We start from the raw sequence: 259,626 nt of genomic DNA, 5'->3' as shown, positions 1-259,626 counted from the left end.
GATAGAGAATCTGGTGAACTGGTGCAATGACAATAATCTCTCCCTCAATGTCAGTAAAACAAAGGACATAGTCATCGACTTCAGAAAACGCATTTGGGTCACATGCTCCTGTCTACATCAATGGTGATGAAGTGGAAATGGTCGAGAGTTTCAAGGTGTTCAGATCACCAACAATCTCTCCTGGTCCCTCCACATTGACGCTATAGTCAAGGAAGTTCACCAATGCCTCTACTTTCTCAGAAGGCTAAGGAAGTTCGGCATGTCCACTATGACTCTCACCAATTTTTCCAGATGTACAATAGAAACATCCGGAAAGGATGCTATCACAGCTTGGTATGGCTCCTGCTCTGATCAAGACCACAATAAACTACAAAAGGTTGTGAACGTAGCACAGTCCATCACGCAAACCAGCCTCCCATCCACTGACTCCATCTACACTTCCCGCTGTCTCGGAAAAGCAGCCAACATAATCATATAGGGGAGGCAATGGCCTTGTGATATTATCACTCGACTATTAATCCACAAACTCAACTAATGTTCTGGGGACCCGGGTTCGAATCCCACCACAGGAGATGGTGGAATTTGAATTCAATTAAATTTAAAAAATCTGGAATTAAGTATGTACTGATGACCATGAAATCATTGTCGATTGTCAGAAAAACCCATCTGGTTCACTAATGTCCTTTAGGGGAAAAAAATCTGTCATCCTTACCTGGTCAGGCCTACATGTGATTCCAGAGCCACAGCAATGTGGTTGACACTCAATGGCCCTCGGGCAACTAGGGATGGGCAATAAATGCTGGCCAGCCAGCTATGCCATATCCCACCAATGAATTAAAAAATCAAGGACCCCGCACCCCAGACTTACTCTCTTCCATCTTCTTCTGTTAAGAGAAAGATACAAAAGTCTGAAAATATGTACCAACTGACTCAAGAACAGTTTCTTCCCTGCTGCCATCAGACTTTTGAATGGACTTATATATTAAGCTGATCTTTCTCTTCACCCTGTCTGTAACTGCAACACTATATTCTGCACCTTTTTCTTTCCTTCTCCCTCTGTACTCTGAATGATATGTTTTGTCTGTATAGCATGCAAGAAACAATACTGTATCCCAATACATGTGACAATAATACATCAAATCAGTGTGCAATATTTTTATTTAAAAGTGAATTGGTGATAAAGCAACATCCTAAATAAGATTAGAATCCAAGGAGGGTTTTAAAACCTAAATCACATCACATTGAAGCAGTTGAGGCTACCTCATTAAATGTTTTTAAGGCAAGGATAGATAGATTTTTGAACTGTAAAGGAATTAAGGGTTATGGTGAGTGGGTGGGTAAGTGGAGCTGAGTCCATGAAAAGATCAGCCATGATCTTATTGAATGGCCGAGCAGGCTCGAGGGACCAGATGGCTTACTCCTGCTCCTTATTCTTATGTTCTTATTATTTTGTTGGAGTTTCCTATGTGTAAATTGGTTGTGGCACTTCCTACATGACAATGGTGACTATACCTCAAAAGTATCATCATTGCCTGTCAAGCATTTTGGGACATGCTGAAGTTGGAAAAGATGTCATGTAAATGCATATTTTCCTTTTTAGTCTTTCTCAACACAAGTCTTACATTAAATGAGATACTTCTTAGTATTTTGTTTTGTTCCAAAATAGTAACAGGTCACCTGCAGAAAGAAGATAAGTCATGTGAAAAAATATTTATGTTACATTTCTGGAGAAAAAAAAAGTTACCATAATCGTATATATGGTTTAAGAAAATTAAAGTAGCTTACCTCAGTATTCAAAACTATATAGAAGATTGATGAAGGAAAAACAGAGTCAGCCAAATTGTGTGAAAAACATGTCTACATCAAAGAATATAATTTGAATCTCTCCTCAACCCTACCTATTAGGCCATGGAGCTCCTGCTAAAATATTCATATACTGTGGGGGAGGGTGAAGAGATTTGAGACATGAATGTAATCAATAAATTGACTTGTGGCGTCAACATTCTCAGTTCAGTCCAGACTACTGGGAAAATGTCATGCAATCGGATAATGTTATTATTCCACTGGTATAAATTAATCTGTTCAGTCTGCACAAAGTCCTGTCAATAACCTCTATCCTTGTTTATGACTGGAAATGGGCCGATTGAGAGCCCACTAGCTGTTCACTGCAGTTAAAATGTCTTTCAAAGTGTCTCTTCCCTCCTTCAAGTCATTCACCGTGTTCTGCACCATTGTTGGATATTTCTCTCTGGAGCTTACATCCCTCCTGCTGCCTTCCTCACAGGCTGACTTCTGGTCTTTGTCATGTTTCTTTAACATTGGCACCTGGGGAAAATTAGGCTCCCATGTCATTCTCAGAAATCACTATGTGTTCCTCTCCAGAGAATGCAACTAGGGATATAATTAATTATCTGTGAGTACAGAAATAAAGAAGTTACAATTTTAACAGACCACTATTTATCTGCACATTGTCAAAGATTACTGAATAAAAATGTAAACTATATTGTATCCAGTTTTGATGGAGACCAATAATATTCTCCTGATAAATGCAAATTACTGTGGATGCTGGAATCTGAAACAAAAACAGAAAATGCTGGAAAATCTCAACAGGCCTGACAGCATCCGTGGAGTGAGAACAGAGCCAACGTTTCGAGTCTGGGTGACTCTTCATCAGAGCTGATGTTTGATGAGTTCTTTATTAACATTATTAATTTCATCTAACATTTGGTGATTAATTTATTGCTGCCAGTTAATGCAAAAATTAGATTGATAGTTTGCCTGCAGATTATTCATTCCTTGGAAATGTTTAACCAAAATGCTGGAGGGGATCATTTAACCTATTATTCTTAATAAAGCTGTAAAATGTCAAAATGCCTCAAAATATTTGCCATAATGAAATTGGAGTGCAACAATTAATCTGTAGGTAAAGCAGCAACTGGGCAGCATCACCAACATCCCACAAACAGCACTGAGATGAATGATCAGGAAATTTGGGGTTTTCTGGTATTCAGGAAGGAATGTTGGCCAGGCTACTGAAGCACTCCTTGTTCTTTTAATAGTGCCAAGGGATATTTACCTTTACATTTAAGCAGCCAAGATACAAATTTAGCTTAATGTGTAACCTACAGCATCGCCAATAATACAACACTCCTGGACTGCACAACACTCTTAAATCATAAGATATAAGAGCAGAATTAGAACATTCGGCCCATTGAGTTTGCTCCGCCATTCAATCATCTTCAAGGGCATGTATTGCATTACTAGCTTAGATAATACACTACAATCCTGATGATGGTTTCCAACCCACAACCTTCTGACTCAGAAGTGATAGTAACACCAAATGAACTGAACTGTGACTATATGGCATTTTCCAAATCAACCCAAGGCTAGATAATTATATGAGGGAAAAGGGAATAGAGGGATATGTTGATCAGGGGAGGTTAAGCAAATAGGATAGAAAACTAATAGGATAGAAAATAGGATAAATAGGATAGAAAACTAATATGGAGTGTAGGGTCTTGCATGTGTGCTCCACATTACACTAACGGGCCACTGTCAGTCATTAAGTGGCCATTCATCCCTCCCGATTGCAACTTAACCTCCCGCTCAATTACTACCCTCTTCAAATTATCCAACCCCTTTCCTGATCAGCCCCCTTACCTGTTCCAATGTAAGGACAACCCAAAACCTGTTACAGTGGTAACCCAATGTGGTGAACCACTGTTATTACATGTATGTGCCTGGACACACCCATGCTGCACCTGGCCCGAGACTCCTCCCTTTCCACCTGAGACCCCTCCCTTTCCACCCAGAGTGGGGTATAAAGGTGATGGTCCCTCCTCCTTGCCTCAGTTCAGACCAGGTCAGCTACAAGGGTGTGCTCCTGTTCTCTGAATAAAAGCCTATTAGTTTCCCCTCACTCTCAGAAGTCTTCGCGTCGTAATTGATAGTGCATCAGCCAATTTGTTCATTTCTAGGCTAAGCAGAAAAGGAAAGTTTAGGACAGTCACTAAAGACTTAATTCTGTAGAATGCATCGAGAAGTATAGAAAGTACAGGGTTGAAGTAAAAATAGAAATTAAGAAAGCAAAGAGAGGATACAGAAAAATATTGGCAAGTAAAATCAAAGAAACCCCTAAGATGTTTTATCAATAGATTAAGAGTTAGAGAATAACTAAGGAAGTGGTAGGGCCTATCAGAGGTGTACATCGTAACTTGTGGATTCATTCAGAAGATGTGGGCAGGGTTCTCGATGAGTACTTTGTTCCTCCCTTCACTAAGGAGGAGGATGATTCAGACTTCTAGTTAAAGAGGAGTATAAAATATTAGATACAATATTAGATACAATATTAGATACAATATTAGATAAAATATTAGCTACAAAGAGTAAAAGGATGAGATGTGAAGGAATAGGACCTATAAAAGGTGAAGGTGAGAAAGTCTGTACAGAACCAGAAGAAATAGCAGAGGTGCTTAATGAATATTTTACCTCGGTATTCACGGTGGAAAAAGACCTGGGTGGTTGTACTACAGGATTGCGGCGGACTGAAAAGATTGAGTATGTGGACATTAAGAAAGAAGATGTGTTGGAAATTTTGAATAGCATCAAGATAGATAAGTCACCGGGACCGGATGGGATGTACCCCAGGTTACTGTGGGAGGCGAGGGAAGAGATTGCAGAGCCTCTGGCGATGATCTTTGCGTCGTCGATGGAGATGGGAGAGGTTCCGGAGGATTGGAGGATTGCGGATGTGGTTCCTATATTCAAGAAAGGGAATAGGGATAGCCCAGGAAATTACCGACCGGTGAGTCTAACCTCAGTGGTTGGTAAGTTGATGGAGAAGATCCTGAGGGACAGGATTTATGAACATTTAGAGAAGTTTAGTATGCTCAAATGTAGTCAGCACGGCTTTGTCAAAGGCAAATCGTGCCTTACGAGCCTGGTGGAGTGCTTTGAAAATGTGACTAAACACATTGACGAAGGAAAAGCGGTAGATGTGATTTACATGGACTTCAGCAAGGCATTCGATAAGGTCCCCCATGCAAGACTTCTCGAGAATGTGAGAGGGCATGGGATCCAAGGAGCTGTTGCCTTGTGGATCCAGAACTGGCTTGCCTGCAGAAGGCAGAGAGTGGTTGTAGATGGGTCTTTTTCTGAATGGAGGTCGGTCACCAGTGGAGTACCCCAGGGATCTGTTCTGGGACCCTTGCTGTTTGTCATTTTCATAAATGACCTGCATGAGGAAGTGGAGGGATGGGTTGGTAAGTTTGCCAACGACACGAAGGTTGGTGGTGTTGTGGATAGGTTGGAGAGATGTCAGAAGCTGCAGCGTGACATAGATAGGATGCAAGACTGGGCGGAGAAGTGGCAGATGGACTTCAACCCAGATAAATGTGTAGTGGTCCATTTTGGCAGGTCAAATGGGATGAAGGAGTATAATATCAAGGGTAAGACTCTTAGCAGTGTAGAGGATCAGAAGGGCCTTGGGATCCGGGTCCATAGGACTCTTAAATCGGCCTCGCAGGTAGAGGAGGTGGTTAAGAAGGCGTATGGTGTGCTGGCCTTCATCAATCGAGGGATTGAGTTTAGGAGTTGGGAGATAATGATGCAGCTTTATAAGACCCTCGTCAGACCCCACTTGGAGTACTGTGCTCAGTTCTGGTTGCCTCATTCCAGGAGGGATGTGGAAATGACTGAAAGGGTGCAGAGAAGAATTACAAGGATGTTGCCTGGATTGGTTGGCATGCCTTATGAGGATAGGTTGAGGGAGCTCGGTCTTTTCTCCTCGGAGAGACGAAGGATGAGAGGTGACCTGATAGAGGTGTACAAGATGTTGAGAGGTATAGATCGGGTGGATTCTCGGAGGCTTTTTCCCAGGGCTGAAATGGCTGCTACGAGAGGACACAGGTTTAAGGTGCTGGGGAGTAGGTACAGAGGAGATGTCAGAGGTAAGTTTTTTACTCAGAGGGTGGTGGGTGAGTGGAATCGGTTGCCGTCAGTGGTAGTGGAGGCAAACCCAATGGGGTCTTTTAAGAGACTTCTGGATGAGTACATGGGACTTAATAGGATTGGGGGTTATAGGTAAGCCTATATATAAGCCTAGGTAGGTAGGGACATGACCGGCGCAACCTGCATTTGCCATATGCAAAACCATTTGCAAAATAAGTTGTACAGTTCAGTGGGTGCTGGCCGCTGCAGTTGAAGCAGGACATCCCCTGTCCTGCCTAAAAAATCTGCTTCTTGTCTCTAATTGTTTGTTTAACATACAGATAGCAATGGCTGCTTGTGACGTTAAGTTTTTCTCTCGTGGACAACTGCTTATGGATTAAGTCGCAATATATTCCAGTCTTCAGTAAGTGTTCCAAACACGCATTTCTTTGCCAATATTTTTCAGGTGACCGTGTAAGATTGTATTGACTAATCTGCTTTTTGGTTTGTTAAATTGAATGCAAGTCTATCAAGGATTAAGCTTTTTACAGGAAGACAGATATTCTTGACCATTCACTTCATGATCATAGAAATCATAGAAACCCTACAGTACAGAAAGAGGCCATTCGGCCCATCGAGTCTGCACCGACCACAATCCCACCCAGGCCCTACCCCCATATCCCTACATATTTACCCACTAATCCCTCTAACCTACGCATCTCAGGACACTAAGGGCAATTTTTAGCATGGCCAATCAACCTAACCCGCACATCTTCGGACTGTGGGAGGAAACCGGAGCACCTGGAGGAAACCCACGCAGACACGAGGAGAATGTGCAAACTCCACACAGACAGTGACCCAAGCTGGGAATCAAACCCGGGTCCCTGGAGCTGTGAAGCAGCAGTGCTAACCACTGTGCTACCGTGCCGCCCAATCAACCATTTTATTTACTGTATGAAAGATAAACATTAAAAAATAAGTGACAGCCAGAGATCGATCTTTCAATTAAAAACACAAATATATATTTTCAGCTCATTTAGTACTGTTGGCTGTGAAGCACTTTGGGCATCCTGAGATTTTGAAAGGCACCATGTAAATGTTTTTCTTTCTACGTCTCTGACTCTCCTGACACTTCACCTTGGCCTAATTTTAATTTCTATTTTAAATACTTCCAATACAAGTCAAACAGAAATAGAGGATTAGCATCAAAATTGTTAAAAACAAAATTACATTTCATGGCATGATGTTAGCTTAATCAGACAGCTTCTATGATGTGAAAATCACCCACAACATAATGAAAATGAGCGAATCATATTGTTATAAATTAAAAACACGATCGCTGGGAGAAACAATTGATTAGGAAAAATAGTCTCTTGATGTTCAATTGCATAACAAGCATGGTGGAGTTCTCAGAACTGATGTAGTTTATTTTCATAATTCTGCAAGATTCTTGTCATATTCATTTTAATGCCAATTTGGAGTGAGCCCTGGTTGGAGTGAGCCTTTGGAGTGCTGACACCTTCCTCCCATTACACCTGGCTACTCTTCTTAGTAATAGCTTATGAGTCAGGCTAACAATTTGACTGAAAATGGCTAAATTGGAGATAAACCCAGGGCATAATTTGCCAGATGTAAAGCAGTGGAAGAAACGTGTTTTCTCATGTGAAGCTATCATGGAGAGGAGAATAATTTATTTTATTTTTTTGCTCTGAATCCACCCATATCATTGCAGTTTGTAAAATAATTGAAGCTGAAAATTGTTAGCGCAAAATAAAATGATAGATCATGAAGTGTAACAATGGAAAAATAATAACTACGGCTCGGATAGAGTTACCAGACAGCACCAGCTTTGTTTACTCTGGTGGTTATGATGAGTCTGCCATTCCATCAAGTAATACACACTTGTCACAGATTAAAATATTTGAATTTATGATGCTGCTTGCATGGGGGAAATCTGATGCAGGTTGGAGTTATTTTCCTGATCACAACTGGCAGCCATTCCAATCCTCCCAATCAGAATAAAAATCAAGTTTGACACCAAAAATTATGTTTAATAAAGTAGAAAGATTCTTGGCTATGCGCTTTTTGAGGAAGTTGCTGACTTTAGATTTTTAGGTGTAAAAACTGAATGGTATATAAACAAAACACAATTTACTTTGTATGTTATTCATACCTGCAGGACACCCATGCTTTGCTCATTTGATGAGAGGGCACACGACACCAGGTTATAGTCCAACAGGTATATTTGAAATCACGAGCTTTTGGAGCGCTGCTCCTTCATCAGGTTCAATTCCCGGCTTGGCCCACTGTCTGTACGGAGTCGGCATGTTCTCCCCATGCCTGCGTGGGATCCTCTGGGTGTTCCGGTTTCCTCCCACAGTCCGAAAGACGTGCTGGTTAGGTTAGGTGCATTTTTTTAAATACTTTTCCAATTCAATCAAATCAAATCCAATTCAGAGTCTCAACAAGTTGAGACATTTCCGATCCAGGCTGACAAGACAGGGCGAGCGACCAAACCACCCTGTCCTGGGCCTGATCTACATGAGCCAAGCTGATTGGAGAAGGGGGAGGATCCTCCTCCAAGACTTGAGCTCATTTGCATCTTAGCCAAAAGGCCGAGATGCCGCTTTTAAAAATTGCTTCATATGAAACATATGAAGCCTCAGCGTAACCCAATGACCTCGACCAAGTGCGGCCGACAATGGGGTGCCGACCATACACTTGATCTTAGCCAAAAGGCCGAGAAGGTTAGGTGCATTGGCTATGCTAAATTCTCCCTCTGTATCCGAACAGGCACTTGGAGTGTGGTGACTAGGAGATTTACACAGTAACTTAATTGCGGTGTTCATGTAAACCTACTTCTGAGGCTAATAAATAAAAACTTCTTTAACGTAAAACTTAAATCAATGAGATGTAAGGATGGAAAACGAAACAGGAACAATGAGAGAAGGAAATCAGCTAAATTAGAGTCAAATCAGGAACAGAAAGAAAAAGGGAGAAGTAAGATTACATTGAGAGACAAAAAAAGAACATGAAAGAAAATAAAGAAAAATTGTGAATTTTAAAAGTTTAAAGATCCCTAACAATAATTAACTACTATCTGCAGGAGAGTGTACAGTTTGAATTGCTCTTTTTTTTGGGCCAGAGAGATTGAGTAGCATTGTAAGAACACAAATATCCTCATTAAAAGGGTACTTGCACTTTTAAATATAACTTATTGCAATGGGTTTATAGAATCTACAGTGCAGAAGGAGGCCATTTGGCCCATCGAGCCTGCACCGACAACAATCCCACCCAGGTCCTGTCCCCGTAACCCCACATATTTACCCTCCCAATCCCCCTGACATTAAGGGGAAATTTATCATGGCCAATCAACCTAACCCGCACATATTTGGATTGTGGGAGGAAACCCAGAGGAAACCCACGCAAACATGGGGAGAATGTGCAGACTCTACACAGACAGTCACCCGAGGCCGGAATTGAACCTGGGTCCCTGGTGCTGTGAGTCAGCAGTGGGCCACAGTGAGTCACTGTGCCGCCCCAAATAAATTAAATCTGTTTGTTAGAATTTGCTAGAATTAGGCATCTATTTATTTAACATTTGAGATTTATGGAGGAAGGATTCAGCAATTTCTTGAAATTTAGGGAGTTTGAGAGTGAGCTACTGTTTGTAATGACTTTAGCCACAGAGTGGCACAAATCGTTCAGTAATTTTTGCAACGTACAGGATGATTTTCACACTAATAATGGCTTTTGTATTAAACTCACTATTACTTTGCCAATAAGTTTCATTCCTTTCTCCTGAAATCTCAATGGGTTAAGTACATAGACAGTTGGTGGGAAAAGGCAGAGGATTGGTACCATTTGAGTTGCTCTTGCAAAGAGCTGGTAGGACCACCATCAGTGCTGGAACCATTCTAGGAGTCACAAGGTCCCAGGTGACACATTATCAATTATGGCAATTTCTGGCACAAAATATTCTTGAGCTGAAGGTGAGGAAAAGTGTCTATCTAATGGGACATCTTGTGAGAGGTTCTATTCCAGTAAATTTTAAAGTTTATTTATTAGTCACAAGTAGGCTTACATTAACACTGCAATGAAGTTACTGTGAAAATTCCCTAGTCGCCACACTCCGGCGCCTGTTCGGATACACTGAGGGAGAATTTAGCATGGCCAATGCACCCAACCAGCACGTCTTTTGGACTGTGGGAGGAAACCGGAACACCCGGAGGAAACCCACGCAGACACGGGGAGAATGTGCAGACTCCACACAGACAGTGACCCAGGGTGGGAATCAAACCCGGGGCTGTGAGGCAGCAGTGCTAACCTCTGTGCCACTGTGCCACCCATGCCAACAAATTCAGGGCCTTTATTAAGGCCCTTTATAATTTGAGATATAGAACACCTGCAGCCCACTGTCCTGGGCTGTAATTATATTCAAATCAGATCAGTTAAGGGGGGTTGGGGGGGGGGGGGGGATGGAAGAGAGAGACTAACAAAAGAGAGGTGAAGAAAGCCAAGCACATCATTCTGGTGAAGGGAAGAAGTCTGTCTGTCAATTAAAGGAAGCAACATACAGGAACCAGAATGGAAACCAAAAACTCTGTCCAGTCAGCCAATGGATCATTTTTCAGTTGGAAGTAGCCTCAGGTTACCTATCAAATAAACTATTTACGACTGGGATTTCCTAAATAAAAAAAATAAAGCAACTGGAGATCTGAGTAACTCAGTCACCTTCAGCTTAGGTTTTGCAGTGAAAATGTCACTTTGAGTTTATTTTTGGACAACGTAATTATCCACCAGCTGAGTGTTCCCTGTCAGAACTGCAGTGGCGCCACGTACAATCAAAACAACCTTCCAAACACATCAAAACCAGATCCGTCCCTATTTCTGTATCATTCTACTTGGCGAAAGCGACGTTAATCTATCGCACGTCGGTTACAGGAGACAACAGAAAAGCCTATTCTAAAGTCTTGGGAGTGGACTACCAGGGTTAATTTTTGTGACAATCTGGTCATTTATCCAGGGGTTTGGCTAAATAGCAGGGTGGGAGGGGTTGGTGAATACAAATATGAAACTCGGGGGCACCCCCTATCCAGCATCACAGGGATTTTCGGCACAGCTGTCCTGTGAGGCTGTGCATAGACAAAGAGGCAAAGCAGAAATTGTTACGGATTGTGGACAGGGAAATGCTCAATTGATGAAATAGCGAGGGAGCAAATAACCTAATGGAGGGGGAGATTGTTTTATCCTGAAGATTGACGGGGTTATTTATCTCCAGAGTCTGAGGTTACATCCGAATTGGTATTTGGATTGTGTTGAGGGTGGGTGGAGATTCACTGAGTGACTGGTTTAAAGAGACAGCTTAGAGCCGGAAGGAAGTTGTCCGAGGAGCTGGGAGGGAAACACTCACTGACACAGGCGCTGCCGGTAAGCTGGGTCTCAGACATGGTGCCAGTGTGCCGGGGCTGCGGTGCCCCCGGGCTCAGCCTCTTCACCTGCCGAGGGCTGGAGCAACGGGGCGGCGGCTTCTGAGTGCTGGACCCCCAGGGCTGCACTCGGCCTGATCCCTCCCCGCCTGTCTGGGCGGATTGACGCAGTGGAAAGTTGGCTGCGGGAATGTGGGAGCGCTCCAAGTTGTTGTGGATGGCCGGGATAAAGCTTCTGTTGCTGCTGCTGCCGATCCTGGGCCGGGCTCGCTGCCTGCTGGAGTCCAACAGCTCGGCAGCCGCGCTCTACTATGTGAGTATCGGGGACGGCACCACGACCCAATTCGAGTTTCCCGAGAATACCAAGGGCATCATTGTGGTTTCCAGTCGCTATGGCAGCGTCAAGGAGAAGGATGGTAGCAGGCTGCTGGTTCAATCCCTGGATCCGGATGTCCTCGCAATAATCAACGTTAGTGATGCTGAACCCATAGGATTTGTGAAAAGTTACATTGTCAGCATCAAATCCGGAATGGCCGGCACCGCGCCTCTCTTAATCCGCCTTCTCGATGTCACTAGGGTTGTGCCATTCACCGTGGAAGAACGAACAGACTATATGATCAAAGTGTTGCCTAATGACAATGATCTAGGTTCGACCAGTCTGGCGCATTTCTCTGAAAACCCCCTCCTGTACTTCCTCTTGCCTTTGATTTTTATCAATAAGTGTGCTTTTGGTTGTAAAGTGGAGGTAGCAGTCCTCCGAGCTCTTCTGAAGCAACCACATCCTGTCATTCTAGGAGTGATTGGGCAGTTTCTGTTGATGCCCTTGTATGGCTTTATCTTGTCCAAGATCTTCTCCCTACCCAAAGCCCTTTCCCTTGGGCTGATAATCACTTGCTCTACCCCAGGAGGGGGTGGAGGTTACCTCTACAGTCTGCTTCTAGGAGGGGATGTGACCCTTGCCATCTCCATGACCTTGATCTCAACTGTGGTCGCAACTGGTATGATGCCACTTTCATCCACTATTTATACCCATATCCTCAATGTTCACGAAACGCTGCATGTGCCCTTCACTAAGATTCTGGTGACATTGCTGTTTATAGCTATTCCCATTTCAACAGGGATGTTGGTCAAGTATAAGCTGCCACGGGTCAGCAAGTTCTTACTTTTGCTCATTCGACCCCTCAGTTTTATATTAATCGTTGGAGGACTCTTTATGGCTTATCAGATGGGAGCAACCATACTTTACAACGTTCACAAGGAAATAATTTTTGCTGGAGTTGCTGTCCCTGTGTTTGGATTGCTGATCGGATATCTCATGGCCTATTGTGTGGGATTACCCGTCCCCTTGTGCAAAACAGTCAGTATAGAGATTGGAGTCCAGAATAGTTTGCTAGCCCTCGCTGTACTCCAATTATCCTTCCGTCGCATCGAAGCAGACTTCGCCTCACAGGCCCCATTTATAGTGGCTCTGAGTAGCACTTCCGAGATGTTGCTGCTTGTAATCTTTCATTTTATCTACAAGAACATCAGGCCAAGTCCAGAAGAAAATGACTTTAAGTCCTAACTTTTTTTTTTGTTTGAGTTTGCTCAAAAGAAACAAGTTCTCTGCACTGCAAAATATATTAATATTTTTGTATGAGCTATTTTCTAAAATGAGAGTATATGGCTACTGCAGCAATTTGATATGTTTACATGGTTTTCTGAAATAAGCCACTGTCTTGCTTGTCTGCTGAAAACAAATGCCCTGCAATTTAATGGCTGAACTTCTGGTGCAGTAATATTTTTTTAAAGCCTTTACTTTGCATCCAGTATCAAATTTCAGTGGGTTTGGCAATTGTATGTGACCTCATTCCTTTAACATATTGTCTTTTTAAAAAAAGATTCAACTTCTATTGTGAATGTTTTCTTGCAACAGTTTGTGCCATCTGCAATATGTTGTTTCTTCCAGTATTATTTTCAGGTGTATATGATCTGTCAGAGGGAAAATATTCCACCCTATTGTCATCTAAAATATTCTACCATATTGTCATCAAACCATTATAGAGGCTTCTATGCATTTCATTGTCTCGTTAAATAAATTAGGACAATGACCTTGAGCAGCATTCCCTGTTACGCTTAAATTGTTGGAGTCCCGTGCAATGTATCTGTTACCTGACTACCTGTGACCAGCAGTGACCTGATAAATGTAACTTTTGTAATATTTGGTATCAGTAAGAACGCACACAGATTTTGAGTTTTACATCTGATATGATTTGCAATTTAAAGTTAATAACCTCTTAGTAATGTCATTCTGCAGAATCAAAAGTGATTAAAAACTAATGTTAGAATAAACTGAATTAAACTTCCTTTGTGTGGGTATTTATTTAAAATATATATACTTGGACTATCAATTCTTTGTTCGCCTGGTCACAGTTGATAAGACAATGGCTTGTATGCAGAAATCTCATTTTAATGAAATCCTGTTCTATAACAAATCCTACTAATAGCATCTTGTAAAAAGTTTTTGTCTCATTACCTTGATGCCCATTTATGGTATTTCTTTGAAATTTTTTTTTTGCTTGAATAGAGTAAGGATTGTTTTCCCCCTTCCCATCTTCCTCCTCCTCCTCTTCTTGTGTGAGCTGAACATAGGAAAGTCAGGTGGCTCAACTATTTAGGGCATCATTGCCAAGCCAAAAATCTGCACACGGCAACACTAATCAGTGATCTCTATCTTAGCTCAAGTACTGAGGCTAATTGTAATGTCACTACCATGTCCTGACTGAGATCAGCTACCCCACCAAAGACTACAAGGAAAGTTGCCTAATGTTACAACTTTGGCTCAAACTCCATTTTCTACACCCTTTTTAAGTTAGTTCCACTTCTGTGCTTAAAGAATTTGTCTTAAACAATGTAACTGCATTGGTTAACTTGTGCAATCATATGATTGAAATTGGCTTATTGACAGTTTGACATAGGCAATCTTTAAGATAAGATTTATTTGATTTGTTCTAGCTAGTGGCGTTCAGACTATATTTCTGCTTTAACAATATTCCCCTACTCCACTGAAGAAAGCTCTAACTGTTTCAGCCAGCATTTTATTTTGTAATCTACATTTAACAATCCATTTTGTAGTGTGTACTGCCCATGTTCATTCAGTAAATATTTGTCGAGGAAACCAAAGGTGGTGATTTTTTTTCTTATTGTCCACATTACAAATGAGTATACTGCATGACCAGGAAGCACCGTTTGGGTGTCCTGAGGTAGTGATAGGCACTATATTAATGTAAATGAGGAGAAACCATTTCCAGTGGTGGAAGCAGATTCAATAACCCCTATCAATAGGGAATTGGATCAATTCTTAAAGGAAAGATTTAGATTTGCTGGGGAATGGGACTAATTTGGTAGGTTTTGCAAAGAGTTGGCACAGCTATGATGGGCTGAAGGGTCTCCTGTGCAGTACCATTCTGACTTTACATTATTTCTCTTTTTAACAATGGTAACCTGATGTGGTTTAATTAAATTTAGCTCCATCTAAGCTAGTAATTTAATGTGTAAATTCATATGTGAAAACATTTTTTACCAAATGTTATTGTGACTGACTTTCTCCTCTCTTTGTGAAAGCCTATAATAAAATACCAATACACTTTTAAACTAAATTGTATGTAATCAGTATACTGCTAGTGACTTCAGGCTGTGTACATAATGAGAGTGGGCTAATTTAGTTAATTATAGTATGTGTGTGTGTGTATATCTAAAATGGATTGTTGGCAAAAAGGTTACAGCAATTTGTCGCTGTTAACAGATGTTGCAAGATAGATGAAACTTAAGATAGAAGTAATTTAATTTCAACCTATTGGTTTCATACGTATGCTGGTAATTGGGTTGCCACATGCATGTAATTAACGTACGATAGTAAATCAGCCAACCAAAAATAAAACTCATCTTCATATTCAGCTGTGGCGAAGGCTTTTCCTGTGGGAAGAAGTGTCAATTTACCTCGAGGAATTAAGAGTCATAAAATAGCTGGATGTTTAAGGAAGTACATTAAAAACTTGTGTGTAGATCAGGGGTGGGTGCACTTGTGCTTTCAAGATGCTTTCTTTCAATTTAAGTATATTCAACTCTTTACTTTAATTGACTGATCTCAGTGCGTGTTTCCAGTTAATTATTTCTGAATCATTCAACGAAAATATTTGTGTAAATCAAACCACTAATCACTTCAAAAGATAATTGTTAAGCACGTGTCATGCAAAAGTAATGGGGGTGCGACCAGTTGATATCATTTAAGGGAGTATTTTCTATGCTGTTTGTTTTTGCACTTTTTTTTGCTGACGGGAATAAGTGAAACCTATTTTGTGACACAGCATTGTGGGTGGAAGGAAGCAAATTTTATTTGACCAAGTTAGTAAATGTTAAAGAAAATGAGCCTTTAATTAGATTACACCTTGGTACCACCTAAACACCACTTCCTCCCTAATATACCTGTTTCCTCTTTTGCTCTTCAATTTTGGTGAACATTTGCACGATATAGTGTTGCCCTTCTGGTTTCTAGAACATGGCAGTCATTTGTCGGATTGGAAAATGGTTGCTTTCTTTTTCAGTTGAAAATTGCATTGAGCTTGTGATTTACATTCCACATAGCAAAAGATTAGGATTTATTTTAGTTTTGTACTCTTCTTTTCCTTGTGCAGGAATCTCGGAGTTGGTTTGCAGGTGCAGCAGGTAATTAAGAAGGCAAATGGAATTTTGTCCTTCATTGTTAGAGGGATGGAGTTTAAAAACAGTGAGGTTATGTTGCAGCTGTATAAGGTGCTGGTGAGGCCACACCTGGAGTACTGTGCACAGTTTTTTGGTCTCCTTACTTGAGAAAGGATATACTGGCACTGCAGGGGGTGCAGAGGAGATTCACTAGGTTGGTTCCGGAGTTGAGAGGGTTGGCTTATGAGGAGAGACTGAGTAGACTGGGGCTATACTCATTGGAATTCAGAAGAATGAGGGGAGATCTTACAGAAACATATATAAGATTATGAAGGGAATAGATAAGATGGAAGTTGTTTCCACTGGCGGGTGAAACTAGAACTAGGGGGCACAGCCTCAAAATAAGGGAAGCAGATTTAGGACTGAGTTGAGGAGGAACTTCTTCACACAAAGGGTTGTGAATCTGTGGAATTCCCTGCCCAGTGAAGCAGTTGAGGTTACCTCATTAAATGTTTTTAAGGCAAGGATAGATAAATTTTTGAACAGTAAAGGAATTAAGGGTTATGGTGAGTGGGTGGGTAAGTGGAGCTGAGTCCACAAAAAGATCAGCCATGATTTTATTGAATGGCGGAGCAGGCTCGAAGGGCCAGATGGCCTACTCCTGCTCCTAGTTCTTATGTTGCAGCTGTGTAAAACCTTGGTTCGGCCTCATTTGGAGTATTGTGTGCAGTTCTGCCATGCTACCAGAAGGACATGGAAGCTTTGGAGAGAGAGTACAAAGAAGGTTCACCAGGAAGTTGCCTGGTCTTGAGGGTGTTGACTATGAGGAGAGTTTGAATAAACTAGGATTGTTTTCACTGGAAAGATGGAGGCTGAGGGGAGACCTGATAGAGGTATACAAAATTGAGGCACAGACATTGTGGATAGAGGCTTTTTCCCCAGGGTGGAGGTGTTAATTGCAAGGGGGCACGGGTTCAAAGTGTGATGGGGAAGTTTACGGGAGATGTGCGGGGGAAATCTTTCACACAGAATGGTGGGTGCCTGGAACACAGTGCCAGAGGAGGTGGTGGAAGCAGGCACATTTGCAACATTTAAGAGGCATCTGGAGGGGTACATGAATAGAGGAATATGGACCAAGAAGGGCAGAAGGTTTTTAGTTTGGGCATCATGATCAGCACAGGTTTGGAGGGTTGAAGGGCCTGTTCCTGTGCTGTGCTGTTCTTTGTTCTACATGGCTAGAGTACAACAGTTAATGCTGCAAACAAATCCATACACTTGGATGTTTTAAGTGCAAGAAGCAAAAAGCTCAGCACCAGTTTAAAATAATTACATGCATTGTTATTTGCACTTAGTATGATGTGGTCTGCTCTGCAATATAAAACTAAAATATTCCGTAGTAACTTTTGCCTCTGTAATTTGCACATAGCAATAGACCCTGGAATGATTTAGTGGTTAAAATTTAAGTGACTTATTATAAACTGCCTGAAACTCTCCATGTAGTCTAATGTTACCTGAATTGGTCAGCATGAAACGTTAAGCAACAACTGTAAAGAGAAATAGTTAATGGGTTCTGATGTTAATGAATACACTTTGGAAACCTGAAATCCAGGATGTGGCTCCCCACAAGTTTACATTCCTCGTTTAGGCCTCAGCTTGAAGTTGGAGATGGGTTCCTGTTAATATCATGGGATGTCCTGCTCACTTCAGAAGAGCGGGGCAATATTAGGAAACAGGCGCAAAGAAGTAAAATCAGTGGAGATAAATGATTCCTATTTTTCTCCCCCCGCCATCTTGACTTGCACCAAGTAGGGACAGTTAAAATTGGGCCTGACAGTCAATGGCTTCTTGCAGGACTGGAAGGGTTAAGCGATTTAATAGACTACAGGAGTATTTGGGACTGTGCAAAGTTTGTTTGTTAGATTCAAGTGCACCTGTATAGGGTGGGGCCTAGCCCTCCGCAGGGCAGCCTATGACCATGACTGGATCAAATTACACATTGCAGACAAACTGGCTTGTGTGTCTTGTACTCCATGGGAGCCAAACCTAAATTTGATCTAAATCACTTATGATGGTACAGAGAGAGTACAGCGAAGGCTAACCAGGCTGCTTCCTGGGATGACAGGTCTGTCATATGAGGAGAGAGTAAGTTGATTAGGATAATATTCACTGGAGTTTAGAAGAGTGTGAGGGGATCTCATAGAAACATATAAAATTCTAACAGGGTAGATTTAGAATGTTCCCAATGGTTGGGGAGTCCAGAACTGGAGGTCATAGTAAAGGGGTAAATCTTTTAGAACTGAGGTGAGGGGAAATTTCTTCACCCAGAGGGTGGTGAATGTGTGGAATTCACTACCACAGAATGTAGTTGAGAACAAAACGTCTGATTTCAAGAAGAAATTAGATATAGCACTACAGGCTAAAGGGATCAAGGTATGTTGGCGGGGGGGGGGGGGGGATAAGGATATTGAATTTGATCAAAATGAATGGCGGAGCAGGCTCAAAGGGCTGAATGGTCTAGTCCTGTTTCTATGATGCTTAACTATTGGCTGTATTTATTTGCAAGGGCAGAGCCAGGAAATGGGGGACAGTGGGGCTGGGCGTGGGAATGAATAAAAGAGAACGATTAAATGATGGTTGGGAAGTGTTTAAAATGGCAGGGGGATGGGAATCTATGCAAGGAGTCAGAGGAGGGGGAATAGAGGGCAAACATCAAAGACAAGGGGGGAAAAGAAAAGTGATGGGCAGAGAAACACAGGGCCCCAGTGAAAAATAGTAGAGACAGGACCAGGAATGTTTAAAAAGGTGAGCCTAAAGGCTTTGTGTCTTAACGCGTGGAACACTCACAATAAAGTGGATGAATTAAGTATAGACGGGATTGCAGAGACATGGCTGCAGGGTGACCAGGGATGGGAACTGAACATCCAGGGGTATTCTGTATTTAGGACAAACAAAGGTGGAGGCGGTGGAGTTGAGGAAGGATGTTCTTGAGGGAGTGCAGAGAAGGTTTACCAGACTGATTCATGGGATGGTGGGACTGACATAGGACCGATTGAGGCAGTTAGGATTGTATTCGCTGGAGCTCAGAAGAATGAGGGGGGAATCCCATAGAAACCTATAAAATTCTAACAGGACTAGACAGGGTAGATGAAAGGAGGATGTTCCCAATCGTAGGGGTGTCCAGAACCAGGGGTCACACCCTGAGGATACAGGGTAGACCGTTTAGGACTGAGACGATGAAGTTTCTTCACCCAGAGGGTGGTGAGGTGAGCCTATGGAATTCACTACCACAATGTAGTTGAGGGCAAAACATTGAATGTTTTCAAGAAGCGGTTAGATGTAGCACTTGAGACGAAAGGGATCAAAGAACATGGGCAGAAGGCGGGATCAGGCTATTGAGTTGAATGATCAGCTGTGATCATAGTGAATGGTGGAACAGGCTCAAAAGGGCTGAGTGGCCTGCTCCTGCTTCTATTTTCGAGGTATTAATGGGACACAAAAGGAAACAACGTGTCCAGAGGAGATGTCAATGCAACACCTGCGTTCTGTGAAAGTGGGAGCAGTAACTATCTGAAGTTTCTGGCTTGAAAGACTAGAATGGTGTGAAATTAATAATAAAAAGTGATAAGCAGTTCCTCCATCTTCATTGGTAATCACTCAATTAGCCGATATTCATGATCTACTCTGCAATTGTAGTTATTTGGTGCTCCGTATAGTTCATACTTTTAATTCATTTTAAAGCTTATGCTTAGAATTAGGCTATGGGCTTTGAATGTTGGGTGAATTGAAGATATTTCTAAACTTAATTGTCTTGTTAGTATCCAATCAGCTATTGTCAATGCTTTGATATTGATTTAATATTCTTTTTGAAAAACAGAGAAAGGAAATCAGTAATTCTCCTTTGCAGTTGATTGTATCGTACTTAATGGGGATTCCCAGTGTTGAAATGAAGTGGCTGTCATCAATTCATCACCATCTTCTCGGGAAAATAGGGATGGGCAATTAAATACTGGCCTAGCCAGCAATGCCCACATTCCCTGAACAAAATTAAAGCAATACTGAAGCCCAAACTTTGAGCACTTATACCCATATAATTGGTTTCTGTAGTTTATTAGTATGCTTATTTGTTTTAGAACAATATGCACTAATAGGGCTTACTGGTGTAAATCTAAACTTTACAACTGTACTCCAAATGCCAGAACACGTGTATAGCACGATGGGTGTCAGCCACTGCTCATTTGGTAGCATGCTCACCTTCACAAACTTGAGCATAGCTCTACGCTGACACTCCTCTGCAGTACTGAGAGAGTGCTGCACTGTTTAATGTCATAACTGAAAGATGGCACCTTCAACCAAATCCCATCTGCACCCCCCCCTCCCCCGGTGAATCCCGCAAGAACATCACAAAAGCAGATCATCTGGCCAACATCACATTGCTGGTTGTGGGAACATACATTCAGCACTTGCTCTCATTACCTCTCTGAATGTGTTGACAGCTTAATGCTGGAATTGTTGATTTGCAATCTGTCATTCGCTACTCCATCCCAGGCTGTGCTTTGGATGTCCCTTCCTTTGCCGCCCCCTGTCCAACCGCAAACTGGCAACTGGTGAAATCAATTATTTGGCAAGAACTTGCCCCTTTAACTTTTTTAATGGGATTTCTAACAGTGAAGCTTTAACCTGCTTGAGGTGTAATGGGATTTAGTGCCAATCTCAATAATTACTGAACAACCAATCTTGCCCTGAGAAAACTTTATTTGTTCGATGTTAAATTTCTCCATTATTAATTACATTTTTTAACTTTAATTTGGATTTTTTTTTCACTATTTCAGCTTCTATTTTAACATTTTGCTCACAATATTTCAGCTTCCTACTTAGGCTTCATTACAGTGTAATGTTTTGAAGTGCACCAATAATCAAATCACTATTTCCTGATCAGAATTATTTAATGTGGTTGGCCAGCTTTGTATATTTTCAGTATGTGGACATTGCTGGCTAGGCCAGCGTTTATTGCCCTTGAGAAGGTGGTAACTACAGTTCGATGCTGGCGAAACTCCACTAAATACACAATCAAGTGCAAGGAGAATTGCTGCCACAGAGATTACTAGATTTCTCGGTGAGACTTTCTTCAAGGTCACTTGAGGTCCCCCTAGTACTAAAAGCTCCCACAGGAGGACACATCCTCTCCACATTGAAGGGTGGAGTAAGCTTAAAGAGCCAAGTGGACTACTTGTGCTCCTAAATTGTATGTCAGCGAGGAATGTTATTGCATCACTACCATCTAGATGTTAGTCATAGTTATTATCATCACAACAGCTCAAAAACAAAGGTTCATGATTTACAATGTTAACAAAAATGGAATATTTACTGATAATCCCAGGGGCGGCACAGTGGTTAGCACTGCTGCCTCACGGCTCCAGGGATCTGGGTTCAATTCCAGCCTTGGGTGACTGTCTGTGTGGAGTTTACACATTTTCCCCGTGTCATAGAACCATAGAAAATTACAGCTCAGAAACAGGCCTTTTGGCCCTTCTTGTCTGTGCCGAACCATTTTTTGCCTAGTCCCACTGACCTGCACTTGGACCATATCCCTCCACACCCCTCTCATCCATGAACCCGTCCAAGTTTTTCTTAAATGTTAAAAGTGACATTTCCTGACTTTATCCGGCAGCTCATTCCACACTCCCACCACTCTCTGCGTGAAGAAGCCCCCCCTAATATTCCCTTTAAACTTTTCTCCTTTCACCCTTAACCCATGCCCTCTGGTTTTTTTCTCCCCTAGCCTCAGCGGAAAAAGCCTGCTTGCATTCACTCTATCTATACCCATCAAAATCTTATACACCTCTATCAAATCTCCCCTCAATCTTCTACGCTCCAGGGAATAAAGTCCCAACCTATTCAATCTCTCTCTGTAACTCAGCTTCTCAAGTCCCGGCAACATCCTTGTGAACCTTCTCTGCACTCTTTCAACCTTATTTACATCCTTCCTGTAACTAGGTGACCAAAACTGTACACAATACTCCAAATTCGGCCTCACCATTGCCTTATATAACCTTACCATAACACTCCAACTTTTATACTCGATACTCCGATTTATAAAGGCCAATGTACCAAAGGCACTCTTTACGACCCTATCCACCTGTGGTGTCACTTTTAGGGAATTCTGTACCTGTATTCCCAGATCCCTCTGTTCAACTGCACTCTTCAGAGTCCTACCATTTACCCTGTACGTTCTACTTTGGTTTGTCCTTCCAATGTGCAATATCTCACACTTGTCTGCGTTAAATTCCATTTGCCATTTTTCAGCCCATTTTTCTAGTTGGTCCAAATCCCTCTGCAAGCCTTGAAAACCTTCCTCACTGTCCGCTACACCTCCAATCTTTGTATCATCAGCAAACTTGCTGATCCAATTTACCACATTATCATCCAGATCATTGATATAGATGACAAACAACAGTGTCTGCATGGGTTTCCTCCCACAGTCTAAAGATGCCCAGGTTAGGTGGATTGGCTGTGCTAAATTGCCTCTTAGTGTCCCAAGATGTGGAGGTAAAATGGATTAGCCATGGTAGAGTTGTGGGATTACAGGGATAGAGTGGGGGAAGAGGGCCTGGGTGAGATACTCTAAGACTCAATGAGTTAAATGGCCTCTTCTGCACTGTAGTGATAGATTCATCATACAATCACAATTACAAATTTGAGCTAATGGATGGAAGAGTTGCCCTCTGCACAAAATCAACGGTATCTGCAGCAGCTAAGGAATTCCAGGATCCCACATCCTGTATAATACCAATGGCAGAACTCATTACCTTTGAAATTTGAGCACAATGAGACAAGAAGCATTTTCGTGTTTGGTTGGCCTCTAGATACAGAATGATGACCTTCATAGGTCAGTTACCAGAATTTAACTCCTGGCCCCATGCTGGAGGACGGCTATTAATCCACCCGTATGCAAACCCATGATCATGGGTAACTCATCAAGTTCTAATATGGTGATGCTATGAAAGATCAGGAAACACAAAATCTCTCACTCAGCATGTCTAGCAGATGTGAGCAAATGTTTCAATTTCCTCACAATCCCTCCAGTAAGATTGTGGACAGCTGTATAATGATGCAGATATTACCATGAAATAGTTTCCATTCATACTAACAGCTGTGCAGCTGCTTAAAAGGTACACACTCTTCTGGACACTATTCAATGTGAGCTACGCTATTATTGTGCATAAATGTAAACGCCAAAATCAATTTTCCGATTTGCTGAATGAAAAAAATACTTGGGGATCTAGACAATGGACAAAACTCATGGCAGTGGTATTAATTATAACAAAGGCCATGTTTTTGGAGATTCCTCAAACTTATCAGTTTTATGATGAAATCCACAGGATTCAACAAGATGTACAACTAAGCACTGGCCCTGATCTTTAATGGTGTCACACGAGAACCATCATTCTCACGTCACCTTTTCTTTTGAGTAACCTATGATCATGATTAATTTTTGAATAAAATTTGTAAGATTCAACAAATCTCTTGAGAATCAACAGGTAACACTTTTTCCCTTAACAAAGACTCCCTCTAAAATTGAGGTGGGGATTTGGTTCATAGCGAGAAAATGGTGTCCAAATAATTTGAAAGATAAAAATGATGTCTGTAGTTCTTACTTTTTAAAATAGTCCAGTGAAAGATTCAGAAGTGATGGGGATATTTGACAGCTCGAAACATAAGGGCGGCTCGGTGGTTAGTACTGTTGCCTCACAGTTCCAAGGATCTGAGTTCAATTCCACTCCTGTCTGTCTGTGTGGAGTTTGCACATTTTCCCCATGTCTGCATGGGTTTCCTCCGGGTCCTCTGGTTTCCTTCCACATTCCAATGATGTGTGGGTTAGGTTGATTGGCCATGCTAAATTGACCCTTAGTGTCAGAGGGATTAGCAGGGCAAATATGTGGGTTTATGGGGATAGGGTCTGGGTGGGATTATTGTCAGTGCAGGCTGGATGGGCCGAATAGCCTCCTCCTGCACTGTCGGGATCCTATGGGTGTAAGTGAGAACCGCATTAGCAAGCACTCCTTCCAAATGAATAATGATCTGTCGCATCGTGAACAATTCAATTGTAGCTTCCATTTTAGCTATTAAGGATTTTGAGAAATGGAAAAGTCTACAATTCCACACGTGTAGACGCCCTCCCCTGGGTGTGGGAGGGGCCATAGACTTGTTCAATGGAAGGAAATAACAGAAAAACATCACTGCCCCAAAAGAGACAGAAAGATGGAGACCCTGCTATAAATGCCAAGCTTATTCCAATCATGTAAATTTAAACGTGGTACCAAAGGTCCCAAATCAGTGGAATAAATTTGCAATGCTACTGTTTTCTTGTATTCTATACCTAAATTATTGGAAAATAACTTCTCATTTTTAAGATTTTTTTCATCTTTCTGTTATGCTACAAATTGTTGTTATCTTCATTCATTACTTCACACAAGTTTTCTATTTTGATTGGCTGTCACACAATGTCTTCTCAGGGATTTATTTTATTGCATTCCAAATTACAGCCTGCTTTGAGGACTCTGCTCAAAATTACAACACGGAGCATGCAAAGTGCATTCGATGATAGTGGAGGTCAGGGCATAGAAAGAACTATCAGCAGTGTGGCGATGGAATAGCCTGAAATGCCTAGAGGCAAACAATCCATAGTTTAGCTGGATAGTTCTACCAACACAAAGGTGTTATATGTGACACAAAGCTTTTCAGACAATGGGAGCTTTTCAATCATCAGCGAGGGGCTGGGAGGCAGGCAATGCGCTTTTGAACCTTGGTTTGTTCCGGAATTAAAGGAACATATATAAAATGGCAATTATATAAACGTAAGATGGTACAAATCAGGGAAATGTACTGTTTACAAAAAGTACAGCCAAGTCAATTCTACTTTTGTAGCTAAAAAACTACAAATGGTGAAAAAATCCACAACAGCAAAAAATCTGGAAGCACAGATCAGTCAGCAGAAATGTAGTGAGCAAGTTAACCTCGTGACATAAAAAGAGCAAGTGCTGGAAAAACTCAGCAGGTCCGGTAGCATTTGTGGAAACAGAAAGAGTTAATGTTTCGAGTCCACTACGACTTTTTCGGAACTGACGAAACTTTAACTCTGCTCCTCTCTCCACCAATGCTGCCAGACCTGCTGAGATTTTCCAGCACTTGCTGTTTTTATTTCAAAGCTGCAGTATTTTGTTTTTCACCATATTTTCCACCATTTGTGCCACCAGCTCTTTGTCTCCTGAGGCACCTTCCCATGCAAGTACAACGTATAATACCTTTCCAATCACTTCTTCCTACAATATACTTACTAGGTCAAACAGCAATTTGCATGTATTACCTCCAACCGCACCTATATTGACTTACACTGGGGAAAGTAAAAGCTATTTTAAGGACATATCGTTATTGTGTGTTCTCAAGGATAATATTTTAAAGACGCCCATTCAAAAAACTGAATATATATTTTGCAATAAGTTTGATATATGCAGCCACATCAACACTGACAAATTTATCACGAGAAATGGGATTTCTAAATAAAATTGTGTTTCACTCGTTCTCTTTTTTTTTATATATATCAAAATGTTTTTATAGTTGCAGCTTTTGGTTTCTTTGTGAGCTTCACTTCCTCATTGGAATCAAGCTGAGAAGTCAGTTATGCTTCAATTGACAGAGTGGCATGGTGGCACAGTGGTTAGCACTGCTTCCTCACAGCACCAGGAACTCGGGTTCAATTCTGGCCTTGGGTGACTGTGTGGAGTTTGCACGTTCTCCCCGTGTCAGCGTGGGTTTCCTCGAGGTGCTCTGGCTTCCTCCCACAGCGCAAAGGTGTGCGGGCTAGGTTGATTGGCCATGATAAATTAACCCTAGTGCCAGGGGGATTAGCAGGGTAAATATTAGGGGTGACGGGAATAGGGCCTGGGTGGGATTGTGGTCAGGTCGAATGGCCTCTTTCTTCACTATAAGGATTCTACGCTGACCATTCAGTGACGGCTGTCCAGCACCACTTCCCTTGGCCATTGTTTCAAGGCTGTGTTTCCTGCCATTACAGTGCACTTGTTTTGTTTACCACGCGACATCAATGGGAGCAGCAGAGTTGGCAGCAGCCAGGACAGAAATAAAGGAAAAATAAACTGTAATTATAGCTTTGCTAGGATTTAGCTTTCAGTTCTAGCCAGGGTTCAGTACTCTAACCTTTTAAGCCAAGCTTCCACACGCACACACACATGCTGCTGGACCTGCTCATTCTAGGCAGTGCTTTGGCCAGGATTTTGAGTCCCTGTTCACATCGGGCATAATGTGGAGATGCCGGCATTGGACTGGGGTGGGCACAGTAAGAAGTCTCACAACACCAGGTTAAAGTCTAACAGGTTTATTTGGAATCATGAGCTTTCGGAGCGCTGCTGACTCACCTGATGAAGGAGCAGCGCTCCTAAAACTCGTGATTCCAAATAAATCTGTTGGACTTTAACGTGGCGTTGTGGGAATTCTTACAATGGACATAAGTAGCAAAGGGCACAAAGTGTGACAAGAGGCCAAAAATGAGAATCAGGTCGGCAGGATTTCCTGGAGAGATTGTCTTGCACCCACCCTCCCTTCACCCCCTTCTAGTGACATAATTGGTTCATACAATGCAACAGGGGAACGCCACTTGCATTCATGAGCATCTCATTCTCAGGCCTCCGTGCAGCAATCCTCCCCCCAATACATTGGTGATGCGTGATATAACTCACGAGGCTAGAGATGCTCGAGGAAATAAAGGCTTTTATTGACTACTACAATAGAGCTACCATATATAATACACGATCCCAGACTGAAGGGTCCCAGACAGAGCAGTGACCTTTATACCTCTCCCAGGAGGCGGAGCCCGACTGGGATGTACCATAATAACTATATTACAGGTAGAACAGCCCAACCCTAACCCCAACAGTAACATGTAGAACAGCCCAACCCTAACCCCAACAGTAACATATATACAGACTCATAGTACTGGCCAGACCCTGGCTCAGTACTACCTGGTGGGAACCAACGATGGTTCACCACAATTGGAAAGTCACAAAGACGCCATTCACGACAACTACTTAAAAACAGGAAACTGGTCAGCTCACCTGTGCAGGGAGTTCGGAGGTAAGTGTGCGGTTTTCCACGGGCCACTGCTGAAGAACCGAGCAGAGGGGACACCTGAAAGTTTAAGGAGGGAACTGGCTACAGTCTTCGGGGTTTGGGAGGGGGCACTGGCTATGATGGGCCTCAGGGTTGAGGGGGGACACCAGCATTGTGTGGAACGGTGAGACCTTGGGAATATTGAGGGGGTGGGGGGGGACAGTTGAGCCGGTCGAGCTGTTCACACTAAGGGGGTGACCCGTCTGGGGAGGGTGTGGATGGAGTCAACAGGTTAGAGGGGCAATGATCTGGTCAATAGAAGGGGGAACAGTTAGCCCCTGAAAGGGGGGAAAGATTCATCATCAGAAGGGAAAGAAAGTGATGCTTAAAACTAACCCATCCTCAGGCTGCATTCTTCAGTTGCTGGGCCTCTGCAATGTTGGAGGGCCCTGACCCCTGGAAGAGAAGCCTGAGCTAGTGCATTGGGTGGGTGTCTAGTAGATGGGCTGAAGGATCCACTAAGATGAGGGGGGCAGCACCTGTGAGTTCATGACTGACCATGTTGACTCATATGGAGACTCCTGGACAGCAATGAAAACTCTTCTGCGTATGACATCATTGAGCCACTAGACTAATAACATTCCTTCAGTCTGGCAGCAAAGCCAATTATGCCCACCAACTCACCACTGATGTGCATGAGTGCCACTGATTACCAATCAGCAGTTAACCCTTGGTGTGCTGACCTCCCCATTCTGTGAGTATTGTTTCCCTGTACCAGTCTCCGAGCGGGCGAGAACATGAACCCACACCCACAGAGGATAAGGACAAACAGGCTAAGCAGGGCTGCAGTTTCCTTACAACCCCCCCCCCCCCCCCACACACACACACACATACACCACTTGGTGGGAGCACACAGAGTCTTGCGGTGAACCAAGGGACAAACGCCTGTGACTTACATGAGAGCACAGGAGCTGTGGCCACTCAGTCAGGCTGAGTGGGGAACAGGTGGTGTGGAGTCTTGTCCATTCTGGGAGATTGTGAAGGAAAGCTCCTCAATGTGATGGCAGGTACAGTAGACATGTAAATCGACACACTGCCACCAGATTTGAATGGGGAAAGGATCAAGTCTTGGAGGCAAGACCTCACTGTTACCTCTCTCTCGCATTATCCCTTGCAGCAATTAGCACGAGAGAAAGTTGGAGTCGACTACGGAACTGGCTATCATTCTTCTAGCACATTGAGAGGAGAGAAGACATCAATGGGGTGTCTGGCTTTCCAGAAGCAGAACCCTGAGGAGTAAGGAGCGGCAGAGCTTGTTCCGCTGTCACACGAGGGATCCCAGAGAGGAGCCGCTCGGAGGGTCTTCTACAGCCCCAGGTCTACAAATGGCATCTAACCTTCCTAGAGATGAGCAACAACCAGTGTTGGCGAAGACTTCACCTGTCCAGGGACACAGTAACTCACTTATGCCACCTTCTGCAGATGTTGGTGACTTAGAGGACCTCCACTGTGTGTGGCTTTGAAATTCACGGTCACTCTCAATCAACCTTTATATAATTGGCTCCTCTCAGGTCTCCATGGGTGATCTTTGTGGCATCATGCAAGCCTCTGCTCATAAATGCGCCAAGGGGGTGATGGATGCACTCGTTGCAAGGGCTCACAGCTATACCAATTTTGACCCGAATCAGACTAACCAAATTGCTAGAGCATCTTGAGGTTTGGCACAGATAGCAGGCTTCCAACAAGTGCAGGAAGCCATTGACTGCACTTGCATCACTTTCCGATCACCGTGGCATTAAGGAATGCTGTTTATTAACCTTAAGGCCATCCACACCCTAAATATTCAGTAGTTTGCAAGCAGATAAAGTGCATTCTTCAGGTTTTTGCTAGGTTCCTGGGGAGTGTTCACGATAGCTACATCCTGAGCCAGTCTCAGATCCCTGACATTTTGAGGGAGCACAGCAGCTACAGGGGTAACTCCTCAGGGATAAAGGATACTCCCTGAGGATGTGACTGATGACGCCAGTTCAAAGACCACAAAGTGCAGCTGAGACAAGTTACAATGAGGTTCATGCTGCTACTGACACTTTGCTGGAGCAAACCATAGGTTTGCTGACAATGGGGTCCGTCTTCACTAATCTATTTCTTGTTATATACTTATAGAAGCTTTTACAGTCCACTTCTGTGTTACTTGCAAGTTTACTCTCATACTCTATTTTTCCCCTCTTATTAATCTCTTGGTCCTCCTTTGCCGAATACTGAGTTTCTCCGAATCCCCAGGCTTGCTACGTTTCCTAGCAACTTTATAGGATTCCTCTTTGGTTGGGTCATTTTTCTTGTTTTGTTTTTGCGCCAGGAAGGAATGTCTAACTGTTGCGATGCATACATTTATTCCTTAAATAATATCCATTGCCTGTGCTTCATGCATTTTAATGAGGTTCCCCAATCTATCTTCGCCAACTCACGCCTCACACCTTTGTGGGTTCTTTTTAGATTTAAGACCTAGTTTCAGATCAGACTTCTTCCTTTTCCCTCCACATGAAGAATTCTATCATGTTATGGTCGCTGTTCCTGAAAGGACTTCACACAAGATTATTAATGAACTCCTTCTCATTGCATAATACCAAATCAAGGATAGCATGTTTTCTCGTTGGTTCCTCAATATACCGGTCTAAAAATCCATCTTGTACACACCCCGGGGATTCGGTATTGCTACAGTATTGTTGCTAATTTGATTTGTCCAATCTATATGTAGATTAAGCTCACCCATGATTACTGTAGTACCCTTGTTTCATGCACTATGAATTTCCTGTTTAATGCCATTCCCTACCTTGCCAGTACAGTCCAAAGATATGCGGGTTAGGTGGATTGGCCATACTAAATTGCCCCTTAGTGTATAAAGATGTGTAGGTTAAGGGGATTAGCAGGGTAAATACATGGGTTGGGGGAGTGTGGGCCTGGGTAAGATGCTCTATCGGAGAATAAGTGCAGAGTCGATGGGCTGAATGGCCTCTTGTAGGGATTCTATGATTCCATCCTGTTTGGAGGGCGATGGACAATGCCCACTCTGTTTTTCTACCCCTGATTGCTTCTTAGTTCCACCCAGACTGATTCTGCATCTAGATTTTCTGAGCCAATGTCATTTTGCACTACTGCTGTATTGGGATGTGTTTGAGAGAGCAAGTGACTGATTCCTTTGACCTGGCAGTGAGTGAGCTCTCTGGATGTGTGATGGGTGTGTGTGAGTGTATGAGTTGAAAGTGACTTACCCTGGCAGAACCGAGGAGATCATTCATCTTGTTCCAGCACTTGGATGGCCATCCTTCTTTGCAGAGGGCTGGTGTTTGCCAGCGCAGTCACAGCCTCCCATTCGGGGTTGGTGACCTTGATTGAGGGTCTCCTCCCTTTGTGTGGGTATTGGATGTGCCAAGATTCCTCCACTGCATCCAACAGTCTGACAGGGATGCCTCTGTGAATCTAGGGGCCGACTTCTGAGCAGCCATTCTCCTTGTTGGATGTGGTAGAAGTGGCTGGGAAGCACTAGAACAGCCTTTAAATGGAGTGCACTGCTTATTGAAGTGCTCACCTGATGGTGGGATTGGCGAATCAAAGGCTGTCCACCATGGAAGCTGTGTCAACCCCATGCAAAATTTTTATTTTCTTCAAAGTGGCTAAAGATAAAGGTACATAAACCCGCCAGCATTGCTGACGCTGCTTTTCCCACCCAAAACCACACTTTATCAAAAAGTTTGCCCTCTCTGTTTATAGGTAATTCTTTCTGCATTTTACGTTTTTCCCTTTTGCTTGTTTTGTTGTTGGGAAATTATGGCAGGCGACTGAAGAGCTGACACAGACTATTAAAAAACTTACAGTATAATGTGTGCAATGTGGGATGTCTTACAGCTTAGACCTGCATTAAAGTTAATTTATCAGTCACAAGTAGGCTTACATTAACACTGCAATGAAGTCACTGTGAAAATCCCCTAGTCGCCACACTCCGGCGCCTGTCCGGGTACACTGAGGGAGAATTTAGCATGGCCAATGCACCTAACCAGCATGTCTTTGGACTGTGGGAGGAAACCAGAGCACCCGGAGGAAACCCACGCAGGGAGAACGTGCAAACTCCATACAGATAGTGACCCAAGCCGAGAATTGAACCCGGGTCTCTGGCACTGTGAGGCAGCAGTGCTAACCACTGTGCCACCATGCCACCCCATTAAAATGTACATTAGTCTGTGCTACAGCTAGACTCTGTGGGATTCATTAATACTGTCATTTCTTGTCTGTATGACTGCAGTTCTCCACTCATTTCATTGATTGTGCCATGTCAATTTACAATGGTATTTGATCATTTTAAAATAGCCATTGACACAACCCAAGTTTGGAAGGATAAAATTCATCATGTTTGTCAGCAGCTATCTTTGCAGCCACCTTGTATTGGAAGGAAACATAGGGCTGGATTTCCTGGCTCTTCCTTCTGGTGGGATCGTCTGGTCCCACTGAAGTCAACCCGCACTTCGGGGAGGTATGAGATATGCTAAACACCGTAGACTTCAGCAGGACCAGAAGATCCCACCGATGGCCAATGGTGAACCAACTTCACCAGGGGAAAATTCCAGCCACAGTGTTGTTTCAATTTGGTTCCCCCACGCCTTTGCAATTTCTTAAAGGGGCAATGCACTACATGCAGTGGTCAGAGTACATTGTGCAAGTTGCAAGTTCGCCAGGACCCAGGTTCAATTTCAGCCTCGGGTCACTGTCTGTGTGGAGTCTGCACATTCTCCCCTGTGTCTTCGCGGTTTTCCTCCAGGTGCTCCGGTTTCCTCCCACAGTCCAAAGATTAACCAAAGCATTAGGTTGATTGGCCATGCTAAATTGACTCTAGTGTCAGGCGGAATAGGAGGGTAAATATGTGGGGTTACAGGAATAGGGCCTGGGTGGGATTGTGGTCAGTGCAGACTTGATGGGCCGAGTGGCCTCCTTCTGTACTGTAGGGATTCTATCACTGCTGTTGCTTTTTATGATAAACTAATCAGGATATATTGGGGTCTTCTCATCAAACAGAAGTGCCCTCTTTCTTTTAAACAGGCACATCTAAGAAATAACTAATCTATAAAACAAAAGGATACTAATAAAATTAGATATAATCACCCTTGCCTAGTTATCCCAATCACTGTCATTTTAATCTTAAACTGAGATGCCGAGTGATGTGATGATAACAGCTAGGATTCTTAAAACAAGGTTTTGAAAAGCATTTTCAAATGCAGTTGTTTTGTAAAGAGCTCTGACCTGTTAGAGATTTAAAAAGCCATTAATAAGGTTTATAAACCAACTGTCAAATTACATTGACTGATGCTTGAAAACAACTCACAATTCTTATGCCAAATCTCTTGATTTTTAGCAGAATCACAGAATTGTTACAACGCAGAAAGAGGACATTTGATCCATCATGTCCATAAGACCATAAGACATAGGAGCAGAATTAGGCCACTCGGCCCATCGAGTCTGCTCCGCCATTCAATCATGGCTGATATTTTTCTCATCCCCATTCTCCTGCCTTTTCCCCATAACCCCTGATCCCCTTATTAATCATATGACACCCTCTTCATTCCAGGGATCATTCTTGCGAACCTCCTCTGGACCCTTTCCAAGGACAACACATCCTTCCTTAGAAACGGGGCCCAAAACTGTTCACAATACTCCAAATGGGGTCTGACCAGAGCCTTATACAAGAGCCTTATATATATATATATATATATATATATATGTCTGCGTCATTTATGAAATAGTGAGGATTGGCATGTCTGATTATGTATTTTATCCATTGCTCAGTCCATCAATCCTTGCCCTGCAACTCCTTCTGTTGGTAGTTTCATATTTCAGACTTGTTGCATCTTTGTACCATTCACACTACATACCTGTCATGAACATCTTCACGACTTTTCACCAAGTCATACTCAAACACATTCCCTTTTCCCCGCCAACAGGACAAGTGAAGCAAACGAGAAGCGGTTTCGATTTAGATGTGCATTGGCAGTTGACCAATGTTGCTTCTGATTTAAATCTTACACTATGTCGCAATAATGTAAATTCCTTTGAAAGATGATATCAGTGAGAAACTGGGATGGGTTTGCACATATCTATAAAATATCCCCAAGAATGTCAAATTCAATTAAACACTTTGGAACAGAATTGGAGGGAAGATAACTTGTATGCTTACGGCAAGATTAGAAAAAATAAAATAGTAGCTTGCTTTGAGCCTGTTAAAAATCTAATTCTGGTGAGACTGTTGTTAATGCTGATTTAGCCAATTGCTGTTTGTATTGGATATGGTCTGTGAACTGATTGTATGTATGTATGTGTCTGCAATGAAAAGGCAATCTATTAATCACATCAAAAACAGTTCAGCTGGCATGCACTGGAATGTTAATAAAGTCTCACGTATTCTTTATCTGGTTTGTCTTATCCTTGTAAAATTGTCCTCAAATTTCCCCTAACAATATTCGTAGGATTCTCACATTTAGGTCAGGTGAAAAGATTCCTTGGTGTCAGAATCCCATCTCTGCTGTTTTTCTATTACAATGCCTCAGTGATTTTTTTTAAAGTGATACAAAAATAAAATACTGCAGATGCTGGAAATCAGAAATAAATGCAGAAAAGCTGGAAATACTCAAGAGGCCTGACACCATCTATGGTAAGAGAAACAGAGTTAATTTTTCAGGCCTGTGAGTTTTCAGTGAGTTCAATGTCTGAGCCTCTGGCACTATTACTGCAGCTATCACAAATCATCCATGTAAAGAAATGCTTTCTGGCATCTGAACTAAACCTGCCCCAAGCTGGCAGTCAAAGTGTTTTGCAGAAAGAAAACATGGAAAGCGCTTTCAAGCATCATTCTATGGTGAGAAATGCTACGATTACGTTTAATATTAAAATTCCTTCAGTATTCAATATTAAAATTTAGATTTGATTTATTATTGTCACATGTATTAGCATACAGTGAAAAGTATTGTTTCTTGCGCACCATACAGACAAAGCATACCGTTCATAGAGAAGGAAAGGAGAGGGTGCAGAGTGTAGTGTTACAGTCATAGCTAGGGTGTAGAGAAAGATCAACTTAATACGAGGTAGATCCATTTAAAAGTCTGATGGCAGCAGAGCAGAAGCTGTTCTTGAGTCGGTTGGTACGTGACCTCAGACTTTTGTGTCTTTCTCCCGACGGAAGAAGATGGAAGAGAGAATGTCTGGGGTGCGTTGATTATGCTGGCTGCTTTTCCAAGGCAGCGGGAAGTATAGACAGAGTCAATGGATGGGAGGCTGGTTCGTGTGATGGATTGGGCTTCATTCACAACCCTTTGTAGTTTCTTGCGGTCTTGGATGTGATACCACGAGAAAGAATGCTTTCTATGGTGCATCTATAAAAGTTGGTGAGAGTCGTAGTGGACAAGCCAAATTTCCTTGGCCTCCTGAGAAAGTAAAGGCTTTGGTGGGTTTCTTATGGCGTTGGTGTGGAGGGCCCAGGACAGGTTGTTGGTGATCTGGACACCTGGAAACTTGAAGCTCTCGACCATTTCCACTTCATTCCCATTGATGTAGACAGGGGCATGTCCTCCACTACGCTTCCTGAAGTCAATGACAATCTCTTTCACTTTGCTGACATTGAGGGAGAGATTATTGTCATCGCACCAGCTCAGCAGATTCTCGAGGGGACGATTCTCCCAAAAACGTTCCAAGTGCTGAATTCGCGGGAAAACTGGTGTAAATCACAATTGTTTTTTCAGCAGGAGTTCACACTAGAAGCTCCCACACCCTGTACAATGCAGAGGTCACAATCGTGATTATCATTAAAAGCTCAGGGGACGGGGCCTATTCACGCCGGAGTCTGACAGTTCCGGAACTCTGTGCATGCGCAGTGGCCCCAGACTGTCAGCCTCAGTTTGCTGGTCAGCTTGATTGCTGGCCAGCCCAGGACCCATGCAGCGCAGCCCCCACCCCCGCAGCCCAACCACGACCCCCACAAGCATTCCCGGGCCAGCCCTGACCCCGCCCCCCCATCCAGGAGTGCCCCGATCCCCAGCACCCACCCCTCCCAGCAGTGATGATCCCCCCCTCCCCCCCGGGAGGCAGACCCCCTCTGGGAGGCAGACCCCCCCAGGAGGCAGACCCCCCAGCAGAAGCCCCTCCAGCCCACCATCTGGGTGGTCTCCCTCCAGTCGCTGGTCTCCCTCCAGTCCCGAACAATCCCTATGGCAGCGGAACCCTCACCCCGCCGATTGCCCCTACGTCCCGTCCCTAGGCCCCGCCTCCTTGGCACTGCCCAATGCCCGGTGGGCAGTGCCAAGGTGCCCCCTGGGTGTGGACACTTTGCTCCTTGGGCAGTGCCGGGGGGCATAGGCTGGCACTGCCAGGGTGCCCATGCCCAGGGGGCACCACCCCCTGGCCACCCGAAACCCTGGGGGACCCCGATTGCCCCCCCCTTCACTCCAGCAGGGTCTCCCGCTAGTTCCTCGAAAGTGGGGAGCCACGCTAAATCCCACCGGTGTGAAATTGCACTGGCGGGGTGGGATGTCCAAGGTCCGATAATGACATTTAAATTACATTTAAATAAGATTAAAATAACTTACCTGCTGTTCCCACCAGTTTCCAGTGTGATCTCAACCGCGCTGGATATCTGTCGCTGGGAGATGCTTGTGCCTTGGAACGCATACGCGAATCCCACGAATCAGCACACACAATTCTTCCGGCCCAGCCTGCCAAAAGGTTAGCGGGTCGAGATGGGAGAATCGCGGCCTCTATCTCTTTCCTGTACTGTATCTCATCATTGTTTGAAGTCCGATCCACTACGGTGGTGTCATCAGCAAACTTGAAAATTGAGTTGGAGGGAAATTTGGCCACACAGTCATAGGTGTATAAGAAGCTGAGGACACAGCTTTGTGGGCACCGGTGTTGAGGATGATCCTGGAGTAGGTGTTGCCTATCCTTATTGATTGATCGACAAAGCATGCTTTTATTGAAAGCATAGTTGATTCTTTGCTGCCTCACAGGTTGACTCCATCAAGACAAATACTTCTGATCTTGTGACCAAGTTTGAACTGAATGTTGGAAACTTCAATAAATCACAATTAATGTATTGAGGCACAGGTAGGGCTCTGATTATAAATCAGTTCAGCCCAGGTCATTTACAATATCAGAATCAAACTGCACGATACACATAACAAGACATGTTTCTGCTAGCTCCACTCTGTATAGGTGACTAAGCTTAATTCAGGTGACCCTGCTGCACTATACCATCTTATTTTGTCAATTGATTTAATCTGAAAACCATACATTTGCTCAAGCAACCTCCTCAGTAGCTGCTATCAACCAGACAGCGAGAAAAGAGAGAGAGATTCCAATGTCAGAATGGTCTCTAAGCCCCTTTATCTTGGAATCCATCAACATTGCAGTTGGAAAGTGAACCAAGAGCCAACAACAAACACGGCAACCCATAATTTATCACTAATTGGATAATTTAACTGTCATGAACCAAAGGAACTCAAATATGTGCATGTGCCCCAGTAATTCACATTTCAACACCTTATATGATACTATTTTTTTGCCAGTACATTAAATAATACTCTTGGACAAGGTATTTGTTCGATTCTCTTGGAGGTTAGTTTATGTACTTTTCTACAATTTGCAAATCATCTCTATCTTGCAACCATAACATTTTTTTTGTTTATTCATTAGTGTCACAAGTAGGCTTGCACTAACACTGTAATGGAGTTACTGTGAAAATCCCCCTTAATCGTCACACTCCAGCGCCTGTTCGGGTACACTGAGGGTACACTTAATCAGCACGTCTTTCGGAGTGTGGGAGGAAATCGGAGCACCTAGAGGAAACACACGCAGACACGGGGAGAACATGTAGACTCCGCACAGACAGTGACCCAAACCAGGAACTAAATCCAGGTCCCTGGTGCTGTGAGGCCCTCATAATCTTAAACCTACTCATTTACATTAGTGGCATTGATTAGTTCTTCCCATAAAGCTTTGTCAGTTGACAGGAAAAAATACCTAATACCCATTCTCTACTAGATAACTTTTACTTTGCATGCATTTGAATAAAATTCACAATCCAGCTGAACTTCAAAGAATTTAAAAGTTCATTAGTGTCACAAGCCGGCACTGCAATGAAGTTACTGTGAAAATCCCATTTGGTTTCAACCATGAGAAATCTTGCTGGTAAAACTGCCTACTCATTACATATATTGAACGGAGGTTTTACCTGGAGCCTGATTAAAGAATGGCTTCATTCAAACAAACAAGTTGAAAGAAGTTATGTTACATAATCACAAGTATATTCGTGTATATATGATATTTGATTTTCCTGTAAAGAATGGGACATAAAATGATCATCCAAACAGGAAAGAAAAAGACAAGAATTAAAGACATGGGTAGAATTCCTGCAGTGAGTCAGGAGATAACTACAGTCCTTGGTGTAGCACTGAGCAATACAGACTGGTGAATCATTTCTCTTCGTTGAGTTGGTTGATCTGGCAGGATAGGACGGTGAAGATTGACTTCTCGTGAATCGGCTCATGTCTCTGATTGTTAGCCAGTGACCCCTGCTGGAGAGTATCCATGGGTGCATGTTAGATGAGGGCAGCTTTGGGCTCAGCTGTGGTGCCCTCTAGGGTTGAACACTTACACATGGAGAATTACTATAGGGATGAGGTACTCCAGGGATGTCAATCCACATACAGCTCTGGTAATCAGCCAGCATGTTGAGGGAAGGCATAAACATTGAGGAGGTTTGGAATTCCAATGAACATTTACTCAGAATGAACCCATCCTTTCAGCTCTGTAAAGCTATTGTTCCCCGGTCAGGAGATGCAATATTAGAAAATATCGCGGCTGCAAACTCCAACCCCACTCTGCTGCTAGTGCTGGCATTGCAGAAGCCCGAAACCTCAAAAATGTCAGCTTGAATTCTTTTGGCCATTGCCTGCGTGCCTGACTGGAAGGGCACGAGCACAGGTGCACAGTTCGTGCACCAGAAACAGGCAGAGTGGACAGATCGAGACACCAAACAGCATCTAATGATGGATTGGTGCACAAGCTGCCATCTTGGACCTCACAGATCCTGCTAATGTCCTCTCTTAATCTCTCCCAGCTAAACATCTGCTTAGCTGCATAAGGGGTCTTTTGTTCAGTGCTGCTCCAATGGCTGCAGCATGGCTGAAATGTTGAGTGCTTCTGCCTGTACTGCAATGAAAGCTGAGACCATACGATGCATCACGACTGGCTCCATATGTGCTATCGTGGAGTTGCCATCACTTACAAGCTGGAAAGGGTGAGCTCTAAGCTCTGCACAGAGACCTGTGCTAGGTTGGAGCCTGACTCCTTCCATGCTCTTTAGCAATGACAAGAAGTCCTGTGGCAGGCTTGGCAATGCGCCAAGCATCTCATAGAATCATAGAATCCCCACAATACAGAAGGAGGCCATGCGGCCCATCGAGTCCGTACCAGCCAGAATCCCACCCAGACCCTATTCCCATCACCCTCATTTACCCTGCTAACCCCCCTGACACTAGGGTTAATTTAGCATGGCCAATCAACCTAACCCACACATCTTTGGACTGTGGGAGGAAACCTGAGCACCCGGAGGAAACCCACACAGACACGGGGAGAACGTGCAAACTCTATATAGACAGTGACTGATGTACTTGTACATCAGTGTTCTCCTGTGCATTGCCTATCAAAGTTCTCGTCTGAGTCCTCTGCAACAGAATGTATCTGCCATCTCACCTTCCAGTGAGCTGGCACAGGCATGATCCATTCTTCTTGGCCTTGTTGCTCATCACATGCTATCCCAATTCTATAATCCCCTGTAAATTAGACGCAGTGTTAATCGCTGAGCTGGTGGCTGCTGTTATCAGATCAAGAGATGGTGCTTCTTCAGCAGAGGCCTGCTGATGGTTACGGCCTCCAGTGTGAGGCTGCACTGGCTGGCCAGGCAGCAAGTCCTGTGTTTCTGGCAGCAAAAATGCAAAAGGGGCGGGTTGGGGTGAAGGAAAGGGCTTGAAGTGCAAAGAATGAGGTCCATACTCACGCTTTCTGCAGCTTGCATTTCAATGAATAGTGCTTAACAGAAAATAAATTCCCCTCTCATTGAATTAATTCACTCTGCGGTTTTATAAATTTCTCTCATTTGGATGTTACCTGGTGTTTTTTGGACAGATGTAATCTGTTCCAAAGCCAGTTTCCCCAGTTGGATCATGAGTACTCACTTTAAACAAAGAATCTATACATTATTCAAAATCTTGTCATGATTATTAGTCTAGTTTATTGTGGTCAACAGTTACCTTGGTAAATTGCGAAGCTGATATTTCCCATTCCGTTTTGTTGTGATTGCTGCCCCAATATCGTTGCAGGATTTGAGCTCCGTGGAATGAGTTTCTGATGTCTCTATCCCAAAGTTATTGCTTTTGTGTAATGTTAAAAAAATTAAAAAGTAGCTTGTTCCTGGTGAACTTCCAACAATACTCTCCAGGCAACGGGAATTTGTGTCTTGACTCTCAATTGATGGAGCTTCTATACACAACAGAAATTAGAGCAACATGGTGACACAGTGGTTAGCACCGCTGCCTCAAAGCGCCAGGGACCCAGGTTTGATTCCCGGCTCGGGTCACTGTCTGTGTGGAGTCTGCCCATTCTCCCTGTGTCTGCGTGGGTTTCCTCTGGGTGCTCTGGTTTCCTCCCACAGTCCGAAAGATGTGCTAGTTAGGTGCATTGGCTAGGTTAGGTGGGGACTAGGGGATTTTCACAGTAACTTCATTGTAGTGTGAATGTAAGCCTACTTACGATGCTGATAAATAAACTTTAATTGGAAACTGCTAGCTGCTTAAAAGCTTTATTCCGTTACATCATTCATTTCTAAACTGTTACAAGTCAGTGTGGTACCTAAGCACATTTCATTTTGGTTTCCATCATTTTTTCCTGGTGAATGTGGATTTTGAATGAACTATCGGGAAGCTGGCATGCAGCCAAATGGGAGATTGTTTTGCTGTTAAGCACTCAGTTGCAGTGGTTACAGTTTGTATGATTGCAAAAAATAAATCAAATGGCTGACGATGATTCTGTAGAACGAAACACTCCATATGCTGGCTTGCTTGTCACTATTTTCCCAAAGGGTCCTGGAGTATTTGTAATATTGGCAAGTATGTTTGCTTTGTGTTAATTGCACATTATCAAATACTTAGTTTACACTTGTTTTCTTAATGACAACCGTGACAAGTTGAGAATGGATTGTTTAATTCACCTTTGAACAGCTGAAATGTTCTGATTTAAGCATTTTTTAAGATGTGCTATCGGGCCTGATTTGACCATTTTGAGTCTAAGTGCCGAATCCGGGCGTCAAATAGATCCGCGCCTGGAATCCTCTTTCCAGCGCGCCCATATGCATTTTGCCAACTCCGGTCCGATCCGCGCTGTGGGCGGGGCTTAGCGCTGGCGGACTGATCGGAGCTCTGAACTGCGCATGCGCAGTTCGAAAAAAATCTGACAGAGCGCGCCCGGGCACGAAAGAAAAAAAAAGCAGAAAGCGGAGAGAGCGGCTCTCTGACGATCATCCTCTAGTCGGGGGGTGGGGGAAGGTGGAAGGAGGAGGGGTGGGGTGGGACCCACATCATCCTCTGGTCGGGGGGGGGTCCGCTGCCAGTCTGCGACCGCTCAGTGGGGGGGGGAGAGGCCAGGGGGGTCCGCTGCCACTCTGCGAGTGATCCCTCCTCCCCACCGGAGGAACGAATCCCTCCTGCTGGAGTGGATGTGCGGCCATGCCATCCCACAAAACCTTCAGGATGAAGCGATTCCTCGCTAAGAAGATGAAGCAGAACCGGCCGATTCCACAGTGGATCCGTATGAAAACCAGCAACAAGATCAGTACAAGCCCAAGAGGAGACACTGGAGAAGGACCAAGCTGGGCCTGTAAAGATTACTCTTCCCCGCAGGGGCAAGAGAGCGGGAGAGATGGCTGTGGCTGGTAGTGTACCAGTGATGGTGTATCCCTTTACAGGCCCAGCTTGGTCCTTCTCCAGTGTCTCCTCTTGGATTTGTACTGATCTTGTAGCCGGATTTCATACGGATCCACTGTGGAATCGGCCGGTTCTGCTTCATCTTCTTAGCGAGGAATCGCTTCATCCTGAAGGTTTTGTGGGATGGCATGGCCGCACGTCCACTCCAGCAGGAGGGATTCGTTCCTCCAGTGGGGAGGAGGGATCGCCCGCAGAGTGGCCGCAGAGCCCCCTGCCCCCTCCCTCCCCACCGATCGGCCGCAGACTGGCAGCGGAACCTCCCCTGACCAGAGGATGATCTGGGCACCCCCCTTCCTCCCCCCCCCCCTCCTCCTCCCCCCCCTCACCCCCGCCCCCCCCAACCCTAAACCAGAGGATGACCTGGGTCAGAGAGCCGTTGCAGTCTCTGACCCCGCTCTTCAGAAGCTGCAGCGACGACTTCAGACTTTTATTTTGCAGGTCGGTTACAGCGCGGATGCGGAACGGGCCGGAAGACGGTAAAGTGGGATTTGGCGGTAGAGTTGGGCGTGCGGTTCATTAAGTCAATTTAAATGCATGCAAATGCACTTAAATCGTTGGGCCACCCAATTTGGGCGCGGGCCGGACCCGTGCCAGAATCGGGTGTCGGTAAAGCCGCGATCTGCTCGGAATCAGGTGCAGATCGCGGTATAGGCCCGACGCCCAACTTTACCGCGATTTCGCGCCCGCAAGTTTTGGTAAAATCGGGCCCATAGTCTGTAACTGTGAGTCAACCCAAACTGTCATCTTTGGTCCTGAAGCTGTTTCTGAAATGACTGATATCGTTCATTAAAATAACAGTGAGAACATTGAAAATTCAAGCAAAACCTGATTTGTTCATACAATTCTGCTTAAAGAATTGTTTCTTTCCCGGGGCAGAATTTTATGTTCTCCACTGGCGTCTGCAGACAGGTGTGAGGAGACCCTTAAATTTCCCTCGGTGGGCTTGCTCCAGCTCTCCTGTCCATGCCAAACCTGACCCCATTTTCATAGGAGATGGGCGAGGATGGTCATAGAATATCATAGAATTCCTACAGTGCAGAAGGAGGCCATTCGGCCCATCGAGTCTGCACCGACCACAATCCCACCCAGGCTCTATCCTCAACCCCACATATTTACCTGCTAATTCTTCTAACCTGCACATCCCGGGACACTAAGGGGCAATTTAGCATGGCCGATCAGCCTAACCTGCACATCTTTGGACTGTGGGAGAAAACTGGAGCACCCAGAGGAAACCCACGCAGACACGGGGAGAATGTGCAAACTCCGCACAGACAGTGACGCAAGCCTGGAATCGAACCCAGGTCCCTGGGGCTATGAGCCAGCAGTGCTAACCACTGTGCTACCGTGCCGCCCCATCCATCCTCACTCCAATTGATCCACATTAAAATGACAGTGCTCGCCAATTATTGGCCCGTTAATGCCAAGAATCTGCCATTCAGCCTCAGTTTTCCCCGTTCCCCCCATTATGAGTCTCACCTCCCCACTCTGCTGGTGGACCCCTGGACTTACCTGGTCCTGGACTCTGAGACTTATCTGGGGACTACTTGTTCTGGCCACTGGGCTACTGGAACTGGCCACTGACTACCAGTGCTGGCCCCTGGAGCTGCTGTCCTCAGCCACTTTTGAAGTGTACCCATTGTCTTTTCTTTGACAGCCTATTTGTGCAAAACAAGCTTCCCAAGAACAGTAAAGATGTGAATTGTCATTGAGGTGGTGTTGGCTGAGGGATAAATATTGGCCAATGCAATTTAGATCAACTATATGTGGGGGGCGGGCCTGGGTGGGATTGTGGTCGGTGCAGACTCGATGGGCCGAATGGCCTCCTTCTGCACTGTAGGGTTTCTATGTTTCTATGTTTCTATTTAACACACAAACAAGAAACAGCAAATGCTCGAAATATTCAGCAGACCAGGCAGAATTTCTGGACAGAGAAACATGAGTTAACATTTTGGGCCAATGACCTTCCATCAGGAAAAGTTAGAAGTGCAATAGGCTTTAATAGATGAAATGTGGGAAGGTAGAAAAGGGAAAGGGTGGAGTACAGGATACATTAAAGGTGAAATTTTCTCGTCCAGCTGCCACGGGAATCGGGGTGAACCGTGCAAAAGTCTGTTGAATTCGGGCAGGAATTTCTGGCCTTGGGGTGAGTGCAGCCAGAAAATCCCACCCTAAGTGTCAAAAGAGTAGTTATGCAGGTCCAAAGAAAATTGTAATGGAAATCAATAAAGAAAAAATGGGTCCCATTGTGAATGGCAGAATAATGAACTGCTGTCATCCGAAAGCAAAAACATGGGCGGCACGGTAGCACGGTGGTTAGCACTGCTGCTTCACAGCTCCAGGGACCTGGGTTCAATTCCCGGCTCGGGTCACTGTCTGTGTGGAGTTTGCACATTCTCCTCATGTCTGCGTGGGTTTCCTCCGGGTGCTCCGGTTTCCTCCCACAGTCCAAAGATGTGCGGGTTAGGTTGATTGGCCATGCTAAAAATTGCCCCTTAGTGTCCTGAGATGCGTAGGTTAGAGGGATTAGTGGGTAAAATATGGAGGGATATGGGGGTAGGGCCTGGGTGGGATTGTGGTCGGTGCAGACTCGATGGGCCGAATGGCCTCTTTCTGCGCTGTAGGGTTTCTAAGATTTCTAAGATACAAACATATGAATTAGGAGCAGGAGTAGGCCACTTGGCTCCACAAGCCTCAACATTAAGGGTCAATTTAGCATGGCATCACAGCGTTTAGGGTAGTGGTTATCACGTTCGCCTTACCGGTGAAGGTTCCCCTGTCCGAACCCGGGCAGAAATAATAGGGGTGGCACAGTAGTTGGCACTGCTGCCTCACAGAGCCAGGGATCCGGGTTCAATTCCTGGCTTGGGTCACTGTCCGCGCGGGGTCTGCACGTTCTCCCTGTGTCTGCATAGGTTTCCACTGGGTACTCCGATTTCCTCCCACAGTCCGAAAGACATGCTGGTTAGGCGCATTGGCCATGCTAAATTCTCCCTCAGTGTGCCTGAACAGACCCGGAGTGTGGCGACTAGGGGATTTTCACAATAACTTCATTGCAGTGTTAATGTAAGCCTACTTGTGACAATAATAAATAAATAAAATAAAAAATAAATACAGTATGCACAAGGCTTTGGGGGCTCCGGGGAGCTCGCGGGGATGCAGATAAGTGTAACTCGGAGCCAGGGATGGAGCGGTTGAGTCACACGATCTCAGGGGAGGAGTCCCTTGCAGCTCTCCCCTTCCACTCATATCGGAGTGTCCCCTGCCTCAAAGGAGTCTAGAGGCTAGTTTGCAGGCAGTGCCTCCCAGGCGGGAGTAGTAACCTTGCTGGGTGACTTATTTGGGAGTGAATGGAGAGGCTGCTTTACCCCTGCTCCACTGCATTCAGCAATCCTGTCAGAGAGGCCTCAGTAAATCATGGTGCTGGCTTGCGGGCAGCCATTCCCTCTCGTGGCTCTGCTGCAAGTGCTGAAAAGTTCTGGGGAGGTGTTTAAATGGGGCTCCCCCAGTAATTGCACAGTTGAAGTCTTTCTTGGGCAAGCGAATCAGCATCAGTGGGCCACTAGCGCAGTGTGAAACCCATGCTGAACTAAACTTAGTCAATTTAAATTGAAGATTCCGTGTGAAAAACCGCGCTGGAGTTGATGGGATCCATGTTGTCTTTCAGTCCAAAACCAGCACTTTGACAAATTCCAGTAAGGTTCCGGCCAAGGAAAACAAAATGGGAACAGAGAAAATAATCTGAATTTGGTAAACTATAGAGTCCTGAAAGCTGCAAAGAGCCTAATCAAAAGAAGAGTTACTCTTGCTTGATCTTGCAATGAGCTTCATTGCAACACTGCGGTAGACCTAGGGCAGAGAGGTCAGCAAGATGGAGAATTAAAATGGCAGCAACAGAAGCTCAGGGTCAGTTAATGTACATCTTTGTGCATATAGAACTTTGGGCTATGCAGGTGAACACCACCTCTCCAGTCAACCTTCTTCAATGATTTTAAGTTACCAGCGGTGGGACACTCCAGCCCGGCCGCAGTGCATTTTCCTGTGGGAAATGTGGCGATCCATTCAAATCCCCATCGATTTCAGCAGGACCAGATGATCCAGCAGTGGGAGGGCCTGGAAAATCCTATCCTGGGCGCTGAGAACGAATACCTCTGTGTTCATAGCGAATCAGGAATAACAATTGGCCATATTGTCGACAAGACTCGATGCTGCTTAAACTCTAGCAGATGAATTCACAGTATTCCCAGCCTTGGTAATGGGGACTCTGATTAATTGCATTCCATAAATACTCCAGACTAAAGTTTTTTTTTCTTATTTTTCTGACTAAGGCAGACCGCACAGAACGATGTCTGTGTCATAGTTAATAATTTTTTCCTGTTTTGTACAGAGAGTGAGAATTCTATGCACGAGACAGGGTATTTAGATTTAGGTTGCAGCTAACAGAACACCCAACATAAGCAACAATTTATGAATATGAACAAAGTGATGCTTGTATAGCTCACAGTACCAGAAACAGTTCGTTTCAGCCGTGCAAAATGATTTCCCTTCAGAGGCGGCCATGCTTATAGGCTGCAGACGGTCTAAGCGGTTGAAGCACTTTAGTCCATTTCCGTGAAAATAGCGTAACATTTCACTATTACTAATCTATATGGCCTTTCCTGTCATTGTGCAAGATACTGGCTCCTGTGAAATGGCTGCTTTTTGTGTTTATAAAGCAACAGAACAGGCACCAGCTTGAGCGAGTGCTGACTTTTTATTGAGGATCCAGTCAAGTCATGCACAGGAAGAGTGAGGATTCAGAGCCATACACGCGTGGTGGCACAGTGGTTAGCACTGCTGCCTCACAGCGGCAGGGACCCGGGTTCGATTCCCGGCTTGGGCCATTGTCTGTGCGGAGTTTTCACATTCTCTTCGTGGGTTTCCTCCGGGTGCTCCTCCCAGAGGCCTGCTGGTTAGATGCATTGACCATGCTAAATTGTCCCTCAGTGTAACCCGAACAGGCGCCGGAGTGTGGCGACTAGGGGAGTTTCACAGTAACTTCATTTCAGTGTTAATGTAAGCCTGCGTGTGACACAAAAAAATAAACTTTAAACACACCAGGAAGAATGAGGATTCGACTTCCCTGTCTCTAATCAGACAAGACTGTGCAATGATGCTACCATTGCTTAGTTTCCCTAGTGGGAAATCAACCAGAATTCCTGCTCCTGATCAATATTCAGTGAAGCCTGCCCCAAGGGCATTTGCGTGGATGTCAGCTGAGGCAGGAATTGCACCATCTGTGCTGTCCTCTGTGGTCAGGTGACCAGGATGCTCACTGCTATGATCATTTAGACAACAGCTGACACCTACTCAGTGAAGCCAAATTCCAGCAAAAAGTCAAAGCCTACAAAAAAAGCGAACAAAATTGGTAGAAAAAAGAAACTGAAAACAAAATAACTCTTGAAAATGGCGAAAAAATAATAATTTCAATCAGTCGAATTAATGAACCTGTGAGTGATATTCAAAAAACAAAAAAAAGGAATGTTTTTGTCCCATAGGAGAAATCCTTGCGGGCGGCACGGTGGCACAGTGGTTAGCACTGCTGCCTCACAGCGCCAGGGACCCAGGTTCAATTCCTGGCGTGGGTCACTGTCTGTGTGGAGTTTGCACGTTGTCTGCATGGGTTTCCTCCGGTGCTCCGGTTTCCTCCCACAATCTGAAAGATGTGTTGGTTAGGGTGCATTGACCCGAACAGGCGCCGGAGTGTGGCGACTAGGGGAATTTCACAGTAACTTCATTGCAATGTGACTAATGACTAAACTATAAAACTTTTTCATGGAGAATATTCCCTCTGATGGAGAAATCCCATTTCAAACCACGACCTGTTTGTACTGAATTCCTTGGGGGGGGGTTAATCTGAAAGGAGTTTTTGAAATCCCATCATAATGCCACAAAAATAAGCAGGGCAGGCACCTCTACTTGTTCATTCTCAAAGATGTGAATCTTGATAGAAAGCATTAACTGACAATGTGAAAGATGGAATGCATTTAACTCGTGCTCGATACTTTGTACACACACACACTTCTTAGCAAACATCACTGGAAAGTTAATAAGAACTCAGCAGATCCTTTTACCTGCCTCTAACTTTCTCCCTCCACCTTGACCTCTTCCTCCAGCTTCTGACCTGCTCTTGATCTTTTCATTGAGAACTGTCACTGTGACATTGGCCTCAATTTCTCTGCTCCTCTCACCCACTCTAGCCTGTCTCCTTCTGAACTTGCTGAACTCTTAGGCCCAACCCTGATTTTGTCATTAAACTCGCCAACAAGGGTGGGGCTGTTGATATCCATTGAACTGACTACCACCTCGCAGAGGCTGAGCGCCAACTCTCAGCTGCTTCCTCCTACCTCCCCCTGGACCATGACCCCACCACCAAGCATCAAGCCATTGTTTTCAGGACTGTCACTGACCTCATCGCCTTTGGTGATCTTCCCTCCAAAGCTTCCAACCTCAGTCTCCCAACCCCGGACAGCCCGCTTCTACCTCCTTCCCAAAATCCACAAACAGGACTGTCCCAGTAGGCCCATCGTGTCAGCCTGTTCCTGCCCCACTGAACTCATTTCTTCCATACCTTGACTCCATCTTCTCTGCTCTTGTCCAGTCCCTTTCCACCGACATCCGTGATTCCTCTGATGCCCTACGTCACATCAACAACTTCTGGTTCCTTGGCCCAAACCGCTTCCTCTTTACCCATGGGTGTCCAATCCCTTTATACCTCCTTTCCTGCCAGGATTGTCTCAGGGCTATCCGTTGTTTCTTCGAACAGAGGCCTGAACAATCCTCATCCATCACCACTCTCCTCCGTCTGGCCGGACTTGTTTCCTCACTGAAAGTTTTCTCCTTTAATTTGACACTTCCTCCAAATAAAAGGCGTGGCTATGGGTACCTGTGTGGGTCCTGGTTATGTCTGCCTCTTTATGGGGTATTTGGAACATTCATTTTTCCAGTCTTACTCTGGCTCCCTCCCAGAACTCTGTTATTGGTACATCGACGACTGTTTTGACCATGAGATATAGGAACAGAATTAGGCTATTTGGCCCATCGAGTCTGCTGCACCATTCAATCATGGCTGATAAGCTTTTCAACCCCATTCTCCTGCTTTTTCCCCGTAACCTTTGATCCCCTTAAGAATCAAGAACCCATCTGCCTGTCTTAAATACACTCAATGACCTGGCCTCCACAGCCTTCTGTGGCATCGAATTCCCAACCTCTGGCTGAAGAAATTCCTCCTCGTCTCAGTTCTAAAGTGTTGTCCCTTTACTCTGAGGCTGTGCCTTTAGATCCCAGTCTCTCCAACTAATGGAAACATCTTCCCCATGTCCACTCTATCCAGGCCTTTCATTAAATTGCCCCTTAGTGTCAGGGGAACTAGCTAGGGTAAATGCAATGGGCTTCTGCGGATAGGGCCTGGGTCGGTGCAGACTCGATGGGCTGAATGGCCTCCTTCTGCAATGTATAATTTGATGATTCAATGCTTCTATTCTGTAAGTTTCAATGAGATCCCCCCCTCATCCTTCTAAACTCCGACGAGTACAGACCCAGCATCCTCAGACCCTCCTCATATGTCAAGCTTTTCATTCCGGGATCATTCTCGTGAACCTCTTCTGGACCCTCCCCAAGGCCAGCACATCATTCCTTAGATATGGCAGCCAGAATTGCTTGCAATATTCTAAATGTGGTATCACCAGAGCCTTATAAAGCCTCAGCTTTTGTATTCTAGTCCTCTCAAAATGAATGCTAACAATGCATTTGATTTCCTAACTACCAAGTCAACCTACAAGTTAACCTTAAGAAAATCCAGAACCAGGATTCCTAAGTCCCTTTGTGCTTCCGATTTCTGAATTCTCTCCCCAATTAGAAAATAGTCTATGCCTGTATTCTTCCTACCAAAGTGCATAACCTCGCACTTTCCCATGTTGTATTCCATCTACCACTTCTTTGCCCACTCTCCTAATCTGTCCAAGTCCTTCTGCAGCCTCCCCCATCCTCAATATTACCTGTCCCTCCGCCTATCTTTGTATCATCCGCAAACTTAGCCACAATGCCCTCAGTTCCTTCATCTAGATCATTGATGTATAAAGTGAAAAGTTGTGGCCCCAACACTGACCCCTGCAGAACTCCACTAGTCACCGGCTGCCATCCTGAAAAGGACCCCTTAGCCCCACTCTCTGCCTTCTGCCAGTCAGCCAATCTTCTATCCATACTAGTACCTTACTCCTAACACCATGGGCTCTTATCTTGCTCAGCAGCCTCCTGTGCAGCTCCTTGTCCAAGGCCTTCTGAAAATCCAAGTAGATAACATCCACTGGCTCTCCTTTGTCTAACCTACTCATTACCTCCTCAAAGAATTCTAACAGATTTGTGAGGCATGACCGTCTCTTGGTAAAACCATGCTGACTTTGCCCTATTTTACCATGCATTTCCAAGTATTCCAAAAACTCAACCTTAATAATGGACTCTAAAATCTTACCAACAACCGAGGTCAGGCTAACCGGCCTGTAGTTTTGCGTCTTTTGCCTCCTTACCTTCTTAAAGGGGTGTTACATTAACGATTTTCCAGTCCTCTGGGACCCTCCCTGACTCCAGTGATTCCCGCACCCCAATCGAGGTCATGACGGGGTGCATTGGTGAACACCTCCTTCAGGATGCAAACACTGGTCACATGTAGCCACTCGACTGCCCACTAATGTGATGCAAATCTTCTTTGGGTGGGACTGGGAGAATGCTGGTGTTTGGTGCTACTGAGGCCCTGGAGGGCCCACATGCTGCATCCTGCTGGACCAATGTGGAGATGTGGCTGCTGTGGGTGCAGGGTGTGAGGGATGGCATCGAGGCACCTTCTGAGTGTGCTGCCATTGGGGGGGGGTGTAGTCCCAGAGGAATTGAGTGATGAGGGTTAGGATTCTCTCACAAACCCTTACAGCTCACTGTGGTGTTCCCTTCTTTACAGTGCATGATTCTGGAGGATCATGGAGCCTGTCAAGTTGACTATTCTAATTATTGGCATAGAGCAACGGCAGAGACGCCCGTGTACCACAGCTCCTCGCCAGGACCAAAACCCTGTAGCGGAGGGAGAGGCTGGGCCTGTCGCTGCTCTGGGAGAAACACCACAGATAAATGCACCTCATAGGTACCGGCCAAGAGTACTCTGACATCGGTCATCCCAAATGTCAGAGATTCAGAACGCTGTATCTTTCCCGGGGGATGGTGGACAACCTCTACCAGATTCTGCAAGAGCTGGCACCACATAGAATGGGAGGACACCCACTGCCTGCCACTCTGAATTTTTATGCAAGTGGCTCATGTCAGGGCAGCACGGGCGACCTGTGTGGCATCTCCCAGTCAACCCAAACACAAATGCATCTGGAAGATTACAGATATTCTTTATGTGAGGGCTCACATGTATATTAACTTGGACCGGGACCAGGAAAGCCAGAATGCCAGGGCCATAGCCTTTGCCACCTTGGCAGGCTTGGTGAAGAAGATTATCTTCTTCCAACACTTCTGTCCCATCCTCTCCTGGAGTGAACTGGCACTCACTAGGGCTGCCATTGCATCCCAGGCGGAGGTGGTGACCCTGCTGGAATGCCTTCTCCTGGAGCAGGGGTAGAATGTGTCCCACCTCTATTGCACTTCATCCAGCATTCTGATGAGGACTCCCTCCGAAAGGCGAGGTGTGAACTTCCTGGCTGCCAAATCCAAACTGCTCCCCAACAAGCGCTGGAGAGCAGTTTAAATGGAACTCCCCGGCGATTGCAACGATTAAGTTGTGGTGGGGCAGGCGAATCCCAGGGAACATGCTGCCAGTCCCAGGGAATCATGCTGATTCTCTTGGGCATAAAATCTTTCACTAACATAGAAACATAGAAACCCTACAGTGCAGAAGGAGGCCATTTGGCCCATCGAGTCTGCACCGACCACAATCCCACCCAGGCCCTACCCCCACATATTTACCCGCTAATCCCTCTAACCTACGCATCCCAGGACTCTAAGGGACAATTTTTAACCTGGCCAAACAACCTAACCCGCACATCTTTGGACTGTGGGAGGAAACCGGAGCACCCGGAGGAAACCCACGCAGACACGAGGAGAATGTGCAAACTCCACACAGACAGTGACCCGAGCCGGGAATCGAACCCGGGACCCTGGAGCTGTGAAGCAGCAGTGCTAACCACTGTGCTACCATGCCGCCCCAACTGTGCTACCGTGCCATAACGAGGCATAAGATTTGCTCCAGCACAGTTGGTGGGAATCACTCCGTTTTTTTCTGCCAGAACCAACACTCTGCCATTTTTTGGTAAGATTCCACCCATGGTCTCATTGAAACATATAAAATTCTGCGAGGTCTTGATCGGGTAGGTGCTGAGAAACTGTTTTCCCTGGCTCGAGAATCTAACACTGAGGCTAAAATGTTATGTTACTCGGGTGGGCACGTCCCTGACCTGGAATCATGTGAAATCAGGCGAGAAGATGTTAGGTGTGAATCCTGACATCCTCGCACGCTTGTGTAACTATTTGGTTGGCGGATGAGTCAAGACTCGGAAACCCGCCTGCCAACAATCAAGCGGGCAATGTAGTGCATTGCAGGGCCAGTTGAACACAATGTTACGTGGCACGTCTGCTTTTATAGTTATCGGGTGAGCCAATTGGCCTGGCGGCCTTTGTGTTTCAGCCGCAACCTCAGTCCAGGGCAGAATGAAATGTCTGGGCTGAAATAAAATTATAACGGTGACTGGGGACTGCAGCTTGTGCTTGAATGTGCCGCCCGGATATTCTTTGCAGCGTTTTTCCATTGCAGTTTATTTTTTGCAGACCTGCAGCTCCCTGAGACAGCTCGGCAGTGGTATCCCCCGAGGGAGCACATTAGAAGCACAATCTCACACCTTCCCTTTTCTCAGCGCCCACCCTCTTCAACAGCATTGAGCCTTTTCCTAGCACATGTTTCACCCTGGCCGCTTGTTAACACAGTAAGAAGTCTCACAACACCAGGTTAAAGTCCAGCAGGTTTATTTGGTAGCACAAGCCACTAGCTTTCGGAGCGCTGCCCCTTCATCAGGTGAGTGGGAGTTCTGTTCACAAACAGGGTGTATATAGGTACAAACTCAATTTACAAAATAATGGTTGGGATGCGAGTCTTCACAGGTAATCAAGTCTTAAAGGTACAGACAATGTGAGTGGAGAGAGGGTTAAGCACAGGTTAAAGAGATGTGTACTGTCTCCAGACAGGACAGTTAGTGAGATTTTGCAAGCCCAGGCAAGTCGAAGTGGTTACAAATAGTGTGACATGAACCCAAGATCCCAGTTGAGGCCGTCCTCATGTGTGCGGAACTTGGCTATCAGTCTCTGCTCAGCGACTCTGCACTGTCGTGTGTCGTGAAGGCCGCCTCGGAGAACGCTTACCCGAAGATCAGAGGCCGAATGCCCGTGACCGCTGAAGTGTTCCCCAACAGGAAGAGAACACTCTTGCCTAGTGATTGTCGAGTGGTGTTCATTCATCCGTTGTCGTAGCGTCTGCATGGTCTCCCCAATGTACCATGCCTCGGGACATCCTTTCCTGCAGCGTATCAGGTAGACAACGTTGGCTGAGTTGCAATGGATGTCTCGGCACTCTACACCAGCATCCCCCACGACGATGGCATTGCTGCAACTGCCTCAGTACTCAACGCCGACAACTGCCAATCTCCAGGTGCAATTTTACAATTCATCCGCTTCATCCTGGACCACAATGTCTTCACCTTCAACAACCAGTTCTTCATCCAGACACATGGAACAGCCATGCGGACCAAATTTGTACCTCAATATGCCAAAATCTTCATGCACAGGTTCGAACAAGACCTCTTCACCACACAGGACCTTCAACCGATGCTATACACAGATACATCGATGACATTTTCTTCCTTTGGACTCATGGTGAACAATCACTGAAACAACTATATGATGACACCAACAAGTTCCATCTCACCATCAGACTCACCATGGACTACTCTCCGGAATCGGTTGCATTCTTGGACACACGCATCTCCATTAAGGACGGTCACCTCAGCACCTCACTATACCGCAAGCCCACGGATAACCTCACGATGCTCCGCTTCTCCAGCTTCCACCCTAAACACGTTAAAGAAGCCATCCCCTACGGACAAGCCCTCCGAATACACAGGATCTGCTCAGATGAGGAGGATCGCAACAGACACTTCCAGATGCTGAAAGATGCCCTCATAAGAACAGGATATGGCGCTCGACTCATCGATCGAAAGTTCCGACGTGCCACAGCGAAAAACCGCACCGACCTCCTCAGAAGACAAACACGGGACACGGTGGACAGAGAACCCTTTGTCGTCCAGTACTTCCCCAGAGCGGAGAAGCTACGACATCTTCTCCAGAGCCTTCAACATGTCATTGATGAAGACGAACATCTCACCAAAACCATCCCCACCCCCTCACTTCTTGCCTTCAAACAACCGCACAACCTCAAACAGACCATTGTCCGCAGCAAACTACCTACCCTTCAGGAGAACAGTGACCACGGCACCACACAACCCTGCCACAGCAACCTTTGCAAGATGTGCCGGATCATCGACACGGATGCCATCATCTCACGTGAGAACACCATCCACCAGGTACACAGTACATACTCTTGCAACTTGGCCAACATTGTCTACTTGATATGCTGTAGGAAAGGATGTCTCGAGGCCATGCAGACGCTATGTCAATGGATGAATGAACACCGCTCGACAATCACCAGGCAAGAGTGTTCTCTTCCTATTGGGGAACATTTCAACGGTCACAGGCATTCAGCCTCTGATCTTCGGGTAAGCGTTCTCCAAGGCGGCCTTCACGACACACAACAGCGCAGAGTCACTGAGCAGAGACTGATAGCCAAGTTCCGCACACATGAGGACGGCCTCAACCGGGATCTTGGGTTCATGTCACACTATTTGTAACCCCCACGACTTGCCTAGGTTTGCAAAATCTCACTAACTGTCCTGTCTGGAGACAATACATACATCTTTAACCTGTGCTTAACCCTCTCTCCACTCACATTGTCTGTACCTTTAAGACTTGATTACCTGTAAAGACTCACATTCCAACCATTATTTTGTAAATTGAGTTTGTTTCTTTAAATGCCCTGTTTGTGAACAGAACTCCCACTTACCTGATGAAGGAGCAGCGTTCCGAAAGCTAGTGGCTTGTGCTACCAAGTAAACCTGTTGGACTTTAACCTGGTGTTGTGAGACTTCTTACTGTGTTTACCGCAGTCCAACGCCGGCATCTCCACATCATCGCTTGTTAACTGGCCAGCCAGCGTGAAATTGCCTTCTGGGGCTGATTGGGGCTGGAAGCCCATTTCACACCCGCTCCCCGGACTACCGAGTGCATGCACCCGACGGGCAAAACATTTAGACCGAAATGTCACATGACAGGAACAACCATTTTGGACTCAGGTCGGGAGAAATTTCTTCAGCTTAAATTTTATTTATTAGCGTCACAAGTAGGGTTACATTAACACTGCAATTAAGTTACTGTGAAAACCCCTTAGTCGCCACACTCTGGCACCTATTCGGGTAAACTGAGGGAGAATTTAGCATGGCCAATGCACCTAACCAGCACGTCTTTCGAACTGTGGGAGAAAACCGGAGCACCCAGAGGAAACCGGAGCATCCGGAGGAAACCCACGCAGACACGGGGAGAACGTGCAGACTCCACACAGACAGTGACCCAAGGCTGGAATCGAACCAGGTCCCTGATGGTGTGAGGCAGCAGTGCTAACCACTGTGCCGCCCTGCACTCAGTGGTTTGTCGTTCTTTGGATTTCTTTAAACTGTGGACCCTCAGTCACTGAGTATATTCAAAACAGAAATCATTAGATTTTTGGATTCTTCGGAAATCAAGAGAAATGAAGATCAGGCAGGGAAGTGGAGATGTGTTAAGGATCAACCAAGGTCTTATTAATTAGTGGAATAGGCTCATTATACCACGACCTACTCTGCTAATCCTATTTTTTATATTCTTATTTCCATGTACGAGAGATTGGGTAATGGCTGAAAGGTGTTAACTTTCAATCTGTACTTTCAATCCGAATAATCATACAATCTAAATTCTAGTAAGACTTAACAGCAAACCGCCACCCCTCCATGCCCAGGAATGACTGTCAAACTGAAAGGACTTGATTCCTGGAACAAGTTGATGCTTTGGTATTTTTGTGGTAGGAATACAAAAATCTCAAATATTTTACTTCAAGACCTTAAAACGAAATTCAGTTGACCAACGAAGCATGAGAAGCCAGTATTTTAAGGTATGTAGTCTCGAATGGTGTAACCATTATCATCAGTATGCATTTCATCCAAAAATTTACCCAACATATTTGCTTTGTGCCGTGTCAGCTGGATCACATGGAACATTTGCTTCCTATGAAAGAAACTAGTTTATCTTAAATAGCAACTTGTGCAATCGAAACCTGTCCATGTAACTCAATCCAATCCAACCCAACCCAAAATAATATGCTACGGAAGGTGGTCATGAGATTGACCTGCTGATAACTTCAGCTTGAACATCATAATTTTAGTTCCATTTAGTGTCAAATATTTTGGTTGTACCCAGCCACCTTCTGAATTGGTACTTGTATTTTACTATTGCTGAAAAGAGACATGTGCACATTCTCCCCGTGTCAGCCTGGGTTTCCTCCGGGTGCTCCGGTTTCCTCCCACAGTCCAAAGATGTGTGGGTTAGGTTGATTGGCCATGCTAAAATTGACCCTTCATGTCAGGGAGATTGGCAGGGTAAATACATGGGGCAACGAGGATAGGGCCTGGGTGGGATTGTTGTCAGTGCAGGCTCGATGGGCTGAATGGCCTTTTTCTGCATTGTAGGAATTCTATGCTGAAGGGTTTCAATTTGCTTTCATCAGGACAAACAAAAGAATATCAAATTTTAAACAATCACAACAATTTATTCAACAGAAGAAAAGAGTGCTGATTATTTGGCAAGTCACCTCTGATTGGAGAAGATTTTCCGATTGAGGGGCAGCCCGGTGGGACAGTGGTTAGCACTGCTGCCTCACAGCGCCAGAGACCCGGGTTCGATTCCAGCCTTGGGTGACCGTGTGGAATTTGCACGTTCTCCATGTGTCTGCGTGGGTTTCCTTCCACAGTCCGAAAGACATGTTGGATAGGTGCATTGGCCATGTTAAATTCTCCCTCAGTGTACCCGAACAGGCACCGGAGTGTGGGCGACTTGGGAATTTTCACAGTAACTTCATTGCAGTGTTAATGGAAGCCTAATTGTGACACTAATAAATAAACTTAAAATTTAACTGATTTGCGGCAGCCGCCTTCACAGCCTGTTAATGTCCAATTTTTGAAAGTGTTGACAGAAAGTTTATAATATGAAATACTCGCATCTGATTGAGTGATGCAGAGGCCTCAGGGTGTTGAAGTGTTTTGTCAGAAGAGCTTTGAGCTGAATTTGCGGGTCCCACTACGAGAACAGAAGTGGCAAACATTGAGATGGCCAAAAGTGTTAATGGGAGCAGCTGAACAGCCAGGGGCAGGTGGCCATGAGGGGGAGGGGTGCGGTTGTGTGGGGCAGGCCATGGGGCTGAGAAACAATGGACAACAAACTACAAAAGGATGGGGGGGTGGGGGGCGGGGGTTGGTTAAGATGGAGGGGGAGGTTTACTGCCTAAAGTTGTTGAACTCAGTGTTGAGGCCAGAAGGCTGCAGCAAGCCTAATTGGAAGATGAGGTGTTGTTCTTCCAGTTCACTTTGGGCTTCACTGGAGTTTTGCAGCAGGCCAAGAGGAGAACACGATGCTGAGTTGAAATGGCAAGTGAACGGAAAGCCATTGCCCAATCTACACTTGGTCTCCTCAGTGCACCATAAGCAGCAAGTAAACTGCTACATCATAGAATCATAGAAGCCCAGAAGGGGCAGTACATTACAGACGAAGGCTATTCGGCCCATCGGGTCTGTACCAACCACAATCCCACCTAGACCCCATTCCCGCAACCCCACACATTTACCCTGCTAATCCCCCTTACAATAGGGGCAATTTAACATGGCCAATCAACCTAATCCGCACATCTTCGGACTGTGGGAGGAAACTGGAGCACCCGGAGGAAACCTACTCAGGCACGGGGAGAACGTGCAAACTCCACACAGACAATGACCCGAGGCTGGAATTGAACCTGGATCCCTGGCGCTGTGAGGCAGCAGTGCTAACCATTGTGCCACCGTGCCGCCCCATCATCTGGAGTGTTTGGGAGCCTGTCTGATGGAAAGGGAGAAGGTGAAAGAACAGGTTTTTCTTTCTTTATTCTTTCATGGATTGTGGATATCACTGGTAAGATGAGCATTTGTTGCCCTTTCCTAATTTTTTTTTAATACTTTTCCAATTCAATCAAATCAAATCCAATTCAGAGTCTCAACAAGTTGAGACATTTCAGATCCAGGCTGACAAGACAGGACGGGAGACCAAAACCACCCTGTCCTGGGCCTGATCTACATGAGTCAAGCTGATTGGAGAAGGGGGAGGATCCTCCTCCAAGACTTGAGCTCATTTGCATCTTAGCCAAAAGGCCAAGATGCCGCTTTTAAAAATTGCTTCATATGAAACATATGAAGCCTCAGCGTAACCTAATGACCTCAACCAAGCGCAGGCGATCCACACCACACCCGATTCTAGCCAAAAGGCTGAGAAGCGACCATACACTTTTGTTTAATACTTTTCCAGTTCAATCAAATCAAATCCAATTCAGAGTCTCAACAAGTTGAGACATTTCCGATCCAGGCTGACAAGACAGGGCGGGCAACTAAACCACCCTGTCCTGGGCCTGATCTACATGAGTCAAGCTGATTGGAGAAGGGGGAAGGATCTTCCTCCAAGACTTGAGCTCATTTGCATCTTAGCCAAAAGGCCGAGATGCCACTTTTAAAAATTGCTTCATATGAAACATATGAAGCCTCAGCGCAACCCCATGACCTCAACCAAGTGCAGATCCGATACTACACTTGATCTTAGCCAAAAGGCCGAGAAGCGACCATACACTTGATCTTAGCCAAAAGGCCGAGAAGCGACCATACACTTGATCTTAGCCAAAAGGCCGAGAAGCGACCATACACTTGATCTTAGCCAAAAGGCCGAGAAGCGACCATACACTTGATCTTAGCCAAAAGGCCGAGAAGCGACCATACACTTGATCTTAGCCAAAAGGCTTGTAGACCATTTCAGAGGACAGTTAAAAGTCAACCACATTGTTGTGAACATGGGGTCACATGTAGGTCAGACTGGGTAAGGATGGCAGATTTCCTTCCCTAAAGGATATTAGTGAACCAGATTGGTTTTGACAACAATCAATGATAGTTGTCATGATCACCATTACTGAGTCGAGCTTTCAATTCCAGAATTATTAATTGAATTTAAATTTCACCAGCTGCCAGGGCGGGATTTGAACCCACATCCCAGTTCAGTTGAAAGGTTCCACAAGGCTTGTCCTGCTGGTTCTTCCACTTGCACCTGTTTTACAGGAGCCTTTGTCGTAATAGGAAAAGTCTGTGTGTTTCCTTCTGGAAACCAGTGCTGAACACGAATATTATTTTAAAAGGTGCCTCAGCAGTGAAAAATCACGTTGTAGAAATTTGGGCCTATGTTTAGAGATGTCACATTACTGAACACAAGGGGCGGCACGGTAGCACAGTGGTTAGCATTGCTGCTTCACAGCTCCAGGGACCTGGGTTCGATTCCCGGCTTGGGTCACTGTCTGTGTGGAGTTTGCACATTCTCCTCGTGTCTCACAGTCCAAAGATATGCGGGTTAGGTTGATTGGCCATGCTAAAAATTGCCCTTAGTGTCGTGTGATGCGTTGGTTAGAGGGATTAGTGGGTAAATATGTAGAGATATGGGGGGAGGACCTGGGTGGGTTTATGGTCGGTGCTGACTCGATGGGCCGAATGGCCTCTTTCTGTACTGTAGGGTTTCTATGACATCGTAACAACATTATTGAAAACACTGAAGTAATGCAGGATTCAAATATACTTTGTGCTAATTTGCAGGATTCAAATATACTTTGTGCTAATTTGCAGGATTCAAATATACTTTGTGCTAATTTGCAGGATTCAAATATACTTTGTGCTAATTTGACTTTCTGTTGAAGTAAAAGGTGCAGGAATATTTACACAATAAAGTTCTTTACTGAAGCAATTTGAAGGAAAAGTGGCTTTAAAAAAAACAAATGACTTCTGAGTTTCTATCGTATACAGTCATAACAGAATGCAAATCCAACATGAACTGCAACACATAAAAGAAGAAACTATGCTAATTAATTTTCCTAGTTGTATGACAACAGGCTGGTTATATGGTGAGAGTTGGCAGCATGAAGGGAGCCACCACTGCAATATGACGCTCTCTGCCCCACACCCCCGATTGCCTGGGCCTGCCAGACTGAAAATGGAGGCAAGCACACATGCATCGGTTGGGGTTGCATTTTGCAGATTTTTGTGTTTAATATTGGCCCAGCCAACCTTAACCGCCTCCTGCCTGTCAGAGGTGTTCCGTGTGTGTGTGTGTGTAAAATGGCTACTGCCCAAAACTTTCAACTAAATATTGTAACGTACTGAGGACAGTAGACAGAGAAATTCTAAAGAAGACTTCAAATTCCAAAGCATCGTTCCGAGGAGAAAAAAAGAACTACTGCTTTAAGAACTGCCTTAGCCACCAATGCTGAATCAGGGAACACTTTTATATTGTTGCCTTTTATTGTTGAATCTTAATTTGGCCAAACGTTAAAATTGGCTTCTCCTATTGTCCCCTGACACTGCCCGGGCACTACCACCTGGCACTGTAATGCCTGTAAGAAGTTTAACAACGCCAGGTTAAAGTCCAACGGGTTTATTTGGTAGCAAAAACTACCAGAAAAATAAACCTGTTGGACTTTAACCTGGTGTTGTTAAACTTCTTACTGTGTTCACCCCAGTCCAACGCCGGCATCTCCACATCGTGACTGTAATGCCTGGACAGTGCCCGGGCAGTGCCTGGGGTCTGTTCCATGGGGTGGATGGGTGTTCTGTGTTGCGTGAGTGGGTGTTCTGTGTCGGGGGTGTTTGGGAGGGGTGTTCCGTGGGGAGGAGTGGAGGGTGCTCTGTGGAGGCAAAGGTTCTACTTTTAATTTTTTGTATTGGGGTGACCTTTAAAAAGGGTGCTGCAATCTTTTAAAAAAACTAGAGAGGCAGGCTCTGATGCGCCCCTGAATTTTTTTTTACACAAGTCCCTAAAAATGCAGCGGAGGAACTGCCCTCGAGTGCGACTGCTTCCACCTCGTTATTCCTGCCCACTGTGCCACTCTGCCAAAAAGTGAGAAAATCCCTCCCATTTTTGGTGTAACTACGACTCAGAAAGGATAAAGCATTGTGACAGCGTGCCATCCAGAATCGAACTCAGCTCAGAGTTTGCTGGATACCAGAAGCTAAAACAGAATATCATCATAAAAGTCAGATTAAAAGTTGTGGATGAGTGTGATGTTTTTGTTTTTACCTTGTAATGAAATGGCCCTAACAAGTTGCATTTCATCCTGTGTAGTGGGCAGTTGTTATGGAGGTGCATGGATATCAAATATTAAATTTCAGTTTCATCTGCTGGACTTACATGTGGGTTTTTTTTTAAAAAGGCTTTTAAAAACAAAGCACCGACTTAAGATGGCCAGCACATGTCACCTGACATTTGAAAGTAAAACTATAAATTGGGCAAGTTTCTGGAAGTTTCTCAAAGGTGGATTACAATGAACAAGCCTGGACCACATCTTTGTAGACTTCCCTTCTCAGCACTTTGATTTGATTTATTATTGTCACATGTATTAGTATACAGTGAAAAGTATTGTTTATTGCGCATTATACAGACAAAGCATACTGTTCATAGAGGAGAGTGCAGAATGTAGTGTTACAGTCATAGCTAGGGTGTAGAGAAAGATCAACTTAATACGAGGTAGGTCCATTCAAAAGTCTGATAGCAGCAGAGAAGAAGCTGTTCTTGAGTTGGTTGGTACATGACCTCAGACTTTTGTATCTTTCTCCCATCGGAAGAAGGTGGAAGAGAGAATGTCCGGGGTGTGAGGGGTCCTTAATTATGCTGGTTTCTTTTCTGAGGCAGCAAGAAGTGTAGACAGAGTCAATGGGTGGGAGGCTGGTTTGAATGATGAACTGGGCTTCGTTAGTAGTTATAGTTTCTTGCGGTCTTGGACAGTGCCGGAGCCATATCAAGCTGTGATACAACCAGAAAGGATGCTTTCTATGATGCATCTGTAAAAGTTGGTGAGAGCCGTGGTGGACATACCAAATTTCCTTAGTCTACTGAGAAGACAAAGGTGTTGGTGGGCTTTCTTAACTATAGTGTCAGCATGGGGGCACCAGGACAGGTTGTTGGTGATCTGGACACCTAAAAACTTGAAGCTCTTGACCATTTCTACTTCATCCCACTTGTCCCAAAACAGCAAGAACAATAAGGCTTTGGACATAGTCTCCAGGACGACCAGATAACAAAGGAGAATTAATTGTGCACAAGGGAAGTGCTAAGGACTCCTATCGGCTTTTATTGTATGTCAATGGTTTTGACCATGGGTTGTGAAAACAGCTTTGTTAACATGAATAGACTATTTATTATTTTCCATCACATATCAATGTGGTGAACCATCGTTGGTTCCCACTGGATAGTACTGAGCCAGGGGCTGGCCAGTACTACAAGGATGTACATATGTTACTGTTGGGTTGTGCTATTGTGCTGTTGGGGTTAGGGTGGGGTTGTTACACCTTTGTACTGTAGTGTTGTGGCACATCCCAGTCGGGCTCCGCCTCCTGGGGAGAGGTATATGAGTCCCTGCTCTGGCCGGGACCCCTTCAGTCTGGGATAGTGTATATAAGTTCTGGCAGCTTCATTACAGTAAATAAAAGCCTTTCATTTACTGAGCTTCAGGCCTCGTGTTTGAGTAGCGCATCAACGTTGGGCGCCAGCACGCCCTCCATAATGACCTGTGCCATCCTGGGGTCACTCGGCTCTACCACTTTATAAAAGCCCGCAACCTGCCTTACTCGGTGGAGGACGTCAGGTCAGTAACAAGGAGCTGTCGGGTTTGCGCAGAATGCAAACCGCACTTTTACCGACCTGACCGGGCACATTTAGTCAAGGCCACTCGTCCCTTCGAGAGACTGAGTGTCGATTTTAAGGGCCCCCTTCCCTCAACAGATCGGAATGTGTACTTCCTCAATATCATTGACGAGTACTCTCGGTTCCCTTTTGTTGTTCCCTGCTCTGATACATCCGCTGCCACGGTTATCAAGGCATTCCGTGATCTCTTTACCCTATTCGGGTACCCCGGCTACATCCATAGCGACAGGGGCTCGTCGTTCATGAGCGATGACTTGAGGCAATTCCTGCTCTCATACGGGATTGCCTCTAGTAGGACCACGAGCTACAACCCTAGGGGTAATGGACAGGTGGAACGTGAGAATGCTACTGTCTGGAAGGCTGTCTTACTGGCGTTGAAGTCAAAAGGTCTTCCAGTCTCCCGTTGGCAAGAGGTGCTCCCTGATGCGCTCCATTCTATTCGCTCCCTCCTGTGTACGGCAACCAATGCTACTCCCCACGAGAGGATGTTCTCATTCCCTCGGAAGTCTTCCTCGGGGACCTCATTACCGTCTTGGTTGACGTACTCAGGACCCATCCTCCTGCGGCGACATGTAAGGGCCCGCAAGTCTGACCCGTTGGTCGAACAGGTCCATCTCCTCCACGCCAACCCTCAGTATGCCTATGTGGCATACCCTGACGGGCGAGAGGACACGGTCTCGATCCGAGACCTGGCGCCAGCAGGGGACGTAGCAACCCCTGTCGCTCCCATACCCCCTGTAACAAACCCTTTATCTCTTGTTTCTTCCCCGGACACGGCGCGGGCAGCATCGGGACTATTGCTTAACCATTTTACTCCCATGTACAGCTTGCCTGTGCCCAGAAGATGGTCGCCACCGCGGGGCGTGTCAGGATCCCATGGACTACCGTCACCTCAGGGTCAACCGGCCTGTGAGTCTGTGGAAGAACAGCTGGACGCCGCCTTGGGGAGAACGCCACCGCAAGTGCCTACTCCGGTGTCACCGCCAGTATTGAGGAGGTCACAACGACGGTGCGGTCCCCCTGACCGTCTGAACTTATAGACTGCTGACACTTTATTCTGGTTTTTTTGTACCCCGCCGGCCTTTGTTCTCAAAGGAGGGGTGAATGTGGTGAACCATCGTTGGTTCCCACTGGATAGTACTGAGCCAGGGGCTGGCCAGTACTACAAGGATGTACATATGTTACTGTTGGATTGTGCTATTGTTGCTGTTGGGGTTAGGGTGGGGTTGTTACACCTTTGTACTGTAGTGTTGTGGCACATCCCAGTCGGGCTCCGCCTCCTGGGAGAGGTATAAGAGTCCCTGCTCTGGCCGGGACCCCTTCAGTCTGGGATAGTGTATATAAGTTCTGGCAGCTTCATTACAGTAAATAAAAGCCTTTCATTTACTGAGCTTCAGGCCTCGTGTTTGAGTAGCGCATCAATCAATGATCAGTCTTTGATTTTTGAAGTCTTTTATCACAAAAACCCTGCTGGCCTTGCAGCAATATTAAGGATTTTTTGAAAGCAGCAAAATAGCTGTTTGCCTCTCTCCCCCTCAAGTAAAGTGAACGCTGATTGCTAATATCCTACTGTGGACAGCAGAATGAGAAACCTTAAAGAAGATTTCAAATTCCAAAGCAGCATTTCCAGAAGAAATAAACATGGACCTCAGCTTTAAGACCTACCTCAGTCATGTAGAACATCAGAGGATTCATAATCAGTGAACTCTCTGGGGTGAATTTTCCCGTTCCGGCGGCACGGGAATTGGAGCGGCCTAGGGGTGGACCATGGAAAGGTCCTTGAACTCGGGCGGGTTTTTCCGGTATTGGGGCAAGCATGGCCTTAATTTAGCCAAATGTTAACTTCCTCTGATTTGCATGCGTGCATGTGTGTGTAGCGACAGTCGGGACTCTTGTGTTTACCATTTTAAATATTTTAATATGTTCATCTGGGTGGTTTTTTAGCAAATAAAAACTAACCCTTTACTTGTGTAAACTCAAGAACACCTGCCAGATTAAGTCCTTGCAATCTACAAGTAAATATTTAAGCACTGAATTGGCACATTCATACATCTATGTATATATTTTAAAATCCCATTATCGTCAATTGAGAAGTGGGAAGAATGGGAGAGTTCTTGTACTTGCTCTTGTAGTATTTGGGTCTGGTACACATATAGGGTTAACATGGGACTGAATACAGTACCACTCATGCAGTGATATAAGAAGGCACGTGGCCCAGAGCATAGACAGAGATGTGTATAGACCGTGGATGCAGTTATCTCCAAACCTGTACCCTCTACTGCATATTATGAGTTGTTAGCAGTTATGAGTTGTTAGTAAGGACTTGCTGATAATATGCTCAAAACTATGACTCCACTCTGATCTGACAACCATCCTATATTGTGAGTGCAGCCTTTCACACAAGACACTGGAGAGATGTCCTTTTATGAATATGGTTGCTCAGCAACTCAATGTTTCACCCAATCACAATGCGCTGTATTGGAAATCTAGGATGTGCCAAGTTCTTCACAACTCCATCAATGATGGCTCTAAGCCCAATGCTATGTAATTAGTGAACCTCAGATTAGAGGATTTCTATTCCAAGACCAACAAGGAAGTTATGTTAAACCCATGTGAAACACTGGTTCATCCTCAATGGGAGTATTGCATTCAGTTCAGGGCACTAGTCTGCAGGAAGGATGTGACGGCATTAGAGAGAGTGTAGAAAGATTCCCGAGAATGGTTCCAGCGATGAGGAACTTCCATTACTGGAGAAGTTGGAACTGGTTTCCTGGGAGAAGAGAAGGTTGGGAGGAAATTTGATAGAGATATTCAAAATCATGGGGGATCTGACAGAGTAGCTGGACAGAAACCATTCCCATTAGTGGAAGGATCAAGGACCAGAAGACACAGATTTAAGGTAATGTAAATGTAACTGGATTGATTAGTAAGTTTGCGGACAACACAAAGGTTGGTAGATTTGCGGATAGTGATGAGGACCATCAGAGGGTACAGCAGTATATAGATCAGTTGGAGACTTGGACGGAAAGATGGCAGATGGAGTTTAATCCAGACAAATGTGAGGTAATGCATTTTGGAAGGTCTAATACAGATAGGAAATATACAGTAAATGGCAGAACTCTTAAGAGTATTGATAGGCAAAAGGATCTGGGTGTACAGGTACACAGGTCACTGAAAGTGGCAATGCAGGTGGAGAAGGTAGTCAAGAAGGCATATGGCATGCTTGTCTTCATCGGCCGAGGTATTGAGTTTAAAAATTGGCAAGTCATGTTGACGCTTTATAGAACATTAGTCAGGCCGCACTTGGAATATAGTGTTCAATTCTGGTCGTCACACTACCAGAAGGATGTGGAGGCTTTGGAGAGGGTACAGAAAAGATTTACCAGGATGTTGCTTGGTATGGAGGGCATTAGCTGTGAGGAGAGGTTGGAGAAACTTGGTTTGTTCTCACTGGAGCGACGGAGGTTGAGGGGAGACCTGATAGAAGTCTACAAGATTATGAGAGGTATGGACAGAGTGGATAGTCAGAAGCTTTTTCCCAGGGTGGAAGAGTCAATTACTAGGGGGCATAGGTTTAAGGTGTGAGGGGCAAGGTTTAAAGGAGATGTACGAGGCAGATTTTTTACACAGAGAGTGGTGGGTGCCTGGAACACGTTGCTGGGGGAGGTAGTGGAAGCGAATATGGTAGTGACTTTTAAGGGACGTCTTGACAAGTAAGTGAATAGGATGGGAATAGAGAGGTATGGTCCCCGGAAGGGTAGGGGGTTTTAGTTAAGTCGGGCAGCATGGTCAGTGCAGGCTTGGAGGGCCGAAGGGCCTGTTCCTGTGCTGTAATTTTCTTTGTTCTTTGTTCTTTGTAATTACTAAAAGAAGCAATGGCAGCATGAGAAAAAAAAATATTTTCAAGCAGCAAGTGGTTAAGATCTGGAAAACATTGCCTGAGATTATGGTAGAGGAATGGAGGCATTCCAGAGGGAATGGGGCTTTTATCTAAAAGGAAGAATGTGCAGGGCTACGGGGAGAAGACAAGGGATTGGCACAAAGTGAATTGTTTCTTCAGAGAGCCAGCACAAACACGAAGGGCCAAATGGCCCTCCTGTATTGTAACCAATGATTCTATTACATCGTGTTCTATGATGTAACACTGACATACACTGATCACCCATAAGGTTCACTAGCCAGTCAAAAGACTCTTATAGAGGACCCTCCAGAGTCAAAAGAAGGCACTGAATTTCCTCGAGGTTAGCTAAGCCCTGGTTCACTTCATTTAAACTGGAAAGTTACATTGTTCATTAGCAGAGGGAGTTACATGGACATTCCTTGAGTAAGTTGATTTAAAAATTCATTGTGCAACTCTGGTGTAACTTGTGTGCAGAAATTACACATTGCTAAGCTACCTCCATGGAAATTTTTGTTCAACAATGGTTTACCTCTTTAAAGGGATTCTGCAGGAACTCAAGAGTAGCAGAACATTGTCCAAGGATAAGGCAGCTGCCAATTAGTTTTAGGGGTAATTTCCACCGAATCAGGCCTGTAATTACCCCTCCAAGGTCAGTGATCACATCCCTGGCAACCGATCATTTACCTGTGGATTGCTGCAGTCCCGAATTACAGCATTACAGTGCATGGCCTTGTCCTGTAGCAGCATCATTCTGTGACTGAAGACTGAGGCCTCATATCTGGGGCTTTTCAAAACTCACCATTTTATACACAGGGGACTGACCTTGTGTGGGAGGGGAAGGGACTTACACACAAACAGATGCTGCCAAAGTCAAGTGTTGTCTCCACTTATATGCTGTTTGAATTTTTATCTTTGCTGCCTGTAGCAAGAAGCTCGATATCAGCCAGGACAAAGCAGCTCACTTGATTGGCACCCTATCCACATTCACTCCCTCCATCACTAACATACGGTGGCAGCAGCATCTACAAGATGCACTGCAGGAACTCACCAAGGCTCCTTAGGGAGTACCTTCCAAACCAACAATCACTACCATCTAGAAGGGCAAGGGCAGTAAACACATCGGAACACCACCATCTGGAGGTTCCTCTCCAAATCACACACCATCCTGACTTGGAAATCTGTCACTTTTTCTTCATTGTCGCTGGGTCAAAATCCTGGATCTCCCTCCCTAACAGCGCTGAGTGTACCTGCACCACATGGACTGCAGTGGTTCAAGAAGGCAATTTACCACCACCTTCTCAAGTGCAATTAGGAATGGACAATAAAGGCTAGCCTAGTCAGTGACCCACATGTCCCTTGAATGAATGAAAAAATACCTGTCCTAATGGCACGTGTGACTTGGTTATAAATTCTGTGATATCACTCCTATGAAGCGGCATGGTGGCACAGTGGTTAGCACTGCCGCCTCAGAGCGCCAGGGACTCCGGGTTCCATTCCCGGCTTGGGTCACTCTCTGTACGAAGTCTGCACATTCTCCCGTGGCTGTGTGGGTTCACTCCGAGTGCTCTGGTTTCCTCCCATAGTCCAAAGATGTGCTGGTTAGGTGCATTGGCCATGCTAAATTGCCCCTTAGTGTCAGGGGGATTAGGAGAGTAAATGCATGGCAGGGATAGTACATGGGTGGGATTGTGGTCAGTACAGACTCAATGGGCCGAATGGCCTCCTTCTGTACTGTAGGAATTCTATGATTCTATTCTATGATGCCCCTTGATGTGGAGTTGCCAGCATTGGACTGGGTAGGCACAGTAAGTAATCTCACAATACCAAGTCTTGATTTCCTGCAAAGGCTCGCATTCCAATCATTATCTTGTAATTGAGTTTGTGTCTATATATGCCCTGTTTGTGAACAGAATTCTTCACTCACCTGATGAAGCGTTGCCCCAAATAAACCTGTTGGACTTTAACCTGGTGGTGTGAGACTTCTTACTATGACACTCCTTGAGACACTTTATGATGTTAAAAGCACAATATAAAGCACAATATAAAGCAGAGGAGGTTTACCAGGATGTTGCCTGGTATGGAAGGGCTTAGTTATGAGGAGAGATTGGGTAAACTGGGGTTGTTCTCACTGGAAAGATGGAGGATGAGGGGAGACCTAATAGAGGTGTATAAAATTATGACAGGCATAGATAGGGTGAACGGTGGGAAGGTCGGTGGTGACGTTCACGAGGGGTCATAGGTTCAAGGTGAGGGGGGGGAGGTTTAACACGGATATCAGAAGGACATATTTTACACAGAGGGTGGTGGGGGCCTGGAATGCGCTGCCGGGCAAGGTGGTGGAGGCGGCCACACTGGGAACGTTTAAGACTTATCTAGATAGCCACATGAACAGAGTGGGAATGGAGGGATACAAAAGAATGGTCTAGTTTGGACCAGGGAGCGGCACGGGCTTGGAGGGCCGAAGGGCCTGTTCCTGTGCTGTATTGTTCTTTGTTCTTATAAATAGAAACTGCTTTAAATGATGGATAATATCAGTTGGTTCTGCCTTTGATGTGTATAAGATAGGAGCAGGAGCAGGCCATTTGGCCCCTCAAGCCTGCTCTACCATTCAATAAGATCATGGCTGATCTGACTGTGGTTTTATGTCCATTTTCCATGTCCATGTGGGTGCACCATAACCCTTGATCTTCTTGCTTCAGTTGTGTGATCTAATTGACTATTTCCCTGTAGAAAGGGCTGGCTGCAGAATGTCATTGACAACTTGCTTGGATCAGAGAGGATCCTTCATATGAGTTAACCACTTGACAAGTGGCTAACTAATGTCATTACTTTTAAGGTACCTTTGCCCATGCATGTCTGAATGTTGCATGTGTCAGCAGCTAATAGATGTGTGTTTTATTTCCCTGTGTACATGAACAGTAAGAAGTCTCACAACACCAGGTTAAAGTCCAACAGGTTTATTTGGTAGCACGAGCTTTCGGAGCGCTGCTCCTTCATCAGGTGAATGCACTCCAAAAGCTCGTGCTACCAAATAAACCTGTTGGACTTTAACCTGGTGTTGTGAGACTACTTACTGTGCCCACCCCAGTCCAACGCCAGCATCTCCACATCATGAGTACATGAAGAAGGATTTACAGATCTTGAACTGTCAAACTGTCTTTTCTCATTCTGTAGCACCGAAACATCCAATGATGTAGTGAGTGATTCATATTTTCATTTACTTTACTGGTGTTACCTAACTACACCTCTGAAATCTCTTCCAGCCCTCTATTCATGTCTTTTGACTTTGGTTTTATTTGCATTCCTTGATTTCCTCCGCATAATCAGTGATAAGAAAACCTTCAATTGTCTTTATCATAATCTCTGAAGCTCCATTTCTAAAATGTCCCCTTTTGCTACTTTGTTCCTTCTGTTTCCTGCACCTGTTTCGGATATTTTCGATGTTAAAAATTCTGTATAAATGTAAGTTGTTGTTGATTGTATTGTAAGCCAGCATTATCTTCCCAGAGCTATTTCAGGAATGTTGCAGTTCATTGCTGCTATTCATGACAGAGTTAGAAGAATAATGCATACTGTGTCAGACAGGATGCCCACGCTCTTGCCCACAAACACCATCACATACAAACACACAAAAATTAATCTTCCCAATATTTTTAATTAACCCATAATTTATGTATGAACCAAAAGGAGTTGGTAGATTCTGAATTTTTATTGTGTACATTGAAGAAATACCTGATACCAAGTGACTACAATACAGTCATAAATCAAGAACCCAACAATTTGCCCATTGTGTGAGTGAGGGTGCCTGTGTACGAGTGCGTGACTGGGTGTGTATATGAATGTGTGACCTTCTGTGGAAGATCCAGTGGACAGTTGCATTGTTCAATTCAATGAAACTGGCTTAATATATTCAATTGGCTCGTGAATCTGCACCAATTCGGTCTGAACTCATTTGCCTGGTGTAGCCAATGCAGAGGAGAGTACCAAGTTTCCTTAATTTGAATAGCCAACAAGTATGACTGGTGTGGAAGAGAAAAATAAAAAAACTGTAAAGGCGTTGATGTAGTATGAGATTTTCTTCGTAAAATGGATTAAGCACATTTTGGGGCAAAGTAGAGAGAGAGCCTTACTTTCTCTGTGGCCATGCTGTGGTGATGTGGAAGTCTATTCTATTGGCATTGGGCACCCAAGGTAAAAAAATAACCTATTGTTCTGAACTCAGTGCCTCACTGTGATTAGAACAAAAAGGAATCATCAAATAATAACTTAATGTTTTTCTTTCCTCCTGAACTGTTACCATGCATTGTTTCTGATGATTCGGCAAACACATTCTTCAGAGTCAAACTCTTTTAATTGTACATTTTTAACATTAAGCATATAATTAACTGTGTGACCTTTGCCAGCTGCAGGGGCACAATGGAAATCCACTGATGTACTTCTCACAATTCTATGCCCATTCATTCTATGCACGGAACACTCTGGCAAAAGTTCCAGTGATGAGTGGAGTACTTTTCTGAAATGCAATTACGTAAAGTCAGTTCGAAGCAGTCCACACAAATGCAGTGGGACCTTCCTTTTGCCTCACATCAAGGTCCAAATCAGCCAATATTGAAAGGGACAACATACCTTCACTAAGCTAAAATAAATCATATTAAAAGAGAATTTATCATAGATACATAGTCCTCCCAAAAATGAAATATTCCAACCGCAAAATTAACTGCCAAATATAGCATGAATTACATCTTTTAACATGCATATCTTGTCATTGTAGTGTAATTGTCTGAAACCGCTGTAATTTATCACAAATCATAACATCATGGAAACATTTGGCTTATTTTTTGAACAACTCAATAATGTTTGTGTAAAGATCTGACAATTCTTCTGCCCTTCATACACACTTCAGAAGTTTTTATTTCAACAGCAGATGAACAAAATATGAAATAAGTTCCTGGACGCCCAAAAAGGCATTCATGATTTAAACTGGATTCTCATCAGAACTCAACCAGCTAAACTTGTATTTTCTCAGCGGTAGGACAAGGTCCAAGGATAATAGTTTCTGCTCACGTTCAGACTCAACTAACCGATAGCCAAGCACATTCATGGCTCCCTTACAGATATCCTGTATTTTTAAAATCTTTGCAAATGGCACCTCAGTCCTCCATGCCTGTGATATGGTTCTAGCATTCCTGGATGTTATTTTGAAAGCTGATCCAGTTCCTTCTCCGTGTGTGATGTTATATATCCAAGACTTGAGTTTTGGAGTCAAAGCTAAATCAGCAAATTTATACATTGCTGATATTTCATTAAGTGGATCTCTTACAACATCTTCATACCGCACCCTCATGTAGCGTTGTTTCAAAAAGTCTGGAGCTTGCTTGGTTGCTGTCTCATGAATATGTATGTGACTTCTGCAAACCTTTTTCATGACCTCAAAGTTTGATGTTTCAGCTTTCTCTTTTTCAATGGCTTTACCATTAGAATCCAAAACAATGCTATTGTCTCGCATTAGTGCATGAAAGGATTTATTACGAGACTTCATGACAGCCCTCGGGTCCCGAACGAGGTGAATGATTTTGAGGTTGAGTGAGGGATCGGTGAGGAGAGGAAACAAAGACGTTAAATCAAAGAATCTCACTTCTTTGATCACAACATGATTGTACGTCTTGCACGCTTCTTCCATTTTATAAAATTTGGACATGTTGCAATGTTTCTTGCATGTTTCTTCATTGCTGAGGTCCGTTCTTTCATAATAATCACATGTGGGCGGTGAACAGAGGGCTCTGCTGACCTCCCATTGGAATAAATCAGACACCAGTCTGTTTTCATGCATGTAAGCATCAAAAACTGACATGTCACACAAGAATGTAGATCGTATAAGGTCTCGAACAGCCATTTGCAAGACCTTCGCACTGTTTTGATACATGCTCACCCACACATGCCATGCAGGCTCCATTAAGTAAAATACATCAGGATGTTGACTGAATATTTGTCCCACAAAGGAAGAACCTGATCTCCAGGATGAAAGAATGAGGATGTGAACCTTGTTATTATGTTCATCGGATAGCGATAAATGAACCTTTTGTCTAGAGTAGATGACGATTAAAGCAAATGTCTGAATAGCTACAAATACAGCGATGCTTGTAGTTACAAAGCTTAGCCTCACCATAGCGATGGTTGCTAATGTGGTAATGATCTGTAAAATAAAACACAGACATTAGGGGTTGCTTCAAACCTATACAGCCACACTTCTAACCAATGATTTGCAATTGACAAGAAATTTAAAAAATAGGCCTTCACGAAATAAAACAGTAAAATGTTATATTCAATAATTAAACAATATTATATTGACAATAATTTATTTATTTAATTCTGTAGAACATTCAGATGAGGGAACCATCCAGCAGTTGTGCACATATAAAAATCACAGCACCAGCGTTCACCATTAGTTAATTTTATGTGTCAAACACCTGGAATTTCCCAATATTTGCAGCTGACAGCTGAGCCTTCCAGACTAAATTGACGTCAGAAAATAAGTATTATTGATACATACATTGCCTGCATATCAACGTTCAAACACGTATTAGATGTCACGTTGTTGAATACATTGCCCTGATTCTTGCTGGGGTGGAAATATAAGCTAGGAGCGAAAGTGGGTAGGAATTCTGGACGCAAACCGCAGAGCTTTAACTCTGAAGTGTACGTGCCTTTTTATTCAGCAGGATTCCTGCCTGGAAGCCAGCCAGATTGACAGATTTGAGTCTAGTCGGACAAAGAATGCTGTAGCAGAGACTGCATGGGGAAGAAGGCAAGTAATAGAGCTAAGCAATTCCACAACCAACAGGTCAGAGCTAAGCTCTGCAGTCCAGGCAGGTCCAACAGCGAATGGTTAATGGACAATTAAACAATTCACTGGAGGAGGAGGCTGCACAAATATCCCCATCCTTGGGGCTTTAAATAAGGCTGAAGCATTCACAACAACCTTCAGCCAGAAGGGCCAAGCGAATGATCCATCTCGACTTCCTCCAGAAGTCCCAGCATCATAGATGCCAGTCTTCAGCCAATTTGATTCACTCAACATGATATTCAGAAACAGCTAAAGGCATTGGTTAATGCAAAAGCTATGGGTCTTGACAATATTCTGACAATAGTACTGAACACTTGTGCTGCAGAACTTGCTGCATTCCTAGCCAAGCTGTTTCAGTACAGCTACAATGCTGGCATCTACCTGGCAATGTGGAAAATTGCCCAGGTATGCCCTGTACACATGAAACAAGACAAATCCGACACAGCCAACTAACACCCCATCAGTCTACTCCTGATCATTAGTAGAGTGATGGAAGGAGTCATCAACAGTACTATCAAGCAGCACTTGCTTTGCAATAACCTGCTCACCAATGCTCAGTTTGGATTCCACCAGGGTCACTCAGCTCCTGATCTCATTACAGCCTTGGTTCAACCATGGACAAAAGAGCTGAATTTCAGAGGTGAGATGAGAGTGACAGCCCCTGATATCCATTCGGCATTTGACCGAGGCATCAAGGAGCCCTAGCAAAACTACAATCAATGGAAATCATGGGGAACGCTCTCTGCTGGTTGGAATTATACCTAGCACAAAGGAAGATGGTTGTGGTGGTTGGAGGTCAATCCTCTCAGTTCCAGAACATCACTGCAGGAGTTCCTCAGGGTAGTGTCCCCAGACCAACCATCTTCAGCTGCTTTATCAATGACCATCCTTCCATCATAAGGTCAGAAGTGGGGATGTTCGTTGATGATTGCACAATGTTCAGCACCATTCGCAACTCCTCAGATACTGAAGCACTCCATGCTCAAATGCAGCAAAACCCCTAGACAATATCCAGGCTTAGGCTGACAAGTGGCAAGTAACATTCGTAGCACAGTAGTACAAGGCAATGACCATCTCCAATAAGGGAGAATCTTATGATCGCCCCTTGACATTCAATGACGTTACCATCACCGAATTCCCTTCTATCAACTGAAAAAATGCTGGAAAATCTCAGCAGGGCTGGCAGCATCTGTAAGGAGAGCAAAGAGCTGACACTTTGAGTACTGATGACCCTTTGTCAAAGCTAAAAGGCATAGAAAGTGGATATTTATACAGTAGGGTGAGGGAATGAAAGATGAGTCATAGCCACAGAAACAGGGAAAAGGCTGCTAATGGAAGTCCACAGAGAGAATAAAAGGCGTTCCTCCGGTTAGACACATTACAGTCTTCCAGTCTCAACATCAAATTCAACAATTTCAGATGATTAGCTCTCCTAATCATCCACCTCAACTCCTTTGTTTTCATTTTATTTAATTTTTAACTGTTCTCTACCTTTTATTTATTTTTTGTCTTTCTGTATTTTTCTTTTCCCCCCACTCTTCCCCCTATTTTATCTTCCTTTCCTTACCTTTTCTTCCCCTTTGCTTCCCCTTTCCCCCTTTTTCTCAATTTTCCCTCTCTCCCACCTATTCCTCCCCACACATCTTCATTTTGATTTGATTTATTATTGTCACATGTATTAGCATACAATGAAAAGTATTGTTTCTTGCGCACTATACAGACAAAACATACCGTTCATAGAGAAGGAAACGAGAGAGTGCAGAATGTAGTGTTACAGTCATAGTTAGGGTGTAGAGACAGACCAACGTAATGCAAGGTAGGTCCATTCAAACGTCTGAAGGCAGCAGGGAAGAAGCTGTTCTTGAGTCGGTTGGTACGTGACCTCAGATTTTTGTATCTTTTTCCCAACAGAAGATGGCAGAGAGAATGTACGGCATGCATGGGGTCCTTAATTATGCTGGCCGCTTTGCCGATGCAGCGGGAAGTGTAGACAGAGTCAATGGGGTGGGAAGCTGGTTTGCGTGATGGATTGGGCTACATTCACGACTTGTCATCTGTTACAGTTTACCCTCTGATATCAGCTTCTTTGCTAGTTGGCCATTCACACTTTTTATTCTCTCTATGGACTGCCATTAGCAGCCTTTCCACTTGTTTTTGTGGCTATGACTCATCTTTCATTCCCTCACCCTGCAGCATAAATATCTTCCACTTTCTATGCCTTTTAGCTTTGACAAAGGGTCATCTGGACTCGAAACGTCAGCTCTTTTCTCTCCTTACAGATGCTGCCAGACCCGCAGAGATTTTCCAGCATTTTCTCATTTGGTTTCAGATTCCAGCATCCGCAGTCATTTGCTTTTATCCCTTCTATCAACATTTGGGAGTTATCATTGACTAGAAACTGTACAAAACTAACCCTATAAATACTGTGACTACAAGAGCAGGTCAGAGACTAGGGATCCTGCGGTGAATAACTCACCTCCAGATTCACCAAAGCCTGTAACCATATACAAGGCAGAAGTCAGGAGTGTAAGTGAATATTCTCCACTTGCCTAGATGAGTGCAGCTCCAACAACACTCAAGAAGCTCGACACCATCCAGGATAAAGCATCCCGCTTGATTGTTACCCCATCCACAATCGCTCCCCCCATCTCCAGCACACAGTAGTAGCAATGTGTACCATCTGCAAGTTGCACTGCAACAACTCACCAAAGCTCCTTAGGCATTACCTTCCATACTCACAATCGCTGTCATCTAGAAGGGAAGGAGCAGTAAACACATAGGAACACCACCACCTGGAGGTTCCCCTCCAAGTCACTCCTGACTTGGAAATATATTGTTGCTTCAATGTCACTGGGTCAAAATCCTGGATCTCCCTCCCTAACAGCACTGTGGATGTACCTACACTACATGGATTACAGCGGTTCAAGAAGGCAGCTCATCACCACCTTCTCAAGGGCAATTAGGGATGGGCAATAAATGCTGGCCTAGACAGTAACACCCATACCACTTGAATGAACAAAAAAAACGTTCTAATGGCATGTATAGCTTGGTTATAAATTCTGTGGTATCACTGCTGTGAAGCCCTTTGAGATACTTTATGATGTTAAAAACACAATATAAATAAAAATTGTTGTTTTAACTGATGTGCAATGTCAGTCGGTTCTGCCTTTGATGTGAATAGGAGCATGTGTAGGCCATTTGGCCCCTCAAACCTGCTCTACCAGTCAATAAGATCATGGCTGATCTGATTACGGCTTAAAATTCCCCTCTGATTCCAGGTCACAGGTGAGAAGGAAAGCAAATTAAGGTTTGTATGCAACACACCTGCAGTGCAAAATGCCAGGGTGATAATGTCTGGATCTTCTCAACTGATCTTTATATTAACTCACCCAGTTAAAAGCTGGGCCCCAAAAGCCAACAGCTGTGTCAATGGTGTCCGGCCGGAACTTCAGCAGGAGGCAAACAGAATGGCCAGAAATTAAACTGGCATCTAACTCTCTTCTGGTGATAGTCTGGAATTAAGGATGTTCTTTGGCAGCCAAGTTTCTGCCCATCTCTCCTTACAGGACTATCAATGCAGGGCAAGCGTGGACTCCGAGCAGTGCAAAGCCAATGTCTAGGGATTTATAGGGGCACTGTCTACGGTTGGTGCAAGCAGATGTGCTGAGACACATCCGCAATTGTGGGTATATTGGAGTTACGAGCCAGGATTGTCATCTGGACCCTTTGTAAGAGAGCCATGGAGGCGGCTTCAGTTTTCTTTGGGGAAGGTAGAAAATCCCGCACACGAATTCTCCCATCCCGGAGCCTTTCCTTGGAATGGTTACATTCCTGTGGGTGTTGAGGAGCATCCTAGATGTGCCCAGCACACCACTTCAACACAGATCACAAAGCTCCCCATACCTCACAAAGCATGCTAAACTCAGAGATGGAGGATAAGGAAAGATACATCTCAACCTCTAACATAGAGCACATCACCCTGCAGATCCTCATGGCCTTAAAAGCCACCTGTATTTCAGCAGCAGCATGTCACACTGGCCAAAATTTTTTGAAGTTTCCTGGCATTATCTTACCATACTGATAAACAGCAGGTGTACAATGAGTGATTCTCTATCAATGTTAATGGTTGGAAAATTGCAGGCAAAGCAGCCACTATTGTCCAACTTGACATCCGCTCCAGTTAACAGGGCATGGTTTCAGGAATGTTTCACAATTGTGTTTCACCTGGAGTAGTATTTTTGTTCTTGTAAAGCAGTGCACCTGCTCATTTACCATGTTAAAAAGGTTTGTGAGTAAAACAAATCCCTCAGCAACTGAAAATACCTGAACTGCCTTACCAACCAGGTGTGCATCCTCTGAATGATCTTACCAATCATACTTTACAAAAGTGAAAGAACACCTGTTTTCTAACTCATGGAAATGGTCTGCAGCAGAGTAAGTGAGGGAGGGAGAGATTGGCAATGATTGCAATTAGGGGGTTGGGACAGTGGAAGCCCGAGGTATCCTCATGGGATCAGGAGGAGCACTCCTGCCATACGCAACAGCAAGAACCTGTCATTAAATAAATATAAAATACTGAGGACGCTGGAAATCTGAAATAAAAACAGAACATGCTGGATAAACACAGCAGGTCTGGCAGCATCAAAGAGAAACGGACTTAATGTTTTGAATCTGAATGACCCTGCTACAGAACTGAAGGAAAGTAGAAATTATATAGCAGGAAGGGAGGCAGAAGAAGTGGGGCAGGATAGATGAACAGGGATAGGTCAGAGCAAAGGAAATATGGGGCGGGATTTTCCAACCACACTCGCCCCAAGACCAGAAAATTCCACCCGAGGTCAACAGACCTTTGCATGGTCTGTGCCCTGCTCGCTACGATTTCCATGGGCAGTACAGGAAAATTCCACCCGTTGACTATTTGTGCTGGACATAAGGCAAAGGGGAATGTTAATGGTGCCATTAGGGATGAAGAGTGCTAATAGTGGCAAAAGGTGAGATAGCAGAATGTGTTAATGGGAGCAGCTGAACAGCCAGGGACAGTTGGCCATGCGGAGGAGGTGTGGAGTTGTGCTGGGGCAGGCCACCAAGCTATTAAAAACAATTGGCAACAAGCTACAAAAGGGGAGGGCGTGTTTAAGATGGAGGGGGAAGTTTACTGACTAAAGTTATTGAGTCGAGAAGGCTGCAAAAATGCCTAATCGGAAGATGAAGTATTTTTCTTGTCATTGTATGGCGCCTTAAAGTAATAAAATGCCCCAAGGCACTTTCCAGGAATGTTATAAAGGATAGTTAGATAGCAAGCACAGAATGAGATTTTGCAACAGATAAACAAAAGCTTGGTGAAAGAGCCAGGTTTTAAGGACTGACTTAAAGGAGGAAGGAAGATACAGAGTCAAAGACACATGAGGAGGGAGCTAGGCAGCTGAACACATGGTCACCAACAGTGGAGCCATTAAATTCAGGGATACTGAAGAGGGCTGAACTAAATGAGTGAAGATATCTCAGAGAATTGGGAGGCGAGAAGAAAATACAAACAGATACAGACAGGGGGAGGGCTGAGACCACAGGGGGACAGGGGGAGGGCTGAGACCACAGGGGGACAGGGGGAGGGCTGAGACCACAGGGGGACAGGGGGAGGGCTGAGACCACAGGGGGACAGGGGGAGGGCTGAGACCACAGGGGGACAGGGGGAGGGCTGAGACCACAGGGGGACAGGGGGAGGGCTGAGACCACAGGGGGACAGGGGGAGGGCTGAGACCACAGGGGGACAGGGGGAGGGCTGAGACCACAGGGGGACAGGGGGAGGGCTGAGACCACAGGGGGATTTGAAAACAAGGATGAGAATTTTAAAACCAAGCTGTTGCTTGACCTGGAGTCACTTTAATTCACTAAGTGCAGGGGTGATGGGACTCGGTGCAAGTTAAGACAAGGGCATCAGATTACCTCAGGTTTACGGAGGGTGGTGAGGAGTGCATTTGAATAATCATGTCTCAAGGCACTACATGTACAAAATAACAGTTTCAGCAGAAATGAGCTGAAGTCAAGCGATGTTAGAGGTGGAAATAGACAACCTATCATAGGTTCATCTCGGGGTCAAATTGTCTCAGAAAAGGAGAGTAATAGAGTATTGGATGTCAGGTCAACAATCTGATCATCTAGAAACAATGCAGGAGTTGAAAGAGGGAATGGTGAGGTACAGCTGGGCGTTGTCCGTAAACACATCAAAACTAACACTAGGGTTTTGAATGATTTAAATGCACAACAGAACAGGGCCAAGGACAGATCCTTGGGGGATACCAGGGGTAATGCTTGCACGAGTGGAGAGAGAAACTATTGCAGGTCATTCTCTGGCATTGGCTAGATAAATACGAATGGAACCAGGTGAGAGCAGTCCCAACCAGTTAGAAAAACAGTGGAGAGGCTTTGGAGGAGGTGGGTGGTGTGACCAATCATGTGAATGCCTGCAGAAAGACTGAGGATTGTCTCGTCACAAAGGCTGCCATTTGTATTTGATAAGAGCCACATTGTCACTGTGGCACGAGAGAACATTTGATTGGAGGGATTCACACGTGAAGTATGAGGAAAGATGGCAGGGGTTTCAGTGACCAGGGCTCTGGAGAGGAAAGGGAGGTTGGAGGTGGGGTTGATCATTTCCATGGATTGTGGGTTTCAGGATTATTTTTGAGGAAGGGTTGATGTTGGCAGATTTAAATCCTTTGCCCAAGTGCAATGAGAATCTACCCAGTACTTCCAGATCCTCCTCCCCATTCTAAGTGCTCCCAGATCACAAAGCTACCTTCAATGCTGATACATCAATGTGCCTCATATTACTACATAGAATAACAATCTTATGTTTAAATAGCCTCTGAGCGATTGTGAGCAATGCTGCAAGACATCAGCTATCACTAATAAGTCAATTTGGAAACAAATGTACTTATTACTGATAGACAGTATGGTTTTGTGAAGGGGAGGTTGTGCCTCACCAACTTGATCGAGTTTTTTGAGGAAGTGACGAAGATGATAGATGAGGGAAAGGCAGTGGATGTTGTATGCATGGACTTCAGTAAAGCCTTCGACAAGGTACCTCATGGTAGACTGGTACGAAAAGTGAAGTCACACGGGATTAGAGGAGAGCTGGCAAGATGGATACAGAACTGGCTTGGCCATAAAACAGTAAGAGGTCTCACAACACCAGGTTAAAGTCCAACAGGTTTATTTGGTAGCAAATACCATAAGCTTTCGGAGCACTGCTCCTTCGTCAGATGGAGTGGAAATGTGCTCTCAAACAGTGCAAACAGACACAAAATCAAGTTGCAGAATACTGATTAGAATGCGAATCCCTACAGCCAGCCAGGTCTTAAAGGTACAGACAATGTGGGTGGAGGGAGCATTAAACACAGGTTAAAGAGATGAACTTGTATTGTCTCCAGACAGAACAGCTAGTGAGTGTAGGGATTCGCATTCTAATCAGTATCATAAATTTTCTGTGTCTGTGCACTGTTTGAGAGCAGATATTCCACTCCATCTGACGAAGGAGCAGTGCTCCGAAAGCTTATGGTATTTGCTACCAAATAAACCTGTTGGACTTTAACCTGGTGTTGTGAGACTTCTTACTGTGCTTACCCCAGTCCAACGCCGGCATCTCCACATCATGACTAGCAGTGTTCCACAGGGATCAGTTCTGGGACCTTTGTTGTACATAGCATATATAAATAATTTGAAGGAAAATGTAAGCTGGTCTGATTAGTAAGTTCGCAGACGACACAAAAATTGGTGGAGTTGCGGATGGTGAAGAGGATTGTCAGAGGATACAGCAGGATATAGATCAGTTGGAGACTTGGGCGGAGAAATGGCAGATGGAGTTTAATCCAGAAAAATGTGAGATATGCCTTTTGGAAGATCCAATGCATGTAGGAATTATACAGTAAATGGTAGAACCCTTGGAAGTATTGACAGGCAGAGAGATCTGGGCGCACATGTCCACTGATCACTGAAAGGCATCATGATCAGCACATGTTTGGAGGGCAGAAGGACCTGTTCCTGTGCTATATTTTTCTTTGTTCTTTAAGATATTCATTTACCACCGTTTTAATTTTCTTCACAATGTTATAACCACCAAGAAAAGCAACAAAACAACAAGATATACCAAGCTGGAGATAGGTCCCTACTATTTTGAAGTACCACAGATGGGTATAGTGAAGGGATTGTAAACTTCACGAGTATTGGCAATGGTCCCAGGCATTGGCAACATAAGGGAATAATACTGGGATTTAGCAACAGGGGAATGGTACGTTGTGGCTTGGGAAGCACTGTGTCGGGAGAATAGAAGGTTGGCAGGACTGGGGTGGAATGTGAGATGTTTTTAAATTTGCTCATGGGATGTGAGCATCACTGGCTTGGTCAGCATTTATTGCCCAACGCTAATTGCCTTTGAGAAGGTGGCAACCAGTTGCTTTCTTGAATCGCTGCAGTTCACATGTTGTGGGAACACGCACAGTGCTATTAGAAAGGAACTTCCAGGATTTTGACCCAGTAATTTGTGAAAGTACGGTGATATGATTCCAAGTCAGGATGGTGAGTGACTTGGAGGGTGTGGCATGGTAGCACAGTGGTTAACACTGCTGCCTCACAGTGCCAGGGACCCAGGTTCAATTCTGGTCTTGGGTGGCTGTCTGTGTGTAGTTTGTATGTTTTCCCCGTGTCTGCATGGGTTTCCTGCAGGTGCTGCAGTTTCCTCCCACAGTCCAAAGATGTGTAGGTTAGGTCGATTGGCTTTGCTAAATTGCCCTTCAGTGTTTGAAGATGTGTAGATTAGGTGGAATAGGAAGAGGGGTGGGGCTGGGTATGGTGCTCTTTCGGAGAGTCATTGCAGACTCAATGGGCCAAATGGCCTCCTGCACTGTAGGGATTCTATGGATCTGGCAGGTCTGCCTTATAAGTTTCTAAGAGCCACTGCAGATGTTAAATTAAACAATTTGTGATTTGTTCCTGAAAAATAAATAAATCTTGTGTAAATGCTGTTTCTATATATATATATTTATATATCATAGCAGCATAAATAAATCTACAGAATTCACTGTGACTACCTCAGCTTCTCTAGACCAGTAAATAAACAAAAAGGTGTTTGACAAATATCAATTTTTACTTTAAAAGGATAAAGTACAGTCAGGAATCTTTGTGTCTCTTGGTAATTGGATAGATGGGGCTGAGCTTGCAATAAGCATTGACCACACTTCCAATGTCATTCATAAACTTACTGTCTTACTGTCATTCATAAATTCTTTCAGAAAGCAAGAAAATATGCTTGATGGAAACTTGATAACAAAATGGTTTTTGTAGTTAACAGCTCAGTACACAAAAAAAGTACCACACGGAAAGTAACCAGTGCCTAATTCATTCACTGAAACTGGTTAAAGGAATCCTTACAAATTGCAAATGTAAACAAGAAAACATTCTCTTGATTTTTTTTCTCAGTTTGATAGACTCTCAAAACCAAGAAATGTAGTTAGTGGCCACTTTTTAAAAATTCAGTTGAAATGTCCACACATTTATCATCTTGGATTGCATTTGAATAATTTTCTAAAACACACAAAATATAAACCTCATTCTGAAAGATAAAATATAAATTTTTCATCAAGAACAATAATTAATAGATTGCTTGGAATTTGAAGACAAATGGAAGGTTGCCACAGATGTGTTATTAGTATAGTCTGTCATGTATGAAGCAGATAACGCACCTCTTTCTCATACACACAGTATCAATACACCCTTAACTAAATAAACCTCTAAAATATTTACTCTAGCTTTCCATCAAATAATTTTGAAAAATTATTCAGCAAAGATTTTGGCGGCTCAGGTGATTAAATAGTAATGATAAATGCTAGGAAACTGAGCACACTGCAAATAGTCAGGCTGAACAGTTTGCTTCAGTTAATAATTGCAGCTCTGGGCAAAATATACAAGTCCTAGTCCAGGAACTTGGGAAAAGCTGAGCCTTCAAGTAAAAACGAAGGCAATAAAAGTTACAAATGTCAATTCAATGCATATATGCACTCTCATTATCAAGTGACATGTACAGTAAAGTCCCACCGTTCATGGGGTTCTGTTTCTGTGAAATCCTGCAAAGCGTGGAATCGCGATATACTTTATAACGGAGGTGAATTAGATAGCTTCCAGCCATCCCCAAATATGACACTTTTAATGGGAAAGAGGCTATAAAAATGTGTTTTTAATTACATTCAAGACAGCTTTACTGCAGAAATTATTTGGCAATGCAAGAGGACAAGAACAGTGTAAAACACACATCAGTTACAGAATAGTAAAAATCACAGTACTGTACTTTACCATACTGTCATTTACTGTACATTACTGCACTGTACAGGGATTGTACTTTACTGCGCTGTACAGGTACTGTACATCTATTGTACAGGTACTGTACTTTGTCCTGTAGAGGTACTGTACTATACAGATACTGGACATTTACTGTACTGGTACTAGTCATTTGCTGTACAGGCACTATATTCTACTGTATTGTACAATTACTGTACATTACTCTACTGTACAGGTAATGTACATTATAGTACTATATAGATATTGTACTTTATGTACTGTACTTTACTGTACAGTACAGGTTTTGTACACTTACAGTACAGGTACTGTACTTTATTGGACAGTACAGGTACTGTACTTTGCTGTACTGTATAGGTACTGTACATTACTGTAGCCTTTGGGAAACCCTGTGAAATCATTCACAGCCTTAGGTCAAACTTTTTTCCAGCAGTTATTTATGGTTGAAGCTCTGACTTCATCTCATGAGTCCCTAATTATACCAACTGCTATAAAGTTTATTTATTAGTGTCACAAGTAGGCTTACATTAACACTGCAATGAAGTTACTGTGAAAATCCCCTAGTCGCCACACTCTGGCACCTGTTTGGGTACACTGAGGGAGAACTTAGCATGGCCAATGCACCAAACCGGCACGCCATTTGGACTGTGGGAGGAAACAGAAGCACCCGGAGGAAACCCACGCAGACACGGGGACAGCATGCAGACTCCGCACTGACAGTGACCCAAGCCAGGAATTGAACCCGGGTCACTGGAGCTGTGAGGCAGCAGTGCTGACCACTGTGTCAGCATGCTGCCAGTCCTAGACTTGATTTTAGCCAAAAGGCCGAGATGTGATGTTTAAGAAAGGAAATAAGGATGTTAAATTCCTTCCAGCAATCATAGACTGTGGTTAAAGAGTCTGCTTCCAGAAGATGATGGATGTGGCTGAAACTTTGTCGGGTGTAGTAAGCCTTGAAGGAGGCAATGACCCCCTGATCCATTGGTTGGATAAGTGAGGTTGTATTTGGGGGTTAAAAACAAAATTTCAACATCTGGATGGTTCTCAGTGGAAGAATGCAGATGCTCAGGTGTATTGTCGAGGATTAGTAGGACTGTGAAAGGCAGGTTCCTTTCCCTTAGATAAATGCAGACTGCTGGCAGAAAGCAATTGGTGAACCAGTTTGCAAAGACTGCTGTAATCTCGGCACTGCTGTTAGCCTTCTAAAAGACTTGCAGTTACATTTATTGTTCCCTTTGAAAATTAGGGTTTTCTGACCTATAAACAAACATTGGTTTACATTTAAAGTCAGTCCATTGGCTCATGGGAGCATCAGCCTGTCCTTTTGCTGCTTTAAAACCAGAAGCTGCATTTTCTTCTTTTGAAATGTCAGCTCTACTTGGTATCTTCCAGAACAGACCAGTTTCATCTGCAGTGAAGACCTGCTCTGCCTGGTAGCCTCTCTGCTCAATGTGTTTCTGCAGCAGCTTGGGAGATGGTCAGCTAAAGCAGCCTCCCCACCACCAACCTCACATTATACAGCCCAAACGTCAACCTTCCAGCACTGGCTGAGAATTGGAAGTCAAAGGAGGGGCACTTACTGCACCCCTTCATAGAATCCCTACTGTGCAGAAGGAGGCCATTCAGCCAATCGAGTCTGCACCATCTCTCTGACAGAGTATCTTGCCCAAGCCTTTTCCCCAATCCTATCCCAGTAACCCCACACATTTACCATGGCCAATACACCTAACCTATACACCTAACCTGCACATCTTTGGAGTGTGGGAGGAAACTGGAACATCCAAAGGAAACCCGCTCAGACACAGAGAGAATGCACACTCTCCACACAGCTAGTGACCCAAGGCCAGGATTGAACCCAGGTCCCTGGCGCTGTGAGACAGCAGTGCTAACCATCATGCCACCAGTGACAGCAACACTACCCTCCTCACTAATCTTCATGTTCTGGTACAAATTAAGTGTTTTGCTTTGAATGGTTGGACTACCTACGGTCTTCCTTCGATGCTGGTGCTATATCCACGTGTTGAGTAATTCTTCCATTTCCTCTAAGTGTGGACTTCTCCTGCTCACAAAAGTTAACTTGGCAGCATAACTACCTGAAGCACTAACACTGGCCTTTATTTTGCCTTCAGACTGATTAATGTACCTGATTGTGGATTCATTCACAGAGTATTCCCTGGCCAACAAGGAAGCATTTGCAGGATTTTTCAGTCTATTTAAGATTGTGACTTTTTGTTCAAGTGTCATCACTTTCCTGGGGTGTTTTCCACTTGACTCTGACTCACTCGTTTTTGGTAAAGTACTGTACTGTAAAAAAACTGGTCAGGAGTTACTGCATCCTGTAAACCTCAGCAAACATTTCTATGTGGGCAAGACAAGCAGCTTTTTCAATGGCTTCTGAATTCAGTGTTTTATTACCTTTTCGGGATCAACATGCATTTAGATGTTTGACATGTTACATCACTGATAAGTGATGATTTGGAGCCGTGAACTGTGATCAGTTGTTAAACACATTTGTCCAGGTAAACAAATTAATGATAGATGAACAGTGGGAGGGGCAGTGGCATAATGGTTATCACTGCTGCCTCACAGCTCAGGGATCCGGATTCAATTCCGGCCTCGGATGACTGTCTGTGTGGAGTTTGCACGTTCCCCCTGTGATGGCGTGGGTTTCCTCCAGGTGCTCCGGATTCCTCCCACACTCCAAAGATGTGCGGGTTAGGATGATTGGCCATGCTAAATTGCCCCTTAGTGTCGGGGAGATTAGCAGGGTAAATACATGGGGTTATGGGGATAGGGCCTGGGTGAGATTGTTCTGGGTGCACGCTCAATGGGTCGAATGATCTCTTACTGCACTGCAGGGATTCTATGACTGCAAAGTATTCTTATTTTAATTAGACTGGATATTTCAGTTACTGAAAGTAGGAGGTCTTATAGTACACTGGTAGCAGTCTTACCTCTGGTCCAGATGGTCTGGATTCAAATCCAACAGAACGAGTGTTCATAGTGTGGTTTAACAGGCTAACAATCAGCTGTCAGATACCTCCCACCACTATTCCCAAAGGGGGAACCTTCTTGAACTCCCCAGGGCCTGATGGAATCTATCCAAGGCTGCTCAGGGAGACGAGAGGTGAAATAGTTGGGCCTCTGACGCAAATCTTTGTCTCGTCACTGGACACAGGTGAGGTCCCAGAGGATTGGAGGATAGCCAATGTGGTCCCGTTATTTAAGAAGGGTAGGAAGGATAACCCGGGTAATTATAGGCCGGTGAGCTTGACGTCCGTGGTGGGGAAGTTGTTGGAGAAGATTCTTAAAGATAGGATGTATGCGCATTTAGAAAGGAATAAACTCATTAACGATAGTCAACATGGTTTTGTGAGAGGGAGGTCATGCCTCACGAACCTGGTGGTGTTTTTTGAAGAAGTGACCAAAATGGTTGACGAAGGAAGGGCCGTGGATGTTGTCTATATGGACTTTAGTAAAGCGTTTGACAAAGTCCCTCATGGTAGGCTAGTGAAAAAGGTTGGATCCCATGGGATAAAGGGGGAGGTGGCTAGATGGGTGGAGAACTGGCTTGGTCATAGAAGACAGAGGGTGGTAGTGGAAGGGTCTTTTTCCGGCTGGAGGCCTGTGACTAGTGGTGTACCGCAGGGCTCTGTATTGGGACCTCTGCTGTTTGTGATTTATATAAATGATCTGGAAGAAGGAGTAACTGGGGTGATCAGTAAGTTTGCGGACGACACAAAACTGGCAGGACTTGCAGATAGTGAGGAACATTGTCAGAGGCTACAGAAGGATATAGATAGGCTGGAAATTTGGGCAAGGAAATGGCAGATGGAGTTCAATCCTGATAAATGCGAAGTGATGCATTTTGGTGGGAATAATGTAGGGAGGAGCTACACGATAAATGGAAGAACCATAAAGGGTGTAGAGACGCAGAGGGACCTGGGTGTGCAAGTCCACAGATCTTTGAAGGTGACGTCACAGGTGGAGAAGGTGGTGAAGAAGGCATATGGCATGCTTGCCTTTATAGGACGGGGCATAGAGTATAAAAGTTGGGGTCTGATGTTGCAGATGTATAGAACGTTGGTTCGGCCGCATTTGGAATACTGCGTCCAGTTCTGGTCGCCACACTACCAGAAGGACGTGGAGGCTTTGGAGAGAGTACAGAGGAGGTTTACCAGGATGTTGCCTGGTATGGAGGGGCTTGGTTATGAGGAGAGATTGGGGAAACTGGGGTTGTTCTCCTTGGAAAGACGGAGGATGAGGGGAGACTTAATAGAGGTGTATAAAATTATGAAAGGCATAGATAGGGTGAACGGTGGGAAGCTTTTCCCCGGGTCGGTGGTGACGTTCACGAGGGGTCATAGGTTCAAGGTGAAGGGGGGGAGGTTTAACACAGATATCAGAAGGACATATTTCACACAGAGGGTCGTGGGGGCCTGGAATGTGTTGCCGGGCAAGGTGGTGGAGGCGGACACACTGGGAACGTTTAAGACTTATCTAGACAGCTATATGAACGGAGTGGGAATGGAGGGATACAAAAGAGTGATCTAGTTTGGACCAGGGAGCGGCGCGGGCTAATTGTTCCTGGTTTCTCGTTTCAAGGCTTCATTCTACGATCATCTTGCTGGTGCCAGTACAGAGTGATACTGCGGATAGTTGGGAACCTGTCTCGGGGGCAGGGGATTCATATGGTGTTCGTGGAAGTGGAAATGACTAGGGTTGGGAAGCATTTTCCGATCGGGGCCATTGTGATCTCCTGGACTCGTTTCGATCGCCTCAGGGGGTCGGAGAGGAATTTCCCAGATTTTTTTTTCCCCATATTGGCCCTGGGGTTTTTCACTCTGGGTTTTCGCCTCTCCCTGGAGATCACATGGTCTGGAATGGGGGGGTGGGGGTAAGTTAATAGGTTGTAATGAACAAAGCATCGTAGCTGTGAGGGACAGCTCGGTGGATAGGATATTGGTATGTAGATAGGCTGGAAAATTGGGTGGGGATCCTGGATTCAGGATTCAATCCTGGACTGGGGAGCGGCGCGGGCTTGGAGGGCCGAAGGGCCTGTTCCTGTGCTGTATTGTTCTTTGTTCTTTGTTCTTTGAACCACTGGTGTCCCTGTGGTGTTGGTACACCTACGATGCTGTTAAGGAGGGAATTCCAGGATTTTGACCCAGCGAGTGAAGGAACAGCATTTTATTTCCAAGTCAGGACAGTGACTGTCTTGGAGGGGAACCTTCCTTTTCTTGAGCGTTGTTGGAGCTTCACTCATCCAGGCACGTGGAGAGTATTCTATCACACTCCTGATTTGTGTCTTGTAGATGGTGGATGGGCTTTGGGGATTAACTGGAGTTAAGTTACTCGCCGCAGGATTCCTAGCCTCTGACCTGCTTTTGTAGCCACCGTATTTATATGGCGAGTCCAGTTCAGTTTCAGGTCAATGGTAACCCCCAGGATGTTGATAGTGGGGGGAATCAGCGATGGTAATGCCATTGAATGTCCTGTTGGAAGGGCACTAAAGGGAAATATAATCAGTAAATATAGGCTTTTCATCACAAAGACTTTCATAAAAATTGCTCATGTATTGTTTTTCAATGGAACATGTTAGGTTTTATTAACTTGTTCAAAAGCAAATTACCGTGGATGCTGGAATCTGAAACAAAAACAGAAAATGCCAGAAAATCTCAGCAGGTCTGACAGCATATGTGGAAAGAGAATAGAATTAACATTTCGAGTCTCTTTGTCAGAGCCCTGATGAAAATTCCTGACCCCAGAGCTCTGACAATGAGTTATCTAGACTAGAAATGTTAGTTTCATTCTCTTTCCATAGATGCTGTCAGACCTGCTGAGATTTTCTAGCATTTTCTGTTTTTTGTTTATTAACTTGTTCTTTGGGATATCATAGGGATTTACAGTATGGAAACAGGCCCTTCGGCCCAACTTGTCCATGCTGCCCTTTTTTTTAACCACTAAGCTGGTCCCAATTGCCCACGTTTGGGCCATATCCCTCTATACCCATCTTACCCATGTAACTGATGTGCTGGGGTTGTTTATTTCTAACAGAGGAGACTGAGGAAAGATTAAATTCAGGAGTACGAAGTTATGAGGGACTGGATAAGTGGAAAGGAAGGACTTCCTTCCCTTACCAGAGCAGTCAACAACCAGGGAATATTAATTTAAACAATTTGACAGAGGATTAAATGGGAGTTGGGAAATGATTCTGCACAGAGGTTGATGTAATCTGGAACATTTGGATATACTCATGGAGGGTTATGGACTAGTAGTTGAAAAATGGGATTAGACTGGATCATTCTTTTTCAGTTGGCATAGAGACAATGAGCTAAATAGTTTCCTTCTGTACCATAATTTTTCTATGTTTCTATGTGTGTGACACTGACAAGAAAAATAAGAAGGGGATGATGTACCTGTTCCTTGTGAAGATGTTGTTGTTTGATAAGGAAATTAGGAGCAGAAGCAGAAATTCAGCCCTTTGAGCCTGCTCTGTCATTCAATCAGATCATGGCTGATCTCTGCCTGGTCTCTAATCCACCTACCCACCTGTTCCCCATATTCCATTTTTAATTAAAAATATATATATTGGTGCACTATCAATCGAGTCAAGACTAGTTGTGAGCAAGACAAATAGGCTTTTATTAGCAAGAACTTGGAGCCATCCCTGTTGGTGATCTGGTCTGTACTGAAGGCTAGGGGGAGGAGCCACCACCTTTATACCCGGACCAGGGGAAGGAGTCTTGGGCGGAACCGACAGGGATGTGCCACATACACAGGTAATAATAAATACTAACTAACAGTGGTTAACCACCACAGATAACAGATAACAGTGGTTTACCACATATATCTCCTACTTGAAACCATTCAATGATTCAGACTCCCCCACGTTAAGGGGCAGCAAGTTCCACAAATTCACCACCCTCTGTGAGAAGTAGTTCCTCCTCATCTCAGTTTTAAATCTGCCGCCTCTCAACCTATAATGTGACCTCTTGTTCTCGATTGCCCCAGTAACAATGAAGGAATAGATAAGCATGTCCAAGTCAGGACAGTGCAGGAGATGCAGTTCCCATAACATTGCTTCTGTTGTCTTTCTAGGTAGTGGAGGTCCCAGGGGACTTTTGAAGTAACTTGATGAGTTGCTGCAAGGTGCCCTGGAGGTCATGCTCATCACAAGCACAGTGTATCATCTTTAGAGAAGGGGATATTGAGCCTGTAGGCGTACTACTTAAGTGAACACCTGAATTGGATAGAATCAAGATTCTTGAATATTGCACCCATTTAATGGAGAATATTCCATCTGATTCACCAATATTCCTCTCTTCAGCAGTAGTAGCTTTGAGCAGTTTGAAAGTGAGCTATCTGGTACAGAATGACCAGCCTTTGTCTGCTCTGATATCCAGGGTATTGATATGGCTAATCCAATTGGTCAGTGGTGACAACCCAGTTGTAAGATGTTGCCGGTGGGAGAGTAGGTGATGGTAGTATAATAGGGTGCTTTATTATCACAGAAAATTGTGAATATATAGCATTTTACATCAGCATGCATTTCATGTCTAAGAAGCTTTAATTGTTCATCATACTTTTGAAATAATTTCCTCTGGCCACATTTATAATGGAACCGCCTATGTAAACTATGTTATATTGTCTCCTATCCTCCTACCAGCACCTCAATGTTATACCTCCAGCCATTCAACCAATATTACTGAGATATTGAGAAACTCCAAATCTTCCACAAATTCCACTTTTCTGCTTCCCAAATTGCAGTAAGTTAGACTTAACGATAAATAATATTTAAAAAACACATGAAAAGGCCACTCAATAGACTGCATACCTCCACCAAGTTGTGTTAACTCAATGTTATTGCAATTATGCAGCTTTTCCTTGAAGCTTTTCCCTGCCTGGTTAATGCTCTGTGACTGTAAAGTTAAAAAATAAATATTTTTATTAAAAGTTTCCACCTCCTTGTGGGGGCTTCAAGCCAATCCGTATCTAACAACCTGTTCAGAAAACTCTGCTCACATGTTGACTGCAGTGACAAATTCCACCATAGCAGCTGAGGCAATCTGCAACATTCTAAAACAAAAGTCAATTCATCCTATTTGCCAATGTTAATGGATCCTTTAAAAAAAGTCTAGGATCTGGATCCAGATTTGCATATTGGCCAAAAATCTAATCCGTTCTTCCTTGGACCATACCCTATCCATGTCTCAAGTTTTGTTGAAATCCATCCAATTGTTTTGAGATATATTGTTTACTGACAAGCAGATAAACAAATAGGAACAATAACAATATCTCTGCCTACTTCCAGTGGCAAAGGAATAAGGATAAAATGTATTTATTATATGGGGACTCAACTATGTCTTTAAAGCCTTGGCTAATTAATCTTTGCTCTCCATTTAACTCAACAGCTTCACTTGACCTATGTGCAATGCTGTGAGCAATCAAGCAATGAATCATATACAATATGTACACTTACACGAGGAAGTCTGATGTTCACCATCATGGATCAGAGGAAATGCAGTTTTAACTCATGTAACAGGAGAGGTTGGGGGTGTTGGAGGAATGGGGAGGTTGAGGGTGTTGGAGGAATGGGGAGGTTGAGGGTGTTGGAGGAATGGGGAGGTCAGGGGTGTTGGAGGAATGGGGGAGGTTGGGGGTGTTGCAGGGCTGTGGGAGGTTGGGGAAGGTTAGAGGAATGGGGGAGGTAGGGGCTTACTTGATAAAGAATATGCCTTCCTACCTCTAAACCAGCTATTCCAGTGCTCTCCTGGCCCATTTCCCATCCTGTAAATTTGAGCTCATCCAAAACTCTTCATCCTCGTATTTTAATGCACACCAAATCCTGTTCACACTATACCCTTGTGTTTGCTGGCTCCCAGTTCGACAAAACCTCAATTTTAAAATTCTCAGCCTTGTTTTTAAATCCCTCCTTGTCTCACCCCCTCCTATCACTGTAATTTCCTCCAGCCCTACAATCTTCTAAGATCTCAGCGCTCCTCCAATTCTAGCCTCTTGCACATCCTTGATTTAAATCGCTGCACCATCGGTGGCCGTAACCCTCAACTGCCAGGGTCTTAACTTCTGGAATTCCCTCTTTAAATCTCTCTGCCTACCTGTCTCCCTCTCTCTCTTCTTTAGGACTCTCCTTAAAACCTACATCTTTAGCAAAGGTTTTGACCATCTATCCCCTTATGTGGCTCAATTTCAAATTGTACTTCACTCCTGTGAAGTACCTTGAGATGTTTTATTACATTGAAGGTGCCATGTAAATATAGGCTCACTCAATGGAGATCAGGGCCAGGAGCTCAGTCTGGTTTTCCTCAGTTCATTTAAAGTAACTAATTGCATCACTCTACCAAAGTTCCACTTACAATCGGCTAATTTACCAAAGTCTAGTAGTTATTTCTGGGACTCTCCAATCTCTGTGAATCAGAGAGAGATGAACTGAGCCACCAGGGATATCGTCACTTCAAGTTAGTTGTGTTTCACTGTGAAACAGTAACAAATTCATGACTGACACCACACCCATACCTTTGTTACTGGCTCTTTCTTATCTTTAGTTTTTCATTGGATGTGGGTGCCATTGGCGACACCAGCAATTGTTGCTCATCCCAATTTCCTTTGAACTAATGACTAGCTTGGGCATTGCATTGGGTAGTTAAGAGTCAACCACATTGCTGTGGGTCTGGTGCCATGTGTAGGCCAGAATGGGGAAGGATGGCAGATTTCCTTCCCCATTAGTCCCTTTCTCAACCAATCTGAATTGCAATCAACTAGAATGAAAATTGGCAAGCCTGGCGCAGACTTAAGGAAACAGGAGAGAAGCTACAGATTTGATTTTTATTTTAGCAGGAACCATAGAATCTCTACAGTGCAAAAAGAGGCCATTCAGCCCATCAGCTCTGCAAAATAGCATCTTACCCAGATCTATCCCCACCTTATCCCCATAACCTTGCACATTTATCATGGCTAATCCACCTAACCAACACATTTTTGCACGCAAAGGGGTAATTTAACATGGCCAATCCTCCTAATCCACACATCTTTGATGTGTGGGGAGGAAACCGGAGCATCCAGAGGAAACCCACACAGGCACAGGGAGAATGTGCAAACTCCACACAATCACCAAAGGTTGGAATCAAACATAGGTCCCTGGTGCTATGAGGCCATGATGTGGAGACGCCGGCGTTGGACTGGGGTAAACACTGCTGTGAGGCAGCAGTGCTAACCACTGTTCTACCACCCCGCCCTGGTTTGCAGTGTCTGTAAAGTGACTTTCATCTCCAAATTACTTGATGTCACAGTCAGCACTTGAGGTATGTCACACATTAATCCATTTTTATGAGGCTCCACTTGTTGATACAAATTAATTCAGAGTTCCTTAAATCAAATTCTTTCCTTTCGCTTTGAATCTCCATTCAGTTGTGTTGTATTTTGGTTCCAATTACAGAATCATTCAAATTCTGAAGTGCAAATACTGACCTTGAACTATCAGAGGCTGACTATATGTTACATTCTGAAAGGGTGGCGGATTCAACAAACACAGCGGCTCCCAAAGGGTGCGGCGCACCACACTGGTGCGGCAAGAGAGGATGGCAAGTGTGGCGGGAAGATTCAAGGACAATCAAAGAAACATTTAAACATGGATTAGATATTTTTCCAAAGTGATTGTTTTATACTTTCTGGATGTCCCATGATCATATTATAAAGTAGTTGTGTTCTATGTTATGAATCAAGCACTGCTAGTTGTTTTTTTTTTGTTTTTGAATGTATTTCTTATCAATAAAAAATTCGGTGTGGCGTGAGCAAATTTTTATTCCAAAAGTGCGGCCCAGTGAAAAAAGTTTGGGAACCACTGCTACTAGCAGATCAAGATGTGGAGATGCCCGCGTTGGACTGGGGTGAACACAGTAAGAGTTTTAACAACACCAGGTTAAAGTCCAACAGGTTTATTTGGTAGCAAATACCATTAGCTTTCGGAGCGCTGCTCCTTGGGAGTTGTTAAAACTCTTACCAGCAGATCAATCCAGCAACATTACAGAATAAACACCCTCCGACAGGGCCCAGCTGTGTGAAGTTGAATTCCAACACCAAAGTTCAGCTCTCCATTCTCTCAAACTGTCAGATTCTCTCGGTCAATTCCCCCTTTTCCCTTCCAAATAAAAATTAAATCATCAAAATACAAGGTTTCTAAATGTAGTGATAATCATTTCTAAGACTCGTGTTGTTTTAAAGGTTTAAGAACAGTGTCCACGTTCCAGGGTGTATTGCATGAAATGGAACAGTTATTTGTCCCGCTGAGTGTAGAGTGACTATTGGCACAACTCTTCGTTCCAGCCCAAAGCCAGCATTGAGAACATTGTCTCCAAACATCTTAGTTACCGTACCCGAGAGAATGATCAAACCGCTCCAAGTGTTAAAATGCCGCGTTGTAGTAACGATTTACTCCGATCGTAACTGAAGTTTGCACTACTTTATGACACCAAGTACATTCAAATATAATCACTGAAGATGAATTCAGTTTCACCCATTTAAATCATTCCAACTCCCCCCCCCCGCCCCCCCCACAACCCCGCATCTCATTCCAGTTTCAAATGACAGGAAACGCCTAACCGTTTGGAAATGCCAACTGGATTCACATTTCCAAAATCACAAATATTCCCAATCCCGTATTTTGACAGGTTAAAGCCCGCTTTGGAATTGAGTCAACAAATGAATCTGCATCTTAAAAGGCTTCTTTAACGGGAGGCAGACAGGGTCTCGGCTGCTCTGAAAGGAGATGCCAGTCTTTGTACTGCTGGATAAATCTTGTTAAACTGGAGCCCAACTCCCTCCATCAAACTGAGATTCCGCAACTCCCCGCTTTCAATCAGAGCAAAAGGCAGATTTATCACACACGCAGAAGGAATGAATGCGATTTCAATATTTATGTTTTAAAAAGTTGTCGATTGTTCGTTGTACTTCACTCACCTCTCAGGCAGAAACGAGTCCTTGTTCTGTAATTATGAACTCAAGCAGGGCTGGCGAAGTTGCAATTCCTTTTTTTTAAAATAAGGCTTCTTTTTATTCTCCAAGTCGCCGCTCTGTGCCTGTCTGCAGCAGTTAGTTGCTGCCTGAGGGAGTAAGTATGTGGCCTCTGTGTAACACATGCAGCACCTTCACTGCGCTCCCTGCCCAGGGACAGGCTCACTCCTTCTGCACTGTGGCACGCAGGCTTAAAGTGAGGAAAAAGGTTACAACCTCCGAGCCAGAGATAGTGGGCGTCTCCTGTCCGTGGATACCTCCAGGATCCTTATTTTACCAAATCAAATCCTCTTCAGTCAGAGTTTAGTTTTTGTATTTTTAACATTTAGAAAGTGAACCGTACAGTTAACTATAAACTTGCGGGGGGGGGGAGGGGGTGCCTTATATCAACTCGTGGGAGGGGGAGAATTTACTGCCTTTCCCTTGTAAGGAGCCCAGTGGCAGAGTGCGTGTGGAAACGTGTACATTCCCCCTCCCCCCGGGTGTGAACTCCGCCAGCCTTGATTCAAGTGGAGAGGGGTGGCTGCATTTCATGTTGGCTCCGTTATGGATCACACGGTTAGTGAGGGACCTGCTTCCCATTCCCCCGGAATGTGCTCAGTGCCAGCTCCCTGGCACCAGCTCGCTTTGCCCCGCTGCTGCCCGAAGCTTCACTCAGCCCCAGCGAGCCGTGGCCATGCACATTTGGCTGGATCCTCTCGCACTCACTGAGCTGGTGCCACGGATTCGGAATCTGTAGTCGGTAAATCCAGCTCAGAATAGCAATGAGTCTGCCACAGGTCGGGACTGTCGATTTCTTTTTTTTCTGCAGGAAACATGTTGAGATTGAGTTATGTTTCATTCTGTCTCTGCTGCAGACGGGGTAGAGTTATTCTCCATTGTGACCGCGGCTTCTTTAAGTGAACACGCACCCAGAATGGTCTCGCACAAGGAGACCATTTAACCCATCTTGCCTATGCCTCCTCCTTGATGGACTTTAATTCTAATTCCTTGATTTTTTTTCTCCTATAAATGTTTCCCTTCAAGTACGTATCCAATTTCTAAAGGTACCATTGAATCTGTTTCAGACCGTTCCAGATCACAATAACTCAGCGTGTCATGTTGCCTCGGATTCTTTTGCCAGGCTACCGGCCCTTCTGCCACTGGAAACAGTTTGCCTTCAGATTACTCTGTTTTCAGACACCTCTAACAAATCTTCACTGTGGGTGGCACAGTGGTTAGTACTGCTGCCTTATAGTGCCAGGGACCCGGGTTCAATTCCGGGCTTGGGTCACTCTGTGTGGAGTCTGCACGTTCTCCCCATGTCTGCGTGGGTTTCCCCCAGGTGCTCCAGTTTCCTCCCACAGTCTGAAAGACCTGCTGGCTAGGTGCATTGGTCATGCTAAATTCTCCCTCACTGTACCCAAACAGGCACCAGAGTGTGGCAACTAGGGGATTTTCACAGTGACACGATTTGGACACAAATAAACTTTATATTGAGACTTAACCAGTGTTTTGTAAAGATTTAGTATGTGAGAGGGGCACAATTCTGGAGATGGTTTAGGAAATGAAGCTGGGAAAGTGGATTAAGTAGCAGTGGGGGACCATTTTGGAGATAGCAACTACAGGTAAGATTTAGCGACTTGATGGAAAAGGACAACATGAGAATAGGAGTAAAAATTCTAAATTGAAGGAAGACACATTTTACAAAGGTGAGAGGTGAACGAGCCAAAGCGGAGTGGTTTCTGTTACTAGAAGGGAGAACAGTGTCAAATTAGTAGGAGGCATTCAAAAGTGAGATTATACAAGCAAGCACAGTGTAGACGTGTTTTCAGAAAGAAAATTGGTGATATTGCCAAACCTAGAGCTCTCCTGGTTATCTAGAAGCATGATGTGGAGATACCGGCATTGGACTGGGGTAAGCACAGTAAGGAGTCTCACAACACCATTAGTGTAGCCATTAGTGAAACTTGGCTACAGGAGGGGCAGGGCTGGCAGCTCAATGTTCCAGGGTTCCAATGTTTCAGGCGGGATAGAGGCAGAGGGATAAAAGGTGGGGGGGTGGCATTGTTGGTCAGGGAAAATGTTACAGCGGTACTCAGGCAGGATAGATTAGGGAGCTTGTCTACAGAGGCCCTATGGGTGGAGCTGAGAAACAGGAAAGGTATGACCACATTAATGGGGTTGTATTATAGACCACCCAATAGTCAGCGAGAATTGGAGGAGCAAATCAACGGCGAGATAGCTGACAACTGCAAGAAACACAAAGTTGTGATAGTAGGGGATTTTAATTTTCCACATATAGATTGGGACTTGCATACTGTTAAAGGTTTAGACGGGGTAGAGTTTGTAAAATGTGTTCAGGAGAATTTTCTACATCAGTATATAGAGGTGCCAACTAGAGAGGATGCGATATTGGATCTCCTATTGGGAAATGAGTTAGGGCAGGTGATGGATGTGAGTGTGAGGGAACACTTTGGATCCAGTGATCATAATGCCATTAGTTTCAACCTGATCATGGATAAGGATAGATCTGGTCCTCGGGTTGAAGTTCTGAACTGGAAAAAGGCCAAATTTGATGAAATGAGAAGGGATCTGGGAAGTGTGGATTGGCACAGGCTGTTCTCTGGTAAGGATGTAAATGGAAAGTGGGAGGCCTTCAAAGGAGAAATTTTGAGAGTGCAGAGTTTGTATGTTGCTGTCAGGATTAAAGGCAAAGTAAATAGGAATAAGGAACCTTGGTTCTCAAGGGAGATTGTAACACTGATTAAGAGGAAGAGAGAGTTGTATGAAATGTACAGGCAGCAAGGAACACATCAGATGCTCGAGGAGTATAAAAAGTGCAAGAAGCTACTTAAGAGGGAAATCAGGAGGGCTAAAAGAAGACATGAGGTTGCTTTGGCAGACAGAGTGAAGGAAAATCCAAAGAGCTTCTATAGGTATGTTAGGAGCAAAAGGATAGTGAGGGATAAAATTGGTCCTCTTGAAGACCAGAGTCGTAGACTGTGTATGGAATCAAAAGAGATGGGGGAGATACTAAATGGTTTTTTTGCATCCGTATTTACTGAGGAAACGGGCATGGAGTCTACGGAAATAGGGCAAACAGGTAGGGAGGTCATGGAACCTTTACAGATTAAAGGGGAGGAGGTGCTCGCTGTCTTGAGGCAAATCAGAGTGGATAAATCCCCAGGACCGGACAGGGTATTCCCACAGACCTTGAGGGAAGCTAGTGTTGAACTTTCAGGGGCCCTGGCAGACATATTTAAAATGTCAGTATTCACGGGGGAGGTGCCGGATGATTGGAGGGTGGCTCATGTTGTTCCGTTGTTTAAAAAAGGTTCCAAAAGAAATCCGGGAAATTATAGGCCAGTAGGTTTGACGTCGGTGGTGGGCAAGTTATTGGAAGGTGTGATAAGGGATAGGATCTACAAATATTTGGATAGACAGGGACTTATTAGGGAGAGTCAACATGGCTTTGTGTGTGGTAGGTCATGTTTGACCAATCTATTAGAGTTTTTTGAGGAGGTTACCAGGAAAGTGGATGAAGGGAAGGCGGTGGATGTTGTCTACCTGGATTTCAGCAAGGCCTTTGACAAGGTCCCTCATGGGAGGTTAGTTAGGAAGGTTCAGTCGCTAGGTATACATGGGGAGGTAGTAAATTGGATTAGACACTGGCTCAATGGAAGAACACAGTAAGAAGTTTAACAACACCAGGTTAAAGTCCAACAGGTTTATTTGATAGCAAAAGCCACATAAGCTTTCGAAGCTCTAAGCCCCTTCTTCAGGTGAGTGGGAATTCTGTTCACAAACAGAGCTTATAAAGACACAGACTCAATTTACATGAATAATGGTTGGAATGCGAATACTTACAACTAATCAAGTCTTTAAGAAACAAAACAATGGGAGTGGAGAGAGCATCAAGACATCAAGATGTCCCGAGGCATGGTACATTGGGGAAACTATGCAGACGCTGCGACAACGGATGAATGAACACCGCTCGACAATCACCAGGCAAGACTGTTCTCTTCCTGTTGGGGAGCACTTCAGCGGTCACGGGCATTCGGCCTCTGATATTCGGGTAAGCGTTCTCCAAGGCGGCCTTCGCGACACACAACAGCGCAGAGTCGCTGAGCAGAAACTGATAGCCAAGTTCCGCACACACGAGGACGGCCTCAACCGGGATATTGGGTTCATGTCACACTATTTGTAACTCCCACAGTTGCGTGGACCTGCAGAGTTTCACTGGCTGTCTTGTCTGGAGACAATACACATCTTTTTAGCCTGTCTTGATGCTCTCTCCACTCCCATTGTTTTGTTTCTTAAAGACTTGATTAGTTGTAAGTATTCGCATTCCAACCATTATTCATGTAAATTGAGTCTGTGTCTTTATAAGCTCTGTTTGTGAACAGAATTCCCACTCACCTGAAGAAGGGGCTTAGAGCTTCGAAAGCTTGTGTGGCTTTTGCTACCAAATAAACCTGTTGGACTTTAACCTGGTGTTGTTAAACTTCTTACTGTGTTTACCCCAGTCCAACGCCGGCATCTCCACATCAATGGAAGAAGCCAGAGAGTGGTTGTGGAGGATTGCTTCTCTGAGTGGAGGCCTGTGACTAGTGGTGTGCTGCAGGGATCGGTATTGGGTCCATTGTTGTTTGTCATCTATATCAATGATCTGGATGATAATGTGGTAAATTGGATCAGCAAGTTTGCTGATGATACAAAGGTGTAGTGGACAGTGAGGAAGGTTTTCAAAGCTTGCAGAGGGATTTGGACCAACTAGAAAAATGGGCTGAAAAATGGCAAATGGAATTTAACACAGACAAGTGTGAGATATTGCACAATGGAAGGACAAACCAAAGTAGAACGTACAGGGTAAATGGTAGGACTCTGAAGAGTGCAGTTGAACAGAGGGATCTGGGAATACAGGTACAGAATTCCCTAAAAGTGACGTCACAGGTGGAGAGGGTCGTAAAGAGTGCCTTTGGTACATTGGCCTTTATAAATTGGAGTATCGAGTATAAAAGTTGGAGTGTTATAGTAAGGTTATATAAGGCATTGGTGATGCCGAATTTGGAGTATTGTGTACAGTTTTGGTCACCTAGTTACAGAAAGGATGTAAATAAGGTTGAAAGAGTGCAGAGAAGGTTCACAAGGATGTTGCCGGGACTTGAGAAGCTGAGTTACAGAGAGAGATTGAATAGGTTGGGACTTTAGGGCGGCACGGTAGCACAGTGGTTAGGGCGGCACGGTAGCACAGTGGTTAGCACTGCTGCTTCACAGCTCCAGGGTCCCGGGTTCGATTCCCGGCTCGGGTCACTGTCTGTGTGGAGTTTGCACATTCTCCTCGTGTCTGCGTGGGTATCCTCCGGGTGCTCCGGTTTCCTCCCACAGTCCAAAGATGTGTGGGTTAGGTTGATTGGCCAGGTTAAAAAAGTTGCCCCTTGCAGTCCTGGGATGCGTAGGTTGGAGGGATTAGTGGGTAAAATATGTGGGGGTAGGGCCTGGGTGGGATTGTGGTCGGTGCAGACTCGATGGGCTGAATGGCCTCCTTCTGCACTGTAGGGTTTCTATGATTCTGTGACTTTATTCCCTGGAGCGTAGAAGATTGAGGGGAGATTTGATAGAGGTGTATAAGATTTTGAATGGTATAGATAGAGTGAATGCAAGCAGGCTTTTTCCGCTGAGGCTAGGGGAGAAAAAAAACAGAGGGCATGGGTTAAGGGTGAAAGGAGAAAAGTTTAAAGGGAATATTAGGGGGGGCTTCTTCACGCAGAGAGTGGTGGGAGTGTGGAATGAGCTGCCAGATAAAGTGGTAACATTTTTTAACATTTAAGAAAAACTTGGACGGGTTCATGGGATGAGAGGGGTGTAGAGGGATATGGTCCAAGTGCAGGTCAGTGGGACTAGGCAAAAAATGGTTCGGCACAGACAAAAAGGACCAAAAGGCCTGTTTCTGAGCTGTAATTTTCTATGGTTCTATGGTTAACACCAGGTTAAAGTCCAACAGGTGCTACCAAATAAACCTGTTGGACTTTAAATGGTGTTGTGAGACTTCTTACTGTATCTAGAAGCAGTGTAAGATAAACCAGACAAAGAAAGCTTATGACTGTCATAAAATAATTAATATGTTAGAAAGCCTGGAGGAGTCTAGAAGTACAAAGTGAAGTAAAAAATAAAATTAGGAAAGCAAAGCAAGGAGACCAGAAAATATTGAGAGGTAAAATCAAAGAAAACCCAAAGATGTTTTACCAGTACATTTGATTTGATTTGATTTGATTTATTATTGTCACATGTATTAACATACAGTGAAAAGTGTTGTTTCTTGCGTGCTATACAGACAAAACATACCGTTCATAGAGAACGAAACAAGAGAGTGCAGAATGTAGTGTTACAGTCATAGCGTGGGTGTAGAGAAAGATCAACTTAATGCAAGACAAGTCCATTCAAAAGACTGGCAGCAGCAGGGAAGAAGCTGTTCTTGAGTTGGTTGGTACATGACATCAGACTTTTGTATCTTTTTCCTGAAGGAAGAACATAGAACATAGAACATAAAACAGTACAGCACAGTACAGGCCCTTCGGCCCTCGATGTTGTGCCGAGCTTTGGCCGAAACCAAGATCAAGCTATCCCACTCCCTATCATTCTGGTGTGAATGATATTTATGATATTAAACTCTATCTATTGATTTCACCATCCTCTCCATAGCATCCCAAAGACAAGTACTATTTTCATCACTATCTTCTTTTTGCCCAAGTTTCAGACCATGTACAAACTTCATAATGCTGCTCTCTACACTCAAGTCTAGATCATTTGTAACAATTGTAAAGCAATGGATCCAAAAATAACTACTGGGAATACCACTGCAAACCAGCCAAAAAATATCTGTTCATCAACACCCTTTGTTTTTTGTCAATTTTCTTAATGAACCTCCTGTGTGCCACTTTGTCAAATGTACAACATCTACCACACTATTTTCTTCAGCTTTCACTGTTACCTCATCAAAGAATTCAATCAAGTTAGTCAGGCACGCTTTGCTTTAAACATCGGTGATCCTTGATTAACCCATGTCTTTCCAAATGAAATGCTATTTTGTCCCTGAATATGGTTTCCCACCGCTGATGACCACATGTACAGGGAGTGTCATCAGCTGCAGAAAGTTGAACTCTGGGTTTCGGAGCTTGAGCGGCGGCTGGAGTCACTGTGGCGCATCCAGAGGCCGAGATCTACATGGATGGCATGCTGAAAGAGGTGTTCACAGCTCAGGCTAAGGGATTTGACAATGCTAAACGATATATATATATAAATGCAAGTAGCTTAGTTAATAAAGTAAATAAGCTGAGGGAACATATAAATGAGCTGAGGGAACATATAAATGAGCTGAGGAAGAAGGTCGAAGAGAGAATGTCCGGGGTGCATGGGGTCCTTAATTATGCTGGCTGCTTTTCCAAGGCAGCGGGAAGTATAAACAGAGTCAATGGATGGCAGGCTGGTTTGCGTGATGGACTGGGCTACATTCACAACCTTTTTTAGTTCCTTGCGATCTTGGGCAGAGCAGGAGCCATACCAAGCTGTGATACAACCAGAAAGAATGCTTTCTATGGTGCATCTGTAAAAGTTGGTGAGAGTCGTAGCTGACATGCCAAATTGGAGTTAGAGAATAACTAAGTAAAGTGTAAGGCCTATCAGAGATGTACATGGTAACTTATGCGTTGATGCAGAAGATGTGGACAGGGTTCTCACTGAGTACTATGTCTCTGTCCTCACTGAGGTGAGGAATGGTATAGACATCTTAGTTAATGAGGACAAGTGTGAAATATTAGATACAATAAGCATAGTGAGAGAGGAAGTACTGAAGGGACAGATATTCTTAAAGGTGGATAAATGACCAGGGCCAGATGGATTGTATCCAAGGCTGTTAAAGGAAGCTCAGCGGATGCTCTGAGGATCATTTTCTAATCCTCACTTGATACAGGTGAGGTACCGGAGGATTGGAAGTTTGCAAATCATAGAAATCATAGAAACCCTACAGTGCAGAAGGAGGCCATTCGGCCCATCGAGTCCGCACCGACCACAATCCCACCCAGGCCCCACCCCCACACATCCACCCGCCAATCCCTCCAAATCCCAGGACTCTAAGGGGCAATTTTTAACCTGGCCAATCAACCTAACCCGCACATCTTTGGACTGTGGGAGGAAACCGGAGCACCCGGAGGAAACCCACGCAGACACGAGGAGAATGTGCAAACTCCACACAGACAGTGACCCGAGCCGGGAATCGAACCCGGGACCCTGGAGCTGTGAAGCAGCAGTGCTAACCACTGTGCTACCGTGCCGCCCTAATATTGTACCGTTATTTTAAAAGCATATGAGGGATAGGCCAGAAAACTATAGGCCAGTCAGTCTGACTTCACTAGTGGGAAAATTACTGGAATCAATTCTGACAGACAGGAAAAACCATCACTTAGAAAAAGGCATGGACTGATCAGATATAATTAGTATGGTCTTGTTAGGGGAAGATCATGTCTTACTAACTTAATTTTTTTCAGGAAGTAACAAGGAGGATTGATGGGGATAGTGTAGTAAATGTTATCTACATGGATTTTAATAAGGCATTTGGCAAGGTTTCGCATGGCAGGCTGGTCAGGAAAGTGAAGTCCCGTGGGACACAGAGGAAGGTGGCAGATTGGATCCAAAACAGGAAACAAAGGGTAATGCTTGATAAATGTTTTTGCGAATGGAAAGTGGTTTTCAGATGCCTTCCACAAGGCTAATTTTAGGGTTCTTACTGTTTGTTGTATGTATTAATGATTTAGACTTAAATCTGGGTAGCATGTTTGGAAATTTGCAAATGACACCAAAATTAGCCATGTAGTTTATAATGAAGAGGTTAGGTGTTGCCTCTGGAATGATATCAATAGTTTGGTTGAGTAGGCGGAAAGGTGGCAAATGGAATTCAATCTGGAAAATGTATGGTAATGCATTTGGGGAAGGCAAACACAACAAGGAAATACTCAATAAATGGGAGAATATTGAGAGGGGTAGAGGAAGTGAGAGACCTTGGAGTGCAAGTTCACAGCTCCCTGAAGGTGGCAGGACTGGTGGACAAGGTGGTAAAAAAAATATGGAATACTTTCCTTTGTTAGGTGAGATATTGAATGCAGAAGCAGGGATGTATTGCTGGAACTATATAACATGCTGGTTAGGCCACAGCTGGAATTTTGTGTACAGTTCTGGTCACCACATTACAGGACATATTTGCTCTGGAGAGAGTAAAGAGGAGATTTATAAGAATGCTGCCAGGGCTTGAAAATTGCAGCTTTGAGGAAAGAATGGATAGACTAGTGTTGTTTATCTTAGATCAGAAGAGACTAAAGGGTGAGCTAATTGAAGTGTACAAAATTATGAAGGCCTAAATAGGAAAGACAAGAAAGACCTGTTTTCCCTAGCTGAGGAGTCAATTACCAGGGGGCAGAGATTTAAGATGATTTGTAGAAGGATTAGAGGGGACATAAGAAAAATCCTTTTCACCCAGAGAGTGCTGCACATCTGGATTTCACTGCCAGAATAGTGGCTGAGGCTGAAATACTGAACTCATTTAAAACATACCTGGATCTGCATCTGAAGTGCTGTAACCTGCAAGACTATGGACCAGATACTGAAAAGTGGAATTAAAATGAGCAGCTAGTTTCTTTTTTCCCTCCTTATTAGCAGTGCATACATGATGGATTGAATGTCCTCTGCCATAACATTTCTATGTTTCCATGGTCTTAGAACAAAGACAAAGAACAGTACAGCACAGGAAACAGGCCCTTCGGCCCTCCAAGCCTGTGCCGCTCCTTGGTCCAACTAGACCAATCGTTTGTATCCCTCCATTCCCAGGCTGCTCATGTGACTATCCAGGTAAGTCTTAAACGATGTCAGCGTGCCTGCCTCCACCACCCTACTTGGCAGCGCATTCCAGGCCCCCACCACCCTCTGTGTAAAAAACGTCCCTCTGATGTCTGAGTTATACTTCGCCCCTCTCAGCTTGAGCCCGTGACCCCTCGTGATCGTCACCTCCGACCTGGGAAAAAGCTTCCCACTGTTCACCCTATCTATACCCTTCATAATCTTGTATACCTCTATTAGATCTCCCCTCATTCTCCGTCTTTCCAAGGAGAACAACCCCAGTCTACCCAATCTCTCCTCATAGCTAAGACCCTCCATACCAGGCAACATCCTGGTAAACCTTCTCTGCACTCTCTCCAATGCTTCCACGTCCTTCTGGTAGTGCGGCGACCAGAACTGGACGCAGTACTCCAAATGCGGCCTAACCAGCGTTCTATACAGCTGCATCATCAGACTCCAGCTTTTATACTCTATACCCCGTCCTATAAAGGCAAGCATACCATATGCCTTCTTCACCACCTTCTCCACCTGTGTTGCCACCTTCAAGGATTTGTGGACTTGCACACCTAGGTCCCTCTGTGTTTCTATACTCCTGATGACTCTGCCATTTATTGTATAACTCCTCCCTACATTATTTCTTCCAAAATGCATCACTTCGCATTTATCCGGATTAAATTCCATCTGCCACCTCTCCGCCCAATTTTCCAGCCTATCTATATCCTGCTGTATTGCCCGACAATGCTCTTCGCTATCTGCAATTCCAGCCATCTTTGTGTCATCCGCAAACTTGCTGATTACACCAGTTACACCTTCTTCCAAATCATTTATATATATCACAAATAGCAGAGGTCCCAGTACAGAGCCCTGCGGAACACCACTGGTCACAGACCTCCAGCCGGAAAAAGACCCTTCGACCACTACCCTCTGTCTCCTATGGCCAAGCCAGTTCTCCACCCATCTAGCCACTTCTCCTTGTATCCCATGAGCCTTAACCTTCTTAACCAACCTGCCATGTGGGACTTTGTCAAATGCCTTGCTGAAATCCATATAGACGACATCCACGGCCCTTCCTTCATCAACCGTTTTTGTCACTTCCTCAAAAAACTCCACCAAATTTGTAAGGCACGACCTCCCTCTTACAAAACCATGCTGTCTGTCACTAATGAGATTGTTCCGTTCTAAATGCACATACATCCTGTCTCTAAGAATCCTCTCCAACAACTTCCCTACCACGGACGTCAAGCTCACCGGCCTATAATTTCCTGGGTTATCCCTGCTACCCTTCTTATTCATAAAATCAAATATCCAACTTGCTTTTTAATAGCCACCTTTACTTGCACCTTCAAAATTTGTGTAGATGTATCCCCAAGTCTCTATGTCTTTACAACTTCTTTAAAATTGTACCATTTAATTAATATTACTTCTCCTTATATTCCTACCAATATGTATCACTTCACACTTTTCTGCCTTAGATTTCATCTGCCATGTCTCTATGTCGTCCTGTAGTCTGTTACTATTATCCTCATTGTTTATGCATTTCAGAGTTTGTTACGTCAGTGAACTTTGAAATAATGTCCTGGATACTCAAGTCTAGGTTATTAATGTATATCAAAAAGAGCAGTGATCTTAATATCTATCCCTGGGGACATCACTCGAAATCTCCCTTTTGTTTGAAAAACAATCCCTTACCACTACACTCTGCATTCTGGCCCTTAGCCAATTTTGTATCCATGCTGCCACTGTCCCATGAATCTCTGGGGCTTTAAAATTGTTAACAATGTATTATGTGGTACTTTCTCAAATGCCTTTTGAAAGTTCATACCACATATTAACTGCTCTATCCTCATCAACTATCTCCATCGTTACACCAAAGAACTCAAGCCAGTTAGTCAAAAACAATTTGCTGACTGCCACTTATTCGCCCATACTTTGCCTTGTGCCAATTAATTTTGTCTCGGACTATTGTCTCTAAAAATTTCCCCAGCAGAGATGTTCAGCTAACTGACCTGCAGTTACTGGGTTTATCTGTCTCTCTTTTTTTTATAGGGGTGTAACATTTGCAATCTTCCAGTCCTCTGGCACCATGCCCATGCTTAGGAGGATTGGAAAATTATGGTCAGATCCTCCATAATTCCCAGCCTTACTTTTTTACTCATTAACATCGGATGTATCCCATTGAACTGAGTGACTTTCTTACTTTCAGGACTTACTATATCCTAAGTACCTCATCTTTATCTATTGTTAACCTTTCCAATATTGCTACTGCCTTTTCCTTTATTGCTATATAGAGAGCATCCATTTTTCTCGTGATGACAGATATAAAGTATTGATTTAGTACCTAAATCCTACCTTCTGTCTCCACAACAATATCTTCTTTTTGGTCCCTAATAAGGCCCACCCTCCCTTTGACGACCCTTTCACTATTTACATGTTTATAAAAGACCTTTTATGTTAGCTGCTAATCTATTTTTGTTCTCTTTTTGCTCTTCTTGTTCTATTTTTTAGGTTTCCTCTGTACTTTCTCTGCAGCTTAGTTCTCAACTGTATTTTGAGTCCTGTAATTGTCAAACGCCTCCTTTCAGGGTCTCATTTTAACTTGGATATCAGTCTGTGAGTTCTAGTTTTGGGTGTCCTTCCTTTCCCCTAATACCACTCTGGACCCAAACCATCTCCTCTTTGAGGGTCCCCATTGCCCAATTATCGTTTCGTCTCTCAGTTTTTGATTCTAATCCACCTGAACTAGATCCTTTCCATCTCATTGAAGTTAGCCCTCCCCCGGTTAAGTATTTTTATTTTTGATTGTATCTTTCCCCATTGTTCACTACATTTCAGAGTTTGTTACATCAGTGAACTTTGAAATAATGTCCTGGATACTCAAGTCTTGGTTATTAATGTATAATCAAAAAGAGCAGTGATCTTAATATCTATCCCTGGGGCCAAGACTGTAAATCTCCCTTTTGTTTGAAAAACAATCCATTACCACTACACTCTGCATTCTGGCCCTTGGCCAATTTTGTATTTAAATGTTAACTATTTAAGCCAAATAATTCCCCAAATGCTCCCCCTTTGAAACATTTTCCACTTGCCCAACTTCATTCACTGTAACTCGACCCAGTGCTGCTTCCTACCCCATTGGGTTGGAAACACTGATCAAGAAAATTCTCTTGTACACAATACAGGATCTCCACCTCTTATTACACTGTTCCTATCCTATGTGTCAATCATGGTTCAGTAGGCGTATTCTCACCTAGAATTCAGAAAGATGTGGTTGTAAGTTCCCCTCTGGGACTTGGACACAACAATCTAAACTTACACCCCAGCACAATATTGTGTTATATATTTAAGTGGTTGCATTATTGCTTTCAGAGCAAGTCACATGATTTGATGGTGATATCATTGGGGTGTTTCCCAGGCTCCTGCTTTAGTTTCATGTTCTACTCTGTACATGCAGCAGCTCCTACAATAAACCTGTTGTTGGGGGTGATTCTCCCAGCCCGTTGTGCTGCTCTAGCAGCGCAGTGGGCCAGGAGACATAAGCAGAGGCCGTGTAGCGGGCATCCCGCTGGGCGCCACGGCCTCCCCGCCTCTCCGGCCGCCGGATTTCCGGCATCGTCAGCTCCATGCCAGAAATCGGTACGGAGCTGAATAAATTATTTAAATCAGCATTTACATCTTATTAGTCTTGGGACTGAAATCTCCGGGCCCACTAGCCTCTCCCCCACCGCCAGGAGTGTTTCACTCCAGTGAGGTTTACAAGAGCTCCCCACAAATGGGACGCTGGCGGCCTGAACCTGCTGGAGTGAAGAGAGGCCATGGAGGCCCCCCCAGGAGGTCAAGGATAAGGGGGGGGTGCCCCCTGGACATTGCCAGCCTGGCAGTGCTAAACTGGTCCCCAACACTGCCCAAGGGGCAAAGTGACAATGCCTGGGGGCATCTTAGCACTGCCCATTGGCACTGCCAAGGGGGTGGGGCAGGGGTGGCGGGGCCTCTGGGGATGATCTGTAGGGGATCCTGCTGCCACTGCACTCGGGATCGGTGACAGAGGGAGGGTGGGCAGCGATTAGGGTTGGCCATCAGGGTGGAGGTGGAGGGGGGGGGGGGGGGGGGGTGGTGTGGGGGTTGGCTTGACTGGGGGGGAGGGAATGGGGTGGGGACCATTGAGTGGGGATGGGGAGGTCGACGTGCACCCAGACGTGTCCGGGAGGCCAGCAATCGGGGAGTGGGCGTTTTGCACGGCTAAAATGATGCGGGGTCGTGAGGCTGGCCAGCGATCGAGCTGCCTAGTGATATGGAGGCCAGCAGTGTGGACTAACCTGGCATTGACAGATCAGCACATGCGCAATGGCCCCCTCAGCGCTCTTCTGCCAGCCTCTCCAGCGGGAATAGGCCCCACCCCTGGAATTTCAGCGTGATTCACACTAGTGCTCTCTGCAGTGCACAGAGTGTGGGAGATTCATTTTGAAAATCCCGCTGAAAAAAGCAGCAGGATTTACTCCAGTTTTTACGTGAATTTTGCACTTAGAATTCTTTTGCGAGAATTCCACCCATTATCTTGAATTTACGTGTGCAAACCACGTCTTTTTCTTTTTGCTTAAACCCCACAACCCCTAACATAGTTAGGACATTACAGGGAGGTACTGCATTGTCAGATGAGACATTCCGATGAGCCATTAAAATGAGATCTGGTCTCAGGTTGAAGTAATAGGTCCTAAGACACAATTTCACAGAAGAACAAGGAAATTATCCTTGATGTCGTTGTCAATATTTATCTCTCAATCAACATCACAAAAAGGTGATATTATCTTGTTATTATAAAATAGTTGTTGTGAGAGTCTGCTGTGTGAAAAGTGGCACAGTGGTTAGCACTGCTGCCTCACAGTGCCAGGGACCGGTTTGAATTCCCGGCTCGGGTCACTGTATGTGTGGAGTTGGCACATTCTCCCTGTGTCTGTGTGGGTTTCCTCCGAGTGCTCTGGTTTCTTCCCACAGTCCAAAGATGTGCGGGGTAGGGAATTGGTCATGCTAAATTCTCCCTCGCCCGACTGTGGCGACTAGGGGATTTTCACAGTAACTTCATTGCAGTGTGAATGTAAGCCTACTTGTGATTAATAAATAAACTTTAACTTTGAATTACAACAGTGACTATACTTCAAAAAATAATTAATTGTAAAGCACTTTGGGGCATCCAGTGGTTGTAAACGGTGCTTATTAAATGCGTGTCTTTCCTTCTTTCAATCTAGATGAAGATAATTGATGTCTCTTTTTATCATCGTTATGTAATTTGCCTGAAAACTTACTCCTCTATCGCTTTCCCACTATTTGGTGACCCATAGTACACGACCAGTGGTGCTCTATCTGCTCTGTTGCTCTTTAAGTCTAACCACGTAAACTGTCCTTGACCTTTGAATACATCACTCCTTTCCAGTATGATATTATTTTCTTTGATGTATGCCTCCACCATCCACCCACTCCCTCTATTCCTTCCATATCTTTCTTTGTACCTTGTAGGAATACTAAGTACCCAGTCCTGCCCCCTTCTTTGTTTTTGCTATATATCATAGTCCCATTTGTTGACTTGTGCCTGAACTCACCAACATATGAAGGAAATTAACTCCATAATCACTGCCAGACCTCTAGGGTGCTTCTCAGAATCTCAAATGACTGCAAAATAATTTACTGCTTTGACAGCAGCTTTCCTCTACATGCAAGCCCCAAGGGATATTAATCCCGGCATTTGGCAGCTGAGTTTTTGAGCTGGCCCTCCAGATATCAAGCTCCTATTCCCCTAAATCCTGGTGCCATTGACCAGCTAAATCCTCCACAGTGGATTTCTCTGTGATGGTGCCTGTGTTAGGCAGAGTGAGTCAGTGATACTGAGTATTGCAGGGTGTGGGTTCTTTTCTGTCACGAGCAGCCAATTGATCTTTGCAGGCATTGGAGAAAGAGCAAAGGATTTACAAGGATGATAATAGAACTGGCTATCAGAGAAGACCGGACAGGATGAGACTCTTTTTCTCTGGAACAGACAGAGCCGAGAGGTGAGCTGAAGGAATCCAGTAGGGGAGATGTCGAGAAAATATTTCCACTTGTCGCAAGTTTAAAACCAGGGCCATACATGTTAGTAAATCCAGTAAGGAATAGAGGAAGGATTTCTTTACTCAGAGTGCTTTGAGTGTGAAAGCAGTTGAAGCATTGATACATTTAAGGGGAAACTAGATCAGTAAATGAGGGAAAGAAATGATTAGAATGGCTGGGTGATGTGAAACAAGGGGGGGAGGCGATTCTCCCAAAAGTGCTGAATTGGCGGGAAAACTGTTCTAAATCCCAACTGTTTGTCAGTTCAGCTTCTCACCTGAATCTCCGCACTTTGGGCACTGCAGAGGTCCCAGTCGTGAATCTCATTAAAAACCCGGGAGGGGCGGGGCTATTCACGCCGGGGTTTGACAGTTCTGGAGCTCTGCGCATGTGCAGTGGTCCCGATCTGTCAGACTCCCCGTTTGCTGGCCATTTCGATTCCTGGCCAGCCTGGGACCCCCGCATGCTGCCCCTCCAGCCCCCCACATGGCCCGATCGCGGCCCCCACAGCAATTCCTGGGCTAGTCTTGACCCCCCTCGCCCTGAGCGCCCCCAATGCACAGCCCCCCCACCCCCCCCCAGCAGTGGCAAAGCCCCCAACCCCCTCACCCCAGCAGACCTCCCAACTGACCCCTCCCCAGGGTCTGACCTCCCCCAGAGGCAGGCCACCCCCCCCTCCCACCGGCAGACCACACTCCCCAGCCCACCCCAATCACTGCCCTCCCTCCATCCCAGACTGATCCCAACGCAGAGTGGCAGCGGGACCCCCCCATCCCCACCAATCACCCTTAGGCCCTGCCCAGCTTGGTATGGCTCCTGCTCTGCTCAAGACCGCAAGGATCTACAAAAGGTCGTGAATGTAGCCCAATTCATCACACAAACCAGCCTCCCTTCTATTGACTCTGTCTACACTTCCCGCTGCCTCGGCAAAGCAGCCAGCATAAATAAGGATCCCATGCACCCCGGGCATTCTCTCTTCTACCTTCTTCCTTCGGGAAAAAGATACAAAAGTCTGAGGTCACATACCAACCGACTCAAGAACAGCTTCTTCCCTGCTGTTGTCAGACTTTTGAATGGACTTACATTAAGTCAGTGGTTCCCAAACTTTTTTCACCGGGTCGCACTTTCGGAATAAAAATTTGCTCGCGCCACACCGAATTTTTTATTGATAAGAAATACATTCAAAAACAAAAAAAAACAACTCCTAGCAGTGCTTGATTCATAACATAGAACACAACTACTTTATAATATGATCATGGGACATCCACAAAGTATAAAACAATGCTTGTTTAAACCACGTTTAAATGTTTCTTTGATTGTCCTTGAATCTTCCCGCCACACTTGCCATCCTCTCTCACCGCACCAGTGTGGCGCGCCGCACCCTTTAGGAACCACTGCATTAAGTTGATCTTTCTCTCCACCCTAGCTATGACTGTAATAGTACATTCTGCACTTTCTTGTTTCCTTCTCTCTGAACGGTATGTTTTGTCTGTATAGCGCGCAAGAAACAATACTTTTCACTGTATGTTAATACATCTGACAATAATCAATCAAATCAAATCAATAGGCCCCATCCCCTTGGCACTGCCCAATGCCCAGTGGGCAGTACCAAGGTACCCTTGGGCATGGGCACTTTGCCCCTTAGGCGGTGCCGGGGGCACAGGCTGGCACTGCCAGGATACACATGCCCAGAGACATCACCCCCACCGTCCAACCCCCTGGGAGCTCCGCTTGCCCCCTTCATTCCATCGGGGTCTCCGGCTAGTCCCCTGAATGTGAGGAGCTAGTATGAACCCCACCGAATGAAGTACTCCTGAAGGGGTGGGAGATTCAATCTGGATCTGAAAGTTCCCAATAATGAACCGATAAACATATTAAAAATACATTTAAAACTGATTAAAATTACTTACCTGCCTTCCCGCTGGTTTCCAGCGGGGTCTGACCGGTGACTGTTCGCCACCTCTGGGAGATGCGCATGCGTTCCTGGCACATGCGCAAATCCCGGTACAAGGCCGGCGACGCGCATCTCCCACCCCAACCTGCCAGAAAGGTTACGGGTCGCGATGGGAGAATTGCGACCATGGTGTGTGACGATACAACTTTCTAGATATATTTGCATCAATATTTTCATATTTCAGTGCCACTGGAAAGATTTCCCCACAGAAATCTGACGCCTAAACATATAAGTGAAAGAGGTGTAAAGCTTTCTGGGTGATTTGCATGTAACCTCAATGAAATGACCTGATGTTCACAGGAAACACGATGGCAAGATTAAAATGCCCATTGTCTTTGATCAAGTACTAAGTTTCTTCATGTTGACAATGTTCCAGAGCTGTACAAGCGTCTTCCTCTTTGTTTTTGTGTATAGTTGGCGTGGACACTGCACTTCCTCCTTCAGTCATCCCCTTCCACCCCATATAGGCAGCTGTGTAGTCACTCTGTGTAGTCATAAAGAGTGAAGCATTTTGAAAGGACTAACAAGGCAAGGGGATATGCAAGGAATGGTCGGATGCTAGGAAGTGCAGAGAACCAGAGAGATCTTAGAGTGCATGTCCATAGGTCCCTGAAGGCAGCAGAATATGTAGATAAGGTGGTTAAAAGGACAAATAGGATACTTGCCTTTATTAGAATACAAGAGTAGAGAGGTTATGAAGGAGCTGTATAAACACTAGTTCGACCACAGAAGAATACTGTGTGCAGCTCCGGTCGCCACACTATAGGAAGGATGTGATTGCACTAGAAAGGGTGCAGAGGAGTTTCACCAGGATGTTGCCTGGGCTGGAGCGCTTCAGTTATGAAGAGAGGCTGGGGTTGTTCTCCTTAAAGCAGAGAAGGCTGAGGGGAACCAGATTGAGGTGTACTAATTCATGAAGGATATAGATAGGGTAGACAGAAAGAAACCTTTCCCCTGAGTAGAGGGGTCGATAACTAGGGAGTGTTAATTTAAGGTAATGGCAAAAGATTTAGAGGGGGTTTGAGGAAAAACGTTTTCACCCCAAAGGTTGTGGGAATCTGGAACTCATTGCCTGAAAGGGTGGTAGAGGCAGAAACTCTCACAATATTGAAGAAGTATTTAGATGAGCACTTGAAACATCGTAGCATACAATGCTACAGACCAAGTGCTAGAAAATGGAATTAGAATAAATAGCTGCCTGTATTTGGTGCAGACACAATGGGCCGAAAGGCCTCTTTCTGTGCTGCATGACTCTCTGGGTGGGATTTTATGGCCTCGCTCATCCCGAAACCCTAAAATCCCGCCCACAGTCAACAGACCTTTCCATGATCCCCCCCTCGCCCGCTCCGATTCCGATCGCGGGCGGAACAATAAAATTCCAGCCTATGACTATGACTCTATGATTCATTACATGTTGCCCAAAACAGGACAACCTTCCTTTGATACATTTGGTACAAGAAGCGCTTCAATCCAGCATTTTCTGAAGGAGCAGTACCAATGCAAAATCTTTGTCCTTAAATCACCAGAAGTCCATCACTTCCAAAACTGCAACGTACAACATCGCAAGCTGTTTCCTTTCCAACAGCTGCGGATGCTGTGCAGAATATTCCACTTGAGCAGCCAGGGAGGTTTTTGTCCCGGGTCCAATTATAGCAGAGATCCCGTATTCATGCAGAAATATGCTAACCTTGCAATGTCACACATTTGAATGACAAGGACAGGGGCAATGTTGTGAAGACGCCAGAAGTTCCACTCAAAGTCTCACACGATCTGGAATTGCCATTCTTTCATTCATCACTGGGACAATATCCTGTCATTCCTTCCCTAACACAGTTGTGGGAGAATTATTACCCATAAAGACTGCAGTCATTCAAGAAGACTCATCCCCATCTTCTCAGGGCATTTATGGATGAGCAATAAAATACAGCCATGCTGGCAATAAGGCGTAGAGGTTTACAGAAGGGAAACAGGACCTTCGGCCCAACTTGTCCATGCCGCCCAGTTTTTACCATTAAGCTAGTCCTAATTGTCCATGTTTGGCCCATATCCCTCTATACCAATCTTACCCATGTAACTGTCTAAATGCTTTTTAAAAGACAATATTGTACTCGCCTCTACTACTAATTCTGGGAGCTTGTTCCAGACACTCGCCACCCTCTGTGTGAAAAAATTGCCCCTCTGGAGCCTTTTGTATCTCTCCCCGCTCACCTTCAACCTATGCACTCTAGTTTTAGACTCCTCTACCTTTGGGAAAAGATGTTCACTATCTACCTCATCTGTGCCCCTCATTATTTTATAGACCTCCATAAGATCACCCCTAAGCCTCCCACGTTCCAGGGAAAAAAGTCCCAGTCTATCCAACCTCTCCTTATAACTCAAATCATCAAGTCCCGGCAGCATCCTAATAAATCTTTTCTGCACTCTTTCTAGTTTAATAATATCCTTTCTAGTATAGGGTGACCAGACAGCAATAGGACCTGGGTGGAATTGTCAGTGCAGGCTCGACGGGCCGAATGGCCATCTTTTGTACTGCAGGGATTCTATCCTATTCTGTTCTATTCTAAACTCCATCTTCCATTTATCAGCCCACTGGCCCAAGATCCCATTGCAATCCTAGATAAACTTCTTCAATGTTCACTATGCCACCAATCTTGGTGTCATCTGCAAACTTGCTAACCATGCCTCCTAAATTCTCATCCAAATCATTAATATAAATGACAAATAACAGTGGACCCAGCACCGGTCCCTGAGACACACCACTGGTCACAGGCCTCCAGTTTGAAAACAACCCTCTACAACCCTCTGTCTTTTGTCATCAAGCCAATTTTGTATCCAATTGGCTACCTCACCCTGGATCCCGTGAAATTTAACCTTATGCAACAACCTACCATGCAGTACCTTGTCAAAGGCCTTACTAACATCCATGTAGACAAGGTCGACTGCACTGCCTTCATCTACCTTCTTGGTTACCCCTTCAAAAAATTCAATCAAATTCATGAGACGTGATTTTCCACTCACAAAGCCATGCTGACTGTCCCTAATCAGTCCTTGCCTCTCTAAATGCCTGTAGATCCTGTCTCTCAGAATACCTTCTAACAACTTACCCACTACAGACGTTAGGCTTACCGGCCTGTAGTTCCCAGGCTTTTCCCTGCAGCCCTTCTTAAACAAAGGCACAACGGGGGCAATTCTCCTGTCCTGCCCACCACGGGAATCGTAGTGGGTGGGAGGTGGACCACAAAGGTTGATTGACCTCGAACTGGATTCTCCAGTTTTGGGGTGAGCGCGGCCGGAGAATCCCACCCAACATTTGCCACCCTCCAATTTTCAGGCACCTCACCTATGGCTGTCGATGATTCAAATATCTCTGCTAGGGGACCCACAATTTCCTCCCTAGAGTCCCACAATGCCTTAGGATACACCTCATCAGGTCTTGGGGATTTATCTAACTTGATGCGCTTTAAGACTTCCAGCACCTCCTTCTCTGTGGTATGTACACGCCTCAAGACATCACTATTTATTTCCCCAAGTTCCAAAGACCAAAGAACAGTACAGCACAGGAAACAGGCCCTTCGACCCTCCAAGCCTGTGCTGCTCATTGGTCCAACTAGACCATTCATTTGTATCCCTCCATTCCCAGACTGCTCATGTGACTATCCAGGTAAGTCTTAAACGATGCCAGCGTGTCTGCCTCCACCACCCTACTTGGCAGCGCATTCCAGGCCCCCACCACTCTCTGTGTAAAAAACATCCCTCTGATATCTGAGTTATACCTCGCCCCTCTCACCTTGAGCCCGTGACCCCTCATGATCGTCACCTCCGACCTGGGAAAAAGCTTCCCACTGTTCACCCTATCTATACCCTTCATAATTTTGTACACCTCGATTAGGTCTCCCCTCATTCTCCGTCTTTCCAGGGAGAACAAGTCCAGTTTACCCAATCTCTCCTCATAGCTAAGACCCTCCATACCAGGCAACATCCTGGTAAACCTTCTCTGCACTCTCTCTAAAGCCTCCACGTCCTTCTGGTAGTGTGGCGACCAGAACTGGATGCAGTACTCCAAATGTGGCCTAACCAGCATTCTATACAGCTGCAACATCAGACTCCAGCTTTTATACTCTATACCCCATCCTATAAAGGCAAGCATACCATATGCCTTCTTCACCACCTTCTCCACCTGTGCTGCCACCTTCAAGGATTTGTGGACTTGCACACCTAGGTCCCTCTGTGTTTCTATACTCTTGATGGCTCTGCCATTTATTGTATAACTCCCCCCTATATTAGTTCTTCCAAAATGCATCACTTCGCATTTATCTGGATTAAATTCCATCTGCCATTTCTCCGCCCAATTTTCCAGCCTATCTATATCCTGCTGTATTGTCCGACAATGTTCATCGCTATCTGCAAGTCCAGCCATACCTTTCTCAACATCCATACCTTTCTCAACAGTAAATACTAATGAGAAATATTCATTTAGGGTCTTACCTATCTCTTGTGGATCCATACATAGATACACTTTAAGAGGTCCTATTCTCTCCCTTGTTACACTTTTGCCCTTTATGTATTTGTAGTAGCTCTTTGGATTCTCCTTTGCCTTATCTGCCAAAGCAATCTCGAGTCCCCTTTTTGCCCTCCTGATTTCTCTCTTAAATCTACTCCGAAACCCTTTATACTCTTCAAGGGATCCACTTGATCCCAGTTGCCTATGCATGTCATATGCCTCCTTCTTCTTTTTGACCAGGGCGTCAATATCCCAAGTCATCCAGGGTTCCCTTCTTCTACCAGCCTAGCCCTTCACTCTAAAAGGAATGTGCTTACCCCGAACCCTGGTTAACACACTCTTGAAAGCTTCCCACTTACCAGATGTCCCTTTGCCTGCCAAATGACTCCCCCAATCAACTTTTGAAAGTTCCTGTCTAATATCATCAAAATTGGCCTTGTCCCAATTTAGAATTTTAACTTTCGTCAGACCTATCATTCTCCATAGCTCTCTTAAAACTAATGGAATTATGGTCACTGGCCCCAAACTGATCCCTCACTAACACTTCCGTCACTTGCCCTTCCTCATTTCCCAAGATGAGATCAAGTTTTGCCCCCTCTCTAGTCGGGCCATCCACATACTGAATGAGAAATTCCTTCTGAATACACTCAACAAATTTCTCTCCATCCAAGCCCCTAATACTATGGCTGTCCCAGTCAATGTTGGGAAAGTTAAAATCCCCTACTGTTACCACCCTATTTTTCTTGGAGCTATCTGTAATCTCCTTACATATTTGCTCCTCAATTTCCTGCTGACTATTTGGGGGCCTATAGTACAATCCTATCAAAGTGATCTCCCCCTTCTTATTTCTCAGTTCTACCCATATAGACTCAGTGGGTGACCCTCAGAAATATCCCTTCTACTGCCGTGATGTTCTCCCTAATCAAAAATGCAACTCCCCTTCCTCTCTCCCCTTCCCAGTTGCCTATGCATGTCATATGCCTCCTTCTTCTTTTTGACCAGGGCGTCAATATCCCAAGTCATCCAGGGTTCCCTTCTTCTACCAGCCTAGCCCTTCACTCTAAAAGGAATGTGCTTAACCTGTTCTATCTTTCCTATAGCATCTGTACCCTAGAACATTGAGCTGCCAGTCCCAATCCTCCCTTAGCCATGTTTCAGTAATAGCTACAATTTCCCAGTCCCACGTACCTATCCATGTCCTGAGTTCATCTACCGTGCCGGTCAGGCCTCTTGCATTGAAATAAATAGTTGAATCTAGTCTTCCCTTGCTCTGTGCCCTGCTTTTGCGTGACCTGTCTAGGACTCGGATTACTGTCACTGCCTTTACTATTTAACATGCTCTCTTTAACTTCCGTGCTATCCTCAACCTTCTCTTCTGCTTTGGGTCCCATCCCCTTGCCAAACTAGTTTAAACCTTCCCGAATGGCTCCAGCAAATCTCCCCCTCCAGTTCAGGTGTAACCCTGTCCCTCTGAACAGGTCTCCCCTGCCCCAGAAGAGATCCCAATGATCCACAAATCTAAAACCCTGTCCCCTGCACTAGCTCTCAAAGCCACGCATTCATCTGCCTAATCTTCCTATTCCTACTCTGGTTAGCCCGTGGCACCGGCAGTAGTCCAGAAATTACTACCCTCGAGGTCCTGCACTTCAGCCTTCTGCCTAACACTCTATATTCACACTTCAGGATCACATCCCTTTTCCTACCTATTTTGTTGGCACCAATGTGTACAATGACTAATTTGCCCACAGCCCAAGAACAAATCATTGTTTTAAAACTCTGCAGAGCTAATCCACACTGCAAGTCCTGACCACCACTGGGCTGAGACCAGAAATTCAACATTTTGATCAATTTGAAAAACACACAATTAGGTTCTTTCCTGCTAGTGTTAAAAAATATATTTTCAGTGATTAACAATTTGAGCTTTGTTAAGCACAACAATGCGACTAACATAAAGCAAAAAAATAAATCTTTTTAAAATCAAAGGACCTGAAGTTATGCTGCAGGATACAAACTTGTGAGCACTCATTCATTCATCCAAACCTCCTCTCTCCTTATAGTTAATTTCTCACAGCATAATTTCATGACCAGAATTAAATTAAGTCTCCTTCGGCCTGGAGGCATTCTTTGATGTTCAACATAGTACTGTGCGAGCTTAGCAAATACTCTGATTCAATATGTAATATGACCAACTCTCAGTAAGGATTGTGTACCTTCCCAATGCTGACAGATGCAGACCTCACAGGTCTAATGGGTGGGAAATAGTCTTGGGAGGCAACACAAAATGGGCAATAGTAAATTGGCTGCATATTTTCCCACCCAACTGTTTGTGAAAATCCAATGATGGGTAAAATTGGCATCCATTTGTTATCTCCTAGTTAGGGAAACTGGTAATGACCAATATCAGCCCCAATATTCATAGATTCATAGAAACCCTACAGTACAGAAAGAGACCATTCTGTAATGGCCAATATCTGTAATGCATCAGTATAGTTGTAGTATTATATATTTGCCACATTACCAAACAAGGAGAGGGGTTTGTTGGTGGAAGGATTCAGGAAAGGGGATTCAAAAGCAATAAGAGAAATGTCAAGGATATAAAGCAGAGTAGTCATTAACGTAAACATTATCAGTGAGTCGGGAATGAATAGGGAGTTTAACAAAGTTGACCTTCCGTGTTAAACCTCCCCCCCATCACCTTGAACCTATGACCCCTCGTGAACGTCACCACCGACCTGGGAAAAAGCTTCCCACCGTTCACCCTATCTATGCCTTTCATAATTTTGTACATCGTAGATTAGTGCATCAAGGAATCAATAAAGGAACAGGCTATTGTAGATCTAGTTTGTGCAATGTGACGGTTAATTATTAACCTTGTAGTAAAAAGAGTCTTTGGGAAAGTGTGAACATAATATGTTAACACTTTCATTCCCCTTTTACCCTTGTGCTCACTGACCTACATTTATTCCCCAATAAGTAATGTCTTGATTTTAAAATTTTCATCCATACTTTCAAATTCCTCCATGGTTTTACCCCTTCCTATGTCTGCAATCTCCTCTAACCCGACCATGCTTTAAATGTTAAATATTAATGACAGGTTTTACTTGTCAGTAGTGAGTCCGGGACACTATCGTATGCGCTCACTTGTACTTACCCCCATGCCGGTCCCTTCTCACGCTGGCGAGAATCACAGCTGGTCTCCAACAGTGAAGACCAAACATGATAACCTCGCCAGGGGATCAAAGGCCATTGAAGTCCCTGGGTGGTCTGGGGCATGGCTGAGCAGTGCCCATGGGGCATTGCCCACCAGGCACTCTGGCACTGCCTACCAAGCACCATAACTGAGCCTGGGCAGTGCCAAAGGGTGGGGCTGAATGAGGCAATGACACAGAAAGCGTAGGTGGGAGTTTGGACATTAAAGATGGTGATGAGGTGTGGTAGGCATGGGCCTTGGGTGGTAGCTGGAGTGCATGGAGCATAGCCACTACTGGAGAAACATGGTGGTTATGGGAGAGAGTGGGGGCATGGTTCCTAGTGTTGGTAGAAACCAAGGTGCCTGAGTGGGAGAAAGGGTTGGGAGTGCGAGGGGTTCCTGTGGGAGATTGGAGGTGGTTCACTTACCCTGGCTGAGTGAAGGAGATCATTCACCTTTTTCCAACACTGCTGCCCAGTCCTCTTCTGCAGTGCACTCACACTCAGCAGGGCTGCCACTGCATCCCACGAGGGGGAGTCACTCTGCTGGATGGTTATCTCCTGCTGTGTGGGTACCCTGCTTCTTGGCCACCATCCCCTGCGGTTGTTGTGGAACAAGGGGAGTGCTGGGGAACTGTTTTTATGGAGCTCCCCAGTGCCTACAGCAGCTAAGTCATTACACAGCCGGCAAATCAGAGGGAACGTGCTGCTGGTGCGGCGTGAAACTCATGGGAATAGAAATCAATACTAATGAACCGTAAGATTCAGCCTGAAAACACGCCAGGACCATCGGCGCAAAACACTCCATATTTCCCGCTGTACCCAACACTTTGCCATTTATTGATAAAATTCTGCCCAGAGTCTCTAAAGAAACTTTCAACATGAAAATAAGGCCATGATTCATCAATTGTGTTTAATATTTTACGTAAGTTATTAGGTTGGTGAACCTGCTTAATCTGATTGACATCATATACCTGGAATTTCGAAAACCCTTTAATAAATTGTGACACTATAGGCTCCTTGATAAGTTAAGGTCATGCCTTACAAATTTGGTGGAGTTTATTGAGGAAGTGACAAAAACGGTTGACGAAGGAAGGGCCATGGATGTCATCTGTATGGATTTCAGTAAGGCATTTGACAAAGTCCCTCATGGCAGGTTGGTTAAGAAGGTTAAGGCTCATGGGATACAAGGAGAAGTGGCTAAATGGGTAGAGAACTGGCTTGGTCACAGGAGACAGAGGGTAGCAGTCGAAGGGTCTTTTTCCGGCTGGAGATCTGTGACCAGTGGTGTTCCGCAGGGCTCTGTACTGGGACCGCTGTTATTTGTGATCTATATAAATGATTTGGAAGAAGTTGGACAAGACAGCAGGATATAGATAGGCTGGAAAATTGGGCAGAGAAATGGCAGATGGAATTTAATCCAGATAAATGCGAAGTGATGCATTTTGGAAGAACTAATGTAAGGGGGAGTTATACAATAAATGGCAGAGCCATTAAGAGTATAGAAACACAGAGGGACCTAGGTGTGCAAGTCCACAAATCCTTGAAGGTGGCAGCACAGGTGGAGAAGGTGGTGAAGAAGGCATATGGTATGCTTGCCTTTATAGGACGGGGCATAGATTATAAAAGCTGGAGACTGATGTTGCAGCTGTATAGAACAGTGGTTAGGCCATATTTGGAGTACTGTGTCCAGTTCTGGTCGCCGCACTGCCAGAAGGACGTGGAAGCTTTAGAGAGAGTGCAGAGAAGGTTTACCAGGATGTTGCCTAGTATGGAGGGTCTTAGCTATGAGGAGAGATTGGGTAAACTGGGCTTGTTCTCCCTGGAAAGACGGAGAATGAGGGGAGACCTAATGGAGGTGTACAAAATTATGAAGGGTATAGATAGGGTGAACAGTGGGAAGCTTTTTCCCAGATCAGAAGTGACGATCACGAGGGGTCACGGGCTCAAGGTGAGAGGGGCGAGGTATAACTCAGATATCAGAGGGACGTTTTTTACACAGAGGGTGGTGGGGGCCTGGAATGCGCAGCCGGGTAGGGTGGTGGAGGCAGACACGCTGGCATCGTTTGAGACTTACCTGGATAGTCACATGAGCAGTCTGGGAATGGAGGGATACAAACGAATGGTCTATGAGTGCCACAGGCTTGGAGGGCCGAAGGGCCTGTTTCCTGTGCTATACTGTTCTTTGTTCTTTGTTCTATAAGAGTCCTGCGGTATTTGCTGTCAAGTTTCGATTTGAGTTTTGTTTAAACTCATGTAAATCTTCTTCATGACGGTGGTTTATGTGGAGATTGGTTATGAGGAAACAATGTTTCAGAGACAATGTTTCCTCTTATGAGGAAATTTAAGGGAAGCATAATTGAAGGTCATTAAGATAAGATAATCACCATGAAACCTAACAGGAAATTCAGAAACAATTTCTTCAGCCAAAGAGTGATGCAAATTATCTCAGGGAGTGATTGAAGTATGTGATCTAGATGCATTTAAATGCAGATTAGACGAACAACTAATAGAAAACAAAATTCTCCTCACCACCATCTTAAATGGCAGACCCATAACTTTTAAACGGTGTCACTTAGGTCCAATATCTCACATCCTCTTATATCCACCTTGTCAAGTCCCCTCAGGATCTTATGGGTTGAATTTTCTCAAAATAATTCTAAGCGTAAAATAAGCGAGAAAATGAAGGTTTCTCACCTGTTTTTTTCAGCGAGGTTGATGGTGGTAATTTATGGCACTCTGTGCAATACAGAGGCCATAATGTGAATCTCGCCAGTAGGGTGCGTGAAGTCTCAGCATGCCTATCGGGCCTGCTGCTGAGCTCTAGGGTGCCATTGCGCAGGCACCCCGATCTTGGTTGGTCAACAGCCTCTCCCTTCCCACCACACTACGGAGCTACCCCCCCCTCCCCCTCCCCCCCCCCCCCCCCCCCCCCTCCCTCCCCCCCTCCCCCCCCTCCCCCCCCTCCCCCTCCCCCCCCTCCCCCCCCTCCCCCTCCCCCCCCCTCCCCCCCCTCCCCCCCCCTCCCCCCCTCTCCCCCTCCCCCCTCCCCCCTCCCCCTCCCCCCCCTCCCCCCCTCCCCCCCTCCCCCCTCCCCCCCCTCCCCCTTCCCCCCCCCTCCCCCCCCCCCCCCAATCTACTTTTCCCCGTCATGGCCGTGCTCCCATCAAGCCCTGTCCCCAGGCCCCACCCCCATTGGGCCCGGCCCCATCAGGCCCTATCCTCTTGACGCTGCTCTGTGCCAATTGGCAGTGCCTCATGGGCATTGCCCAGTCCTGCCTCAATCACCCGGGGGCTTCAATGGCCTCCTGGTGAGCATGTCACATCTGGTCCCCGTTGGTGGGGACCATCTGTCATCCTCGCCGGTGAGGTATTCGGCCGGCAAGGGGGCTATGGTAAATGAGCCTGAACTATTGCGTCCCGGACTCGTTAAAGCCATGCAAAATGTGAACCCAATCTTTTGCCTCTCGCCCTATCTTACCAGCCCACCACGCCGATCGACGGTTAAATAATATACTGCTTTACTATTCTTCCTGCCAAAGTGGACAAGTTCACATTTTCTCACATTATACTCCATCTGCTAAATTTGTGCCCACTCACTTTACCAATCTATATATACCCTTCGCAGATTCCTTGGGTGGAATGTTTTGAATTTTAGGCAGAGTGATGGGCAGGGAAAACCACGTGGAAGCTGTAGGCCCAAACAGCGACATTCTCCACTGTATCGTTCAGCCCGAAGCATTGGAAAAATGGGCGGGATCCACAGCATCCTGCTGGTGGGGTGGGCTCAACCAGTAACTTCAGTTTTTTAAAAAATCGGGGCGTCCCAATACAAGACATTAAAACATCGCCCCTCCACGGAACACCAGCACCCCCCTCACAGAACACCAATCTCCCCTCACAGAACACCTCCCATCACAGAACACACACCCCCTCCCATGGAACATTCTATGGTACACCATACCCTGCACTCCCGCACAGCACTGCCCCCTGGTACATTTAAACGTATTCTAATGGCATCCTGACGCTGAACACTGGGATTCCCATTACATCATTAACGGGGACAGGGACAATCACTACGGAAAATCCCACCAGCATCATGTTTTGGACCTCTTGTGGGACTTTCCGTTCCCGCCGCTGATCCTACCCACTGAAAACAGGAGCAGAAAATTCTCTCGCTTATGTCCCCTTCGCAATTTACCCTCCTTCCTGTCTTTGTGTCATCAGCAAATTTAGCAACCATGAATTCGATGACGAGGACATTACAAAGGAAAAAGAGAATTCAGGGATGTATTGTCAGAAGAATTAAACGCAGACAAAAAAAAAATTGGACCCAAATTTCCGAGCCTGCTGCACTGCTCGAGTAGCCCAGTGGGCCGGGAAATGCTAGCGGGAATGCTGAAATGGGAATCGCCACCAGCTGGACACTGGTTGTGACTTTCCTGGGCTTTTTTTATGCCGTAATCGGCCATTCACCAGGAAACAGCGCCAGGCTGATTACAATATTGAAATGCTGATTAGCATCTCATTAGCAAGCCCGAGGCAGTATCTTCCGGACTCGCTAAGATTTCCCACCTGCTAGGGAAGGTTCCCATCAGTGGGTATTAAAGTTGGCCCCCACCAATAATGACCAGGTGTGATGGCCTCGCTGGTGGGGGCAGAGGCCATTGAGACCCCCCCCCCACCCCGAGGGTAGGGGTGGTGCCTGTTGGGCAGTGCCAGCTTGGCACCCTGACATATGGTTTTTTTGATATGTTAATCAGCTGGACTTGTGTACAAGGCATCATTTAAAAAATTGTAGATGATTCAAAACTCAGACCTGTTTTCAGTGGTGGAAGGGTCAGTAACCAGAGGGAACAGACTTAAAATGATTAACAAAGTTTACTCAGCATGTTACTGACGATCCGGAGGGAAACAGATTCAATACCAACAGTCAATCCAATAAATACCTGAAGAGAAAAATAATTACTGAGCTGTAGAAAAGAGCAGAGAAATTACAATTTTTCAATAGTTTTACCAAAGAACTGGTATATACACGAGGGGCCAAATAGCCTCCATCTGCACTGTATCCTGATTTAAAGATCCCTCTACTGCAATCTACGTTGCTTCTGGCAGTCTACTCTTGACCCTTCACAATCTGTTTCTCTGATGAGAAGCTTATGCCACAGTAATGATGCCCCTACAGTGATGCTATTGTACTGCCGCAGTTCCAGCATATTATGGCATGTATGACTATTGCATTAGGTGGATCCCACCATCATTTGTTATCCCTGCCGGTTGTCATGGCTCTTCAACCATTACCTCTCCTCCCCCAGATTGAAATCCATGGTAAAATAGAGTTTGCTGAATTAATGGTGATTTAGATTACTAAAGGTTGATGCTAGAGGGGTCAGAGTCAGTAAAGTGTTCAAGCAGCTGTTTTCATAATTTGCTCAAGGAATCTCGTTGAAATCTTAAAGCTCAGTTAAAAAGTACAACTATTTTGACAACCAGATATCTAATAATTATCACCTAACTGAAACTTCTAATAATTAAACCAGGTATAGATTCCCTTCCCTAAAGTACATCAGTACATTCCTCTTTGGGCATCCACACCATGGTCATACAACAAACCTTTGCCATCTCGTTACTGATTAACTCTCTGAAATATGTTCTAATTATTCCCCACTGGAGGATCAGAGAGAAATATGATCTTAGGGAATTTATGACCATTATCACCATTGCAGCGAATCCCAAACCATTCTCTCATTCCAGCCTCGTTGTACAGCATTTTGTTAGCAGGTCAGAATTTTTTTTTAATTGTTCTCTTGGAAATTGGGAGTGTTAGCAAAGCAACAGCTGTTGTTGAATCTTAGTTTTCGTAGAGTAATGACAGTTAACCGCACAATGTGGTTAGAATCATGTAAACACCAAACCAAGTCAGGATTGCAGCTTCCTTTCCCTGAAGGACATTAGTGAACCCGTTGGGCTTTTTATAAAAATACGGATGCTCTCTTGGTCACTTTCACATGGTAGAGCACAAATCATTACTGAATTTAGTTTCACAGCTTGTGAAGGTGGAATATGGGTTGCTTGTCAAATTACTTGGTCATTGTACCCTCAAATATTCACACCAATAGCCTTGAGGACAATTCTATTTATGTAAGCACTGTATGTGAAATTTGCTTTGACGTCCACTTGCTGTGAAATAAAGCATTATAACAACTTAAATATGGAGTCAACTGACTAAAGTTTACTTGGCCCATCTTCAAAAGGATTTCGGGAGTGCGGATGAGAGCACCAGCAAAAGACACGTAGAGCGGGAATTTACGGCCTCGCTTCTTTCAATATAAAAAGGAAGAGAGAGGTCAAAGTGAACATAGGCCCCTTAGAAAATGAGTCTGGGGAGATTGTTATGGAGAACAAGGAAATAGCACAGAAGCTAAACTGATATGTTGCATCAGTCTTTATGGTGGAAGATACTTCGATCATCCCGTTCATACTAAATAATACAGGGGAGAAATTAAGTACATCACTATCGCCAGAGAAGTAGTATTAGACAAACTAATGGGGCTAAAGGCAGATAAGTCCCCTAGCCCTGATGGCTTGCATTCTAGGATCCTAAAAGAAGTAGCTACAGAGATAGTGGATGCATTAGTTGTAATTTTCCCAAAATCTTTGGATCCTGGAGAAGTACCGGAGGATTGGAAAACTGCCAATGTGTCACCCCAATTCAAAAAGGAAGGGAGGAAAAGCTGGTAACTATAGGCCAACTAGCCAAACATCTTTGTTGGAAAAATGTTGGAATCAATTATTAAGAAAGTAATAGCAACACATTTGGAAAATTATAATCTAATCAAGCAGAGTCTGTATGGCTTCATGAAAGCGAAATTGTGTCCGAATAATTTATTAGAGGTTTTTGAGGAAATCTCAACCAGAGTTGGTAGAGGGGAACTTATAGATGTATTGTATTTGGACTTCCAGAAAGCTTTTGAAAAGGTACGTCATTAAAGGTTGAATCATACAAGCGACTTGGGGGTACCTGCGCACAAAATAAAGGAAGCTAGCACAGAGATGCTGCAGGTAATCAGGAAAGCTAATGGAATGTCGGCCCTTAATTCAAGGAGGTTGGAGTATAAGAGTAGAGAAGTCTTGCTGTAAATGTACACGGTATTGGTCAGACCACATCTGGAGTACTATGAGCAGTTTTGGTCCCTTACTTAAGGAAATATATTATTTCATTGGAGGCAGTTCAGAGAAGGTTCACTAGGATGATCCCGAGTATGGAGGGATTGTCTTATGAGGAAAGGTTAAACAGGTTGGGACACTACTCATTGGAATTTAGAAGAATGAGAGGTGATCTCATTGAAACATAAACAGAAGGACCAATTTAAGACTGAGAAGGGGAGGAATTTCTTCTCTCAAAGGGTTGTGACTCTTTGGAACTCCTTGCCTCAGAGAGCTTTGGGGGCAGAGTCCTTGTGTGTATTTAAGGCTGAGATAGATGGATAGTTGATCAGTAAAGGCATCAAGAGTTATAAGAAAAAGACAAGAAAGTGGACATTAGGAATGTCAGATCAGCCATGATCCTGTTGAATGTCGGAGCAGATTCAAGGGGCTGAATGGCCTACTCCTGTTCCTATTTCTTATGGTCTTATTAGAGAGCCAAGGCTATGAAGAGACATGACTAACTAGTAAGACTAGTGAACCAGCATGAGACCCTGGAAGCTTCCTATTACCTTTAAGAAATTCATTCTTGAGATGTGGACATGACTGGCAAGTCCAGCATTGATTGTCCATCCCTAGTTGCCCTTGAGAAGTTGGAGCCAACTGGGAATAATGCCATCCCCAGTGATAGGTCTGTTCATCTTGGTTTTTACAAATCTTATCAATTATCAAATACTATCAACAGCCTGAAATTCTGTGGACCTGCCTGATGGCATCGGATAACTAGCTCAGTTCTAGTGTCCTAAAGCTGAGGGTTATTCCTGCATCCAATTTAACATCAAAAGGTCCCATTTGTCTCCTGCTCACCTCGCTCTCCAACCTGGACTGACAAAGGAAAATAGTCATTCAGGAGTTATCATACAACTAAGAAGCACAGATTGGAGGTTGCACTGATACCAAAAACTCCTTCTAAGTGGCATTATAGATGACCCTCACCATGAAATGTGTGAGTTCAGCATCACATTTCTCTTGATCATGGTACAGGCACACACCATAGCCCACTCAACCAGTTAAGATGAGGAACTTCAGGATTAATAATTGCTTGTTCCTCTGCAATCCAGACAAATTGACCACCAAAACATTGGATAAATAAGTACAATCAAAATACTGAGGATGCTGGAAATCTGAAATGAAAACAGAAAATTGCTAGAAAAACTCAGTAGGTCTGGCAGCATTGGCAGAGAGAGCGAAACAGAGTCATATGGGCTCGAAACATTCACTCTGTACCTCTCTCCACAGATGCAGCCAGACCTATTGGATTAATAGAACATAGAACATAGAAAAACTACAGCACAAACAGGCCCTTCGGCCCACAAGTTGTGTCGAACACATCCCTACCTTCTAGACCTACCTATAACCCTCCATCCTATTAAGCTCCATGTACTCATCCAGGAGTCTCTTAAAAGACCCTATTGAGTTCGCCTCCACCACCACTGACGGCAGCTGATTCCACTCGCCTACCACCCTCTGTGTGAAAAACTCACCCCTAACATTTCCCCTGTACCTACCCCCCAGCACCTTAAACCTGTGTCCTCTCGTAGCAGACATTTCCACGCTGGGAAAAAGCCCCTGAGAGTCCACCCGATCTATGCCTCTCAACATCTTATACACCTCTATTAGGTCTCCTCTCATCCTTCGTCTCTCCAAGGAGAAAAGACCAAGCTACCTCAGCCTATCCTCATAAGGCATGCCACTCAATCCAGGCAACATCCTTGTAAATCTCCTCTGCACCCTTTCAATCTTTTCCACATCCTTCCTATAGTGAGGCGATCAGAACTGAGCACAGTACTCCAAGTGGGGTCTGACGAGGGTCTTATATAGCTGCATCATTATCCCCGGACTCCTAAACTCAATCCCTCGATTGATAAAGGCCAGCACACCATACATCTTCTTAACCACCTCCTCCACCTGCGGGGCTGATTTCAGAGTCCTATGGACCCGGACCCCAAGGTCCTTCTGATCCTCTACAGTACTAAGAGTCTTTCCCTTTATATTGTACTCCTTCATCCCATTTGGATGGGATGAAGGAGTACAATGGACCACGACGCATTTATCTGGGTTGAAGTCCATCTGCCACTTGTCCGCCCAGTCTTGCATCCTATCTATGTCCCTCTGTAACTTCTGACATCCCTCTAGACTATCCACAACCCCACCAACCTTCGTGTCATCGGCAAACTTACCAACCCATCCCTCCGCTTCCTCATCCAGGTCATTTATGAAAATGACAAACAGCAAGGGTCCTAGAACAGATCCCTGGGGCACACCACTGGTGGCCGACCTCCATTTAGAAAAAGACCCATCTATACCCACTCTCTGCCTCCTTTGGGCAAGCCAGTTCTGGATCCACCGGGCAGCAGCCCCTTGGATCCCATGCCCTCTCACTTTTTCCAGAAGCCTTGCATGGGGGACTTTATCGAACGCCTTGCTATAATCCATATAAACCACAGCTACCGCCTTCCCTTCGTCAATGTGTTTAGTCACATTTTCGAAGAACTCCCCCAGGCTCGTAAGGCACGATCTGCCCTTGACAAAGCCATGCTGAGTATTCTTGAGCATACTAAACCTCTCTAAATGCTCATATATCCTGTCCCTCAGGATCTTCTCCATCAGTTTACCAACCACTGAGGTTAGACTCACCGGTCGGTAATTACCTGGGCTATCCCTATTCCCTTTCTTGAAAATAGGAACCACATCCGCAATCCTCCAATCCTCCGGCACCTCTCCCGTCTCCATCGACGACGCAAAGATCATCACCAGAGGCTCTGCAATCTCTTCCCTCGCCTCCCACAGTAACCTGGGGTACATCCCACCCGGACCCGGTGACTTATCTATCTTGATGCCATTCAAAGATTCCAGCACAACCTCTTTCTTAAAGTCCACATACTCAATCCTTTCAGTCCACCGCATGCCCGCAGTACATCCACCCAGGTCTTTCTCCTCTGTGAAAACCGAGGCAAAATACTCATTGAGCACCTCTGCCATTTCTACTGGTTCCGTACAGACTTTCCCGCCTTCACCTTTTATAGGCCCTATTCCGTCACGTCTCATTCTTTTACTCTTCACATATTTATAGAACGCCTTAGGGTTCTCCTTAATCCTACCTGCCAGGGCCTTCTCGTGACCTCTTCTGGCTCTCCTAATTTCCTTCTTTAGTCCCTTCCTACAAGCCGTATACTCTTCTAAATCCCTATCTTCGCTCTCTGAGCCTTTTGTACGCTTTCCTTTTCTTCTCGACTAGGTCCCGCACAGCTTTCGTGCATCACGGTTCCTTTAACCAACCAACACCTCCCTGTCTGCTCGGAACGTTGTCCTGTAGAACTCTAGACAGACATTCCTTGAAAAACTGCCACCTCTCTTCAATACATTTCCCCGAGAATACCTCCTTCCAATTTACTCCTCTAATTTGCTGTCTAATGTCTTCATATTTCCCCTTACTCCATATAAACACTTTCCTAGCTTGCCTGATCCTCTCTTTTTCCAATGCAAGCCTAAAGGAGATAGAGTTATGATCGCTATCCCCAAGATGCTCTCCCACTGAGAGATCTGACACCTGTCCAGGTTCATTGGTCAGTATCAGATCAAGTACAGCCTCTCCTCTTGTAGGCTTGTCCACATGCTGTGTCAGGAAACCCTCCTGAACACACCTAACGAACTCTTCCCCATCCAATCCCCTTACCCTAGGGATATTCCAATCTATGTTTGGGAAATTAAAGTCTCCCATCACAACAACTCTGCTATTACTGCATCTCTCCATGTGTGCTTGTTCACGTACTGATGCCATTCTCCAGCAGCTAATGTCTCAAGCTCACTGGTATTGGGCCTTTCACCTGGTGCCAGGCATTTACAGAATATTTTGTGACAAGCTTGCCAGCTTGATGTCCCATGTCTAATGGTGTCAGGCTTATTTGCCAATAGTATTAATCTGGATTTTACAAGCAAGCCAAAGGAATTTTTTAATTACAATCTAGAATCTGTAACCAATGAAAGAGAACTTTGGAATTATGACTTACATCAACATTGCTTTGGGAATTTGAACCGATCCATTAGATTATATACGAGTGGAATGTATTGACAGTAGAGAAATGTTAATGATAGGGCCCTATGTCTCTCTAGCAACAAGTGGATAGAAGTAAATTTTGACAAGGTGACAAGTCCACAGAGAACAATTTATTTAGATAAATAGGTGTTTCCATCCGTAGACAAACATGGAAGATGTTTGAACATTTCTTACAATGGCTGTGTGTAAATCAAAGTCTTGTGTTAGTTTATTAAATATTATTCAGCTTTGTGCGAGTGGCAGAGCTCAGTAGAATGGTTACTTTGCAGCTTTGTGTCAACACAAAAAAAACACAAGCAAATAGAAATTTTGGAGGGTCTGAATTATCAAAAGGCGGAACATTTTAAATTCATATCTAATTTAAAAAATTTAAAAATCATACCTGTAAAATCTTTCTGATCTCAACTGTAACAGTTTGCAGACTGAGTAAATCTGTTTCCTTGAGGAGTCCAGCAGAGTTTATAATTGAAACAATGAGCAGCTTTCAGACGTGGCTGTGCTACTCATGAGTCAGGGAAGTTGGGGGACGGACATTGAGTCTGAAAGGTTTACAATTACCAAATGAGAGGAAAACACTGCAAAACATTGTTTTGGTGTTTGTGGAAGGCACAGCCTGTACTGGCTCTGGCTAAACAGATAGTTATATTTTTAAATTCCATGCAATCCGAATATCAAAAAATGATATCAATAGTCTACATTTTCTTCCTAGCTTCATCTTTTAAAATCCTCGCAGTCAAGAAGTAAATAAGAAGGGGGAGTCGCAGATAAATGAGAGGTTTTTAAAAACAAATGTTGAGCTCTTCATTTAAAGAATGACAGTGCTTAGGAAAAGGGAAGAATTTTTCTCTCACTTTTGAGAGCCAGCGCCAGCAACAAAAGCCTTCCAGTTGAAGCATACCAAGAACCAGGTACAAAAGAGGGCTCTGTATATTTTTCTCCAGAAACATACCTTGACATCATAATTACAACAGCCTCCTCCCACACTGTGCCTGTGTTCTTTTCGTTTCTACGTCCAATGCCAAGCATTCTTCCCACCGGTTGGAGTGAGATTCCCAATCATGTGCTCCCAGTAGGAAGCAGCGCTCGAAGAAAAGGTGGTTCTGAGGTAGAGCTTCATAGTGCAGCTCCCATTCACTGACCCGCAACTGAACTTAATGCCGGACTTTTGAATTTACTCTTTATTGGTGATCTGTGCCAAGTTGAGGATAATATTATCTTGTGAAATCAAAGAACTAGGTCAAGACAGCCGGATGTAATTCCACACAGGATGCATGCGGCCTGTAAACCTTCCTTTCAACCTTCACTAAGTTCAGTTCGAAGGCTTTTTGGGGAAAAATTTGGTGCTCACTATTTGGCCTGATGAATGAAGAAGCTCCACTTCTCCGAAAACATTTGATAAAATCTGCTCTTGTTAATTCAAAGCCACAAAAGAAAATAGCTATCCTGTAACTGGACTCAAGCAATCCATACTTAATTTTGATTTTTCAAAAGTAACAACTCTGAGTTGAAAGTGTAAGCTGTACACTTTGTTAACAGCGTGCTTGTGAGAAAGCTATCTTACTCAACTGCAGTTAAGTGAGCTGCCCGAGGAGATTCAGTGACTGTCTGCCTAAGCTCTTCTTCATTCCATGTGCCCACGACCATAAGGATTCTACAAATTCTTCCAAGGGACTGGAAGTGAAGCAGAGGGTGACTATGCCATTTCTCCCTGCTGGAGACCTCATCCATCATCACAGAGGGACCGTAGTTTGAAAACTCCAGGGAATTCTGCATCTGCACCAGTGCAACAGAGGCTCCCAACCCATAAAGGAGGAGGGCGTTGGAGCAGCACCAAAAGACCTGAATTGACTAAAGAGCAGAGGATGGTTTTTAAAACATTTTATTGACACCTGGCTATCGTTTCAAAAACAATAAATCAAACTCCATGGGAACAATTACTGTTCTATCTCAATAAGAATGGCAACTAATTCCAGGCCCTTCATTTGCTCAGAATTGGACCTCTGCCTCCTTTCAGCCTGTACATAGACTCATTGGTCCTCTCAGTGGCAAGTTGGGAGGATTTCCAATGGTATCCTGAGGACATTCAGGAAGTTGGCAATCACCTGTTAAGCAGTAAAGACACTCTCTGAAAGAAGAGGTTCTTAATACAGCAGTCACCTAATGGCCAAGGGTACAGGGCCAGATGGGGCGGGGCCTACTAGGGTGGGGCCTACTGGGGGGCCGATTGGTGGTGGGGGGGACCTACTACCATTCTGCAATGGGGGAGGGAGGGAGAAGAGTAATCGGGGCTGACCATGGTAGGGGTGGTGGGTGATTGCGCTGGGCATGGGGGACTGGCGATTGGGGCTGGCATGAGGGGGGGGTTGGGAAAGCCAGTGATCGGGGGGGGGGTGTCGGGTAGGCCAGCGATTGGGGGTGTTTCGGGGATAACATCAGTAAGCCAGTGATCAGGACGCCAGTGATGGGGGGGCCAGTGAACATGTGCCAATCTCCCCACTGACAGACCGGGGCATGCTTAGTGGCCTGCTGAGCACTATGCTACCAGCCTCTCCTGCGAAATGAGGCCCCGCCCCCACTTTCCGGCGTGAATCTCTCCGAGGCACAGAGTGGCAGAGATTCATTCAGGTAAGTATGCCCAAAAAACGGGCGGGAAAATCTCCCATCCTCCCGCCGGTTGGGCACTTAGGTTTTTTTGGGGGAGAATCCCGGCCATAATATTGAAATTCGAGTCAAGTCACTTTGGAATGAAATCAGGAAGCATTTTCACACCAATTGAAAAAGAAATAATTTACTCCCACAAAAGGGCATGGCTATTGGGTCAGTTGCGGTTGATTGAGTTTTGTTACTTGAGGGTTCAAGTGTGTCACAATGATGTTACTTGTGCATGAATGATATCACTCTGCAATTTCACTCGCTGACCAAACATATATTGAACTGTTTAAAAAGGACATTTTAAGATATAAGATGGTGCTGGCTTTAAACAGACCCTGTTTTTGTTGGAGCAAAGGCCTTATCCTGCAGCATGTGACTTACATATTTTCTAAGTAGAAAGGAATGCTTGTGAAGTACAGACAAGATATGTAGAATTATCAAACTGTCACATTTTAATCCTCAGCCCATTAAAATTTGAAAACAACTGCCTTTTTGTGTCTGGGATCTGTAAAAAGTTGTTAAAGCAATTTCTATAGTTGTTCATTGACGTAACCCTAAGTGCTCTCATTATAGTATTATTAATGCTTGAGTGCTTTCCACAACCTATCATTATTGCAGTGGAGGGTTGTAAGTTCACAGTTTAATTGGCAACTTGAAAAGGATCTGTTAAGAATGAGCTGTTTTTGATCTGGGTTATGAATACAAATGTTTGTTTTTAATAAGGGATTACGTACTTGGGAAACTTTAATTGAGATTTCATGAATAAGTGTGCTTTTTTTATAAATGAATTTTGTAATAGATATTCAGAACTTTATTTTATTTCATCTCTGCTTGGCTCCTGAGGTTTGTCCATTGTGGATAGGGGTGAGTTGGCATGGAGGGTTTGAGGGCAAAGGTGCTGGATGGGGGGGTCATGAGGTGGGACTAAGTTGTCAAAGGAGTTACACGGGGCTATGGGGTGGGCGAAGGTGGTAAGGGCTGAGCACTCGAGAGCCTAACATTTCAGTAAACAACCAGGATGAATTCCCAACTAATTGACACGGTCTTTTCAACAGCCCGTGTCAGATTACAGCAGCCTCTGTGGCTGCCTCCAATCTGCGTCTGGGACCGGCAAGCCCAAATCAATCGCGCACCCACACCCCCTCACCCCCAAATGAAGATCCCACCATTTGGGCCACTTTTTCCGGGCTCTACTTACCCACCTCAGTGAAAATCCAGGCCCAAGTGAACATTTGTAACCTTGGTTTGCATATTTGCTTCTAACTACATGACACTGATTGGAACTAGTATAAATTGATCGTGCCTAGTCGGCAGATCCTTTTTTTAAGGAATATTGTAGATTAGAAACTGAGGCCAGATGTCAAAGACCAATCAAAAATCAATTACAAGTCCCAGTAACTGGTCAATTAGCTGAAATGCTTTGTAAAGGAGGATTCTAAATTTGAGTATATGAATTGTTTAGGGTATTAGAAAAGGAGATCAAAACCATTGTAATTGCAGCAGGGAGAAAATGGATCCAAAAACAAGGGGCTCCTTCTATTTAGGATCCTCCGAGAAGGGGCGACACAGTGGCACAGTGGTTAGCACTGCTGCCTCACAGTGCCAGGGAACCGGGTTCGATTCCCAGCTTGGGTCACTGTCGGCGGAATTTGCACATTCTCCCCGTATCTGCATGGGTTTCCTCCGGATGCTTCGGTTTCCTCCCACAGTCCAAAGGTGTGCGGATTTGGCGGATTGGCCATGTTAAAATTGCCCCTTAGTTTCAGGGGGACAAGCTAGGGTAAATGCGTGGAGTTACAGGGATAGGGCCTGGGTGGTTGTGGTCGGTGCGGACTCAATGGACCGAATGGTCTCCTTCTGCACTGTAGGATTCTATGATTCTATGAAGTCCTAACAGGACATAGAAGTCTAAGAGGTTATAAGGGTTTAAGATAATGTCAGAGTTTGAGAAGTCTACGAGGCAAATCCAGTCTGGGTTTTTGTGCGCTCTGCTGTCTATAGCTGGAACGGGAGGTATAATCTGTGTCAATCACTGCTTGGCTGTGATGATTGCCCTTTTAAGGGCAACACAGCAGAAGTGCGTCAACTGGCTTGAGGGACAAATTGGGACTGAGATTGGAAAATCACCCCAGGAGGTGGAGTCCTACTTTGGGCAGAAGTTAGTCTGGAAGACATGGAGAAGACATGTAAGGACTGGGGCAGCCGGTGGGCTGCTCTGAGGCAGCTGACGGGGGTGGGAGTGGCTGCTGGCCTCAGTACAGTTTTCCCTGTTAATAAATACCTTTTGTGTTCCTGACGAAGTCTGTGAGCATACATCATTACGCTAGTTTACACTAGCTTAATAAATCTTTCCACTTTGCCATAATTTGACAGTCTTGGTCTTGACTTATTAATTAAAGCCAAATTCCTTACAGCCTTCACCCCTACACAGTTATGAGGTTTTCCTGGCAGCTATGCATGTGAAGTTGCAACGTTTCCCAGTATTCTGTACATGTGAGACCACAGGCAACAAGAACTTCATCAGTGCCTTTTATTGAGCCACATTGTTTATTATGCAAAATCTTTTCATGTGCAGATCCTTCTAAGCTTGAGCGAGGCGAGAAGATGATTGGGGATCAGAATACTAAAGAGGAAAGCTCTGGTCAACAACAGCACAAAATGAATCAGGTTGTAGACAGAAAAATCCATTACTGACATATTTAGTCACTTAAGATAATACTACTGGAAAACGGAACATCGTTTACTTTAGCTTGGGAATAACTTACTACTGTAGGATTGGTGTTTCTAATGATAGAAAGGAAACAACAGGGCTGGTCGGATAATGTTGATAAAATACTGCGTTAGTCACACTAATTAAACGCATCAATAAGTTTGTTTTACCCACTGATTGCCCCGCTTTCTGAGCCGTAAGTCACAAAAGTTCTTCTGGAGCTTTGTAAAAGTAAACACCACACTGTCGTGCAAACGAAAGGTCTGGATTTTTTAATTAGGTCCACTGAATGTACATTTATTAACAGGTGAACCCAATTGGAAAAATGGTCTGAGCTCCATTACAAAAGATCTTCATCCACTCCATTCACCGTATGCATTTCCGCAAGAAAGGAAATCATGTGTAGGGGGAGCATGTCTGAAATGGGGAATAGTTTGATTTGAAAATTACGTAAAAAGAAAGACTTGCATTGACATAGCACCATTCAGGATTCATGGGCATCTCAAAGCACTTTAAAGCCAATTACTTACTTCTGAAGTGTAGCCACTGTTGTTGTATGTGGAATGCAGCAAGGAACACAGGAACATGAGTAGGCCATTCAGCCCATCGAGACTGCTCTGCCATTCAATGTGATCATAGCTGATTATCCACATCAATGGCTCTTGCTGCACACTATGCCCATATCCCTTTATGTTATGTTCAGCAATCTGTCAATCGCTGCTTTGAACACACTCGATGACTAAACTTCCACAGTCCTCTCTGGGGCAGAGAATTCCAAACATTCATAACCCTCTGACTAAGAAATTCTTATAATCCTGTTCCTAAGTGGCTTATGTTGCAATTGTGCCCCCTGGTTCAAGACTCCCTAACCAAGGGAGACATCTTACCTGCAGCTATTCTGTCTATCCCTTTAAATACTAGTATTTTGAAGGTTTCAATGTGATCACCTCATTGAAACCGGTTCCAGTTGTAGATTTACACTTTATAACCTCTTGCCATTTAACAAATATTCTGCACATCTGTTCCTGCTACTAAATTTGATAACCTCACATTTCTCCACATTATATTCCATCTGCCATGTTCTCACACACTTACCAAGTCTATCCAAATCCCCTTGAAGATACTTTGCATCTTCCTCGCAACACACATTCCCATTTAGTTTTGTGCCATCCATGGAAATATTACATTTGCTTCCCACATCCAAATCATTGATATATTGTCATGATGATGTACAAAACCCCCAAATTAAACCCCAAATTAAATGAACATGCTGAAATTTTAACTACGACGTGTTTATAAGCCACAGATGATTGAAGATGTAAATTCAGAAAATGTAAGTTTAGTCACTGTCTGAATTGCTCCAGTGTGGGTGATATTAAGAGAGAGACAATGAAATATCACACCCTTTGTCTCAGACAGACAGTAAAAGGAAGAAGCCATGCAAACATGAACTGCCATCTCCTGTGGAGATAATGGAAACTGATTATCCTCTCAGCAGGAATCATAACCTGTAATTGATGTCCCAGGCTGGTTTGTTGATTTTCACCTTCCATGAATACACAGGACACTGAGATAAAAAGCCAACTGCAAAACTTGATGTATGATCGAGTGTTGGGTGTGTCAGAGTGTGACACAGAAGCAAGGAAAGACATCAGCAATCACCCCTGCAAAGGTTTGCAAGTAACACTCTCTCTCTGATTGCTGAAGCAAGCCAAGTCAGCAAAGCCACAGCTGAAAATGAAGCAGGAAAGCTTCTCAGCTAAACTACAGGACGCTAGAATCCTGAAACCAGCTACTCAACTGCTGAAGTCTGCACTATTGGAATCACAAATCTCAAACGACCACATCTACACCGCATTTCACCATCTACTCCCCACGGACAAGTCAAAGGCTGATTTGTATATTTATTTTAAACTTATTTCTTCACTCAATTCTCAATTTATAAATCTATGTGAAAATATATGCATGCGTTTTATTACATCAAATAGGTAATAAACTCATTCTTTCTTTAACTCAAGAAAGCTCCTTTTAAAACATAAATATATTGGGACTGGGTAGAGGTATCCCCAAGGAAAGGGATCCGTTTTGAAGTAATCTAAGTTGCAACCAACTGAGGGAGTTGAATAAAGAAAGGGAGCCAGTTTATCCCTTGTCACCTGGGGTATAACCATTCAGGATTTAACTAACTGAGGCTTGTGCTGAGATATTCCCACAGAGGGAGCAGAGGGCAACAAATTTGGGGACCTTGCCCAGGGACAGGGTGTAATAATACATTGTGAATAGCTGCGGCCCAAATGTTGTTCCTTGCAGTAAGTACCCCACTAGTCACAGTCTGCCAATGTAAGATAATTTCTAACATCTCCTGCCAATCTATTTATTCCTTCCCTGTTTTCTGTCTGTTAATCAAACCTTAACCCTTACTAGTATATTACCTCCTATCTCATGTACTTTAATTATGTTAACCAAATTAGAAGGGACAGTAAATATTGTAAATGGGAGCAGGAAGTTACAAAGGGACATAGATAGATTAAGTAAGTGGGCAATATTATGGCAGATGGAGTTCATTGTGGGCAAGTATAAGGTTGTCCACTTTGATCCTAAGAAGGACAAATTGGTGCATTTTTGAAATGGAAAGATGAAACGGATGCTGCGCAATGCAATCTATAGGTTAAACTGTTCAAAGATATTTCAACCACAGAGGAACTGCATGTGGCTAACAAGTTGTCAGCTGGACAACTATGTTCTAAATCTAAAGTAAGTACTTGTTCGGTAAGAGTACTTCAGTGAGTAGATGGAAACATTTTAACACAGATGTTCTGATCAGTTTCCAACTTGGAACAGATTTCTAGCAGGGAGGAAACGACATGCTCTCCAAGTTCTGACATCACCTAGCGACAGACAGAATTACTTCAGTTTGTGCAAATGCTAGATTCGAATACAAGGAATCACTGATCCACCCATGCCTGCATTTTCTCCTATTCACCCTGATGTCTTCAATGTTTTGTAGACTCACCAAGTTGACTTCACATGATAGTTTGTTTCAGTTTTCATTCCTCACATGGTTGCTGGGCATATTGAGGTTCAACTTAGCAGCATCGCCAGTTGGACTGTAGCAAAAAGAAAATCGAGTGGAGTGCAAAACGGCCTGTTCCATCGTTATTGCCCAACTGGGCAAATTATCCCCAACCCAAGCTTCACTCATGTCATGAATATAGAATCTTGGAATCGTAGAATCGCTACAGTACAGAAGGAGGCCATTCAGTCCATCGAGTCTGCACCAACCACAATCCTACCCAGGCCCTATTCCTGTAACCCCACATATTTACCCTAGCTACTCCCCCTAACACTGGAGTCAATTTAGCATGGCCAGTCAACCTAACCTGCACATCATTGGACTGTGGGAGGAAACCGGAGGAAACCCACACAGACACGGGGAGAATGTACAAACTCCACACAGACGATGACCCGAGGCCGGAATTGAACCACTGTGCCACCGACAGTCCCAATTGTAAAGCCAACCTGAAATTGGCTGTAGATGAGATAGTTACTTTCTAACCATAGAGAGGGTGGTTGAAGTCTCTTCCATAGATTTTAATTTTAAATCTGGGATTGTGAAATTTTTTTTGATTAAGCAATCAGAGGCAAAGGCGGATGGATGGATGATCTCATGTTCCTAAACAATGTTTCTTGAACTGTGACTCTGTTATTGTTCAGATTTATTGAAACAGCTTTATAACATGTTGACCTTACATAGCAACTTACACATTTGCTTCAGAGGCCTCCTCCCCACAGCTCATACAGCTGATTCCTGGTGGTTTTATATCTCTGCCAGGAGAATGTCATTGTCAGATATTCTGAAATTAAAATTTTTTCTTAGCTTCTCTGCCACCGCTGATGTTGCAGTAATAGTTCTTTCCCTGGTGCTAACATAGCCACTTTCAACAGCGCCTGTAACTCTGTTCCACTGTGGAATCTTCTCTGCTGTCGATCATTGATTTCCCCATTGTCCTCCTCGCTGAACAGCTTTTTTTAACCTCAACATCTGCCAAGGACATATTAAGTTGTCCTCTTGTTACTATCAACATATTGGTTGAATGAAAACGTAGTGAAATGGGATAAATATAGTGCTCAATCACTACAGAATATTGATATTATTTTATCTTAACTATGAAAGCATTGAGACATAACAAATCACCTCTCAGGAACTTAGACTGAGCATTCTATTGAATTAGTTGCCTGCGTTCTATTAGGATTTTCTTGAGGTTTTTGTGGGAACGCCTGTTACTAATGAATATTTAGCCCCAGTATCCCATAGTTCAATCTGGCTACTAATTGCACTTGAGGACATGTTTGGGGCATTGTGCCTTCAAGTGTTCTGTTAAAGATTACTCTGTAGCATTTTGGGATTTTTAACTATCTGGCTTGGAGGAAGTTTTGCTTTAATTAATGTTTAATTTGTTACTAAAATAAGATTTAGTCTTACAAAGCGTTAACCTCAAGAATATGAGAGCTATTTGGAAAGCTCATTGTTCATGGGATGGGAAACCAAACACGCCAGTCAGTATAAACAACAGGCTATTTGCTTTTGCATGTTGGATCAGTTTTAGGCTGTTATTATTTGCTTTACATTTTACAATTGTGACTATAAATAATGACTATGATAATGATAATGTTGTAGATGTGGCGAAGGGTGTATAACGTGGACAAATGTGAAATTGTCCATTTTGGCAGGAAGAATTTAACAAAACACTTTGGGCCGGATTTTCCAGCCGCACTTGCCCCACAGCCGGAAAATCCTGCCCCAGGTCAATGGACCTTTGCATGGTCTGTGTCCCGCCCACTATGATTCTTGTGGCGGGCAGGACGGAAAAATTCCACCCTTTATCTAAATGGTGAGAATTGGCAGAGCTCAGAGATTCAGAGGGATCTGTGTATCCTCACAAAAGGGTTCTGCACCTGCTCCACTCCATCCAGCGCCCTTGTGTAGGTCCCCTCCAAAAAGCGCAGTGCTGCCTTCTTGCCTGCCGTCTCCTGCAGTCGTTGTGGAACTGGGGAATGCTGGGGAGCTGTTTATATGGAGCTCCCCAGTGCTTGCAGCAGTTAAGCCGTTGAGAGGTGGGTTAATCAGTGGCCGTGATTCTTGTGGGTGTGAAAATTATTGCTAATGAGGCATAATATTTGGCCCCAAAAACACGCCGGTGCCGTCAACGGGAATCACTAGTTTTTCGCACGAGAACCAACACTTTGGCATTTTTTGGTAAGATTTTGCCCATTGTCTTCATCTCTAATATCGATGTGGGATCCTAATGTTGTTTTGATCTCTGTATTGTCATGTTTTCTAATTTTTTAATATATTTTGTGTTTGATTTGCGTATTAATAAAAGAGATATTGCGCAAGATTTACCAGCTCCATTTGCCGTGCCGCAAATTCGGTTATTGTTGCTCAATCTCACGAGAGGGCCATAACGGGATTTACACTAGCAAGATCTGAGTGTGATCCTGATTTACATGAATTTAAATCTACTTAAATATATTCAAATGACTTTACACCATATCGTCTGGCCCCATCGAACGCTTCCCCGGCTGCGCGATGTCATGCCAGCGCAATTACTTCCTGGTTTTTGATAATGAAAACCAGTCAAGAGGATCGCGCCGGGAATGTGGGTGTGCCTGGAGGCCCCGGGGTTTGAGGGCCAATGCTGGGCATTGTCCCCTGATACCCTGGCACTGCTACCTGCGAAGGTGCAGTGCTTGGGGCACTGAGGTGGCGCTGATTTAGGCACTGCCAGGGGGTATCCTCCTCCAATGGGGGGGGGGGGAGGGGTTGGTTTCCCTTATGTGTAGTGGGGGGGGAGGAAGAGGAAGGGGGATGCACTCCAAAGTCAGCACAGGAGGGACGGTTTGAGGGGGCAAGAGTGCCCCCCAAATTCTTCCACGGCGAGGGGAGTCACCCCAAAGCTTGTAGGGGGGAATCCTGCATGATTGTGGGGCGGATGGGATGGAGTGCATTACATTCATAGATCGAGGTGTCCTTCAATAATGGCGCCCTGATCTCTGTGGAGCCGGTCTTGCCAGTTCTATCATGCCCTGCCCTGCCAGTGTGATGGTGCTAACCATACCCCCCCCCCCCAATCCCTCCGATTTTTGGAGTGTCAGCAGACCTGATGAGAACATTTGGAGTGAAACACACTGCTGTGAACCTGACACTGTTGCGGGCCCTATTTCACCATTTTGATTTTAAGTGCTGGGCGGACTTGAAACTGGGAGTGTTTCAGAACCGACTTTTAGACCCGTTCTCAGGCGCCCCCATACGCACTCTGCCTGAAAAAATGTCAGCGATTCTGAATCACGCTGCACAAGCCTGTGGGCGGGGCTTAATGCACCCGGAATCCTGCAGCTCCGATCGGTGCCTCCAATTGTGCATGCGCAGAAAAAAGATAGAATGCAACTCCCCTGCCACATCCTCTCTGGGCCGGATAATGTCTCTCCCTGGCCCCCACAGACATTGCCCCACCCCCCCCAACATTACTGACCCCCTTTCCCCCCATCCCGTCCATCACCCAGACCGATCATGGGCCCTCCCCCCTTCCCCCCCCCCACTGATCTCAGGCAGAAAGCCGTCGGACGCTCAGCACTCATCTCCTCACTAACTGCAGCACCCGAACTGGACTTTTGTGGAGCATGTCTGTTCCGCGCCGAACCTGGATGGGCGAACGCGGTGGTAAAGGGGAAAGTGCCGGTAAGGTTGGGCGTGCAGCCCATTCTGTCAATTTAAATGCATGCAAATGCATTTAAATGGCCGTCGCACCCATTTCGGCGCGGTCCCGATTGCAACCATTTTCGGGCTTTGGTAAAGGGGGAACCGGCACGGAGGTGGGCATGGATTGGGCTACTCGCCTCACGCCCGACTTTACCAAGTCTTTGCCCCCTAAAGCGGGCGATGGTAAAATTGGGCCCTGTGCCTTTTTTCTGTAAAACTCCATCCATTGATTACCATTTGGTGTCTCGTCCAAATCTGCCACGGTACCAGTGAGAAATCAATAACTCTTGCTGTAATCAGGGTGGTGTTCTTGCTTGTGTGTTAAATCATGAATTAATAGTTTGAGCCAGTCAGTCAGAATGTTATTTGTCCATTGTTTGGAGAGATCAAAACTGTATGAGAGTATCTCATATCATTTCTAGTGCACACCTTTATAAAAGAAAAGGATTCATTGTTCACTGTGAAGCTTGAAATCCCAGACTACCTCATGCATAAGGTCACATTTCAATTTATGGGAAGTGAAGACTTGCCTGTAAGAAATTGATTTAATTGTGCATTAAAGGGGACAAAGTTCCAGGCTGCAGCATAAAATGAATTATATTACTCCATGAAATGCTGGATCAAAGTGCATACTTATTCGGATGTATGTATTGTATTGTGTTATGATGGCCACGGGGGATCATCAGTCGATCTCCCCGGGAGTCTCACAGAGTACGAGCTTCCCTGTTAAGCCAGTGGAGTTTCACCCAATAGGGAAGGAGCAGTGGAGAGGGAGGCGGGGGGGGGGGGGGGGGTTTAAAACCAGCTGGCTCCACTCGGCCGGCAATCGAAGGGCTCCAGGTCTTTACTTGTACCCTGTGCATTGAATCAGGCGTAAGGGCGGTAACAGGATTCTCGCCAAGCATCAAAGCTGTTGCGAGTCATTACAGAAACGTGGCTGCACGGAGACCAGGACTGGGAGATGAATATCCAGGGGTATCAGGCATTTAGGAAGAATAGACAGGAAGGAAAAGGTGGTGGGGTAGCTCTGTTAATAAAAGATAATATCAGGGTAGTAGTGAGGGATGACATAGGCTCTAAGGAACAAAACGTGGAATCGTTATGGGTAGAGATAAGGAATAGTAGGGGGAGAAAGACACTAGTAGGCGTGGTCTATAGGCTCCCAAATAATAATGTTGAGGTGGGGAGGGCTATAAACAAGCAAATAATGGATGCGTGCAAAAACGGAACGGCAATAATCATGGGGGACTTCAACCTGCATATTGATTGGCTGACTCAAGTTGGAAGGGGTGGGATGGAGGAAGAGTTCTTAGAATGCTGTCGGGATAGTTACCTTGAACAGTATGTTACAGAACCGACGAGGGAACGAGTTATCTTAGATCTGGTAATGTGCAACGAGGTAGGTAGAATTAAGGATGTTCTTGTGAAGGACCCTCTTGGGTCAAGTGATCACAATATGGTCGAATTTCTGATACAAATGGAAGAGGAGAAAGTAGGGTCCCATACCAGTGTCCTCTGTTTGAACAGAGGGAAGTACGATAGGATGAGGGCTGAATTGGCTAAGGTGGACTGGGAGAGCAGACTGGTAGGTAGGACAGCTGAGGAACAGTGGAGGATTTTTAAGGAGATCCTTTTCAGTACTCAGCAACAATATATTCCGGTGATAAAGAAGGGCTGTAAAAAAAGGAATAACCAGCCGTGGATAACGAAGGAAATTAAGGAGAGTATTAAATTAAAGACCGATGCGTACAGAGTGGCCAAAAATAGTGGAGAATCGGAAGATTGGGAAAACTTTAAGAAACAACAAAGAACAACTAAGAAAGTGATAAAGAAAGGAAAGATAGGTTATGAAGCTAGGCTAGCCCTTAATATAAAAAATGATAGTAAAAGGTTTTACAAATATATAAAAAGGAATAGAGTGGCAAGAGTGAATGTTGGACCCTTGGAGAAAGAGAGGGGGGATTTAATAGTGGGAAATGAGGAAATGGCTGAAACTTGAAATAAGTTTTTTGTGTTGGTCTTCACGGTGGAAGACACAAATAGTTTACCGAATATTAACGATAGAGGGTTGGTAGGAGGAGAGGTACTCAATACAATTAATGCTACCAGGGAGGCAGTGCTTGGTAGACTAACGGGACTGAAGGTGGACAAGTCCCCGGGCCCGGATGGAATGCATCCCAGGGTACTGAAAGAAATGTCAGAGGTAATAGCGGATGCGTTAGTGGTTATTTATCAAAATTCGTTGGATTCTGGGATAGTGCCGGCAGATTGGAAAATGGCTAATGTTACGCCACTGTTTAAAAAAGGAAATAGACAAAAGGCGGGTAACTACAGGCCGGTGAGCTTAACGTCTGTAGTTGGAAAAATGCTGGAATCCATCATTAAAGAAGAAATAGCAGGCCATCTTTTGTTATTGCAATGGAGAGGGATAGGGCCGTACGGCAGGGCAAGGTTTACAATTGGGGGAGAGGTAATTATGATGCGATTAGGCAAGAATTAGGGGGCATAAGATGGGAACAGAAACTGTCAGGGAAAGGCACTAATGAAAAGTGGAACTTTTTCAAGGAACAAATACTGGGTGTCCTTGATAGGTATGTCCCTGTCAGGCAGGGAGGAAATGGCCGAGTGAGGGAACCATGGTTCACGAAAGAGGTGGAATATCTTGTGAAAAGGAAGAGGGAAGCTTATGTAGGGATGAGGAAACAAGGTTCAGATGGCTCGATTGAGGGTTACAAGTTAGCAAGGAACGAGCTGAAAAAGGGGCTTAGGAGAGCTAGGAGGGGACATGAGAAGTCCTTGGCGGGTCGGATCAAGGAAAACCCCAAGGCTTTTTACTCTTATGTGAGGAATAAAAGAATGACCAGGGTGAGGTTAGGGCCGGTCAAGGACAGTAGTGGGAACTTGTGTATGGAGTCAGTAGAGATAGGCGAGGTGATGAATGAATACTTTTCTTCAGTGTTCACCAAGGAGAGGGGCCATGTTTTTGAGGAAGAGAAGGCGTTACAGGCTAATAGGCTGGAGGAAATAGATGTTCGGAGGGAGGATGTCCTGGCAGTTTTGAATAAACTGAAGGTCGATAAGTCCCCCGGGCCTGATGAAGTGTATCCTAGGATTCTTTGGGAGGCAAGGGATGAGATTGCAGAGCCTTTGGCTTTGATCTTTGGGTCCTCACTGTCCACGGGGATGGTGCCAGAAGACTGGAGAATGGCGAATGTTGTTCCTCTGTTTCAGAAAGGGAATACAAATGACCCTGGTAATTACAGACGAGTTAGTCTTACTTCGGTGGTTGGTAAATTGATGGAAAAGGTCCTTAGGGATGGGATTTACGACCATTTAGAAAGATGCGGATTAATCCGAGATAGTCAGCACGGATTCATGAAGGGCAAGTCGTGCATCACAAATTTGATTGAATTTTTTGAGGAGGTAACTAAATGTGTTGATGAAGGTAGGGCAGTTGATGTCATATACATGGATTTTAGTGAGGTGTTTGATAAGGTCCCCCATGGTCGGCTTATGATGAAAGTAAGGAGGTGTGGGATAGAGGGAAAGTTGGCCGATTGGATAGGTAACTGGCTATCTGATCGAAGTAAGAAGTTTAACAACACCAGGTTAAAGTTCAATAGGTTTATTTGGTAGCAAAAGCCACACAAGCTTTCGGAGCTCCAAGCCCCTTCTTCAGGTGAGTGGGAATTCTGTTCACAAACAGAGCATATAAAGACACAAACTCAATTTACATGAATAATGGTTGGAATGCGAATACTTACAACTAATCAAGTCTTTAAGAAACAAAACAACGTGAGTGGAGAAAACATCAAGACAGGCTAAAAAGATGTGTATTGTCTCCAGACAAGACAGCCAGTGAAACTCTGTGGGGGTTACAAATAATGTGACATGAACCCAATATCCCGGTTGAGGCCGTCCTCGTGTATGCGGAACTTGGCTATCAGTTTCTGCTCAGCGACTCTGCGCCGTCGTGTGTCGCGAAGGCCGCTTCGTGACACACGACGGCGCAGAGTCGCTGAGCAGAAACTGATAGCCAAGTTCCGCACACACGAGGACGGCCTCAACCGGGATATTGGGTTCATGTCACACTATTTGTAACCCCCACAGAGTTTCACTGGCTGTCTTGTCTGGAGACAATACACATCTTTTTAGCCTGTCTTGATGTTCTCTCCACTCACGTTGTTCTGTTTCTTAAAGACTTGATTAGTTGTAAGTATTCGCATTCCAACCATTATTCATGTAAATTGAGTTTGTGTCTTTATATGCTCTGTTTGTGAACAGAATTCCCACTCACCTGAAGAAGGGGCTTGGAGCTCCGAAAGCTTGTGTGGCTTTTGCTACCAAATAAACCTGTTGGACTTTAACCTGGTGTTGTTAAACTTCTTACTGTGTTTACCCCAGTCCAACGCCAGCATCTCCACATCATATCTGATCGAAGACAGAGGGTGGTGGTGGATGGAAAATTTTCGGACTGGAGGCAGGTTGCTAGCGGAGTGCCACAGGGATCAGTGCTTGGTCCTCTGCTCTTTGTGATTTTTATGCATGACTTAGAGGAGGGGGCTGAAGGGTGGATCAGTAAATTTGCTGATGACACCAAGATTGGTGGAGTAGTGGATGAGGTGGAGGGTTGTTGTAGGCTGCAAAGAGACATAATAGGATGCAAAGCTGGGCTGAAAAATGGCAAATGGGGTTTAACCCTGAGAAATGTGAGGTGATTCATTTTGGTAGGACTCATTTAAATGTGGATTACAGGGTCAAAGATAGGGTTCTGAAGACTGTGGAGGAACAGAGAGATCTTGGGGTCCATATCCACAGATCTCTAAAGGTTGCCACTCAAGTGGATAGAGCTGTGAAGAAGGCCTGTAGTGTGTTAACTTTTATTAACGGGGGGTTGGAGTTTAAGAGCCGTTGGGTTATACTGCAACTGTACAGGACCTTGGTGAGACCACATTTGGAATATTGTGTGCAGTTCTGGTCACCTCACTATAAGAAGGATGTGGAAGCGCTGGAAAGAGTGCAGAGGAGATTTACCAGGATGCTGCCTGGTTTGGAGGGTAGGTCTTATGAGGAAAGGTTGAGGGAGCTAGGGCTGTTCTCTCCAGAGCGGAGGAGGCTGAGGGGAGACTTAATAGAGGTTTATAAAATGATGAAGGGGATAGATAGAGTGAACGTTCAAAGACTATTTCCTCGGGTGGATGGAGCTATTACAAGGGGGCATAACTATAGGGTTCATGGTGGGAGATATAGGAAGGATATCAGATGTAGGTTCTTTACGCAGAGAGTGGTTGGGGTGTGGAATGGACTGCCTGCAGTGATAGTGGAGTCAGACACTTTAGGAACATTTAAGCGGTTATTGGATAGGCACATGGAGCACACCAGGATGATAGGGAGTGGGATAGCTTGATCTTGGTTTCAGATAAAGCTCGGCATAACATCGTGGGCCGAAGGGCCTGTTCTGTGCTGTACTGTTCTATGTTCTATGTTCATCTGGATAAGAATGGTTCGATTAAGCAGACGCAGCATGGATTCATGAGAGGAAAGTCGTGCTTGACGAACTTGTTGGATTTTTATGAAGATGTGACTAGTGCGGTTGACGGAGGGGAACCAGTGGATGCGGTGTTTTTGGATTTCCAAAAGGCGTTTGATAAGGTGCCTCACAAAAGGTTGCTGAAGAATATTGGGTCACACGGAGTTGGGGGTAGGGTGTTAGCGTGGATTGGGGATTGGCTATCCGACAGAAAGCAGAGAGTCAGAATAAATGGGTGCTTTTCTGGTTGGCGGATGGTAACTAGTGGCGTGCCGCAGGGATCAGTGCTGGGGCCTCAACTATTTACCATTTATATAGACGATCTGGAGGAGGGGACTGAGTGTAGGGTAACAAAGTTTGCAGACGACACAAAGATAAGTAGAAAAGTGAATCGTGTGGAGGGCGTAGAAGGTCTGCAGAGAGATTTGGACAGGCCGAGTGAGTGGGCGAGAATCTGGCAGATGGAGTATAACGTTAACAAATGTGAGGTTATTCACTTTGGAAGAAATAATAGCAAATTGGATTATTATCTAAATGGAAAGAAATTACAACATGCTGCTGTGCAGAGGGACCTGGGGGTCCTTGTGCATGAGACGCAAAAGCCCAGTCTGCAGGTGCAACAGGTGATCAAGAAGGCAAATGGGATGTTGGCCTATATCGCAAGGGGGATAGAATATAAAAGCAGAGATGTCGTGCTGCATCTGTACAGGGCATTGGTGAGGCCGCAGCTGGAATACTGTGTGCAGTATTGGTCCCCTTATTTGTGGAAGGATATATTGGCCTTGGAGGGAGTGCAGAGAAGGTTCACCAGGTTGATACCAGAGATGAGGGGTGTTGATTATGAGGAGAGACTGAGCAGATTGGGTTTGTATTCGTTGGAATTTAGAAGGCTGAGGGGGGATCTTATAGAGACCTATAAGATAATGAAGGGGCTGGATAGGGTGGAGATGGAGAGATTCTTTCCACTTCGAAAGGAAACTAGAACTAGAAGGCACAGCCTCAAAAGAAAGGGGGGTCAGTTTAGGACAGAGTTGAGGAGGAACTTCTTCTCTCAGAGGGTGGTGAATCTCTGGAATTCTCTGCCCACTGAAATGGTGGAGGCTACCTCGTTGAATATGTTTAAATCACGGATAGATGGATTCCTGATCGGTAAGGGAATTAGGGGTTATAGGGATCAGGCGGGTAAGTGGAACTGATCCATTTCAGATCAGCCATGATCTTATTGAATGGCGGGGTAGGCTCGAGGGGCTAGATGGCCTACACCTGCTCCTTGTTCTTATGTTCTTATGAGTCTCCCAGCCCACTCCGCAGGCCCCCATCAGGATCTCACCCAGAGCGGGCAGGAACTTGATGGGTTTTCACCGGGTTTGAGGCTGGCTGCTCCAGAGTCCTGATATGCTTCCCCTCCACCCAACTGGAAGTCCAGCGAGTGCCAAACAATACAGATCCTGACAAGCATAGACTAGGTGCCTTGGTATCCAAGGAGGGGCAAGGAGGTAAGTATTGTGCCCGTGTGCCCCTCTGCCACTGCCAGACTGCAGAAGGAAGGTCCCACAAGGGACCTGGGGGTCTCTCCCCTGGAATGTGGGTCTCGTGGCTGGACTGCCCTTTCTTGTCCTGGGAAATGTGGAGATCACTCTTCGCATGCTGATTTCAGGCAGCTTCCTGTTAAAAATCTTTACTGTTGTCTGTGTTCTGTAAAACCTTTGAAGTGGCCTGGCCACATTAATATCCATACCCCATGAACACCCAGAAGCCTTCAAAATCACAGCAGCATTCCATTCTACAGAAGGGATTCCCTTTGCTTTCTTTCAGAAGCCCCAGGTGTGCCCAGACCCCTTTGAAGTACTCTGATTGACAGGCGATGTCAGTTTCTCTAGGGGGATTCCCCTTTCCAGCCTGAATAAATTGCAGCTTCTGTTTGGCCTTTTTGAACTGCTTTGATTGACAGGAGGCTGTCAATTTCATCTGCTCCATTCCACATCAAAGAGGGGATTAGCTGAGTTTGTTTATATTCAGAGTAGATAATGCATTTAGCTGCTAAAAGCTTTTTGACTGACGCATTTAGAAAGGAATAAACTCATTAACGATAGTCAGCATGGTTTTGTGAGAGGGAGGTCATGCCTCACTAACCTGGTGGAGTTTTTTGAAGAAGTGACCAGAATGGTTGACGAGGGAAGGGCCGTGGATGTCGTCTATATGGACTTTAATAAAGCGTTTGACAAAGTCCCTCATGGTAGGCTGGTGAAAAAGGTTGGATCTCATGGGATAAAGGGGGAGGTGGCTAGATGGGTGGAGAACTGGCTTGGTCACAGAAGACAGAGGGTGGTAGTGGAAGGGTCTTTTTCCGGCTGGATGCCTGTGACTAGTGGTGTTCCGCAGGGCTCTGTATTGGGACCTCTGCTGTTTGTGATTTATATAAACGATCTGGAAGAAGGTGTAACTGGGGTGATCAGTAAGTTTGCGGATGACACAAAATTGGCAGGGCTTGCAGATAGTGAGGAGCATTGTCAGAAGCTACAGAAGGATATAGATAGGCTGGAAATTTGGGCAAAGAAATGGCAGATGGAGTTCAATCCTGATAAATGCGAAGTGATGCATTTTGGTAGAAATAATGTAGGGAGGAGCTATACGATAAATGGCAGAACCATAAAGGGTGTAGATACGCAGAGGGACCTGGGTGTGCAAGTCCACAGATCCTTGAAGGTGACGTCACAGGTGGAGAAGGTGGTGAAGAAGGCATATGGCATGCTTGCCTTTATAGGACGGGGCATAGAGTATAAAAGTTGGGGTCTGATGTTGCAGATGTATAGAACGTTGGTTCGGCCGCATTTGGAATACTGCGTCCAGTTCTGGTCGCCACACTACCAGAAGGACGTGGAGGCTTTGGAGAGAGTACAGAGGAGGTTTCCCAGGATGTTGCCTGGTATGGAGGGGCTTAGTTATGAGGCGAGATTGGGTAAATTGGGGTTGTTCTCCCTGGAAAGACGGAGGATGAGGGGAGACTTAGGTCGGTGGTGACGTTCACGAGGGGTCATAGGTTCAAGGTGAAGGGGGGAGGTTTAACACAGATATCAGAAGGACATATTTTACACAGAGGGTGGTGGGGGCCTGGAATGCGCTGCCAGGCAAGGTGGTGGAGGCGGACACACTGGGAACGTTTAAGACTTATCTAGACAGCCATATGAACGGAGTGGGAATGGAGGGATACAAAAGAATGGTCTAGTTTGGACCAGGGAGCGGCACGGGCTTGGAGGGTCGAAGGGCCTGTTCCTGTGCTGTATTGTTCTTTGTTCTTTGTTTGTCGTTCTGACAGGGGAGGTCAAAGCCTGCATTGCTGATGCAATCATTTCACGCCTAATAACCCTGACGTATTTATCTTTTCACCGCATCTGTTCAGTCTGGCCCCATTTTCTAGCACAGCAGTTTCCTTTAAAGTCTCTGGCCATCCTGAGAGTCCTAAATGTTTTGAAATGTTTTGTTTACATTCAATTTCATGCTCCAGTACCTTCCACTAATCTTCTGATTGACAGGTGCAGGCTACTTCACAGCAGGCAGTAGCTTGTCAGCAGATCCACCAAAGAAATAAAAGCACAGAATAATACACTACAGAAAGAGGGCATTTTGTCATCTCGGCGAGATTCTTTGATCTTGTCCATACCCGCCGCACTGCCAGCGAGAATGAAGAATTTGGCGCTCACTGTAGCGGCAGTGGAGAATCCCAGCAGTGGTCGGAGGTTTTTGGCAATTATGTCTGTACCATGTCAATGTAGGAGTTGCATACAGATTGGACCAGAATCAACAGTCAGTTACTAATTTGGCTGCAGTAAAAGGAATAAGACGATTTTACAAGTTTTGCAGAAAAACAACCTTGCAAGATTCCAAGCAGCACTTGCAGATTTTCCTAAGGTTGCAGAAATAAAACTAGTTATTTGACAACAGTTAGTCTTGATGTCTTACAGGGGATACTTCCATCATTGCTAGCCCTACAGCATAATCACCTTGTCACAGGGGAGGCGACGGCTCAGTGGTATTATCGCTGGGCTATTAATCCAGAAACTCAGCTCATGTTCTGGGGATCCGGGTTCGAATCCCACCACAGCAGATGGTAGAATTTGAATTCACTAATTAAAAAAGAAATCTGGAATTAAGGATCTACTGATGACCATGAAATCGTTGTCGATCGTCGGAAAAATCCATCTGGGTCAGTAATGCCCTTTCGGGAAGGAAATCTGCCGTCCTTACCTGGTCTGGCCTACATGTGACTCCAGAGCCACAGCAACGTGGTTGACTCTCAACTGCCCTCCAAGGACAACTAGGGATGGGCAATAAATGCTGGCCAGCCAGTGACCCCCATGTCCCACAAACGAATTTTTAAAAAACGTACATAATCATTTTACCAAATATCATTTCACAAGAACTGCGGGATGGGGACAGCTGATGCTCAATGAAAATGTTAGCTGTCCTCAGGATTCTTCCTGATTCAGAAGTGAATAAGAGTCCTGTAGCTATCAGCCCATGTCAATATTTTGAGCAAAATATAGGTCTGCCACTCATGCAAGTCTCAGTAAAAACAAATTGATCAATTGGGCCAGTGGGCTGAAGAATAGCAGATGGAGTTTAATTTAGATAAATGTGAGGTGATGCATTTTGGTAGATTGAACCAGGGCAGGACTTACTCAGTTAATGGTGAGGCATTGGGGAGAGCTACAGAGCAAAGAGATCTAGGGGTACAGGTTCACAGCTCCTTGAAAGTGGAGTCACAGGTGGACAGAGTGGTGAAGAAGGCATTCAGCATGCTTGGTTTCATTGATCAGAACATTGAATACTGGAGTTGGGACATCTTGCTGAAGTTGTACAAGACATTGGTAAGGCCACACTTGGAATACTGTGTACAGTTCTGGTCACCCTATTATAGAATGGATAGTATTAAACTAGAAAGAGTGCAGAAAAGATTTACTAGGGTGCTAACGGGACTTGATTGTTTAAGTTATAAGGAGCGGTTGAATAGATTGGGCCTTTGTCTCTGGAGCGTAGAAGGCTGAGGGGTGATCTTATAGAGGTCTATAAAATAATGAGGGGCATAGATCAGCTAGATAGTCAATATCTTTTCCCAAAGGTAGGGGGAGTCTAAAACTAGAGGGCATAGGTTTAAGGTGAGAGGGAAGAGATACAAAAGTGTCCAGAGGGGCAATGTTTTTCACACAGAGGGTGGTGAGTGTCTGGAACAAACTGCCAGAGGTAGTAGTAGAGGTGGGTACAATTTTGTCTTTTAAAAAGCATTTAGACAGTTACATGAGTAAGATGGGTATAGAGAGATATGGGCCAAACGCAGGCAATTGGGACTAGCTTCAAGGTTTAAAAAAAAAAGGGGCAGCATGGACAAGTTGGGCCGAAGGGCCTGCTTCCATGCTGTAAACCTCTATGACTCTAAATATATTGCATCCCATCATGTGAGTTCCTGTCACTGACTCCATTAGATTGACAAATGTTTCAACATCATGACAAACTATAAAGATTGCAATTTTAGCCCTTTGAATACTGCTTCCAAATTGCTGTTCCAAGCTTGCCACTAGTGAGCTATATTTCCACTAACAATGGTCTTATTTTGCAAAAAAAATACATAGATCAATTTTGGAACAATCGCCCTTGCCCTCCCACAACTGATAGCACACACACCACTCACCAGTAATCTTATGTGGCGGATTAACAATGGTTTCACTTTGCAAAAAATGCCTAAATCAATTTTTGGGACAAAATCTCCCTCACCCTCCCACAACAGATAGCTCAATGCACACACATCCATCACTGCCCAGTAATCTATTCCTTTGGATCGCAGCGACATGCTGGCTCCGAATACAATTTCAGCTCCCACTCATTAGCCATGTGTGAATGTGAATAATACAAATGAGGCCCAAGAGTTAAAACTGTCTGGTTTTCATACCAAGAAGTGCACAAGGGAGTGCTGCCTATTCAAATCCAAGTTAAAAGCAAAGTTTCCACACTAATATTAACCAGTCTTTGCAAAGTAGCAACCAATTGAACAAACACAATATCGAGTTATATTGCCAAATCAACAGAATGCTACATTTGGTTCTGATCATAAAGGCACTAGTCAGACATTCAAGCCCTGGAAGTGATGCAGAGAACAATCTGCATCAAGACTGGTCCTTATCATCAGAAGATTACGTCATAAGGATCGCTTTGCTGAGCACCTTCGGTCTGTGCACAATCAGGACCCTGACCTTCCGGTTGCTTGCCATTTTAACACACGATCCTGCTCCCCTGCCCACATGTCTGTCCTTGGCTGCAATATTTCAGTGAAGCTCAATGCAAACTGAAGGAACAGCATCTCATCTTCCGGCTAGGCATTTCACAGCCTTCCGGTCTTAATATCGAATTCAACAACTTCAGATGATTTGCTCTACCCCACCTCGACCTCTTTGTTTTCATTCTATTTTATTAAATTTTTTACTGTATTCTACCTTTTATTTCTTCATTGTCTTTCTTCATTTTTCTTCCCATTCTTTCCCCCTACGCATCTTCCCTTACTTTTTCTCCCCCTTTGCTTCTCCTTTTCTAAATTTTACCTCTGTCCCAGCCATTTTCCTCGCCCCCCCCCCCCCCCCCCCCCCCGCCCCCCCCAAACATCTTCATTTCAGCTTCACACCCTTTATTCTCTCTGTGGACTGCTATTAACTGGTTTCCCTGGTTTCTGTGGCTATGACTCATCCCTCACCCTTTCTATGCCTTTTAGCTTCGATAAAGGGTCGTCTGGACTCGAAACGTCAGCTCTTTTCTCTCCTTACAGATGCTGCCAGACCTGCTGAGATTTTCCAGCATTTTCCCTTTTGGTTTCAGATTCCAGCATTTGCAGTAATTTGCTTTAATCACCTAACTTCCCTATCGAGATCCCTATGCTGGCTTCACTGTTTTTGGTTCTTGTCACTGCCCTCCTTTTTAAAGACAGTATCATTATCCTGTTGTCCAACTCAGTGTGATCGTTCTCGCCTGGTTCCACTCTTACCTATATGATCATAGCCAAAGCATCAATGGCAATGGCTTCCCCTTCCTACTCCAATCACTTCCAGACTTCACTACTCTGATACTCTTTAGGACAACCTCTTATTTCCCACTTCCATAAACTGCAGCTCATTACCACTCTGTTCCTTGTATCCTATCCCACACTTGCTCATCCCTTACTCCTTCCCCATTGACTCACATGATTCCTGATCTCCCAATGCTTCAGATAGAAAATTCCCCTCATTTCTTTGTTGCTTTGTGGCCTCAATTACTACCTACCCATTAATCCCTTTCCCTTCCTCAGCTTTTGAGAGAAGATCGTGGCACAGTGGTAATATCACCTGTCTAATAATCCAGAAGCCCAGGCCAATGTTCTGGGACAGGGGCACAAATACCACCATGGCAGCTGGAGGGAATGGTGACCGTGAAATTGTTGTGGAGATGCCGGTGTTGGACTGGGGTAAACACAGTAAGGAGTCTAACAACACCAGGTTAAAGTCCAACAGGTTTATTTGGTAGCAAACGCCACTAGCTTTCGGAGCGCTGCTCCTTCATCAGGTGAGTGGGAGATCTGCTCATACACAGCAAACAGGGCATATAAAGACACAAACTCAATTTACAGAATAATGAATAATGATTGGAATGCGAGTCTTTACAGCTAATCAAGTCTTAAAGGTACAGACAATGTGAGTGGAGGGAGCATTAGCACAGGTTAAAGAGATGTGTATTGTCTCCAGACAGGACAGCCAGTGAGACTTTGCAAGTCCAGGCAAGTTGTGGGAGTTACAGATAGTGTGACATGAACCCAAGATCCCGGTTGAGGCCGTCCTCATGTGTGCGGAACCTGGCTATCAGTCTCTGCTCAACGACTGCGCTGTCGTGTGTTGTGAAGGCCGCCTTGGAGAACGCTTACCCGAATATCAGAGACCGAATGCCCGTGACTGCTGAAGTCTTCCCCAATAGGAAGAGAACAGTCTTGCCTGGTGATTGTTGAGCGGTGTTCATTCATCCGTTGTCGTAGCATCTGCAAGGTTTTCCCAATGTACCGTGCTTCGGGACATCCTTTCCTGCAGCGTATCAGGTAGACAATGTTGGCCGAGTTGCAAGAGTATGTACCGTGTACCTGGTGGATGGTGTTCTCACGTGAGATGATGGCATCCATGTCGATGATCCGGCACGTCTTGCAGCGGTTGCTGTGGCAGGGTTGTGTGATGTCGTGGTCACTGTTCTCCTGAAGGCTGGGTAGTTTGCTGCGTACAATAGTCTGTTTGAGGTTGTGCGGGTGTTTGAAGGCAAGAAGTGGGGGTGTGGGGGTGGCCTTGGCGAGATGTTCGTCTTCATCAATGACATGTTGAAGGCTCCGGAGGAGATATCGTAGCTTCTCCGCTCCGGGGAAGTATTGGATGACGAAGGGTACTCTGTCCACCGTGTCCCGTGTTTGTCTTCTGAGGAGGTCGGTGCGGTTTTTCGCTGTGGCACGTCGGAACTGTTGATCGATGAGTCGAGCGCCATATCCTGTTCTTATGAGGACATCTTTCAGCGTCTGGAAGTGTCTGTTGCGATCCTCCTCATCTGAGCAGATCCTGTGTATACGGAGGGCTTGTCTAAAGGGGATGGCTTCTTTAACATGTTTAGGGTGGAAGCTGGAGAAGTGGAGCATCGTGAGGTTATCCGTGGGCTTGCAGTAAAGTGAAGTGCTGAGGTGACCATCCTTAATGGAGATGCGTGTGTCCAAGAATGCAACCGATTCCGGAGAGTAGTCCATGGTGAGTCTGATGGTGGGATGGAACTTGTTGATGTCATCATATAGTTGTTTCAGTGATTGTTCGCCATGAGTCCAAAGGAAGAAAATGTCATCGATGTATTTAGTGTATAGCATCAGTTGAAGGTCCTGTGTGGTGAAGAAGTCTTGTTCAAACCTGCGCATGAAGATGTTGGCATATTGAGGTGCGAATTTGGTCCCAAATAGCCAGGTTCCGCACACATGAGGACGGCCTCAACCAGGATCTTGGGTTCATGTCACACTATCTGTAACTCCCACAACTTGCCTGGACTTGCAAAGTCTCACTGGCTGTCCTGTCTGGAGACAATACACATCTCTTTAACCTGTGCTAATGCTCCCTCCACTCACATTGTCTGTACCCTTAAGACTTGATTAGTTGTAAAGACTTGCATTCCAATCATTATTCATTATTCTGTAAATTGAGTTTGTGTCTTTATATGCCCTGTTTGCTGTGTATAAGCAGATCTCCCACTCACCTGACGAAGGAGCAGCACTCTGAAAGCTAGTGGCGTTTGCTACCAAATAAACCTGTTGGACTTTAACCTGATGTTGTTAGACTCCTGACCGTGAAATTACCATTGATATCTGTATAAACCCATACAGGTTAACCAGTGTACTTTAGGGAAAGAAATCTGCCATTCCCACCTGGTCTGGCCTACATGTGACTCCAGTTCCAAATGCAAATTGGTTGGCTCTTAACTACCCACTGAGAGGGCCTAGCAAGCCACTCAGTTCAAGGAGAACAAGGATGGACAACAAACATTGGCCTTGCCAATGATATCCACATCCCATGAAAGAATAAATTTTTAAAAAGGTACATAATGAAATGAACCAGAAAATTGGAGTCAGCTTCTATATGCATATTAATGATACACATTTCTACACCTCTACCATTGATCTTAACCACTTCCTTGTCTTTGTGCTGTCTTGGATGAGTTTACTGCCCTTAGAAGGCTTGGCAAGTTTGCACAGTTGCGTACACCAAAGAATAGAGGAAGTGGAGAGAGGGGAAAGAACAAAAGAGAAGATCTCCGTGTTTAACTGCTCTTCCCCTGCTCTGTACCTGTTTAAGAGCCATTACATCTCTAACATTATCCAGTTCTAGCAAACAATTAATGACTTGAGGTGGAATTTAATGACATCCACCATGACAAGTTTGATGGCATTTACTCAGGTGGGAGGATGGTGGGCAGAGACCAGGCTGCCTTCCCACCTCCACCCTGATTATGTCCCACTTAAGGGCCTCATCCCACTCTCATATTAAGTGGCAGGCAGGGGGCTTGCCATGTGGGCAGCACAACAAGCAAATTGATGTGGGGTTGCTTGCATGCTCCTAGGAAGGAGTCCCTCATTCATAAGGCATTCAGTGAAGCACACAGTGCCTGATTGAGGGACCCAGCATCAGGAAAGGGAGCCTGCTGTGAGCATCCCACACACCCTGCACCCCCCACCCCCGTCCCACCCCTGGCACCCCATCACTCACCTGTGGCATGGGATCCAGCAACACTAGGCCTCATGTACGAGTGCAATACCAGTAACAACCACTGCCTCCCCGGTGGCGCTGCCATTCAACAGTGCTGCTGCCCCCTGATTGGCCAGTAGTTCTGAGCGGGCAGCGACTTCCACCCCTGGGGTCCTTGATCGGGGAGAAGGTTTGCCATTGTTCAGATACTGTCACAGGCCTTCCCAAGAGGAGGCGGCATGGAACTCTTCAGCTGGTGGGCAAGGTCCCATCACCTCCATCAAATACTGCCCATTAACTCCGCTTCCCTATTCACAGATGCTGCCCGACTTGCTCAGCAATTCCAGCATTTTCTGTTTGCTGCATCCAGCAACACGGCGTGTTGCTTTGGATTTAAGTTTGGGTTTCGATATAAAGGTGAAAACCTTGCAAGTCATATAAAAAATGGCATGACAGTGTTAAGTAAGCAGCATTTGGGAGTGCCAGGAGGATTTATTTGTTGAGGTCAATGGTGTATCTTATGTTTGTGATTCACATCACAATGTGAATGTGAGGTGTGGCAAATTATATAAACCAACAGGTGGCAAGCAGTTCCTCAGCATGTCAACGTGAATTATGTGTGTTTGTCAAGAATCCTATGACAAGTACTTCTTTCTTTAAGTTCCCAGGGAGGTACCAAGATATCTTATTCCATCAAGCTCTTCCTGTAGTCATGAATGTTACAGTATTTCACCTTAATTACAAATAGAATAATATGCTATTTTATCAGTTTGTAGTTGCAGTTAAAGATGTGGGGGGCGATTCTCCCCAAAAAAATTCTAAGTGTCGAATTTGCGTAAAGATTGGAGTAAATCCCGCTGTTTTTTTCAGTATGGCCTATTCCTACCCTAGAGGCCGGCAGCATAGCACTGAGCGGCCACTGCACATACACCGATCTGTCAGCGCTGAGATCAGCACATGTGCAGCTGTCTGCTGGCCTCCCGATCACTGGCCAGCCCCGCGACCCCCCCTACGGCCCGATAGCTGGCCCGCCAAACATGCCAGCCCAGCCTCGACACCCCCCCACCGCCCCCCCCGCTCAATCTCCTGATCTAACCCCGATCCCTGCTCACTCCCTCAGCAGCCCTGCTGCCCCACAGATCCGACACCCCCCTGCCCCCAGCAGGCTATCCAGCTCCCCCCCCTCGCCCCCATCCTCATGGTCAGCCCCGATCGCTGGCCCCCCTCCCTCTCACTCAACCCAAAGTGCAGAGTGGCAGCCGGACCCCCCCCCCGTCCTCTTGGCACTTCCCTATGCTCGGCGGGCAGTGCCAAGGTACCCCTTGGGCATTGGCACTTTACCCCTTGGGCAGTGCCAGGGAGCCTCAGCTGGCACTGCCAAGGTGGCAATGCCCAGGAGACAACGCCCCGGTAACTGACCCTCTTGGGGGGGGGGGGGGGGCACCTCGATTGATCCCCCCTTCACTCCAGCAGGGTCCGGCTGTCAGCTCCCTGTAAGTGGGGAGCTATATTAAACCCCGCTGGAATGAAAAACTCCTGGTGGGGGTGGGTAGAGGCTAAAAGGCCCGGAGACTTCAGTTCCGGGCCCACTAATGACATTTAAATTAGATTGAAATTACATTTTGAATACGTTAGGCAGCACCGCACTGATTTCCGAAAATCCAGCGATGGGAGACACGCAGAGGCCATGGCGCACAGCGAGGAGCCCGCGGAACAGCCTCCCCTTTAGTCTCCCAGCCCGCTGCAGTACAAAGGATCGCATCGGGATGGGAGAATCGCCCCCCCCCCCGTGTATTTTTGCTAGTTTTGAGATGGAGAAGGCAGCGCCATGTTGAGGTGACATTGAAGGGCTGGTGAAAAATGTCCTTAATATGTCTGGGCCAGGTGCCAGGTCCCCCTGATTGGAGGGGTGAACCTTCCGGTAGCACGGTTGGAGCCGTGGGCTCCAGCTACTGATACTGCTTAAGTTTTCAGAGCCCTGTTGGACTTTAATCTGGTGTTGTAAGACTTCTTACTGTGCCCACCCCAGTCCAACGCTGGCATCTCTACATCATAGTAAGGAGTCTAACAACACCAGGTTAAAGTCCAGACGAACGAAGGAGCAGCGCTCCGAAAGCTAGTGGCATTTGCTACCAAATAAACCTGTTGGACTTTAACCTGGTGTTGTTAGACTTCTTACTGTGTTTACCCCAGTCCAACGCTGGCATTTCCACATCATCTCTACATCATGACACATGTCATGCAGCTTCAAGAAGAACTGTCCATTAAGTCCATGATCATGGTTGTGCAAGCTTTGGATGCCATTATGCCTGCTGCCCTAACCAGAATGACAGATACCTTAACTGTGACCTTCCAATGCGTCACTGATTTCCACCAAGCTGGCCTGCAGCAGAGTCACAGGAGGGATGTGGCACTGACCCATCATGATGACAAAAGGGGGCATGCAAGTGGGAATTCCACTCAAAGCGCTCTCACTTCTCATCCCCTGTCCCGCCTCAAACCCAACATGCTACCTCGTCTCTCGAAAACTGTGCCTGCACGGATGCTGGTGAAGCAAGCTTTGGCAGAACGCCAAAGGGCTCTGGCATAGACAGGCGACTCCATCTGACAAAGGAGCAGCGCTCCGAAAGCTTATGGTATTTGCTACCAAATAAACCTGTTGGACTTTAACCTGGTGTTGTGAGACTTCTTACTGTAGACAGGCGAGTCAGAGTAGGGATCTGAGCAAGCCGCCTGTACCTCTGCTGAAGGTACACTGGATGCATCACGTAGAAGTGATAGCAGCATGAAATAAAGATGTTGCAATTCACCGTGGGCATGTGTTGGGCTTTCTGGAGAGTTGTTTATTGGACATCTTTAGTGTGGAGAGAAAATGATGAAATTTCCTTTTATCTTGAAGCAACAGGTTTTTCAATATACACAGACTAACTTTGAGTGTCATAACAATAAAGTGTGATATGCTGCAGCTTTCAGTGCAGCGTGCTTGACTTAGATTAAAGAAATGAGGAAGGAAATAAGGGACATGGTGACTCAGCCACACCTTTTGTGGCTATAGTAATAAACATATGTAGGAAGTAAATTCAACTAAAAGGATAACAATTCATAAAGCCAATCCGTTGGAGAACAGATAAGATAGTAAACCTTGGCTGAAGTGAATAGCTTGAACTATTCCACAAAAAGACTGACTTCAAATGATTCAGCAACAAGTACATCATGAGGTTTTAACTGTGACGTGTTCCTTTGATGTCAGTGAAATAAGGCAGATAAGGGAGCCTAGTTTAAAACAGTACTTTCGAGGGTGTGAAATACAGAACTAGAAAGTAAAGGTCATTCTCTTTGTACAGTTCTAGTCTGTATACTCAATCATCGAGATTATTGAGGTTTCACAATCCAAATCATTGTAAATCATGGAAGGAGCAAGACTGACGAACAGTTCATTCACATGGGGCAATCATAGGTCTGAATACCCACGTGAACTGAGGTTCAAACTCATCTCTGTTTCACTGGTTGAGTTCCTCAAACCCCAGGAGACCCGTGTTAAAGTCCATTCAAAATATCTTATTAACATCTCCTAAGCACGTTAAGTGCCATGCTAAGTGTCCACCCACCTGTATTAAGGAATAAAAACTGAAAGTGCTGAAAATGCTCATCAGGTCTGGAAGAACAAATGTTCTGAATAAGAGCCACATTGGATTATTGGAAATGTTAACTGTTTTTCACTCTCCACAGATGCTGCCAGGCCTGCTGAGTTTTTCCAGCATTTTCTGTTTTACTTTCAGATTTCCAGAATCCACAGGATATCTTTGCATTAGATAACAAAGACACCTATATCAGACTCCTATTCTTAGACTACAGCTCAGCCTTCAACACCATTATTCCTACGAGACTCATCTCCAAACTTTGTGGCCTGGGGCTTGGCTCCTCCCTCTGCAACGGGATCCTAGACGTCCTAACCCACAGACCGCCGTTCAGTAAGGATAGGCAACAACACCTCCTCCATAATCATCCTCAACACCGGTGCCCCACAAGGTTGTGTCCTCAGCCTCTTACTATACTCCTTATACACCTTTGACTGCATGGCCAAATTCCCCTCCAACTCGATTTTCAAGTTTGCTGATGACACCACCATTGTGGGTTGGATTTCAAACAATGACAAAACACAGTACAGGAAAGAGATAGAAAATCTAGTGAACTGGTGCGACAACAATAATCTCTCCCTCATTGTCAACAAAATGAAGGAGATAGTCATCGACTTCAAGAAGTGTAGTGGAGGATATGCCCCTGTCTACATCAATGGGGATGAAGTAAAAATGGTCGAGAGATTCAAGGTTTTAGGTGTCCTGATCACCAACAACCTGTCCTGATCCCTCCACGCGGATGCTATACTTAAGAAAGCCCACCAACACCTCTACTTTCTCAGGAGGCTAAAGAAATTTGGCATGTCTGCTACAACTCTCACCAACTTCTATAGATGCGCCATAGAAAGTATTCTTTCTGGTTGTATCACAGCTTGGTATGGGTCCTGCTCTGTCCAAGACTGCAAGAAACTACAAAGGATTGTGAATGAAGCCCAGTCCATCACTTAAGCCAGCCTCCAATCCATTGACACTGTCTACACTTCCCACTGCCTCAGAAAAGCAGCCACCATAATCAAGGACCCCAGACATACTCTTCCACCTTTTTCCATCAGGAAGAAGATACAAAGGTCTAAGATCACATACCAACCGACTCAAAAACAACTTCTTCCCTGCTGCAGTCAGACTTTTGAATGGACCTACCTTGCATTAAGTTGATCTTTCTCTACACCCTAGTTATGACTGTAAAACTGCATTCTGCACTCTCTCCTTTCCTTTCCTATGTATGGTATGCTTTGTCTGTACAGCACACAAGAAATAATACTTTTCACTATATACTAATACATGTGGCAATAATAAATCAAATCAAATTTTAAAAAAATGATGTTAATGTCTTGACTAGGTTAGGGGGTGTAGGTTTTACACAAAAAGAAAATGATGTGGTTAGCACAGGGGATCGGGGTTATGGGGAAAAGGCAGAAGAATGGGGATGAGAAAAATATCAGCCATGATTGAATGGTGGAGCAGACATGATGGACCGAGTGGTCTAATTCTGCTCCTATGTCTTATGGTCTTATAGCACACAAATTTATTGAAGGAGTTGTTGTCTGTACAGAGTACAAAATGAAACAAAACAGGAGCCTGTCAAAACCCCAATGATATCATCATCAAAACATGTGACCTCCTCTTAAAGCAATCATGCAACCATTTAAATATTTACCACTTTACTTCTGAGCTCATGACAACAAATTACTATGGTGTTGTACATTGGATCAATAATCAATAAGACATCGTACTATGCATCATTAATCATTATCGACAGGCAATAAGATGTCTATTCCGCTTTGGTTGTATACAACGATCTGGAATTTAACTGTCTTTGACCCCAGAAGTATGATTTGGAACTTCAGTCGACACTTCTCTTGGAATTAACTCTGCATCATTTTCACGTGGTATATTAGCAAAGCCACAATCATCAGGCAACTCAGATTCAACTGAGTCTTCTGTAGTAGTATTCACAGCACCAGGGACTAAAGAAGATGATTCCAAGAAATCATTTTGAGATTGGTCAGCATGGCGTCGCCAAACTAGTTCACCTTCGGTTTTGCCCTCACTTCTCATCTAGCAACTCGAGATTGATGTTGATGCCCTACTATCTCTAAAGTGTCTGGAGGTATTAACAAATCAAAAGTAGTTCTCAACTTTCTCTTGAAGAATAGTAATGCAGGTGAACTTTCTCTAAAATGCCAAAAAGCGAATCACACGACGTGATAACAAACCTTGCTCTTCTGAAGCTTTCAAAGAATGTTTCAAGGATTGTATGAATCTCTCAGCTAATCCAATGGTTGATGGATGGTAAGGTGTGGATTTTATGTGCTGAATACCATTTACTTTGAGAGAATCCACAAACCGTGAACCATTATTGCTAACAATCTGTTCCAGTTTACCAAATCTTGCAAAAAGTCTCATCAAGTTTTTCAATGGTTTGTTCAGATGTAGTAGATCTCATGCTAACTTTGAGTGTGCATCAGTTATGATTAAGAACATATAACCCTCAAATGGACCAGCATAATCTACATGCAATTGTTGCCATGGCATTTTAGGCCACTCCCAAGGGTGTAAAGGAGACATGGTGGTATATTTCTTATTTGTGCACAGGATTGACATTGTCCCACTTTTTCTTCAATCTGAGCATCCATTCATCAGATGTGGTGTTTCTAAAATAGCTTCCATCATTTAAGTGCTTTATGCAGGCCTTTACTGTCAATAATGTGACCCAAATACTGGACTGGCATATGGAAAAATTACACTTTTCTTTCTTGAAATGCAGCCCACGTGCTTGAAGACATCCCAGTGTTTCATCTAAATTATTAATGTACTCTTGTTCACTGGACCTGTAATTAGAATATCATCTAGATAACATCATACACCAGAGAGACCACTTAAAGTCAGATCCATCAATCTTTGGAATAGGGCTGTTGTAGATGTTATTCCAAAAGGCAATCTTTTATAATGAAAAGGATCTTTCTGAGTAATGATGGCAAGCAATGGCTGAGATTCAGTGGCTTCATTCATTTGTAAATATGCTTGTGAAAGATCAATCTTGCTGAATTCCTGCCTACCTGGAAACCCAGCAAACAAATCTTCAATTAAAGGAAGTGGATATTGATCAGCACACAACACTGGATTTATGGTTGTTTTAAAATCACCGCAAATACGAACTGAACCATCTGGTTTCATGACATGTATGATGGGGGTAGCCCAGTCGCTCACTGTAACTGGCTCTAACACAAGTGTGTTAACAAGTCAGATTAGTTCATCTTCAACCTTAGGATGAATTGCATATGGTGTTGCTCTTGCTTTGAACATTTTTGGTTGACTACTAGGCTTTATCTTGAATTTCACTTGAACTCCCTTCATTAAACCAAGTGTCCCCTTGAAAACACTTTAGAATTTATCCAGAAGGAACTGTGGGTCTATTTTGGCATCAACCAATCTGTTGACAGCACTCCAATTAAGCTTTAGCTTCTTCCACCATGATCTCCCAAATACAGCTAAAGGATTACCATGGACCACATGATGAGGAAGCTCCACTGGTGAGTAGTTCGCTCACAGGTATTCAAATGTTTCTCTGTTAAACCCAGAAGTGGGTGCACCGGATCTGGGTTGTGGTAGTGATCTAAAATTAACTTATTTTAACTGTACGCCTATCCCAACCCAACAATTCTTCAGAGTTAAAATTCCTTCATCCAGATTAGTATAAACAATGCAATTTATCTTTATCTGCAAATACTGCCCTTTGACCAGCCAAGGCTAGTGGAGCTAAGGAGATGTGCTACCTGATATCTTCTCTTCAGCTGAATCAGAAAATCAACAACAAAGTTATTTTCCCAATGTGTTTATTTGGTTTATTTCTCGTGCATACGTGATGCACATTTTGTGCATGTGATTTATCAGCATTATAGCCCAAATTAATTGAAATCTGGTAAATCAAGTTATCTAAGTCAACTAAAAAAATTGAAAAATTCACTCTAATGCCAGAATCCACTCGATCTTTAAGGGTGGCTGAATATTTCGACTTTGTGCCATATGGGCAGCACGGTGGCACAGTGGTTAGCACTGCTGCCTCACAACACCAGGGACCTGGCTTCGGTTCCCGGCTTGGGTCACTGTTTGTGTGGAGTTTGCACGTTCTTCCGGTGTCTTTGTGGGTTTTCTCCGGGTGTTCCGGTTTCCCCCCATAGTCCAAAGATGTGCAGGTTAGGTGTATTGGCCATGCTAAATTCTCTCTCAGTGTACCCGAACAGGTGCTGGAGTGTGGCGACTAGGGGATTTTCACAGTAACTTCATTGCAGTGTTAATGTAAGCCCACTTGTAACTAATAAATAACATTTAATTGGTGAAAATTTTAAAAATGTGTTTGTGTGACGATTGGAAGCAGAGGAAACTTGATAATTATTTCATAGAACAGAATATGAAATAAATGATAAAACTCACAACAGAGACAATACGAAACAAAGAGAAAGGGAAAAACACAATCACATATTTTTCCATATTCCATTTTTCAAATATATATGTTCTAACTTTTAAGTAAGATGCTATTAAAACCTAGGCCACTCCCTTGAGTATTACAATGTGCAAGCTGTCAACTTTAAGATTGGCTGGGCCCATGGAATAGAGATTCCCTGGGAATGTTGTTTCTGCAATAGCTCAAATATCACAGTAGGTAAGTAGGTTCATCCTCCGAGTTACAATGATTCTATGCGCCACAACCTAACCATGTGAGAAATTGTGTCAGAATGTTTGGCTCATCAAAAATACACTGTAATATCATATGTCATCCTTACATCTTAATAATGCACCTATGCCATTTCTTAGTTCCTTACCGCTCAGATAAACTACTTTATTTGCAGCAGGAATAGAAGCAGATGAAGGTTGATATGGACTTGAAACACTAACTGTGTTTCTGTCTTCACAGATGCTGCCAGTGCTGCTGAGTGTTTCAAGCATTTTCTGTTTTTATTTCAGGGTTCCAGCATCCGCACAGTATTTTGCTTTCATTTGCTTGGAGCAGGGTTTGGGATGGACTACAGTTTAGGAAGGTTGGAAGATGGGAAGTCGGTCAGGAGAGCTTTAGAATAATGGAGTTTGAAGATGACAAATATATACATGAGAGTTCCAGGAGCAGATGGACTGAGGTAGGAGTGGGGCAAGCAATAGACGGCCTTTGTGATGGACAGAATATGGGGTCAGAAGATCAGATCAGATCGTTTCACTTCTCAACAAATAGAAAGAATGTTTCTTTCTTTTCTGGAATTGCTCCGAGGTGGGAACTTCCTGACTTGCATAGCTTAAAACCATAATAGTTAATCTGATTACAATAATTTATGTGCCACATGGAGGAGGCTGGATTTTAAGGACCTCAGCCTGGGCATGTTTTCAGCAGGGGGCACATAAAATATAAGGGGTGCCCAGCCCACCACCTTCCCACCACCCCAGAATTTCCCCCATAATACAGCAGGTTGGCAGCCACCATTTCTAAATAATTAACATTCAATTGAGCTTGTTACCAAGCCTATTGACCAGGATATTACACTGCCCACACCACAACGGGCGGCACGGTAGCACAGTGGTTAGCACTGCTGCTTCACAGCTCCAGGGACCTGGGTTCGAATCCTGGCTCGGGTCACTGTCTGTGTGGAGTTTGCTCATTCTCCCTGTGTCTGCGTGGGTTTCCTCCGGGTGCTCCGGTTTCCTCCCACAGTCCAAAGATGTGCGGGCGAGGTTGATTGGCCATTCTAAACTGCCCTTAGTGTCCCAGGATGCATGGATTAGAGGGATTAGAGGGATATGGCCTGGGTGGGATTGTGGTTGGTGCAGACTCGATGGGCCGAATGGCCTCCTTCTGCACTGTAGGATTCTATAATATGGTTGGCATGGGTTGGGAAGTGGGCTGTCAGTTTTTTTTTAGCCCAAGTTAAAAAGTGGCAGGGAGGAGTGTGGGGAGGGGGCAGTACCTGGTGCACATCTCCCAATGTTATTCCCACTTTGTTCTATCCCACCTGCCCTTACAAACCATTCCCCACCGCCACCCCCCTCCCCCCCCACCTAGGTTGCCAGATCCCTCCCCACCCAAAAGGGCCTGACTTAACCAGCTCATGGGTCCATCTTCTCCTCTTTGTGAACTTGTTTGCGGTCCCAGCTGCATCCACTGCCACGTTCTGGTGATGCTCGGACCACTAGAGCTGTTGACCAATCAGATGGAAGTCCCACGCTCTGCTCGTTTGGCCCACCTGCTGCATGTTGTGGCGATGGGGGTTGGCTTCTTTCAGCTGAGTCGGCTACTGAGTGGCTTTCCTTCCGGGGTGAGGAGCAGTCAGATTGGACTAACCTTTTAGATTATGTCCAAGTAAAATATTTTATAAAATAGAAAAACAGAAGCTTTCATTGTAGATGATTTTAAAAGGAATATGAACACAATGAGTATTTGTGAACAAAAGTTTATTAAAAATACCAAAAATTATGAACAATTTACAGAAAGCACCAAACAAAAGTGTACAAATTGTTACTTGAAGAAAGTCTCCAGCAAGAGTATTCAAGAATTTCCAAAATAAATGTAACAATCTTTCTTTTTGTGCTAAATGAAAGACATTTGCAAGTAACATTTTAAATCAGTGCTCTTGCAAGTCAGAAACAAGTCTGGAGCGTAGGGCAGGAAAAGTGTTGAGCTAGGTTATTGATAATGTAAGAAATAGTTTCTTTAAGAATATTATAGAATTATCAGGCATCATATTGTAAACCCTAAGCAAAGATTATATGCTTTCTGTTTCTGTCATTCTTCAGAAAGAAAACATTCTAAGCAGCCAGGGACTGAAGCAAAACATAAATGTAGGTAAGGGTTTTCCAATCCCGCTCACCTGCAGGGTTTTCTAGTTCCATCAAAATCAATGGACTTTTGGCTGGCTTGCCATAACCGCTGGGATGGAGGCAGAAAGTCCTGGCCGTACAAAGAACTGAAAGCAGGGAGTCTTTGCACCTTGTGTACCCTTTTATTTATGCGAATGTCTGGTATGACACAAAATGACCCTCAGCATGAGATAAATTAAAAAGTGACTTCAAGCCAAAGTGATGGACAGTGGAGGAGGTGACCATCCTGACATTAGACCATAAGACATAGGAGCAGAATTAGGCCATTCAGCCCATTGAGTCTGCTCTGCTATTCAATCATGGCTGATACTTTTCTCATCCCCATTCTCATTCTCACGTCTTCGGCATCTGTCCTGCATTCATTGGTCAGATGGGTTCAAGCAAATGATTGATGCAAGATAAATAACTGGCCTCAAGAAATAACGCATATTAATGGGTGCTAGGAGTCAGGGTACAGACCACATGAGATGGCAGCCCTCATCCGACAGCCTCCCTCTTCAGATGGAAGGCTAACCAGGAAAGGGCAAGGAAGAAGAAGACAAAGGAAGAGTCCCTAACAGTCCAGCCATATTTCAGAATGCCGCTGTCACAAGCTACTAAGATCAACGCACTCTGTGCCAACTGTCCGTTCATCCTCTGGGATCACTGAACTGTTCTCAACAGTTATGGGTCGTATACTTTTCCTGCCTATTTAACTAATGCATTATTTCTAAACTGTTCCTCCTTCATAAATTACCTAAAGATTACTTATGAATACATGACTGTCAATCTTAGGTTCTGTGACTCCTGAACTCAAAATTATGGATTGGTGTCAGAAGTGGGATTCACAGTGGTCCAGGTATCTTTGACTTGACATTTGAGAAGCAATAGTCTTAATTTATAGTTCAAGACGTGTAGAGTAGTTATTAAGTGAAGCCAGGTGTCATTATGGCATCGATATGTGCAAGAGAACAACTGATAGAGAGCCTGACTAAGAAAACAGGCCTGTCTATGACGAGAGTTATCCTGGGAACTGTAGAAGAGTGTGACGGAAGTTACAAATGTATCTTTGATCGGCTTTATAAAGAGCTTCAGGAGGGAAATATCAAGTTTAAAACAGCATATTTGCAGAGAGGCTCCATTACTGTTACCAGCACGAGGGAGAGTAAAGGTCACCATTTTGCTTCCCCGAGCTCGGAGAGCCTCTTTTTGAAAGGGCTCCAGTTATTAATCTGTAGTACATCGGACATTTATAACATTAAGTGGCCTGCAGCGAGTTAGTCCAGGATATCGATATAACTGTAGTAATCTCTCCTGAACATCCACAAAAGCTAAGGTAGTGGCCATCAAGGGTCTAGGCAGAAATCTAGACCATCCAGGAACTTGGTGTCTAGAAGCAGCACCACAGTGCGCTGTTCTAATTGCAATCTCCAAGCCCACTATTCCCATGCCTCCCACAATAGGTATATTATGGAGGCTGGCAGTAACATTGAGTCTTGCTTTCTTCCTCCTCCTGGGCAGATGAGTTCCTCTTGAGCTATTAAGGTTAAGTAGACCTGAGGTAGCATTAGAAGCCATGCAAATACAGTGAAAGTGCGAGACCAGTCGACTGCACTGCTGATAATACAGACCATCAGCAATTAATGTTAAGTCAACTCTGACTCCTCCACCACCATCATCCATGATCCTTACCCCAAGCCGATGAAGCAGCACTCTTACCCAGCTGAGAGTACACCATACATTCGAAACACCAGCAAATCGTTGTTCAAATAGGGCATTCTTTGTAACGTCAGAAATTCAAATATAATCAAAATTTGAGGAAGAAGTTTTAAAACAACTGACATTTAATGAAAAATGCTGCGAGCTTCTAGGCTGAGAAAAATTAATCATTAAAGGCATACTTACAATCAGTAAGTCTGAATTACAATGTACTTCGAATCCCTACAGTGCAGAAGCAGGCCATTTGGCCCATCAAGCCTGCACTGACAACAATCCCATCCAGGCCTTAACCCCACGTATTTACCCTTCTGGTCCCCCTGACACCAAGGAGCAATTTAGCGTGGCCAATCCACCTAACTCGCACATCTTTGGACTGTGGGAGGAAACCGGAGCATCTGGAGGAAACCCACGCAGACACGGGGAGGACGTGTACTCTCCCTTGTGATGGTAACAGTAACGGAACCTCTCTGCAAATATGCTGTTTTCAACTTGATATTTCCCCTCTGAAACTCTTTAGAAAGCTGATCGAAGATACATCTGTAATCTCCATCGCACTCTTCTATTCCTCCCAGGATATCTCTAGCCATAGGTGGGAGTGTTTTCTTAGTACTATGAAAAGGCTCAAAAGTTTGTTCTCAAGATATAGAGATAAGATTGAAGTCTTGAAGCTTGGCAGAAATCCAATTTGAACTTGTCAAAACACTTGTTGCCTTGGCTGGAGAGTTTTAGTTATGAAGGGAGATTGGATAGGGGGGCCAAGAATTGATTTATGGGGACAACAGAGGTTAACTGGGCAGGAGTCACACTCCATTCACCAGATGAAGGAGCAGCGTTACCAAAAGCTCGTGATTCCAAATAAACCTGTTGGACTTTAACCTGGTGTTGTGAGACTTCTTACTGTGCCCACCCCAGTCCAACGCCACTTCTTCACATCAATGTTCCCAATGGTAGGGGAGTCCAGAACTCGGGGTCATAGTTTGAGGATAAGAGGTAAATCTTTTAGAACTAAGGTGAGGCGAAATTTCTTCACCCAGAGGATGGTGAATGTATGGAATTCACTACCACAGAATGTACTTGCGGCCAAAACATTGCCTGACTTCAAGAAGAAATTACATATAGCTCTTGGGGCTAAAAGGATCAAGGAATATGGGGGGAAAGGGGTGAATCAAAATATTGAATTTGATGATCAGCCATGATCAAAATGAATGGAGGAGCAGGCTCGAAGGGCCAAATAGCCTACTCCTGTTTCTAGTTTCTATGTTTTTATGACCTCATTTAAATATTACTAGTGAGCCCAGGACGCAATTGTCTGGGCTCATTTAGCTCTCCGACCGTGCCAGTGGAGATCTTTACCGACAACGATCGCAAGTGGTTCCCAGAAATAGGGACCTGACGTGATGGCCTTGCTGGTGGGACCGGAGGCCATTGAGACTCCCCGGGTGGTCGGGGGTCAATGTGTGTTGGGCAGTGCCAGCCTGCCACTGCCAGCCTGGGACCCTGGCAGTGCCCACCAGGCACCCTGGCTGTGCCAAGGTGGTGGGGCCTCACAGGGTGTGGCTAGACGGGGCAGAGCCACGCAGGGGGATGGGGTAGATCGGTAGGAGGGGAGGGAAGGGGAACAGTATGGGGGGGGGGGGGGCTGATGATGAGGCCGACGATTGGAGGGAGCGGGCGAGGTAGCGATCAGGGGAGAGGGGGGGGGGGGTGTCTGTAGGGGTGGTAGGGGGGTAATGTCTGTGAGAGGGGGGTGACCGGAGTTGCTAGATCTCCCATATACTGTGTACACTTGATCAGGGCACATGCCTAGAAGTCTGCAGCCAGCTTCCCTGGCAAGCTTAGGATCCGTCCCCCCACAACCGGCATGAAACTTCCTACTGCAAATAGAATGGCAGAGTGTGGGAAAATTTTGTGGGGTACCTCCCTGACAAAAATTGTGTGGGGTAGCTCCCTGAAAAAGACAGAGTGAAACACTCCAGTTTTCAGACTTTTGTGACACTTAGAATTTTGGGGGGAAAATTCCACCGTTGAATCTCATGTTGGGAGTGGGCAGACAGTGACCCGCCCCATCATTACCTCATAGGCTCCAACATCCAGGCGTCATATATACGTGGCAATATGTGGCATTCACTCTTCCATTCTGCTCTTTAACTTTCTTTCCTCCCCCACCCCAAATGGGTATAGAAGTTAAGAAGTTTGGTTTAGAGTACAAGTAACTGCTGAAGAGTCATCCAGACTTGAAATGTTGGCCCTATTCTCTCTCCACAGATGCTGAGTTTCTCCAGCATTTTCTGTGTTTGTTTCAGATTCCAGCATCCGCAGTATTTTGCCTTATACAAGTTACAGTGTTCATTGTACTTATAATATCTTTAACATAACTATTTAAGGTTATTAGTATTCACGTTCTTTGATTTTTGTGTAGCTTTTTTTTGTTTTAAACAGAGAAAACCCTATGGTTTCATTTTTTTAGTAAAAACCTGAATTTTGGATTCAAGAAGAACTGAACACGTGACCAAGATCATAACAACAGAATGACTGTGAACAATAAGATAGCTAAGTTTCATACTAATTACTGCAATTTATTATTAATAAAGGCCAATGATGTACAATTCTTCAAAATATGGATCTAATCATGTAATTCAAACCCTTAAATACTGACAACACTGTCAGATTATCGTGTAATAAAAGCACAATTTAATTTGTATACCAGTGGTATTGTACATTACTGCTTATAAAATATTACATCCCTGACCTTGTATACATATATACACGTAGAAATAATATATGCATGTTTCTGAAATTGCGCCAGCAGTAACATACACAAACATTGTAAACTCTAATTCAGGTAGCTACACAATGAAAGTTGTAAACATTTTGCATGGAGACCATTTAAATGCAAGGATTTTTCGATGACTTCCAATTAAATATTCCATCTATTACTGGATCATTATGTTTATGCTTCTGCAGTGCTGTATGCTAAGTATTGAGTGCTTCTAATAGAAGTTTGATGCTCTTACATAGAATAATTAAAAACTTTATAATTTTTCTTAACTTCTTATTGGAAGTTCACCAACATCATATAGGTATTATCTAGTGAATTCCTCATAAATATGGTGCTTTAGTAGTGAAACAAAGTGGAACCATGAAGTGTAAATCAAATTATGAATTGATGCTGTTCATTATCATTATTCTATGCAAGACATGTGTAACTTCCAATCATAAATGCTTTTAAGATGAAGACAGATAAGTACATGAGGGAGTAAGGTCTCGGACCATATGTGATTATGAAAATTAAGAGAGACTTGTATGGAGAATAAACACCTGCATTGATCTGACAGGCTGAATCACCTGTTTGTTGTAACATTCCTTGTAATTCTATGAAAGGTGTTTTGGGAATAATGTATTTTTGCTGAGGAAAAGATTGTGATTAGCATCTTTCCTATAATTGTACTTAATCCTTAGTTCACACAGGTATGCAAGCACTACAATTTAGAATTTGCCCTTAAGGCATCCTGCAGTATATAGAAATAAATTGCACTTAGGATCAAATACTGATATGACAACTTGATTTGTTACGTATTAGATAGTTGCTGTGAATTTGAGATCAGTAACATTTTACAAACTATTCTTTAGTAATTAGTTACAACTGGTGCTGCTTATATGGTGGCACCATTATAGCAGTTAATACGTGATTTTGGAAGACAAAGAGTTTGATTTTCTCAAAGACCCACAAAAATATGAGAAGAATGCTGACATACTGAATCCAAGCGACCTTTATCATTTCCCAGAAACCAGGACGATAGGTAAAACCGCAATTAAGGAACAAAACAAGCAAAAAAATATAAATGTGAAATGCATGAGTACAACTTTGTACGGGTATTGCAATAAACTTGTTCTCCAACAATTCCTGCCTGACCTGTTGAATATCTCTAGCACATCTTTTTATTCCAGACTTCCAGCATCCACATACTGTACACTTGTTATTCACCAGTACTGAGCAGAATCAATGGTCTATTGTTAGAAGCTCATAGTCAGGAACACCCAGCAGTCTTGAAAGTAAAGCAGATTATATAGTAATAAATATAAACAAAAGGAAAAGGAGTGTCAACCATACATTCATCAACACAAGCTTGGTGCAAAGACTGCCACCCTTCTTATTTCTGCCATAACTCTGGCTTTCTCAAAAGCTGAGCATTGTGCACCTGTATGGGCCTCAAGCCATCACACCAAACCCCATTGGCACACAGCTTCACTCAGTAATGAGAATAATCTCTGGAACTCTTAAGATCAATTTGAGCTCAGTGGTTACCAGTTCTCTCAATTATCACCCCTCCCTCAATTTGAGGGATGGAGCAACACGCAGAGAAATAACTTGGACCACCCCATCCATAGAGAATTCAAGATCTCCCAACTTACCTCATGACTATACGAAAATCCTTCGGGACATTAATTGAACATCTCCCACTCCATAATATTGATGAAACCTGGAGGAAAGCTTGAACAGAAAACACACTCTCAAATTAGTTTTCAATCTCCCCTGAAGCATGTGGACAGCCCTCAATAGAATAAAGATTGGACTTGGCAGATGGTATTCAAGTGGCACCTCATAACTTGTCTGGTTGTGACTGCAGAAACCCTGACCAACTCACAGAGCACATAACATCTTGCTATCAACTCAAGTTTGAGGGGTGAATTACATTTCCTAACCAATAGGGCATTAGGGAACATGACATTAAAACTGTGAGAACAGTTTCAATAGAAGGGGAGATTGTGAATTCTGAATCACAATCCCCCATAGAACTACCGAGGTGCAGCCGGAAGGCATTAGACTACAGAACGGTGTTCCAAATGGACCATAACTTTGAATAATGACTAAGTAACTCCAATGAGCACATAGCCTAGCTGACAAAACATTATTCTAAATCCATGAATGATCACTGTCATGTTTACATGAATGTTAAAAATATCCTGATTCATTCTAATGAAGCATTGCTGACTAAACCCAAGAAAAGATTTCTTCTCGTTGCTATGTTTTAGCCAATGTTCTGCAATCGTTTCTTCATAATTTAACCCTTGAACCCAGGATAATTTTGATGAATCTGGACTGCACCTCCTCCAACGTTACTATGTTCCTCAAGAAGTCTGGTGCCCAAAACTGAATGCAATATTCCAAATGGGGTCTGACGAAGGTTCCATACTGTGGAGATGCCGGCGTTGGACTGGGGTAAACACAGTAAGAAGTTTAACAACACCAGGTTAAAGTCCAACAGGTTTATTTGGTAGCAAAAGCCACACAAGCTTTCGAGACTCTAAGCCCCTTCTTCAGGTGAGTGGGAGGGGCTTAGAGCCTCGAAAGCTTGTGTGGCTTTTGCTACCAAATAAAGGTTCCATACAACAGCCCACCCGCCATCACCTCTAGGAACTGCAGATGGCTGTTACAACAAATAATATGACAATTTTCTGGCATTTTTGTTTGCCTCCCTCAGGAGATTTCGTGCTTGTGGAAAGGTGAGAGTGGGTCCAGTCATGCCAGTGAGGCAGGCTTGATTGATCAGGTGGTCTTTTCCTGCCTATTATTTTTGTATGTTTCTAACCTCTTTGTTTGCTTATGAAACAGATAAAAAATCTCAGTGGTGAGATTTTCAACTCTCTTCACCATGCAGTGTTACTGAAATTGATTGCAGCATTCTTTACTCGGTATTCACAGCCTGGAACAACAATGACAGTATCGGCTATCTAAGCAGCATTAAAGGACATTCACAGCTCACCAACAAGGAAACAAAAAGCAGTAAACTAAAATCAATTAATTTTCTTTTTACATGGAAAAAATTAAAGTTAGGTATATGCACATGGGAAAAGGCACAGCCTGCGGCAGAATCCTGAATGACAGATCGCAACTTTTAACATTATCTTGAATTTTAAAAAGGATATGTGATAATTTCCACAGGATATCTGATGATTGCATTAATCACAAATGGGGCATCAACAGCTCTTCCTACTGTCCACACAGGATACTGATTGCTAAAAATTGTCGTTACTAAAACCCAAAAAGATAATGTCCAAATTAGATTCAGAGGGAAAAAAGTAGTTCTGTGATGAACATTTTATATTGTTACACCAATTCACAATATTACAACATTTAAAATCTCACCATTTCTATCCTGATATGATGCAATAACATCTGCCACATCAAAGGCACTTGCAAATGGACTGTCTTCCTTAAATATTGAAACCTGGGAAATAAAAATGATATATAAAAGTCTTTCAATTACTCATCTGATTGGTATCTCATTGATCCACCATAAATAAATGGCAGTATGCAAATGGTCCATAGTACTCTGGTCAGTTGTTAACTCAAATCTTTCCTGTTTCCTTACTCCAGAACATTACAGGCTACAAAGTTGACAATTATTTACTTAATTCTCTTAATTTTTTTAAGATTCACCTGTTGAATGTTTATTTAGTTTTCCAACAGTCTTACACTGTTACTTAATACGGATGGCACAGTGGTTAGCACTGCTGCCTCACAGCATCAGGGACCCGGTTCGATTCCAGCCTTGGGTGGCTGTCTGTGTGGAATTTGCACATTCTCTCCGTGAATGCATGGGTTTCCTCCGGGTGCTCTGCTTTCCTCCCACTGCCCAAAGATGTGCAGGTTAGATGGATTGGTCATGCTAAAATTGCTCCTTAGTGCCAGGCGATTAGCAGGATAAATACATGGGGTTACAGAGATGAGGCCTGGGTGAGATTGTTGTTGGTGCAGGCTCAATGGGCCGAATGGCCTCTTTCTGCACTGTAGGGATTCCATGATACTCTAAGAACTGGATTTTACGGCCCATCATCTAATCACCTGGCAAGCACCACCTCCCCTTCATTCCACCCCAGTAAAATGCAGTCTTAAGTGTTGATAAATATGTAACTAAAAGGTTGAGGCTCTGGCAGTGAGTATGTTCAGTTATTTCTATTTCATACTCTGTCTATGTCCTCCAGTTCCCCAGCTGTGTACACTTTGATCAGCAGGCTGTGCACTCTAACTGTTCGCTGACATTGCTGCCGTAACCATCCAACACAACCCCCGCCCCACCCTCCAATCACATCCCCAGACTGAGCTACCTACACACAGGGTAAGCTCACATGGTAAATATTAATGAAGACGGTACTTTGGTCCATTTTATTTCAACAAGGAACCTACAAAAATACCATTCCTGACAACTAGCTAGGGGATTTTGACTCGACAATCCACAAAGTTCATTCCAAATTTTCTGCTCTTTTATTGAGAAGAACTTCCTCATAACAGTTTTCATAATTTTATCGTGTGCCCATGTCCTGCCATTCTGGTATTATACAAACATATGAGATAGGAGCAGGAGTAGGTTATTCAGCTGCTCTAACCTGCTCCACCATTCATTAAGATCATGGGTGATCTGTTTGTGTTTTATATTGCATGTTCCCATTTACCCATGATAACCTTTGACTCCTTTGCCTAACAAAAATCTATCTACCTCCATCTTAAGAAATATTTAATGACTCCACTTTTACCGCCTTCTGAGTTAAGGAGTTCCAAAATCGGACAACCGTCAAGAGAAAATAATTCTTCTCATTACTGTCCAATAAAGGCAACACCTAATTTAAAAACAATGCCCCCTTGTTTTCGACTGACCCACAAGAGGAAACATCCTTTCCACCATCCACCTTGTCAAGATTGTTCAAGATTTTATATAATTGAATCAAGTCACTGCTCACTCTTCTAAATTCCAATGGAGACAAGTCGAGTCTGTCTAACCTTTTCTCATCAGACAGCCCGTTCATTCCTGGTATCAATCTAATAAATCACCTCAGAACTACCTCCAATACATCAGGTAGGGGAGAAGGGACAACGAGTAAAAATTGTACTAAAAATAGTTATACTCTGTTGGAAGAAAGGAACGTTGTCTTTTGAGAAGGGGTATATTGTAGGATTCTGCAAGCCGTTGTGCTGTAAAGGTGCTTGCCCATGGTATGATGTATAAAGTCACATATTAGACTCAGAGAAAACATGAGAGAAACTGCTGATAGCCATTATTGACAGTTGGAAGCAATTACCTGCATGGTGAGCAGCGCCATGCATGATAATAATCTGGAATCTGTACATAGTTGAAGACTATTCAGTTCATGTTTAGACATACAAAACGCAAGATCTCATAATTGAGATACCATTATGATGGCCACAAAGAACATGTGGGAACGTTGATAGATCTCCCTGTGAGCTTAGTGGAATTTAAACTCTCTTATTGAATGAGTGGAGGCTCGCCCAATGAGAAGCGAGCACCAGGGCTTAAAAACCTGTTGCTTCAACCCAGACCATTGTTGTAGGACCCGGCGTACAAACTTGCTAGCTGTGAGCCACAGGTGCAGTTCTTCCTTTTTGGTTCACAATAATGGGTTTCTGGCGACGGGAAACTGGTTTTGGCTGAATTACGACACAACCAAACAAAACCCATAACACAACATATTGTTTGAAGTAACTTTCAGATTTATTTTTCTGCAATTGGTTTCTATATATATATATTTATATATATGTGTATGAAGTCCTTCTCAATAACTCTTTACTAAGTACAGAAAAATAAGCCGCTTGGCCCATCTGAATCTGTCAATAACCTCCTATGATTCTCTTCAATCACCAGTAGCTAACTTCCTCTAGAAAAACAGCATTTTTTTTTGGCCTCTGCATATTTTTACAGAAGAATTTAACTGGTGTCAAAAGGGCATCAGCAGTCAGAAATGCTGGTTGGATCTTCTGCTGCCTTATTTACAATGCTTCAACTACCATCCTAAGTAGGATCCAGAGATGGGCACCCAAGTGGTGCTGGGAGGCTACTTGTAATATATAACTCTGTGTGCTATTAGAAATGCAGGGCCCCAAATGCAGTTCTGAGATGTTAATGGGTGAAGTGTGTGCAATGAATGCTCTGCCTATTTTAACAGTGTTAAATGGCTTGAACAGCAATCTGTGAAAGACCATTTGGTCCATCTTGCCACTGCCGTCTATTTCAAAGAGCTATCCATTAGTGTCAATCCCCCACTCTTTTTTCATAGTCCTGCTCTTTTAAGACTAACCCCACCTTCCCCAGCCCCCACAAATGCCTCTTTAAACCCCAGTTCTGACTATCAGCTGGTTCTGCATAAAATTATGCCAATTTTGGTTCTCCCCAATTGGCAACCTAAGTCAAAGTGTCAGTTTGATGCCTGCTGGTAACATATAAATCAAGGCTAGGCCAAAAGTCACTTGGACCTCACAACAGTAACAACATCAGCATCCTGTTGCATGCATTAGGTTAAAATAATCTCCACTGAATGTTCAAAGTACCATCTGTACAAATCTTAATGTAATCTTCTTGATATGGAATTCAGTGGTGAAATAAATACCAACTTAATAAAATCTTTTTTAAACTGCTGAGACAGCACTGTTTTTGAGACAAACAATTGTAGCAAGTGAACAGCTTCAGATGTCACCATTTTCAATTAGAACAGATAATTTTGAGGTTTAGTTGTAAATTTGGAAAATATTTAAATTATCATGGTAAGATTTTATTGTTCACAAAAAGCTTCAAGGCAGAAATTCCTTATTCCTAATAAAATATAAACTTTTTTAAAAAGGAAATAAACTTACATTATAGCGTGTGTCAAGACCTTTGTGTCGAAGTGGCTCTCGTTGATGTAGCTTTAAGTCACCATTCACAGTAAACTGAGACCCAGGGATGGAGGATGAGAAGTAGGCATATGCCATACTCTGCATTATGAATGTAGACATTCTCTGCAAACAACAATATGACATAGTTAAGCTAATGAAAGATTTTCCACTATTTGGAAATTGGAAGTAATGCTTTTGGAAATACTGCTGATTGAGGGGATGGCGGGAAGGCAGGGAAAGTGCACAACATTTTCAATGTAAGATTTTGGAAATAAGTTCGCACAAGATGGGCAGGAAAGCAAACTTCTTTTTAATTCCTGGAAAATAAATAAAATGTTTTCCTTCCCCATTGTATACTGAAGGATGGATAATATTAGGTCCCCTGCCATTGAAATAAAGACATCTGGGCAAACAGATAATGCGTAAAATGCGTACAGGAAGGTTCTTTGGAACAATATGTAGCTAGCCCGACTAGAGAGGGGGCTATACTGGACCTAGTACTGGGGAATGAGCCCGGTCAGGTCTTCAAAGTTTTGGTAGGGGAACATGTGGCAAATAGTGACCACAATTCTGTTAGCTTTAGGATAGTGATGGAAAAGGATGAGTGGTGTCCCAAGGGTAAGGTGTTGGATTGGGGGAAGGCTAACTTTAGTGGGATTAGGCAGAAATTGGCAGCTCTTGATTGGGAGAGGCTGTTTGAGGGTAAATCCACATCTGGCATGTGGGAGTCTTTTAAGCAACAGTTGTTAGGGCTGCAGGATAGGCATGTGCCTGTAAAAAAGGATAGGAGGGGTAGGATTCGAGAACCGTGGATAACCAGGGAAATTGAGGGACTGGTCAAAAAGAAAAGAGAGGCGTACGTTAGGTCCAGGCAGCTAAAAATGGAGGGAGCTCTGGAGGAATACAAAGAAAGTAGGAAAGAACTCAAACGAGGAATTAGAAGGGCAAAAAGGGGTCACGAAATGTCCCTGGCAGACAGGATTAAGGAGAATCCCAAAGCATTTTATTCATACGTTAGGAACAAAAGGGTTGTCAGGGAAAAAATCGGACCTCTCAGGGACAAAAGTGGGGAATTATGCTTAGAGCCCAAAGAAGTAGGGGAGATCCTAAATGAATACTTTGCGTCGGTATTCACAAAGGAGAGGGATGTGTTGACTGGGAGTGTCTCGGAGGGGAGTGTTGAGAAAATCTCCATTACAAGGGAGGAAGTGTTAGGTTTTTTCGGGAATATAAAGACTGACAAATCCCCAGGGCCTGATGGAATCTATCCAAGACTGCTCAGGGAGACGAGAGATGAAATCGCTGGGCCTCTGACGCAAATCTTTGTCTCGTCACTGGACACAGTTGAGGTCCCAGAGGATTAGAGGATAGCTAATATGGTCCCGTTATTTAAGAAGGATAGGAAGGATAACCCGGGAAATTATAGGCCGGTGAGCTTGACGTCCGTGGTAGGGAAGTTGTTGGTGAGGATTCTTAGAGATAGGATGTATGCGCATTTAGAAAGGAATAAACTCATTGCCGATAGTCAGCATGGTTTTGTGAGAGGGAGGTCATGCCTCATAAGTGACTAGAATGGTTGACAAGGGAAGGGCCGTGGATGTCGTCTATACGGACTTTAGTAAAGCGTTTGACAAAGTCCCTCATGGAACGTTGGTGCAAAAGGTTGGATCTCATGGGATAAAGGGGGAGGTGGCTAGATGGGTGGAGAACTGGCTTGGTCACAGAAGACAGAGGGTGGTAGTGGAAGGGTCTTTTTCTGGCTGGATGCCTGTGACTAGTGGTGTTCCGCAGGGCTCTGTATTGGGACCTCTGCTGTTTGTGATTTATATAAACGATCTGGAAGAAGGTGTAACTGGGGTGATCAGTAAGTTTGCAGACGACACGAAAATGGCTGGACTTGCAGATAGTGAGGAACATTGTCAGAGGCTACAGAAGGATATAGATAGGCTGGAAATTTGGGCAAAGAAATGGCAGATGGAGTTCAATCCAGATAAATGCAAAGTGATGCATTTTGGTAGAACTAACGTAGGGGGGAGCTATACGATAAATGGCAGAACCATAAAGGGTGTAGATACGCAGAGGGACCTGGGTGTGCAAGTCCACAGATCCTTGAAGGTGACGTCACAGGTGGAGAAGGTAGTGAATAAGGCATATGGCATGCTTGACTTTATAGGACAGGGCATAGAGTATAAAAGTTGGGGTCTGATGTTGCAGTTGTATAGAATGTTGGCTCCGCCGCATTTGGAATACTGCGTCCAGTTCTGGTCGCCACACTACCAGAAGGACGTGGAGGCTTTAGAGAGAGTGCAGAGGAGGTTTACCAGGATGCTGCCTGGTATGGAAGGGCTTAGTTATGAGGAGAGATTGGGTAAACTGGGGTTGTTCTCACTGGAAAGACGGAAGATGAGGGGTGACCTAATAGAGGTGTATAAAATTATGAAAGGCATAGAAAGGGTGAACGGTGGGAAGCTTTTTCCCAGGTCGGTGGTTACGTTCACGAGGGGTCATAGGTTCAAGGTGAGGGAGGGGAGGTTTAACACGGATATCAGAAGGACGTATTTTACACAGAGGGTGGTGGGGGCCTGGAATGTGCTGCCGGGCAAGGTGGTGGAGGCGGACACACTCGGAACTTTTAAGACTTATCTAGATAGCCACATGAATGGAGTGGGAATGGAGGGATACAAAAGAATGGTCTAGTTTGGACCAGGGAGCAGCGCAGGCTTGGAGGGCCAAAGGCCCTGTTCCTGTGCTGTATTGTTCTTTGTTCTAGGAGAGAGCAGCTCTTGGATGAAGAGCAGTTTAGGGATGTGAGATTTGAGGTGCTCAGGGTCATGTTTGGCCAGTCAGGATATAGGGCCCAGAAGCAAAGTGACTATGTATTCAGTAGTTAAGAGTGAATACTGGGGACTTTGGCTCCTTAGACATCAAATCTTGGGTCTGCCATCACGGAAGTTAAAGATCAAACCACAGCGGGTTTCCTGAGGGAATGGAGAGTGGTTGGATGAAAGAAACTGTTTCTGAGCCAGTAAAGAAACAGATTAATAAATATATTAACAAATATAAATGGACAGAATTTGCTCAGTTGACTGACACACTCCAACTTACTTTGTATGGGATTTCCGCAACTCAGTGCAACCCTGCACTGAGTTGAAAGCTGGTATGCAGTGACATGATGTGGAGATGCCGGCGTTGGACTGGGGTAAACACAGTAAGAAGTTTAACAACACCAGGTTAAAGTCCAACAGGTTTATTTGGTAGCAAAAGCCACACAAGCTTTCGGAGCTGCAAGCCCCTTCTCCAGGTGAGTCACCTGGAGAAGGGGCTTGCAGCTCCGAAAGCTTGTGTGGCTTTTGCTACCAAATAAACCTGTTGGACTTTAACCTGGTGTTGTTAAACTTCTTACTATGCAGTGACATGACAACATATCATGTTGTGGGATAGCTTGATCTTGGTTTCAGATAAAGCTCGGCACAACATCGTGGGCCAAAGGGCCTGTTCTGTGCTGTACTGTTCTATGTTCTACGTTCTATATCAGCTTCTAGGTCACACAGATCAGAAACCACCAAATCAAGGCCCCCCCTCCAACGAACCACACAAAGAAAAATAAATCTCTGCTGACTTTCAAAATGTTTCATTATCAGCCCACTCCTGAAAAAGAAGATTAGTAAATAATTTCCCTGGGAACGGGAGGAGAAAGGATGAAGTACCGCCACCCAAAATGGTAGCAGCAACTTCAATTTTCAGCAGCGTAGGGATGGCTGGTGGATGCTCAAAAGATACAAGTGTACAAAGGTCCCATGGAAATTACGTGTCATCCATTGACCCAAGGCACTCTGACACTATCAGGGCTGGAGGGCACCAACTGGTATGATCCTAGCAAACCAACTGAAAATTTTAGAGAGTTAAGAGTTAATAATCGAACTGTACTATCCAACTATACCTGGTCATGGAGCAACAGACTTTCTAAAGATAATGGGCAAAGAGTGGACTGTCTGTGGGTGAAAGAGTTAGTTCTTTGTCTATTACAGATGTCGAAATATCATATACAAGAATCAGAATAGTATAGATCAGATGTCGGTTACAATTTAGGCAAATAAGAGGTCCAGAAATTGTTTTTGAGAGGGTGTGAGAATAGACACATGATGAACCCTTGTCTGTTAAATCTATCTTTGTAGTAGGCAGCAAGATATGCAAGTAGGATTCTTTCAAGGGTTATTTGGAAAGTAAAGCAAAATTTATCCACAGCTACACTTTGTACAGAATGAACTGGTTACCGTATACTCAAAATGACTATTAAAAATAAAATGAGGGGGGGTACCACGTCACTCAAAAGGCCCCTCAAATCCCTCCCTCCTCTCCAGCATGCATTCATCCAGTCTATTCTTTTGTACCTGATCTCACTAGTACATGGCACTGGGAGTAATCCTGAGATTATTACCTTTGAGGTCCTGCTTTTTAATTTATTTACAGCTCCCTATATTCTGTTTGCAGGACCTCATCTCTCCTTTTACCTATGTCAGTAGCACTGTGATGAAGAAGAATGCCAGACAGTACTGAGTGATGTCTTGGAGGTTAAGATCCTAAAGAATATTTCTTAGAGCAGCATGGTGGCATAGTGGTTAGCACTGCTGCCTCACAGCTCCAGGGACCTGGGTTCAATTCCGGTTTTGGGTCACTGTTCGTGTGGAGTTTACACGTTCTCTATATGTCTGCGTGGGTTTCCTCGGGTGCTCTAGTTTCCTCCCACACTCCAAAGATGTGCGAGTTAGGTGAATTGGCCATGTTAAATTGTCCCTTATTGTCAGGGAAATTAGTAGGGTAAATACATGGGGTTACGGGAATAGGGCCTGGGTGGGATTGTTGTCAGTGCAGGCTCGATGGGTCGAATGGCCTCCTTCTGCACTGTAGGAATTCTATGATTCATCTTTTCCATAAATGTATAGGATACACCATTTGACGTCTCTGTTGTTTTTTAGAAGAATCTGCTGTGTTTAATCCCAGAGAGTCCATAGATTGATTCTCCTTTACTCTTCCCTTTTAGATCAGTCTTTCATTCCAAAGTCTTCTTTGTCCTGCCATTCAGTTATTCTGAAACCTACACTCTGCTTTTCAGCAACGATGCCAAACTGTTGTCCTATTCTGCAGCTGATGTCCTAACAGATGCAGAAGAAAGCTCTCAGGTCTCCAAGATGTCTTCCCTGAAAGCCGAGAATATACAGCGTGATTGAATTCCCCTGGACTGACTTGGAAAAGAGAATAGAAACTGAAATTGGCTATCATTTGTAGTTGAAAAAAAGCAGTTACAGAAATGTAATATAAATAATTAAAGTCATAGGTCAGGATTTTCCAATCCCACCCGCAGTAGGACCCATCGCAAACGAGAATGGAGAATTTAGAGAGCCGGCCAAAAGTCCATTGACTTTTAATGGCATAGGAAAATCCTGTCTGCAGACGGATTCATATTGTTCAAAAGTATGATAGTATACTTGGGAAGAGGTGTGATACAAAAGATTAACAGCCGTGTTGTGCCAATGTTGATGCAGATGATGATGTACTACTGACATCAATTAGTCAGGTGTTAGGTGAGAGAGAGAAAGAGATATTGGAATCAGGTTCAGGTGCAATGTCCCTGCCTGTAATTGTTTACATGGAGCACTAATAAAAAAGTATCAAGCAAATACTAGAGTCTGTCTGAGAACTATGTCCGACACCTAGAGGCCAAGGTAGAAGAACCCAATCAGTGTCAGAACAGCACTCAATTTCCAAAAGACGGAGTTTACCGCAGAATAAACTGAAGAGTTCTCAGAATTTTAATCTATTTAGTGCTCATCAAACGCAAAAACTAATAGAATGCTCAGTTTATTTTGACAGGTTGGATGAATTGAAAACTCCAAAATTCATGCTGATGCTGTCCAGTCCTCTGATCAACCTTCATAGAGTCATAGAGGTTTACAGCATGGAAACAGGCCCTTCGGCCCAACTTGTCCATGCCACCCTCTTTTTTTTTAAACCCCTAAGCTAATCTCAATTGCCCGCATTTGGCCCATATCCCTCCATACCCATCTTACCCATATAACAGTCTAAATGCTTTTTAGAAGACAAAATTGTACCCACCTCTACTACTACCTCTGGCAGCTTGTTCCAGACACTCACCACCCTCTGTGTGAAAGAATTGCCCCTCGGGACCCTTTTGTATCTCTCCCCTCTCACCTTAAACCTATCCCCTCTAGTTTTAGACTCCCCTACCTTTGGGAAAAGATATTGACTATCTAGCTGATCTATGCCCCTCATCATTTTATAGACCTCTATAAGATCACCCCTAAGCCTTCTGCACTCTAGAGAAAAAAGTCCCAGTCTATCCAGCCTCGCCTTATAACTCAAACCATCAAGTCCCGGTAGCATCCTAGTAAATCTTTTCTGCGCTCTTTCTAGTTTAAAAATATCCTTTCTATAATAGGGTGCCCAGAACTGTACACAGTATTCCAAGTGTGGCCTTACCAATGTCTTGTATAGCTTCAACAAGATGTCCCAACTCTAGTATTCAATGTTCTGACCAATGAAAGCAAGCATACTGAATACTTTCTTCAACACTCTGTCCACCTGTGACTCTACTTTCAAGGAGCTATGAACCAGTACCCATGGATCTCTTTGTTCTATAACTCTCCCCAGTGCCCTACCATTAACTGAGCAAGTCTTGCCCTGGTTCGATCTACCAAAATGCGTAATCGCACATTTATCTAAATTAAACTCCATCTGCCATTCGTCAGCCCACTGGCCCAATTGATCAAGATCCCATTGCAATCCTAGGTAACCTTCTTCACTGTCCACTATGCCACCAATCTTGGTGTCATCTGCAAACTTACTAACCATGCCTCCCAAATTCTCATCCTGATCATTAATATAAATGACAAATAACAGTGGATCCAGCACCGATCCCTGAGGCACACCGCTGGCCACAGGTCTCCGGTTTGAAAAACAACCCTCTACAACCACTCTCTGCCTTCTGTCATCAAGCCAATTTTGTATCCATTTGGCTACCTCACCCTGGATCCCGTGAGATTTAACCTTATGCAACAACCTACCATGCGGTACCTTGTCAAAGGCCTTGCTAAAGTCCATGTCGACAACATCAACTGCACTGCCCTCATCTACCTTCTTTGTTACCCCTTCAAAAAACTCAAATTTGTGAGACTTGATTTTCCACTCACAAAGCCATGCTGACTGTCCCTAATCAGTCCTTGCTTCTCTAAATGCCTGTAGATCCTGTCTCTCAAAATACTTACTAACAACTTACCCACTACAGATGTGAGTCTCACCGGCCTGTAATTCTCAGGCTTTTCCCTGCAGCCTTTCTTAAACAATGGCACAACATTTGCCACCCCCCAATCTTCAGGCACCTCACCTGTGACTATCGATGATTCAAATATCTCTGCTAGGGGACCCGCTATTTCTTCCCTAGCCTCCTACAATGTCCTGGGATACACTTCATCAGGTCCCGGGGATTTATCTACCTTGATGCACTTTAAAACTTCCAACACCTCCTCCTCTGTAATATGTACACTCCTCAAGACATCACTATTTATTTCCCCAAGTTCCCTAACATCCATGCTTTTCTCAACAGTAAATACTGATGAGAAACATTCATTTAGGATCTCACCCATCTCTTGTGGATCCACACATAGATGACCTTGTTGATTCTTAAGAGATCCTACTCTCTCCCTAGTTACTCTTTTGCCCTTTATGTATTTGTAGAAGCTCTTTGGATTTTCCTTTGCCTTATCTGCCAAAACAATCTCATGTCCCCCTTTTGCCCTTCTGATTTCTCTCTGAACTCTACTCCTACACCCTCTATACTCTTCAAGGGATTCACTTGATCCCAGTTGCCTATGCATGTCATAGCCTCCTTCTTCTTCTTGACCAGGACCTCAATATCCTGAGTCATCCAGGGTTCCCTACTTCTACCAGCCTAGTCCTTCACTCTAAGAGGAATGTGCCTACCCTGAACCCTGGTTAACACACTTTTGAAAGCCTCCCCACAGACTCCCCCAATTCACTGTTGAAATTTCCTGCCTGATACTATCAAAATTGGCCTTGCCCCAATTTAGAATTTTAACTCTTGGGCCAGACCTATCAATCTCCATAGCTATCCTAAAATTAATGGAATTATGTTCACTGGTCCCAAAGTGATCCCCCACTAACACTTCTGTCACCTGCCCTTCCTTATTTCCCAAAAGGTCAAGTTTTGCCCTCTCTCTAGTCGGGCCATCCACATATTGAATAAGAAATTCCTCCTCAATACACTCAACAAATTTCTCTCTATCCAAGCCTCTAATACTATGGCTGTCCCAGTCAATGTTGGGAAAGTTAAAATCCCCCACTATTTCCACCCTATTTTTCTTGGAGCTATCTGTAATCTCCTTACATATTTGCTCCTCAATTTCCCGCCGACTATTTGGGAGCCCACAGTACAATCCTATCAAAGTGATTTCCCCTTTCTTATTTCCCAGTTCTACCCATATAGACTCAGTAGGTGAACCCTTGGATATATCCCCTCTCAATACTGGGGATAATAATCAAATAATCAATAACCAAGTACAACTCCCCCTCCTCTCTTACCTCCTGTTCTATCTTTCCTATAGCATCTGTACCCTGAAACATTGAGCTGCCAGTGCTGTCCTTCCCTTAGCCATGTTTCAGTAATTGCTATAATATCCCAGTCCCATGTACTCATCCATGCCCTGAGTTCATCTGCCTTGCCCTCACCTAAGGACCCGCCATGGTATTTAAATATATGGTAAAGGAGTTCCCAATCTTTCACAGCAGGTACCCCATTACATCATTGGCAGAGACATTTGAATGGAAAATCTCACCACCGTAAAAGCTGTTTGGAGACTGCCACTAAAAGCAGGAGCAGAAATCTCTCCCCCCACCCCACTCCAACCCCAGGCACCAAAAGCTGTAAGTGTGAAGACAAAAGCTTTGGTATACTGAAAGAATGAGATCAAATAAGTGAAAATCATTTTCTATCTAAACTTGCCTTGTGATCTATACTATTCAGACATGCATAGAAACAAGTAATCTTTTCTGAGTTCAAAATAAACCCTGTTCATCAGCTGTAAATGCAATAAATTAGAAGCATCCTTTTTATCTGCAGTCCATTTGGGAAGGAGGTAAAGGCGGCCATTTTGAATACTCACAAAAAGCTCGTATGAAAATGTCAGAATAAATTGCACACTGTACACTTGCTCCGATGGTTGGAGTGGAAGCTCCAGGCGGAAATTCAGACGATCCATCTTTCCATCCAGATTTTGGTCTTCTTCCATAGCCTAGGAAAAGAAAATGTCACATAAAACAATTTTATTTTCCATCACAATTTTTTATAAAAAAGAAAGAAAATCAACTCCCAAGGTAAATAAAACGGGTCATCTTGTAATCTTACAACTGAATAGCAAGAAAAGAGTAAGAAAAAAGTCCAAGACAAAAATAATCAACCTCGCTGATAAACATTCTCTACCATCTGAGGAAGCAGATAATGAGATGCAGGCAACAAGTTTAAAATTATTGCAACACTCTATCTTGATTCTGCACAGATCCACCAATCTCCAACTTCCCATCTCTGCCATCCATCCAAATTGAGAGCATACATAGGCAGCACGGTGGCACAGTAGTTAGCACTGCTGCTTCACAGCGCCAGGAACCCGGGTACAGTTCCCGGCTTGGGTCACTGTCTGTGTGGAGTTTGCACGCTCTCCCCGTGTCAATTTGGAGATAGTGACCACAATTCGGTGTCTTTTGTTATTGCAATGGAGAGGGATAGGGCCGTACGGCAGGGCAAGGTTTACAATTGGGGGAGGGGTAATTATGATGCGATTAGGCAAGAATTAGGGGGCATAAGTTGGGAACAGAAACTGTCAGAGAAAGGAACTAATGAAAAGTGGAACTTTTTCAAGGAACAAATACTGGATGTCCTTGATAGGTATGTTCCTGTCAGGCAGGGAGGAAATGGCCGAGTGAGGGAACCATGGTTCACAAAAGAGGTGGAATGTCTTTTGAAAAGGAAGAGGGAAGCTTATGTAGGGATGAGGAAACAAGGTTCAGATGGCTCGATTGAGGGTTACAAGTTAGCAAGGAATGAGCTGAAAAAGGGGCTTAGGAGAGCTAGGAGGGGACATGAGAAGTCCTTGGCGGGTCGGATCAAGGAAAACCCCAAGGCTTTTTACTCTTATGTGAGGAATAAAAGAATGACCAGGGTGAGGTTAGGGCCGGTCAAGGACAGTAGTGGGAACTTGTGTATGGAGTCAGTAGGGATAGGCGAGGTGATGAATGAATACTTTTCTTCAGTGTTCACCAAGGAGAGGGGCCATGTTTTTGAGGAAAAGAAGGTGTTACAGGCTAATAGGCTGGAGGAAATAGATGTTCGGAGGGAGGATGTCTTGGCAGTTTTGAATAAACTGAAGGTTGATAAGTCCCCTGGGCCTGATGAAATGTATCCTAGGATTCTGTGGGAGGCAAGGGATGAGATTGCAGAGCCTTTGGCGTTGATCTTTGGGTCCTCGCTGTCCACGGGGATGGTGCCAGAGGACTGGAGAATGGCGAATGTTGTTCCTCTGTTTAAGAAAGGGAATAGAAATGACCCTGGTAATTATAGACCGGTTAGTCTTACTTCGGTGGTTGGTAAATTGATGGAAAGGGTCCTTAGGGATGGGATTTACGACCATTTAGAAAGATGCGGATTAATCCGAGATAGTCAGCACGGATTCGTGAAGGGCAAGTCGTGCCTCACAAATTTGATAGAATTTTTTGAGGAGGTAACTAAGTGTGTTGATGAAGGTAGGGCAGTTGATGTCATATACATGGATTTTAGTAAGGCGTTTGATAAGGTCCCCCATGGTCGGCTTATGATGAAAGTGAGGAGGTGTGGGATAGAGGGAAAGTTGGCCGATTGGATAGGTAACTGGCTGTCTGACCGAAGACAGAGGGTGGTGGTCGATGGAAAATTTTCGGATTGGAGGCAGGTTGCTAGCGGTGTGCCGCAGGGATCAGTGCTTGGTCCTCTGCTCTTTGTGATTTTTATTAATGACTTAGAGGAGGGGGCTGAAGGGTGGATCAGTAAATTTGCTGATGACACCAAGATTGGTGGAGTAGTGGATGAGGTGGAGGGCTGTTGTAGGCTGCAAAGAGACATAGATAGGATGCAAAGCTGGGCTGAAAAATGGCAAATGGAGTTTAACCCTGATAAATGTGAGGTGATTCATTTTGGTAGGACAAATTTAAATGTGGATTACAGGGTCAAAGGTAGGGTTCTGAAGACTGTGGAGGAACAGAGAGATCTTGGGGTCCATATCCACAGATCTCTAAAGGTTGCCAGTCAAGTGGATAGAGCTGTGAAGAAGGCCTATAGTGTGTTAGCTTTTATTAACAGGGGGTTGGAGTTTAAGAGCCGTGGGGTTATGCTGCAACTGTACAGGACCTTGGTGAGACCACATTTGGAATATTGTGTGCAGTTCTGGTCACCTCACTATAAGAAGGATGTGGAAGCGCTGGAAAGAGTGCAGAGGAGATTTACCAGGATGCTGCCTGGTTTGGAGGGTAGGTCATATGAGGAAAGGTTGAGGGAGCTAGGGCTGTTCTCTCTGGAGCGGAGGAGGCTGAGGGGAGACTTAATAGAGGTGTATAAAATGATGAAGGGGATAGATAGAGTGAACGTTCAAAGACTATTTCCTCGGGTGGATGGAGCTATTACAAGGGGGCATAACTATAGGGTTCGTGGTGGGAGATACAGGACGGATATCAGAGGTAGGTTCTTTACGCAGAGAGTGGTTGGGGTGTGGAATGGACTGCCTGCAGTGATAGTGGAGTCAGACACTTTAGAAACATTTAAGCGGTTATTGGATAGGCACATGGAGCACACCAGGATGATAGGGAGTGGGATAGCTTGATCTTGGTTTCAGATAAAGCTCGGCACAACATCGTGGGCCGAAGGGCCTGTTCTGTGCTGTACTGTTCTATGTTCTATGTTCTATGTCTGCGTGGGTTTCTTCCTACAATAACTTCACTGCATTGTTAATGTTAGCCTACTTGTGACACTAATCATGCTTTGCTTTTGATAATTTTAAGGTGTGCATGATCAAGCATTAACATCAAGGTGCCTGTCAAGTAAAAAGGAAATCTGATCATTTATGACATGCTACTCAGTCTCTCCTCATAAGCCAACCTTCTCAACTCTGGAATCAACCTAGTGAATCTCCTCTGCACCCCCTCCAGTGCCAGTATATCCTTTCTCAAGTAAGGAGACCAAAACTGTACACAGTACTCCAGGTGTGGCCTCACCAGCATCTTATACAGCTGCAACATAACCTCCCTGTTTTTAAACTCCATCCCTCTAGCAATGAAGGACAAAATTCCATTTGCCTTCTTAATTACCTACTGCACCTGCAAACTAACACATTGCGATTCATGTACAAGGACACCCAGGTCTCTCTGCACACAGCAGCATGCTGCAATTTTTTACCATTTAAATAATAGTCCATTTTGCTGTTATTCCTACCAAATGGAAGACCTCACATTTACCAACATTGTACTCCATCTGCCAGATTCTTGCCCACTCTCTTAAGCTATCTATATCCCTTTGCAGGTGTTCAATGCCCTCTGCACACTTTGCTCCACCACTCATCTTAGTGTCATCTGCGAATTTTGACACACTACACTTGGTCCCCAACTCCAAATCATCTATGTAAATTGCAAACAATTGCAGTTCAACACTGGTCCCTGAGGCACACCACTAGTCACTGATCGCCAACCAGAAAAACACCCATTTACCCCACTCTTTGCTTTCTATTAGTTACCCAATCCTCTGTCCATGCTAACACATTAGCTGTAGCGCTGTGCACCTTTATCTTATGCAGCAGCCTTTTGTGCGGCACCTTGTCAAATGCCTTCTGGAAATCCAGATACACCACATCCACCGGTTCCCCATTATCCACCGTCTTCAAAGAATTCCAATAAATTAGTTAAACATGACCTGCCTTTCATGAACCCATGCTGTGTCTTCCCAATGGGACAATTTCTATCCAGATGTCTCGCTATTTCTTCCTTGATGATAGATTCAAGCATTTCCCCCACTACAGAAGTTAAACTAACCGGCCTATAGTTACCCACCTTTTGTCTACCTCCTTTTTTAAACATTGGTGTCACATTTGCTGTTTTCCAATCTGTCAGAACTGCCCCAGAGTCCAGCGAATTTTGGTAAATTACCACGCGTGCGTTTGCTATTTCCCCCACCATCTCCTTTAGTACTCTGAGATGCCTTTCATCAGAGCCTGGAGACTTGTCTATCTTCAGCCCCATTAGCTTGCCCAACATTACTATTTTAGTGATAATGATCGTTTCAAGGTCCTCACCCGCCTTAACCTTCTTGTCATCAATTTTTGGCACATGATTTGTATCTTCCACTGTGAAGACTCACACAAAATACCTGTTCAATGCCTCGGCCATTTCCTCATTTCCCTTTATTAAATCCCCCTTCTCATCCTCTAAAGGGCCAAATGTTTAGCTTAGCCACTCTTTCTCATTTCATATAGTAGAACAATGTCTAAAATGTATATTTTTGAAATTGCATAAATTCTAGTACTTAAATCACTAGCACAAAGCTAAATGATTTCTAGCTGCAAATCCACGGCAAGCATAAACCAAATGTCCAAACTATTTTTCAACTAACACATGAATGATAGATCAGCAATTGTATTTTTATAATTGGCATACACACATCAAATGGCAGATGTTACAATAGATTTTTTTAACCACAAAGTACCATTGTAATACAGATTTTGATTTGATTTGATTTATTAGCATATAGTGAAAAGTATTGCTTTTTGCGCGCTATACGAAGTATACCATACATAGAGAAAGAAACGAGAGCTGCAGAATGTAGTGTTACAGTCATAGCTAGGGTGTAGAGAAAGATCAACTTAATGCAAGGTAGGTCCATACAAAAGTCTGATGGCAGCAGGGAAGAAGCTGTTCTTGAGTCGGTTGGAGCGTGACCTCAGACTTTTGTATCTTTTTCCCGACGGAAAAAGGTGGAAGAGAGAATGTCCGAGGTGCCTGGGGTCCTTAATTATGCTGGCTGCTTTGCCAAGGCAGCGGGAAGTGTAAACAGAGTCAATGGATGGGAGGCTGGTTTGCGTGATGGATTGGGCTACATTCACGACCTTTTGTAGTTTTTTGCAGTCTTGGGCAGACCAAGAGCAGAGCAAGCTGTGATGCAACGAGAAAGAATGCATTATATGGTGCAACTGTAAAGGTTGGTGGGAGTTGTAGCTGACATGCCAAATATCCTGTTGACAAAATAGGCGAACCTTGGATATTAACAGTTAAATAAAGATGACATAATCCCATAAAAGAAAGGCCACATGTAAAGTCAACTAAGCCCCACCAAATGTCAATCTGGCTTTTGGACTAAAAAACAATAAAATATGACCTTGCCAGCACATGAATAAAGTCCTTTTTTTTTACAAACTCCATCTTCTGTTCATATTTTCCAAAAGTATCTCTTTTTGTCTATCGGGATGAGATATTTTAAATTAGGCATTAATCTTGTGACCTTCATCTGAACCCTTTCCAGACTCTGAATATTCCTCACTACTGCTGTGCTACATTGACCAAACTAACCTAGCAGCCCAAATTATAACATTGTTCAGGTCAGTGAGCCATCAGCAGGACTTGGATGGTGTACCATCACTATCTGTAACTTTGTGGTCCAGCATATCCCTCACTCCTCAATCAAGCCAGATGACCAATCTGCTCTAATGGAGAGTGTAGAAGGGTGAGTCGGAAGCAAGATGTGGCATACAGCAGAACAAGCAACAAACCCAGGGCTGGCTGCATGCTACACACCAAAAGCACCATGCTATGAACAGAGCTAGGCAGTTCCATACCCATCAGTGTAATGATGGAGAGTACTAGTAGTGTCACCAAGTGATATCCATTCACTAATAACCTGTACTTTAATTTTCAGCTTGGGTTCCAAGGGAATCCCTTGGTTCCAGCACTCACCACAGCCTTGGTCCAGACATAGATGCAAGAACTCAATGCCAGTGCAGGGAAGAGAATCATCAGCCCTGACGTCAAGACAGCCTGAGTGAGTAGTGTCCTAATCAAATCTCCCATTAATTGGCTTCCTACCACTTGTGGTGCCCGCCTGCCTCTGTACTTGCCCTCATATGGGGACAGAGCCCCAACAAAACTAAAGTCAATGGGAACACTCTGCAGTAGCTGCAATACATCATTGCCACAGCGTGCTGTGGAGGCCAAGTCATTGAATGTCTTTAAGACAGAGATAAATAGGTTCTTGATCAATAAGGAGATCAAGGGACATGGGGAGAAGGCAGGAGAATGGGGATGAGAATCATATCAGCCATGATTGAATGGTGAAGCAGACTCAATGGGCCGAATGGCCTATTTCTGCTCCTATATCTTATGGTCTTAAATACCTGACATGAAGGCTGTTGTCAAAGAATAGTCAGCACCATCAAAATTCCCTCCAAACTATTTTTGTTGAGCACAGCCTGTTGATTTCAATACACAAAATCTTTAAATCTTTTCATGGGGTATCTTAAAGGGGCTGTTTGTGATCAGGCTATGCTCGACCTTCCAGGTTGTAATTAATCAGCTCAATTTATAGCTTCAAATCTGAGTCACCGGCCAGCATGCCGGTTTACTAGCACCATCCCACAAGTGATGGGCAACCATTTAAGGGAAGATAATGGCCTATTATCAGAGACCAACCAGAAGTTTCCAGTCAGCCTAGGCCCCACACAGCGTAGGAAATAGGTCAGTTGTCTGGGGGGGCGGGGAGCCCATTGATGGCAGGCTGGCCGGGCCAAGACTCCTCAGCTTGGAGGCCATCACCGGCTGCAAGGTCACAGCTGGGACCATCAACCACCCTGTGGAGGTTGCTTCCCTTTATAATGATCGCCCAGCTACTCTAGCCATTTTTTAACTGAAGTGTTTTTAAATTGCTGCATGGGGCCTCAAGATGGAGGCACCCTCCCTCACCTGAAAAGGCAGACTGCAGCTCCTTCCAAGGGGGCCTCCAGCTTCGAGAGCCTTCTCACTGCCCTTAATTGGACAGTGAGCCCAGTTAGCTAATTCAGGGAAAATCACTACTGGGTGACTGTTTCCACGGTGCGACCTGACCGGTTAAATTTATTGGTACTTATGAATTAATCCAGTAGGTGTAAAAAATACATTAAAATTTAACATTCAGATGCCAGTTATGTTTGAAATATTACATCAATTTGAATAGTACGAAGTCTCACAACACCAGGTTAAAGTCCAATATTTGGTATCACGAGCTTTTGGAGCACTGCTGCCTCACAGCGCCAGGGACCCAGGTTCGATTCCCGGCTTGGGTCACTGTCTGTGTGGAGTTTGCACGTTCTCACTGTGTCTGCGTGGGTTTCCTCCAGGTTCCTCCCACAGTCCGAAAGGTTAGGTGCGTTGGCCATGCTAAATTCTCCCTCAGTGTACTCGAACAGTCACCGGAGTGTGGTGACTAGGGGATTTTCACAGTAACTTCATTGCAGTGTTAATGTAAGCCCACTTGTGACTAATAAATAAACTTTACTTCAAACTTTTACTTTCCTTCCTCAGGTGAGTGACTCACCTGATGAAGAAGCAGTGCTCCAAAAGCTCGCGATACCAAATAAACCTATTGGACTTCAACCTGGTGTTGTGAAACTTCTTACTGTGCCCACCCCAGTCCAACATCGGCACCTCCACATCATCAATTTGAATGACTTACTGTCACTAATGGGAATCGAAGGTTGTCCCCTTGCAGATTATTAAAGTTTTCAAATGTGCTCCAAGCCAAAAAGTCTCCATTTGTGTTGGTTCCAACAATCATCAAAACTTGGTACTGGAATCTAACATTTGGCTGTTCTTCATACGTGTTTGTTTTTAACCAAAAACCTATGGAAAAGAAAATCAGGTTACCTGAAGAACATGTATTATTTTATGCATAACCTTCAAATGAAAGTCATGCATCCAACACATCCCCCTCAAACTACAAAGCATCACATGTTAATCTGTGTCATCTTCTTTATTACAATTGCTGCATTAGCTCAAACATTGTGTTCATAAAGGAGCAAATTGTTGTCAATTAAACTAAACTATAACAACTAGATAACCTACAAAGAAGCAGCAGTAACTAGTTACAATTCCAGCCAATAAGGTATCAGCAAACAGCTTTCTGTGAACTATTCTATCAGAATAAGGGAAGCAAATGGAAATGCCCACAGTAATTTTTGAAAATATATTTAGCACTTCCATTTTTTTTCCAGTAATCTATGGGTATATAATACTAAAGATATAAATAGTTTTTTTTGGACAGAACATAAGAACATAAGAAATAGGAGCAGGAGTAGGCCATCTAACCCCTCGAGCCTGCCCCGCCATTCAATAAGATCATGGCTGATCTGAAGTGGATCAGTTCCACTTACCCGCCTGATCCCTATAACCCCTAATTCCCTTACCGATCAGGAATCCATCTATCTGTGATTTAAACATATTCAACGAGGTAGCCTCCACCACTTCAGTGGACAGAGAATTCCAGAGATTCACCACCCTCTGAGAGAAGAAGTTCCTCCTCAACTCTGTCCTAAACTGACCCCCCTTTATTTTGAGGCTGTGCCCTCTAGTTCTAGCTTCCTTTCTAAGTGGAAAGAATCTCTCCACCTCTACCCTATCCAGCCCTTTCATTATCTTATAGGTCTCTATAAGATCCCCCCTCAGCCTTCTAAATTCCAACGAAGGAAGGCAATGCAATGAGGTTCCACAGGAATCAATGTTAGGATATCAGCTTTTCTTCATACTTGTTATGACATGATATGAGCGCACAGGACACAACTTCACAATTTCAAAATTACACAAAACTTGGTAGTGTTATGATTAGGGAGGAGGATGGTGATAAAGTTTAAGAGGACACAGGCAGACTGGTGGAATTGGCAGATAACTGGCAGATGAATTTTAATGCAGAAAAGTGTGCAGTGATTCATTTTGGTGGGAAGAACAAAGAGAGGCAATATAAAATAAAGACTACATTGTAAAGAGGATGCACCAATAGAGGAATCTGGAATATATGTGTGCAAATCATTAAAGGAAATACGACAGTTTCAGGAAGCAGTTAACATGGCATACGGGATTCTGTATAAATAAGATCATAGGGCCGTAACTTTCAAGCTCCAGGACAGCATGTCTGTGGGGTACCCCAAAGTTGAGCTTCCCCCCCGCCCCCCACCCCCCCCCCACCCCTCACCACCCCCCATCTTCCCCCTCCCCTCCTCACCACCCCCCCAAACCTCACCACCCCCAGTTTCTGAGTAATGGTTGCATCAACCTTCCCCAACTGTCCACGGAATCCTCAACTGCCTCCCATCCCCCATTACAACAACCATTCCTCCCCCCCAAATCCCCCCATAGGACCCCACTTACACCCTGACCCCTGCACATGATCCACCTTCTACCCCAACCAACTATTACTACTCCCTCTGACTCACACAAGGGATTACCCCCCTCAACCCACACACGTATCCCCTGACTACACCTCCCCGACAACACCGCCACCAACTACACACACACACCCTCCCCCCGAATGCACCATCCCAACTGTATCCCCTCCAACTACACACCCTCGCTTCTCCACTATAAACCTCCAATTGAATCCCACCCGACTGCAAAGACCACAACTGCACCCCGACCTGACTGCACCCCTCCCACAAACTGTGCCCACAACCCCATGGCAGCCAGTCCCCCTCATTTCACACGCCCAATTGCATCCCCTCCTGACTGCACATTTCCCTCGATTGAACCCCTCCCACCCATGCAATGCCCCAGACTGCAGCCCCCGTCAACACCTACCATTGGCAATTTGACCCGCACTGCCACACTGACCACCCAACCTCCACATCCCCACTATCTGGTGAACTGGTGCAACGACAATAATCTCTCCCTCAATGTCAACAAAATGAAGGAGATAGTCATTGACTTCAGGAAGCGTAGTGGAGGACATGCCCCTGCCTACATGAGAACTTCAAATTTTTAGGTGTCCAAATGACAACAACCTGTCCTGGTCCCTCCAAGCCGACGCTATAGTTAAGAAAGCCCACCAATGCCTCTACTTTCTTAGGAGGCTAAGGAAATTTGGCATGCCCACTACAACTCTCACCAACCTTTAAAGATGCATCATAGAAAGCATTCTTTCTGGTTGTATCACAGCTTGGTATGGCTACTGCTCTGTCTAAGACCGCAAGAAACTACAAAACAATGAAGCCCAGTCCATTGCTCAATCCCATCCACTGCCTTGGAAAAGCAGCCAGCATAATCGAGGACCCCACACAAACCGGACATACTCTCTTCCATCTTCTTCCACCAGGAAAAAGATACAAAAGTCTGAGATTATGTACCAACTGACTCAAAAACAGCTTCTGCCATCAGACTTTTGAATGGACCTACCTTGCATTAAGTTGATCTTTCTCTACACCCTAGCTTTGACTGTAACACTACATTCTGCACTCTCTCCTTTCCTTCTCTATGTAGGGTATGCTTTGTCTGTATAGCTCATAAGAAACAATACTTTTCACTGTGTACTAATACACGTGACAATAATAAATCAAATCAAATTACTTCAACCCCACCCCCAACTAACCAACTGGAAAAACAAGGAATGGGACTAATCTATTGCCCTTTCAAATAGCAGACACAATGGGCCACATTTTCCTGTCCCGCCCGCCACGGGAATTGTCGTGGGCGGGACACAGACCATGCAAAGGTTTTTGGCCTCGGGCAGAATTTTCCGGCTTTGGGGAGAGTGCGGCCGGAAAATCCTGCCCAATGAGATGAACAGCCTTTTTATGTTATATGATCCTACAATAAATCTTGAAATAATTTATGTTGGACTCACATAAATGTATCTTCTTACTTAGTAAACCTAAGACTCTAGCAAACTCACTACAGTTCCTAAATGTTGGAACATGGGAGATGGACAAGCTACACTACTAAAATGGTTAGGTAGCCTTAGATATTTAACAGAACTCAGGCAGCAAGGATGGGTACTGAACACACAGGCTGAGGCAGAGTTCCAAGGTCTGGCCCTCTGATTGGAATGTGATAAACACATTAAGAGGAGTTGTTATCTGCTGGGAAACAGGATATTGGGCACCTCTCAGAGGTTAGGAATGGTATGTTTCCTTGATATAGAGACATATTTCAGTCTGCAGCCATAACTGTCCCGATAAGTGGGCAGAATATTCAAAAATACATGATATAAGGGGATGGAGAAATCAGTCATAGGGTTGGAACATAAGCAATTTGAGACTAAGTGTACAGAGTTAGGGTTACGGTTGAATTACAATTAGATAATGAAGTTTTGGTTGCAAGCCAATATTTGTTTTTTGTTCCACAATAAGGATTTAAAAAGAGCTAAATAAGTGAATGTGTGCATGATTCTGCAGTTGTTTAGCCTCTATGTATGCCTATGTAGGCTCTGCAATCAAGAATTGAAAACTTTAGCTTGAAAATAAAATAATTGCAAATGCAACCATCTCAGCACATTCGCCCAGCAACCAAGAAGATCATCTAAAGTGAGCAGTTATGGTCTGATCCTGTATTTCATTTGTGAACTAGGACGGTCAATATTAGACGGAGGTGAATCCTGTACCTTCAAGAACCGTGAGTGCATGGGAGCTCTGGACAGGTGTTAAGCCCAATTCTACTGTTGACAACCACCCTGCCCAGACTCAAGAACCAAAATGGGAATGTAGGCAGTTTCTATTTCAGTTGAAGGGTACACTGAAGTTATATGGTGTTACGATGAGTAATGGATCCGCTACATCAGTTGTTTGGCTGCTGACGAAGGGTCATCCAGACTCGAAACGTTGGCTCTATTCCCTTTCCAAAGATGCTGTCAGTCCTGCTGAGATTTTCCAGCATTTTCTGTTTTTATTTCAGATTCCAGCATCCGCAGTATTTTGCTTTTATATCAGTCGTTTGGTCTTCGGCTTGTACTGGTGTTACTTGAGGAATGACAGAGACCTTGAAATTAGGAAGAGTTGCATGGCGCAATGATTCTGCAAAATTGTTTTAGAGTCTTTGACTTCTTTTGGTGTCATTCAGGGAGAGGCGGAAGGAGATCATTTTAAGAAAAGATGCAGTGTAGAGACTGATCATTTCTATAAAAAATAAGAAATAATCAGTGGTGAGTGGTGAGGATAATGAAGTTCCGTCCTGGAGGGTGTGCAGTAATGCCAACTCTTCGAAGTTGATCACAACAGCTAGGATTTGAATGGCAAATTTAGTATTGTTCACGGTCTTGTTTTGAGACTCATTGATTTTTCTGCTGCAATGATTGGTCCACTGAAATGACAATGTTCAACACTTTCCCTATGATTTGTTGCTGATTGAAATATGAAGGCAGCCGTTTAAGCCAACATTGGGAAGTTAGTTCTTTCTTTTATATATAGTGTAGGAAGAAACAATGAGTAGCAGAGGCAGTCCCATTAGAAAAATGTTACACCCTTTTCAAGTAAAGAGGAAGAGAGAAAGCAGTGAACAATAGGCCAGTGAGCCTAACATCAGTTGTTGGGAAAATGCTGGAATCTATTATTAAGGAAGTCTTAACAATCCACTTAGAAAAACCTAGTATAAGAACAAGTCAACATAGGTTTATTGTGAGAAAATCCTGTTTGACAAATTTATTAGAGAGGAGGTAACAAATTGGATGGATAAAGAGGAACAAGTAGTGTAGTCTACCTGGATTTCCAAACGGTGTTTGATAAGGCGTCACACAAAAGATTAATAGGCAAGATAAGGGTTCAGAGAGTTAGGGGTAATGTTTTAGCATGGATAAAGGATTGGTTAATGGCTCAAAAGCAGAGAGTGGACATAAATTAAGGTTTTACAAGTTGGCAGGCAGTGAATAGTGGAGTGCCACAAGGATCAGCGCTGGGTCCTCAGCTATTTACAATTTATGTTAATGACTTAGATGAAAAGACAGAATAATATATCAGTTTACTGATGACACCAAGTTAGGTGGGAAAGAGGACTCAGGGAGGCTGCAAAGAGACACATATAGGTTTACTATCGCTTCTCGGCCTTTTGGCTAAGATCAAGTGTAGTATGGTTGGCAGCCCATGGTCGGCCGCACTTGGTCGAGGTCATTAGGTTACACTGAAGCTTCATATGTTTCATATGAAGCAATTTTTAAAAGCGGCATCTCGGCCTTTTGGCTAAGATGCAAATGAGCTCAAGTCTTGGAGGAGGAACCTCCCCCTTCTCCAATCAGCTTGGCTCATGTAGATCAGGCCCAGGACAGGGTGTTTTGGTCGCTCGCCCTGTCTTGTCAGCCTGGATCTGAAATGTCTCAACTTGTTGAGACTCTGAATTGGATTTGATTTGATGGAATTGGAAAAGTATTTTTTAAAAATATAGGTTTAGTGGGTGGACAACAAGATGGCAGATGGAGTATAATCATAGAATCATAGAATCCTTCAGTGCAGAAGGAGGCCATTCGGCCCATCAAGTCTGCACCGATCACAATCACACCCAGGTTCTATCTCCATAACCCCATACATTTACCCTAGCTAGTCCCCCTGACACTAAGGGGCAATTTAGCATGGCCAATCCACCAGCACGTCTTTCAGACTGTGGGAAGAAACCGGAGCACCCGGAGGAAACCCACACAGACACAGGGAGAACGTGCAGACTCCACACAGACAGTGACCCGAGGCCGGGAATCGAACCCGGGCCCCTGGCGCTGTGAGGCGGCAGTGCTAAGTAGGTTGTAATAGAAAAGCAGAATATTTTTTAAAAGGTGTGAATCTTGCAAGTGTTGATGTCCATAGAGATTTGTGCTTGTACATGGAATGCAGAAAGTTAGCATGCAGATGCAGTAAATAACTAGGAAAGAAAACTGCACAAAGGAGATTGACATAGAAAAAAAGAGAAGTGTTGCTTCGATTGTACAGGGTTCTGGGATAGTGTCTGCAGTTTTGATCTCCAGATTTAGAAAAAGATCTTACTTGCATTGGAGGTGGTACAGCAAAGGTTCACTAAATCAGTCCCTGGGATGAAGGGGTTATCCCATGATAAGAGGCGAAGTAAATTGGGCTTATTTTCTCGGGAGTTTAGAAGAAAGAGAGGCATCTCATTAAAACCTCCAAAACTCTGAAGGGGTTGGATAGGCTGGATGCGGAGAGTTCGTTTGCACTGGCCGGGGAATCTAAAACACAGTCTCAGGATAGGAAGTCAATCATTTAGGACTGAGATGATGAGATATTTTTTCACTCAAAGGGTTGTGAACTTTTGGAATTCTCTGCTCAGAGGGTTGTGGAGGGTCCATTGTTGAATACATTTAAGGCCGAGATACACAGACCTTTGGTTTCTCAAGTAATTAAGGGATATTGGGAGCAGGCAGGAAAATGGAATTGGAGCCTGAGATCTGCCAAGATCATACTGAGTAGCGGAACAGGCTCAACGGGCCTTTGATCTACTCCTGCTCCTATTTCTTGTGTTTCTGTTCCTGAGAACTATGTGAAGAAACATCAGAGCGAAGGTCCTTTTAAGGAAGAGAAAATGAATGATTTTAAAGAAAAAAAAATGAATTGAGGGGAGAGAAAAATGTATACCAATGCTAAAAGCTGATTGGGGAAAAGAACAGCAACAGGTAGAAACCAGCACTGGTGATCTAAAGTGTATGCTAACCCAACTTCAAGCACAAATTACAGTAGCAGCGACACAAGCTCAGCAAGTGCAGGAAAAGAACAGGGAGTTGAGAATCAAAACAAGCTGCTAAGACAACAGTTCAAAGGGCAAAAGAAAAGAAACTAAAGTTGAAGCAGTCACTGAGGTTTATAGTAAATGCTAAAAGAGATTCTGTGTTGAGAAAAAGAAAACTTAGGAGATGCTGAACTTGAAGTTTGTGTGAAAGTGTGTGTGAATTTGTGAAAGGTGCCCGACTATGGATCATCATAGAATCCCTCCAGTGCAGCGAGCCACCATTCGGCCCATTGAGTCTGCACTGACTCTGTCTGACAAAGTACCTTACCCAGGCCCTTTCCCCTACCCTATCTCCACAGATTTACCATGGCTAATGCCCCTAACCTACAGATCTTTGGATACTAAGGTACAACTTAGCATGGCCAATCTACCTAATCAGCACATCTTTGGCTCATGTGAGGAAAACAGAGCACCCACAGGAAACCCATGCAGACATGGGGAGAACATGCAAACTCCACACAGTCACTCAAGACCTGAGTTGTACCCAGATTTCTGGCACTGAGGCAGCAATGCTAACCATTATGCCACCATGCCGCCTGATCATGGGGATCATGATCAGTTAGGGAAGTAGGCCGAGGATTAGCAAATAGATTTCAATATAGATAAGTATGAGGTGTTGCATTTTGGAAAGCCTAACCAGGGTAGGACTTGTACAGTGAATGGTAGGGCCCTGGGGAGTGTTGAGGAACAGAGGGACCGACGTGTACAAGTACATAGTTTGTTGAAAGTGTCACAAGTAGACAGAGTGGTGAAGAAGGCATTTAGCACACTGGCCTTCATCAGTCAGGGCATTGAGTATAGAAGTTAGGACATTATATCACAGTTGTATAACTCGTTGGTGAGGCCGCACTTGGAGTATTGTGTACAGTTTTGGTCACCGTGCTGTAGGAAAGACATTGATAAACTGGAAAGAGTGCAGAGAAAATCTATGAGGATGTTGCCAGGACTAATGGGCCTGAGTTACAGGAAGCAGTTGGCCAGGCCAGGGCTTTATTCCTTGGAACGTAGGAGAATGAGGGGGTGATCTTATTGAGGTGTATAAAATCATGAGGGATATAGCTAGGATGAACACAGTCTTTTTCCCAGGGTAGGGAAATTGAAAACTAGGGGACATAGGTTTAAGTTAAGATGGGAAAGATTTAAAAGGGACTGGAGGGGAAACCTTGTGACAAAAAAGGTGTTGCATCCATGGAATGAGCTGCCAGAGAAAGTGGTTGAAGCAGGTTCAATAGCAACATTTAAAAAGCATATGGATAAGTACATGGATGGGAAAGGATTAGAGAGATATAGGCCAAACGCAGGCAATTGGGACTAGCTGGGAGGGCACATGTTTTCTTTGTACTGTGTCTCCAACTTTTACCTTGTAGGACACTGGCCCTGCTTTGAAGAGAATTGTTCCAGGTGTCCATTGCGTGCTGCCTTTGAAATTTCACACTAAGACCATGTTTCTCTCCGAAAATATTCTATCTGCTTTTATTTTATCACGGCCCCTTTTTTGGGCTTCTTGCTTCTCTTCTACTCTTCTATTTAGGTTCGGGAATGTAAAGCTTAGCCTAGTCCATAGGCACCTGCCAATTAGTAAGTTGGCTGGGGCTACACCTGTCGTTACACGTGGCAGCGTTCTATAACTAAAGAAAAAATGATCCCCTGGTCTGTTTTTTCCATCCCCCTTTTTAAAATTTGGACAGTTCATTCCACTAGTCCATTCGATGATGGATGGTAAGGGGCTGTGCGGACATGTCATATTCCATTTGTTTCCATAAATGTCTTAAATTCCCTGCAGGTAAATGGGGTTCCGTTGTCCGTCATTAAAACTTCTGGGATTCCATAGATACTAAAAGATTATCGTAGTTCCTCTATCGTGTTTTGCGATGTGGTGGACGTCATCCAGTGCACCTCCATCCACTTAGAATGGGCATCAATTAACAACAAAAACATGGAGCCCATGAATGGTCCTGCAATGTCCACATGTATCCTAAGCCATGGCTTTCCTGGCCATTCCCAGGGATGTAGGAAAGCTACTCGTGGTGCTTTCTGGTTTTTCTGGCACATTCTACATGTTTTCACCATTTTCTCTACGTCCCCATCACTTCCATGTCACCAGATGTAGCTTCTCGCTAACATCTTCATTTTTGATACATCTGGATGGCCATTATACAGTTCTTGAAGGATAGGCCTTTGAGTGGGATGTGGGATAACTACCTGGGCTCCCCACAGGATAATGCCGTCTTCTATGTTTAATTCCGGGTATTTTGTTGTATATGGCTTCAAGTCTTGTGTCAGATATTCCTGCATTCCTCCATTTAATATCGCGTGGCTTAGTTTTGCCAGGATAGGGTCGTTTCGAGCCCAAGTCTTTATTTATTTTGCCGAAATTGGCAAAGTGTCCATAAAATTTAATGTCATCACTACTTCGTCCATTTTTCGGTGGTGACGGATAGCTTGCGGGCAAAGGTAAGCGGTTCAGAGTGTCTGTGTCAGAGGCTTGTGTCCCAGGTCATGTTTAACTAATTTACTGAAATTCTTTGAGGACATTAGGAGCGCAGTGGACAACAGAGAACCACTGGATGTGGTGTATCTGGATTTCCAGAAGGCATGCTGCATAAGATAAAGGTGCATGGCTTTACAGGTAAGATATTAGCATGGATAAAGGATTATTTAACTAACAGAAAGCAAAGAGTGGGATAAATGGGTGTTTTTCTGGTTGGTGATCAGTGATTAGTGGTGTCCCTTAGGGATCAGAGCTGAGACTGCAATTGTTTACAATTTAAATAGATGATTTGGAGTTGGGGACCAAGTGTAGTGTGTCAAAGTTCGCAGATGACACTAAGATGAGTGGTAGAGCAAAGTGTGCAGAGGACACTGAAAGTCTGCAGAGGGATATAGATAGTTTAAGTGAGTGGGCTAGGATCTTGCAGATGGAGTACAATGTTAGTAAATGTGAAGTAATCCATTTTGGTAGGAATAACACTAAAATGGACTATTACTTAAATGGTAAAAAATTGCAGCATACTGCTGTGCAGAGGGACCTGGGTGCCCTTGTGCATGAATCGCAAAAAGTTGGTTTGGAAGTGCAGCAGGTAATTAAGAAGAAAATGGAATTTTGTCCTTCATTGCTAGAGAGATGGAGTTTAAAAACAGGGAGGTTATGTTGCAACTGTATAAGGTGTTGGTGAGGCCACACCTGGAGTACTGTGTACAGTTTTGGTCTCCTTACTGGGATGTACTGGACACTGAAGAGGGTGCAGAGGAGATTCACTACATTGATTCCGGAGTTGAGAGGGTTGGCTTATGAGGAGAAACTGAGTAGACTGGAATTTAGAAGAATGGGGGGGGGGGATCTTATAGAAACATATAAAATTATGAAGGGAATAGAGAAGATTAAAGCAGGGAGGTTGTTTTCACTGGCGGGTAAAACTAGAACTAGTGGGTATAGCCTCAAAATAAGGAGGAGCAGATTTAGGACTGAGTTGAGGAGGAACTTCTTCACCCAAATGATTGTGAATCTGTGGAATTCCCTACCCAGCGAAGCAGTTGAGGCTACCTTGTTGAACGTTTTTAAGGAAAAGATAGATAGATTTTTGAACAGTAAAGTTATGGTGAGCTGGCGGGTAAGTGGAGCTGAGTCCATGAAAAGATCAGCCGTGATCTTATTGAATGGTGGAGCAGGCACGAGGGACCAGATGACCCACTCCTGCTCCTCGTTCTTGTGTTCTTAAGTTTATATTCCAGGATATACTCATAAGCGCCTAATAATAGGTCCCATTGCTGTATTCAGGCTGACACTATAGGAGGATTCATTTTGTGCTCGGAAAAAAGGCCCAACAGAGGTTTGTGACCTGTTATGATGGTAAAGTGTCGACTATCCACAGATTGATGGAATTTCTTCAATGTGAAGACATTGCCAAACCCTCTTTTTCTATTTGTGCGAACCTTCTTTCCGCATCGGCTAATGTCCTTAAGACAGTGTTCCAACGGTGTGATAGTGCTGCACCTACTCAGTAAGAAGAGGTGTCGTATGTTATGACCAACGTCCTTTCCAGTTTGAAATGAGTCAACACCCTGTGTGACTGCAGTTGGCATTTTAGCCTCACGAAAGCATCCTCCTGTGGTTTTTTCCATGCCCACTTCTGATGCTTTTTCAACAACATATGTAGGGGCGCCAGTAAGGTCGCCAAGTTTGGAATGAACTTTCCATAATAATTTACAAGGCCAAGGAATGATTTTCATTCCGCCGTGTTCCTTGGTGTTGGTGCCTCTTACCTTTTCCTCAACTGGGTGTAGACTGTCTTTGTCGACCCTGTATCTGAGATATGTTACCTCCACTGCTTGGAAAATGCATTTTTTTCTTTTTAGTTTGACCCTGCCTACCGAAAACCATCGTAAGGCTCCTGCCAGATTTTCATGGTGTTCCTTGACAGTGGCTCCTGTTATTAGAACATTGTCTAGGTAAACTGCCACCACTCTGGGCATTCCCTGCAATATGCCTGCCTTTACTCTTTGGAATTTGGCACACGCTGGTGATACCCCAAATGGTAGGCGAGTGTATTTGTATAAATCCTTGTGCGTGTTTACTTTCATATACTTTCTTGGTGACTCTTCTAGTTCTAACTGGAGATATATATGACTCATCCAGATAGCTTTGCATCGACGTCGTCTATTCGTGGCATTGGATATTTGTCTAAACGAGATGCTTTATTCACCGTCATCTTACAATCACCACAAAGACAGATTGTGTTGTCTGGCTTTAACACCGGGACTACCAGTGCGGCCCACTTGGAAAATTGTACCAGTCGAATTATCCCCAGCTCTGTAGTTCAGTCTCCACTTTCACTCATAGCGCATATAAAGAACAAAGAACAGTACAGCACAGGAAATAGGTCCTTCGGCCCTCCAAGCCTGTGCCGCTCCTTGGTCAAACTAGACCAATCGTTTGTATCCCTCCATTCCCAGGCTGCTCATGTGACTATCCAGGTAAGTCTTAAACGATGTCAGCGTGTCTGCCTCCACCACCCTACTTGGCAGCGCATTCCAGGCCCCCACCACCCTGTGTGTGAAAAACATCCCTCTAATATCTGAGTTATATTTCGCCCTCTCACCTTGAGCCCGTGACCCCTCGTGATCGTCACTTCTGATCTGGGAAAAAGCTTCCCACCGTTCACCCTATCTATACCCTTCATAATCTTGTACACCTCTATTAGATCGCCCCTCATTCTCCGTCTTTCCAGGGAGAACAACCCCAGTTTACCCAATCTCTCCTCATAGCTAAGATCCTCCATACCAGGCAACATCCTGGTAAACCTTCTCTGCCCTCTCTCTAACGCCTCCACGTCCTTCTGGTAGTGGGGCGACCAGAACTGGACGCAGTACTCCAAATGTGGCCTAACCAGCGTTCTATATAGCTGCAACATCAGACTCCAGCTTTTATACTCTATACCCCGTCCTATAAAGGCAAGCATACCATATGCCTTCTTCACCACCTTCTCCACCTGTGTTGCCACCTTCAAGGATTTGTGGTCTTGCACACCTAGGTCCCTCTGTGTTTCTATACCCTTGATGGCTCTGCCATTTATTGTATAACTCCTCCCTACATTATTTCTTCCAAAATGCATCACTTCGCATTTATCCGGATTAAATTCCATCTGCCACCTCTCCACCCAATTTTCCAGCCTATCTATATCCTGCTGTATTGCCCGACAATGCTCATCGCTATCCGCAAGTCCAGCGATCTTCGTGTCATCCACAAACACCTTCTTCCAAATCATTTATATATATCACAAATAGCAGAGGTCCCAGTACAGAGCCCTGTGGAACACCACTGGTCACAGACCTCCAGCTGGAAAAAGACCCTTCGACCGCTACCCTCTGTCTCCTATGGCCAAGCCAGTTCTCCACCCATCTAGCCACTTCTCCTTGTATCCCATGAGCCTTAACCTTCTTAACCAACCTGCCATGTGGGACTTTGTCAAATGCCTTACTGAAATCCATATGGACGACATCCACGGCCCTTCCTTCGTCAACCGTTTTTGTCACTTCCTCAAAAAACTCCACCAAATTTGTAAGGCACGACCTCCCTCTTACAAAACCATGTCATCTGTCACTACTGAGATTGTTCCGTTCTAAATGCACATACATCCTATCTCTAAGAATCCTCTCCAACAACTTCCCTACCACGGACGTCAAGCTCATCGGCCTATAATTTCCCGGGTTATCCCTGCTACCCTTCTTAAACAACGGGACCACATTCGCTATCCTCCAATCCTCAGGGACCTCACCTGTGTCCAAAGACGCGACAAAGATTTCCATCAGAGGCCCAGCAATTTCATCTCTCGTCTCCCTGTGCAGTCTAGGATAGATTCCATCAGGCCCTGGGGCTTTGTCAGTTTTAATGTTCCCTAAAAAACCTAACACTTCTTCCCTTGTAATGGAGATTTTCTCTAACCGGTCAACACCTCCCTCCAAGACACTCCCGGTTAACACGTCCCTCTCTTTCGTGAATACCGATGCAAAGTATTCATTTAGGATCTCCCCTATTCCCTTGGAACTGGTTTTGCCTTAAAAAATCTCAGTTGAGCATCTGGATCTACATAAATGTTTGCCTTGACCCCTTTTATTTTCCAAGGCCTGTCTTGAAAACCTCTGGGTACTTTCCTATTACCTCATAAAAATTTCCAGTGCTCAGTTGGAAAATTTTCCTCCAACCCAACTGGATTTTTTGTAACCTTCCCAAAAGGCTGGGGCTTGGCCCTTGTACCACTATTAACAGGAGTCAAACCGTTTGTTGCCCATATGTGACTGGGGTTACAGTGGTCCCTACTACTCGTAATGGCTCTCTTGTGTAAGTTGCCAATCTTGGCTTGGTGTCCTGCAACTTGAGTGTAGAGATACCCAATTGTATTCTGCTAAATTCACGATCCCCTACAATAGATACTGCTGCTCCAGTATCCACTTCCATATTCAATGGGGTCCATTCACTTGGAGCTGTATCTGTATTGGGGCGACCTTTGGTGAGTTGATGCAATTTAGTAATGCTAGTTCCTCCTCTTCAGCCTGACTAATCTGGTACATTCTGTTTTGGGGTGGCTTCGCTCTTTTTTTTTTGTTTTTATTCCAATTCAATCAAATCAAGTCCAATTCAGAGTCTCAACAAGTTGAAACATTCCCGATCCAAGCTGACAAGACAGGGCTCTCACCTCCTGTTTTGGGCTTGAGCTACATGATCCAAGCTGATTGGAGTAGGCATAGCTCCTCCTCCAAGGCTTGATCTCATTTGCATCATAGCCAAAAGGCTGAGATATTGCTTTTAAAAATTGCTTCAAATGAATCTAAAATGTAACCTAATGACTTCAACCAAGCACAGCACGTCGATACTACACTTCGATATGGGCGTTGCACTCTCTGTTTATTTTGAAAACCTTGCTTGGAGCGGGCTGCATGCTCAATGCTATTGTGCTGGCCACTCCCTAAACTGTGGAACTCTCTCTTGGCCAGTGTTGGAATTTCCTGGTTTCTTTGCTTGGTCGTTTTTCCTCGCCCAAGACCATGTTTCATGAGTATGTTCAACTGGGGACCTGGCTCTGCAGTAGGGGGCTCGCCTGGATGTTACTATATAAAGATCCTTGCAGCTCTTGGGCCCCTTTCTCTGCATTCTCCCGAGCTAAGGCCAGCTCTGTGGCTTTTTTAAAATCTAAGTTTAGCTATGTCAAATGCCTTCTTTGGGTTGCTAGATCATTTATGCCGCACACTAAATGGTCTCTCAGCATTTCCGGTAATGCTGTGCCATATTCACAAAGCTCCGCCAGTTTTCTTCGTCACATCAAGAATTCCATCACTGGTGCCCCAGAATTTTAGAGCTTTAGGCTTTGACTCAGCTAAAGACATGGTGGACCAATTAAAATCAAGGATGCTGAAAAGGCCAGGATTTGAGAAAATGCAGATACCTTGGAGGATCGTAATGCTGGAGGAGGTTCAATAGGGAGGGCAAGGCCATGGAGGGACTTGAGCACAGGGTTGAGAATTTAAGATTGAAGCGTTGCTTAGGAAAAGCCGAAGTAATTCTGCGAACACAGGGGTGATGGTGCAAATTAGGATAGAGGTAGCAGAGTTTTCTGAGGGTAGAGTATGGGAGGCGCAATGTTCGGAGCTAGAAATAGGTAGTCTTAGTAATGGCGCAGTCATGTATCAGAAGCTCATCTTGGAGTCAAATATGAGACCAAGGATGTGGACAGTCTGGTTCAGCCTCAGACAGTTGCTAGAGAGGGGTATGGAATTGGTAGCTAGGGAACAGAGTTTACAGTGAGAACTGAAGACAATGGCTTCAGTCTTTCCAAAATTAGTTGGAAGGAATTTCTTCCCATCAAGTACTAGATGTCAGACAAGCAGTCTGGAAATTTAGAAAGAGTCGAAGGATGGTCCTGAGGTACAGCCGCATTTCGTCAGCATAATTGCAGAAATTGGTACCGAATTTACAAATACTGTCACCAAATGGCAGCATGTAGATGAAAAATAGGAGGGTATGGGAGCAGGAGGAGAAATTATTTCAAGTAATTTTCTAGCTACAATTAGATAGTTAAAAATGTAACCAAGCAATGTAACCACCTAACTGGATGATGGTGGAGTATGCTTGGAGGAAGATGGTGTGGTCAACCATATCAAAGGCTGCTGACATGACAAGGTGAGACAATTTCCCTATCTATGTCTATCTCAAATTCTTGAGATACAGCCTAGTCATATCCCCAGATTTAGCCATTTTGAATGTCAATTTTAAAAACTACTATGACCTTCCAATTTCAGAGGAACATTCCTTCCATATTTGGGTTGACTCACTGATTGCATACTGACGGTTTTTATCACTAGCTGTAAAATTCTCTCTCACAACATGCAGCTGTGAAATGCATTCAAATTCAAACAATTGCTCTCAAGTCTGTACCCAGACCTGGAAAATACCAAACAGAACACAACATAGGAATTAGGAGCAGGAGTCACTCATTGTTCTTTGAGCCTGCTCTGCCATTCAAGAGATAAGAACATAAGAACATAAGAACATAAGAAATAGGAGCAGGAGTAGGCCATCTAGCCCCTCGAGCCTGCCCCGCCATTCAATAAGATCATGGCTGATCTGACGTGGATCAGTACCACTTACCCGCCTGATCCCCATAACCCTTAATTCCCTTACCGATCAGGAATCCATCCATCCGCGCTTTAAACATATTCAGCGAGGTAGCCTCCACCACCTCAGTGGGCAGAGAATTCCAGAGATTCACCACCCTCTGGGAGAAGAAGTTCCTCCTCAACTCTGTCTTAAACCGACCCCCCTTTATTTTGAGGCTGTGTCCTCTAGTTTTAACTTCCTTACTAAGTGGAAAGAATCTCTCCGCCTCCACCCTATCCAGCCCCCGCATTATCTTATAAGTCTCCATAAGATCCCCCCTCATCCTTCTAAACTCCAACGAGTACAAACCCAATCTCCTCAGCCTCTCCTCATAATCCAAACCCCTCATCTCCGGTATCAACCTGGTGAACCTTCTCTGCACTCCCTCCAATGCCAATATATCCTTCCTCATATAAGGGGACCAATACTGCACACAGTATTCCAGCTGCGGCCTCACCAATGCCCTGTACAGGTGCATCAAGACATCCCTGCTTTTATATTCTATCCCCTTCGCAATATAGGCCAACATCCCATTTGCCTTCTTGATCACCTGTTGTACCTGCAGACTGGGCTTTTGCGTCTCATGCACAAGGACCCCCAGGTCCCTTTGCACGGTAGCATGTTTTAATTTGTTTCCATTGAGATAGTAATCCCATTTGTTATTATTTCCTCCAAAGTGTATAACCTCGCATTTCTCAACGTTATACTCCATTTGCCATATCCTCGCCCACTCACTCAGCCTGTCCAAATCTCTCTGCAGATCTTCTCCGTCCTCCACACGATTCACTTTTCCACTTATCTTTGTGTCGTCTGCAAACTTCGTTACCCTACACTCCGTCCCCTCCTCCAGATCATCTATATAAATGGTAAATAGTTGCGGCCCGAGTACCGATCCCTGCGGCACGCCACTAGTTACCTTCCTCCAACCGGAAAAACACCCATTTATCCCGACTCTTTGCTTCCTGTCGGATAGCCAGTCCCCAATCCACTTTAACACACTACCCCCAACTCCGTGTGCCCTAATCTTCTTCAGTAGCCTTTTATGGGGCACCTTATCAAACGCCTTTTGGAAATCCAAAAACACCGCATCCACCGGTTCTCCTCCATCAACCGCCCTAGTCACATCTTCATAAAAATCCAACATGTTCGTCAAGCACGACTTTCCCCTCATGAATCCATGCTGCGTCTGATTGATCGAACCATTTCTATCCAGATGCCCTGCTATCTCCTCTTTAATAATGGATTCCAGCATTTTCCCTACTACAGACGTTAAGCTGACCGGCCTATAGTTACCCGCCTTTTGTCTCCTTCCTTTTTTAAACAGCGGCGTAACATTAGCCGTTTTCCAATCAACCGGCACTACCCCAGAATGCAACGAGTTTTGATAAATAATCACTAACGCATCCACTATTACCTCTGACATTTCTTTCAATACCCTGGGATGCATTCCATCCGGACCCGGGGACTTGTCCACCTTCAGTCCCATTAGTCTACCCAGCACTGCCTCTCTGGTTACATTAATTGTATTAAGTATTTCTCCTGCTGCCAACCCTCTATCGTTAATATTTGGCAAACTATTTGTGTCCTCCACCGTGAAGACCGACACAAAAAACTTATTTAAAGACTCACCCATATCCTCATTTCCCACTATTAACTCCCCCCTCTCGTCCTCCAAGGGTCCAACATTCACTCTAGCCACTCTATTCCTTTTTATATATTTATAAAAACTTTTACTATCATTTTTTATATTAATTGCTAGCCTAGCTTCATAGTCTATCCTTCCTTTCTTTATCGCTTTCTTAGTCTCTCTTTGTTGTTTCTTAAATTTTTCCCAATCACTTGTTTCTCCACTATTTTTGGCCACTCTGTACGCAGCTGTTTTTATTTTAATACTCTCCTTTATTTCCTTCGTTATCCACGGCTGGTTCTCCCTTTTCTTACAATCCTTGTTTTTTGCTGGAATATATTTTTGCTGAGAACTGAAAAGGATCTCCTTAAAAATCCTCCACTGTTCCTCAGCTATCCTACCTGCCAGCCTGCTCTCCCAGTCTACCTTAGCCAATTCATCCCTCATCCTATCATATTTCCCTCTGTTCAAACACAGGACACTGGTTTGGGACCAAACTTTCTCCTCTTCCATCTGAATCAGAAATTCGACCATATTGTGGTCACTAGACCCAAGAGGGTCCTTCACAATAAGATCCTTAATTCTACCTACCTCGTTACACAATACCAGATCCAAAATAGCTCGTTCCCTCGTCGGTTCCGTAACATGCTGTTCAAGGAAACTATCCCGACAGCATTCTAAGAACTCTTCCTCCATTCCACCCTTACCGACTTGAGTCTGCCAGTCAATGTGCATGTTGAAGTCCCCCATGATTATTGCCGTTCCGTTTTTACACGCATCCCTTATCTGCTTGTTTATAGCCCTCCCCACCTCAACATTATTATTTGGGGGCCTATATACCACACCTACTAGTGTCTTTCTCCCTCTACTATTCCTCATCTCTACCCATAACGATTCCACGTTTTGTTCCTCAGAGCCTATGTCATCCCTCAGTACTACCCTGATATTATCTCTTATTAATAGCGCGACCCCACCACCTTTTCCTTCCTGTCTATTCTTCCTAAACGCCTGATACCCCTGGATATTCATCTCCCAGTCCTGGTCACCTTTCAGCCACGTTTCTGTAATGGCCACTAGATCGTACCCACTCGTGCTGATTTGCACCATCAACTCATATACCTTGTTCCGAATGCTTCGTGCATTCAGGCAAAGTGTCCTTATTCCAGCTTTTATCTGGACCCGCTTTGATGAGTCGCGAACACCCTCTCCTTCTACTCCCTTATCTAAATTACCGCCTTCATTCACTTGCACCCTCTCCTCTACCATTAATTTTGTAATTCCCCTTACCCCTGCATCCTCCACCCCATCAATTAGTTCCTTGATCCTAGTCAACTCTTCTAGCTCCCCTCCCCCCAACCTATCTAGTTTAAATTCTCCCCAGTAACTTTAGCCAACCTACCGGCCAGGATATTGGTCCCCGTGTGATTCAAGTTCCACCCGTTTTTTGTATACAGATCACCCCTGCCCCTAAAGAGGTCCCAATGGTCCAGCAACCTGAATCCCTGCCCCCTGCACCAGTCCCTCAGCCACACATTCATCTTCCACCTCACTCCATTCCTGCCCTCACCTTCCCGTGGCACAGGCAGTAATCCTGAGATTACTACCTTTGCTTTCCTCTTTCTCAGCTGTCTCCCTAATTCCCTGTACTCCCTTTTCATGACCCCTTCTCCCTTCCTACCCACATCAGCGGTACCAATATGTACCGTTACCTCAGGCCCCTCTCCCTCCCACCTCAGGATTTCCGGGACGCGACTAGCGACATCCTGGATCCCGGCCCCAGGGAGGCAGACCACCATGCGAGAATCCCGCCTACCTCCGCAGAAACGCCTGTCTGTCCCCTTCACCATCGAGTCCCCGATTAATACCGCCTTCCTCCTCTTTTCCTTAGCCCTCTGAGTTACAGGGCTGGACTCCACTCCGGAGACACGGCCACTGCTGCTTCCCCCAGGCGGGCTGTCCCCCCCAGCAGTACTCAAGCAGGAGTACTTGTTGTGCAGGGGCAAATCCACTGGGGTGCTCTCAACCACCCTAGCCTTACCCTTCCTGGCCATCACCCACTTGGCCTCCTCCCGTTGCCCTGGTGTGACCACCTGATGATAGCTCTTGTCTATCACCTCCTCATTCTCCCTCATCAGCCTAAGATCCTCGAGCTGCAGTTCCAGCTCCCTAACACGGTCCCTCAGGAACCGCAGCTCGACACACCCCTCACAGATGTGGATGTCCGGGAGGCCAGATGCCTCCAGGACCTCCCACATCCTACACTGGGAACAACACACTGGTTTCACACTCATACTGGACACTTTATGTCAAGTAAGACAGTGAAAAGTTAATAAGAGTGTAAGGAAACAAAAAAATAAATAATTAATTAAAGTCAGAAAACCCACTCTCTTACCCTCAGCCTGCTCCTGGGAACAAATCCCTGATATTAACAACTGATATTAAACCCAAACAACTGAGATTAAACCCAAACAACTGAGATTAAACCCAAACAACTGATATTAAACCCAGAACAACTGAGATTAAACCCAGATCACGGTTGATATTCCTTTTCAATTTTACCTTCCTACACCACCCTATATAGAATACCTACGGTGCAAAAAGAGGCCATTCAGCCCATCAAGTCAGCACCGACTCCCTGAAAGAGCATCTTACAGGCCCCTCGCCTGCCCTATCCCTATAACCCCGCACATTTATCATGGCCAATCCACCTAAACTGCACATCTTTGGACTCTGGGAGAAAACCACAGCAACCAGAGGAAACCCACGCAGACACGAAAAGAACAAACTCCACACAGATAATTACCCAAAGCTGGCATCGAGCCCGGGTTCCTGGCGCTGACGCACCAGGGGCCCACTGTGCCACCATGCCGCACATATACCTTAATATCCAAATATCTAAACATTTCTGTCTTGTTTCCTACAATAGTGACTACATTGGAAAAGTACTTCATTAGTTGTAAAGCATTTTGAGACTTCCAAAAAAAGCACTACATAAATGAAAGCCTTTCTTTTTTTTCTTTCAAATATAGTCAACAACTTAGCATTCACAGCTCTCTGGAGTAGAGAATTCCAAAGGTCCAAAACCCTTTGCGTGAAATATAATTTCTCCTCGACACAAAACCACATAGTCAACCCATTATTCTGAGTTTGTGATCCCACAGTTCTAGACTTACCAGCCAGGGGGAATCATCCTCCCAGCTTCTACCCTTCCATATCTCTTAAGAATTTCAATGAGGTCCCCTCTCATTCTTTTAAATTCCAAGGAATACTGGCCCAGTGTATCAATCATTCCTCATGCCATAATCCCCTCAACCCAGGAATCAGTCTCTTGAACTTCTGTCATATTCTGTCCAGGTAAATATAACATTTCTTAGGTAGGGATGCGAAAATATAGAGTCCTCCAGATGTGGTCTCACCGAGGTCCTAAACAATTGTCGTAAGCATTCCCTTCACAAACATAACATGATCACAACTTGCAATAGCTTCATGAACACTTTTGAAAATAAATAAATGGAGAAATTATTAAGTAGACCAGAATACAGATAATACCAGTGTTGGTTGATTTTAATCCAGAACCGCGTTTGTAGTCATGCTTTCGATCCTCAACTTCAGTGATGATAAGACTATTCTGCCCATCCACAATCTATCAGTGTCGACAAATCCTAATGAACCTTCCCCTTCCTCTCCCCATCCATTGCAGCAGCAATAATACACATTAAATCGACCTGATTCTGAATTCCAGCATTCCTGAGAAATTATTTTCATTTATAGAGTCATTTTAAGTGCTCCAAAGTTACCAGCTAACTAGGCCTAATGGTCCATCCTTGGATTAAAATAAATCTCTCACCATGACTCCTGTAAGCAACCAAAAGCGGCGGGATGTACGTGAGGGCCAAAACTATCAGCAAGAACAGCGTGGCTTTGGTGAAAACGCTTGTTTTGTAGCGGACTAGCGACGGGTGCGAATAGATTTCGTAGATGGCCATGTTTAACGAAGCCTTTCTTTAAGGTTAGCGCCAGGTTACCATAGCTCCCCCCCAGGCAACCGACGCCAGACGGCAGGCAGGGAGGGGAGGGGCTGCTGACTGACAGGAATATCGGCCAACCACAGGACGCTATTGCCCTCACGTCTCCTCGCCCCATCCAATCAGAATGAAAGGAAGGCGGGACTAGCCCTCCTCCCCAACCTGCAGAGTTGAGCATCTTCCCTCAACTCCAGAGTGGTTCCAGCACAACCAGGAGGGCCATTCGGCTCCTCTTATCTGTGCTAGCTCTCTGAAAGAGTAATTTACCTGAAGCAATTCCTCTGCCTTCTCCTCGTAGCCCTTCACATTTTTACTTTTCGAATATCATAGAATAGAATCATAGATTTTGATTTATTATTGTCACATGTATTAACGTACAGTGAAAAGTATTGTTTCTTGCGTGCTATACAGACAAAGCATACCGCTCATAGAGAAGGAAAGGAGAGAGTGCAGAATGTAGTGTTACAGTCATAACTAGGGTGTACAGAAAGATCAACTTAATGCAAGATAAGTCCATTCAAAAGTCTGACAGCAGCAGTGAAGAAGCTGTTCTTGAGTCGGTTGGAACGTGACCTCAGACGTTTGTATCTTTTTCCCGACGGAAGGAGGTGAAAGAGAGAATGTCCGGGTGCGTGGGGTCCTTAATTATGCTGGCTGCTTTGCCGAGGCAGCGGGAAGTATAGCATAGAATTCCTACAGTGCAGAAAGAGGCCATTCGTCCTATCGAGCCTGCACCAACAACAACCCCACCCAGGCCCTATCGCCGTAGCCCCACGTAGTTACCCTGCTAATCCCCCTGACACTAATAGGCAATTTAGCATAGCCAATCAACCTAACCTGCATATCTTTGGATTAAGGGTGTACATTGGAGCACCGGGAGGCAACCCACGCAGAAACAGGGAGAACGTGCAAACTCCACAAAGTCACCCAACCGTAGAAAGATCTCCTGAACACACTCTCATAACTCTTGTCCTTCTCTGTTCTTTACAATACTACCAACCTTCTCTATATTCTGATAATTAAAGTTCCTTGTTCTAATTTATAAATACAAAGATCATGGTTCATATTAATGTGTTAGAGGTAATTTTTAGTTCTGGGAAGATTATGGTTTAACTGTAGAAAATTGGATAAATATAACTAAAGCAGCTTGAAGACTATGATACCTACAAGGTTGGGACCATGTTGACCAAAGAGGTTAACAGCAAGAAAGGTAAGATCATAAAAGAGCAGGTAGGCTTACTTAGCTGAAGAATTGGAGATGAGGTGTCAGCACTGCTTGCAAAGAAATACAGCCGAGAGAGTAGTTTTGTTTTGGGAGTTAAAGCTACAATTAATTGTAAAAGCATTCAGTGAGATCTGGAAGGCTATGGCGTCATTGAGATAGATAGAGCTTAAGAAAGTTCAATTTGTCTGTGGTTTTGCTATGGGACTAAGTGTTCTGCAACAGGAAAGAAGGACATATTGAAAAGGTACTACTGTTAGCATGCTCCATCACTTAAGGGAGGCCAGTGAAATTAGGGATGAGAGAGTAAGTTGAGATGGAGACTAAAATCACCCAAGGATGAGAAGCAGGTCAGTGGAGAAGTTGAGGAAGGATATCCTGCCAAGAAACCAGGGGTGAGGTCCTGGTAGAGAAGGGAGAGTTGAGGAAGAGAGTGGGGTAAAACAAATCAGTGTTCAAAGAAGATATTAGAGGAATAGAGAAATAGACCAAGGTGTTGATTTTATGATAAAGGGAGCTTAGACAAAGCAAATATTGGGAAATACGGACAGGAAATTTCAGTATTAGACAATTTATCACTTTGTGGGTGTCAAGTTTTCAGCAAAGCCATCATGCCACACAATCACTTACAGTTGAGACAATAAAATGGTAATGAATTTTTCATTTGTTCAAGAAGACTACAAACCACCAGTTTCTTACAGCAACTAGGGTGGAAAATAAATGGGGTCTTGCCAGTGTCCACTGCATCCCAAGAACAAAGAAATTACAGACAATTGTTTCATGAAAATGTGATTGACAATACTTTATATTTGCATATAAACATTAGAGTTTTGTTTTTAAATTTCATAGTAAAAACAGTTTCTTTCTATGAGGAAGAACCTGTGCTTTTTATACATGACATGAATGGGGTAGTATGCCACAGATCTGACAATTACTGTTTACCATCATTAAGTATGCTGCATCAAAGACTGATGGACGCTATCATGATTTTCTGTCCTGTCTTCCTAATGAATATCACTGTCAACTCACTAATTCAGGCTAAAACCTATGAGTAAGATAAATGCATAGATGCAGAAAGCCACAGAAAGAAATTTGTAGTACATTACTTTATAGAGTCATACCAACACAAAGGAAGATGGTTGTGGTTATTGACAGCAAATCATCTCAGTCCCGGGACATCACTGCTGGAGTTCATAGGTCAAACCATCTTCACCTGCTTCATCAATTACCTTCCCTCCATCAGAAGTTAGGATGTTTGCTGATGACTGCACCATTCACAACTTCTCTGATATTGAAGAGATCCATGTCCAATGGCAACAAGACCCAGATAATATTCAGGCTTGGGCTGATAAGTTACAGATGCATCATAGAAAGCATCCTTTCTGGTTGTATCACAGCTTGGTGTGTCTCCTGTTCTGACCAAGACTGCAAGAAACTACAAAGGGTCATGACCAAAGACTAGGCCATCACACAAACCAGCCTCCCATCCATTGACTGTCTACATTTCCTGCTGCCTTGGAAAAGCAGCCAGCAGAATCAAGGACCCATGCACCCCAGACATACTCTCTTCCACCTTCTCCCGTCGGGAAAAAGATATAAAAGTCTGAAGTCGAGCACCAACTGACTCAAGAGCAGCTTCTTCCCTGCTGCCATCAAACTTTTAAATGAACCAACCTCATATTAAGTTGGTCTTTCTTTATACCCTAGCTATGACTGTAACACTACATTCTGCACCCTCTCCTCTCATTCTCTATGTACAGTATGCTTTATCTGTATAGTGTGCAAGAAACAAAATATTTCACTATATACTAATACATGTGACAATAAATAAATCAAATCAAATTAAGCAGCAATCGTACTGCACAAGTGCCAGACCATGACCTTCTCCAACAAGAGAGAATCCTACCATCTCTCCATGACATTCAATGACATTACCATCGCTGAATCCCTCGCCATCAACAATCTGGAGGTTACCAATGACCAGAAACTTAACTGAAACAGCAATATATATACTGTGGCGACAAGAGCAGGTCAGAGGCTGGGAATTCTGCAACGAATAACTCATCTTCTAACTTCCTATAGCCCGTCCACCACCTACAAGGCACAAGTCAGGAGTGTGATGGAATATTCTCTATTTTCCAGGATGAGTGTAGTCCAACAACACTCAAGAAGTTGGACACCATCCAGGACAAAACAGCTCACTTGACTGGCACCTTATCCACCTTCAACATTCACTCCCATCCACCACCTTCTTCCACGATTTACTCCCTCCAGCACAGATGCAAAGTAACAACAATTTGTACCATCTACAAGATGCACTGCAACAATTCACCAAGGTTCCTTCGACGGTACATTTCAAACCCACACCTCTACCACCAAGAAGGACCAAGGCAGCAGATGCATGGGGTCACCACCACCAACAAGCCACACACTTGGAACTATATTGCCATTTACTACATTGTCGCTGAGCCTGAATCCTGGAACTCCTTTCCTCATAGCATTGTGGGTGTTCCTATGCCACTCGAATTGCAGCAGTTCAAGAAGGTGGCTCATCAACATCTTCTCAAGGACAGTTAGGAATGGGAAATAAACACTGGCCTTGGCAGTGACACCCAAATCCTGTGGGGAAAAATCCCCTTTGTTTTTGTACAAGATTTCTGCATCACGCATGTCTTGTGGCATTAACCACACTTCCAACAGGTACACAAAATATAAGTAAACATGAAATTTGAAGAATTAGTGTTCTGTTAAAACATACAACGGAAACTGAATTATATATACACAAGGAAAATCACAGGATAGATTTTTTTTGCCAAGCTGGATGTATTTTGTATAATGTCCGCTCTGGTTTTACTAAACAGGATACATTGTCAGAAAGGGCGGCACGGTCGCGCAGTGGTTAGCACTGCTGTTTCACAGCTCCAGGGTCCTGGGTTCGATTCCCGGCTCGGGTCACTGTCTGTGTGGAGTTTGCACGTTCTCCTCGTGTCTGCGTGGGTTTCCTCCGGGTGCTCCAGTTTCCTCCCACAGTCCAAAGATGTGCAGGTTAGGTTGATTGGCCAGGTTAAAAATTGCCCCTTAGAATCCTAAAATGCGTAGGTTAGAGGGATTAACGGGTAAATATGTGGGGGTAGGGCCTGGGTGGGATTGTGGTCGGTGCAGACTCGATGGGCTGAATGGCCTCCTTCTGCACTGTAGGGTTTCCATGATTCTATGAATATTTTGAGATGCAGAAAACAAAATGAAGCATGTTTAGTTTAACTTAAAACACCTCCATACACTGAACTAAGATGAGAGATAACAAACGTGCTGTTGACTGGATTCCTGGTACACAATGGGCGGGATTCTCCGGCCGTTCATGCCGGTAGGATTTTCTGGTCCCATTGCAGTGAACGGAGATTTGGCTGAGCGCCAAATTCTCCGTCCTCGCTTGCAGCAGCGACGGGATGTGAACAGCCGGAGAATTCCGGTCAATATCTTCAGAAATTAGATCGATCCACAATTTATTGGACCAGACAATATGCTGGGGACGATCTTATTGATTACATTTAAATGTACTTACCAAGTTTGGCACAGCTGGTTCTGCCCTCCTGGATGCTTCCTACCTCGCCGTTGAGATGTCATGCAATGAGAATCACCACTGCTCTGCAACAGCAGGGACCAGACAATATGGCCATGCCAGGGGGATTGGACTTCACTGAAACCACAAAGTGGTCAGGGGCATGGCTGGATAGTACCCATCGGGCAGTGCCCACCTGGCACCTGGGCAGTGCCCAGTTGGGCACCATAAGTATGATGTGGAGATGCTGGCGCCAGTCTGGATTTAATGCTGCCAAATAAACCTGTTGGACTTTAACCTGGTGTTGTGAGACTTCTTCCAACACCATGAGTATGCTAGAGACAGTACCAAGAGGGTCGAGTGTAAGTGGGGGTGGGGCCTGGGAAGTTTGCACTTCCGGACAATTGCCGTGCAAACCTTACCTGTGAGCTTCCGAAAGCGATTCCCCAACATATCTCTGGGGTATCCCTCTCATACCCCAGGAGCTCAGCAGTTTACATGACTCCTTAGTATTGAGATTCATCAGACGCATTTTATTTAGGACACTTTTCGAGACTTTTGTGCAATGATCTAATTTCAGAAGTGTAAATAAAATGTATCAAGTCATCATAGCATCCTATCCTGTTTATTCTTATTTGTAAGCAATTTTCACATTGAATGCAAATCTTTATTTTTGCATCGATGTAGTCATAACAATTTCCTGTTCCAAGCAGACCATGGCTTGTCATGTCAGCTGATTTCACAAGTGGATACTGAGCCAAGAAAACAAATCTCATGTGTGTATGAAATCACAGTCCAGAAGAGCAGGCTAAACTCAGCATAGGATTATGGGAAATAGTGAAAAGAAAATCTTCTCAGTTTCCAGGAAATAACAGGACTGCAATAGATCCTCTGAACTGAAAAGAAACCCATCGCCTTAGATTTAGATAAATAACCACTTATGTGGTCTTTAAAGTTTGTTATGATCTCTATGGAAACCTATCACTTTTGAAAAGAACTCCAAACTTCTAGTTTTTAGCTGAAATAATGACACAACAAGATTTCACAATTTTAAAACTTTTATTGCATCAAATGACTAAACACATTTTCCCTGGTAGGCAACTTATACTTTAAACTATAGAAATAAATTGTTATTTGTCACTTATCCCTCTCCCCATGGAGATGCTTCCCAAAAAATTTCTAAGGGTGCAATTTTACAAAAAATTTCTCTGGGTGCAATTTTACAAAAAAATTCTAAAAGGGCCCCACCCCCACTCAGGTTCTGCTCCTCACTCAGGCCCCACCCCTTTGGCACTGCCCCGCCACTGTTATAGTGCCTAGTGGGTATTGCCAGGGTGTCTGGTGTGCACTGCCAGGCTGGCACTGCCCCATAGGCACTGTCCGGCCATTCACCCAATCACCCGAGGGCTTCAATGGCCACCGGTCTCCTGGTGAGGCCATCACATCTGGTCTCCACTGGTGGAAACCACCTGGGATTCTCACTGGCATGAGGTCCGACCAGCGAGGAGGTAAGTGCAAGTGAGGCTGGACGATGCCGTGCCAAATGCATTAGTGACATGCTAAGCATCGACTTTGCATATTATTTGCTGATTCCACCGGAAAAACAGTGCCGGTTACATTGCGTGCGGTGAGAAACAAGGCGCGAACCCAATTTTTTGTTCCGCATGCAATCTTACCAGCTCCCTGCACCGATCAACTGGTGCAACGAGCCAGTAAGATCGCGCCCTCGAAGTGTCATAAATGTTTGAAAATGGGAGAGTTCCACATCGATTTTTGGGTAACTTCAGCACTGCAATCTTCCCATACTGTCAGTTTTTCTGACAACTGGGAGATTTGCACTGGTAGCAAGGGCTGGGTGGGGAGTGGTGGGATGTAAGTGTGCCAGGGAAGCTGGGTGCAGAGCACTCAGGTGCCATTGCTCAGGGCGCCCCCATCTCCTACTAAACCGGGAGACCTCCTGCCACCTCTTCCTTACGGACATCGGACCCCTCTCTCCCAACACTGGTGGCATATTCTCCCCCCACACCAACATGGGTCATTGGCATCAGGGCATGAAGACCCTCCTCCCCTGATGAGTCTCCTAATGGACCCTCTATGCCCCCCCAACCACCCCCCCTTGCAGAGGTCCCCACCTCTCATAGCCCCCCCTTGCAGAGCACACTCCTGCATAAACCCCACCGTCATTGTGGATACCCCCAGCCAGGTCATAGCCCCACCTCCATTCAGGCCACACACTCCAGGCCCCACCCCCTTGACATTGCCATGGCACGCATATGGTGCCCAACTGGGCACTGCCAGTGTGCCTGATGGGCACTGCCCAGCCATGCCCCTGACTACCCAGAGGCTTCAATGGCCTCTGAACTGCCTGGTGTGGCCATGGCACCTGGTCTCTGCTGATGGAGATCAGCAGTGATCCTCACCAGCGTGACATCACGCCAGTGAGGGGGATCATTCCGAGAAGCTGGAAAATGCCCTGCGGGAACTGGTTAGGATTATATTCAGTGGAGTTTAGAAGATTGAGAGAGGATCTCATAAAAACTTGTAAAATTCTAACAGGATTAGACAGGGTAGATTCAGAAAGAATGTGCTGATGGTGGGGGAGTCCAGAACAATGGGGTCAAAATGTGTAAACCTTTTAGGACTGAGGTGAAGAGAAATTTCTTCATCCAGGGTGTGGTGAATGTGTGGAATTCACTGCTACAGAATGTAGTTGAGGCTAAAACGTTGTCTGATTTCAAGAAGAAATTAGATATAGCTTTTAGGGCTAAAGGAATCAAGGATATGTGGAAAGGTGGAATCAGGATATTGAATTTGATGATCAACCATGATCTAAATGAATAGTGGAGCAGGCTCAAAGGGCTGAATGGCCTACTCCTGCTCCTATTATCTTTGTTTCTATGTAAGGTGAGTCCTTCTAACTCTCACTGATCAGCTTTGCACCCAGAAGCCAATCTTGCTGGCAAAACAGGGCTGGGAGTATAGCAAACCGATTCATGCCTGGTGTGAATCAGATTCTTATACTCACGCACGATCTTACCAGCTCACCACGCTGATCAACCAGCGTGGAAAGCCGGTAAGATCACGCCCACAATTTACAGTTGCTCCCGGCTTCCAATGGGCTGCTTCCTTTTTATCTTCCCAGTGGGGCAATACCTAATCCCACTATGAGGGTTATGTTGTAAATCCCTTCCTCTACTTCCAAGCTAGGTGAATCTTCCAGCTTCCTTTAGCTCCTCAAGAACTTAGTCTCCAACATGTGCACAAGCTCTGATTCATTTCTGTGCAGTGACTGATAGAGTCAGTACTTTTTCTGCTTAAGGTGCAGGTCTGGCTCATTTTATTTCTTGCTCTCTACATCTCAGTTGGCTGCAGGGCATATGGGACAAAACTACAATGTGGTCTATCTGTGATATACCTGGGTTTATAGGGAAGCCTGTAACCTGACCTAAAAATGGCATCCTCTACCCTCTTCCTCATGACAACAGGAAACACATTAGCTTTATATCAAAACAGAAATGCTCATCAGTTATTTTTGATCCTAACTTTCTTTCATCTTAGAAGTAATGATTGTTTACAGAACAACTCATTACAACTTAATAGCTATAACACATTTCTTTGGGAGATTTACGCCAGAAATCACTGACCTCATCCGCAGTTAGGATTCTCCTAAACTACTGCAGTGAATGGACTTTTGGCTGATAGCCAATTTTTTGGTACTTGCTGACAGCAAGAGACTGAAGAATGCCGCCCTTGGGTTCTATTCATGGTATACTCAGTACCCACTGGCATTCATAGAATCATAGAAACCCTACAGTGCAGAAGGAGGCCATTCGGCCCATCGAGTCTGCACCGACCACAATCCCACCCAGGCCCTACCCGCTAATCCCGGCATTGTCCCCAAGTATAAATACCTCGCACCTTCCTCACAATAAAACAATCTGAGTCTTCCTCAGATCTCTAACAATAAACCCATCTGGGCATACTGTCAGGCAGACTTCAGCACACATCATATGACTCCTTTCATATTTCCTTTATTTAAAACTATAGTTCCAAACTATAATAATCTTAAAAAACAAAAGATTAATCCTAAAACATAATAATCTTATAAACCTCACAACTGTAAAGCATTGGAGTCAGCTCTATAGTTTATTAAATTAGCTAGTAATACATTACATTGAAGATTGTGCATATTCCAATTACCTTGCATCTAAATTGTTGATTCCAGTTGCAAAGTCAAGGCTCCTTGGGGAGTTGCTATCCGCCTCTCTTCCATGGTCTGTGCCTAGATGGCCCTGAAGAAGGAACATGGTGTTTCAGCTGGCACACCTAATTCCTCCTGCAAACACTGGGCACTACGAGGTATACATTATTTCCTGGATGCTTACAATAAATTACAATTTTATTGTAATATTGTTTGTTTATTATATTTGTGGCGCCCGAGGGAACTGGCCTTAATGTGTTTTCTTTGCATTCAGTGCCATCTAAGCAATCCAATGTGACTGTGACAAAGGTAAGCTATCCATCCTCTTCCTGCTTGACCTGTCTCCAGCCTTTTACATGACTGCACTGCACCATCCTCCTCCAAGCCTTTCTACTGTTGAACAGCTAGGTGGAACTTCACTCACCTGCTACTATTCTTACCTATTTAACCATAGCTAAAAGAAAACTGTCAATAGCTCTCTTGCCACTCTCCCACAGTCATCTCTGGCAGCTTGAAAGGCCCTATCCTTGTTCTCCTCCTATTAGTCAATTAAATACTTACTCTTGGCAACATCACCCAAAGTACATCAATTTCCACAAGTACACTGATGGCACCTCATTCTGTTTCAACATCACTTCGTGAAATCACATCACTATCTCTAAATTATCAGACTGTTTAACTGAAATCCATACTGGACAATCAAAATCTTCTTCCATTTATATATATTGGGAAAATCAAAGCCAGTTTTTGGCCCCTGCCACAAACTTCATTGTACACAGATAGATTCCATTCTTCTCCTTGCTATCTATCTGAGGCTGAGGCTGGTTGCAATTTTGGCATCATACTTGATCTAGAGATGAGCTTTCAATGACATCAAAGTGTCACTAAGACCATCTATTTCCATCTCTGTAACATCTCTGTCCCTGTCTCGAATGTTCTGCTTCTGAAACCCTCATCTATACCTTTGTTACCTCCAGACTTGACTATTCTAACAGACTCTTGGCTGGCCTCCATGTTCTGCCCTCCTTACACTTGAGGTCATCCAAAACTCTGCTGTTACTGTCCTAGCTCACACAGTTCAACCACCACCCCCCTGTGCTCACTGCACTGGTTCCTGGTTAAACAATGCCTCAATTTTAAAATGCTCATCACTGTTTTAAATTTTAAAACTGTTTCCACCAATGGTGACTATGCTTTTAGCTGTCTGGGACTTACCTGGAATTCCTTGCCGAATCCTCTCTGCTTCTCTCCCTTGCTTTCCTACTTCATAGCTACTTTAAAACCTTTGGTCATCTTTCCTAATATCTCCTTTTATGGCTCTGTGAAGCTCATTGGGAGGTTAAATGCACTATATAAATGTCAGTAGTTTTTTTAATCGTTCATGGGATGTAGGCATCCCTAATTGCCCTTGAACTGAGTGGTTGGCTAAGCCATTTCAGAGTGAATTTGCTGTGGATCTGCAGTCATGTGTAAGCCAGACCAGGTAAGATTACCAGATTTTCCTCACTGAAGGACATTGGTGAACCAGATGGGGTTTTATGCTTTTTTAAATGACAATAAACAATGGTTTCATGGTCATCATTAGACTTTTAATTCAAATGTCACCATTTGCCATGGTGGGATTCAAACACAAGTCATCAGAGCATTACCCTAGATCTCTGGATTATTAATTTAGTGACAATACCACAATGCCACTGCTTCCCCCAAGTTTGTTGTCAATCACTAGGCCTTTAGTCTCCAGTACCACACAAAAGTGATTCATTCCTAATTACACTGAGGAATGGTCTAGTGGGCCACTCGGGTGTATCACGCCGCTACAAAGAGCATGGACTGCAGCGGTTTAAGGAGATGGCAACTGACCACCTTCTCAGGTCAACTGAATGGGTGGCACGGTGGAACAGTGGTTAGCACTGCTGCCTCACAGTGCCAGGGACCCGGCTTGGGTCACTGTTTGTGTGGAGTTTTCACGTTCTCCCCATGAATGCATGGGTTTCCTCCGGGTGCTCTAATTTCCTCCCACAGCCCAAAGATGTGCGGGTTAGGTGGATTGGCTATGCTAAATTGCTCCTTAGTGTCAGGGGGACTAGCTTGGATAAATGCATATGGTTGTGGGGATAGAGCCTGGATGGGATTGTGGTCAGTGTGGACTCGATGGGCTGAATGGCCTCCTTCTGCACTGTAGTGATTCTATGATTCTATTAGCTATGGGGCAGTTGCTAATATGTTTACCCTTCCAGCTGTGGTACATGCACACACAGTCAATCTGGAACCTAAAAGAAAGGAAACAGGGAACGTGTCAAAATATTTCTTCTTTAAAGTCACAAGTGATGCAATTTGATGGCCGAACTAATCTTTCGGAACAAACCATAGCAATATGAGGGATACTTCAAAGTTCAATAATTATTCGTATGAGACAAAAATTGAGCACTTGGAACGGTTATTCAGTCATGCAAACCAGAATCTGCGGTGTAAGATACTTCAATCGACAGGGTGTGTTGTGGCTGTCAGAAATCTCTTGGCATTCTCGCCTGAGGTTGTGTTGTTCCTCACCTCCAACCCCCCCTTCTTTCAGTCACAAATAGTTGAGTCGGACAGGACATTCCCTGCGCTTGATACAGTGCAGTGCTCTGAGAGAGTTACGTTGTAGCAGCGTTTTGTTTCTTTTTAGTAAATAGATACTTTTATAGAGCGGGCAACATGAAATGGATGTTTAAAGAAGACCATTCACTAGGTGAGAGCAGTGTCGGCGCCTCGGTTACGGGTAGCAGTGGCAATGAAGCCATTCTGCTGTAGATGTCTAAGGGCCTAGTCCTGACCTGCGCAGTTTGTCTCTCTGGCCTCCTGTTTGTTTTTCTTCAGGGTGTGTAAATTGTTGCGTCTATTTGAGTTTTTATTTAAGAATTCGAGTAATGATTAATCCGGTGTTCGAATACTGCATCGCACCTATCTCTGCTCCAGTAAACCAGTCCCACATGAAAACCTGTTTTGTACTGTAATTTCTATATTTGGATATCACAATACAGTACAGAATTTAGAGATATTAATTTCTTAGGCCAGCTTTCCTAACCATTCCCTTTTAATATCGACACCCCTCATTCTCATTGGTTTCCTCACACTTATAAGTAGCATACAGCTCCGAGAAGCGGGTCAGACATCACATCAACTTCAAACAATAATTTATATAGTGACTTTCATCACCTAAGAATGTTGCAAAAGGCTTATGAAGCATTGTTGAAATTAGTAATCGTCATATGGAGAACATATTTGCAAACAGCAGTGGGGTCCCTCAAAGTGATAAATGACAAGTTAGTTGGGTTTTGGTGGTTTTAATTAATTGGTTTTGGTAAGTATTGGCATCTACACGGGATAATTTTCTTGCTCTCGCGAATGGGATCACCTTGGATCCTTGTTTAAGCTCAATTCAAAGTTAGGGTCCTTGAGGACCCTGAGTTTCAGATTCCAAATCTGAAAATCCAAATCCTATCCATTGCCAAAATTAGAACAATATATATTTATATAGAGTTTTTAACATAAAATCTCCCAGAAGTATTATAAAACTAAATATGACACTGAGGTACATGAAGCGATATCAGGGCAGATGAACAAAAACTTGGTCAAAAAGGTAGGTTTTAAGGCATTTTTTGGCAAACCAAATAATATAAATTAAATCAGCTGAGGGACAAAGTAAAAGGGGCAGCCCCTTAAAAAGGGGGGAACTGCCCGAAGCAAAATAAACCAAAGTGTAAAAGAAAATTAAAATATCAAATCAAAATGTGATTAAAAGGGTGAATAATACACCCTAGCCCCTGCAGAGCCCAACAGGCACAGAAGGCATAGATGATGCACGCGTACTCTGCATGCTCTCTAGGGACACCTGGCCGTGAATGTAGCCGCAGTAGAGGGGCAGACAGTCAGGTCGGTCGACCCCCTTGGTTGCCCGCAGCCTGGAGCTGTTTATGGCCAGGCCCAGGAGCAGGTTCACGAGGAGGTCTACCGCCTTCCCTGCACCCCGCCCTCACCCCCCCAAACTACCAGGTGAGGTAGGTTTTAAGGAATGTCTTAGAGGAAAGAAAAGTGAAGAGGTGTAGAAAGGGTATTTGAGAGCTTGGGGCTGAGACAGCTTATAGTACAGCCACCAATGGTGGAGCAATTGAGAAAGCGGACATACGAGAAATTGGAATTAGATGAGCACAGTTATCTTAGAGGATTTTAGGGTTAAAGGTGATTACAGAGGTAGGGAGGGTCCAGGAAATGGAACAATTTGAAAGCAAAGATGAAAATTTTAAAATCTAGATGTTGCATAAGAGGTGCCAATGTAAGTCAATGAGCATAGGGGTAATAGGGGAACAGGACATGGTGCAAATTAAGACATGGGCAGCAGAGTTTTAGATGAACTCAAGTTTAGGAGTGTAGAATGTGGGAGATTGGCCAGACATCGGAATAGACAAGTCTAGGTTATTAGCCTTTTTATCATAGTAAGTTGTTGACTATAATTCATATTTCCACTTCTGCAATACCATCTATCTCTATCCTTGTCTCTATTCCACTGCCAATGAAATTCCCATCCATTTCTTTGGCAACTCCAGACTTGATTTTCTAATAATTCCCTTGCTGACTCCTAACTCTACTCCACTTCATGAGCCATATGTACGTTTTGTTCTCATGAGAAGTCATTGACTTGAATGTTAACTTTGTTTTTCTCTCCACAGATGCTGCCTGATCTACTGAATATTTAAAGCATTTTCTGTTTTTATTTCAGATTCCAACATTGATAGTATTTTGCTGTTGTCATCTCCACATTAAATTGTGCACTCATGTCCTCGCTTTCCACTGACTCCCCATCTCCCAACACATTGAATTCAAACTTCTGACATTGGTTTATAATTTTTCTAGCAGTCAATGTAATGAAGCAAGGGTGAGAGAAAACATGGCCAGTTACTCTGACCATGATCGCAAAATGCTGCAATTTACTTTTCTCATGCTGAATTTCACATTATTACTACTTTTTCTGGCAATACCCCTTCCAAACTACATAACTCCTCATCTCTTACCATCAAAGATTGACTTGCTCCCGTGTCTCTTAAAATTTTAACTTCTTTATCTACTCCTCCTGGTACACATGAGTAAACTTTACCCACACAAGTAAATTCTTTAAAGAGCTCTGGTACCTTCTTATCAATTAACTCCTCACCAGGCTGTACATTCTTTTGCACCTCTTTCGCTTCAATTGGGCTTTCCTTTACCACTTTAACAAACCCCACTGGCTTATCCTGTTTTACCACATCAGTCTTCCCAGGGCTTTTCTTAAACCACCAACACTGCGACTTTGCATGGCCTAACTTATTACAGTGAAAACATCTGAGGTATCTAATTTCTCTTTCACCTTCCTGTATTTTCTTTTTAACCTGAGGTACACTGTCTTTATTATCTCCCACAAGATCTCTTTTACCTTTACCATCTGAAGATTTCTCTTTTCCCCAGTTTCTGTCCCTCACAGGCTGAAACTAATGTCAGAAACCAAACTTTGATATTTGAACTAATTCAGAATCATCTACCATTTCTGCTGTTAACTTCGCAGTTTTAACCCTCTGCTCTTCCACATGAGTTCTCACTGCATCAGGAAGTTAATTTTTAAACTCCTCCAAAATAATCATTTCTCTAAGAGCTTTATACATCTGGTCTATTTTCAAAGCCCTTATTCACCTATCAAAATTACTCTGTTTGATCCTTTCAAATTCTATGTACATTTGACCAGGTTCTTTTAGATTTCTAAACCGTTGTCTGGAGCCTTCTGGTAGTAGTTCATATGCACCTAAGATAGATTTTTTCACTTCATAATACTTCCCAGATATCTCCTCTGATTCAAAAGACCCAGCTTTTATCAAACAAAGTTTATTTAAGAATACAGTTAACACGTAAACTAAGAATATGAGCAATAACTGTTATCAACTACAAACAAAACAACACTAATGTATAACCCTTAACAAATATATTTAAGATGTTTCAATCAAACCAATCCCATAAACAAAACCCTTCCACAGATTTAAAGCAGCAAAGATTAATGTTCACGTGATACTGGAGCTGAGTCCTTTTGATGAATGCTGCAATTATCTTGACACACTCCGAACGGCTTGAAGTCAGAACAGCTTCCCAGAACATCAGGGAGATAATCTGGTCAAGCCACCAACAGCAGATTTTCTACTGCAGAAAGGCAGTAAACCTGGCTTTCAGCTAACCAGCAGAACTTCCAAAACCCAGGGAGAGAGAGAGAGAGAGACTGCTTTCAGTCTGGTATCCACTCCCTTCTAAATTAAACAGGCAAAAACAGAAAATGAAACCTTGAATTCCCTAGGAAGGAAAAAAACTGTCCAGAACCCATGACCTTCCTCCTAACAATGCAGGGCCAAAAAATAACTCCGAGTAAGAATAAACAAACCCCATTTAAACCACTGAAGGAGCAATAAAAGGACTCCTACAGACAGCCCGGTAATAATGAGAGAACATGATTTTTACAAAACTCTTCAAGGTACGCTAACGTCACAAGATAGATAGCCTTTTGGATCCCTACTGATGTGGGGAGTGGGCAGTAAAGTGGAGTTGAGGCAGACGATCAGCGAAGATCATATTGAATTGCAGAGCAGGGCCAAGTGGTCCACTTCTGCTCCTACTACCCTTGCCCGTTACAACAATCTCCTCCACTGGTATGAACCTATAAGTGCAACTCTAGTTTCCCTTGCATCCCCACTTCCCCACTCCATCTTCGGTGGCAGAGTTTTCAAAACCTTGAATCTGGACTTTACCACACCTTCCCTAAATCTGTCTACCTTTTTTTCTCCCCACATTCAAAATTCTCCAAAAAATATTTTGATTATGCCTTCAATCGCATCTCCTAACTCTTCATCTAGAACTTGATGTCCATTTTCCTTCTGTTAAAGCCATGGATTGAGTGCTATATTGTGCTATATAAGCACAAGTTGTCATATCTTCCTGTATCACTATCAATTATTGATTGCAATTACTTATGTCAGTATCAGCATAAGGAAAACTAACTGTAATAATTTCTAGCTGTTTATTTTAACATGGTATGGTATTTATTTTTTAGAGAGAGTGCTGTTGTTGATATAGCAGGGAGAGGAATATCATGATAATGTGTTAAATGCTCATCTGCTAATAGTGCCACAGTAATTTTCAGCTAGACAACATAAAAGTGTAAAACATAAAAATAGCTCTCCATTCCACTGCCTGCCACAAAGCCTTATGGGCTTCATCAGAAGATGGCTGCCTGTGCTGCCCTCACCTTGTATCATTCGCTGTCTTCTGCTCTTAGAGACTGTACTTGTCATCCAATGAAGAAATATTCCATTGAAGCTTGCAACTAGAGATTTACAGTGTTTGAGAACTGGGAGTACTGCTTGATGCGATATTTCTTTTTATCCTTTGTCATACTATAATTATTCAACTTCTTCATTAACATGTAGATCAAAGCAGCAATATTAATGTGAGAACGGTAGCACAGTGGTTAGCACTGCTGCTTCACAGCTCCAGGGTCCCAGGTTCGATTCCCGGCTCGGGTCACTGTCTGTGTGGAGTTTGCACATTCTCCTCGTGTCTGCGTGGGTTTCCTCCGGGTGCTCCGGTTTCCTCCCACAGTCCAAAGATGTGCGGGTTAGGTTGATTGGCCAGGTTAAAAATTGCCCCTTAGAGTTTTGGGATGCATAGTTTAGAGGGATTAGCGGGTAAATATGTGGGGGTAGGGCCTGGGTGGGATTGTGGTCGGTGCAGACTCGATGGGCCGAATGGCCTCCTTCTGCACTGTAGGGTTTCTATGATTTCTATGAACATCTGAATTTAGACTTTGCCTTTCAATGAGCTGTGAATTCAAATCTTTCATAGTTAACTATAATTAATAATAGTTGACTGGTGCTTTCTCAATAGCCTGCATTAATAATTAGTTACATTTCTGAAGAAACAAGAATTTGCCCATCGCCAATTGCCCTTGAAAAGGTGATAGTGAGCTGCCTTGAACTGCTGTAGTCCATGTGGTGTAAGTTAGGTGGTAGTGGTAGATGGGGTGTTCATCAAACAGACTATTGTGTTGTTGGAACTGCACACATTCAGGCAAGTGGAAATTACTAATCCAGTAACCTTTCTATTGCACTCCCCTATCCATATCTACCCAATTCTGCATACATTTTTCAAATGGCTTCTTCCCTAAACATTTTGTTATAACTAGTTTTTGCATCCCTCACAAATGAAGTTTATTAGGACAAGAAAGGTTATCATTCATTCCAAACTCATTCTTTTCAATACGAAATCAAGCAATTTTTTAATCCTTAACTTGAAGGCCATTCTATGTTGACTGCATTTATTTCAGCAACTAAATCCAATTTATTAACTGCCGAAGTGAACAAAAGCACTCGCAATATAAAATATATAAAGATTCTGCAAAAGCTGGCTACTGTTTTTAACCAGTTGCACAATCAGTACAAGTTTAACATACACAAGGTATATTCCAAAATATGTTCACTATAGCAATAGCTTAATAATTTTGTATCATTACTTACCCAATTCATTAATTAAACTTTTGCTTTGGAAACAAATGGGCCATCTTCTCTCGGTTGCATTTTTGTTTTCTTTCAAATTAGCACCTGCACAAAATATTCATAGTACTTGACAGTAAATTATAATGTAGACACTTGTAAGAATTAAATATATTCTGATGCTTAGATACTTAAAACATAAGTACACATGTGATTAAGGTTGAGTGATTTTCAACTTGGAGCAGGTTATCAAGAATTTAAAGGTCATTGTGTTATCGGAACAGCTTGCACACATTGTTGCAGCTGTATCAGTGACTCCAAGATGTCAACATTCATTCTTTCATTCAAAGTCATGGTATAATTCATTGTGAATTTATTTGTTATTTCCAGTTTTTTGGGTTTTAAAGAAAATTTGAAGTATTAGTCCCCGGGTAAATCGCTGAGCAAATTAGATTTATTTTCTCTGGTGTTTAAGAGTAAGAGTCAATCTCATTGAAATATACAAGATTCTGAAAGGGCTTAATAAGGTGGATGCTTCTACTGGTCAGGGAACACTGTCTCAGGATAAGGGGCCGATCATTTAGGATTGAGATGAAGGGAAATTACTACATGCAAAGGGTTGCAAATTTTGGAATTCTCTGCCCCAGAAGGTTGTGAATGCTTCATCACTGAATACATTTGAGGCTGGGATAGACAAACATTTGGTGTATCATTGAATTGAGGGGTATGCGAAACAGGCAGGGAAGTGATGTTGAAGCTCAAGATCGGCCATGATCGTGTTGAATGGCAGAGCAGGCTTGCCGGGCCATAATTCCCTTTCTATTGATTTGGAGTTTTTATGGAGAACAAGAAAATTATCACTATTACTTTTTTTATCTAAAATATATTCTTATTCATCTATCTTCGCTTAAGACCTCATGAAAGAGAGAAATTATCTCAACATTTTCTTGTGTCTATGTACAGTTTGAGCAAATATTCCCCACCTCTCCGCCCTGTGCACTTAAGAAAGCCAGTAAACAAATCATCACAAGACCTTCAGTGATGACTGTACTCAGTATATTTATGCCACATGAACAGGAAAATCCCAGGTTTAACTGTTGACTTGGTTGCTGTTAGGAAAGAAGTAGGAATGATTACGGCACTCTTTCAGTTACTGTTGGGTTGTCTTGGAAGACATTGGTCTTTCTCTAACAAGAGATCTTGCTGCAGGCAAAGATCTTTCCTTAAAAGTACTTTTATTTACATAACTAACAATATACAAGATACAGAACATCACGACAGTGTGACTGCATCTCTCTTAGGTTCTTATTACTCATCTGAGTGGCATCATTATGACATACTTCCTAATGCACATGCTCAGTAGTTATTATAGTATTAGATTTAACCCTTTACGTCTCCCTTAAGTCTTTGTCCCTACATTATGATATAGACATCCTCTTACACCCTTGGATTAGGGGAGTGAATATTGGTCTGGCTTCCCACTATTGATCAATATTAAATAACAGAATCCTCACAGTGCAGAAGGAGGCCATTTGGCCCATCAAGTCTCCACCGACTCTCCAACAGAGCATCTTATCTACCTCCGTAACCCCACACGTTTACCCCGCTGACCTACACACCTTGGGACACTAAGGAGCAATTTAACATGGCAAATCCACCTAACCTGCACATGGTTACATGGGTGTCAGGTGAGGACAGGGCATGGATTAGATGTGACTGATGGAAAGATAGCATGCTGAAGGTCACACATGAATAATTGTCCCATGAGCAAGGCACTGGAGGTCAACTGCAGTATGCGGAACCTTAATCTGTGCAAAAGAATCAACAATATTAAGCCAGGGGTAAGAAAATGTGAGGAAAAAATGTACATTGTTAGGTAAATGTGTATGAGAAATTTCTTACTATTCATACTGACCTTTACTTTACAGAACACAGGTGTGTTGAATCTGCCAAAATCAGAGCTAAATATCCAGACAGAGTACCAGTGAGTATCATTTCAGTAAAATGGTTTAAGAATTATTTTTGCATTGTGCTTTGACAAAAAAGAGGAATTATTTTAACTTCTTACAATAACTCTTTCAAACTTAACATTCAAAGATACAGGTCCTCCTGTGTTTTGTCCACTTGATAAGATCATGATCAAAGCTGCAAACAACTTCAAAACAGTGACAAGAATCAATAATAGTTTCTAAAAGGAAAGCAGATAAATATTAGAAAATAAAACATTTAAAGTTACATAGAACAGCAGAATGGTGCAGTTATGGTGGATTCAATGGCCTACTTCAATTAAATCTGTGTAAAATTATTGAATTTTACCAAAGTCACTTAATTGAAGCAAAAATATTTAAACTGGCATTTCTTTAGATTGAACTTTACTGTAAACGATTGTGATTTTTTTAAAGGTTTAGATTGGTAGAATTTAAAGAGCAGAAGGTTGGGTTTACAACAAGCAGGCAATGACAGTGTATGTACCTGGATCTGGGCTAAGACTTTGTGACAGGTATGGATTAAGTTAGCTCCTGAAGGGCAATGTTATAAATGGTTACACCAGAAAGAAATAATTGCAGTGTTCTTCATAGATCTGGGTTACCAGCAACATTGATTGATGAAGCAAAATACTTTTCCTTTAACCTATATATTTTGTAATATTATCTGATTCGATTTATTATTCTCACATGTATCAGTATACAGTGAAAAGTATTGTTTCTTGCACACTATACAGACAAAGCATACTGTACACAGGGAAGGAAAGGAGAGAATGTAGTGTTACGGTCATAGCTAGGCTATAGAGAAAGATCAACTTAGTGCGAGGTAGATCCATTCAAAAGTACGATGGCAGCAGGGAAGAAGCTGTTCTTGAGTCGGTTGGTACGAGGCTAATAGGCTGGAGGAAGTAGATGTTCGGAGGGAGGATGTACTAGCAGTTTTGAGTAAACTGAAGGTCGATAAGTCCCCTGGACCTGATGAAATATACCCTAGGATTCTTTGGGAGGCAAGGAATGAGATTGCAGAGCCTTTGGCTTTGATCTTTGGGTCCTCGCTGTCCACGGGGATGGTGCCAGAGGACTGGAGAGTGGCGAATGTTGTTCCTCTGTTTAAGAAAGGGAATAGAAATGACCCTGGTAGTTATAGGCCAGTTAGTCTTACTTCGGTGGTTGATAAATTGATGGAAAAGGTCCTTAGGGATGGGATTTACGACCATTTAGAAAGATGCGGATTAATCCGGGAGAGTCAGCACGGATTCGTGAAGGGCAAGTCGTGCCTCACAAATTTGATTGAATTTTTTGAGGAGGTAACTAAGTGTGTTGATGAAGGTAGGGCAGTTGATGTCATATACATGGATTTTAGTAAGGCGTTTGATAAGGTCCCCCATGGTCGGCTTATGATGAAAGTAAGGAGGTGTGGGATAGAGGGCAAGTTGGCCTATTGGATAGGTAACTGGCTATCTGATCGAAGACAGAGGGTGGTGGTGGATGGAAAATTTTCGGACTGGAGGCAGGTTGCTAGTGCCACAGGGATCAGTGCTTGGTCCTCTGCTATTTGTGACTTTTATTAATGACTTAGAGGAGGGGGCTGAAGGGTGGATCAGTAAATTTGCTGATGACACCAAGATTGGTGGAGTAGTGAATGAGGTGGAGGGCTGTTGTCGACTGCAAAGAGACATAGATAGGATGCAAAGCTGGGCTGAAAAATGGCAAATGGAGTTTAACCCTGATAAATGTGAGGTGATTCATTTTGGTAGGACAAATTTAAATGTGGATTACAGGGTCAAAGGTAGGGTTCTGAAGACTGTGGAGGAACAGAGAGATCTTGGGGTCCATATCCACAGATCTCTGAAGGTTGCCACTCAAGTGGATAGAGCTGTGAAGAAGGCCTATAGTGTGTTAGCTTTTATTAACAGGGGGTTGGAGTTTAAGAGCTGTGGGGTTATGCTGCAACTGTACAGGACCTTGGTGAGACCACATTTGGAATATTGTGTGCAGTTCTGGTCACCTCACTATAAGAAGGATGTGGAAGTGCTGGAAAGAGTGCAAAGGAGATTTACCAGGATGCTGCCTGGTTTGGAGGGTAGGTCTTATGAGGAAAGGTTGAGAGAGCTAGGGCTGTTCTCTCTGGAGCGGAGGAGGTTGAGGGGTGACTTAATAGAGGTTTATAAATTGATGAAGGGGATAGATAGAGTGAACGTTCAAAGACTATTTCCTCGGGTGGATGGAGCTATTACAAGGGGGCATAACTATAGGGTTCATGGTGCGAGATATAGGAAGGATGTCCGAGGTAGGTTCTTTACTCAGAGAGTGGTTGGGGTGTGGAATGGACTGCCTGCAGTGATAGTGTGGAGTCAGACACTTTAGGAACATTTAAGCGGTTATTGGATAGGCACATGGAGCACACCAGGATGATAGGGAGTGGGATAGCTTGATCTTGGTTTCAGATAAAGCTCGGCACAACATCATGGGCCGAAGGGCCTGTTCTGTGCTGTACTGTTCTATGTTCTATGTTCCATGTGACCTCAGACTTTTGTATCTTTTTCCCAACGGAAGAAGGTGGAAGAGAGTATGTCCGGGGTGCTTTTCCGAGGCAGCAGGAAGTGTAGACAGAGTCGATGGATGGGAGGCTGGTTTACATGATGGACTGGGCTCCATTCATGACCCTTTGTAGTTTCCTGCGGTCTTGGGCAGAGCAGGAGCCATACCAAGCTGCGATACAACTAGAAATAATGCTTTCTATGGTGCGTCTGTAAAGTTGGTGAGAGTTGTAGGGGGTGGGGAGGGGGGTGGGGGTGGGGAGGGGGGGTGGTGCAGGACAGGTCGTTGGTGGTCTGGGCATCTAAAAACATGAAGCTCTCGACCATTGTGCACTAACTAACATGATGTGGAGATGCCGGCGTTGGACTGGGGTAAGCACAGTAAGAAGTCTCACAACACCAGGTTAAAGTCCAACAGGTTTATTTGGTAGCAAATACCATAAGCTTTCGGAGCGCTGCCCCTTCGTCAGATGGAGTGGAAATCTGTTCTCCAACAGTGCACAGAGACACAGAAATCAAGTTACAGAATACTAATTAGAATGCAAATCTCTACAGCCAGCCAGGTCTTAAAGGTACAGGTAATGTGGGTAGAGGGAACATTAAACACAGGTTAAAATACACATCTCTTTAACCTGTGTTTAATGTTCCCTCCACCCACATTACCTGTACCTTTAAGACCTGGCTGGCTGTAGAGATTTGCATTCTAATTAGTATTCTGTAACTTGATTTCTGTGTCTCTGTGCACTGTTGGAGAACAGATTTCCACTCCATCTGACGAAGGGGCAGCGCTCCGAAAGCTTATGGTATTTGCTACCAAATTATCCTGTTGGACTTTAACCTGGTGTTGTGAGACTTCTTACTGCACTAACTAACAAACAGGGCATTTATATGCAGACATATAGGACCTTTGTTATTGACAGAAAATATGAATGTACGTACATTTTGGCAGAATGATTACATTACTTTGTTTTATTAAGCAAACTTACTCAAGTTTACCTTTTTAAAATTTTATGATTTTTTTAATACGTGTACATCATTTTAACAGTAAAGACCTTTCTGGAGTACATTTGTGATCATTCAGTACCTGCCCAACATTTGCCCCAAATAAAAATAGAAAAAGCTGGAAACACTGAACAGATTAGGCAACATCTGTGAAGAGAGGAAGGTAGGGCTAACAATCCAAGCAAAAAGAAAAACCCTGTTTTGTCCCAGGTTGCATTATAGTTCTTTAAATGAGATAGTTACAGCAATGTTTATGGAGTTTTTCTCCAAGTGCCTGAAATCACCTATTTGATTTGATTTATTATTGTCACATGTATTAACATACAGTGAAAAGTATTGTTTCTTGCGCGCTATACAGACAAAATATACCGTTCATAGAGAAACGAGGGATTGCAGAATGTAGTGTTACAGTCATAGCTAGGGTGTAGAGAAAGATCAACTTAATGCAAGGTAAGTCCATTCAAAAGTCTGACAGCAGCAGGAAGAAACTGTTCTTGAGTTGGTTGGTAAGTGACCTCAGACTTTTGTATCTTTTTCCCGAAGGAAGAAGGTAGAAGAGAGAATGTCTGGGGTGCGTGGAGTCCTTAATTATGCTGGCTGCTTTGTCGAGGCAGCGGGAAGCATAGACAGAGTCAATGTATGGGAGGCTGGTTTGCGTGATGGGTTGGGCAACATTCACGACCTTTTGTAGTTCCTTGCTGTCTTGGGCAGAGCAGGAGCCATTCCAGGCTGTGATACAACCAGAAAGAATGCTTTCTATGATGCATCTGTAAAAGTTGGTGAGAGTCGTAGCTGACATGCCAAATTTCCTTAATCTTCTGAGAAAGTAGAGGCGTTGGTGGGCTTTCTTAACTATAGTGTCGGCATTTTGCAAGATCAGAAACAGTAAGGTAAATGCAGTCCCTTGTAGTGTACCTGCCATACAACGTGATAGTCCGTGTTAGTGACATGTTTGTTGCCTATTTAATACATTCATAAATAGGAAGTACCTGCAAAATATTTATAAGTTTTATTGAAAATCTATTCACAATGTCAAAATAAGTTTACTTATGATTGTTTTGTGGTTCCAAAAGGTGATAGTGGAGAAGGTATCTGGCTCACAGATCGTGGATATAGACAAAAGAAAGTATCTGGTGCCCTCTGATATCACAGTGGCACAGTTCATGTGGATTATTAGGAAACGGATCCAGCTGCCATCTGAGAAAGCCATCTTCCTTTTTGTAGATAAAACAGTCCCTCAATCCAGGTCAGTGGTTTCATGACTTGCAATTGGCTTATTTAACTAAGATTTTGAGATAAATCTGTATTAATGCTGTAAATGAAAATCTTTATATGCAATGAAGTAAATATTAAAATAACTTTTTTTTATTCATTGAAGTAAGAAGTTGAATATTTAAAATGGGATTATTCTTCGTATAAAGCAGATGTCTTCAATTTTTATTTACCTTTTGATTCATGGAACTAGATGTTATGTACCTGACTCTTGAATGTGATTTTATCTGTAATATTATTATGGCATTTAAACACTGTAATGAGTACAATTAATGGAATAAAAAGGCTACTTAACAACCGTAGGAAGTCCCAATTACTTTCATAATTTCTTTGGGATTTGTCACCCAAGCCATTTAACATAATTGGTATTCTACTTTTATCCATCATATATCCTCTACATTTGGTGATGTCCTTTCTGAGTTCAGTGTATCTTTTTATGCAGTGTGCATACAATCTGTATTTTCATTGCAAATGTAAAATGGATTTGTTCAGAAAATCTTTGCGAGAGCATAGTATATTTTCTATACTGGGTAGGCTTGATGTCCTGATCTACTAGTCTGAGAGCCCCGTATTCATTACTGAAAAAAAGAGACATGTTGCGAAAGCTCTTTGTCTTGCACTCAATTGCAGGAATGTCAAATTTCAAGTGATCACAACAATTTTTATACTACAGCGAGAAAGGGCGCTGATTGGTTGGCAAGTCCACTCTGGCCGAGGTATTACCATGGAGAAAGCAACAGGGAACTATAGGCCCGCAAGCGCCTGGGTAATTTAGAAAATGCACACACTTGAACATATTCCTTTTGTTTGCAGAAAGTTAGTCCCTGCTTATCAATGTATGCCACTTGTAGCAAACATGAATGAGCCATGTTATGAGCTTGACTGATTCTCTTAACAGTGTTGTTAGTGTAGCGAATAGGATTGCTCAGCAAGTGTTCCTCAATTGCAGAATCAATAGAGCCAGTCAGAGCCTGGTTATCTCCCACATTTGCTGATTGTGATCCTAACAACAGCAAATTTGGAAGAGAAATGATCTGATTGGTGAAACAATTCTTTGAAAAATGTTCAAATTCATTTGCTAACATTTTGAACATGAGGTCTACAAACAAACAGAATATGTTCAAGCGTTGTGCCTTTTCTGAATTACCCAGGAGCTTGGGAGCCTATAGTTCCCTGTTGCTTTCTCAGTAGCAAATCTTTTGTCTATTTCAAATAACTGAAGGAATATGCTGTTTGATTCAATTAGCCAGTCACTGGGATGTACTGGCATCACACTGGCGCTGAAGCTCAGTGCTTCATGCCAAACCCCCCCCCCCCCCCACCAGACTACCCCCTGTTCTTGCCAATCTGCAATGGCTTCCTGTTACCTGACCCTGGTATTTCTCTATCCGATCTCTACAAATACCCCCAGTTTTTTTTCCCCTCCCAAGTATTCAATTCCTCTTATTTTAACCTTCCGGACATCCGTATCTCCCTTTACCCCACAGCTGATGGCAAAACTTTGCATGTCCCCTGCTCCTTTTAAAAGAAAACCTCATAACCATGACCAAGTTCCTTCAAACATCTCTTACCTTTGCTTGAAGTATGTTTTACCTAATTTTTTTAATTTCAAATATATACTTTATTCATAAATACTCTGAAATAAACCATTGCAGAAACGACATTTCCAATAATTACAAACAGTGCCAAAAACAGCCATATTTACAATACTTTACGGTGCTCTGTTCCAATACATTACATTTTGCAAAGCACCTTGGAATGTTTGTTTATATTAAAGGAACTATATTGTTTAATTCAGGCATAGCCCTGCAGGCCACTACCCGGTCCACCCGGCCTCGCTATCCGGTCCGCGGACCCAGTGTTCAAAATGTTAGTAAATGAATTTGAACACTTTTCAAAGAATTGTTTCTCCAATCAGGTCATCTCGTTTCCACATTTGCTGTTGTTAGGATAACTAGTGATCCTAATCAGCAGCAAATGTGGGAGAGGACAAGGCTCTGATTGGAGGAACAGCTTTCTTCATTCGGAGACCCAGAAATCTGGCTCGACAGCAGTGGTGAGTTTGCTTGGGAGAGAGGTTTCCATAATCGGGAGGAAGAGTAAAGGTGTGGGGAAGGTGGCTGCAGGGAGGAGACAGAGTGGCTGCCAAACCGTGGGCGGGGAAGGGAGTGACAATCAGGCACGAAGAGGATACTGTCTGCTCTGGGGAGGGAGGGAGGGGGGGGGGGGGGAGAAACTGAGGGCTGGTTTGTGTGTGTGTGCGAGAAAGAGGGGGTGTGCGTGTGAGAGACAGTGCAAAATACACTCATCAGCCCTGAAATGAAAGACATTTGAAATGTGGACCTTTGCATGAAAAGGTTGGATTAGCCTGCTTAATTAATTGACACAGTAAGAAGTTTAACAACACCAGGTTAAGTCCAACAGGTTTATTTGGTAGCAAAAGCCACACAAGCTTTCGGAGCTCTTAGCCCCTTCTTCAGGTGAGTGGGAATTCTGTTCACAAACAGAGCTTATAAAGACACAGACTCAATTTACATGAATAATGGTTGGAATGCGAATACTTACAACTAATCAAATCTTTAAGAAACAAAACAATGGGAGTGGAGAGAGCATCAAGACAGGCTAAAAAGATGTGTATTGTCTCCAGACAATTGTCTTGTCTCTTGTCTGGAGACATAAGAACATAAGAACATAAGAAATAGGAGCAGGAGTAGGCCATCTAGCCCCTCGAGCCTGCCCCGCCATTCAATAAGATCATGGCTGATCTGACGTGGATCAGTACCACTTACCCGCCTGATCCCCATAACCCTTAATTCCCTTACCGATCAGGAATCCATCCATCTGCGCTTTAAACATATTCAGCGAGGTAGCCTCCACCACCTCAGTGGGCAGAGAATTCCAGAGATTCACCACCCTCTGGGAGAAGAAGTTCCTCCTCAACTCTGTCTTAAACCGACCCCCCTTTATTTTGAGGCTGTGTCCTCTAGTTTTAACTTCCTTACTAAGTGGAAAGAATCTCTCCGCCTCCACCCTATCCAGCCCCCGCATTATCTTATAAGTCTCCATAAGATCCCCCCTCATCCTTCTAAACTCCAACGAGTACAAACCCAATCTCCTCAGCCTCTCCTCATAATCCAAACCCCTCATCTCCGGTATCAACCTGGTGAACCTTCTCTGCACTCCCTCCAATGCCAATATATCCTTCCTCATATAAGGGGACCAATACTGCACACAGTATTCCAGCTGCGGCCTCACCAATGCCCTGTACAGGTGCATCAAGACATCCCTGCTTTTATATTCTATCCCCTTCGCAATATAGGCCAACATCCCATTTGCCTTCTTGATCACCTGTTGTACCTGCAGACTGGGCTTTTGCGTCTCATGCACAAGGACCCCCAGGTCCCTTTGCACGGTAGCATGTTTTAATTTGTTTCCATTGAGATAGTAATCCCATTTGTTATTATTTCCTCCAAAGTGTATAACCTCGCATTTCTCAACGTTATACTCCATTTGCCATATCCTCGCCCACTCACTCAGCCTGTCCAAATCTCTCTGCAGATCTTCTCCGTCCTCCACACGATTCACTTTTCCACTTATCTTTGTGTCGTCTGCAAACTTCGTTACCCTACACTCCGTCCCCTCCTCCAGATCATCTATATAAATGGTAAATAGTTGCGGCCCGAGTACCGATCCCTGCGGCACGCCACTAGTTACCTTCCTCCAACCGGAAAAACACCCATTTATTCCGACTCTTTGCTTCCTGTCGGATAGCCAGTCCCCAATCCACTTTAACACACTACCCCCAACTCCGTGTGCCCTAATCTTCTTCAGTAGCCTTTTATGGGGCACCTTATCAAACGCCTTTTGGAAATCCAAAAACACCGCATCCACCGGTTCTCCTCCATCAACCGCCCTAGTCACATCTTCATAAAAATCCAACATGTTCGTCAAGCACGACTTTCCCCTCATGAATCCATGCTGCGTCTGATTGATCGAACCATTTCTATCCAGATGCCCTGCTATTTCCTCTTTAATAATGGATTCCAGCATTTTCCCTACTACAGACGTTAAGCTGACCGGCCTATAGTTACCCGCCTTTTGTCTCCTTCCTTTTTTAAACAGCGGCGTAACATTAGCCGTTTTCCAATCAACCGACAATACACATCTTTTTAGCCTGTCTTGATGCTCTCTCCACTCCCATTGTTTTGTTTCTTAAAGACTTGATTAGTTGTAAGTATTCGCATTCCAACCATTATTCATGTAAATTGAGTCTGTGTCTTTATAAGCTCTGTTTGTGAACAGAATTCCCACTCACCTGAAGAAGGGGCTAAGAGCTCCGAAAGCTTGTGTGGCTTTTGCTACCAAATAAACCTGTTGGACTTTAACCTGGTGTTGTTAAACTTCTTACTGTGTTTACCCCAGTCCAACGCCGGCATCTCCACATCATAATTAATTGACCACATTATAGTTCTGCAGCTCTATCACCTTCAAAACTGTTAAAAGTACATTGCTTTATTATGATGCTCATTGTTTGTTTCTCTTTCTAGTTTGACCATGGGCCAACTGTATGAGAAGGAAAAAGATGAAGATGGATTTTTGTATGTGGCTTATAGTGGAGAAAACACATTTGGTTTCTAAATATCTGTGCTTTAGCTCGCAGCCACAGTTAATGCTCACCAGTGGAAAGCCTACTTGTACTGTAGATACACTCTCTTTTTGGAATATGATCTTGTGCTGAACATTAATCATAATGAATGCATTTATTACTTGTCTCAAACTATATTCACTTTATTGTATTTAAATTAATATATAAACAGATTTGTTTTCTTTGTTGCAGTTAAGTATTGTGACATGCCTGCTGTTTTCGATTTTTAATTAGTTTAGATCCCTATTTAAGAAAAGTTGTGTAAATATTGAATGATAAGGTGGCTGGAACAACCTAAACAACAATAAAAGACGTCAGAATTTAGAATTGTGTTTTTTGTTAAATTATGGTCTTAGTAATAGATTTTTTTTATTATCTCGGCCTTTTGGCTAAGATGCAAATGAGATCAAGCCTTGGAGGAGGAAACCTCCCCCTTCTCCAATCAGCTTGGCTCATGTAGATCAGGCCCAAGACAGGTGTGAAGGTCCTGTCTTGTCAGCCTGGATCGGAAATGTCTCAACTTGTTGAGACTCTGAATTGGACTTGATTTGATTGAATTGGAATAAAAATACAAAAAAAAATAGATTTTTTTTATTTTGCACATTAAAGTAATATGATAAATGTCAAAAATATCTTCAAGACAGAGGAAATCTGCGTTGTATCTTAAAGTAAGTTTTATTTATTAGTCACAAGTAAGGCTTACATTAACACTACAGTGAAGTTACTGTGAAATTCCCCTAGTCGCCACAGTCCGGCGCCTGTTCAGGTCAATGCACCTAACCAGCACTTCTTTCAGAATGTGGGAGGAAACCAGAGCACCCGGAGGAAACCCACGCAGACACGGGGAGAATGTGCAAACTCCACACAGACAATGACCCAAGCCGGAAATCGAACCTGGATCCTTGGCGCTGTGAAGCGGCAGTGCTAACCACTGTGCTACCATGCCACTCCACAGTAAACACACAGTAATGATTACGCAATAATGCTACGATAGAATACAAGAGTAAGAATACTTGGTAATAGAAGGGAGATTGAATTCCGCAGGATTAACACATTGGGCAGTATTTTACTGTCTCACCTGAGATGGGAATCATAGCGGGCGGGACACAGACTATGCAAAGGTCCGTTGACCTCAGGTGGGATTTTCCAGTCTAGGAGCGAGCGCAGCTGAAAATCCCACCCATTGTTCCTTCATTCAGGTTCATATCTAGTTCAGATTCATTCCATGGAAATCTCTTGTCTTAGTTGACTGTTGTAGGCTTTTTATATCGAGAGTATTTTAATTTAACTCAATTCTTAATTACGCAGTTACCTGACTTCTAATTAACCCAACAAAATCCAATAAATGTATTTGGTTCAAACAAGACACAACCATTAGGCAAAGATGGAAGTGGAGTTAGAATGAGATGGAGATCAGCCATGATCATATAGAATGGTGGAGCGGGCTTGAAGGAAAGAAAGTATACTTAACACAAAGCTAAACGTTATAGCTTCAACATGTGATCAGGTCGCTAAATATTAAGGTTGTCCCCCAGTTCCTTCATTGACAGCAATGCTTTCAAATTCTGCCTTGGCAGCAGCTAGAATGGTGCTAGCTAGCAAAGATACCATTAAAATCTTCACTAAATTATAATCTCAGACCAAGTCCGTGTAACTTTCTGATTGGTGATTTAACTATTGGTTTGTTTTAATTGGAGTTCCACCTTTTGTCTTTTCAAAAGGGCAATGTTTCTTTTGCAATGTCCTTCCTTATCTGACTTTGCACAATTCTCTATTGTCTGTTTTGGGTGAGGCTTATGCTGAATTCAGAACAAAAGATTTTATTTGAATCTCATCCAAAGCAGAATCTTAAAGGAGCTTTTTAATATTGTTTGAACTTCCAAGTTTTAAAATCCAGCCTTAGCAAAACTACTTTCCTAATTACTATTTCTTCAATTGCAACTGAATTAAGTTTTACTGTTTGGTCAATCATTTGTTTCTGGGCTGGATCCCAATAATGCAATAACCCTTAATACGTGAGCGATTATAAAATCATAAGATGGCTTCTTTAGCACAAAATGGCGTTTTGACCTTGTTAGCCTATCATAATGAATACAACATGAAATTAATCTAAAAAATGGTCAAGTTACACCAAGACCTACTACTCAGGCTTACTTACAGTGTAACTATATTAAGTGAAATGCGTCTGACTAGTGTGATTTCAGTTTATAGTGGGTACAGACCGAGAACACACAACTACCCCAGTTCAGCAGAAATGGGCAGCTTTGCTCAGAATGGGTTTAGGGATGGCTGGTGTGAAAAATGGAAAAATAACACCAATGCAATAAGGGGTACTGGCCTGAGATTAAAGACTATTGTTGTGGCAGAGTAAATAGATTATTTCTCTACACCTGGTCATGTTGTACCTGACTTGGAAATACGGAGTACTGACACGAAAGGCACAGATCTTGTTGGGGAGGGAAGAATTGGGTTTGGTCCAAATGCTGTAGAACTTTAACTATATGGTGTACACGTGATGTCAGTCCTTGGTTACCTGCCCAGAAGCCAGTAAGTCTGATTGATAGGCTTGGCTTCCAGTCAAATGGAGAACAGATTAATGGAGGCCGCAGGACAAGGTAGTTCTGCTTGCTGGTGGTGTGGGAGGGTCTAGCCTGGGCAAGTGGATTTTGATCTGGGGAAGGAGGGTTGAATGAGGGTGGGGGGGGGAGCAGAGGATAGGAGGAAAATCTCAGCAGAAGGGCAGGGGTTCTACCGATCAAGGATGCGTCAGTGGGGAGGAATGGGAATCCCAGGGGCTGATCAGAGGCCTGGGAAGGGGGTCCAAAACCTGAAGGTGGATGAAAGGTCAATGACCTTGTGGGAGGGAGGTTGAGGAGACAGATGTGGAGTTTACCCAGGCAGACACATGGAATCGAGCAAACAGGTGTATAGGTACTCATCTCCTGGTTCCAGAAGCTCTCACCTGAGTTAGCTGCCAGGTTTCCCAAAACTGGAATAGTTAAAATAAAGAGTTAAATTTGAAAAGTTCAATAGCAGTGAGACCCTCAGGCTCATTATCATAGGTGGTCACCTGCCCACCTTCCCATCTCTATTAAAGCCAGAAATGAGCAGGATGAAAGCTTTAACTCCCAATTGGCCCAAACTCAGTCTTCTTGTAGTTAAAATTTTCCGATAAATGATGACTATGGGCAAGGCAAACCATTCCCCATTATAATGAAAACAATCATTTGCCAAAATACTTAAACAAATTGTTAAAATATTTATTTACAAAAAATTAAAATATTCCGACATAATCCTGAAAATACTGCAAACTCTAGATCAGCAAATTACTAAAGCAAAATGTTGTGGAAATTGGAAATGAAAACAAAATACTGACTGTAAACTATCACAAACCTTGTCAGATCTGGATGAGTAGAAATGTTGGTAAGACCAAATACTGGAAAGACCAAAGCCATTCTCTTCAGTGTCCATCAGAAATTGTATTCCGTAGCTACTGACTGCGACCCTCTTCTGTTTGAGACCGAACCAGAATTTTTGCAATCTTAGTATCCCATTTGACCCTGAGATGAGTTTCCAACCATACACCCACGTCTCTCAGACAGTCAGTTTCTCAATAATGTAACCCCTGCTTCATGCCTTTGTTATCTGTAGACTTGACTGTTCGAATACACTCCTGGCTTGCCTCCCATCTTACACAGTCAGTAAACCTGAGGTCACCCAAACTCTGCTGCCCAAGTCCTAACTCACATCAAGTCCCTTTAACTTATTAGCCTTGTTCCCATTGGCTCCTGGTTAAAACAAAAACATTTTAAAATTCATCCTTATTTCCAAATCCCTTGCCAACCTCAACTCCCCTTACCTCTGTAATTTCCCCCAGCCCTTAGATAGTGGCGACTACTCTGGCTTTGTGAGCATCCCTAATTATAAACACTCCACCATGTGCAGCCATATTTTCTGTTGCCTAATATAAAATTCCCTGCCTGAATCTCTCTGCTTTGCAACCTCTCTTTTCAACACTCCTTCAAGCCTTTCTCTCATACCATAGAATCATAGAAACCCTACAGTGCAGAAAGAGGCCATTTGGCCCATCGGGTCTGCACTGGCCATAATCCCACCCAGGCCCTACCCCCATATCCCTACATATTTACCCACTAACCCATCTCAGGACACTAAGGGGCAATTTTAGCACAGCCAATCAACCTAACCCGCACATCTTTGGACTGTGGGAGAAAACGGGGCACCTGGAGAAAACCCATGCAGACACAAGGAGAATGTGCAAACTCCACACACACACTGACCCAAGCCGGGAATCGAACCCAGGTCCCTGGAGCTGTGAAGCAGCAGTGCTAACCACTGTGCTACCGTGCCGCCCCTTTGGCAAAGCTCTTTGACAAAGCTTTTGTCAAATGGCCTAATAATTCCTTGTGAGGCTTGGTATTGGATTTACTTTTGACAATGTTCTTCTAAAGTGCATTGGGATGTTTTACCATATTGAGTGCACCATATTCAGAGGCAAGTTCAGAGGCAAAATTCTGTTTGCAGAGGGAAGAGGTGACAGACTGTCAGCAGAATACCCTTCGGGAATTCAGGAAGAACGTTTCCTACCTGCAACAATGAAAAGTATGCGTTGTGGCTGCATTTACCTCAGGAGGTGGTCACAGAACTGTCTTATCTCCAAGGGTAAGGACGGTGCCACCAGTGGCCATCAAGGTAATGTGGCCATGGATTATTTTGCAAGTGGATCTTTCCAAGCTGAAATAGGTGATGTAGCAAACATCTTGCAGTTCACCATTCAACACCGAATCTGGAATTTCAGAGGCTGTGCTCTAAATAAAAGCAGGAGCAGGAAATGACTTTGCCAGGTAGGCAGGCTCCCCCATGGTGCAGGGAACTATTGACTGCAAACACATTACTTTGGAGCTGCCACATCTCAATGGGGAGATATACTAAACCACAAGGGGTACCATTCACTTAATGTGCTGTTGGTGTGTGACCTTCCCCAGGCAACGCCGGTGAATTTCCACTATCCTGGCAGTAATCATGATACATCCATTCTGTAATGCCAACAATCTTTGAGCTACCACGCTATGCCCATGGGTGGCTGGGTGGTGGCCAGGGTGATCTACCGTACACCTGGCTGATGAATCCCTCTGCAGACCCAATACACATGACCAGCTCTCATGCAAGGAGAGCCATACTGCAGTGAGGAATCATCATTGGAGACCTGAAGCAACAATACCACTGGATCATTCAGGAGGAGCTCTCCAGTAAAGGTGTCCCAATCATGGTGGTCTGTTGTATCCTCCAGGGCCCAGCCATAATGCTGCTTTAGTCCTTACCACCATAGGTTCAGAGGAGGAACATAGAACATTACAGCGCAGTACAGGCCCTTCGGCCCTCGATGTTACACCAACCTGTGAAACCAATCTAAAGCCCATCTAACCTACACTATTCCAATATCATTCATATGTCTATCCAATGACCATTTAAATGCCCTTAATGTTGGCGAGTCTACTACAGTTGCAGGCAGGGCATTCCATGCCCTTACTACCCTCTGAGTAAAGAACCTACCTCTGACATCTGTCCTATATCTATCACCCCTCAATTTAACGCTATGTCCCCTCGTGCTAGCCATCACCATCCGAGGAAAAAGGCTCTCACTGTCCACCCTATCTAATCCTCTGATCATCTTATATGCCTCTATTTAGTCACCTCTTAACATTCTCTCTAACGAAAACAGCCTCAAGTCCCTCAGCCTTTCCTCATAAGACCTTCCCACCATACCAGGCAACATCCTGGTAAATCTCCTCTGCACCCTTTCCAATGCTTCCACATCCTTTCTAGAATGCGGCGACCAGAACTGTACACAATTCTCCAAGTGCAGCCGTACCAGAGTTTTGTACAGCTGCAACATGACCTCATGGCTCTGAAACTCAATCCCTCTACCAATAAAAGCTAACACACCGTATGCCTTCTTAACAACCCTATCAACCTGGGTGCCAACTTTCAGGGATCTATGCACATGGACGCCGAGATCTCTCTGCTCATCCACACTACCAAGTATCTTACCATTAGCCCAGTACTCTGTATTCTTGTTACTCCTTCCAAAGTGAATCACCTCACATTTTTCCGCATTAAACTCCATTTGCCACCTCTCAGCCCAGCTCTGCAGCTTATCTATGTCCCTCTGTAACCTGCAACATCCTTCCGCACTGTCCACAACTCCACCGACTTTAGTGTCATCCACAAATTTACTAACCCATCCTTCTACACCCTCGTCCAGGTCATTTATAAAAATGACAAACAGCAATGGCCTAAAAACAGATCCTTGCGGTACACCACTAGTAACTGAACTCCAGGATGAACATTTCCCATCAACCACCACCCTCTGTCTTCTTACAGCTAGCCAATTTCTGATCCAAACCACTAAATCACCCTCAATCCCATGCCTCCGTATATCTTCTGCAATAGCTTATCGTGGGGAACCTTATCAAAATCTTTACTGAAATCCATATACACCACATCAACTGCTTTACCCTTATCCAACTCTTTGGTCACCTTCTCAAAGAACTCAATAAGGTTTGTGAGGCACGACCTACCCTTCACAAAACCGTGTTGACTATCCCTAATCAAATTGTTCCTTTCTAGATGATTATAAATCCTATCTCTTATAATCCTTTCCAAAACTTTGCCCACAACAGAAGTAAGGCTCACTGGTCTATAATTACCAGGGTTGTCTCTACAACCCTGATCAGGAAAAAGGGAGGATGCAGCTGGTACACCTGCACAGGATGACCAGATGCACATCGTCACACCCCAGTTCCCCTAAATGGAACTCCAGATCCTGATTGGTAAACAGACCATTATACCATTCTCTTTGCCACAATCCTGAAAAAAACACAAAAAAAACATTCCATACCAACTCAATCCATGAACACATCCAATATTCCATTTAATACTCAACCAATCACTTTGTGCATTCCCTTAGTACCTGTCTTGCCAACGCCTTTGCTTGACCTCATGCTCCCAAACAGTGTCACCCTAGTGGCTTCAGCATGGCTGGCGGAAGAATTTCAGTGGGGGAGACTGCAGATATCCTTGCAGGATGACCTCAAGCAACTCAGAAGACCATGCTTTGGACTGCACCATCTCAGTTTGGCTGAGAGAGGACCCCAGCTTCAAGTTCTATGGACCCATTGCCACTCCCCCAGGTGGTACCTCAGCAATACTAATAATCTGCTGGAGTACAAACTGCTGGACTACAGTGAGAGCCTACACGATCCTTTAAGCGCTGGTATCTGAAGCCATGATGGCAGAAGTCTGAACCTACATGGTAGAGAGCTGAGATTTAATCACCTCAATCTGAGCTTCCATTACAGCAACCCAGAGGTTGGGTGGTTTCAGTTGTGCTACAATGGAAGCTAAGACATAAGTCAGCAGACGATGCTGCATGATCAACTCTGCAAGTGTTGTCATGGAGTTGGTCACCACTTCCAAACTGGAGAGGATGGGATCCAAGCTCTTTTGCAAAGCCTGACAATTTGGAGCCAGACCTCTCCATTGATAGTGATATGAGGCTCTCTGACAGCCCTGTCAACACACCAAGCATTTCAGTGAGCATGTCCAACAGTCTTTTGCTTTATGCAGCCCAGGTTCCCAGGTGAGTCCTCTGAAGCAAACTTGCCCTCCAGTGAACTGGTACACACACTATCTTCTTGCCTGTCTGAAGCACATTCATGCCAGATGACTCACCACTTGCACATTCCACCACTATAGAAGGGCCGTACTGCGCTGTAATACAATTACTAAAGTCCATGTATGTTCTATAGTATGCTCTAGTGTGCATAGTGCCAGTACCTGAGCTGGTGGATGAAAGAACAGATCAAGTGATGGTGTTTCTTCCTCCTCAGTCTGCTATCTCTCTTAGTCTTCAGCCTCTACACCACTGGCTGAAAAGACAGCAGTTCTTGGGTATCTGAAAGCATCTGAATAGCTTAAAATTGATCAGGAGGAAGTGTTGGATAGGTTGTCTGTACTTAAAGTCGATATGGCACCAGGACCAGATGAAATACATTGAAGGAAGGATGCTGAGGGAAGTGAGAGTGGAAATTGAGGCCGCACTGGTCATAACTTGCCAATCTTTCTTAGACTTAGGGGTGGTGCCAGAGGACTGGAAATTTTCAAATGTTCTACCCTTCTTCAAAATAAGGTGTAAAGATAAGCTCAGCAGGCCTGTTTAACTTCGGTGGTGAGGGAGCAAAGAACAAACAGTACAGCACAGGAACAGGCCCTTCGGCACACCAAGCCTGCGCCGATCACGTGTTCTATCTAGACCAACCTGCCTGTATCCGTCTATTCCCTGCCTGTTCATGTGTCTATCCAGATAAGTCTTAAATGTCACTAACGTGTCTGTCTCAACCATCCCACTTGGAAGTGCATTCTAGGCCCCACCATCCTCTGTGTAAAAAACTTTCCCCGCACATCTCTACTGAACCTTTCCCCCATTACCTTGAATGTGTGCCCTCTTGTAATTGTCATTTCCACTCTGGGAAAAAGCTTTCAACTGTTCACCTTATCTATGCCCCTCATAATTTTATAAACTGCTATCAGGTCACCCCTCAGCCTCCGTCTTTCCAGGGAGAACAATCCCAGTTTATTCAATCTCTCCTCATAGCTAACACCCTCCATACCAGGCAACATCCTGGTAAACTTTTTCTGTACTCCCGCCAAAGCCTCCAAGTCCTTCTGGTAGTGTGGTGACCAGATTTGGACACAGTATTCCAAATATGGCCTAACCAACATTTCATATAACTGTAACGTAATTTGCCAACTTTTATATCGATGCCCTGGCCAATGAAAGCAAGCATGCCATATGCTTTCTTCGCCACCTTTTCCACCTGTGCGGCCACTTTTAAGAATCTGTGGAACTGTACTTCCAGATCTCCCTGTGTGTCTATGCTTCTGATGGTTCTGCCATTTATTTTATAGTTCCCACCTGAATTGGATCTACCAAAATGTATCACCTCGCATTTGCCTGGATTAGAAACATAGAAACCCCACAGTACAGAAAGAGGCCATTCGGCCCATCGAGTCTGCACTGACCACAATTCCACCCAGGCCCTACCCCCATATCCCTACATATTTTACCCACTAATCCCTTTAACCTACACATCTCAGGACACTAAGGGCAAATTTTCACATGGCCAATCAACCTAACCCGCACATCTTTGGACTGTGGGAGGAAACCGGAGCACCCGGAGGAAACCCACGCAGACACGGGGAGAATGTGCAAACTCCACACAGACAGTGACCCAAGCCGGGAATCGAACCCAGGTCCCTGGAGCTGTGAAGCAGCAGTGCTACCGTGCCGCCCAATTCTATCATCTGCCATTCTATCTGCCTATCTATCTAAATTCTATCTGCCATTCTCCATCCAATTTTCCAGCTTATCTATATCCTGCTGTATTCCCTGACAATCTTCATCACTATTCACAACTCTAGCAAGCTTCGCATCATCCGCAAACTTGCTAATCAGACCAGCTACGGTTTCTTCCAAGTCATTTATGTATATTATAAACAATAGAGGTCCCAGAACTGATCCCTGCGGAACACCACTAGTCATGATGTGGAGATGCCGGCGTTGGACTGGGGTAAACACAGTAAGAAATTTAACAACACCAGGTTAAAGTCCAACAGGTTATTCCAGCAGATTATTAGTATTGCTGAGGTACCACCTGGGGGAGTGGCAATGGGTCCATAGAACTTGAAGCTGGGGTCCTCTCTCAGCCAAACTGAGATGGTGCAGTCCAAAGCACGGTCTTCTGAGCTGCTTGAGGTCATCCTGCAAGGTT

At 44.2% G+C, this 259,626-nt stretch overlaps 3 protein-coding genes and 2 pseudogenes across 7 annotated transcripts; 3 read left to right on the top strand and 2 right to left on the bottom strand.

Moving 5' to 3' along the window:
- The first annotated feature begins 10,923 nt into the window (after positions 1-10,923).
- On the top strand, positions 10,924-13,702 carry slc10a3 (solute carrier family 10 member 3). Its single transcript, XM_078210672.1, has one exon. The coding sequence runs from the start codon at positions 11,548-11,550 to the stop codon at positions 12,919-12,921; it is 1,374 nt and encodes a 457-aa protein (XP_078066798.1). The 5' UTR covers positions 10,924-11,547; the 3' UTR covers positions 12,922-13,702.
- A 44,425-nt stretch (positions 13,703-58,127) lies between these two features.
- Positions 58,128-58,305, bottom strand: LOC144493275 (U2 spliceosomal RNA; annotated as a pseudogene).
- An 11,639-nt stretch (positions 58,306-69,944) lies between these two features.
- Positions 69,945-220,850, bottom strand: tmem231 (transmembrane protein 231). 5 transcript variants are annotated; one of them, XM_078210677.1, is made up of 7 exons: positions 220,632-220,850; positions 198,979-199,145; positions 191,372-191,500; positions 182,154-182,297; positions 178,656-178,737; positions 178,436-178,541; positions 170,378-176,307 (listed from the first exon to the last, which is right to left on the bottom strand). In XM_078210677.1, exons 1-7 carry the CDS (start codon positions 220,768-220,770, stop codon positions 176,145-176,147), a joined length of 930 nt encoding a protein of 309 aa, XP_078066803.1. In that variant the 5' UTR covers positions 220,771-220,850; the 3' UTR covers positions 170,378-176,144. The 5 variants fall into 5 exon arrangements, with proteins under 5 accessions (XP_078066801.1, XP_078066802.1, XP_078066800.1 ...); XM_078210673.1 differs by lacking the exons at positions 170,378-176,307; positions 178,436-178,541; positions 178,656-178,737 and adding an exon at positions 69,946-72,510; XM_078210675.1 differs by lacking the exons at positions 170,378-176,307; positions 178,436-178,541; positions 178,656-178,737; ... (2 more) ...; positions 198,979-199,145; positions 220,632-220,850 and adding exons at positions 69,945-72,510; positions 88,890-89,017; positions 95,485-96,244.
- Positions 204,311-204,484, top strand: LOC144493240 (U2 spliceosomal RNA; annotated as a pseudogene).
- Positions 220,851-232,353: 11,503 nt separating the features above from the next.
- On the top strand, positions 232,354-250,098 carry gabarapl2 (GABA(A) receptor-associated protein like 2). The gene is made up of 4 exons (XM_078210671.1): positions 232,354-232,522; positions 240,260-240,315; positions 244,932-245,104; positions 249,678-250,098. The coding sequence occupies exons 1-4, from the start codon at positions 232,489-232,491 to the stop codon at positions 249,766-249,768; spliced, it is 354 nt and encodes a 117-aa protein (XP_078066797.1). The 5' UTR covers positions 232,354-232,488; the 3' UTR covers positions 249,769-250,098.
- Positions 250,099-259,626: the final 9,528 nt, after the last annotated feature.

The sequence above is a fragment of the Mustelus asterias genome, chromosome 4, assembly GCF_964213995.1.
Source record: "Mustelus asterias chromosome 4, sMusAst1.hap1.1, whole genome shotgun sequence".
NCBI classification, from domain to species: Eukaryota; Metazoa; Chordata; class Chondrichthyes; order Carcharhiniformes; family Triakidae; genus Mustelus; species Mustelus asterias.
The sequence above is the reverse complement of the archived record's forward strand: the minus strand, read 5'-3'. Positions and strand labels throughout refer to the sequence as shown.

Bases quoted from the DNA above. Each gene is read 5' to 3' on its own strand.
- gabarapl2 (XM_078210671.1), top strand. From the start codon at position 232,489: ATGAAATGGATGTTTAAAGAAGACCATTCACTAG. The intron at 232,523-240,259 runs GTGAGAGCAGTG...TTTACTTTACAG, and splicing joins TAAAGAAGACCATTCACTAG to AACACAGGTGTGTTGAATCT. The intron at 240,316-244,931 runs GTGAGTATCATT...TGGTTCCAAAAG, and splicing joins AATATCCAGACAGAGTACCA to GTGATAGTGGAGAAGGTATC.
- slc10a3 (XM_078210672.1), top strand. From the start codon at position 11,548: ATGTGGGAGCGCTCCAAGTTGTTGTGGATGGCCGGGATAAAGCTTCTG.
- tmem231 (XM_078210673.1), bottom strand. From the start codon at position 220,770: ATGGCCATCTACGAAATCTATTCGCACCCGTCGCTAGTCCGCTACAAA. The intron at 182,298-191,371 runs GTGAGTATTCAA...TGTTGTTTGCAG, and splicing joins CATTTTCATACGAGCTTTTT to AGAATGTCTACATTCATAAT. The intron at 72,511-182,153 runs GTAAGTTTATTT...TTTATTTTACAG, and splicing joins GTCTTGACACACGCTATAAT to ATCATTACCACATTAGCAAC.